General features: G+C 42.8%; 4 protein-coding genes and 1 non-coding gene across 13 annotated transcripts; 4 read left to right on the top strand and 1 right to left on the bottom strand.

The window, feature by feature from the left end:
• The first annotated feature begins 66,347 nt into the window (after window positions 1-66,347).
• Window positions 66,348-109,945, top strand: ADGRG2 (adhesion G protein-coupled receptor G2). Of its 4 annotated transcripts, none has more exons than XM_035116579.2 (27): window positions 66,348-66,467; window positions 77,602-77,720; window positions 79,241-79,858; window positions 86,322-86,375; window positions 88,574-88,606; window positions 88,916-88,969; window positions 89,230-89,271; window positions 89,615-89,685; window positions 90,718-90,785; window positions 91,753-91,792; window positions 91,896-91,930; window positions 92,532-92,629; window positions 94,105-94,177; window positions 94,605-95,074; window positions 96,476-96,656; window positions 97,441-97,597; window positions 99,785-99,928; window positions 100,025-100,147; window positions 100,690-100,735; window positions 100,946-101,049; window positions 101,913-102,040; window positions 103,683-103,951; window positions 105,730-105,829; window positions 106,460-106,743; window positions 107,403-107,504; window positions 108,567-108,719; window positions 108,808-109,945. In XM_035116579.2, exons 2-27 carry the CDS (start codon window positions 77,603-77,605, stop codon window positions 108,990-108,992), a joined length of 3,750 nt encoding a protein of 1,249 aa, XP_034972470.1. In that variant the 5' UTR covers window positions 66,348-66,467; window position 77,602; the 3' UTR covers window positions 108,993-109,945. The 4 variants fall into 4 exon arrangements, with proteins under 4 accessions (XP_034972470.1, XP_034972473.1, XP_034972472.1 ...); XM_035116582.2 differs by lacking the exon at window positions 66,348-66,467 and adding an exon at window positions 66,524-66,643; XM_035116581.2 differs by lacking the exon at window positions 66,348-66,467 and adding an exon at window positions 66,525-66,710.
• Window positions 109,946-111,979: 2,034 nt separating this feature from the next.
• Window positions 111,980-163,836, top strand: PHKA2 (phosphorylase kinase regulatory subunit alpha 2). Of its 4 annotated transcripts, XM_035116584.1 has the most exons (34): window positions 111,980-112,488; window positions 117,250-117,444; window positions 123,432-123,590; window positions 124,771-124,818; window positions 126,264-126,432; window positions 127,748-127,830; window positions 128,247-128,327; window positions 129,434-129,532; window positions 129,985-130,131; window positions 130,310-130,363; window positions 130,954-131,076; window positions 131,840-131,935; window positions 132,149-132,256; window positions 132,630-132,708; window positions 135,087-135,221; window positions 136,629-136,738; window positions 137,175-137,319; window positions 138,339-138,417; window positions 139,393-139,556; window positions 140,230-140,403; window positions 141,561-141,649; window positions 143,059-143,192; window positions 144,984-145,143; window positions 146,424-146,503; window positions 147,073-147,151; window positions 147,293-147,422; window positions 148,810-148,911; window positions 149,028-149,146; window positions 149,812-149,838; window positions 152,847-152,900; window positions 156,338-156,511; window positions 157,957-158,010; window positions 162,297-162,497; window positions 163,647-163,836. In XM_035116584.1, exons 2-34 carry the CDS (start codon window positions 117,367-117,369, stop codon window positions 163,818-163,820), a joined length of 3,708 nt encoding a protein of 1,235 aa, XP_034972475.1. In that variant the 5' UTR covers window positions 111,980-112,488; window positions 117,250-117,366; the 3' UTR covers window positions 163,821-163,836. The 4 variants fall into 4 exon arrangements, with proteins under 4 accessions (XP_034972475.1, XP_034972476.1, XP_060129495.1 ...); XM_035116585.1 differs by lacking the exon at window positions 149,812-149,838; XM_035116586.2 differs by lacking the exons at window positions 149,812-149,838; window positions 152,847-152,900 and having other exon boundaries at window positions 111,981-112,488.
• A 9,397-nt stretch (window positions 163,837-173,233) lies between these two features.
• PPEF1 (protein phosphatase with EF-hand domain 1) lies at window positions 173,234-223,813 on the bottom strand. Of its 3 annotated transcripts, XM_060273513.1 has the most exons (18): window positions 223,229-223,813; window positions 213,463-213,522; window positions 209,389-209,611; window positions 200,650-200,777; window positions 200,071-200,131; window positions 195,984-196,141; window positions 192,638-192,752; window positions 189,429-189,475; window positions 186,985-187,151; window positions 186,059-186,095; window positions 185,098-185,247; window positions 182,785-183,114; window positions 181,286-181,471; window positions 179,672-179,814; window positions 179,102-179,208; window positions 177,084-177,247; window positions 175,704-175,788; window positions 173,234-174,658 (listed from the first exon to the last, which is right to left on the bottom strand). In XM_060273513.1, the coding sequence occupies exons 3-18, from the start codon at window positions 209,438-209,440 to the stop codon at window positions 174,465-174,467; spliced, it is 2,124 nt and encodes a 707-aa protein (XP_060129496.1). In that variant the 5' UTR covers window positions 209,441-209,611; window positions 213,463-213,522; window positions 223,229-223,813; the 3' UTR covers window positions 173,234-174,464. The 3 variants fall into 3 exon arrangements, with proteins under 3 accessions (XP_060129496.1, XP_060129497.1, XP_034972478.1); XM_060273514.1 differs by lacking the exon at window positions 223,229-223,813 and having other exon boundaries at window positions 213,463-216,435; XM_035116587.2 differs by lacking the exons at window positions 209,389-209,611; window positions 213,463-213,522; window positions 223,229-223,813 and having other exon boundaries at window positions 200,650-201,670.
• On the top strand, window positions 222,998-223,070 carry TRNAV-UAC (transfer RNA valine (anticodon UAC)). The gene has a single exon. It is a non-coding gene; the product is annotated as a tRNA-Val (tRNA).
• A 14,576-nt stretch (window positions 223,814-238,389) lies between the features above and the next one.
• Window positions 238,390-248,677, top strand: RS1 (retinoschisin 1). Its single transcript, XM_035116694.2, has 7 exons — window positions 238,390-238,434; window positions 239,086-239,101; window positions 240,816-240,841; window positions 242,804-242,909; window positions 245,018-245,159; window positions 246,709-246,904; window positions 248,438-248,677. Exons 1-7 carry the CDS (start codon window positions 238,390-238,392, stop codon window positions 248,588-248,590), a joined length of 684 nt encoding a protein of 227 aa, XP_034972585.2. The 3' UTR covers window positions 248,591-248,677.
• The last annotated feature ends 5,152 nt before the right edge of the window (window positions 248,678-253,829 follow it).

The following is a 253,829-nucleotide window of genomic DNA, read 5'->3' as shown; positions in this document are numbered from 1 at the left end:
ACTAACCTTGGAATTAGCCCCATTGAATTAAGTTATAAAAATAAACGCTGTTAAGAAAGAAGCTGTCGTGGCTTCAGTCACCTGACATCAAGGACCGTGTTCCGCAAATGTTTATTAAGAGTAGACCCACTGAAATTAATGGACCCAAGCATGGGCGTACCCAGGATCAAAACTAGGGGGGGGCAAGGGGAGGGGCCAAGGCACGGAAGGGGAGGGGCCACAAAGTGGGCGGGAACAGCAAACTCGCGCTCCGCCGGGCTGTGCCCCTCCCTAGAAGCAGGGCTGGTGGGCGGAGGCGGAGCCCAGCCCAGCGGAGCGCGAGTTCAGCGTTCCCGCCCGCCGCGCTCTCTGGTTCCCCGCCGCGCTTGGCCTTGCCAGAGGGCGCGACGGGGAGCTGGAGGGAGGGCGCAGCGCGGCGGGCGGGAACGGCGAACTCGCTCCGCCGGGCTGTGCCCCTCCCTAGCAGCAGGGCTGGTGGGCGGAGGCGGAGCCCAGCCCAGCGGAGCGCGAGTTCAGCGTTCCTGCCCGCCGCGCCGCGCTCTCTGGTTCCCCACCGCGCTTGGCCTTGCCAGAGGGCGCGACGGGGAGCTGGAGGGAGGGCGCAGTGCGGCGGGCGGGAACGGCGAACTCGCGCTCCGCCGGGCTGTGCCCCTCCCTAGCAGCAGGGCTGGTGGGCGGAGGCGGAGCCCAGCCCAGCGGAGCGCGAGTTCGGCGTTCCCGCCCACCGCGCCGCGCTCCCTGGTTCCCCGCTGCGCTTGGCCTTGCCTGAGGGCGCGCCGGGGAGCTGGAGGGAGGGTGCGGTGCGGCGGGAATGGCGAACTCGCGCTCCGCCGAGCTGTGCTCCGCCTCTGCCCACCAGCTCTGCTTCTAGAGTAGGGCAGCTGCCCTAACTTGCCGCATGGTGGGTACGCCCTTGGACCCAAGTTAGCCACGCTCATTAATTTGAGTGGGTCTACTCTTGAGTAAAAGGTCATTGAATGTAACCCTGACCTAGAGGATTGAGACAGGCGTCAGAATGGCCCTTGAAGGGTTGGCCACTTCTGAACTTGGCCTGCTGCTGGCCAGATACAAATTCCCCCCTCTGCAGTAAACAGTCCTGAGATTATGAAAACAAAACAGAGAATTGGTATGATTACTTAAGTAGTGGAGGAGGAGAGCCTTCAGCCAATGTGTTGCAGGGTGTGTGCATCTCAAGCAGCGACCCTTATTTTGAGAGCAGTAGTGTTATGAGTAAAGGTAAAGGTAAAGGGACCCCTGACCATTAGGTCCAGTCGTGACCGACTCTGGGGTTGCGCGCTCATCTCGCATTATTGGCCAAGGGAGCCGGCGTATAGCTTCCAGGTCATGTGGCCAGCATGACAAAGCCGCTTCTGGCAAACCAGAGCAGCACATGGAAATGCCGTTTACCTTCCCGCTGTAGCGGTTCCTATTTATCTACTTGCACTTTGACGTGCTTTCGAACTGCTAGGTTGGCAAGAGCTGGGACCAAGCAACGGGAGCTCACCCCGTCACAGGGATTCGAACCACCAACCTTCTGATCAGCAAGCCCTAGGCTCAGTGGTTTAACCCACAGCGCCACCTGGGTCCCTGTTTTAAGAGTAGTATATACCAAACTCTTCTCCATCTGATGGAACTAAAGTAGCCGAATAAGATTCTCTTCCATAAACATGGTTTTAACAATGAGTCCGTAAGTGACTGTGGAGGCCAATTCTACCTATTTATCTACTTGCATTTTGACGTGCTTTCGAACTGCTAGGTTGGTAGGAGCTGGGACCGAGCAACGGGAGCTCACCCCGTCGTAAGGATTCAAACTTCCGACCTTCTGATCAGCTAGCCCTAGGCTCAGTGGTGCCAAATGTTAAAAACAGCATTTTCCACATAAAGCGATGTGTGGGAGTTAGCTCTACTACTCCCTTCCAAGGCTCCCCCTTTCTTGCCTACAATAGGGTTACCAGACGTCCCCGGTTCCTGGGTAAGTCCCCGGATTTGCAAATCTTTCCCCAGACAAATTCTGTCCCCAGAATGTTCCCAGATTTGCAAATCTGTCCCCGGGAAACATGGCAGCAGCAGCCCGGAGCCAGCCTGGTAGCACAGTTGGCTCTGGCTAGCTTCAGGAGTTGCTCACTTCCATGGCGCCTACCATTTTTCCTCGCTGGAAGTCCCCATATGATGTGTCTTGTGTGCAACACATCATATCGGACTTTTGGCGAGGAAAAACGGCGGGCACCACGGCAGCAAGGAACTCCTGAAGCCAGCCAGAGCCAACTGTGCTACCAGGCTGGCTTCAGGCTGCTGACTGCCGTTGCTACTGCCGAAGCGGAACCGGGGACGTCCGGTGCTACAGATCTCTTGCCCCCTTCCCCCTTTGTTTTGACTGGGGGAGGCTCAGGAGTTGTGGGTGGCCAGCCGTTGCCCAGTTTTTTTAAAAAAAACCCTGCACATTTATGTTTCACAAGGTGTGAAAAAATGGCTTTGCACCTTGCTTGGCAGATAAACCATGTGTCTTGTGCCCCTCCTGGGCAACAGCTGCCCACCTGAGCCTCCCCCGATCTGTCAAAACAAAGGGGGAGGGGGCAAGGAGATCGGGGAAGGCTTGCGAGTCATGGTTGGGGCACGCGCAGTTGCCCAGATTTTTTTTTAAAAAACTGCATTTATGTTTCACAGGGTGCGAAAGAAGGGCTTTGCACCTTTATACAATATGCATGAGTGCTTGGGTCCAGGGTCTTTTGCATCACCACCCCCACTACTCACTCCCTGTTGCTACTCAGCTTCAAAAAAAAAAAGTGTCCCCAGATTCATTGAAAAAAATCTGGTAACCATAGCCTACAGCCCTTTTGTAGCAGTTGCTGCCTGTTTATTCAATTATTGTTCCCCCCTCCTTCCCATCCCCCTTCTAGGGGATGCATAATGTATATGCATGAACTACAAGGCCAGCTCAAGACACAGCTAGTGGAACCCCTCACTACCCAAATTCCCAAGGCTGACCAAATTATTTTGGCACCTGAGAAAAAAACACCTTAAGTAATTTGCCCCACATTGGCAGTGTTGTTGTTGTTTAGTCGTTTAGTCGTGTCCGACTCTTCGTGACCCCATGGACCATAGCACGCCAGGCACTCCTGTCTTGCACTGCCTCCCGCAGTTTGGTCAAACTCATGTTCGTAGCTTCGAGAACACTGTCCAACCATCTTGTCCTCTGACGTCCCCTTCTCCTAGTGCCCTCTATCTTTCCTAACATCAGGGTCTTTTCCAAGGATTCTTCTCTTCTCATGAGGTGGCCAAAGTATTGGAGCCTCAGCTTCACGATCTGTCCTTCCAGGGAGCACTCAGGGCTGATTTCCTTAAGAATGGATAGGTTTGATCTTCTTGCAGTCCATGGGACTCTCAAGAGTCTCCTCCAGCACCATAATTCAAAAGCATCAATTCTTCGGCGATCAGCCTTCTTTATGGTCCAGCTCTCACTTCCATACATCACTACTGGGAAAACCATAGCTTTAACTATACGGACCTTTGTCGGCAAGGTGATGTCTCTGCTTTTTAAGATGCTGTCTAGGTTTGTCATTGCTTTCCTCCCAAGAAGCAGGCGTCTTTTAATTTCGTGACTGCTGTCACCATCTGCAGTGATCAAGGAGCCCAAGAAGGTAAAATCTCTCACTGCCTCCATTTCTTCCCCTTCTATTTGCCAGGAGGTGATGGGACCAGTGGCCATGATCTTGGTTTTTTTGATGTTGAGCTTCAGACCATATTTTGCGCTCTCCTCTTTCACCCTCATTAAAAGGTTCTTTAATTCCTCCTCGCTTTCTGCCATCAAGGTTGTGTCATCTGCATATCTGAGGTTGTTGATATTTCTTCCGGCAATCTTAATTCCGGCTTGGGATTCATCTAGTCCAGCCTTTCGCATGATGAATTCTGCATACAAGTTAAATAAGCAGGGAGACAATATACAACCTTGTCGTACTCCTTTCCCAATTTTGAACCACTCAGTTGTTCCATATCCAGTTCTAACTGTAGCTTCTTGTCCCACATAGAGATTTCTCAGGAGACAGATGAGGTGATCAGGCACTCCCATTTCTTTAAGAACTTGCCATAGTTTGCTGTGGTCGACACAGTCAAAGGCTTTTGCATAGTCAATGAAGCAGAAGTAGACGTTTTTCTGGAACTCTCTAGCTTTCTCCATAATCCAGCGCATGTTTGCTATTTGGTCTCTGGTTCCTCTGCCCTTTCGAAATCCAGCTTGCACTTCTGGGAGTTCTCGGTCCACATACTGCCTAAGCCTGCCTTGTAGAATTTTAAGCATAACCTTGCTAGCGTGTGAAATGAGCGCAATTGTGCGGTAGTTGGAGCATTCTTTGGCACTGCCCTTCTTTGGAATTGGGATGTAGACTGATCTTCTCCAATCCTCTGGCCATTGCTGAGTTTTCCAAACTTCCTGGCATATTGGGTGTAGCACCTTAACAGCATCATCTTTTAAAATTTTAAATAGTTCAGCTGGAATATCATCACTTCCACTGGCCTTGTTATTAGCAGTGCTTTCTAAGGCCCATTTGACTTCACTCTCCAAGATATCTGGCTCAAGGTCAGCAACCACACTACCTGGGGTGTACGAAACCTCCATGTCTTTCTGGTATAATTCCTCTGTGTATTCTTGCCACCTCTTCTTGATGTCTTCTGCTTCTGTTAGGTCCTTACCACTTTTGTCCTTGATTATGGTAATCTTTGTATGAAATGTTCCTTTCATATCTCCAATTTTCTTGAACAGATCTCTGGTTTTCCCCATTCTATTGTTTTCCTCTATTTCTTTGCATTGCTCATTTAAGAAGACCCTCTTGTCTCTCCTTGCTGTTTTTTGGAAATCTGCATTCAGTTTCCTGTATCTTTCCCTATCTCCCTTGCATTTTGCTTGCCTCCTCTCCTCCGCTATTTGTAAGGCCTCGTTGGACAGCCATTTTGCTTTCTTGCATTTCCTTTTCCTTGGGATGGTTTTCGTTGCTGCCTCCTGTATAATGTTACGAGCCTCCATCCATAGTTCTTCAGGCACTCTGTCCACCAAATCTAAATCCTTAAACCTGTTCCTCACTTCCACTGTGTATTCATAAGGGATTTGATTCAGATTGTATCTTACTGGCCCAGTGGTTTTTCCTACTTTCTTCAGTTTAAGCTGGAATTTTGCTATAAGAAGCTGATGATCTGAGTTACAGTCAGCTCCAGGTCTTGTTTTTGCTGATTGTATAGAGCTTCTCCATCTTTGGCTGCAGAGAATATAATCAATCTGATTTCGATGCTGCCCATTTGGTGATATCCATGTGTAGAGTCGTCTCTTGTGTTGTTGGAAGAGAGTGTTTGTGATGACCAGCTTGTTCTCTTGACAGAACTCTATTAGCCTTTGCCCTGCTTCATTTTGAACTCCAAGGCCAAACTTGCCAGTTGTTCCTTTTATCTCTTGATTCCCTACTTTAGCATTCCAATCCCCTGTAATGAGAAGAACATCCTTCTTTGGTGTCATTTCTAGAAGGTGTTGTAGGTCTTCATAGAATTGGTCAATTTCACTTTCTTCAGCTCCGGTAGTTGGTGCATAAACTTGGATTACTGTGATGTTAAAAGGTCTGCCTTGGATTCGTATCGAGATCATTCTGTCATTTTTGAGATTGCATCCCATTACAGCTTTTGCCACTCTTTTGTTGACTATGAGGGCCACTCCATTTCTACTACAGGATTCTTGCCCACAGTAGTAGATATGATAGTCACCCGAACTGAATTCGCCCATTCCCTTCCATTTTAGTTCACTGATGCCCAGGATGTCGATATTTATTCTTGTCATCTCATTTTTGACCACATCCAGCTTACCTCCATTCATGGTTCTTACATTCCAGGTTCCTATGCAATATTTTTCTTTACAGCATCGGACTTTCCTTACTGCCAGCATCAGACTTTCCTGGCAGTAAGAGTACAGTAATAATACATTAAGTCAGTTCACTGCCCTTTTATGACACCAAAAATCAGCGGCCTCGCCCTGCCTAATGTGAGCCTAGAAAACCTGCAACCCATCTCAGAGAAAGCCAACACCCAGCCTATGCAGGTGTGCCAACTGCAGAGTGCCCAGCAAGCAGCTGGTGTTCTCTTGAAGTGTGGCGTCCAGTGACGAGCCAGCAAGCAGTATGCTTCAGTACAAGAGAAAGTTAGCTCCTGGTGAGCAAGTACAGTACTCAGTTTATGAGAGGGAAGCGTGCTTTGCTCCTCTCCCAAGATTGGCAATCAGCAAAGCAAAGGCTGTGTCAGCTTACAAATGTGAGACAGTAAGACAAAAGACTAGTAGTTTTGGTTTAGGGTTGCACTTTGCCTGATGTAAGTGAACAAGAAAAAATGTGTCCATTTTGCAAGCTTTGGGGAGCGCGGAGCACAAGGTGGGCTGTCTGTTTTATGCTGCAGAGAGGGTCAGACACAATGTTTGGGGTCTCTTGGAATCTGATGCTGCAGCCATGGAAAGAACAGGACCCTTTTGGAATGTGGATGCTCTGCACTCTCTCTATCAAGGGTCAGGCTGTTGATATGTGTAAATAAATCATGCATCATAAAGACACCACAGTCTCCGCTGTGCCTCATTGTCCAAAAGGAAACATAGTCCCTGGGTAAAGTGTGCCTGCAAATCCTGGAATCTCACGCTGCTTATGGCAATTGCGGGTGGCATGTGACAATATTTTCTGCACAGGAAACTGCTTATATTTTGAAAATTGAAAGTGTTCATGTAAATAAAGTACCAGTTAGCAGAAATTACTTCTATAAATAAAACAACATAATTATAACTGTAAACTACTAGGAGCGCATTTTTTTAAAAAAAAATATGTGTTTGCTGAAGTCACAGAAAATCTTATTTTTAAACAATAGCTTAACTCTGCATTTGAAAAGAACTGACATGACATTAAGATTAGTGTTACAATAAACATGTGGGATTCATGTTCTAATAGCTGTTACTCCATAACTTGGCACTTCACATAACTGAAACTGCCAGGAAAAGGTAACTATATACATGTTGGAATTCAGTCATTAGTAACGTAATGTTTAAGTGTTCACAAGTATATGCTAGTGCTAATAGGGCAGGAATGCCAATATGATAAATGACCAAAGGGGGAGATTTGGAAAGGCAGCAGAATATTTTTCAAACAATCATCAAGATCCTCCCAGCTGAAAGTAACTGTTTTGTGCAACATTTAATTGTTGAGCAAGAATGCACTGCCATGTGTTAGTTTAGTATTACTGCACCCAAAGGAGCATATGAGGTAAAATGGTCATTGTTTTCAATAATCCTGGGTGGGAACACCATCATGTTTTGGATGAACTTAGGACTCCTAATTCTGGCTGCAACATCACAACAGAAAATATATTCCTCTTTTTTAAAATCTCATTTCCCATTCTTTGAAGTTACTTAATTGCTTTAAAAAACTCAATACTGCCTACTACTTAAGACTTTGGCTGTGTCCACAGAAGTAGTTACATCAGGTTAGGGGGTGGGGGTGGGGAATCCTTTAAATGCTTTTGATTCTTTTCTGTTCTGATGGAAAGCCAAATCATATGATCACACTGTGTGGCCTTTTGCTTGTTTTCCAAATCCAAACTGTAGTAAACAAATTGTATGGGAAACAGATTACTGGGAATCACTGATTGTAATGGATCACTCTTCAGCAGACCAACTTGTTGTGGACATGGTGGCATACAGAATTGTAGTGTGAATGCATTACCAAATTAGCCATATTACGTATGTGTTATATGCAGTGCTATTTTTCTAGAAAAAGAGATGCCAGAACTCACCATGAATACCTCCCTTATTCTCTTAGAATGGCAATGGCACCCACCTGAGAGGTGCTGTAACCCCTGGTTATATGGTGGACGCAATACAGTCCTTTCTCCCCTCCACCACCCTTTTAAGTGAAAACAAAATTTCCTCTCCACACAAACTAAATGATGTATCAGGCACACCATATGGTGGCACTATGACTTAAGGAATATAGTTTTCCTTCTGCTTGTTCAGATGCCCTCTTAAAGTGGTTATTAAAGCACAGCTAATATTAACAACAGCAGTAATTCATGTGCTTTAGGTTGCTTGGTTACTTGAAAAAAATTAGCATTACAACATTATTAATGAGACCGCCCAAGAATAAACTTCTTTCAGGGCAAAGGGTGTGGTTGTTTAGTTGTAACAAGCATTTAAAGTTTGTATTCTCCCTTCCTCCTTTTTTGAAGGTAAAGTTAAATAATAAAAACCACTTTTATTTTTCTTTCCCAGACATTCACTGCCTCCAAGCAGGTGCAAGTTTTATCCTCATCAAGAAGTGACGTTTTCAGGATTAATTTTCCAACCCTTGTTTGTTTGTTTGCTGCATTTATATACCATCTTTTTCTCCATGAAGCTCAAGGGGGCTTACATGATTCCTCCCCTGTCTAATTTAACCCCCACAATAACCCTGTGAGGTTGGTTAGGCTGAGGGTGAATGACTGGCCCAAGGTCACCCAGTGTACTTCATTGCTGTGTGGGGACTTGAACCCTGGTCTCCAGGTTCTAGTCCAACCCTTTAACCACTGCACCACACTGGAATAACAGTGGCCCAACTCTCCCTGTTAGTGCTGCATCTGAGCAGATTTAAATTCCCTAATGTCTGCAGACCGGACAATGAATGTTCAATGTGCTACTACATCATACGTCTCAGAAGTGGAACTGGTGCATAGTTACACAAAAACTAAGCTAGACGAGGCTTGAGATACAGCACTTTTTAAAATCCAGCAATTCACAACTTTGTTTACAAGGAAGGAGCATCACGTCTTGCTTGCTGGCTGAAAGAATTCCCTCACTTTCACAATGAATCAGTCAAAATGGATAGAACTAAACAAGTTTTCCCTCACTGTCATTTGTAGGCTTCATTCACCCAAGCTGTGAGAAGGGTGGCTCAGCTGACTAAAATGAGCTAGACATAGGGCAAAGGCCTGCATGGATGCAGTAGTGAAAGTGCTCAGGCACTAAACTGCCTCTTGTTGACTGGGCATGACTTGGTATTCCAGACACTGAGCATGCATATTGCACATGAACACGATGCGTTCTAGAAGCCCCCGACCTTTTCCCTATGTCAATATAGGGTACATATTAAAATGTTTCTTAGGTCAATATTGTACAAATATTAAAAACTGGTGCAGGGTGGAGACAGGGTGGGCCAAGGGAGGAGGAAAGTGTAGAAGCAGGGACTAATCAGTCAGCAATGTGCCAAACCGTCCAGCTGCCTGGAGTACTGGGAAACCCCAAAGGCTGGGGTGTGTCATCTCTAACTGTCATAAACACCTATTGCCTCTTCATTCAGCATCTTGACCTCCCCCCCCCCCGCCATTACACTGTCAGAAATGGACAAAGGGTCCCTTTCAATTTCACTGCAAAACAGAATTTCTAAAGCAGGCCCAGCTATTTGTCTGGTAGGAGCTTGATGCCAGAACTTTTGCTTCTTTAGAAACTGACATGAATATAGAGAATAATTGATTGTTCAGACATGACAGAAAGCAGCACAGGAGAAAACTGAAAAAAAGGGAAAGAAGAGTATGTAACTTTAAGTTAAATTCAAATGCCTACACTTCAAAATTATTCATTAAAGAGTTTGCAAAAGCTTAAGAAAAAGGAGGCACAAAATCAAGCTTATATAACGGAATAAGAAAGCATCAATCTTGCAAACATCTAACAAACTTGTTTTATTTGTAAATAGGAGGAGCTGACCATAATAAATTGCTCCAGATGCAGCATCTCCTGGGCAATGAGTCATTAGTGGTAATAAATTGAATTATACAATTGCTTGTCTCTACTCTCTCACCATTGTGGTCCCTGATACACAACAGTATGTTTACAAATATTTACTGTGCATATGTAGGACATGTTTTTAACACCTATGAAGTGGCACTCATTTAATAAAATGTTCAGAATTCCATTAAAAATACATAGACAGACGATGACTTAGAACAGGCCCGTCGCAATCAATGGAGTTAAGTTTCAAGATAATTATACCAATGTGGGGTGGGGGAGAGACTTGTAATAACTTCTAACAATAAACTTCCTACATTACAATAAATGAGTTAAGGGAGGCGCAAAAGACAGCAAATTCTTCTCCAAGAACCCACACATTCATGCAGGCCTAGTAAGCCATAGTTTGGCTTACTGTGAGTGAGAGCCATGCCAGTGATGGGCCCAGAGGTCAACTTGTGAGCATTGTGACTGAGTGGAGATTTGAACTTGGGTCTCTCCAGACCTTGTTCAATTCTCTAACCACTGTATCACACCAGCTTTCAATGTGCTTCAGTGGGCAGAAGCATGCCTAACTGTGTGAATTATAGTATCAGGTTATTAGTTAACAGAATGAATTGTGTTAAACTGCAAAAAAAGTTTAATGTTAATGCCAATTCACGCGAACAATTAGATGTATGGTAGCTACAGTACTTGATAATCCACCCTGTGTCAGATTCCTGTGCTGTCTGTGTTGCTAAACAACTGTTTACAGCTGCCACCATATGGAGAATTAAGGTTTTTATGCACACAGTTGTATTATTGGCGGTGGCATGCAAAAGACACACAACTTGCTGACAATCACTCTGTGTCTGAACAATATGTCTATCCATAATTTTCTGAGATTCTCTAGGAGGTGTTTATGGTTTTTTAAACTGCGGGATATCACCACTTGACTTCATTTTCTTCTCAATTAGCTACTTCCCTTTTCAATTGTTTATTCACTGCATTCTACCAGCCAAGCCTTCCAGTATACCAGAGCAACCACTTCTAATGAGTAACTGCTTATTACAGTCCCAGCAGTGCTGGATTTAGGGCAGTGATAGGCAGTTTTCCTGCCCAAGGTGCTGAGCTGAGAGGGAACATAACAACAAACAACAACAACAACAACACAACAACACAACAAAACAAAACCTAATCAGCTTTTGTGAAAATAAGAAGTGTGTGTGTGTGTGTGTGTGTTGTTCTCGCTCAGGGTGCCATATTACCAAAGTCCACCCCTGGTCCCAGGTCTTGCTTCCTAGATGAAGGGTTTGTATGGGTGTGAGCAACACTCTGTGGGATTGGAAAGTAGCCTATTGTACAAGTAACCACATCCACTGCCTGGTTGTACCTCTTAGATAAGGCATCTGGAAAGTTCCCACAGGGAATATGGCCCCCAAGGCTGACAAGATTGCCCCACCACTGTTTAAAAGTGAGGACTACAAAATAAAAATCTATGTGAGGACTGGGGAGGGGTGACACACTCACAGCAACAGTGCAAAGTAACTTTATAGCAAAGGCATTTGGAACCTATTGGAGAGATATGCGAGGAAGGAAGTTCATAGTACTAATTATTTTTTTTCAACTGTTTCATATATAATGAGGATAGACAAACAGATTGTATGTTTGGGTGAGTGAGTTTCCATGATATTTGTGCATAACTAGAAGGAGCTTATTAAATGTTGAGGGGATGGAAAGAGTGGCGCGCGCCAGACCTTAAATCATAAATAAATTACATCTTGCAAATATGGATTTTGCATTGTTAGTTGCAGAATACATTACTTTTTTCAGTTTCAGTTAAACCAGTCTAGATATCTTTGAGGGGAATAACCCTACTTTGCTGGAAAATGTTTTCCACGCTATATTCCATCTGCCCTCACTGACTCTTAAAGGTAGTTTGTGACAAATGGATAGTAACTGCAAACTATTTCAATGTTGGTTTCCTTACAGGAAATCAAAAGGAAAGAGATAGCTGAGTGGGAAGCTTTTATGTTCCAGGCAGACTCTTCACATTTGTGGTAAACTCCCTTGATTGGGGGTTGGGGTGGGAAGGGAGGAATATGAATATGGAAAGAGAAAGAGAGAAGACTTAAAAGCATTTCCAAACGGTTGAAACAGATGACCAGAGGCAGAATCCATTGGAAACTTCTCATTAAGTATAATGAGGATTCCACATGAACCATTCCTGGTGTTTTGTGGCCAGAGCCATCTGTTTAATGTGTTACTGTACATCCCAGTGATCACTCCATAAGCCTGGCCAATTAGGTTAATGCTAGATCTTTAGGCATAGGCAGATTGGTAGAGAGAGAGAAGTGCCCTTTCAGGTACAGTGGAAGGTGGTGGATTCTCTTTCATAGGAGGCTGGATGACCATCTTTCAGGGACTATTTAGTTGTGATTCCTGCATTGCAGAGGATTGGATTAGATTACTATTGGGGTCCCTTTCCAACCCTGTAGTTTGATGATGAAGAGGTATCTGGGTTCCAAGCCATTTAAGGCTTTAGGGGTAAGGACCAGTTCTTTAAATTGGCACCAGAAACAAACAAGCAGCCAGTATAATTCTTTCAGAATTTATGAAATATAGTTCCACCTGACTCTACCAGTTAAAACTCTGGCAGCTACATTCTGCGCCAACTGAAGCTTTTGAGACATCTTCAAGGGCAGCCCCATAGGCAATATGTTACAGCACTCTAATTGAGAGGTTACCATAGCACTGTGGCAAGACTATCCCTGTCCAGGAATGGTCATAGCCAGTGTTTTTTTCGGGGGGGGGGGGCATAGGGATACGGATACCTCTAAACATTTTGTGCTTTGTACTTTTGCCAATTTACTGTATTTATTTTTCCTGATTTGAACTATAAATGGTGATTTTCTTGAGTCAAAATGAAAGTACCCCTAAGCATTCTTTTAAGAAAAGAAGCACTGGTCGCAGCTCGAGACCTTAGCAAAGTTGTTTTAAGGCACTATAAACAACTGAGGTATATGATTGTCACACTGAGAGAAAATACAGTTTTGCCTAGGGTGCTTTTGATATATGACTAGAAATATATTCAGTTTAAGATTTTTAAATACACAAGAATTCCAAAACCAGAGAAGCATTGTATCATCATGTACAACATTGTATTCTCATGTACAACATGAAGAATGGAAGGGGGAACAACATAGTGTTTTAGGAATTATAACAGATGTGACAAACCTAGGACAAACTTTGAGTAATATGAGAATAGTGGGTATAAGTTTTATTATGATCACAGAATTAGTTAGCTATCAAGGTGTCAACAGTTGTTTTCATATCCTTAGATTTACTGTAGTAATGTTTTTTTTTCATTCCTGCCTTGATTTATATAATGACTCCTACTAATTTGCTCCTAGGTGCCAAGACTTTCAAGGATTATCTGGATAATACCCCTGTTCTTACTATTTGGCCTCTACCACAGTTGAAAGAATATTTATAAATATGCACATAGCCAGACAGCTTCCAGTTGGATATACAACTGAGAAAATCAAGAGCATAATTTCCTCCTACAAAGGTCTGGAATATATTAACCAGCCAATTACCTTCTGGTCCACCATTTTTCCCAGACATTAAATTGGGAATAAATTACTCATTTGGTTAATAATAGAAGAAGAAGGACCAGTTTGTAATCCAAGCCCTGCCCCCTTTGCAACTTGGCCAACAGCCTCAAATACATACAGATGGGAAAACCCTGCAGTAGACCATGGAAGTGATTATTCACTGCTGAGAGCATGACTGTGTTATTTCAGCAGATTTTCATACCAGGGTTGCTAATAAACATTATGCTACACTGGGTTGCCTGGTCCAGACTCTGAGGGCTTCTGCTTTTTGAGGGCTATATAAAACAGAGGATTTTGTCAGATGTGACTTTTCCCATCATTTGCCATGTTTTCTAATGGGGAACAACTCTAAAAGGATTGCACCTTAGATGCAGTTGTATATGAGCATATCCACTGGCTTAAAGGTATTCCCTCAGGGAAGCTTAGTAAGTGTAGCTCTGTGATTGGGACAAACGTTCTCAAAGAGAACTGCAAGCATCTTAAATTACAATCACAGTGGTACATCGAGTTACAAATGCCTCAGGTTACAAACGCCTCAGGTTACAAACTCCACTAATCTAGAATCATAGAATAATAGACTTGTAGAGTTGGAAGAGACCACAAGGGCCATCCAGTCCAACCCCCTGCCAAGCAGGAAACATCATCAAAGCATTCCTGACAGATGGCTGTCAAGTCTCTGCTTAAAGACCTCCAAAGAAGGTAACCTGGAAGAGCTACCTTGAGTTGAGAACTTTGCCCCAGGATAAGAACGGAAATAGTGTGCCGGCAGCGCAGCGGCAGCAAGAGGCCCCATTAGTGAAAGCATGCCTCTAGTTAAGAACAGTTTCAGGTTAAGAACGGACCTCCGGAATGAATAAAGTTCATAACTAGAGGTACCACTGTACTACTAGAATTCTTTCAAGGAAGCAATCGGGAAGTTGGCTGCCTTTTTAAAGGGAGATGGTCTATGTCAGAGGTACCTACTGTGGCATATTCCAACTCCCATCAGACCTTACCATTGGCCAGGCCAGTTGGGTTTGATGGGAAATGTAGTCCAACAGCCACTGGAGAGGTTGGCTACTCCTCGTCTACGGTATAACAATATAGACTTGGTTTTCAGCCAGTCTAAGTTGTTCATTCTCAAATCAAAACATCCGACACATCTCCACTATCCTTAAATATGTTGATCTTTCATCAAGTTCTCTCACCAGTAATTCCTTTAACATCCTTTTCGGTTCAAGTGTAGATTTGTGTGCATAAAGCACAGTGAGCCAGAACTTTGAGACAGGATCTACATGTCGGAAAAGGCCACTTATTTCTCAACACATTTCAAGCGTTCTTCAGCATCATGTAAGACACTTTAATCACACATGTATTTTCTCATATATGCCAGCCAAATTTTTTAACTGAAAACCACAGAAATTGTTTAACAACAGTCCAATACACTGCTGAAAGCTGATCCTCTTCCTCTGGAAGCCTATCTGCATAATCAGTTCAAGCCAGAAGAAGGAGCCTGCAGGCGATTCCTCCCGTCCCCCAATAAATATTTCTGATTCAGAATTTTTACCAGCTAATTTTCATCCACTGACAAGCCAACTGCTGCATAAAGCTGAAAGTTATTTGAGAACTGGCTTATAGAGCAAACAGATGGTAAAACTGTCTTACTAAGCAAGAAAACATCGCTGTGCCTTTGGGCTTCATCTTCAGCCAGTCCTGGGAAAGAAGCCTATGAAAAGCCACTGGCTGCTAGGGACAGACTGGAGCTTCTAGTCAGTCAGGTTCCTTGGGAACGGAACAGGAACTGAAGAAGAGCACTGCTGGGCCATAATGAAGATCATTCAAGTCCAGTATCCTGCTTATCACAATGGCCAGTTAGATGCCTCTGGGAAGTCCTCTGTGCTCTTGCCTCCCACCGATAATTATTCAGTGGCAAGCTGAACTGATATTTTTGCCCGAGTTTCCTCTCCCAATCATATGTAGGGGGAGAAGTAAAAATGCTCCTCACAATTGGTGGGAGAAATTCAGATTGAGTACTGTACTTGATACAATTAAGGGTTGTAGGGGTTTGGCTCTTGACATTTCCCTTAATAACTTTAGGAGGTGGCTAAGCGCTGCTCTTCCTTTAAACTCAAGAGAAACAAACCCAGTTGTTGGAGTGAAGTTTGGTGCTGGGTGTTTCTATCTGCAGTCCTAAGATGAAGCACTTGTTAGGGTCCCAGGCAGAGAAGTGTTAGCAATGGCTTCATGCAAAGCAATGGCTTTTGTGCAAACTTTCTCCCTGTTTCCCATCACCCCCCCATGTAAGCCCTAAACACCCACAACATGAGGCCAGAGAGATATAGCCCTATGCGATGAACTCTGTCATTTGAGTTATGGTCTCTTTGAGTTGGGTTTATATACTGGTGGTGGCATGCTGTGATTAGGTGCACAGTTAGTTAGTTAGTTAGTTAGTTAGTTAGTTAGTTAGTTAGCTTGTTAAATTTATAAGCCACTCTTCATCAGAAGATCACAGGGAAGTTTACAACATAAAAACAAAAAAAATGCATAACATACTACTACTACTACTACTACTACTACTACTACTACTACTACTACTATGGTACTACACCCCCCACATACATTTAAAAGGCTATAGATTGTTTAACAGCCAAAGGCCTGGTCAAAGAGGAATGTTTCTGCCTGGTACCTAAAGATATGTAATGAGGGAACCAGACGAGCTTCCCTGGGGAGAGCATTCCACAAATGGGGAGCCACCGCAGAAAAGGGCCAGTCTCATGTTACCACCACCTGAGTCTCTCGTGGAGTGGGCACATGAAGTAGGGCCTCAGATGACTGCAGGGTCTGGGTCAGTTCAGGGAGAGGCGGTTGCACCATATTCTGTGGTTTGTTGTGACAACAAGGGTGGGGTGGTTGTCAACACGTGAGCAGCTATTCTGGTGGTTTGGTTCCCTGCTGAGGTAAATGGTGCTTCCTGTGCTAGATCTGGGTTGGTATTAAGTAATGCAGTTGATTGGGTGGGGGGGGGGCAAGTACTGAAGAGGTATGGGGCATGGTTTGTGTTCCTGTCCTGTGCCACCAACAACCCTATTTCATTTCAGCTGTTCCACTGACTTCTGCCAAATCCTACAGCCCCCGAGTTACTGGATCTTCAGTAAAAGTTCCATTTTGCAGGAGTGAAAATGATGCCATATCATGCCCCAACATAATGTTCCCCTGCTGAGCTGTCTTGGTACAGAAATGATTGAGTCACATTGTTTAAAAGAAAAAAAAAGTTAATTAGCTGGCTAATTGATTATTGCACCCTCAAATGTCAACAAAGTCACAGGGTCCACAAGAAATTCTCTTCAGAGCACTTGTAAAAATAAATTAAATATGTATCCATCCCATTAGTAATGGAAACAAAATTAGTACCAGACTGGCCAACGTTCAGAGAGTTATATTTGGAAATCTAAGTGTTTTTAACAGTGAGACAGACCTGCCAGGCCCTTAAAAGCTCAGGCAGAAATAGTACAGTTGCTGTGTAATTTATGTCTGACTATTAAAGCATTTAACACTAATTAAGTCTTCCTTGCCTTTGACTGGCAAAGAAGCAAGTGCAGCTTGCCATCTGGTTTTATTTTTGAAGAGTTTTAGCTTCGTTTTATAAAGGAAAATGTGAGGTAAAGTAACATTTAATATTTCACACAGCAACAATTTAGCACAAAATTCTAGTTTAAATAGCATACAGTAATACAAGGAAACTGAGAACTGATGACTAATTAGTCTGATGACTAATTTGTAGGATGCACTGCAAAATTCCAGCTATAAATACCAAGAAGCCTAGTTCTGCTTGTAGATTGCTCCCTCACACACATACACACTTTGTAGCTTTGAAAAAATACAGGCACCTTCCCACTCGCTTGTGACCAGCAGGCAAGCAACTGTTGACACGTGCACTATTTTCAGTGCCAAAAGGGGGCCGGGCGGAACAGAGTTGTGTGCATCCTGCTGATGTGCGCAGTAGCCAAGAACGGAACCCCCGCATAAGTGGGGATTCTCCTGTACAGAAAAGAAAACTGAGCAGGTCTTCCCTATCCCTTGTATTCCTCATCTTCTGGACCCCCTGTTTTCTGTGCAGGTCCAGCCCTCCCATGAGGTGGGGTGAAGCAGCTGCCTTGAGTGGAGGAAGATGATCCATTTAGCAGTTTGGATTTAGCCATTTTTTTAAAAAAAGTGCAGTAAGTACATCTCTAGTCACAGTCTCCAACAAAAGTGTCTAGTTCCAAGTGCTGAGCTTATTAGATAAAATAGTAGCACTGCAGAGCTGAGCGGTTGGAAACAAAGCCAATTTGCTTTGCAAAGGTGTACAGTTGTTGTGCAAAATGCCTCTCTTTCCTCTAGCTAGTTCTGGAAGAATATTTTGTTTGGTCCCCATTTTTAAGCAGACTGACCAAATTTGCACCTCCTCCTGGACTAATACATGGATTGGAATGTAATCAATTATCCTTCATGAATTTGGTGGTATACCTTTTGACCAAAAAACACACACCAAAAAAACAAACAAAAAACCAACTACTAAAGTGTTATGATAAGCTATTTTTATAAATGGGTACAAAATAATATATACAATTTTATTTAAACACATGTTTTCCTATAGATTCTTTTCAAAATGCAAAATATTGATGTGTAAACAGTGGACACAATGGACTATGAATGAACACATACAAAATTGGCATGGACTGGGATTAGATTGATGAGCTGTAGCCCTGTTACTGAAACTTCTGTGAAGATAATCCTTGTCAGAAGAAAATGAAACAAAAAGAGCCAAACTCAGAATTCATGTTTCAAAGCACTCTGCCTATAAACAGTCTTGGCCATTGCAACTCATTGAACTTGGTATGGAAGTCACGAGAAACAGACCCAGCCATTTCTATCCACATAGCCTTCCCACCCTTATCTCCAGAGTCTTGACTCTGGCTTCTGTTTCTTGGTTATGTTAGACTGAGCATTTGATAGAGATGAAACTCAGTAACTAGTCCTTATACATAAACTAACTTAGCATTTTGAAACATCTTGGGGAAATGGGGTCATAAAGACAGCATAAATGAATAGCTTTCATGATTTTCAAATGAGACAAAAGATAAAGAGGATCAACCTTACTTTTAGCCATTTTTAATTTCCACCCAAATTAGCACTACCTAATAATTTGTTTCTACAGGAGTGCTTCAGTTTCAGCGAAAGTATTGTCTCATGCGAAGGAATGTATTCCATTACAGTTCTGCTGGCTTGCACCATAGCTGTATGTAGAACCAGTTGGTTACCATGGCGACTGTGACCAATACATGCACACACTCAAATCGGGAACCCTTTCAAGACAAGTCTGAGCACTTTCAATCACTATGCCCAGCACAAGAGCACCGTTTATTTTGATCCCACTCCCCCAGAATGGAATGAAGCTCTCTAGTAAAAATAAGCACACCCATATTCTCTCATCCCTACTCTCCTCCCCCCCTGAGGCCATCACTGTATTTACTTTAGATGTAGAGATCAGTGTGCACTACAACAATTACTCAGGTTCCCATCCAATTGCTGTTAGTATGTGTAAAATCGCAAATACGCCAGGCTCACTGCTGATGTAAGAAAGCTGGTCTTAATCTATGTGGGTTAGAACACGAAGATCATCCTTTGGGCAGGGATGTGCTCCCCCAAGTGTTTAAGGCCATTTAACTAATTTATTTATCTTGATTCTAGAGCATTTGTAGCCTGCTCTTCAGCCAAAAAGACTCCCAGAGTGGTTTACGAGCATTTAATTAAAACAAGGCAGTCCCTGACTGCAAGTTTACAATCTAACATGATTTTTATTCCTAGGAACACAGGAAGCTGCCTCATACTGAGTCAGACCATTGGTCCATCTAGCTCACCATTGTCTACACTGACTGGCGGCTGCACTCCAGGATCCAAGACAGGAAGTCTCTCCCAGCCTTACCTTGAAATTTGAACCTGGGGCCTTTACCCAAAAAGCATGATGCTCTACCACTGAGCTACATCCCTTCCCTTCCTCTTTAATTTCTGTAAACTAGTGCAAATTTATTACAGAAAGAAAGACAAACAAGATTTAAAAAAAGATATACACCAAAGAAGAATCAGTTACATATTTGGTCAACTCACTGGTTTTGCACACTATTATTATAAACAGCTGAGGCTCCAATACTTTGGCCATCTCATGAGAAGAGAAGACTCCCTGAAAAACACCCTGATGTTGGGAAAGATTGAGGGCACAAGGAGAAGGGGACGACAGAGGAACGAGATGGTTGGACAGTGTTCTTGAAGCCACCAACATGAGTCTGTCCAAACTGCGGGAGGTGGTGGAAGACAGGCGTGCCTGGCGTGCTCTGGTCCATGGGGTCATGAAGAGTCGGACACGACTAAACAACAATTATAAACAGCTAAATCTGCAACCCTATTCACAGTTACCTGGGAGCTAGTAATATAGAACATAAGAGGACAGACTTCCTAGTAAACGTCGAAAAGATTGCACTGCACAAAGGCTATGCGTTTAATAAGTAATGCTTCCCAAACAAAACAAAACGAAGACTATTTGACCTATATTCATAACATACCTATAGTTATTATGAAGTATTAAATAAAGCAGATAAACACAGATGATGGTAAAACCCATTTTTGTGTGTGCAAGGGTGTGTTCACTTTGCCTGCAGACAGCTTTCCAGGTCATGTGGCCAGCATCACGAAACCGCTTCTGGCACAACAGAACACCATGGCAGAAGCCAGAGTGCATGGAAATGCCGTTTACCTTCCCATGGTAGCCTCTTGGGCTTGCCGATTGGAAGGTTGGCAGTTCGAATCCAAGCAACGAGGTGAGCTCCTGTTGCTCTGTCCCAGCTTCTGCTAACCTAGCAGTTTGAAAGCATACCAGTGCAAGTAAATAAACAGGTTCATGGAATAAGCAACATTTGAAATGGGCACTTCTGGTAGGCTTGCCATATTTCAAAAAGTAAAATTCTTGACACCGGCAAAATTCTCCCGAATTTACACCCGAAAACCTGACGTATGGTAAGTATAGCAGAGTCTGTAACCTGAAGTGTTTGTAACCAGAGGTATTACTGTACCACTCAAAACCATGACACCAGATTTCCCATCCGTATAAACTAGTGGACCATTCCTCTGATCACTTGCTGCACAGTGGAGCACAATTATTGCACTATTAGTGAAATATTACAACCCATGGTGCTGGCATGGCATCATGCATTGACCTAGAACAGGCACCTCAAACAGGTAGATCACTGGTAGATTGGTAGATCATTGGCTCCCCCCAAAGAAGCTGAACAACTGTGGCTCCCCTAAAAAAGAGCTCAACACTTTACCTCCTCCCTGAAAAAACTCAACAACTTTGACCTGAACCCCAAAAAAGGGGGTAGATCACTGCCAGTTTTTAACTCTGTGAGAAGATCGCATTCACTTGGGAGTTGGCCACCCCTGACCTAGAACATTAGGTTGGTGCTGCCATGGTGGCTATAGCTGCTGCTGACGATTAACTGGAGTTGTGACATGAGTTGGCAGGACACCAAGGAAGGGGAGGAGGATCCCAGCGAGGGGTGTAGCCAGGATTGGCACACACCAGGACACCAGGAGGGGGATATTGAGGACTTGGGAGGTACTCACAGGACATCAGAGGATGTTGATGGGGTTGCAGACAGTTCACAGGCGCCTGGGGAAGGAGAACATCACCAGAACCAGAGGTGCCCCCGTCTTTGTAGACACAGCAGACTCCGAGGCTTTGCAGGAAGTGTACTCCAGGAGACTGAGGCAGGCAAGGGAACATAGCCTAGTTCACTAGTAAACCAGGTGAAGATCACGAGACTCGTTAGGTCTGGAAGGATATTTGTGGTGACTCAGGTGGATTAAGCCAAGGGCAGGTGAGCATCTCATGCTCCATCAAGTGGAGAGGCACAGCTGCTCCACTGGAGCAAACTCAGGACCATTGCTTGGCTGTCTTGGGAATGTCACTGGACTGTGACTTTGGGACTGACCCCAAATGTTCCATCCCTGGGATCTTCTGCAGAGGTGCGAACCTAACCTTATGAACTGACTTTGGACCTTGCTCGTTGTATTGGACTGTCTGACTACACTCTAGTATTGCCTTTGGGACTGTGTGCTATCAGGACTTACCACCAAGTACACCAAGGTTCAGGACAGGTGTACAAATGTCCTGATTTCAAGAGTATATACTTGGTGCTAGGTATGTGAGACTGAATGCAGTTTCAGGTGTTTTACAGCTTCTCTGTGGCCTAATACGGGTTTTTTTGACAGAGGCAGGGGTGGTTTTGGGCTGTTGTTGAGGATCCATAGTGGCTTTCCATGACAACCAGGGGTCTGTTTATAATCATATTGGGTCTAACACACTTGGCAGGTCATATGCATGATTTGGTTTTTGTGTTCGGCAGAAAGAGGCTAATATAAAGGAAATCGGCTTACTTTAATGCCTTTGTCATTGACATACAATTTCTAGTATCATTATTGAATGATCTGTTAAAATGGCAAATCCTAGGGGCTGATACCTTTGGGGAAATTTCTTATTGAATTGCTGGTGGCCTTAGGAAACATAGGGAAACATAATTGACACAGTCATTTGGAGACCCCTTGAGTGATGAAAATGCTAAGCTGTTATATTTTGAAATCTCATATTTTATTTCCTAAAATTAAAATGTTAATTTAAGGAATGAAACATTTGGACCTTAAATCAGGAAAATGTAGAGTTGTTACAATCCAATAAGGAACCATGGCCAAATATTTATCTAAATCATTTTTATTTAAAAAAAATATTCCAAGAACTCCATAATACTAGCAATCCAAGACTGACTGATTGAAGGTGAGAGATTTAATCAGCAAATAATGGAACGAAGTCATCACAGCAAGCAATTAATAATTTTCTATAGAAGAGGTTGGAACCTGGGCTTAACACTCAACTGGAATTAACTGGCACTATGGTCACTGAGAAAATATATTTTTCTGCTGCAATAACTGTTACCAAAGAGGCCTGCAAATGAAATCTATGGCTTGTTCAGTCAGATTAATCACAATTCCTTTGCCATTATTTCTTATTTATTCAATTCCTTTATTTAATTTGCTTTCTGCAGTACCTAGATCAGGCATAGGCAAACTCGACCCTCAATATGTTTTGGGACTACAACTTCCATCATCCCTAGCTAACAGGACCAGTCGTCAGGGATGATGTGAATTGTAGTCCCAAAACATCTGGAGGGCTGAGTTTGCCTATGCCTGACCTAGATGACCCATAGAGCTAAGTTCCTAAGAATCTGGAAGGAATGTCCTCTCAATATTAACTGAAAAGCTCATTCAATTCATTCACAAGTACTGCAACACAGGCATAACTTGGACACTATATTGATTTGCTTACATTCTGAGCAGTGGGGTAGCATGGGGGGCCGCTGCCCTGGGCACATTTTTGAGGGGGCGCCCCCACCACAGTTCCCTCATCGAGGGAAGTTACACTTTTGGGGGCTGGAGAGAGGGCAGCAGCAGCTCCTTCTCCTTATGGCTGCCCCTGGGCCAGCCCTGAGGGAAGGTTGTATCTTCCATTTGACCACAGGCAGTGGAGAGGTGGCAGCATCCCCCCCCTCTCCGATGCTGAGATCACTTGCAGCTCTACCCCCTCCCCCAGTCAAGCCTGACCTGGGGGTGGAATTGGAGATGTGGCGGTGGCCCTCTCCAATGCTGCAATCATTTGCAGCAGAAGCGCCTCTCTCTGAGATGCCCCAGCATGCCATGCCCACACTTGTCATGGCACCAGCCACCAGCCCCAGGCAATAATTGGGAAGCCGATGTTCCTGATTCTGAGCCTATAAGTGGGTAAATCTTTGCTCGCTGTATAGCAAGTTTTGGGATCTCTAGCATTTATAATGTTAGAACACGGGTGTCAGACCCAAGGCCCGCGGGCCAAATGCGGCCCGCGAGACCTCGCCATGCGGCCCGCGAGACCTCGTCATGTGGCCTAGAGCGCCAGAATGCAGGGGGCGCTGAGCAGCCCGCCCGCCGCCCGCTGCCGCCACTGCCACCGCCGCCGCCGCCCTGTGCTGCCTGGGGCCGACTCCCGCGTCTGCAGGGGGGCGTAGTTGGCCCCCTGCACCAGCCCCTCCCCGCCGCCGCATCATACCCTCTGCCAGCCAATAGGGCTCAGGGGGGCGGAGTCCAGCTGCAGCGGGAGAATTTCTCTTTGCTGGGCTTCCGGCGAGGCATCACGGCGCGCGCCACGGAGCTCCTGAGGGCAGCCAGCGTGTTCGCGCTGCCCAAAGGGCTCCTAAGCCACTGAGACCGCCGCCGCGTGAGTGCCGGGGGTTCCTGTTGGACCCCCCCCCAGCTGAACAGAGAGAGGGAGAGAGAGAGATCGACCCTACTGCGCAAGTGCCATTCATTTCCATGGGAGTTCGCCCTGCAAAGCCCCCTGAAATGAATGGCGGCGACAAGAGTGGGTCGTTTCCTGAGCCATTGAGCAAGGTTAGTGGCCGCTGGAGACGCAGGGAGGGAGGGAGGGAGGCTCTCAGAAGCAGCCGGAGCCCACCCGGGCAGATTAACCCTTGGGCTGCTGGGTACCATCAGCTCATTCACCCGCTGCCTTTCTTCCGCTGCTTTCGAGAGAAGTCCGGTTAGGCGGCAAGGCTGGAGTTGCAGGCTGATGCAAAGGAAGGGGCTTGAGGAGCTGGGGACGGGGAAAGAGATCTCTTAGAGATCTCTGCTGGCACCAGAGAGGGATGGCTGGTCGGGCAGTTTCAGCTCACGGAGGATTGTTTTCTGTTTGAGAAGTGGGGAGGCTATTGACAGGGAAGCGAGCGCTCACTTTCCCTCTGGAGAGCTCAACAGCTGCTCTCGGGCTGGCAGCGCCTTGAAATCAATTTTAAAGAGAGGGAAAGGGGAGGAGAACAAGCGGGGATGGATGGAAAGAAGGCGGGAGGGAGGGAGGGAGAGAGAGGAGGGAGGGAGGGAGAGAAGGAGGGAGGGAGGGAGGGAGGGGAGGAGGACAAGCCGGGAGCCTCTGAGGGGGAGAGCGAGAGAGCTAGGAGACAACGGGGAGCAGCCGCTTTGCAGCCGGCCTCAAGATCTCACATCTATACACTCTCCGATCGATGGCAAGGAGGGATAATATTTGACAGCTGCAGTCCTCCCCCACCTTTTCCATTCTAACCCAAGAAGGGAGGGAGCTAATGTCTAAGAGGCATTTCCTCTCGGTTCCAAAAACAAAACAAGAATTAGCCCATTATAAAAGAGGAGAGAAGAACCCCGCAAGCGAGTAAAATCTAGTCAGAAAAGTTTAAAAAAAGTTAATGCCTTGTGTTTGCCACATGTGTAATAAACAGTGTTTGGCAATATTTGTATGTTTTTTTAAAAAATTACTCTCTGTTACCAAAAATCATTTTTCAATAAATTGTACAATAATTGTACATTTGAATACCTACTTGCCATTATTCTGACTATGTTTTTGCTTTCAGAGCTAGTTATTACTTACATTATTACAAAAAACAGTAATAATTGAATGCAGTGACAATAATTTATAATAATAAAGAGTGGACACATAGTCCTACAGATACAACCGGCCCTTTGAGGGTGAGCAAACTGCTGATGCGGCCCCCCGATGAATTTGAGTTTGACACCCCTGTGTTAGAAGGTCTTATATTTGCCATGGAGCAATGGACACTGAGGAAAATTGAGAAGGTGCTAAATGCTGGAAAGGAGTTACATTTTTCTCTCCAGGCTGCCTTTCGCCCCAGTTCCAGTTTCTTTCCTCTCTCCTTTTGTTAGGGAAGCCAGAATTTTCCAAGCTAGAGTTATAACTAATCCAAGACATGTTTTCAGCCACACACACTTCAGTTCCAAAAGTAGTCTTGAGCCAACATTTGTCTCATGAGAGCATGATGAGCACTTTCCTTCTTTCTTGTTGCAACGTACTTTCACTAAGAGTCCATCATTTCTTAAATCTACCCATTGTAGATGCGTAGCTGAAGGGGAGGTCAATTATGGGTAGGTTTCTTTGCTTATTTGTATTGTGAGTGGAACAGTGTGTATATGTTTACATTGCAATGTAGCCGAAACAAATTCCACGTATGCTGGAAAATGTACTTGGCCAATAATAAATTATTCTATTCTATTCTATTCTATTCTATTCTTTAGATTTTGTTGGAACTGTAAAAACATGTTTCTGAAATCAGAAGGTACAAACTTTTGAAAATAAGGCTTGATGGGTCCATTGACAGTCAACAAATAAAACGAAGTCATGGTGAAATATACTCGGAGTCGAGAGTGAATTTCATGCTCTTTATTCAGCTCATAGTCATCAAGGAGGAGAAGAGAAGATGAATGGCTCTTTTCCCAAAACCATCTGCTTATATACATTATTTACACAATGGGCCTTGCGTGATTGGCTACTTCAGGGCTACACCTGTGGGCCAATTATATTGTGGATTGACTTCTGCCTGCAGCCTGATTGGCTGCTCCTACAGGCCAATCAGGTAGCAGATTCACTTCTGCCAGCCGCCTGATTGGCTGCTCCAGCAGGCCAATCAGGTTGCGGATTCACTTCCACCTGGAGTTGGATTGGGTAGCTCCCGCTGATTCTGAATCCTATTGTTCTAGGATTCAGCTCAGTACATAACACCCCTCCCCTCTAAGTTCCAGTCCTGCCCGGGAAGTTGCATTCGTAGTCCCCAAGGTCTGCTGGCCGCCTCCGTGTGCGTTGTGGCCTGGGGTGTTCCTTGGTCAGGGGTTCTGGTTCTGGCTCGTGTTCCGAGGCTGCTGGCTGTGCCGGGGCTGTCTGGTCTGGCGCCACTGAACCACTAGGTTGTAGCTCTGGTTCCGGTGTCCTTCCAGCCTCGGGGCGCCCCTCTGTGCCTACTGCTTCTGCTTCCCCTGCCCACCCCTCTCGCTCTACAGGCCTCACTGCCCTGCTGTCCCCTTGGGACCCCTCTGTCCCGCTCTCCTCCCGGGTTCCTCCTGGGAATCGTCGCCGTAGCTGGTCGCAGTGGCGGCGCCAACATTGCCCCCCTTCCGTTAGTACCTCGTACGACACGGGACCGGTCACCTTGGTGACTCTGGCGGGTACCCAGGCTGGGCCTGCCCCAAAATTCTTTGCATACACTGGGTCCTGGGCCACAAATGTCCGGGGGTTCCTGCCTTTCCCCACCACTACCTCATCCTGAGCTCTGTCGGGGTGAAGTCGGTCCAGTCTAGTTGCAAGGCGCCGGCCCATTAGTAATTCAGCTGGGCTCCGGCCCGTCGTTGTGCTTGGGGTGCTGTGCTGTGCTAGAAGAAATGCGGCAAGGCGGTATTCCCAGTCCCCTTGTGTCATGCGGCGGAGGCTGTCCTTGGTGGTCCGCACCATGCGCTCCGCTTGGCCATTGGTGGCAGGGTGGAATGGTGCTGAGCGGATGTGGCGGATGGCGTTCTGCGCTGTGAAGGTCTGGAACTCCTCTGACGTGAATGCGGTTCCATTGTCCGAGACGAGGGTGTCAGGGAGCCCGTGGGTCGCAAACAGCTTACGTAGTACCCGGATGGCTGCCGCCGTAGAAGTGGATGGTACCAGTGCGACCTCCAGCCATTTGGTGTAGGAATCCACCACTATGAAGAATGTTTTTCCCTGGAAGGGGCCAGCGAAGTCCACGTGCAAGCGTGACCATGGATGTCGGGCGGACTCCCAGGGCTGGACTGGGGCCCTTGGGGGATCCGGGCGGGATTCTTGGCAGGTCTGGCAGTGTTGGACCCAGGCCTCTATCTCTCTGTCAATCCCCGGCCACCACACATAACTCCTGGCAAGGGCCTTCATCCTCACTACCCCTGGGTGTGTCTCGTGTAGGGCTGTGAGGACCCTTTTGCGGAGGGGCTGGGGAACAACAACCCTGCTTCCCCATAACAGGCACCCCTTGTGGGCCGACAGTTCATGTTTGCGGTTTGTGTAGCCAGCGAATTCTGGCCCGGGGCTGCTGCTGGGCCATCCTCGCCACACCCAGTCCAGGACCCGGGAGATGACCCTATCTTTTGTGGAATGGTGCGCAACTTCTTGTGCCTGAATGGGTCGGTCGGGAAGCAGCTCCAGGGTCATAACCTCTTGCGCAGGCGCTGGGTCGGGGCCTGTTTCTGGTAGTGGTAGCCTGCTGAGGGCGTCTGCGTGGCCCATCGCCTTCCCAGGGCGGTGGATTAGTGCATACTGGTAGCCGGCAAGGAAAATTGACCACCTGAGGACACGTGGAGACAACACTTGGGGGGTCTGCTTCTCAGGGGCAAACAGGCCAAGCAACGGCTTGTGGTCAGTCACTATGGTAAAGGGCCGCCCGTACAAGAAATCATGGAATTTTTTTACGCCCTTCACGATTGCCAGACCCTCCTTGTCAATCTGTGAGTAGTTTCGTTCAGCTGCAGCAAGCGTCTGGGAGAAGTATGCCACCGGCACCTCTCTTCCATCCGGGAGTTGGTGTCCCAGGACAGCGCCGATGCCATAGGGAGAGGCGTCGCATGCCAGCACCACTGGCAGCCTCTCGTCGAAGTGTGCTAAGACCGAGTTCGAGACGAGCAAGTCCTTGACTGCCTGGAATGCGGCCCTTTGTCGCTGGCCCCACACCCAAGGGGCCCTTTTATCTAGGAGTCTGTGTAGGGGCTCCGCTACCGCTGCCTTATGGGGAAGGAAGGCATGGTAAAAGTTCAATAGTCCCAAGAATGACTGAAGTTCGGGCTTGCTCTTGGGCGCTGGGGCCTCACAAATGGCCCGTACCTTGTCACCGGTTGGATGGACCCCTTCAGAGGTCCAAACCATGCCAGTCCCAGTAAGCTAACGTAGGGGCCCTTAACTACCAGCAAGTCCAATTGTTGCTTTCGCCCTCGATATTGCACCCTGAAGGTCCCCACCCCCATAGTAGGGACCTTACGCTTCTGGAAGTCCCGGAGGGTGAATGGGGCCGGCCTTAGTTTGGGACCCCCATTAGGGCACAGTTCCCTTAATGTTCGGGCCGAGATTATGGATAGAGTTGAACCCGTGTCCAGCTCCATGCGGCATGGGGCTCCCTCTATCTGTACCTCTATATAAATTTTCTCTGTGCTGGGATGGGGCAACTGGAATACCTGGTAGTCCATGATCTCCGTCGAGTTGCCTTGGTGCATGGTGCCGTGTGACCTGGGGCTCCTGGGTCGGTCATCTGATGCTTGTCGACGTGTGAGTCGAGCCCGACACACCCGGGCGATGTGTCCTAATTTTCTGCACTGCCTGCACTCTGCGTTGCGGAAACGACAGGTCCTCCTCTCGTGGTTCTCCCCGCAGCTTGCACAGTTCCCTCCTTCTCGTCGAGGCTGCTGTGGTGTGTGTGCTGCTTGAGTGCGCCGCTGTACTCTGTGTACTTCCTCCCTGTCAGATTCGGATTCGTCGGTGAGGTCTTCGTGGTAGACCCTCGGTTGGGATGGCGGGGCCGGTCGTGCCTCTTGCGTTGACCTCTCGGCGGCTTCGGTTGCCAGGGCTTCCTCCAGAGCAATCTGGAACGTGAGGTCTTTTTTGGCGTAGAGGCGTCGTTGCAACATCTCGTCCCTCAGGCCACCGACGAGGCGGTCACGAAGCATGTTCTCCAATTCTGAGAAGTTGCATAACCGGGCGGCTTGGCGGAGGGAGGTCACAAACCCAGTTATGGTTTCCCCCGGGGCTTGCCGCTTTGCGTAGAAGGCATTTCGGCAAGCTACCACCGAGGGCTGTGGTGAGAAGTGCTCCTTCAGCCGTTCCATTATTGTTTTGTAAGAGACGGTAGCGACATCTCTAGGTGCAAGGAGAGCCCGGGCGATTTCAAACGTCTCCTCTCCACAGACGCTGAAGAATGTCGCCCTCTTCATGGCATCGTTGGTGACTTCTTTCGCTTGCAGGAGGAAGTTGAAACGGGCGGCGTACCCTTCCCAGTCTCCTGATGCTGGTTTGAATGGCAAGAAGCTGCTGTCAGTTGCCATTCTGGGTTCCTTGGGTCCTGGAGCTGAAGCCTGGATGCACGGTGCGATGCAGCGGTGCAGCAGGTGGCGGTGCTGCGGTGCAGTGCGTGGTGGCGGTCAGCTCAGCAGGATCCCACCTTCGTCGCCAGTGAAATATACTCGGAGTCGAGAGTGAATTTCATGCTCTTTATTCAGCTCATAGTCATCAAGGAGGAGAAGAGAAGATGAATGGCTCTTTTCCCAAAACCATCTGCTTATATACATTATTTACACAATGGGCCTTGCGTGATTGGCTACTTCAGGGCTACACCTGTGGGCCAATTATATTGTGGATTGACTTCTGCCTGCAGCCTGATTGGCTGCTCCTACAGGCCAATCAGGTAGCAGATTCACTTCTGCCAGCCGCCTGATTGGCTGCTCCAGCAGGCCAATCAGGTTGCGGATTCACTTCCACCTGGAGTTGGATTGGGTAGCTCCCGCTGATTCTGAATCCTATTGTTCTAGGATTCAGCTCAGTACATAACACCTGGGCATCAGCAAACCTTTTGGGTGTGTGGGCACATCTGGAATTTTGAGGAAGCACTCTGGATTCCAGTCACAGAACATCTGGTGAGGGTGTGTGGCATAATACAAAATTGCTGATATATGGCACAGCATAACAAAAAATGGCTGCCATTTCTAAAAGAGCAGAAAAAGAGACAGCTCCCATGTTGCTTCCTGCAACTATCTCTGTGATGGCTCCATCTAGATTTCTGTTGGGCCCAAGACTAATGAGGACAAAGAAGAAAATGACTATTACTCATACTTAACTAAGCACAACTACAAGGGCTCCTGAGTGGGTGTTCAGCTATGAGATATTGAATGTTACGTGTTAATTCTGTTCTATCCTGTTTCCCCTTTCTGTTTTATTAAACCAATCCACGAACCAAGAACCACTAATATTGATCACTGATAATGCATCATATGTTGTAGATACTGCTGCAAATTTGCTGTTTTTTGTGATAAACAATTGACATGAGAATGCTTGGTCTATAAGTATCATTTCTTTGATCCTTGTTTATGCAAATTGCGTGTGTGCACACACATACCTGTGTTAATATTCCTGAAAACATGAGAGTATGAAATAAGCTTATGAAAAGCATAAAAGCTTAACCCTGACTTGTTGCAATTGGGGAGATTAAAGCATAGACCATTTCCCTAAACTTCCTCAGAGAAAATCAGAATGAGAAGAAATAATAGGAGGAGGGGAAGACATTTTTGTGCCATGTCATCTCATTAAATAATGTGGAGTCCTTGGTTTTTTTCTTTCCTGCAGTAATGGTGAAACAAAGTGTCTCTGATCATATGCCATTGGCTGTTTACATATGACAAGAATGGGATTGTGAAGAGCTCCATAACCCCGGCTTTATATACCTTATCCTGGGAACCGTAAAGCTGCCTTTCAGCAAAACAATGCACTGTACACACCTGAAAGCATGAGACTGGAAGAGGGTTGTCAAATCACTGGAAAGGGATTTCTGTGCTTGAAACGCGAGCTTTGCTTAAAAACCAGGAAAGGGAAGAGAGACAGAAAAAATGTCAAGGTCATAGCCAATTGCTTTGATAAGCAATAAAAAGGGGACATGAGAATGAGCTAATGGCAGGGGGACATTAAAAATTAAAAAGGATGTATTGATTTAAGAGGTGCTGCTATCTCAAAGGCTAAGTAGCACCAACTATTGACAAAGCGGGGGACTGTGCATTTCAGACAATGCATGCAGTAGCCGCTGGTGTTTATCAGGCTTTCCCAGTTGTCTTGTAAATGTTGCCAATTCTATATTTTAGCAGGGCAGTTTGCATCTAGTTTTTAAAAACATCATAAATAATACTAATGGACACGTCAGCATTTTCAGAAGTCACTGCAAACGCTAATTGAGCATCTTCCTTCAAAAACAAAAAAGTCAAGAAAGTGGAAGGGAAATGGAGAGATTATTTCGGGCATATCCTTCTTTAAATAACCCATGCTGAAAAGAAAGGCTTTTTAAAAAATCAAATATTTATTGGCATTTCAATAAATTGGGTGACCTCCTGCCTCTTTAACAGTTGTGTAGGAAACAGGATTCTGGCAGGCACCGCTCACTATGTTGCAGGGGGGGGGAAATTGTGTTTGATGAATTTACCACCTTTTCACATAAGGTTTAGGAATCTCATTCGCCTTTGCATCAGAATCCATTTAGCATAGAATGGGGGTCAGGAGAATGGCGGTCAGGTACACAAGAGGGAGTGAGATTTGCTTCCAATGGTCTGATTATGTGTGGAACAGCACAAAACACCTGGTATATGTTTATTTCCCTTATGTTGTGCGACAAGTATTAACTTCCTAAAACAAATACGCCTGGATTATGAAGTCTGCACATGGGGAATACACGTGTTTTTGTGTACGTGTGTGTTTTCCCCTTAAGTTAAACTGAAGTACTTGCAGCCTTATTAGCGACATGTTTTATTATCTAACCTTAGTTGAAGCAATTTTAAAATGCTGGTTTCTTAAAGCTTTAGCAAAAACTGACAAACATAATACAGTACTTTGGAACTCGGAGATTATTCCTTTGCTTTTAAACTCATGGTTGAATCATGAGATGAAGATAATGGTAGCATCTTTTGTCTGTTGTTTTTTCTGATGTTCCATCTACCACCACTCTATTTCTGACTCTACTTTGTGGTATATCTCATGCTCTGTTCTTTAGCATAGGCAGGGGTGTAGGGTTACAGGAGAGGAACGGTGCTTGCATCATCTCCCAGTTCAACTGTAAATGTAACTCAAGGGCAGCAGTTCTAAGGCAAATTCATAAAGCCTGAACAGAACCCAATACAGTCATACCTCGGGTTACAGGCGCTTCAGGTTGCGCGTTTTCTGGTTGCACACTGCGTTGAACCTGGAAGTACCAGAATGGGTTACTTCTGGGTTTCGGCGCTTGCACATGCGCAGAAGTGCTAAATTGCGCTTTGCGCAGAAGTGCCGAATCGCGACCCGTGCGTGTGCAGACGCGGCGCTCCGGGTTGCGAACGCTGCAGGTTGCGAACGTGCCTCCCGCACGGATCACGTTCGCAACCTGAGCGTCCACTGTAGTAAATTTGCTTCAGCCCCAGCTAATCTTGATCTCCTGAAACTGTACAAACAGTGGAGCAAGCATATTCCATGTCTGTCAGCTGTCTTAGAGAAAAACTGATATCCCTATAATAAACTATTTTTATAATAAGTTTTGAGTGTTTATTGCAGAGTTCCCCGCTGGGGACATGAAACACTGGTATAAATCAAACAGAACTTTAGTGGTAGAATGCTGATGCATTTCAGTGAAAATCAAATGCATGAGTCATGAGAAAATGTATCTAATTTCCAGAGGGGTGTGTCTTTGTGTGCACTTAAGCAGGGATGGGGTGAAATCAGTTTATTTGCATGTAAATGCACTACTCCCTAATATGCACTTTCCAAAACTATATGAACCAAAACACAGCCACCCCTTGAAATGTGTATGTGCAGTGCCTTTTTTCTTAAAAAAAATGTTTAGGAATACTCTCATTATCCTACTCATATGAAATACTGCCCCTCAATGAGGCCAAACTCAAGTGTCACAAAATGTTTAGGGGTATGTGTACCCCTGCGTAACCCCAGAAAAAAAAGGACTGGTAATGTGTATGAACGATGCATATATTACAGTACAGTGTGTGTGTATTTTATATATATATGCTTCATGTATGAAAATTTAGTTGCAGTTATGGCAAAACTGTATACCAAACATCAGGCAAAACTGTATACAAAAATGTGTACATTAACTGTTAACATTTGTTATAGTAATATACTATACTTTCCCCCTTTTCCTTTTCCTTTTTTCCTCTTCACTTAAAAAAAACCCACCAATTTTTAAGTGTTGCATTTTAATGTAAACATGCCCACACCCCCAAATGTGTATGTTAGGAGAAATTTGCTAATGGATTTTCATAAGGACTTTTAAAAAATTGTAAAGTGATATGAAAAGGTGGAGGCTGTTAAAACATACCACTTTCCAGTGGTGTGGAAAAGAACTTTGGTTGTGGTGCCCATGGAATTCCCCATCAATTGGAGAAGTTGGCAGCATATAACACAGGTTGGTCCAACTTTTCATACCAAGTGGACTGCAAGAGTACTTTGACATGGAACTTGCAGGCTGCACACTGCCTTGCTGCTGCTGCTGGTGGTAAGCAAGCTCAAAATTTGACAACAAATTGGGAGAAAAGCAATGACAAACCTAGACAGCATCTTAAAAAGCAGAGACATCACCTTGCCGACAAAGATCCGTATAGTTACCATTTTTGGCCTATCAGCAATCTTGCTGCGGCACATGCAGAACTGTAAGCTGTGAGAAGCTGTGGTTAGAAAAAGTGGAAGCAACAGCTATGGTGAAAAAAAAATGGAAGCAAATTTTTCTTTGTGGCTGTTCTGAAAGAGGAAAACTGTGTGTGGGCATGCACATGCACAAGCCCAATGCTTGGTGCAACAAGTTTTATCAAATTAAACTCTGATTTAGAGCAATGCCTGAACCAGACCAGGGTATGAATACATATGCTTTAGCCACGCCTGATCTAAAGATACATTATCTCCCCCAGTGCTTTTTTTCTAAAATAATGTTTAGGGGTACTCTCATTTTCCTACTCTTATCGAAATACTGCCACTCAATGAGGCCAAACTAAGATTCACAAAATGTTTAGGGGTATGCATACCTCTGCGTCCGTCCGTTCCGCCTGAAAAAATCACTGATCTTCCCAAAGCTGAAGCAATTTTGGGTAAGTGCAAAGTGGCAGACTTTTGGTGGATAGATATGATGTAGTAGCAGCACCATGTGTCAAGTTAGACCACTGATCCATCTAGATCAGTATTCCCTACACTGACTGGCAGCAGCTCTTCTGGCTTTCAGACAAAGATCTCTGCCATCCTTATCCGGAGATGCTGAGGATGGAACTTGGGACCTTCCCAATCTTATTTTTTTCTCTTCATAGTATTGTATTCTTCAGAATAGAATCTTGTATACTCATCCATTCTCAGCTGTTTAATAGTTTCTTCCAAGTAGGGTTTTTTGTTTTTTTGTTTAGGTTTCCTTTGTGGAAACAGACAGCTTGCTGAACTATAATACATAGCTGCTGATAGGATTAAAGTTAAGCACAAAAGAGATCTTAGTGAATTCTGGTAAATTTACTAATCTTGGTAGCAGATGGTTCAGATCATCTCTTTGTTCTGTGGTTACATGATTATAGTAAGCAAAGGAAACTTTCAAGTGCTGAGATTTGTTTTGAGTTTATTTTATTTTTATTTTTTGTGTACGGAGTCTGCATCTCATACTTTAAAACCGGAAAACGCTAAACTGAAGGAAGACGGAAAGTTTTTATTTCATCAGTAAACCAAGCTAAAGGAAGTGAAACAAATGCTAGAACATTGATGCATCAAATATTTCATTGTCCTTTAGAAAAAAATTAAAAATGTTTGTATTGGAATGTGTTATTTCTGCTCTTTTTAAACTCGGTTGCATTGATTTTTAAAATTGTATTCCCTTCTTAGTTTTTGTTATGTTTTGTGATTATTGTATTGTACTTTTAGTGTCATAAACTCTTCTGAGTGCTCTATGAAAAGATGGCATTAAATATACTGTAGATAAATAATTTTTCTAGTCCAATCCTATGCATGTCTACTCAATTAAAACCTATTTAGTTCAAAGGACTTTATGAGAGTGTGTACAGTATAGGATTGGATAAGCTCTCACCTATTTTACTTCCTTATTGTTCCCTTGAACTAGATTTCCCCAGGTCCCTGCCAGCAGATCTATGCCAGGCCTCCAGGCTTCAAGCCCTGTGGAAGGCCCTGAAGACATACCTCTTCCAACTGGCTAAATAATGACTGATGTTTTACGGCCAGAATTGTGGCTTGTTATTGTTCTGGAAAGGGTTTTCATTGGCTGACTGACAAGGGGTGGGATATAGTTTCCATATTGTTATTTTGTAATTCTCATTGTTGCAAGCCCGCTTGTGATATTTTTGTGTTGATTCCAGTACTGATATGCCACCACCCACAACTTTGCTATGCTGTTTGCATACTGAAATAGGGGGCATTTTGACAATTGGAGCAAAAGGGCAGCAATATGAAATGGGTTTCCTTTTTCTACCCATTTTAAATGAGTTTTGCAACATGTTACAAAATATAAGCATTGTTATACATATTGTATAATACCACTCAATACACAGAGGCTTTCAAAGAGAGAGAAAGATAGAAGCTGAAACTATGGTTGGAAGTTATTCATTTAAATTACCCTGATTAATATATAATCATATTAAGCTTATAATTAGTAGCTACCAGTATATAATGAATCAAACTATATTCCAGTGGAGTTGCCTATATATGGTAATAACTCTGCCTTGTGCAAAGATGTCCCTATTATTAAAGACTTGTAAACCATCACCTCAAAACCCATTATATTAGGGTTTACTGCTGAATGTATTGTCGTGAGTTGGGGAGATTCCACTGGGAAGTTTCTTGGTGAGTTAACGGCCCTGAATACAGGTCATCAGTATAAGAAAGGAAGAATGGGTGGGACCTCTTATTCACCTGGCTGGTATTGAGAAAGACAAAAGCCAGAGGGATGTGTGTGTGTGTGTGTGTGTGTAGAGTGAGAAGCAGGTAGAAGCTGCAGAGTGAGAGCCATGCTTGATTTCTGCTTGAATCCAAGGCTGTGGCTATGGAAGAAGCAAGACCCTCTTGGGGTGATAATGCCGTGAGTCCCTCCATAATAGGCTCAGGTTGCATTTTTCTGTAAATAAACCATATACTGTATCATAAAGACATCAGTCTCCACTGTTCCTCATTCTAAGGAAACCAAACCCTGGGTAAGCGAGAGGAAACCCTGGAATCTCACACTGCTTGAAGATTGGGTGGTGTGCAACAGTTGTTGTTTTTTACTTTAAACAATAAAATCAATCCAGTTTGCCATAAAGTTACATTGCCATTGTTTTTCTTCCCTGAATATCTGTTAACTTGGCCATGAAGCCAAACTCCCATACTGTACTTTGTTAAGCCATTCTATTTGCAGATGGTACAGCCAAAACTCTCCAGTTCTCCCTATATAACCTTCTAGCTGCAGACAGTCTATAAGATCTCAAACCTTTATGCTCCTACTTCACCAAACCTTCCATGTAGTTAACGAGAAAACAAACACAGGATTCATCATTAAGGTAAACTCTCTATGGGCACTGGTGGGTTGGGTGCTATTCTTCTTGGCACAAGATCAGAGGCAGGAAGCATTGTTTTTATTCTGGTTTTGGTCCAGGGCAATTGTCCCCATTCACCCCACCCTCTAAAAAAGCATCCATGCCAGCCACATACCACTGGTACAGCCCAGATATAGCTTTACTGTTTTATTCTATTGGTGGATTCATTTCCAAGCATAACAACGTCCCTCTCTTCAGTCCCTCCCCGCCTGTACTCTGAACTGAGATTATTCAAGGGGATATTTTTTTTAAAGGGATGACCCACCCATGAGGCTTCAGATGACATGATTCACAGGGGCAGCAAATCCTGATGTAGATATTTATTCCTCTCTTGTTTGATGTACATCTTCACTCAACCCTTCTTCCCTGGAAGGAGTGTAGCACCATTTGGAGGTTTGCCTCAGGTGCCAAAATATCTTAGGTCACCCCTGGTCTGCTGACTGAAGTGTGGCAGGTACCAGAGCCGGCGCGTGCATTAAGGCGAACTAGGCAGCTGCCTAGGGCGCCAAAATGGAGGGGGCGCTGGCCAGCCTGCCCGCTGCCCGCCGCCACCCGCCCGGGTGCTGCCTGGGGTTGCCTCCACTGCACCTGTCAAATGTTGAGCGGCTTCAGGCTGCTATCCCGAGGCGTGCGTGCCTCCGGAGAGCGGCCTGAAGCCGCTCAACAGCTGACAGGCGCAGTGGAGGTGGCCCCAGGCTCGCGCTCCCCGCGCGAAGCTCCAGAGGTGCGTGGGGAGTGCGAGCCTGGGGCCACCTCGCTGCACCTCTCAGCTGTTCAGCGGAGGCGGCCCCAGGCTCCCACTCCCTGTGCAAAGCTCCGGAGGCGCGTGGGGAGCGCGAGCCTGGGGCTGCCTCCTCCGCGCCTGTCAGCTGTTTTTTGTTTTTATTTTTTCTACTTTTTATTTTTTTCTATTTCTATTTTTTATTTTTTATTTTTTATTTTTATTTTTTCTATTTTCTATTCTTATTTATTTATTTTATTCCAATTTTATTTTTTCTAAAAAAGGTCAACAAGTCTGGGAAATTGGGGGGGGGGGAGGCGCCAGGAGGTGATCTCGCCTAGGGCACAAAAAAACCTAGCACCGGCCCTGGCAGGTACTGTATCTATAAAACCTAGAATCTTCTTTGTCATGGCCCCTCAGCTATGCAAGTGCCAAGTATGGTTTGTTTTGTACACGTGGATTTTTCGGCTCTGGAGAATGTTAACATTTTAGTCACATTCAAATCAATATGAAAAGCTAACTTTTGTGCCATTACCTTAATTTAAAATGCAGCGCATTATACTGTGTGGTTAGAGCTCTTTGCTGTGTGCAATATAAATTTATAGATGATTTACAAAATACACATAATCCAAGACCACTTGCATTTCTGTTGAGGGTGACTTATGTAGTTGGCCTGGGAATAAAACATGGTAGCATAGTCAATTAGTAATGGGGATCAGTTGAAATGAGGGAAATTATTTTGTCTGGAGAACGATGAAATTGTACACTGACTAATGCATAATTACCAGCAAGTAATAAGCAATGCACAAAGAAATGTTTAAAATATCACTGAACATATTTTGTGTTCAAGCAGATGTTGTAAATGGGGAATACTTTTTAGTAATCAAGTAAATATATTTTAAAAAACAAAGTAGTCTTGCCTGCTGCAATTAAATGCAGCTCTTCAAGTCTTCAAGCAGATCCTGTCCAGTCATGTTTGGGTGTTCCTTGTTCTGTCTGAACATCTTGCTAATGTCAGTTACATAATTAGAATTTGTGGCATTGATGGATGCAGGTGTTGAAGCTACGTCACTGCACATGAGGAATGTCGGAAAATATGCAATCTGTGGCTAAGATTAAACTGTAAATTATAGGGTTTTTTTTAAAAAAATGTTTAAGTGTTGCTTTGTCACGCTTGGTAACAAAAGAGCACAGGGTTTGCAAGTGTACATGTACATAATTGCAAACTAAATAAAAACTTGCTAGAATCTTTGGTTTGTTGTATATCTGGGCTTTAAGGGTGAGGCCTATACATACCACTTTTCCCTACTGCTGATTCCTCCCTCCTTACAAGGGTAAGTTTGTTTGAGAAAGTGTTAAAGAAGGGCGTGCAGAATGCTCCCCTGGATAAACCAATTCGGTGGCCTCTTTCCTGCTTTTTGAAATTCCATATGTCATTTCATATGGCAGCATTTCACACAGAAATAGCTTAAATTCTTGCTCTATTATATCTATATATTGCCCATGGCTTTGTGGGGTCAGTATAGGAATAAATTTAGCTGGAAAATGGTACAGAAAAACGAAAACTGCACAATCCTATATATGTTTACCCAGAAGCAAGTTTTGTTGAGTTCTGTGTCGTGTCCCTCAACTGTCCCGATTCAATCAGGACACCCCATTTTGGGATGGGTATAGGATTTCGTGTCTTTCACATACTAAAGTCTTTCTTGCAATTTCACTAATGCAGATCTCAACTGTCTCTTCTATAAATCATGCTGTTAAAAAGCTAGCTTCTCAAATATAATGCAACAAACCATTGTGGATTGAGGGCTCGAGGGATGGACACATCCTATATTTCTACCTTCCTAGTCAAGGTGCATAGTACCTTAAGGACAACAGAGGATCACACATGCACCTTGCCTACCTCCCTGGCAATAAAATTATAATAAAAGTAAATTAAATAACTAACAACTTGCTGCCATTTCATCACACCCAAACCAGCTGCCTGAGGTGATTGCCTAATAAAAACCTGTACTCAGCCATGAGTGACTATTGATTTTTTAACAAAATGTATATATCCCATCCATCCTCTAAAAATACTTTTAAAAACCATGCTGCAAATATTGCACAGGAGCTTTGACAATTAAATGGATCGTTTCCAATATTATATACATTATGCTATTTTTTTTCACTTTATAATGTTTATCTGGATCACAGCCAAAATGTACTGTTTCAATAAAACAAAATATTTTGTCACAACACTACAGCTACTATAAGAATTCCTAAGTGTTCCATATTGTCACTGCTACTTTAAAGCTAACTTGTTTACATTGAAGAGCTGGTGATCATGTACACTGTGCAATGCCAGCTTAGCTGACAGGTGATGATACTGAAAACCAGTGCTTTTTTCCTTATAAAAAATGTTTAGGGGTACTCTCATTTTCCTACTCATATCGAAATACTGCCCCTCAATGAGGCCAAACTTAGATTCACAAAATGTTTAGGGGTATGCGTACCCCTGTGTTGTCCACGTCCCCCCCAGAAAAAAAGCACTGCTGAAAACAAACAAATAAGTCCTTGGCATTTTGAAAGCCATAAGATTCTTAAAACATTGTCTTCTAGGCCCACTTACGTTGCCCTGCCTGCCCACAACGAGTCAAACTGGCCTTGGCTGATATTTATAAAAGTGAAACAAGAAAATAAAAAAGAGCACATTTATATTGGGGACTTTCAAAATTGTTCACTTGTATTCTGTTAAAATAATGCCCTTTCCAGATAGTCTGTGCATTAGTTCTGACTTCTTCTTTAACTGTATGTTTTAAAATTATTCTAAGAGAAATGGTGTTAAGAAGGAAGACATTAATTTTATGGCTCTTGGCGTGCCTGTATTTTCATAGCTGAATATATTGTGCCTGTATTTTACACTTCTGTATTTTTTTTCAGGGCTGTTTAGAAGATACATCTTAGATTGTCAGTCTTTCATGCTAAGCCTTTTGCACAAAACGTACAGTACCTGGTGCAGGAGTTGTCACCGCAGCACCTATGGATGCCATGATGCCCAAAAAGGCCTTCACTGGTACCCCTAGCAGGAGCCCCAGTATGGCAGAAATGGTGTTCAGAAATATTGTAACACACACTAATAAGAACAGTGTGGTATATTGACTGGTGTAGCAAAACAGTGTGTTATATTTTCATATAAGGATGGGCATGATAGATGTGTAAAATATTATGCGTCATACTAGAACTTGGGATCATCCAATGAAGCGGAGTGTTGGAAGATTCAGGGCAGAGAGAGAAAAAGTACTTTTTTTGTACAACACCATAGTTAAACTATGGAATTTTCTCTCACTAGATGTAGTGATGGCTACCAGCTTAGATGACTTTAGAAGAGATTTAGGCATGGAGAATAGCTATTGATGGCTACTAGTCATGTTGGCTACGTTATCCTTCCATTGTTGGAAGCAGATTGCTGGGAATCACACATGAAGGGAGTGCTGTTGCATTCAGGTCGTGCTTGCAGGCTTCCCCTAGGCCAGGCATAGGCAACCTTGGCTCTCCAGATGTTTTGGAACTACAACTCCCATGATCCCTGACCACTGGCCCTGTTAGCTAGGGATCATGGGAGTTGTAGTTCCAAAACATCTGGAGAGCCAAGGTTGCCTATGCCTGCCCTAGGCATTTGGCTGGTTGGCCACAGTGAAAAGAGGATTCTGGAGTCAGTGCACCTTTCGCTTATCCATCGGGGCTGTTCTTATGAGTAGCAAAGGAAGGAAGAAAAAACCCACTAGTTCATGTTTGTACCTAAATGTAAATAAACTGTGTGATCTCCTTTGGTCAAACTTGGGTCCTTGTCCAACTATGACAAACTATAAATGCCTTCATCAGTTGTCTCTTGGCATGAATTTACACTTAATACCACATCTTGTTATTCTCCCTGGAATTATTGCTGGCAAAACAAAATCTGCTTTAGATTTACAGACAATGGACCCACTGACTTAATCAGAACAAAATCTCAGCAGGGAGCCCATCGTGATAAAACAACAACAACAACTCTTCCAAGTACATAGAGACAAGTTGCTTCCACAGACCAGCATCAACCAGATTTCTGTGGCTGTAGCAGCACCATATTGCCTGAAGTGGTAGCACCTTGAAACACCATTAGTAATTAGTTTTAGAATTATAAAGAGCAACAGTCTGGAACAGAACAGGCCAGGAGGCAATGTTCAAAAGGACACAGCTCATAAACCAAATTTCTAATATCTGAGTGGATGTATCATTTTTGCACTACACAGCATGTTTTTCACACATAGTAATTACCAAGTTTCGATAGCAAAATATTACAGTTAAATGGTTGATCCAAGTCCCCAAACTTCAGTAGCAAACTTGGCCATGTTAAATGCTGCGCAAGTTATGAAGACCTACAGGTTGAAGTTGTTAGTAAGAGCATGGGAACTCTTTTTTAAAGCGCGTGCGCGCGCACACACACACACACAACATTCTCTCCCACTCAGTGACCTTGCACACAATGGGGTGAAAGCTTAGAAGTACACATAAAATAGCAGGAGCTAGTAAATATGGAAGGGACAAATGGGCTTGTAAACAGAATGACAAATAGATATCTATAGTGACGGTGTTACCAACAGAAACAAGGGCTTTTCAGAGTACTGAGGAATAGCAGCATAATGTGACATGTCAGTGCAATACCATTATGCAAGAACTCACCTTGTAACACCACCACTTCCCTAAGCTGTTGAAAGGATAAAATCCTTGCCCTTTTTGATATATGCATCTGGTTCTATCATCTGGCATAGAAAGATATAAACGGCATTGAGTGTTCTGAAGACAGGCTCGAGTCTCAGTGACTCAAGAGCAAAAGTGAACACACACTTGAACACACCACAAAGAGAAGAAAAATGTTAAACTCTGAGAAATTTGGAGTCTAGTCCTGATCATTTCATTTTATCCAAAAAACTGTAGTCTCTCTATTGTTTATAGCTCTCACTGGCATAATTTATCATGCCTTCAATTATATATAAAAAAACAGGTTTCCTTACACTGAGTCATTTGTATTGGGGAAAAATGCAATGGTTTTAAAATAAAGAATAATAATCTTATTAATGTTTAATTTTTTATATAAAACATATATTTTAGATATTAATGATATCCATTTCACAGATGCATATTGCTACTGACAAGGTGTGGCATATATGAAGTTAGGCATTTCAGAAGTTGTTCATAGCGTCAGACTCTGGCAAACTTTATAATAAGAGCCTAACCTGGGATTGAAAGTTGCTAGAACTGATAGCTGCACACCAATTCAAAGTAGAATTGAAGGTTACACAGCAATAAATTCATATAAAGCATGTGATTTTACATCACTATGGATTGCAGTGAATCTTTTCCCCACCGTCGCTGGTTGCCCCCAAAACTAGTAGACTCCAGCTGCTTTTCTCCCTACTGAGAATTGAGTCTACTTGGGAAGAGGGAATAGCCAGACGCAGTGGTTTGCAGGCAAAACGTGTGACTTTAGGTCCTATTGCTTTGTGCCAAAATATGAAGAGTGACAATAACTTGGGCATGACTCAAGTTTTCCATGTCTAATTTGACCTTCTGTATTAATTCACAGCACCATTTTTAATGTATAGAAGCCAATACATGTGAAGTTTTGTTTGTACAGACTTGGCTGGCTGAACTGTTTAGTGGATGTACACAATGTCACTCAGCATAGCTTGGCACAACCCACACTGTTCCATAAGTTTCCAGCACTCCCAATTTGAACTTGTGCCTCCTCCCTCATGCTGATTCCAGTTTTAAGATGTTAAGCCAACACATGATCTAATACAAGAAATTCAGCATATAGCTTTTTTTTTAAGTCACAAATTGTTTCCAGATTAATATGAGTATTTTTGTTTTATTCTTTGGCTTACTGTCTTTTGACCCAAAGCTTCAAGAGTCTTTTGTGTCTCCAAATTTCTTGCTAATACCAGTTTAGCAATAGCCAACTAATTGCTCACTATACATTGTCATTTTAAAATCTGAATACTAGTTTGGAATTATCTCAGTTGAGTTATCCTTAGTCCAGCTGATCTCCTGCATGCAAATGGTGCCAGCCTGTTATATTTTGGTTTACAAGATCACCATATATGTGCAAAAATCATGTTTACAGCCCCTCCCAACTGTTACCAAATTCACTACTGTACCATCTTAGAATGTTTTGCTGGGCATCACTGCTACAATGTCTTATACAATTCACAGCGCCTGCTGCAGTGAAACCTCTGATAGCATGGACCAAATTAGACATGGTGTTCTCATGCAAATAGCAGCTGTTGTGGGACCCTATCCAGGGTGGGGGCATGATGTACGAAAAATGGCTTTAACCCTTTGTATCTGCTACAGTCCAAATCCACATTCCATTTGCACTGGAAGGAAAGTACCTACTTGCACCGAATGGGAGCTTTTCTCCCAATGCAAATAGCAGTAAGTTATATGTGATCGGGACTGGGCCATGGGAGGGGCTTTCAGTAAAGCTTCTATTTAGTTTGGCCCTCAGTGCCAGAGTTTTCACTGCAAAATTATTTTTTTAAACCCTTGCAGTTATTATGAGTGATATCAAATTAAGTCATACTCAGGTCTCCTCTGAGTATGACTAATGTTGGATACCCTCTATCGTTAATGTCATATGTAGTTGGGACCTGACTGCTGAAGAAGTGCCGTGCCATGAAATGTTCAGTTGGCCTGGCCAATGAAGAGCTTTCAGTCAAAATTTTGTGAAGGAAGGAGATATTGTCAGCTTTGTGAGAAAAAAAATTGGAACACACGACAAGGATAATGACTGGGAAGAGGTCTTGGGGCATCGGGAAGCAAAATGGACAGGACATACAGAGCCAAGGGAGCTAAAGGAAGGATGCGGAAAAGATAACAGACTAAGAAAGGAGAACCTAAAGATGGATGTTGGACTACAACTTGTATCAGCCCCAGCCAGTGTGGCCAATGATTTGGGATGATTCAAGCTGTGGTCCAATATCTGGAGAGCCACATGGAGGTAGATAATGATGTTTAAGAAAAAAGGGCTCACAGTACAAGATGGGGAATTTAGTGAAGGCTATTCCCCTTGAACAATCTCACAGCACTTAATGTCAAAGGAGCTGTATTTGGGGGGGGGGGAGCTAGGATGTGCTAGGCAGGCCTACTGGAAACTGAGGTCATGGCAATGCTATACAGTACGTTTAAAGTGCATTTAACACATTTAAAGCACACGGCTTCCACCAAACTACAGTTCCTAGAATTCCTTGGGTAGGGGAAGCTATGTGCTTTAAATGTGAGTGAAATGTTTTAAATGTGTGGTGTGGATGTGCCCTATGTGGCGAAAGGAAATTGTTTGAAAAGGAATAGACAATGGGGAATAAATGTGCAGTTGAATGGAGGAGTTAAAGTAAAAAACAGAGCAGGGCTCTGACTACTGGAAAGGAGTGAGCAGGCAAGAAAGGTTGGCAGGATCTTTTTTATTTTATTTTTTGCAGGGGTTGGGAGTTAACTGGGCTAACTGCGGCACATGGAGAGAGGGCCAGATTTTAAAAAATGACAAAACAGAACTCTGGCTGTGTTCACACTCCCATTTACTCTGCACCCAGGGTGCTCCCACTGTTGGTTTGGAAAGCACATACATAGCCAAAATCTGCATCTATCCTGTTATTTCTTGACAATGTACCGTAGTATTGATGCATTTCCCCCCAACCAACTTTGATCTGAATTGAGACAAAGGACCACCTAGCCGTGTTTTCAGTTGGTAATGTGTACACATTCCCTGCTTCAAACTATGTTGAAAAATGTTATTTTTCTTTCCAAAGCAGTGATACTGTCCACTGAAAACATAATCACAGGACCAGAAGTAATTACAGTACTTTAGCTTCATCCTGTGCATTTACTGGGCTACTGACTTCACACTGGAGGGATCTACTCTAAAACTCACTCAAAGAGGCTTTGGGGTTGTTGTCATGCCAAGTGGATAATCTCTTTTGTGACTGAGTGAAGATTCAAAGGCAGTTTGTGATTTGGCATGGGGTGGGTTCTGCTGTTCAAAGGAAAACCGTTTAAAATATCCCTTTGATATGTTTAAGTCCTTGGATACACCTACTGAAACTCTTGGATCCTGGCTATTATCTCTATGAAGCATTGTGTAAGAATTTGTCATTACTGTACCAGATAAATGACACAGACTATGCACAGATGTAAAATATTTTTTCCCTTTAAAATTTCAGAAGGAAAACCATATTGGTTGAGTTTTTGCGTGTGCCTGAAATGATCCTCCAGAGCAGGCACCCCCAAACTGCAGCCCTCCAGATGTTTTAGCCTACAACTCCCATGATCCCTAGCTAACAGGACCAGTGGTCAGGGATGATGGGAATTGTAGTCCAAAACATCTGGAGGGCCGAAGTTTGGGGATGCCTGCCTGCTCCAGAGCCTTTCCTAACCTGGTGCCCACCTGGTGTTGTTTGACTACAACTTATTAGCCTCAGCCAACATGATCATTAGTCAGTGATGATGGCAGTTGTGGTCTAAAACATCTGCAGGGCACCAGTTGAGGCAGTTGTCCAGCACAGTGGCTCCCAAAGTAGGTGGTGGGATTACCTAGGGCAGGGGTGTCAAACTCAAATTCATCGGGGGCCGCATCAGCAGTTTGGTCACCCTCAAAGGGCCGGTTGTGTCTGTAGGACTATGTGTCCACTCTTTATTATCATAAATTATTGTCACTGCATTCAATTATTACTGTTTTTTGTAATAATGTAAGCTCATTCCCACCCCCACGCGGATCACATTCCTGCGTCGTGGCGCGTGTGTGGGAGGGGATGTAAACGAGGGAAATTTGAACAAAAGGTGGGGATCGACGGCTTCCGGGGGGGGGGGGCTCAACTAAACCTTCGGCAGGAAGGAGAAAGCCACTGCTGGGATTAAAAACCTGCAGATGGAAAGAGGGCTTCCCTCTCCCGCCCTGCGCACACCCAAACCCCGCTAGGCAGGATGACACACGCTGCAACCCACCCCATGCTTTGGAGAGGGACAGGAACATGCGGTGCAGCGCCAACTCCCTGCTTTGCTTTTGCATCCTCCCTCCTCAGCGCCAGAGTCCCTTCCCCTCGCGCTGAGGGAGGGCAGCGGATTTCCCGAGGAGGAAGGCGGCGGCAGCCCTAGCGGACGTGCATCTTCGCCTCAGAGCTGCTCTTCCCCCCCACCCGCGCTGTTGTCGTCTTCGCCGCCACCTCTCCCTACCAGGACTGCAGGCAGAGGAGGCTTGAAAACCTCCCCCCCCAAAAAAATTTCCCTCCCATGTACTCAAACCGCGAGGCGACTCCATCTGGAGCCCTACATCACGAGGGGCTGAGAGGAGGCGGCAGAGCGGGAAGAGCAGGAACCCGTGCCGTCGTCGCCGCCTCCCTCCCGGCCGCCCCCCGGGGAGCAGCTCCACCGGAACTGAGAAGCCAAAGGGTGGCTCGGGGGTGGGGGGCAGAGCAAAAGCCAGGCACCCTCCCGAGTGTCTATGAGGAGAAAACGGGGGAAGAGGGAAGAGAAACCCGGCTCCATCAAGAGAGCGGCTGTTGCGCTTCGCCTACTTCCCCCTCAGGCTCACTCCGCGTCCCTTTCGCCCGCTTGCTCGCCCACCTCCCGGATGCAGCCGAGGAGAGGAAGGGAAGCGGCGGGCGGCGGCTCCCCAGTGCCGCCTCACTCGCTCTCGGAGACAACAGCAAAGCCCGCCAAAAAAAAATCCAGCGCTGCTCCGTCCCGGCACCAACTTTGCCGGCGGCGCCTGTAGGGCTTTCCTACCTCATCGGCGGGCTACCTCCTCCTCCTCCTGCATCTCACTTCCCCGTCTGGCCGCTGTGCCACCGCCTCCCTCAGCCTCCTTCGAAATTGAAATTCCCTGGCCAAGGCCGTCAGTGCGGCTCCAGCGCCCCGGCCTCCGCCTGCAGCCCCGCCCCCGGTTTTGACCCTCGGCCAATCGCAGGCTCCAGAACTACTGTCAGCGGCTATTGTCGGCGGCGGCTACGCGGGCCACATGACGAGGTCTGGCGGGCCGGATTAGGCCCCCGGGCCTTGTGTTTGACACCCGTGACCTAGGGGTTTGCTAAGAGACAAGAGGATGCTGAATGTGTCAATGACTATCAGATTTTGAAAAGCTAGTATCACTTGATGAAGTTCATCCGTTTAGCTATATTAGTTTATGTAACAACATCATAGCAAGTGTATCGCCTGCTTGAAAGCTGTTTTGGACTACTGTGACAACAAAATGATAGATACTATTTGGGCATACAGTACATGCAAACATCAAGAAGAGGCCCACCACTGAAATTGCTGTTCATATACTCTACAGGTAGAAACAGTTCTGTCTGTTTGTGGATTTTGTAGATGTGCTACAAGCATTACTTGTGCGGTGGTCACCATGGTCTTGCAACATGCTGTGGATCTGGCTTCTGATATTAAGATAAAAGCCCCTGTTAGAGCAAAACAGCTTTTTTGAGTTATTATAGCTGGATTGCTTGCAACTTGGATCTTAAAAAGTTGAATTTGCAGAATGCTAAGTGTTCCAGGATGAAAACACATTGCCAAGTTCCACCCAGAACAATTTTTTATGGCCAAGCTACAACTTCTTGAAAATATGAAATGCTGACAAATTTTTGCAAAGGACTATTACTATATCTAGGAGCTTCACTCAGGTACTTCGGTATCTTCAGAGCTCCTAGGCTTTGGCAACTTTCTTTCCCACCCCTTTCAATCTTGTTTGTACCATCCACTGGAATCTGGATGATGTCAGCCTTTCAACACCTTGGCGTCTGTGTTAGAAACGTTGCAGTCTGTTTGGCCCTGGCCTGATAGAAGTTCCTTTATTTTTAGGGATGTCACCTCTCTTGGATACCAAACAAAAGGGAGGCTGTCAATTTGCATAGTTAATTTAAAACTTGCAAATTGCCTGTTGCTTGGCATTAAGGATACGCTTTAAAAGCCAGAGGTAATAAACTTGCAAAGAATGAAAGGCTGTTTTGACATTCACCATGGATTCATCTCTATTTATTTTACAAGAAAAGTGGGAATTCTGGGGACAATTCTCAACCTATTGGGTTATTATCCAAAACGTTGTACCTCTTCAAGAAACCGCACAGTGCTACTTCATTTGAGTACCAACTGCTGTTGCCACAAACTGCAAACTTATTGTGATGTTGCAAGGAAAAACACAGCAGAAGTAAGCCAGAGCCAGGCTGAATTCCAGTTTGCTGGAGAATAAAACTGAGAACTGCAAGTCCCCTAGCCTATATTAGGGTCCTAAGGAATATTCATCAAATGCCAATATGTTCCAATGAATTGTTCCTCCTGTCCAATAGAAATTTAACAAGAGGCAGGCAAGTCATATTATTGATACATATGCAAGTGGAGAACCCAGATAAGTTAACTCAGTGTTCCCCAACCTTGTAGTCCAAAAACAGCTAGAGACCCAACTCCCATCACCCCAGCTAGCAAGACTAGTGGTCAGGGATGATGGGAATTGTAGCCCAAAAACAGCTGGAGACCCAAATTTGGGAAACACTGAGTTAACTGAATCTCAGGTGCATAGCTGCCAAGTTTTCCCTTTTCTCACGAGGAAGCCTATTCAGCATAAGGGAAAATCCCTGTAAAAAAGGGATAACTTGGCAGCTATGCTCAGGTGTCTGTGTGTTGGTTTTAGGATCATGGAAGTTTCCTTTTTTTTTCTTAGTAGAAGCTGCTCCTCAATCATGATACTGTAGCTACCAGTCTGGTGAAGAAAGATACCACAAACTTACCCAGATCTATTTATGACTTCAGGTATAAAGCATAAGAAGACCCCTGCTGGATTGGGCAAAGGCCCACCTACTCCAGTATCCTGTGCTCACAGTGACCAACCAGATGTGCAACGGAGGGCTGCAAGCCAGACATGAGCACAACAGTATTCTCCCCACCTGCGATTCCAAGCAACTGATGTTCAGAGGCATACTGCCTCCAACGGTGGAGGTAGGAAATAGCCATCATGGCTAGCAGAAACTGATTACAAGGCAGCAGAAATTCTCTGCTCAGATGAACCTCTCTTGCTCAGATGAAGTCCTGATTGCGTTGTCAACCACAGATTTTCTTCTTCATGCAAGGACCTTCCAGTTGCTAGAAGAATGTACCTATCAATAGTTGCCTTACATTTTATTATTTGTTCATTACCACCATCACTGAATCAGTAGGGAAGGGATGTCTGTCTGACTCTAAATACTATAACTATGAGGAACGTGACCAAAGCTGTTTCCTACCTCCATATTAAATTCAGAGATAAATATGGAGCCTGGAAAAAGAAACTGGAATTGGAGGGTGGTGACAACAAAAGCTGAGGAAATAAAAAGGCAGGTTAAAGTCCTGCCAATATAGGGTATGATGCTAAGCCCCTAGCTTTCAGCATGCCTTCCAAAACAAGCAAATAGTTCAGACATTTTTTGTTTTTTTAAAATCACATATAATTCATTTCCTTCTCTCTTTTAGGAAAGCGGATATATTTTTGAGTTGGTAAACTTCAAGAACACTTAGCTGTGTCAGCATTATATAACAATTTGTCCTACAAAGGCTACAAGCTGTTGAAATTATACACAATTATTTATAATATTAGCTATTAACCTGTTACAGCCTATTTGTCAAAGTTTTCTCACTTTGTCATGAATTGCACAGTTAACTAGGCAGTCCCAAGTGTTTCTCCACTGGTTAGTTTGTTCCCGGTCTATAATATCTGATTTGAAGCTGAATCAATAGGGACTCTCCTGTTTTGCACCAGCGGCAGAATGTTCCTGGGTGGAGCCACATTCTTTTCAGGAGTCATATCAGATACGGTAATTACTCAACAGTCAGACACAAATGAGGGGTGTGATAAGCCTATGATGTGGTAGGTTATCACTAATATGTGATAGTTGTGAATTTACTCAAAATCCCTCACTCCTATGAGATCTTAGGGTGGGGTGGGTGATCAAGCTTGCTGGCAATCATATAACCTCAAACGGGAGCAGTTTCCTCAAAAATCAAATTATAGTGACATGTTGCTGGCTGCCCGTTGATGAAGGGAAAGTGCACTCTACATATTCAGAAGTACTTGTGGGGTGGTAGCCAGTTCTTCTCTCCTTCCCTTGCAAGTCACTTCCCTACCCCCTACCCTAGTCCCAGGGTTGGGTCTTGTCTTCCTGCCTTAGAATCTCTTCAATCTTGGCCACCCCATTTTAATTCTTGCTGGAATTCGCTTTCCTAGTGCTTTCCCTGTGCATAACACTGGTCAACCAGACCTCCACTGCCCACAGGATTTCAACGGAAGGTTCAGTCCTTTTTTTTTTAAAATGATTTTTATTGATTTTACAAACAAAACTACACAAACTACACAAACATACAATATAATACTGTCCCTTCGTTCTCCCTCCACCCACTGATTCACCTCTGCCACCAGTGAAACCAGTGTGCTTTGAGAGTCAAAGGGGTCCATTGTAAGTTGGGTTTAGCCTCCCCCCTCCCTCCTCCCCCCTCTTCCCCCCCCTGCCACTGAGAGGACAGGAGTGGAGGAGTTCTGAGGATTGGTTTCCCCCAGCTCTTTCATAGATATACCTTAACACAATACAAACATACACATAATAGGGGAGAGTTTTAACTCCCCAATTCTTATTACCTTAACCTTATACTTGTGACTTCCTCGGTGGTCTTCCTCCTGGTTTTCCTTAAAACAAAATCTAAAATTGATGGCGGGTTTTCTATTTCAGTTTAAAATCCTTTTCTTATAATATTAACTCAACCCTCCTCCTTTTCCATGCTGTCCTCCCACAGATCCCCTCCTGCCACAAGAGAAATCCGTGGGGCACAGCATTTCCAAGGTTCCATTATATCCCCTCCTCACCCCTCCGAGCACCCCCTGCCACTGAGTATCTCAGAGTAAGGAAAGGAGAGTAGACAGCTTTCTGCCTAAACCTAACTTATCTTACAAAAATTTACATTCACTTAAATTCTTTCCTAAGCTGCTCTTATAACGGAAGGTTCAGTCCTGCTCAGTTTGATTACATGTGTATGCTCCTCTGCCAGGAACAGGCACATGCAGCCAAAGCAAAGTGTGGGGCTGTGTCGCTCCTCCTTCCTGTGCAATGTTCTGCCCCCAACAGCTGCCTCAACATGATTTGGATGAACCATAGATCTGCCCAGTTTGGCCTGATCTGGTTTGAGCTTTGAACTTTGGCTGTATCCTGTGCACAGTCCTATTTCTTTCCTTCCAGATTTGGTTGCAAGCACTGCCGTTTGGAACAGTTTTGTGCACCATCTTGATTCAAAATATCATCTGATAGCATCCAACCACAGGCCAAAAGCCCACTTTTCCATCATGCCCAAGTGTCCAAATCATCATACTTTGAAACCACAATGCCAAACTGGGTGAAGATAACTTCAGAGACATCAAGTTTAGAACATTTTGGTCTGCAGACATGATTCAAAATGGCACCCATATTAAAAAAATAGATAAAAACTGCTGCCTCTGTTTTGAGAACCGCCATGCTAAGTTTGGTGACAATATCTCAAGAGGCGTCTGAATGCATAGAGAACAGGTGGATACTTTCCCAAACACACACACACACACACACACACACACACACACACACACACGAAAGAAGACTTAGCAATTTTCATAGCGCAGAAATATCTGTTCATGCTACTTGTGCCTGTTCAGCCTTTGCAGCAGTCACTGTAGCGACCCATCTGAAACATTAATTTGCTATTTAACGTAAGAACTGAAACAGAGTGCTTCTTTGCAGTACTAATTACACACCAGACTGCATATATCATCTACTTTAAAATGCAAACAATTATAAATTTTACTACTAATCAATAAGTTTGGGACTGTAATTTTACTGTGCTTTGCTGTATAGATTAAAGAGAGAAAATATTTAGATGCTTGTAAACCACATTGTGCTTTCCACAGCTAATGTTTTATGCATTGAAAAAATAAGTTATGGTAATTTTTTTGGAAGTTTTTAAGAAAATGTTAGAAACCTAATATGATGTCATTTGTTATTTACACAGTCTGTGTTTCAGACAAAATGCACACGCTATATTTTTAGATACAAGTTAAATGGCATTCAGTTTCAGGTTCTGGTTACAGGTAGGTAGCCGTGTTGGTCTGGGTCGAAGTAAAATAAAAAAATTCCTTCAGTAGCACCTTAAAGACCAACTAAGTTTTCATTTTGGTATGAGCTTTCGTGTGCATCTGAAGAAGTGTGCATGCATACGAAAGCTCATACCAAAATAAAAATTTAGTTGGTCTTTAAGGTGCTACTGAAGGAATTTTTTTAGTTTCAGGTTCTGAATTAGATGTGCACTACTGTTTCTAGATCTGCTTCACTTGCAGAGAGATCATGTACAGAAGTACTGTCATTCCAAAACCTGGAATCTGATGACAAACCATGCCTGGTTTCACTCCAGTAATTCCACTGGACACCGCCCAGTTCTGAAGATTTACTCTACTGCAGCCAAGAGAAATTACTAGACTTTAGCTTTTGTCTTGGAAAGTGTGGATTTCTCCCACTTTTGACAACTAGGGTATTTTGTTAGTCAGAAGGTTAGTTGCTTAAAGTTTTCCTCCTTGTTATGACTCATCAAGACTCCACTGCACACTAGTTTCTCTCTTTGTGGATTTTTACATGACATCAATAAAGTTTATGCTATGAGAGGGACTGTATTATAAGAATTCTGTTCTGTGACATGGACAACCAGCTAAATTTATAAATTTATACTCCACCCATCTGGGTTTCCCATTATATTAGCTATGCCAGGGTCGGGCCTCTTACCTACTTCTCCTGTTGTTGCTGCCTGCCTTCTTTCCTAGCTCAGTAGGAAAGTGGATTCATATCTACACACGTGGTACGTATATACATAGAATACGGCAATTGAAGCAAAACCTTCATAATGGGTGCTGAATGTCATATGTATATAAGAGCCCAAAGGCCCATTTAGTCCAGTGTCCTGTTCCCACAGTGGCCCACCAGATGCCTATGGGAACCCTGAAAAAAGGATGTGCATTCTCCCATGTGATTCCATGCAGCTGGTGTTCAGAGACATAATGCCTCCAGCACTGGAGGTAGAACATAGCAATCATGGCTAGTAGACAATTGGTAGCCTTGTCCTCCATGAATATCATAGAATCATTGAATTGTAGAGTTGGAAGGGACCCCAAGAATCATCCAGTCCAACTTCCTGCAATGCAGCAATAGGCAGCTGTCTCATACGGGGATCGAACCTAGAACCTTGGCATTATCAGTACCACACTCTAACCAACTGAGCTATCCAGGCTGACGTACATCTAAACCTCTTTTAAAACCATCCACATTGGTAGCCAGCATAACATTCTCAGGCTGTGCATTCCACCAGTTAGTGATGTACTCAGGGTAGAAGTACTTATGTACCATATGGAAGTTATTTAAAATTATTTTTAATATTTATATTTACATTTGTCAGGACTCTCAGAACTGAGTTAACAGCCTGTAACTAACAATATGAAGGGGGAAGTGGGTTTGGAGATTTCTGCTGTCAGATAAGAAACTGAGCTACCAACAAAGTTATTTATTACAATTATTTATATCCCACTTTTCAGGATGTGAATGCTCCCAAGACAGGTTACACCTAACATTAAAAATTTAAAGCAAACAAAGAACACTACCACAACAATCAATATCAATAAAAAGCCACCAGGATCCTTCCCACAAGGCATTTGGTGGAAGAATGGCCCAGTGGAAAGCAGAAGGGTAAAGTCTAGCTGGTGCCCTCCCTCTCCTTGGATCAATCCCACTTATCAGCTGGTGGTGGGGACAGGGAATCTAGCTGGGGCAACCTCTGAGGTGGTCTTTCGTGCCCTGTGACTCTTGATCATGTGTTGGCCAGGAGATGTGGTTGGCATTTGTGCCAGCATCTAGGGGATGGGACTAGCCTGCGCATTCTCAATAACACCTTTTTTGTGTTTGGAATCCATGGGGACTGAAAGGCTGAAGAGGGCTTCAAAATCAATCAAAACAGAATGATGGGCTGCTGTTGTTTTATTTTATTTTTTTTAAATTGTTTTTATTAAGGGTTTTCTTGGTTTACAAAGATAAGAGCAATGTCTCTCTTAACATTTTTACAGCTCAGTTTCGTTTGTTGAGACATTGGTGAGGGGAGGGGAAGGGTAGTAGGTAGAGGGAGGGAAGGAGGGAGGGATGGGGTGGGCTTTTTCTTGTCAGCGATGCTTGCATAGGTTCTCTGTTGTTCGCCTGTTTTCCTTTGATGGTGAGAGATGCTGGGGTTGGCCTAGGATATGGTTGTTCCTTTGTGGTTAGCTGTGGTGGTCTTTGTTTTGTTTGTAAGCAGGGGGGTGAGTGTTGTGGGTCAGGTTAACCATATTGATTCGTATGCTGTTGGTGGGTTTTTGTCGTTGTCTTGTTGGGCTGTGTATGTGATAAAGGGGAACCATACTGGGGTGAAGCCATCTTCTTCTATTTGTCCCCGTGTCAGTTTCAACTTGTTGGTTAATTTTTCTAGTAGGGCTGTTTCCCATACTGTTTGGTACCAATGGTCCATGCTTATTCCTGATAGGTCTTTCCAGTGTCTGGTTATGGTGCTTCTGGTTGCTGAGAGTAAGTGGGTTATGAGTTCTTTGTGGTGTAGGTGCGCGTTATTGTCCTGGAAGATGTTAAGCAAGGCCAATTCTGGGGTGAGTTCTAATGTTTGTTGGGTTATTTTACCTATTTCTCTTATGGTTGTTTTCCAGAATAGTTGGATTTTGGGGCACTCCCACCACATGTGGAAATATGTGCCTGTTGAGGTGCATCCTCTCCAGCATTTTGATGAGGTTCCTGGGCGTATTATCGCTAGTTTCCGTGGTGTTAGGTACCACCTGTAGATGATTTTCAGAGTGAGTTCTTTCCTTTTTGCTGATATGGATTTAAAGGGGGGTTTAGACCACATTTTGGTCCATTGGGTGGGGTTGATTTCATAGCTTATGTCATCTTCCCATTGTTTTTTGATTGTGTCTAGGGGGTTTATGGGGTTTTGGAGCAATATTTTATATATTGCAGATACCATCCCTTTGCCGTGTCCCTTTGTCGTTAGGAGGAGGTTTTCAAAGGTTGTTAGGGGCCTGGTTGCTGTTGATTTTACTACTGGATTGTTTAAGAGGGCGTGTAGTTGGTGTTGCGCTAACCAGGGTATTTGAATGTCTTCTAGTTTGTCCTGTATTTCTTGTGTTGTCATAGGCTGGCTATTTTTATAAAAGTCTATTAGGCGATATAAGCCTTTGGTCTGCCAGGTTTTTGTCTGAAGGTTTTGTGCTGCATGGTGGAATAGCGGGTGGTAAGCCAGGGGGATTAGTGGGGATGAGGTTGGGGATAGTTTGTCTGTTTCTGTTTTCCATGCTTTGAACATGGTTTGTGTGTACCTATTAAGTGTTGTGGGAATCTTCCTTAGTTTGTTTGGGAGGAGTGGGTATGCTGTGGTGCAGATACTGTCAATCGTGTCCCTTTCTAAGTGTATCCATTGTTTTGTTTCGTCTTCCAGTATATATGGGATTATATGTCGTATTTGGTTGGCTCTATAATATGTTTCTATGTTAGGAATTCCCCATCCTCCTTGTGAGGTGGGAAGGTGCAGGTATTTGGTGCTTATTCTTGGTTTTTTATGCGAGAAGATAAAAGAGTGTAGTTTTTTCTGCCATCTGCGAAGTTGGGATGGGGGGATCCAGATTGGCAGGGTTTGGAATGAGTAGGTTAATTTTGGGAGAGTGATCATTTTGATCATGGCCATTTTATCTGAGAGGGTGAAGTTCATATTGCTCCATCTCTTTAGGTCTCTGTTTATTTGCTGCCACAGGGGTTTATAGTTATGTAGGTATAATTTGTTGAGGTTTTTGGTTATTTGTACTCCTAGGTATCTGAACTTGGTATGACAGAGTTTTATCTTGGTGATATTAGTGAGTTCTTTCTGGGTGTGAGGGGGAGTGTTGAAGCACATGGCTTCTGATTTTGCAAAGTTTACTTGCAGGCCTGACACCGTTGCAAATGTGTTGAGTTCTCTGGTTAGGGAGATTGCTGTGTTTAGGGGGTCTGATGTTGTGACCATTAGGTCGTCTGCAAAGAGCCCTAGTTTGTATGTTCTGCCTTTTATTTCCACTCCCTTGATGTCTGTGGACGCTCGAATTCGGATTGCTAGGGGCTCTAGAGCCAGAATGAATAGGAAGGGAGATAGTGGGCATCCTTGCTTTGTGCCTCTTTGGATTGCTATGGTATTCGAGTCCATACTATTAATTCTGCATTTTGCCGAGGCTTGGGAGTATATTTGTTTGAGGGTTTGTAGGAAGTTGGGGCCAAATTTCATGTTGGTTAGTACTGCTAATAGGTATTTCCACTCTAAGCAATCAAAAGCTTTGAGGATGTCTAAGGACATAATTGTCAATGGGAGCTTAGTTGCCTTGCTGTGTTCAATTAGGTTCAGTAGTTTCCTGATGGGGTCTGTGATATTGCGACCAGGGACAAAGCCGGTCTGATCTGGGGCTATTAACTTACCTAAGAAAGTTTTTAGGCGATTGGCCAGGATTGTTGTGAATATTTTGTAGTCTTGGTTTATTAGTGAAATCGGGCGGTATGATTCGACTTTGAGATTGTCCTTCAGTGGTTTTGGGATGGATACTATTTTGGAGTGGTTCCATGTTTTGGGGATGGGCCCCCCTTTCATGATGTCGTTAAATAGGCGTGTCATGTAGGGCATCAGGGGTTCTTTGAATTTTTTATAGAATTCTGCAGTGAAGCCATCTGGGCCCGGGGCTTTATGTGGTTTCAAGTTTTTCAGGACCGTGTCTATTTCCTCCGGGGTGATAGGGCTGTCCATGAATTCCTGTTCCTCATCTGTTAAGTTAGGCATGGTCAGTCCTGCTAGGAATTTTTGGATTTCCTTCTCAGGTGGATTGCGGGAAGTGTATAGGTTGGAGTAGAATTCTGCGAATTCTGAAGTTATTTCTTTGGGGGAGAATGTTGTGTTGCCGTCCTTTTTGGTGATGCAGTGTATTTTTGTTTTGAGTGTTCGTTTCTTACATCTATTTGCTAGTAGTCTGGAGTTTTTCCCTCCGTATTCATAGAAGCGTTGTTTGGAGTATAGAATACTGATCATTGTTTTGTTAATTTCTAGGGAGTCTATTTCTCTTCTTTTTTGTTCTATGAGTTTAAGGAGTTTTTTGGATCCTGTTTGTTTGTAGCGTGATGCGAGGGTGGTAATGTCTTGTTCCATTTTGCTAATCTTTGTGGAGGTTTGTTTTTTGAGGAATGCTTTCTCTTTTATGCATGCTCCTCTGGTGACCGCTTTCATTGCGTCCCATAGGAGGGGGGTCGTTATGTTGTCTACATCATTTTGTTTGAAATAGTTTTGGAGGGTCTTTGTGAGGTTTTCTCTGATTTGTTTGTTTGTGGTTAGGATGGGGCTGAAGGACCATGATGGAGTACTATGTGTTCTCTCTCCTATTTTAATGGTGACCTCTACTGGGGCGTGGTCTGTTATTTTAATGTTGCCTATGTTTGATGATTCCACCAGGGGGATCAGGCTCTGTGTGAGTAGAATGCTGTCCAATCTGGACATTGTGCCGTGACGTCCAGATTGGAATGTGTGGGTGGTGTCTCCCGGGTTTAGCTCACTCCAAATGTCGTAGAGGCCTCTGTTTTTTAATAGTTTTAGTAACTTGTAAGGGTCCCTCATTATTGGGGGTTTCCCACGGAGGAAGGTTGCCCATGGGGTTGTAGGTTGAGTGTTTTTCAGGGATATGCCTTTTATATTTAGGTTGAGGTCACCTCCTAGGATAGCTTCCCCTTCCGAGAAGGAGATGAACTTGTTCAGTGTCTTCTGGAAAAATTCTAGTTGTTTAGAGTTTGGGGCATATATAGAGCCAATTGTCAGTTTAATTTTGCCATCTAGTGTTCCTTTGATGAAGATGAATCTGCCTCTTTTGTCCTTTAGGACTGTTGTGGCTTTGAAGTTTAGGTCCCTATGAAGTAATACAGCTACTCCGCGGGCCTTACCTGAGCCTTGTGCCACCCACTGTTGGTTGAAGCGGGGGTCGCTCAGCAGTCTGTTCCCTTTGGGGGGGTTATGTATTTCTTGTAGGAGGGTGATGTGTGGTTTCATAGTGTTTATGTATGAGGTGATGCGTTTTCTTTTGATGGGGTTTCCCAGCCCCCTTACATTTAATGTAATTGCTTTTAAGCTATCCATCATGTTTATCTATTATATAGAGGGACTCCTTGCCAACCCATTCGGGTTGTCCTGTGTCTCTCACTTCGTGCTGTTTGCTGAACCGTTGAGGTTGCGCTGACCTAGGGTGTGGTGGGTGGGGGGCTAGTGGGGTTAGATTTAGATTTGGGTTAAAGATTAGGGGGTAGGTTGTGGAGAATTTCCTATGTGTGGTTTTATAGGTGTTCGTTCGGGGTATTTTGGGCCATCCGGCCTTCGGCCAGTTGGCCCTGGGTCTCGGCTGACGTGAAGGGCCATGTTCAGAGACAGGCCTTCCCCCTTGTCGTTTACGATGGGGGTGATCAGCGAGACTGTGTAAAGCATCCTTGTGACATGCATGTCGTGTGTAAGATCTAGGAACAATGTTGCTAATGTCAATAGCAACATCGTTATTATGTTGGGGTGTAGGTGTGGGTGTTGGTACGCTCTGGTGCCACCGTTGTGCTGGTTATGTGTCGTCTTTTAGCCTGATTGTGAGTTGTGTTGTGAATGTTATAGTTGTTGTTTTTCCTTAGTGTGGATTGGGGGGGATGCTAGGGGTGTGGGTTGTGGTTGTGGTTGTTTGGACTGGTGTTGGAGTGGCAGTTTCCATAAGGGTGTGGGGCTGGGGGGTGGAGTGGCTGGTGTTAGCTATGTTTATGGCCTTATGGGGGGTGGGGGGTGGGGGTGGGAATCACCAGTCCTTCAGTTTGGGATGTTTTCCAGTTGCTTCACTTAGTTGTGGTTGTTGTTGTTGTTGTAGTATGGTCGTTCCTCTGTGTTGTGTTGGTTTCATTTACCTTGCTTCTTGTGTCGTATGCTCGTCCGGATGGTTCTGTGCGTGACGGTGTTTGGTTGTGCTGGCGTGCGTTGTGTTGGCGTGCGTTGTGTTGCCTTTGCATCTTCTTTTTCTTCCTGTTGTTCTGTACTTTCGTCCAGTCATTTGCTGTTGTTTCGTTGTCTTGGTCTTGTCTGTCGCTTGGTGGGTCATCTTGTAGCCATTCCGGTGGGGTGTTGAGTCCGAGGTTCTTCAGTAGTTGTTGGGCTTCAGTTTTGTTAGTAGCTGTGTACTGTGTTGTCTTGTTTGTTACAATGAGGCGGAAGGGGAAGCCCCAACGATATCTGATCTCTGCTTCTTGGAGACTTCGGGTGCATGGGCGTAGCATTTTTCTCCGATTCAGGGTGTCCTGGGACAGGTCTTGTAAGGCCAATATGTGGTTGTTTTTGTATTGGAGGTTAGTTGAGGTTTTGAGGTAATTCCATATCTCCTCCTTCTTTTTGTAACGTGCGAAGCGCACAATGATGTCCCTTGGGGGGGCGTCAGGTTGCGGCATGGGTTTTAGGGCTCTGTGGGCCCTCTCCAGGTCGTTTGCCTCGAGTTGTAAATTTGGGATAGTGTCCTTCAACCAGTTAACGATTAGGTCTGTTGGACCTCTTTCCTCTGCTCTCTCGGGGAAGTTGCGGAAGCGGATATTGCAGCGTCTACTACGGTCTTCAAGGTCCGCTTGTTTGATTCTCATTTCTTCATTTTCTGTCTCCAATTCAACCAATTTCTTTTTCAAGTGTGTGTTTTCCTCCTGGTGTTGCTCAATTATTTTTTCCTGTATTTGGTTTTTGTTCTCTAGGGCTACCATTTTTGAGGTTAGTTCGTCGATAAGTGCCCGTAGGGGGGCTACTGTTTCCTCCAGTTTTTTTGCTAATTGTTTTGTTAGTTTTTTTGTTATACTCTCTGTTAGTTTTGCTTCCATTTCCCTCAGCTCTTGATTTGTTGGTGGGTGGTCGTCGCCTTGAGGGGGTGTTATGTTCTCAATGCTGTTTGCCATTTCCCTGGCTGGTGTCATCTCGTTCTCTCTGGTGGTTTTGATTCGAGGTCTGCTTGGTGACCTTTTGAGGTATGGTGTGTTGTGGGCTGCTGTTGTTTTATATCTTAGGGCTGATTCAGGTCAAGTTAGTTGCCTCATTTTTTTTTAAACCCAACCAGGTTTCACCACAGCACCCTGAAATGTCCACAGCAACTCACAACTTGACCAAACTTTTCTTAACCATTCTACAAAATGGCAGGCTATGGATAACTCCTATTTTACACTTTTAAGTTCTTTACATAAGACATACAATCACCTAAGATTTCTGGTGCTGGGTCTCAAGAGGGGTATGTGTGTGAATGAGGTTTGGAGCCTTTCCTGGGCAGAGAGTGACATTGGTGGCCTTTTCTCATACTATGGACTTGTGCCATGCTTCCTACTTGTTTAATCCTTGCAATACACACAGTGCTGCTTGTCAAAGAATAACAGTTGCCCTTCTACATGGTTCGGGTGTTGCATTTACTGAGAACATTACCTGAGAATCGGCTCTTCTGCCCATTCAGAACTTGAGGTTGTGTGTGGGGACCCAATGGAATTTTCATCTCAGCCTCGAGCAGCAGGATGGTTGAAAGAGCACGAAAGGATCCTGTCCTCTATAACTGCAATCTGAATAGAAACATATTATAGTGTATCAGCAAAAGTAAGTATTTTTAAATTTGCAGGAACCAGAATTTAAACTTCTGTCCAGAAGGACAAGATTTAGCCTCACACTTTGTAAGAAAGAACAAGAAGGGAAAGAAATTTTCCTGGAAGAAACAAAGTTGTGCAGAGCATCATCTGCCCTAAAGGACCTATTAGGGTCACTTTAACCCTAACTAAAATAGCTCCTCACATGGTGCTCTTAGTCTAAAGGTAAAGGGACCCCTGACCATTAGGTCCAGTCGTGACCGACTCTGGGGTTGCGCGCTCATCTCACATTATTGGCCGAGGGAGCCGGCGTATAGCTTCCAGGTCATGTGGCCAGCATGACAAAGCCGCTTCTGGCAAACCAGAACAGCACATGGAAACGCCGTTTACCTTCCCACTGTAGCGGTTCCTATTCATCTACTTGCATTTTGACGTGCTTTCGAACTGCTAGGTTGGCAGGAGCTGGGACCAAGCAACGGGAGCTCACCCCGTCACAGGGATTCGAACCGCCGACCTTCTGATCAGCAAGCCCTAGGTTCAGTGGTTTAACCACAGCGCCACCTGGGTCCCGACCACAGCGCCACCTGGGTCCCGCTCTTAGTCTACTAACCTGCTAAACAAGTTTTCAGATGTTGCTTTATTTTGGTATTTACTGGAATAGGTGACTCTTGATTTACTGTATAGTATTTTCAGGATATTATAGTTTACTCAGATATAATAGAAGATTAGTCATTAGAATATTTCAGAACCACCTTGCATATCTAGAATAAATAAAAAATACAAGTTAGAGTTTGGTGACTCATGGAGCTATATAATTTTTGTAACTAGGGTAAGAGTATTCTCTAATTGTGTCACGACACATTCACAGTGCTGCTTGCCATTTAGCTAAGTAATTTTTGGGTGGTTGTGGTTTCTTGGTGTACCACACTTGGTATTTTGTGAAACATTTAGGATCTGTGATGCTATGGATTTGTCAGCTGGGTTCAAATAATCAATTAGTGATTATGTAGAAGTTTTTTTTCTTTAGAACTTCTACAACTTTCAGGTTATCAGGAACACTTCCTAAGAAAGCAGAACAGCTCAATTGCTCTGTGAATTACACATTTCTTTTTCTTTTGCAAAACAAAAGGTTAAATATTACATCCAAACTGGACCAATGGCCAGTGGCGTAGGAAGCCGCTTGGGCACCTGGAGTGGCAAACATGACGTGCACCTAGGGGCGGTGCGTCGCTACGTAGCATGCATGCGCAGCATCGCTACATATGATGCATGCATCGCTACGTAGTGGGGGGCCGGCGCTCACACTGCCCCCCGAAAAGATGGAGCTAGGAACGGGCCGCCCCCTCCGCTTCCCCCTTGCTACACCCCTGCCAATTTCTTTGTTATCATGTCTTTGAAAACCTATGAAACACAGGTTGGACAACAAATAGGTCACAGTATGTATAAAAGTTTTTTTTAAAGTCATTTTTAAAAGCAACAACACAAAAACCACATTGTGACCAATATGCAAAAAGTAGTGATGTGAATTGCCTTTGATCTTGAGGTTTGTGTACATCTGTACACAGGAAACATGCAAAGCATTATGTTTATATGCCATTGTGGCTTGAAATGCACTTAATGTAGAATGTCTGCATATAAACTGCTTATTGGGTGATACTTAATTACGTTTTACACCGTGTGGATCCATTGGCATTAATGAACATTACTAATTCAATAGGTCTACACTGAGTAAAACTTACTTGAATTGTTGAAATGTGTTGTTAATCTGCTTTATATACAAATTCTCTGGTTTATGTGAATTGCAACTCACGCTAATAATTTTCTTTGTACTCTTACCATACTCATCCCCAGAAAGGTTTACAATATCACCTTATTATCTTTGGGTTTGTCACTGCAGCACTAGCACATTGGTTCCAGGGCAGTTTTAGGATCACCAGAACTAAACTGGTCATTTGAAGATGATCCTTAAGCCATTCTCCTTGAAGTGCCTACTCTGCAGGAGTACTGTGGAGCTCTCTTGGGCAAACTTGTTTGATTATTGTTGCTTCATATTTGAGAGGGAGCGGGGTTTACAGTGAGTCCTACAACGATCCTTTTCTCCTCACTTTGAAACAGGAGTGCCAACTTGAATAAATATGGGGGGCAGGTAAGCTCCACCCCACATAATCGATCACAAGACGTGGTGTGTGCACACCATTTGAATAGCAATGCCTATCAACTTTTGGGGGTGCTTGGCCCCCTCAAATATTTTATTGGTGGGGCCGAAGGGACCTCAGCCTCTAGGAGTTGGCTTCTATGTTTTGAAAGGTATTATTATTATTATTATTTAACAAACTTTTTTTGCTTGCATCTGCATAACATACCAAAAAAAAGTTTCCACAGTTGAAATGTGTGAAACAATGTAATCCAATACATACAGCAGATCCCACTGTGTTCAACTGGACTTACTCCCAGGTAAATAGGCACATGATTGCAACTTGGTTCCACTATTCTTTGACCGAACTCTCACATTAATAAATTACATATATCAGAGTAACCAATGGCCTAGATTACAGTACTAAAATGAGTGGTTTAGATTCCCACCACATGTGACAACACACATGCATGTGATTGCACAGAGCTGTCTTTAAGAAAACTTTAAGGTTCTCCATATCTGTCTCCTTTGCAGTCTGCATCACTGACATTCATCTGGCATTAGTAGCTTGGAGGCTGCAGTTATAACATCAGTGATGTTTTTATTTTGCTCACAATGATGCCAAACATTTTTTAAAATAATTATTAAAAATTAAATATGTGCACCATGCCTAGATAAAAACCACAAGGACAAATGCTGATTCCCAACTAGCTAAGCTCCACAAGCACATCTATGTGTGTAATAAAAAGTAAAGGTGCCCCTTACCATTAGGTCCAGTTGCGGACAACTCTGGGGTTGCGGCGCTCATCTCACTTTACTGGCCAAGCGAGCCAACGTTTCTCCACAGGAAATTTTTCTGGGTCATGTGGCCAGCATGACAAAGCCACTTCTGGTGAGCCAGAGCAGCGCACGGAAACGCCGTTTACCTTCCCGCCGGAGCGGTACCTATTTATCTACTTGCACTTGACGTGCTTTTGAACTGCTAGGTGGGCAGGAGCTGGGACCAAACAATGGGAGCTCACCCCACCGTGGGGATTCGAACCGCCGACCTTCTGATCGGCAAGGCTTAGGCTCTGTGGTTTAGACCAGTGTTTCTCAACCTTTTTTGGGCCACGGCACACTTGTTCCGTGAAAAAAATCACGAGGCACACCACCACTAAAAAAGTTAAAAAAATTTAACTCTGTGCCGCCCTATATTATCTGTGCTGCCAGGCTCGTTTGCACTGAGCTTTGGGAAAGAGGAGGAGAATTATTGCTTTCCGGCGGGTCAGTGTTGGCTATTGGCGGCCGCCAGGCACGTGACAATGCAAATCGCCCTTCTCGTCACCGCACGTCGCGGCACACCAGCCAGCGTCTCGCGGCACACTAGTGTGCCGCGGAACAGCAGTTGAGAAACGCTGGTTTAGACCACAGCGCCACCTGCATCCATATCATGTGTGTAATAGGACAGGCCTAATGTGATAATCTAAAATAAGAGCAGCAAGTATGTATCAATAAAACAAAGGGGGCAGTTGAATAGGACACAGCATGCTGTAGGGGAGGGATATCTTGTTCAACTGAAGGGCAACATTCCCTCCTGCACAACCTTTGGGGTCAGGGAGCATGTGGCAGTGATGTGTTGGGCCAGAGGCAAAAGTGGGTGGAGGGATTAATGCAAAGTTTACTTTTGTACACACATTCACCTAGGACACTGCTCTCTATCCTCCATCCAGGGAAGCATCATCAGGGTTGAAGAATGCATTCTAGGTAGGCAAAAATGCTCAGGGAGAGTTTGAAGCATGGCTAGTAGTGTCTGTGTGGTTGGAGAAGAGTCCTGAGAGAGCCAGGGAGATTGGCCCAGAGGGCTGCATTTGGCCCCTGGGGCTGAGCTTCCCCAACACTGCTGTATGCCAAAAGACTTTGATATGAAATAAGTGGGTTAATTACTTTTTTCATTGCAAAACTGCTGTCACCTGAAACTACACCTGCTGCTGTAGTTCAAAGTTGGGGAATTTGAAGCATGAGCAAAGGTCACCTAAAAGGAAAAGGAAATAATTAAGGTTGATCAGAAAAAGCTCTCAGAGTAGCTTCCAGATCACAAAAACCTGACAGTCCCTGCCCTTGGGCCTACACTCTTAAAAAGACATGACACAGAGAAAAATAATTGGGAGGAGGAAATACAAAAAAAAATCAAACTGGAGAGGAGACAGATGTGGCAAGTGAGAGAGAGCGAAAGCTCCTCCACTCCATATTAATTCTCCTTTGCTTGCTCGAAGCTTACACAGTGGCTTTTCATTGAACATTCATTCTGATTTGTTCACCAGCATTCATTCTGCAGTTACCCTGATCTCCTTACAGGGTCTTTGCATGTTTCCCCATTCATCATCTGTTCTTCCTAAACTTTTCAATGCATTTCCTCATCATAGTCCAAACGGTGAGAAGCCCATTTATTTATTTTTAAATGGATTTGCTGCACTAGGGCCACAGAGCGCTTTAATCCACCTTAATACTGCAAAACCTAAAGTTCCAGCATGTACATGAATTCTTTCTGTAAAACACTGATGGTCAGGGGGCACCCATAGTTCTCCATGGAAGCACCTATAGGCATTCCCAACTCCTCTTTCCCTCCACACGTGGCCATAAGGGCCATTCCCTAGTGGCCTCATGCAGTTGACCTCATTTCCACTGCGTTCCTCTGCAGTTCAGTATGGGAAGCTGTGGTGCACCTAAATCAAGCCACTAAGAGGCATGTGGTATGTAAAACTATGTGCTGAAGTTTTCAGCTCAGTAGTGCAGAGTCCTCGATTGTCTCTCCGCCTGGCAAAGGGCAAAGGTAGCAGCAGCAGGTGACTTGGAAGGAAGACCTCTCTCTCTCTGCCTGGGACCCCGAAAGCTGCTGCCAGTCAGAGTGGGCAACACGGAGGGGGTGCAGATGGTCAAGCTGGGCAGCATCCTCCTCCCACCTCCCTGCCTCATTCTGACTAGTTTTGTCGCTTTCCGCCTTATACATTAGAAAGTTCGAGGAGGGAAAGACGTGCACCCACCACCAGCAGCAGCACCCCGACACGAACACCCACCCCGTCCTGACGACTAGGACTGCCCCGCGTCGCCTCCGGCTCTCCAGTTTCCTCCTCCCGCCCGCGCCTCCCCTCCTTCCCCCCCCCTCCTCCCCGCGCTGCCGCTTCCACTGCTGCGCCGCGCCTTTTCGCCTCCACTCCAAAGCGCCCGGGTGCCTCCACATCACAGAGCGGCGAGGGGCGAAGAAGGAGAAAGAAGGAGGACCAAGTTTCTCCTCGGGGCGCTGGAACCGTGGGGACGCGCGCAGGTGCGTGTCTGCGCCTTTAAAGGGGTCGCGCGCAGGGCGGGGTGGCTGTGGGGAGAGACTGCTAGGCGCCCAAACACAGAGGGGAGAGACGGCGAGGGAAACTCCCGCCTCAAGCAGACGCCTCGTTGGGACCCTGAGGCTGGCGACGGTCAGGGCAAGTTGCTGGAGCGACTGAGGTGAGAGAAGGGGCACTCGCTGCTTTGTCGTCCTCCAGACGTCGCCAGCTGCCGTCGGGGCAAGGAGGTGGGTCAGAGAGGCACCGTAGGCAAAAAGAGCCGAGTTGCTCATACAAGTTTGCCATCTGTGCGGGGGGAGGAGTCTTTTCCTTTTTTTTTTAAAAAAAAAGACCGTATTATTTGGGCTGCGTAATTAGACAAAGGATGAATGGAGCGGGGAAAGTCCCCCCCCCAGAGGAGTAGCAATGGTTTCAACCGCTGAAGGGTTCAAGGACTGGTTCATATGAGGAAGATGCTTCTGTTGGGGAGGCATAGGGAAATTCTCTATTCAGTTTTTCCGTCAGTCAAGCTCCAGAGAAACACGAAGGAAAGTCAAGCCAGGAATCAAAGAGCCACAGACATATGACACCTTTTTTTCCTCTTTTTTTTTTTAAAAAAGGCAAAATAGTTTCAAGATTCCTCACAAGTTTAGTTTATTGGATTAGAAGCGAAATGTGCTTTTTGCTGTGGTCATGGAATGATCAACAGGTGTAAGGTTTGTCTACACAATGCTAAATCTGTAACAGAGGAATTGGCAGGCAAGAAGCTTGGAAGAAAAGAAGTGGATACCCAGTGGAAAGGATAGCTATTACATCTCCTAACACCCACTTATTTCTTGTCACACCCGGTCCTAAGAGGTGTTTGAAAGTTGTTTGGAGAGAGGAGGTAAAAGTACCGGCTTTCCCACTCTTCCGGAATTGTTGAATGGATCTGGGAATTCAATCTGTGTTATTGATTTTTTTTTTTAGTCCATTCGAGATAAAATAACAAAGGAAAAAGAACCCGGTAGCATAGATTGTAACAACAGCCCCACAGTATGCCTTGTAGGAACTCTGTTCAATTAATCTAATCTTGCAAATATGAAGTGTGTTATGGTGTAACTAATTTACCTGAGGTAACTGTGGAGGTGTCTTTTACTGTGGACTGTAATAGGTCACCTTGTACCCATTAGTCATATGCATTAGCACAATGCAAAGTGAAAGCATTTTTCAGGCCCATTAATTTCAGTGGGACAGAATTAAACATGTTAAGGCGGCATTTCTAAACTTCCCCTGCTAGGAAATGAGTCCACTGAATTAATCAATAGGACTTTTTTCTGGGTCAGTATATAAAAAACAATCCTTGCCTGAAGTGCTTAACTTCAGCTACTAGACTATATGTAGTATCATCCTTTGAAATGCTATCTAACCAAACTTGGACACTTTTATGCCCTGTTCATTTCATTGGGAGAGTTGAGACAAGCGTAACTCTCCAATTTAAATCAGCGAAGCCAATCCTTTGTATGTTTATTCAAGAGTTAATTCCACCTTATTCAAGGGGTCTTGCCTGGATACCTGTGCTTAGCAGGAGGTTACTCAGTGGCAGTGTGCAAGCAAAGGTCCCAGGTTCGACCCTTGTCATCTCCATGTCAATCAGGATGGGTGCATTGTGTCGAACCTTGGAGAACTACTGCAGTCAGTGTAGACCAGGGGTTGCTAACCTTTTTAGTCTGTGGACAAATTGAGATTTTTGAGGTTGTGTCGTGGGTAATACTTTCCCACCTCCTCTGAATCAGCCCATTCCTTGACCTACAGAAAGCCCATTCCTTGACCTACAGAAAGCCCATTCCTTGACATACAGAAATTTCAGTAGAGTTGATGTGAGCCTTGAAAAGCACATAGTGCTGGAAGAGTGGTGCTCTTTCCTAATCTGAAAGAGGAGCTGAAAGAAGTGGGGAACAGTGCCACTCTTCCAGCTTCCTCCCTTAGCTCTATATACTTGACAAGAGGGGAAAAGGAATCATCCTCACCACCTCCGGACAAAGGGGACAGCGAGGGGCCTGGAGGCTTTGTGTGCATCAGGGGAGACCTCAAAGGCACAACTGTGCCCACAGGAACCACATTGATGACTTCCTGTGTGGAAAGTACTGAACTGCATGGACCAATTTTTTAAAGTCAAGTTATGCTCTGTTTTTTCTTTACAAAGAAGAACACCCAGAGCGGTTTAAATGTAGTTTCTATGGGACATCTGATGAACAGCACTTAAAAGGGCCTATAATGCTTGTCTTTTACATTTCTGACAGCACATTGCCCAATCTCAATACATTTGTTTTAAAATAATGAAGATAGGCTGCGAATAATACAGAAGGCATGGCTGGCTGAACAGGTTTTTCAGTATGTTTAGGGATAAGGTGAAAGAGGAGTTCCTCAGTTTAATGAAATGTAATACAACTTCAATCCTTTATGAAAGAAAAAAGCCAAGTGATTTACTAGCAAAATCAATCTGGGTGAAATGCACCCAGTGAACACTTCAAATTCAGGTATTTTTAAGCACATGCTTAACTCTCCCATTGAAATTCATGACATATTGAAGTTAACTTTGGCTGGGGCATGACTTTCATCCTTTCACCTTTCACCCTTTTATGATTTTTGGGGAGGAATTAATGTTACTCTTCACTCTTAAATGTTTTTTATTGAAAAGTGCTCAGCACCGTGCTCTAATTTACCAGGTTGTGTCAGGTGCAGTTGTACACTGCATTGTTGTACAAACTGCATTGTTCTAATGGCAGGTGTGTTTCACACTGGTACTAAAATGGTCTCTTGTGTGGTTTTGGGTTTCATATTTACTCTCAGTGCACTTACCTTAAATCATCCTCCCTTTCCATTTCCCCCTCCTGTCTAATGCAGATTTTTTTGTTCGCTGTGCTTGTGTTCAGTTCTGTTGTTGAACATCTGAGACTAGGGTCACTGGAGGCAGGTGAAAACTTCACTATTGGGCATACTCACAGTTTTGGATCTTTGTGGTGGTTGTTTATCGAACAAGCAAGAGTGGGGATAGTACATGGCCGTGCTGCAAACCAGGAAAAAGAAATGGACCTGATATATCATATTACTAATATTATGGCAGGTTTTAGGAATTGTGAGATTCCTCTTGCTCCTATTTGTGGAATATTTTGATGTTTAAAGCAAACAAAAAAGGCCAAGTGTCCTATTGTTTGGTTCGCTTGGTTGTATGTTGCTTTGGGTTGCCCTGGGCTGGATAAAGCAACTAACAAATTTAAATAATAATAATAATATTGCTTGCGAGTCTTCTTGGTGCCTTCGTGCTCATGGACAAGAACACTGGAAGGGAGAAAATTGTTTATTTAATGAGCAATTAGGTAGAATCTGCTTGCATACTTTATATTTTTTGCAAAGTTAAATGTTACAGGCTTTTAAATACCCAGAGCTTCAAATTAAGGGAGTTTTCTTCAGTTTTCCCCTCTTCACCATCGCTACAGCCCTGGCTCCTTAAGTTATTCTTTGAGAAGCAGAAACAAAATTCCTTCCAGTAGCACCTTAGAGACCAACTAAGTTTGTCATTGGTATGAGCTTTCGTGGGCATGCACACTTCTTCAGATACACTGAAACAGAAATCACCAGACCCTTATATATAGTGAGAGGGTGAGGAGGGGTATTACTCAGAAGGATGGTGGGAATGGGTGATTGGCTGATAGGTGTGGTAAACCTGTTGACAACTGTTAACCACTGCAATTGGTCTTACAGGAAAAAGCAAGGGGTGAGATGGCTAAAATAGCTTTATCATGTATAACTTGTGTAAAGTCTGCTTATATACCCTGGACTTTCTGATTTTGAGTTCACAAGTAGTAATGAGGGTAGTAGTTACTTTCCATGGCTAGCTTGTGTCAGCTCTGCAGTTTCCCTTAATTTCTTTAGCAAAGCTTCCTTGACACTCACAGTGGCGAGAAACTTTCTGCAACTAAGTGCCTATTATGCCTATTATTATACTTAGGCTTAGTTACATTGGGGTATGTGAGCTAAAGGGTTCTGCCAAACTCAGTGGAAAAAGTGTGTAAGGGAGAGAGAGAGTTGCTGGAAGGAGTGGCACCATGCAACTTGCAAGGAAGCAATTCCAAGCATAAGAGTCAGCAGGAGAGAAGAGGCAGAGTTGCCTGAAGAACCACAAAACCTTTGAATGGTTGATGGTGATGGTCATGATCGTGAATGCAGTGTAGGCTGGTCCATTAAGGCTAATGGGACACTGCCCACTGATTTCAGTCTGCCCTCAGTCCAGCCCCCACCTGTCTGCCTTCTTACTGCCAGTCCAGGGTGTAGCACTGCATGTCAGCTCCCTCACCAATCTTAGTGTTACCCTTGTAGAACTCAACAGGGAGGAGCATGGGGACAAAATTAGAATTTGCTGGCTGTGCCTGTCATTGGCTCTGGTTCCACCTACTGGTTGGCCTCCCTGCCTTCCACCCTACCAGTCCCAATGGTCACCAGCCACCACTGCACTAATGCACTGCAGTATGAGAGTAGAAAAAGAAGGGGCATGGGGGAGTTTGAAAGTAAGGATGAAGAGTCTGATTATCACACAGTCAAGCTGAGTTTGATTTTGGTGATAGAGCTCTGGATAGAAGTGAAGGATGTTTTGCTTAGCAATGGCAACCAAAGACCAGAGAGCAAAGGTTATAGTAGTAGCTAAGGTGAGAGCACGAACTTCAGTTTTTGCCAATAGGAAGGCCTGCCTTTTCTCAGTGTTGTAAAGAGAGAAGAAACAGGCTTTGCTGGTGAAGAAAAAGGAGACGTATCAAAGCTTTGTCCTGCATGGATGGTGACATCATGGAGTGTGAAAAAGGAAAGAAGGGCTTTGGAGGAAAGATAAGCAAGTCTTAATACAAGGATGAAAGTTAAAGGAAATATCAGAGACAGGAACATTAAAAACTGCCATATACTGAGTCAGAGCATTGGTCTAACTTTCTCAGTAATGCTACACTGACTGGCTGCGGTTTTAGACAGGTGTCTCTTTCAGCCCTACCTGGAGATGCCAAGCCAAGGATTGAACCTGGAGGAGGGAGACAGGTCTATAGTGGAGCTGAGTGTCAACTGCATAAAGGTGCAAGAGCAGTTCCATGAGGAACCCCAGTGAGGAGACAGAGAGAGTAGGAAAGCTTCCCCTTGTGGAAACACTGGAAGACTGTTTATGCAGATATAGTGGGACAAGCTGAGGACAAAATCACAGAAACATAGAGCATTAAGCAAGAAAGAGTGATCAAGTGTATTTAAGGAAGACACTGGAGGCATAGATAGTAGACAGGTCAAGACAGATAAAGGTAGAGCACAGACTTTTTGAGAGAAGAAGAGCAAGCAGAGAGCAGATTAAACATAACTTGACTGTAGGTTAGGGTCTGACATGGCTTGCATCAGCAGCAAGACGCAGGCAAGATGGGTTAACTTGGAGGAATTGTTTTGTCTTAGCTGTGTCTACCTGGTTTCTCAATGTATCTGTATATCTCATGACCTGGTATTTTTATCTGGATGGGAAGCTGGTGATTTCATTGTGGGGAATATTCTTACCACAGTCAGATTCTGCAGAAGTTTAATAAGAATTAAAACTAGAATAGGATAGCAGTCATAGTCACAAATCACTATTACCATGGATAAGGGCTTCCAACTCTTTTAAGCAATATATGAACGAGGCTTGTTGCATAGATTTCAGTGGGATTTCTGCATACAGAACACCTCGGTTTATGAATTTTCGGTTTATGAACGCCGCAGACCCATCTGGAACAGATTAATCCACTTTCCATTACTTTCAATGGGAAAGTTCGCTTCAGTTTACGAACGCTTCAGTTTAAGTACTCCACGGACCGTCTGGAACAGATTAATCCACTTTCCATTACTTTCAATGGGAAAGTTCGCTTCAGTTTATGAATGCTTCAGTTTATGAACAGACTTCCAGAACCAATTGTGTTCATAAACCGAGGTACCACTGTATACATATTTGGGACTGCAGTTCACAGCAACCTGTATTCTAGATACCTAGCATATATGTTGTACCTACAGCACAAAGCACCGTAATTGCTGTATCTGATTGCACTGGGATTTCCATCCCTGTTTTTGGTGTTTGTTCCCAACACCTTCCTCCAGTCATACTTCTGGTTTGCATGAAACAGCAAGCCAAAATATGGCTTACTTGGGGCAACACAAATGTGCAAACTCCTAGAGAGGATCTTGCAGCAGCTTTTCTCCCCTCTGGTCTCTTTCGCTGTTGTGATGGCTTGGCAAAGTGTCTGAACTGGGATTTGTGGTTAAGCTTTCTCCTTACTAGCCATGAGCTGTAAGAGCTACAGAGTACTGATTTAAGCTAAGATTTCACTACCCATGCCATGTGAACCACCTGTCAAACTCCCCTCTACCTCTCTGACAACACATCTTCCTCTTATATTTTGAATTCATTTTGAATACAAATAAAAACAAGAAAGCTAGTGTAATGCCTGCACTGTTTCCATGTGCACGGTGTCTGCTTGTGTGGTGAATGGATGCTCGCTGGCTCCTTTATCTTAAATTACCCGTCCTAGGGTAAAGAGGTAAGATGCTAACTGTGGCTGCACACAACTGTGCCTTTAAAGCACATTTGAGGCACAACACAGGGGCCTGGTTCGCATGACATGGTAAGCCAAACTATGGTTTACAGAGACTGTGTGGTTTCCCGGTGAGTAAATTTCAGCTGCTTTGCTCCTCTATGCTTTTTGATGCTGTGCTGAGTTAAGCCAAAAGTTATCCCTGTAGCACCAACTAACTAGATGAAGGTGTTTCATAGTAGACAGCAAATAAACAAAAATCTTTTCAGTGATCCCTCTTTAGAGTCACCTACCTCTACCAGCAAAATTTACATGATGGAATCTTAACACTCTTTTTTTTTTAAAGCACCAGAAAGTTTCTGTGCAATACCATGAAACTTCAAAAAAGGAACATCATATTTTGTCTTCCATTTGTTACAAATATGTTTGATACATTGCCAGTAAGCCAATAAAGGACTTCAAGAAAGCCACTTCATTAGTGCATGGGGACAGCTCTCTTGACTTCAGTGTGATCTGGCTTGCTTCCTTAGTGCCTCTTGGAAAAATCTACAGGAAAAAAGGGAATTTTATAAAGAAGTTGCTTCTATTAAACCAGTTGCTAGTTTTCACAGTGACATAAGACTTTCCAGTGTTTATACCTTCCCCATTACATATGCTTTCTTGCGCCAAGCTTTTTTAAAAAATATTTTTTTTAAAATACTATTTTTGTATGCCAATCTGGACACACACAAGCAGATTCACATTCTAATAACCACAGCAAGTAATGGGAGGAACAGGCAGGGAGCCATGTAATGCAGTACTAATTGTTGGATGAGTCCTTGTGGTTTTTGTCCATGAATTGACTTAGATTTGAACAGAGAACGACTGCTACAACACAATGTGGGTAAACAGACGTCACTGTGCTAATACTGCTATCTTATTCATGGAAGAAAATTAATGTTAACAATGCTGTTAAAATACTCAAGAGATATAAAGAGAACCTTTCTACAACAGAACATTTGCAGATTGTGCCGGAATTATTTTTAATTAACTGCTATCAAAAGATTCTGCTTTGTTTAAAATCATACAGCATTTTTTTATCAGACTTGACATTAAAATTACAAGAATTGCCTGAATTCCTGATGCTTTGGTACCAACAACATAGGGAAGCTATTGCCTTATAGCAGGTATAGAAAATCTTTGGGCCTCTAGTTGTTGCTGAACTGCAACTCCTGTCATTTTTTTTGTCTTTGGCCATGCTTGCTGGGGCTGATGGGAGTTGTAGTTCAGTAATATCTGGAGGGCTGAAGGTTCCCCAGACCTGGTTAGTTCTGCTTATGGGTTTCTCACTTGGCATCAGCTGACCAGTACTCTTGGAAATGGAATGTTGGAATTGGTGGACCTTGATAGGATCCAGTTAGGTGCTTCTTAAATTCTTAAACATAAATTAATTTTAAAAAAGCAAACTAGCTGAATAACCAAAACGATAGAACTATGAGCACCTTGCATACATTAAACCTTAAAGGTAAAGGTAAAGGGTCCAGTCATGACCGACTCTGGGGTTGCGGCGCTCATCTCACGTTATTGGCCAAGGGAGCCAGCATACAGCTTCCAGGTCATGTGGCCAGCATGACAAAGCCAATTCTGGTGAACCAGAGCAGCACACGGAAACACCGTTTACCTTCCCACCGGAGCGGTACCTATTTATCTACTTGCACTTTGCTCTCCAATGATCTTGGATGCTTTTATGAGCTTTGCAGGTTCAATATTTTCTTATTAAATGATCTTTTAAGAGTATCATCCTGCATTAAACTTAAGGGAGGGACTATTGCTTAGGGGGGCAGGTTGTTTTGTATGTGAGAAGTACAATCCCTGGCATTTGATGTGAAAGACTTCTGACTCAAACCATAGAGAACTACTGCTGGTCAGAACTGACTCACTTGGCTTGATCAAGACTGGTGGCCCTCCTAAGGTTGTTCGACTACAACTCCCATTATCCTCGACCATTTGCCCGGCCAGCTCAGGCTGATGGGAACGGGAGTCCAACAACATTTGCAAGGACACAGGCTAATGTTACTCTAGTGTATGCTACAATTTATTATTAATACCGGTACTAATAATATTAACCAATTGTAATAAATCATTAAGCTTTGTGCTATCTATGGTTTTTAGATAGTAGCCTAGAGAGCAAGAGTTCTTGGCTCTACAGCTTATGCAAAGGATTTACTTAACTGGTTTTGATTTCCAGGAAGCTCTGGAATGCCCTGTGCTATAAAGTGATTTTGTATCAGATATACAGGTATGTGGTTTTTAAGTGGAAATATGAACTACTTCTTAATATAATATACTGTAAATCAGTCTGTGCCAAAACTGCAATCTCATAGGAAGAAAAATTCATAGTGCACAAATTAGCATTGCTTATATAGTATTAACAGTGAGCTAAAATTAAAACGTAATGGGTGCAAAAAAATATCAATTTGTTATCAAACAGATGAGGCCTTTTCTTGACATTCCTGTCTCCTAGTCTGGTGAATAAAACTGATCCCCATTTTCCATCCTTTCCATATACAGCAAAAACTGTGTGCAAGTTATTTTATTGTTGTTGTTGTTGTTGTTTAGTCGTTTAGTTGTGTCCGACTCTTCGTGACCCCATGGACCATAGCACGCCAGGCACTCCTGTCTTGCACTGCCTCCCGCAGTTTGGTCAAACTCATGTTCGTAGCTTCGAGAACACTGTCCAACCATCTCATCCTCTGTCGCCCCCTTCTCCTAGTGCCCTCAATCTTTCCCAACATCAGGGTCTTTCCCAAGGATTCTTCTCTTCTCATGAGGTGGCCAAAGTATTGGAGCCTCAGCTTCACGATCTGTCCTTCCAGTGAGCACTCAGGGTTGATTTCCTTGAGAATGGATAGGTTTGATCTTCTTGCAGTCCATGGGACTCTCAAGAGTCTCCTCCAGCACCATAATTCAAAAGCATCAATTCTTCGGCGATCAGCCTTCTTTATGGTCCAGCTCTCACTTCCATACATCACTACTGGGAAAACCATAGCTTTAACTATATGGACCTTTGTCGGCAAGGTGATGTCTCTGCTTTTTAAGATGCTGTCTAGGTTTGTCATTGCTTTTCTCCCAAGAAGCAGGCGTCTTTTAATTTCGTGACTGCTGTCACCATCTGCAGTGATCAAGGAGCCCAAGAAAGTAAAATCTCTCACTGCCTCCATTTCTTCCCCTTCTATTTGCCAGGAGGTGATGGGACCAGTGGCCATGATCTTGGTTTTTTTGATGTTGAGCTTCAGACCATATTTTGCGCTCTCCTCTTTCACCCTCATTAAAAGGTTCTTTAATTCCTCCTCACTTTCTGCCATCAAGGTTGTGTCATCTGCATATCTGAGGTTGTTGATATTTGTTCCGGCAATCTTAAGTTATTTTATAGTCATCTAAATAAAATGGTTGTAGGATAAAAAAATTTGCTTCTTGGTAATCTTTTATTGGACTGGCTACATTTCATTACCTGTGAATACACAATTTATTACAATGGCACCTCGGTTTACAAACACAATTGGTTCCAGAAGTCTGTACTTAACCTGAAGCGAACTTTCCCACTGAAAGTGATGGAAAGTGGATTAATCTGTTCCAGACGGGTCCACGGAGTACACAACCTGAAGCATACTTAACCCGAGGTATGAGTGTAATTGGTTCCAGAAGTCTGCACTTAACCTGAAGCGTACTTAACCTGAAGCAAACTTTCCCATTGAAAGTAATGGAAACTGGATTAATCCGTTCCAGACAGATCCACGGAGTACTTAAACTGAAAATACTCAAACCAAGGCGTACTTAAACCGAGGTATGACTGTATTGTGTTCTGCTATTTTCAGTTGTGATGTAGTTAGCTTAACAGTCTTCTAGACAAATACTTTGTTTTCATACTTTTATCTTGGGAAACTCTTTTATCTTGGGAAACCACAACTGTTGAGAACCCCCATGTTCTGTCATGGAAACCCAACACACTACAGAAATTATGGGCATTACCATTAGTTAGAGTGGGTTGGCAAACTCAGGTAGCTGATTTTGGGCAGGAAATTAGTTATTTACTGTATTTTTATATTTTGCTGCCAGGGAAGGGAATAGGCATAGGGGAGAGTTTTTTTGCATCCGGTGCCAAAATAAGTTGGCCAGCTTTGAGTACTGTTACCATGCCCCTTTAGTGGTTGCTTCTCTGCATCAGTCATCAATGTGTCTTGGGTTGGTACTAATTAAGACAGACCTGTTGTGCTTCACTGGTGCCCTCCATGAACTGAGACCATGTTGCAGGTGAAAATAATGACAGCCTATTTGTCACGGAAGCAGGCTCATTGTTACAGAGATGCTTTGAAGAAACTCCTGGGAACCCCAAAACAAAGTTTGAGAAACACAGACATAAGTGAAGGGGGCAAATCTTTCTCATGTAGGATAATTAATATTTAGAGCCATACCTGACTAAGCCATACTCAGAGCATATGTAAGTTCAGTGGTCCTACTCTGAGTATGACTTAGTTAGGTACTAAGTATTTAGCACCAAGTATTTAGTTCTTTTCAGATGTTTTCTTCTGCATTCTAGGATGATTGTCCATGGAGTATATCGTAACTGCGCTACAAGATTTCATCAACTCTTACTAAAATGGAAGGTTTCTCTCTCTCTCTTTTTCCTGCATTTGTTTCTGGCTTCTTCTGGCAAAGGTAAGATTTTATTTTCCATTATTTTTCCCTGGAAAAAATGTCAGTTATATTTTCTTTTACTAGTCTTGAATGAATAGTATTTTCACAGAAGTCAACCAGTGAAATGGATATATGTAATAATTTAATCCAAACATTTCTACAGCACTTTTCAAAGTATGCTGTCTGTCATACCATGGCCCTATGAAGTAAGATAAATCAGGATCGTGGCTTGCCCAAGATTATGAAGTGAACTTCATTGCACCAATAATAAAGGAACTGAACAAAAATTATTTTAGATGTTTCAATTGAGTTTAATTAAACTACTTATGGTTTCAATATACGTGAAACTATTCTTTTCTTGTTGGCTAGAACACAGTGCCTGACCTGTCCTAAATACTAGGTATATTTGTATCCATAACTGCAGAGGCAGATAGATCAGGGAACTAGGATAACTCCAACATTTTGCCAAGTGCTTTTGGCAAAACATACCGTATATTGCTTTTGTCTGGCAGAAATGGGGTGAAGAGGACAGGCTATGACTGAGGCTTGCTAGTTGTCATTCCAGATACACAAAGTAATGTCTGTCCAGTCTCTTAAATACATGGAATACATTTGAATTGTGCTCTTATATAAGCAGTGTAACTCAGTCACAAAATGGTTCTAGTTATGCTTCAACCATGAGTATTGCACTTGGATGTGATTTACATGCACTTAATCATACTTGAAAACATGACAGTTAATCTGTCTAATCCTTTTCTTTGCTTCATTAGATCACTATTTAGCATATTTCAGATTATTAAAAATATATGCATATTGGGAATGCAGATAGGGGTTAGTGGCAGGGTTTAAGTTTGCCTCTGGGGTGTCCTGGGCTTTGTACACGTGAGAGCCCAAATTCCCTGGGAGAAGTCTACACTGTAACTCCTTCCCATGCCAGTGTGAATGTAATTTTCTAAGGGTTAATAATGATGTGCAAAGGAACTGCAGCTGAGGTTCTATCCCAGGCATCCCCAAACTTTGGCCCTCCAGATGTTTTGGACTACAATTCCCATCATCCCTGACCACTGGTCTTGTTAGCTAGGGATCATGGGAGTTGTAGGCCAAAACATCTGGAGGGCCGCAGTTTGGGGATGCCTGTTCTATCCTATCTGCAATGCTTTTTTCTATTTAAAAAATATGTTTAGGGCTACTCTCATTTCCCTACTCATGTTGAAATACTGCCCCTCAATGAGGCCAAACTTAGTTTCACAAAATGTTTAGGGGTTTGTGTACCCCTGCGTCGTCGTCCCCAGCAAAAGCACTGCCTATATGTATGGAAAGGGATGATGCTATGCTCCCATGTCAGCCAGATAGCATAAGAAATCAGAAGGTGATGTGTATGCTAGGAATGCCCAGATGATATGAGGAAATCTGTGAATTTGAAACATAGTGCTACTTTGTCATAAGATTCCAGAAAGTCAGTTACAGGAAGTCATAAAAGTGCTGCAGAAACTAATCATTTTTGTACAAAATGATTTCAAAAGTTTGTTTTCTTCTTGCAGCTGAGAATAATTTCTTAGGAAATTACAGAGCTGTGTTTAATACCTCATGTGAAGAAGTGTGGACTTTGTCACCTGCGACGTCCGTGCCTGCTCTTATGAACTTCACATTCTGTATTCATCTTAAACTATATGACCCGAAAAACGATTGGACGGCATTCGTCTACAAAAAAGAACCAGATTGCGACCTGCCAGCGCCAGATTGTTATGAATTTGGGCTTACAGGAGGACAAGGCAAATTGACTGTTTGGCTATTTGGCGAAAATATAACCTGGGAAGAGAAACTGGATGAGGACACCTGGTACCAGGTCTGCACAGGATGGCGAAGTGAACAGCAGCAAGTGAATATATATATAAATGGTACAGAAAAAATAAATGAAAAAATAAATATAACTCGGCAGCTTGCTGCAGGTGGGCAGCTTTTACTTGGTTGCTCACAGAAGCCCGGCACACCCTCAAATGCTTCAAATGGAATGGTTGGTGAACTGTATTTGTTCAGAATGTGGCCTAAAGGAGAAGTATTCCGTACTCAGAATTGCCAAGATGGCGCCACTATTCGCTGGAGGAAGGATAACTGGGTCTATAATAAGACAGCACTGTATAGCAACTCTTTGCCATGTGGTAAGTAATAGTGTGCCCTTTTTCCTGTTTACGGGGATGTCTTACTGTCAGGGGTGGCTTATCCACTTGAGGCAAAATGGGAAGTGCTGCCTTTCCCTCCCCTGTTGTTCCCACCGCCCAAGCTGTTGCCGTTGCTTCTCCGCTTGCCCTGCTGCATCCGCCTCTGGTGGAGAAGAAGCACCAATATCAGTGCCGATTCCAGGCAATATCTTGCCCGATTTGGACAAGTTGTTGCCAAAAGATATTGCATGATTTCAGCTGATACTGGTGGTGAAGGCAGCAAGGCAGGTGGGGCACCCATAGGGCTGCTTGACTCAGTATATAACAATGAGATACTAGGTAGACTATGGGCAGGGAGAAGGAGGGAACAGTCTTAAATTGTTTGGCGCTGAATTATCTCAGTACCATCTCACTGTGTTTTCATGTGCTGCTGTGTATTGGAACGAATACACCTTTTCTCTGAAAGGCAGCTGTAGATGGGATAAGGGGTATGGCAGATGCTCAACAAGTCATGCACACTTTGCAAGCTGACTCACTAATCGGGAGGGAATGTGTATTCTCTCCTTGCAAGTGATATTCAGAGTCTAGAGGTGCTGCAGAGGCTCAGAAGGATGCAGGTGCTTCGGAAAACACACAATGGAAGGAGGTACATGTGCAGGATAATGTAATGGATTGGACCTAAATAAAACATGCTGTCTCTGCACAATACAGCCTTGCTATCAAATCTCTTCAGATGTTCACTACATTTTTGTAGTTATGTTCACCTGTGCAGTATCAACAGAGATACTGTACAAAGCACAAAGGTACTTGGTTTTTTTTTCAGTTGAGATTGCTATGATGACAAGAGAAGAGGTATGGATAAATGATAGGCATAAGGGCTGTTTACTTTGGGAAGAGTGCCAGGAAGTTATGAAGGCAGGGCACCTCTCGCTCTAAGCCCTATACCCGTTTATAGACCCAGACTTCCTGTTTCCAAAAATATCTTTCTGCAGCTAATACTTTGATAAAAGAAACAATGCTGAGATTATCAGAATTCTGTGGTGCCCTTACAGCCTGCCATTGCCTTTCCTCATATTAAGCTTACAATTAAATGTGCATGATGCAATTGTAGCTGTAAATCAAAAATGGAAGCTTTAACGAATGCACAGAATGTGGTGGTATTGTATCATATTGTTGCATGCCACCCCAATTTCCTAGCAGTGTGAGATTTAAGGGGTTCCAGGCACTTGCTCAAGGTTCATATTTTCTTTTGGAATGAGGTACGGCAGAAATTGTAGTGTCTTTATGATATATGGTTTCTTTGCACATATATACAACCTGAGGGATTGTATATGAGGGGGGTTCACAGCGTTAACACCTTGCTTCTCCCGTAACTGCAGCCTTGGATTTAAACAGAAATCAAACATCACTCTCTTGCTTCCCAGCCCATTGCTTCCCAGCATGCAGCTTTTCTTCCAGCTTATGTCAAAGAGATGTCAAAGAGAACAACAACTACTGTACCAGACTTTTCGAAGACATCTGAAGGGGAAGCTTTTAATGTTTAATAGATTGTTGTATTTTACTGTTTTGTTGGAAGCCGCCCAGAGTGGCTGGGGAAACCCAGCCAGGTAGGTGGGGAATGAATAAACAAACAAACAAATAAATAAATAAATAATAGCTAACATTGCTCAATTCTCAACTTTGTCTTTCTAACTGCCAGTCTGGTACAGATCCTCTTCCTTTGTTACCTTAACGACCCATCACCAAGAAGCTAGCCTGGCTATTCTGGGAATTCGAATCCTTGATTAGATCTTAACACTTACAGGCTTCCCCTTCCCCCAAACTCATACGGTAACAATGTCATAGAATCATAGAATCTTAGAGTTAGGGACCTCGGGGATCAACTAGTCCAACCTGCGGCAATGCATCAATGTCAACTGAAGCATCCATGGCAAATGGTAATAGGAGATGCAGCAGTCAAAGGCCACTATGGGGTGTGGCGCTCATCTTGCTTTAGGCTGAGGGAGCCGGTGTATGTCCACAGACAGCTTTCTAGGTCATATGGTCAGCATGGCTAAACTGCTACTGGAGCTCAGAGGACCATGACGAGTGTCAGAGCACACAGAAATGCTGTTTACCTTCCTGCCGCAGCGGTACCTATTTATCTACTTGCACTGGTGTGCTTTCGAGCTGCTAGGTTGGCGGAAGCTGGGACAGAGCAACGGGAACTCACCCCGTTGCAGGGATTTAAACTGCCGACCTTCCAATCAGTAAGCCCAAGAGGCCCAGTGGTTTAGACCACAGAGCCACCTGCTCCCCTGATGCAGCAGGTATAGTACCACTGAGTGGTTAAGATTGAGGGTGAAGGTCTGAGACTCCAGAGTAATAAGTAATGACATCTCTGGATCTGTAAGAAGTACCAGGGACAAAAGACAGTGAAACCCCAAAGCTCTGAACCCACTTCCTGAGTAAGGCTAGTCTGAAGGGTGTTAAACTGCATTTTAGGTTGCTTTGTGTCCCACTTGATGCTGCATGCAAAGTTGTAAACTGATTCTGCCCAGAATATGACAAAAGGGGAGAAACGAAAGTAAGAGTCGTGACTGTCATCTGTCTATGGTAAATTATTCCTTTTTTTATCTAGTACAAGCAGCTGTGCAGCAAGTGCACCACAATGAAAGTGCTCTGTACTGTTTTCCTGTCCCTTCGCCTGGATTTAGAAATTCAGAAACACACACACACACTCACTCACACACACTCACTCACACACACACACACATATGAGAAGAATGACTAATCACAGGAAGAATGCTGCAGCTCTAGAAATCGTACCTGCTGATTCACATACCTACTTCTATCTGCATGTTATCATAAGAAAGAGCTCTGATCATTTAACCTTTTTCATTTTCCTTGTTTGTATTTTTCATACTGAAGTTACTGCCTAGAAATCACTCTACGAGCACAATGTAATCTTAACCACCTCACCCTCTTGTCTTTGTGTAACATGTAAATGGGTCTTGTGCAGTGTTTACTTCATCCATGCATAGTCAATACCTTTATGCTAAAAAAAGGGCGTATGGATGGCTTGTTTAAGTATTCAAAGCAGATTTTTCACACGTTAGTTTTGACTAATTTCTGTCCAAACTAATACAAGAAAGGGAGAAACTTTGATTCTGTTCCTGTTCAATTTTAACCACAAGCTGAACAACATGTGGCACATTCTGACTGCATTAGCTTCATTGGGATGTTCTTGTGTGACCCTCAAGTTTGCATGCCCCCCTCCCCTCAAGTGTGGAAGCAATAAACAATTTGGAAATGTTTTAGATTAGCTGCAGTTTGCTGTGTCATATGAACAGACAAACCATGGTTCATCTTAACTATGCTTAATGGAAACAAGCCAACTTCTAACCATAGTTTATAAAGCTTGCTTGTTTTCATTAATCATGGTTAAAAATCAACTACAGTTTTGGTTTGAAATGACACCCTAAACTGCAGTTAATTTTTAAAAGGAGCAGTCTGTTCCTCACAGCCACGTTGGAGTGGAAATATTAGAGAGAAGTTAGGCTCTTTGAGTCTAAAATGTCATGTTCCTTGCTAGTATAACAGATCTGAACAAAGGTTTTTGTCCCTTAATTAATTTGCATTGCATTATTTATTTATGATATATGTTATTAATTTAGTAAATTTATATCCCACCCTCCCAAAGGAGCCTAGGGTGGCAAACAACAAGTGATAAAACAATGAAAGAATCTTAAAAACAATTCCAAAACAGGTGCAGACTGGCAAAGATCTCAACTTAAAAGTCTTGCTGAAAGAGGAAGGTCATCAGAAGGTGCTGAAAAGAGATGGTATCTGTCTGATATTTAAGGGGAGGAAATTCCAGTGGGCAGGTCTCACAGCACCTTATGTTGTGCAGTACAGACTTTCTGGAAAGATGGGTCTGCAGGAAGCCCTCACGTATAGAACGCATTGATTGGCTGGATATTTAAGGCATGAGATCAATATTTCAAGTTTCCTGGTCCAGAACTGTATAGGGCTTTATACACCAGAACCAGCACCTTGAACTTACCTCTGTAGCTAATTGGCAGCCAGAGTAAATTTTTGCAATGATTAAGTTGTGGAATGCTCCCCCCAGGGAGGCCTGCCTAGCACAAATGTTAATGTCTTCTTGGAGCCAGGTTAAGACCTTTTTATTTGCCTGGCCTTTTAAGGTGTTAATTTTAGACCAGTTTTAAACGCTAGTGTTTTAGGTTTTTTATTGAGATGTGCTGATGCTGTTGTTTTTAAATGATTAATGAGGTTGTGTCAGGGAGTTGCTGCAGCTACTCCCGAGTAAAGACGCTCCAGTCCGTGGTGTCTTTAAAGGTTTTATTGTGCATGCTATTTACAGTGCAGAGATAGCAGAAAACATGGCCGCCTAGTGACTCTCAGAACCCGGCAATGGCGCCCATCGGCTTCGGGGCCAGCATAATAACCTGGGCACCCTGAAATGCCGCCCCTTAGCCCTGCGTTTGGGCACGCGCCTCAATTTGGGCTCCGGAAGGAGCGGTGTCCCTTCTTCCCCTTGCTGGCTGGGATGGTGCCTGGGCTCCGACGCCTCCCTGTCCCTCCTCCCCTAGATGGTCAGAGTGGTGCAGGGGCTCTGATACGTCACTGAGCCCTTCTTCCACCATCTGTTCCCCAGAGCGTTGCCGGGGCTCTGATGCCTCGCTGAGCCTTTCCCCTTCCATTCCGCTTTCCCCTGACCCACTGCTAGTGCTGTTGCTGGGCAAAGTGCTGGTCAGGATGATGGGGGGAGGCTCCCTGTAGGGAGTCCCCCTGACAGGTTGTTTTTTTTAAAAAAAAATTTAAGCTACACTGAATGCCGTGGGACTGCAGATCATGATGATAAATAAATAAATATGAGCGCACAACTAATATATGTGTGTTTTCTAAGGCATATTCCAGACATTTCACAGCAGAAACTGAGAGAACTGAAATACGGTCGTACTTTGGTTGCCAAATGCCTTGGAACTGATATGTTTTGGCTCCCAAACAATCAAAAATTGGAAGTGAGTGTTTTGAACAATTTTCAGAAACCAAATGTCCAGCACGGCTTCCATGGCTTCTGATTGGCTGTAGGACGGTCCTGCAGTCCATCGGAAGCCACGTCTTGGTTTTTGAATGGATTGCATTCTGTTCAGGAACCAAGGTACGACTGTACTGAGGTTGTGCAAGCAGGGGAGGATTAACAAAAAAAATACATTCCTGTGATTGATGGACCCCTGTTGGTTACTTGACAAGGGGGAGCCTTTATTATACTTATACCCAGATCCTGAATTGAACTTTGTGTTATCGCCAAATCCCCCCCCCCTGTTTTCCTCACACTTGCAGTGAATTACCAGGAACATCTGATTACCCAATAGCTGATAAGAGGGGGGAAAGTTTAGAATTGTAGGTATAAATGTGTGCCTATCTTCAGGTTTGAGAGAAGTATGGAGGTTTTGCATTCCTATCTTTCTTTGGGTTTTTAAAAAAGGCTGTGTGTGTTTGGCTAGCAACTGTGAGAATAGGTTGCTGGGTCTTTGGCCTGATTCATTAGGACTTTTTTTTTACTGTAGTGATTAAGTAGATAGCAAAAGTGCTATTTTTGTAACATCTATGTATTCAAAGTAGTCAATGGTCTCGTTCAGAGGTAAGACTAAACCATGGTTTAGCACCACAGTGAGATTGGGTCCCATGCATTCTTTTATCCCTTCTCTTCCTCTGGTAATAGCTGAAAGTAGATTGGAAACATTTGATTACTAATTTGAACTAATTATGGTCTGTCTATTGTTATGTCCAAACTGGGAACTATACTTAAGTTTTAATAGGTTTATTCAAACAAGTTAGAATTATAAACCATGGTTTGAAGGTGGATGAGTCCAACAAATCAGAGTTGGCTGAAATATGTTGGCCCATGGCTTATTCAGGCCTGGTCCTCTAGCAATAAACTATCCTGCAGTTACGTCCAAATAAGAATGTTTTAGGTTTTGGTAGGTAATTTTTATTTTTATTTTGAAATCAACTCCTTTGTTTGGAGTGAACAACTGATACATATGTCAGTGCATTTTATGAATTTCTGCATATGAAAGAATAATTGTTCGGAAATGTTTTATTTTTAATGTACAGTATAAAAGTTTAACAAATTTTGTGTGTTTCTTCAATATCACCTTACCTTTAAACACACAACCTAATTTTGGGTTGCTATTTATTATTCCATGATGTGTACCCGAACTGTTCTCTCTGTGTGAGAGTTGGGATGTTGTTGTGTTTTTTTTGGGGGGGGGAGTGTTTGTTGTACCTGTCAACTTGAACAGAAATTCTTTAGTTACAATATGGTTAAATAGTTTCATATTGCCATCTTGTGGTCAATATTGGTAGCTGAACAATAATTGTATTCTGTTTTGTTTTAAAGGGCAAACAAAACTTTTATTTAGCCTAACTAATTAAACTGTCTCCCACTCAGGCAATGCTGGCCGTATCTCACAAAAATTTGGGAAAGCTCCAGGAAGTACACCAGGTATGTCTATTTTTGTTTTTTAAACTTTACTTCAAGAAAAGTATTATAAAATATAACACGCCATAATGAAGATGAAAGATGCAACTGATGTCCCGTCGGTTTACAACAGATTACAAACTGTATCTGGTGTCAGCCTTTAAAAAAATTGCTGCTATACATGCATATGTATGTTCCTCATTTTATTATACAACTAGATAAATTATTTCCATACTTAGGTGCTAAATGTGTGCTGCTTTTACTCAAGGATTTACAAATCTATGGTTTCGAAATAAGTTAGTATATCATAATTAGGTTCAGCAAGAATTTCTCCTTCAGATGATTTAATTTCTAAGGCATTTCATGAATATTGGTGAATATAAATCATTTTAGTCATGTTATTTGTTTACCTATCTTGCATGTTATTTTGTCCTGTATTGAGAGCCAGTGTGGTGTAGTGGTTCCTCGTAATCCGAGGAACCGGGTTCGGGTCTCCACTCCTCCACATGCAGCTGTTGGGGGACCTTGGGCTAGTCACACTTTTCTGGAGTCCCTCAGCCCCACTCACCTCACAGAGTGTTTGTTGTGGGGAGGAAGGGAAAGGAGAATGTTAGCCGCTTTGAGACTCCTTCAGGTAGTGATAAAACGAGATATCAAATCCAAACAACTCCTCTTCCTCCCCCTCCCCCTCCTCCTCCCCCCCTCCTCCTCCCCCCTCCTCCTCCCCCTCCTCCCCCTTCTTCTTCTTCTTCTTCTTCTTCTTCTTCTTCTTCTTCTTCTTCTTCTTCTTCTTCTTCTTCTTCTTCTTCTTCTTCTTCTTCCTCCTCCTCCTCCTCTTCCTCTTCCTCTTCCTCTTCCTCTTCCTCTTCCTCTTCTGTTCTTTCTGTGAAAAGCAATAACTCTGGAAAGAAAAATACCTCCAAGCTACACACAATAATCACAGCTTCTCAGTGTTATACAGTAATCAGTATGAATATTTTATGTAGATTACAAGGGCATCTTTACAAGTGATAAAGAAACTCTGACAGCAGACACGAGAGTAAGGCTGCTTCTCTAGAGGCATGACTCCTAGCACTGTTGCCTTTACAGTGGTACCTTGGTTTAAGAACAGCTTAGTTTATGAACAATTTGGATTACGAACGCTGCAAACCCGGAAGTAGGTGTTTTGGTTTGTGAACTTTGCCTTGGAAGCAGAACATGTTTTGCTTTCTGTTGAGTGTGTTCCATTTGTAAATCGATTCCCCCGCTGCTATGGGAAAACACGCCTTGGTTTAGGAACACTTTGGTTTAAGAATGGACTTCCGGAATGGATTAAGTTCGTAAACCAAGGTACCACTGTATATTGCAACTGGCTTTCCACACTAATGAGTATTTTGTTTCTTTGTGTATACATCCCACTAAGCTCTGTCCGCACTGTGGACATGACATAACTGCTGTGGGTGGGGCCATGTGCAACTCAGCATGCATTTACAGTACTGTACTATAATAACCCTGGTGGTGGGTATCATGTTATTTCCCTGTTTTTGTTGCTAAAACACTTTTCCATTAACAAAAAATTGAAATAAAGGTGTAGGGCAATGAAAATGTGACATTGCATTTCAGGGTGAGATGAAACCAAAAGAGTGTTAATAAAATCTTTACTAATTGTTGTGCTAGCCCAACAAGACTTCTACTGGTAGAAGATACAAAGAACTGTTTAAGCTTATACAAGACACTGCAATCGCTTGTCAGAAGTTTTGACATCTTTGAAAAGCAGACCCCTGTGTCCTACTACAGACTGCTTCTGAAACTCCCCCCACAGTTGCAAAAGCAACCTGTCGTGCTGCTGGGAATTTTTAGGAAAGCAAGTCTAAAATTCCCTCTTGCTCGCAGAACTGCTTTCACATTTATTTGGATCTCCGTCATAGGGAACAAACTTTCATCTTATAGCATACACATAGTAGACAAAGTTATACCCAAAGCCTAATTTAATCCATTCATTTCCAAGTTTATAAATGAAAGTTAAACTATTTAAAAATTGTTTGTGCTTCTCTATATTTTCAATTTTAATTCAAAAAATTCTTTATTTGCAGCAGACTCATCCATTGTCACTTTTGTCACCTACCCTAACAGTGCCACAGGCAAGATTTCATTCATATTTTTGACATAGAGTAGGCTTGTCTTCTTTAACTTTTCCTCTTTAATTTTGCAGTTTGCATTGATTTTGCGTTTTATATTCTTAGATGCATCTTCAGAGGAAACACTGAATACTGAAGGTAAGATTTGCTTGCACAGAGAATGCATGTAAACGGTAGCTAACTTTTTACAGTGCTTTTAGTTTGAATAGAAATAGGCCTTGCCTCTTGGTAAAAGCTAAAATACAGCCACAGTGATATTTTGATGTAAAATTAGCATCTTTCTCCTTGTTAAAGCCAGCAATGGTATTTTGGGGGTGCTGGTGGTACAATTCCATTACGATCATTATTTTATACTAAATTTCTAAATAATAATGATGTGTGGGCTGTGTGCAGAGGAAGGATCTGCATATACCTGTCTATTAAGAACATAAATTTCCCTTGATGTAGACAGAACAATATACACTGGAAACACAGCTATGTCAACTTCTACAACTGTGGTTGGTAAGGTATCAAAATTAAAACCTATTAGTATATATTAGAGTTGTGTCACATTGTTCTGCCTTGCTATGTGTTCTGTCCCCACATTTATTCCACTAAATTTAGGCCCTCACTCAGTTTTTAAAGACAGAAATATATCACTCCCATTTTGATTCCATGCTAGGAGCTGCATTAGAAATAGGTAGGATAATGAGTGAAAGTTATCATAAACTTATTTTATAATGTTTGAATTAAACTTTTTATTTCCTTTTTAAAAATTCTAGGCAATCATGCATGCAACTTATCATCTCTCTGCCAAGACTCAGGTTAGTGACCTTCTCTTACTTCCATTTTAGATTAGCTTTTTTTCAGCTGAAATTGTAGAGTTTAACAGTGATTAGTTCCGAAGTTGAAACAGAAGCTTTTTGTGTTCTCCTCTCATGTGTGGAAGAAATGGAAAGGAGCGTTTTGTCACCCCAAGGCTGATGCAGGCTCATTTTCACAATTTATTTATATAGAAATTTATATCCTACCATTCTAATGCAAATGCATTACTCTGGATGGCACACGGCAATTAAAAATATTGCCGCAAGCAGAGGGAGTATGTGTTTTCTGTTGACAAAATCATTCTAAACCAAGCTATTAATGATGACGACTTTTACTTTTCAGTCTTCTACATGGGCACTATGAAATTTCAGTCCAGGGGAAACAGCTCTAATGCTTTCTATAACTTAACACTCGTAAGTCTCTTCATTTTGATGAATTGCTATTCCGTGATCCAATTTTGGTTGCAATCTTGATATTATAATTATATCCTGTGATGGTATTGGGGAAATTATATGCTTGTATCAGAAAAGAGCCACCAGGAGGGTCCCCTAGGAAAAACTTGTGTGATTGATGGGGTAACTTTTGATATTAAGTGGGCAGGTACAGGGCTGGATTTAGGATTGATGAGGCCCTAAGCTACCGAAGGTAATGGGGCCCTTTATATGTCCAGCTGTCTTTTGTCAACAACAAGTCGTTGCTGTTTTTTGGTTTGAATATATGCTATATGGTCATTTATGGACCTAATAGGTCCATACACAACACAAAACACTGTTGCTGTATGTAGGATTTATTTTATTTTATATTTCATAAATGCACATCCAGGTTTTTTTTCCCTTTAAATTTTTTGGGGGGCCCCAAGAGAGTGGGGCCCTAAGCTATAGCTTGTTTAGCTTATACGTAAATTCAGCACTGGGCAGGTATGACACAGGCAGTGAATGGGAAGTCACATTAACCTAGGCTGCAGGAAATTCTTGCTTGCTACCAATAAAGTTGATCATTAAGAGATGGACATAATGAGAAACCTTCTTTTTATGATTGATATTAATTGACTTATTTGGCAGGGAGTCATCCAGTAAGATAGAATCTTGGAACTTGCAAGGTCCAACACATACTCAGGGATATGTATACTTAGGCCCCTTGCTTTGCCAGTGGAAGTAGGTTCAGAAGGTGAAAACCTGAGGAAATGTATCCCCCCCCCAGCAGCTTTTGTCAGATACTCCCAGTGTGTTGTGGTAAAAGCTTCAGGGTCAACTTGTTTCGCTCACTTCAAGATAACGAAAGTAGGGTTTCTGGGTAGGGATAGGGTTTCTTAAAGCAACATACCTCCTGGGTGAAGGGCCACGTCACCTACATTGTTATTATATCTGTCCTCTACTCTTTAATGAGATCCTAGCAATGTACACAAGACTGTACATTTTGTTAATGTTTTCTTTTTCTTCTCCCAGCAATATCCTGGGGACAGCACCAGTCAGTACCAATTGCAAGATACTTCACCAGTACTAAAAGAACCAAAGTAAGCATTCCATAGTTCTTTATTAGGTTTTTGTCCCTTACATCATATTGAATGTTTGGTCTTATTTCATTTCGAATACTTTCACATAGTATTGGCTGCATTCGCCCATCGCTCTAAACCATGGTTTAATGCAACATCTGAGTACTTAGTCTCCCAGGTTTGCATATTTTACACACTTATCTCCTCTTCCCACATTACTTGTAGGATGCCAGAAGCTCATACACTTAGTTTCCCTTAAGCTTGGTTTATTGCGTGTGAAACAGAGGACATGATACATCGCTATGAGCCATTTCAAAACAAGCCAACTTCAAACCGTGGCTTGTTGAAACTAACCATAGTTAGTGAAACCATGATACCAGGTTTGGATGCAAATACAATTTGAGTTTGGGAAATATGTGGGGAAACTTTGGCTCTCCAGATGTTGCTGAACTACAGCCACTATAATTTCTGACCATTGGCCATGCTTGCTGGTGCTGATGGGAGCTGTAGTTCAACAACAAAGGCTCCCCAAGGCTTGCACAGCTGTTTGTTGTAGCAGCCCTGGCTATAAGTTCCGCAGGTAAATGGTGCCTCTGGGAGGCACCTCTCTGTGGGGTTTGGGGGGATTTCAGAGACCAGGGATGGCAGCAGCAGTTGCCTGGAGGACTCCCAGGAAGAGGGGAGAGGAGAGGAAGCTGAAGGAACACTCCACAAGCGATATTGTTTGAAAAAGGGTGAGAGGCTTCCAACTCTGCAGGAAAGTGGTGACATAACTGGGCTTCTGAGCCCCACAGGGGTGCCACAGAAAGAATGTAGTTGGTCCAGGGAGCTGTGGATTCAAAAAGGTTGAAAGCCTGTTGTAGGCATAGGGTAGGATGGGCTCCAGTGTTAGGGGGAGCTGCTGGACACTAAACTGGCTCAGGGATAATTTACTAGTAAAAATCAAATATAGCATTTCTGACTAAGCTGATAATAACTTTCCTTTTAGCATTTCAGATTTCAACCAAACCCTTCAGAGCATAAGTGAGGTAAGTAAGCATTCAGTTATTACTAAAGATATTTATTTGTGTACGCTTGTGTCATTTTGAACTTGATGATCAAGTAATTTATTTTAATTTTGTTCTTTTATAGTCTTCCATCATACAGTGTCATGAAGTAATCCAAAGGTTTGTCATATTCCTAGTGATTCTTTTATTGGCTACACATACAAGAAAAAGTGGAAAGACTGGCACTTCAATGCTTTAATAGACATTTTATAGAGCTATCCAACTCAGAAGTAACTGCTATTGGCTTCAGCAAGACTTGCTCCCAGATAAGTGCCTACAGGGGTGCAACTTAAGGGTCTATACCCGGAACAACTTTCTAAACAGCAAAGCCACTTCTGAAGAAATGTTTGAGGAAGGGAGTGCCATCTCAGTCTTCTAACCTCTCAAGTGGAAAGCCATTAAGTCTTGAATTATTATTTTTTAAACACACCTTCAAATCCCCATAGATACTGAAAATATTGATGACTCTTATTGATGTTTGTTGTTCCTACAAATAGGGTTTTGCTTTGTTTTTAAATTAGTTTAATTAGATCCAATAAGTAGTAACAAGTGTTTGGTCCTCGTTTGTCTAACAGGACAAGCCAAGTAATGGTGCACACTTGTATAGTTCGGACTAACGTGATTTAACTAATTAAGCAGGAACACTGCTTTAAATAATTCATATGCTGGCATTCAATCTAGTAGCATTTACTAAATTCTCTCTCCCCCCCCCACATTGTAGCAGATCAGAGTGCAGTTTCACAATAAAGGTGAAGAAAAACATGGATATAAGCAGCATATTGTCAAAATTGGAAGGAAAAGTAGAACTTAGCCTAATAGGTAAGTAACCAATATTCTCTTGTTCTAGAGATCTGAGATAACCAATGGCACAGGTCTCATCTAAATTCCAGAATTTGAGCCTTTTGCAAGGAGGGGGTTTAAAAAGGGGATCTGAGAACTGTTAGTAAAACTGGGCTAAGGAGAAACAGTGTTTGACAACCCAAAAATCAGAAAGTCTTCTGGTTTGTATGTTAACCGCTTTCTCACCTCAGTCCTTTTATCTATAGGATGAGGTGATAAATGGATGAGAATGCAAGCTGTCTCTGTTTTATATCAGTGCCAATATTTAGTGTGGAATGATACAGTATCTGATTTGAGGTACCTCAACACAAGAAGTAGTGCATTTGGGATGGGTGGGGCCTGTACTCCCTGGTCACCTATGGATTCAATGAAAGAAGCTCATGCTCCTACTATGGTAGGATGCACAGCTAAGTAAGGGAAATTGTTTGGGTCCGTGTATAATATAGATACCACAACAGAATTTCCGGTGGCTAGTATATTATACCCAATGCAGGCCATTCATGACATCAGTTTGCAGTGTTGTTGTTGTCGTTGTTGTATTTATATCCCACCTATCTTGCTGGGTTTCCCCAGCCACTATGGGGAATATATATATATATATATATATATATATATATATATATATATACACACACACACACACACACACACACACACATATATATATACACAACATATATACAAACACAACAAAGCATCAAACATTAAAAAACAATAGCAATATTGAACACTGTCTTGACTCTCCTTTTTACTCACACAACTTCTCTACTGATAATTGTTTAGGTATAGCGAGCAAGAAGTGTTTTGCATTTCCCCCAAGCCTCTTGGGGATTAATTATGTATTAATCCAGATATTATGATTAATATGTATTAATCAATTTCCACCCAACCCTTCAAGCAAAGTCTCAGAACAGCTAATTTTTTAACTTCGTTGTGAAGTGGAATGACAGAGTGATTGTATTGAATTTTATATATTGCATTTTATATATTATATACTCTTATGTTGGGGTTGGGCGAAAGGTAGATTTGATAGTAGACCGTTGAATGATCGGCAGTTGACCTGTAAGGATTTCTGATCCCCAGTTGTTTAAAAAGACCAACAGACTCTCCTGCAAGTGAAAAATTAAACAGTTGAAAGTTTAGGGGAAAGCAAAGATTTGTGCAGATGAGTGTAAACACAGTTCTGTTTCTGAAAACAGAGTGTTCTTGAGCTGAACACAGGCATGTTATGTCTTTTGTTCTATGTGTGCCGCTGCCCCCAGCCACTATTTTGCCTCTGGTTGCTGTACCTTGGAGTTCTTTTAATAAACATGATATGTATCATAAGCCTGAAATCTGCCAACCTGCTCTGTCTAACAAAAATAGTTAAAGTTATAGAAGATTTAGTTGCTTTCATAATAATACCTAACTGGCAAATTAAAATGCTAATTGTTCTTAATTTTTTGTTATTCTAGAGTTGTGCTGTTGTTCAGCTTTTTGGCCTGACTCTTGTCCCTCAACTGTTGAAGAGCTAAAACCACTGCAATGGTAAACGTGCTATAAAACAAGGCTTAGTCCAGGTTCTGCCTGTATTTGCAACCATGTGCATGCTCTATGGAAGTGAAAGGATTGTTCTGCTGTTCACCTTTGTGTTTACTTTGCCTATGAACCACTGTGTCTGCGTTAGGAAGGACCGTATCCTAAATGGCTGTGAATAAGCTTGATGTCACATTTAGCACCTATTTTAGTGCAGAATTTGAAATCTCTTATTATTGTGACTGATAAAGAAATCATCAGGACTCATGAAACACCTTAAGAATATTAGCAAAGCCAAATCTGTTCTTATGTGTTTTTAAATTTATCCATATAATAATTACCATGGTTCTTTGAAACCTTGCATATCTCTGTCCGAATGCAAGTTGCTGTTAAACTGATATCAATACCTGTGTATTATTTTATCTTGTTCTTCCTGTAGTGGTATTTATGGAGCACTTCCTTGCACAAGCCCTAGATCTCCTGACACATCCGTTTTACCTGTTACTCCTTCCACTATGCCTTCTGATGTTGTGACTCTGCATGGGTATCCACCCTCTGAATCAACCACTGCTTCACCTCCAACTTTGACTAAGCCAACCATTGTTTCACCTCCGCCTTTGACCGAGCTTACAACAATAGATTTTTCTCATGACCTTGCTACAAATACGGTTCTTCCTCTCACTGAACAAAACAGTGTTGTGTTTCCTTCTGCAACTCCTACCAGTGCAGTTCTTCCTCCTTTTGAAACAACTAATCCAGTCTTTACAACAGTGCATTCCACAATGGATGCAGTACCTCAGACTACTTCCAAACCTACAGTTTCCCCAGCCACCTCAACTGCCGTGACCACTACTTTGGATATTCTTTCCACTACTGAAACAGAGGGAAGTTTGAGAACAGTCAGCAAAGGTAAGCCTTATTTTAAAATGCATAGTGAAGTTCTGTTGTTACTAGACCTGGGTTACCCATGCACTTTGTGGTGTGGTGTGAAAGTAAAAATGCCTCTTTATGGAGCTTGCTCCATTTGGCAAGCTGAATTCTCAATAACTTACCATGTAGTAGTGACTAGTAACTGGTTTGCTAGTGTGGCGATAGAAATCCAGTCAGTTCCTTGCAGCACCTGGAGCAGAGGTGGATGTGAGCCAACACTGTGCCAATGCACAATTGCTGAGTGGACAGTTGCTCCAATGTGGGCATAGCTTGCTGACATCTGCAGGGGCAGCTGTCCATCAAGCAATCATGTATGTGTATGCTACTGGCTGCAGCAACCCCCCCCCCTTTCACCTTGCCTTGTACCACCAGGTAAGGACAGGATTTTCCCTTTCCTCTATCTTGTTGTGGTGTGTCCGCTCGTTTTAGTGACTTGCATCCCTGGCCGCAACTATTCCAATGCTGCATGTTACATGTGCCAATGGCATCCGAGTGTAAGTCAAGGGAAGGAATTCAAAGGATTGTCATAAATAATGCTGAAACCTGGAATACATTTGCAAAGGTTAGCTTTAAAGAACTGGATCCACTTGTTCAGCCGTTCTAATTCATGCAACTGACGCATGTTGCATGCTGAACCTGCATGGTAGGAGGAGAGTGAAGCACAACCACCATAGTGCTTTGACCATTTTAGCCAAAAGGTAATGATAGCCTGGGGCTTTCCCCTGCTACATCATACTCACGGACATCTCCCAAAGATAGGATTAGGAATTTTAAAAAGTTCTGTTCAGTCTATGTCATAAGATATTTTAATTCACTGGAATTGAATATGAAGATACCTTACATTAAATATACAGTATATTCCACTACAGCTGATTTGTTTATTGAAGCGATTCTTGAAGGGAGGAAAAACAAAAAAAACACCTGTTCCCTTTCAATAGCAGTGTTAACATATATTTATAACCCATGGTTTAGCATGACATTCATGAGCAGGAATGAGCCATGGTGAGCCTTGGTCTTGTACAGCCACCCTCTCAAAAACTTCTGTTTTCTATTTACCATAGTTTGCTATGTCAAACGGATTGACAAACTGTGGTTAATACACTATGGTTCATCTCAAAACAAAGCTGTTGTTTCTTAAGCTGGCTTCTTGAAACAAACCATAGCTGCAACTAATCGTGATTCTGTGGTTGGGCACTGCAACGAACTGTGGTTAATGAAGAGTGGAAGATAAATCTTCCATATTCTCCCTCTTAGCCACACAGGAAGAAAACAGTATGAATGAGTACTCAAAACTTTGGTTTAGTGTGATGTGAATTTAATGCTTCATTTTCTTGTTTTCAGCTTTAGATAACATACTTTGTGTTTTCCCATCTCTTGCAGAACCAGTGTTTCACAACAAGACCAACATTGCCAACAGTACCAATTTCGAGAACATAGTTTCTGAACTGGAGCACAATTTGACTGCACAAACAATATCACCTGTGCTTGCAAAAACAATGCTAAACACTGTTGATTTTCTTCTAAACATTTCCGCAAAACATATATCTCCATTGTCTCAAAGGTAAGTGTACTGTACATTTTCTTATTTTGATGAGGCTTGTCTGTTGTGTGCAATTCTGCAATTCTAATATAATCAGCCGTGTTTGTGCGTTTGTGTCTATATGTCTGTGTGTCTGTGTATCTCACATACAAGGGGCTACTGCCCAAGTTTAATTCTCTCACCCACCACACCCACAGAAATCAACCCCTTCCCCTTAGAGTTTGCCCAGGCTACCCATCCTCCCCCCCTGCTTTTACATCTCGCTGCTGCTGATGGGGAGAGAAGGGTCACGTACCAAGATAGATCATTTGTCCATCTTGCTCAAAATTCTCTCACTGATTGACACTGGCTCTTCAGGATGTGAGACTAGAGTTTTACCCCGCCCTACTTTGAGTTGCTGCAGATTGAACCTGGGACCTTCTGCATGCAAAGCCAATGGTCTACCACTGAGTTACAGCCCTTCCATGCACAAACACATATGGAGAGTACCACTATGTGGCCATGGATGAGCAGAAGGCCTCTTTAGATGCATAAAAAGCCCCAAAAGCTCAGTTATCTGATTATAGGATTCAAGAGGTTGATACTTACCTGGGCCTTCTGAGATGAGATGGATAAATAAATACTTCATTTTCACTCAAATATTTGAACTTGCTCATGACTTCTCAGTTTTAGTGATACCTTTTCAAAGCATTTCTATATTTTCAAGTTATTCAAATGAAGTTACTTTTCATTAAGTGCTTATAATTTTTTCTAACCTATTACAAAAGGAACATCATCATGTCATCTCCTGTTTTTACTTTAATAGAATAATAAAAATAGTGGATGGAATTGGCTTAAAATTGAGCTTCCCGGCAGAATCCATTACTTTAAGCTTCCCTTCTCTGGCTCTGGCTGTGCAGAAAGTCAACAGCTCCTCATTTAATGGGGTTTCTTTTGCTGTTGAAGATTCCCCACACCTTCAGGTAAGCTACCCCTCCCCTTTTTGCTTCAGTAAACCTGAAAGGGAAAGAGAACCTGGACGTATAGCTTGAGTTTGGGAGTTTTGTTAAGGGTTGTTAGAGTTGTTAGGAGACCCCTATTGCCCTGACAAACCTACAGTTCCCAGAGTGGTTATCAATCAATCTCTCTTCCCAGGGAATTCTGAAAACTGTAGCTCTGTGAAGAGAATAAGGATCTTCTAACAACGACATGTTAAAAACAACCATGACTGTTTAAAGTGGCACATTAGTCCTTTAAATGTATAATGCAGTTGGGGCCAATGTTTGATGAAACTTACATGCAGGAACTGAATATAAGATTGCAGCCAGGGCTGCGTTGAACTTGTATTGCTTACTTCCAGGGCCTGGTTTAGGTTTGATGAGGCCCTAAACTACTGAAGGTAATGGGGCCCTTTATATGTCCGGCTGTACTTTATCAACAACAAATTGTTGCTGTTTTTTGTGTTGAATATATGCTATATGGTAATTTATGGATGTACAGTGGTACCTCGGGTTAAGAACTTAATTCGTTCTGGAGGTCCATTCTTAACCTGAAACTGTTCTTAACCTGAAGCACCACTTTAGCTAATGGGGCCTCCTACTGCCGCCGTGCCGCCTGAGCATGATTTCTGTTCTCATCCTGAAGCAAAGTTCTTAACCCGAGGTACTATTTCTGGGTTAGCGGAGTCTGTAACCTGAAGCGTCTGTAACCTGAAGCATCTGTAACCCGAGGTACCACTGTAATAGGTATATAAAGCCATTTCCACATAACAACGTATGTATTTCATCAAAGTAATTGTTGAACTGAAATACAATTAAGAAGAAGTATCCAGGTATTTTCCCCTTTAATTTTTTTGGGGCCCCCCAAGAGAGTGGGGGGGGGCTAAGCTATAGCTTGTTTAGTTTATACGTAAATACGACACTGCTTACTTCTAAGAAGGCATGTATAAGATTGCAGTGTAGTCTTCAGCATTTAAATGAAAAAAAAAACCCAGACTGTATTGGCCAGTAGATTTCAGGGTTCAATGGGTTGTATCCAGTGCTTTTTTCTGGGGGGGGGGGAACGTAGGGGTACTCATACCCCTAAACATTTTGTGAATCTAAGTTTGGCCTCCTTGAGGGGCAGTATTTCAATATGAGTAGAAAAATGAGAGTAGCCCTAAACATTTTTTTTTTAGGAAAAAAAGCAATGGTTGTATCCAATAGTAGCTTTGTTTTAGTATAGAGTGCTTCTGCTTGCACAAACTGGAGCAGCTAATTTTTACTGGACAACTCCCCCCCACACACACCCAGGCTGCTGCCACCCTTAAGTCCTCCTGCCCCATACGAAAGCTGCTTCTAAGAGTTGGCAGACCCTTTAAAATAGAATGGAGTGTGACGTGGCAGACTGCAGGAGCTTATTTTTAAAATATTGAACAATGATTACAAAGAGTTCCTGATCTGATGAAGGCTGACAGAATTGCTTCTTTTCTCTTGCAACTGACTCTGGTGTTTCTTCCTGCCATGCGTTTGCCTTGTCACAAGCATTCTATCCAGAGGAGATTGTATAATAATTTGATGCTTATGCCCTCTGTGAACACTAGAAATAAGATGAAATAATAATGAAACCTAAAAACCCTTCTTAATTGTTTTAAACTAGGAGAAACAAATCTATAGGAAGCTGCCTTACATTGAGTGAGACAAATTTGTATTGTCTACAGTGGCTGCTAGCGGCTTCCTAGGGATTCAGGCAAGGAGCATCTCCTAGCCCTATCGGGAGATGCTAAAACCTTTTTGATTTAAAGCTGCTGTTCTACACTTTGTACACAATTTTAGTTAGCCATTCTTAATAATGTTATTTTATGTTACCTATATATGAGTCATTAGGAGCTGGAAGAAGAGGACTTGCAGCATTTAGGGCACGCACAAATTCATCTGTTCACCAATTAGACTGAATGGGCTTGAAGAGGGAAATGCTTCCCCCATCCCACAGCAATGCTTCTCTTTGTTGGTTGAAGTTCATAATTAGGGGAGTCAGATTGGGGTAGAGAGATCATTCTGATGCAGTAAATGGAAGTAATACTCTTTACTAAGCACAGCTCCAGACTAGGCTAACGCGTCTAACACAAAACACAGGGTCCAATTGTCTCTCTATTTTGTATGCATAATATTTTTTCCCTCTCTCTTTTTAAGGTTGTTCTTGGATGTGAAGTGCCTACAAAAAGTGCTGGATCCATTACACTTCCATCATCAGTAATGACAAATCTGTCGGCAGAAGCTCAGCATCAGGCTTCTAGAATTACCTTCAACTTTTTTGAGAAGACAACTCTTTTCCAGGTATGCCAAACATCTTCAGACTTTAGCTTTAGTGTATTGTGGCTATAAATACATTTTAATACAATTAATATGAGGGTGTTTTTTTCCTCCCCCCAGGATCCCTCACTGGAGAATTTGTCCCTGATCAGTCATGTTATATCATCAAGTGTTGCTAACCTCACAATTAGCGACTTGAAGACAAATGTTACGGTCACACTACAAAATGCCAGCCCTACTCAGGTACAAATGGAATTTGGCCAGTTAACAAGCTTCTGTTCCTACAGAACACAGAAATGAAATGGTCTCATCACAAAAAGGTTCTAATTTACATTAGGCAGACAAGAAAAAATAGCCACATAGAACAGCTGAGATAATAATAATAATAATAATAATAATAATAATAATATATTTATTTGGCTGAGTTTCCCCAGCCACTCTGGGAGACTTCCAACAAAATACAATGGTCTGTTAAACATTAAAAGCTTCCCTAAACAGGGCTGCCTTCAGATGTGTTCTAAAAGTCTGGTAGATGTTTTTCTCTTTGGCATCTGGTGGGAGGGCGTTCCACAGGGCGGGTGCCACTACCGAGATATGATTTGATGGTGGTAAAAGAGCAAGAAAGGAAAAATTCCTGGTGGGTGGGTGTACACACACATTTGTCTATCTATAAATGAGAAATATTTGTAAACAGAAAGCTGGTTTTCTTTTTATTGTATTGTACATTGTTTAATTTCAAGGTGTCTTAGAGATAAATAATCTTTTCTCCCCCTCTCTCCAAACAGGAGAATTTGAATGTCAGATGTGCCTTCTGGGACTTCAGCAAAAATGGTACGCCTGTGTGGTTCTGTCTTTTAAATTTTATTAATTCAATCAGTTTATATACAACAACCAAAAACTCTTACATCTGTCCAATATATAGAAACTACAAAACAAAACAATCCAACAGTAGCAACTACTAGTTTAACTTGCATCAACTTTGTAGTAGTTTTAAATTCTACCAATTATATATTAACAATGGAACCTTTTACTTCCTGGCAGGTGGCAAAGGAGGCTGGGCTTATGATGGCTGTGTAGTTAAAGAGAGAAGAACAGATGCAACCGTCTGCAGCTGCAACCATCTCACAAGCTTTGGAGTTTTACTGGTAATGCTTGTAGTATATAACCAAACGCTGCAAACTAGGTCCTTGTGCCACTAGGTCTTAAAAGTGGCTTGCCTTGTGGCATGGAAAGGTGGGGAAAGTCACGGGAATATACTTGATTGCAAAGTCCTTTGGATTGTTGCTTAAAGTACCTGGATTGCGGTATTAAAAGAAGCTAATATGTGCTTAAAAACTAGTATGTGCTAAAGCACATGATCCTAGGTTCATGCATGGGAGAAAGAAAGACAGAGGTTCAGTTCAGGTGTACATACCGGTATATCTGTTTATTAAGCTGAGACATGTACAAGCTTTGTCCCCATATACTCCACCCGTTTGCTGCTTCTTCCTTCCTTTTCCAAGTGTTCTATGGAAGACTTCTTTCCCAGTTAGGATGTGATTGGAAATTATGGTTAATTTACTCAGGAAGTCTTAAGATGCTGGTACGCTGAGAAGATGAAGCTGTGGCCTAAGGACAGAGCATACGGGTGCATGGCTTGTGTAGCTATCTCAGTTTGGTAAAACCAGATATTTATGACTGAACTGAGCAAGAGAGATTAAGGTGGATTTTATAATCTCTTTGTAAAAAATATGGATAACACGTAGCATTTTTTAAAGAAAGGATTTATCTAGAGCCACCTTACTGTAGAAATCCAGTTACAGGTAGGTTAGCCATGTTGGTCTGGTGTAGTCGAAACAGAATAAAAAAATTCCTTCCAGTAGCACCTTAGAGACCAAGTAAGTTTGTCATTGGTATGAGTGCAGAAATCCAGGCGTTGGTTATTCTGACAGTGAATAACCAGAACGTTGCTTGTAAACGAAATTTGTTCTCATGCTTCAAAAGAAAACATTTATTGTTTCCTTTGCAGGATTTATCAAGAAACACCACTACTATATCTCCCACACAAAGGCTGATTCTGACTTTCATCACGTACATAGGCTGTGGCCTTTCAGCCATTTTTCTTTCTGTTACTCTTGTTACATACATTGCATTTGAGTAAGTACCTGCTCAATTCTAATCATAACATAATGATGGTTATTATTTATTGCATCTATTTATTTATTCAAGGTATTTATATACCAGTTTTCAGGTGGACCTCACGGAGTACCTTTCATAAGATTATTACAGCGATAAGTGCTGATTTTTTTTTAAAAAAAATTAAGTTACAGCAAAAGACAACTTGTTTGTTTGAAAGAAGCTGTTGCGGCTCCTTCTCATTCCCCTCAGGGCAAGATGGTTCTGCAGAAGCCCCTGTGTGGCAGGCAGAAGAGGGAAGAGCCTCTTTCATGTGGCTTAAATATAGATGTAATCACACTGAAGGATATCATACTATATTGAAGGACATTGATGTTTTGCTATAGCTGAGAGCAAATTTCAGAAAAGAAACAGCTAAATTTTAAAACAACCTTGGATTTGGATTTGATACCCTGCTTTATCACTACCCAAAGGAGTCTCAAAGCGGCTAACATTCTCCTTTCCCTTCCTCCCCCACAACAAACACTCTGTGAGGTGAGTGGGGCTGAGAGACTTCAGAGAAGTGTGACTAGCCCAAGGTCACCCAGCAGCTGCATGTGGAGGAGCAAGGATGTGAACCCGCTTCACCAGATTATGAGTCTACCGCTCTTAACCACAACACTACACTGGCTCTCTTGGATTATAATAAAGTTTTGTTTATGTGAAGTCAGGGATAGAAATTGCCTTATACTGAATAAAACAATATACATATTTTTAAAAAACATCGTATTGTCTTTGCTATTGACTTTGATACAAAGAAACCCATTGAACAAATTTTACAGCACATGGCATGCCTTAGTGGACTGGTTAGACTCCAAAAATATTGCTCTCAAGCAGAATTGCTATGACCTGGATTCTGGAATTTAAATTCTTGTCCTATTGTCATGCAAATACATAACTAGCCCTACGACCTACCTTTTGTGTTCCAACCTGTGTTGTTGTTGTTTCTTATCTTCCCACACCTGATTGAAAAAAGAAGAGTGTGTATTCAGTAATTTCACAATTTCACTGTAAGAGCAGGGACATAAATGATTTAATAATTAGATGCCACTTTTCTTCGGAATAGTGATGTATCACCCAAAAAGACAATGTATCTGTTTTTCAAAACATTTTTGTTCTAATTTAGTTATAACAAAAAATATAAACTATTCCATTTGCATTATTATCTATTGTTATAGATAATTAGCTCTACCCAGACCTGTTCTTTTGCAAATGGAAATACTCATTCCGTTTGCAGTAGAGGGTAAGAACCAAGTGAGGAAGAAGCAGGTAGAATTGGTGAATATTGCCTGTTTGCTTCCTCCAGGAAAAATTAGGAACCATGCTAATTTTAAAAAATATAATAAAAATATAATAAAATCTTAATAAATTACTGATCAAGCATATTTTTAAACTGCACTTTTACACTTGTCTTTCACATGATTTTAGAATTTTAAGATACCTTGGAATTTATTAATTTCTGTAAATTAATTAGTAAAATTTCATCTGCACATATGGTCTTTGAACTGCAGTTGGAAAAGGTTATTTGTGTCTCACATGGCATTAAGACCATTAAGATTGTCACTTTTCTTGAATATTGTGATTGATCTTGATACAGGCGATGTTCATTTACTTGTTTTTCTAGGAAAATCCGAAGAGATTATCCTTCTAAAATCCTCATTCAGTTGTGTGTTGCTTTGCTTCTACTGAACCTGGTTTTTCTCCTGAACTCTTGGATTGCTTTGTATAAGAACGAAGGCCTGTGCATCTCGGTTGCTGTATTTCTTCATTATTTCCTTTTGGTTTCTTTCACTTGGATGGGCCTCGAAGCCTTTCACATGTATCTGGCCCTTGTCAAAGTGTTCAATACTTACGTTAGGAAATACATCCTAAAGTTCTGCATTGTTGGCTGGGGTAAGTATTTCTTTCTGGATTTATATTTGAAATGAGAATATATGTGTGTGTAGTGTGTGTGTGTGTGTGTGTGTGTGTGTGTGTCCCCTTCTAACTTGTTTGGAAGGATGGAATCCCATACTCACCTGAGAGTACAGCAATTGAACACAGTGGGGCTTTACTTCTCAATAGCCATAAATAGGATTGCACTGTTAGTTGCTAAAGGGAGATCTGTACACAGAGCCAATGTGCTGCAGTAGTGTGAAAGAATTAGACTAGGATTTAGATTTCCATGAGACGTTGAACTCAGCTACATTAGTCAAATTACGTTATAAATGCATTATAACACTGTGACACCAGATGGCGGTGTAGAGCTGAAATTGCAACTCTGTGATATTTTCCGTTGTGAGCTTTACAATGGTTTCCCCCCCCGAGCATTTTCAGAGCATTTTTTTTATAGCTGTGTAGATTTAGCCATAGATTCAAACCGCCTTCAGCCATGAGATGCATCTAGTCTTAGGCAAATCACTCTCTCTCTACTCAGCCTACTACACAGTAGCTTTTTTTAAATTAAGAATTTATTTGATTCAGTTTAACTGAAATGAAACAACAATAGAAGTCAGTGTTGTTGCAAGGATAAAGTAAAATATCATCATGTATGTTTAGTGAATTTTAAAATAATAGGATCATTATACAAATTTATGCAGCTCATAATTCTTGTCTTTTAAAAAAATATTCAGGCACAATTTCTTGGAAACTTATTCAGCAATTAATATTCAGAGGTAATCAGGATGTTATGGCTTGTAATAATGAACAAGAGCATTGCATAGGTGCAAATGCAATGTGTTGCTGCCTACTATCGCATCCTTCGGTTTCCAAGCAGCATTGCAATAGCATACCTGCCCCTGGCCGAAATAGGCCTACCTGAAGAAGGCATTCCAAAGGCAAGGAGTGCTGCTGAAACAGATCTGTTTGAGCTCTCAGAAAAAAAGATTTGTTTATACATATGCGTAGTCATGTGTTTTTCTTCTGACAGTGATGTCAGCAGACTGCTTTTGAATACGCTAATCTGAGATTTCAACTCCTTCTAGGAAACCTGCTATAGTCCAGGCACGTCCAACAGGTAGATTGCGATCTACTGGTAGATCACTGGACGTCTGTGGTAGATCACTGGTAGATCACTGGCTTCCCCCAAAGAAGCTCAACAACTTTGACCTGAACCCCTAAAAACAGGGCTTTCCTCCTCCCTAAAAATATCAACAACTTTGACCTGAACCCCAAAAAACAGTGCTTTACTTCCTAAAAAAGCTCAACAACCTTGACCTGAACCCCCCAAAAGGGGGTAGATCACTGCCAGTTTTTAACTCTGTGAGTAGATTGCAGTCTCTTGGGAGTTGGCCACCCCTGTGCTATACTAACATAGCGCTGTTGTAAAGATTATAAATGTGTATGTATTTCTCTGAATATTTGTAATATCAAGTAGTGCCCATCCACCAGCATGATATGTCTTCAAATTCCTAGCCCCCTGCATCCCTCCCTACAGGTCCCCAAAATCTGCTCTGGAAGGTCAGAGCGTCATCTAGAGTAGATTTGAGGAGCGGCAGGGCTGTGTAGGAGAAGAGAAGAAGAACCATTCCAGTCCTTTGTGCAAGCAGAGTCTGCTCCCACGACATTGTATTTAATCCTAAATACATGTTTTACTGTTGTTTCTATACAGCAGTTCTCACTGCCAGCTCTCCAACAACCTAAGTATGTTTTTGCTATATTTTCCATATACCTAATGCCTTTTTATCTTTCAGGGGTACCAGCAATTGTAGTAGCCATTGTACTGATAATATCTCCAGATAACTATGGACTTGGCTTTTATGGAAAGTTTCCCAACGACTCAAATGATGAATTGTAAGTCAGCAACAACCGCCATATGCTGAAAGTATGAAGTTGCTTAAGTAGCAGCAAATACAAGGATGATTTTTCCTTCTCTTAATAATCATTTTTAAGGTCCTATGCCATATGTGTGACTGAGTTAGTACCAGACATATCTCTGGAATGATGGAAGAAAAAGAAATGATATAAAATACGGATGTAAAATTAAAAGCACAAATTTAACACCTGATTGTTACCAGAATATAAAGAAACAAGATATTCCATTGTGTTACTTTAGGTGCTATATATACTTGATTGCAGAGTTGGAAAAAGTTAAAAATTTAAACCAAGTTAAAATCTGATATATATATATATATATATATATATATATATATATATATATATATACTGTAAAGACAGTTTGTGGCCTAGTTACTAACTTTAGTTGCAAGTAAGGTAGATGTGGAGCAGTCTCATGAAAACTGCAGACTACATGGCCAATTTATTTTTTTATTCTTATGCATGATGGGATGCTGTTCTGGGGAGAGGGGAGAAAGGGCTTTACGTGGAACTAGTCACGTGACTTTCTCAGTTTAGAGCTTTTCATTTTCAAAATGTTTATGAAACTGACTGTCACTTTTCATGTCCCGTTTTGTGTTTTTTTAGTTGCTGGATTAAAAATGACATTGTGTTTTACATCACGGTTGTGGCATACTTCTGCACAATCTTCTTGTTGAATATCAGCATGTTCATAGTTGTGCTGATTCAGCTTTGCAGAATCAAAAAGAAGAAGCAACTTGGTGCCCAGCGAAAAACCAGCATCCAAGATCTTAGGAGTGTTGCTGGCCTCACGTTCCTACTGGGAATTACTTGGGGATTTGCCTTTTTTGCATGGGGCCCTGTAAATCTTGCATTTATGTATCTCTTTGCCATCTTTAACACCTTGCAAGGTATGTTCTTGGTTGGTTTGTTTTTATTAAAAAAAGTAGATCGTATTAAGACATAATTAACAGAATACTTACAGCACACTGTACAGTGCACACAAAGCACTATCTGCATGCAATCCTTTGGTCCCAGCAAAGGGCGTAATAGGATCAGTTGAATCCTGCTCTTTGATGATCTAACAGTTTTATAAATAACTAGCTGGCCCGGCCACACATTGCTGTGGCTCATCCCTGTGACTGCCACCACCCTGTTCCGACCCATGACCTAGTATGTCCTCTCGGCCCAGTCTGCAAAGCCGAGGTGCTGTGGAGAGGGAAGGTTTCCTAGCGGCAGTACCAGTGTAGTCGTCGCTAGAGGGCACTGTTTTGCAACCTCTCCTGTGCTCCCAGCATCCCTGGCTGTGTGAGTTTTATGTTCTGGAACAGTGGGTTTTACCTGCTTTACCTGCCATAGGTGTGACATCTATCTACACAACCTTAAATGGACACTTGCATATTCGCTTGGGATGTTGTGTCCAAATTTCAACGCAATCGGTCAAGCAGTTTCGGAGAAAAGTGGAGACTAACCCACATGCCCATTTTACTTTTATATATATATATATAGATTACAAAACCAGGTAAATCCGGTGTGTCCCTTAAACTTTGACACATTTTTTTTTTGGCAGGTTTTTTCATTTTCATTTTTTACTGTGTAGCGAAGGAGAATGTCCGCAAGCAGTGGAGAAGGTATCTGTGTTGTGGAAAGTACAGACTGGCTGAAAATTCTGGTAAATATTTTTTTAAAAAAATCTTAAAATTAAAATGTGTGTACAGTCATACCTCATGTTACGTCCACTGCAGGTTACGTCTTTTCAGGTTACGGACGTACCGAACCCGGAAGTCCCGGAACGCATTCCTTCCGGGTTCAGCGGACGTGCATGCGCAGAAACACTAAATCACGCTTTGTGCATGCACAGAAGCACCGAATAGCTTCATGCGCGTGTGCAAAAGCGCTACTTCAGGATGCGGCCTTTTCATGTTGCGAATGGGCCTCTGGAATGGATCCCGTTCGCAACCTGTAGTCACAGTGAGTTGAATCTAAAGGTGCTGGGATAGCTCAGTTGGTAGAGCATGAGGCTCTTAATCTCAGGCTCATGGTTTTACATTGGGCAAAAGATTCCTGCACTGCAGGGGGTTGTACTAGATGACTCCCAACTCTACAGTTCTCCAATTCTATGTATCTTTGTAAGCAGAAAATGCTTACAAATCAGATCCCGCACTATTTCAAATGATCCCCCAGTGTGGACGGGCGGGCAGTGCTGTGCAGAGGAGGGACTGGGAAGACACTCTTGCATGAACTCTGAGCTCGGGTAAGGCTTCTTTGGGCGCATCTAGAATTTACATTTTTCACTGTTGCCAAATAAATTTACCAATGTCAAACAAACCATTTTCAGACAGTACAATATATTGGTTTGTCAGTGTAATTTATATACTGTTGCTAACTCTGTATTTACACCATCACCAGAAACTGTTCTGCAGTGTTATCAAAGTGCAAGTTGGCATGCTATTTGAAGCAGATTAAAAATCAATTTTTATGAAACTTAAGTTTTTGTTATTAGTGAAATTAGAGAACTTTGGTATTAAGAGAAATGGATAGTCAACATTTTCAAAATTACCAAGGATAAAACAACAATAAAAAATGTAAAGTATTGGCAAAATCTATAGTTATAAAACCATTGGGTGTAATTGGGGGGTTTATAGATAGGAGGTTTAAATTACATTATTAATTGTACTTTGAATGGAGCTTTAATATACATAATCATTCTTTTGTAATCCTTACTTTGCTGTAGACTGGAGTAGAACTGCTACAAATGGATTAAAGAAGCAGAATGTTAACCAGGCAGTATCCACTTCCTCCCATTCTTTGCAATCAAACAGTAACTCCACTAATTCCACCTCAATGCTAATGAATAATGATTACTCAGTGCAAGCAAATGGGAATGGTATGTATACTAAGATACTCAGTTTCTATATTGAATCAGTCAACTGGCTCAAGTTCTAACAAACTTTTTTTTTTAATAAACATTTCAGGCAATGTTTGCAGTGAGAGGAACGGCGTTTCTTTCAACGTGCAAAATGGGGATGTGCGACTTCCTGACTTTTCAGGGAAACAGCTCATATTTCAAGATAACAATGACACAGGCCCTAAGAAATCTTGCATTTCACTTAGAAGGACTTCAAAGAGAGGGAGCTTGCACTTTATTGAACCGATGTGACATTATTAAAAGTTGCTATTGTTTCACATAGTGACATATAGGTTTATTTTAACCGTTTTACATAATGTGAGAAGACTCCCCCCCCAGAAAAGGACATTATTTAATATATAATAGCAAAGCTTCAAGGCAGCCTCTGATTGTCAAAAGAGTTTGTATTGGTTTTTTTTTTCTTTTAACGTCAGTGAAATTAATTGACAAGGTACGTTAGACGTAGCATCATGACTGGAAAACATGATCAGCTAAATTGTGTGGGTTTTTATAACAGTGGATGTTACAAGTTAACTCGAAACATTGTACAGTAATGTTGTATTACTATAGATGATTAGAAGCGAAACTGAAAAAGATGTTTAACAGCGAGATCCTTTACATGTCTGTTCAGAAATAAGTTCCATTGAGTTCAATGGAACTTACTCCTAGATATTTGTGTAGGTTTGCCTACATAGTAATACGGTATGTGATGTCTGTTTCTTCCTTTTAATAGGATGTAGTCACAGACATAGTATTGTATATAGACAAAACAACAACTACCTTTGATTATCCTTTATATTTATTTCTTGTAAATTAAGTTTAATATTCCTTTGTATAGAAAAAAATAGTTGTGCAGAGTTTGAAGCCTTATTGTAATTATAAATTTATATGAAGTGAATTATTTCAGTTATCCTCGAATACTTGTGTAAGTATATACAAAAATGTGTCTGTGGAATAATTTAAAATGGTCATATACAAGTTGGGAAGACATTAGATTGCAAGTATGACTTCTGTTGGTGAGCTTGCTATTCACAGTTTGAGAACACATGAAAGCCTATTGGGAATTTTTAAAAAAATCTACAATTTAAAGATGGTTAGAGGAAAATCTACCACTATTTCTCCCCAGAATGATGTTGTCATGTTAAAATAAAACCACTCACAGGTGTTTGGGCTTGAAACAAATTATTCAAGCATTGGTGATGCCACGCCATTTACCAAGGATATATATTGTAGCAGAAATCCTTCTCCTGAAGGACTGCTTCAGAGGGGAAGGGAAGTGATAATCTTCCTGTTGCCCCTAAAGCATTGCTTTGGGGAGGGATTTGTAGTTCCTTTATATCACCGTAATTCCTTCAGCAAACACTATTAATTCTTCATCCCTGCTTAGGGCTAACAATTATGCATATCCACTTCTGCCAGGGATGTTTTCCAGCAGCAGATATATGTGTATATGGACCATTCATGGTTGGAATCAGTTTGGGGAATCAAGGGCACACTGGGTCATTTTGACAAGCAGTCTTTCACAAGTGGGCTATACCAGTCCTCTATACCAGCCCCTGCTGCTCGCAAGACACAGGTAAGCAGCCACCAGGGCTCGTGGTGCTCTTGCATCAATGCATCATTTTTTCCCTTCAAAATATAGTCTGCCCCCCCCCCCCCCAATGTCTGAGGGACAGTGGACTGGCCCCTGCTGAAAAAGTTTGCCGACCCCTGGTAGTGTCACAGGCCTCTCCTTTAACCTTCTAATCTAGACTGAATGCTGATTTTATGTTTAGACCACTTTCATTCTGAGTAATAGAACTGTTTATCCTTAGCTGCAAATTCTTGACAGATGCATTCTTGACATGTAACATGTACAAAGAAAGTGAAACCAGCAGATGTAATTTATTTTTTTATTTTATTTTTTTGGTAAATAATTCTGTTAGCTGGCTAGTAGATTTTGCTGGTTTTTTTTTAAATGAAACTTTGCTTACACTTTTAATTTTTAATCTTCAGTGGCAGGAGAGAAATAAACAAACACGTATTTCTGCCAGTTATGTCTAGCCTAAGAAACATTATGCCATAATCATAATTATAGCATTATAAGGCTGTTGGTCTTTAAGATGCCACATGGCTATTTCTTTTTGCAACAACTAACACATTATCCCCCCCCCAATAAGCAAGTGACATTCGCCCACCCCATGCTTTTCTTTTGAAATTATTTAAATGTGTGTAAATACTGACATAGATGATGCAGGTTCCACAAAATGCCACAGTACAGTGTCTGGAAAACTCTTGCAAAAATCAGTTTTATACCCTTCACGTGTATTTAAATTGTACAATTTGGAAGCAAGCTTGAGAATTGCTCTGGAAGTAAACTACTTGTCGCACAGGTGGTGTCATCAGGAAAGGTTCTGCTGAAGACAATTGGGATTCCAGATGACTAGCAGATCAGAGAACTGAGCCCCAACCAACAAAATGATGAATTTCAATAGGGGCAAATGTAAGGTTCTACATTTAGGAAGGAAGAACCAGATGTGCAAATCTAAAATGGGGGGGGGGAGAGAGAGAACACCTGTGAAAAGGATCCAGGGGTCTTGGTGGACCACGAGATTAACATGAGTACAAGGCAATGCAGCAGCAAAAGAGCTAATGCTATTCTAGGCTGCATCAACAGAAGCATAGTGTGATCAAGGGAAGTCATAGTATCACACTATTCCGCCCTGTGTCCAGCTCTGGGCAACACAATTTAAGAAGGATATTGACAAGCAAGCAGAAACGTGCAGAGGAGGGTGACTAAGATGATAAAGGAGATTGACGGAACATCAATAAGGGCTTCGACGGTGGAACGGTCTCCCTTCGGAGGTTGTGGACTCTCCTTCAAATCACTGGAGGCTTTTAAGCAGAGGTTGGATGGCTTCCGCTGAGATTCCTGCATGCATTGCAGGGTAGTACTGGACTAGATGACCCTCGAGGTCACTTCCAACTGTACCATTCTATGATTTATTAGCAGTCCAGGAACTTCCAATGCAGCAAGGCTGAGCATCTTAGCTGAGCGCTCTGCCCTGCGTTCTCGCTCCCTCGCGCTGATCCTTCTCCCCGCAACAGGAAAACAGCTTGCGAGAAAGTCCTGGCAGGCTTATAAAGAGGCTTCATCTAAAAAGCAAAACAGGACAGGCAGAATGCACCCACTGTGTTACGTACACGCAGGCGCAAAATGAAACCCTCCTTCCTCTTGCATCCCCCCACCCCCTTTTACCGGAAGAGCAATGCAAATATTTTTTTTGTGGCTCACGTCTTTGCTGTCACATATATATCTTCGCAGACCTGCCTAAAACGCGAGCGGCTTGCAATAATTTTGCCGGCCCCGCAACCAGTCTAATAAAGAGGAGGAACTATTTCTCGGGCCCGGACGGCGCGTGCCTGGCTGCAACCTGACCCCGGGAGTTGGCCGCTGCGGGAGCTGCAAGCAAGAGCTTCATCCTCGCCGAGGGAGGCGCTCCCGGGGGACTGACGAGGCTCCCGGAAGAAGAGCCGCGTCCCGAAAGCGACCCTGAGCTTCCATTCCGGGGCGGCGGGGTGCCTGGGGGGCGAGGGCGACAACTCTGCCAGGTCGGGCAAGCGAGCTTGAGCAGCTGGTCAAGGAATGGGGCTTTCCTGCTGAGGGGCGAGAGCTGCCCGCCCGCTCCTTTTTGGAGAGCTCGCAGGAAGAAATAGCACCGAGCCATCCCGGAGGAGAAGAATGGGAATCGGTGGAGATCCTTGGCTGGTAAGGGGGCATCTCTGTTTGTGGCGCACTTGCATTGTGTGAGTTAAGTGAAAGGGGGCTGGGGGCTGTCCGATGCTTTAGAATCGGAGGACCTTGTAGCCCCACCATCCGAGCCTTTCGGTTGTATAGGACGCTTCATCTTAGGAAAACGCAGCTTTTGTTTCGCCAGTTTTATTTATTTATATACCGCTTGCTTGCAGTAGTTAAACCAGTCTACGGTAGGTAGTTAAAAGTATTCAAAGAATCAATAAGCATTTGTAGATATTTGTCCAAAGAGAAATGTTTTAAGCAAAGTGCTAAAAAGTGAAGGCGCCTGCCTGGTATCAATAATAGGCAGGGAGTTTCAAAATGTAGGTGCTGTTGCACTAAAACTGCAGAAGGAGTAGGATGTGCTGCACGTATGTGCTGCATGAGGGGGGCACGTATTGGGTGAGGTGGTCTCTCGAGTCCTAAGCCTGTGAGGGCTTTATATACCGTGTTTCCCCTTTTTTAAGACACCGTCTTATAACTTTTTTCCCTCAAAAAAACACACGGTGGCTTATTTTCAGGGGGTGTCTTTTTTTCTTTCTTTTTTTTAAAGTGCCGGTACAACTGGGTCCCACTGGCTCAGGATGCTCAGCGCTCTCTTCCACGCGCATTATCAGCACCACACTCTAGCCAACTGAGCTATCCAGGTTTTACAACATAATACTGTAACATAATGCACAACATGATGTACATAACATCCATTAAATGAAACAAGAAAATAAGGAGATTATTTAAATACAATACATAATACATAGCAAGCAATTGCAGCAATTGAAACTGGGATTTTTTAATGCTACGTGTGTCCTCTACCATTATTGCTGTCAACCAGGCTGGCAGCAGCTCTCCAGGATTTCAAACTTGGGGGTACCTGGGGGTTAAACCTGGGATCCTTATGCATACAGAGCACAGGGTGCTCTGCCACTTTGTTATGGTCCTTTCCGTTTTCTGCCTCTTCTATTCTCTCCCTTTCCCCTCCTACCCATCCTGAGTCAAGGGCTCTCCTTCCTTGGAGGCTTTTAAGCAGAGGCTGAATGGCCACCTGCCATGTATGACCTAGCTGAGATTTTTGCATTGTAGGGGGTTGGACTAGATGACCCCCGAGGGTCCCTTCTAACTCTACAATTCTACCGATTCAACAAAGGGCATCATTATCACCATCACCAAACTGGTCCAAGCAACTAAGGAGAACGTCTTGCGTACACCCCTGTCCTTTTGATTGGCAGCTAAGCTTCGCCTGGCCGGCTTCCGAGTTGCAGCACCCGATTCTGCAAAGCTCGCCGCGCCGATGGGAGGACGCCCGCCTGCCTGCCGCGCAAGAAGTTAGGCAGAGCCGCACAAGCTGCACAAACTCTGCAAAGAGGCGGGGGCGGGGGCAGTCCTGCCAAACGGGTTGAGTAACCCCGCCGGCGGGATACGGAGATGGCGTAAGGGAGCTGCCTGCTTCTGAGGCGGCCTTTCGAGAGCCTCGGGCGGCAGAGAGGCGCTCCAGGGCCGGCGGCTCTCCTCGGGGACGGGAAGAGCCGCATTTCCTGAGGGGAACAGCCTGCGGGCTGGGCTCTGGGGAGGGGTGGGAAGGTGCTTGGCCCCTGCTGCCCCCTCAGCTGTGAGGTAAACCTGCAACGAGCCCACACTTTTCCCTCCGCAAGCAACGAGCCCCTCTCTCTTTCCTCCTGACGCTCGTGCCCTTGGTGCTCCGTGCGGGAAGGAGGGGGAGAGGAGCGGCGTCAGCTCTCGGCAAGGAGGCCAGGGCAGCTGAATGATGAGCCAAAGAGGAACCTGCGCGGCACCTTTTCTCTGTCGGGGAGGGGGGGGGAGAGAGACGCGATCACAAACATACAGAGAGAGACAGACGCGCACACAGGGGGAGAGAGAGAGAAAGACGCACGGGGAGAGAGAGAGACGCGCACGCACACACAGAGAAAGAGACGGACGCACACACACACACACAGAGTGTGCAGCGCTGCTTCGCACTTTGTCAGCGCTGCAGCCGCCGCCACTTCCGAGCGCCAACCCGACCTGGCAGGCTTCCTCCTCCTGCCATCGCCGGCATTGCAGGAGCTGGGTCCTGCTGGCTTGTGCCCTCGGTGCTCCGTGCGGCACTGCTGCACGCTTTATCGGCGCTGCAGCAGCAGCCACCGCTTCCGGGCACTGACCCGACCCAGCAGGCTTCCTCCTCCTGTTGCAGCCAGCATGCTGGGTCCCGCTAGCTGGTTGGGGCGCTCAGTGGTCTTGCTCCGCACATCGCGGAAGTATGGCTTATTTTCGGGGTATGTCTTACATTTCTCAAATGATTAAAAACCCTGCCATGGCTTACTTTTTGACTACGTATTAAAAAGGGGGAAACACGGTACCAATACTAACCCCTTGAACTTGGCTGGTCACAAATTGACAACCAGTGCTGATATCTGAGCAGAAGTATAATATGTCGGCAGGGTCTCACAGCTGTCAGCACTTGTGCAGCAGCATTCTATACTAAATGCAGTCAAGTACAGTCCAAGGGAAGCCCCACATAGTGTATTATTTTATTATTATTTATTAAATTTGTGTGGTGCCCTTCATCTGTAGATCTCAGGGCAGTTCACAGCATAAAAACACAAAATACATAATAAAAAACAAAACAATAGCACACACACACACACACACACTGTGTATTGCAGGTCACCAGTGCCTTCACTACTGTGGTCCAGCTCTTCAGATCTAGGAACAGACATAACTGTTGTAACAGGTGCAGCTGGTTAAAGGCACGTCTAGTCACTAATGCTACCTGGGCCTCCAGCACTGAAGCTGGATCCAGAAGCATCTCAGAATGTGCTTCTTTAGAGGGAGTTAGTTCAACCCTGTCCAGGCCAGGCAATTGAGCAATTTCTCCGACATGGAAACCACTCGCCCACAGCGCCTCCGTTATGTCAGGATTCAAGTTCAGCTTATCTTCCCTAATCCACCCACCGTCTGGGCACTGGTCCAGGGCCCACACAGCCTCCTGATTCAGATGTTATGGAGAAACGGAGCTGAGTGTCATTAGGGTACTGAAGGCATCTTGCTCTGAAACTCCTAATGACTGCTCCCAGCAGCTTCATACGTAACTGCCAGGGGCTGAGAAGCACTCTTCCAGTGCCTCTCTCTGGGCTCTTTCCCATAGGTAGTACCGGAACCACTGTGGTATAGTGCCCTCAATTCCTATTCCATGGAGCTTGTCCAGGAGGGTACTATGGTAGGTGGTATTGAAAGCCATGGAGAGATCAAGAAGCAGGAGCAAGATTGCACACACCCCTTTGTCCAGCTTTCTGTAAAGGTCATCCAAGGACAGTTGTTCAAGGATAGAGGACATTGGTTATGTTCTAAAGAAGACAATTCCAAAGAGTAGCCCTCATTTATAATAAAAAGCATCTACGGTAGCAACTTTCAGATATAAGCAGTTGAGGAGAACACCTGCTTTAAAAAAAGTAAAATCGTTATGCTAAAGTAATGTCACAAATAGCAAGACACTGTAATACTCCTAGGCCTTCCCTTTTTTTGCTAGTGTAGTCAAATTATCATTCTGTACCCTCCATTCTGTTTGTTTTCTGTCCTCAGCAGTGTAACACTGTCATGTTACATCAATAGTACATCAAATGTTAAAAATTGACCTGGTTACCATGGGTGTACCTGGGTGGGGGCGGGGGCAGATGTCCTCCTAAATCAAGTAAATAAAAATACTTAACTGACCAATTGTATCACAGATAACTCAGTTCTGCCCCCCCATTACATAAAGCTTGCCCCCTAAAATAAATCCTGGCTATGCCCATGCTTGTTACAATTTTTATTTTCATTTGCAATTTCACTAGCACTACTATTGTGCTTCACATTAGTTAACCAGAACTAAATGCTACCCTGCCCCTACCGGAAATTACTGGCCACTATTGCTAATTTAGGCTGCAGTCCTATGCTTATGCTTACTTACCTTTGAACTCAATGTAAGCCCCTTTGAACTCAATGTAAATGCACTGGGCAAAATGGGCAGACAGTAGCTCCCTCCAAGGCATTTCCTTATCTGAGATAGACAACTCTGGGATTTGGACATCTCAGACTTAGCTTGCATTTATGTATGACAAGGTCCTTCCTGAAGCCTGGCAGTTCAAAAGCATGCCAGTGCAGGTAGATAAATAGGAACTGCTGCAGCAGGAAGGTAAATGGCGTTTCCATGCGCTCTGGCACTCGTCATGGTCCTCTGTGCACCAGAAGCGGTTTAGTCATGCTGGCCACATGACCCAGAAAACTGTCTGTGGACAAACGCCAGCTCCCTCAGCCTGAAAGCAAGATGAGCGCCGCAGCCCCATAGTCACCTTTGACTGGACTTAACCATCCAGGGGTCCTTTACCTTACCTTGTACCTTTTATGTTTCTCAGGGTTTTATGAGGGCAGTTAAGTTATCCATGTACAATGGTTCTTGGTTTTGTTCTATACACAGCTAGATGTCTAACTTGGACATAAGATACTGTTGATGACCTTTAGCACAGATAATGGAATTTGAATGAGGGTGGAAGCTGGATTGTATGTCCCTATGGAGTATGGATATCATTTCAAGGGTACAGTAATATATTGAACAGCTAATATGAGTAGTGAGCTTGCTTCCATGTAATTGTGTATAGGGTTGCTGCTTCAAGAGTATAGTTGAGACGGTGAATTATATGTAGGCAAAAGGGGAAACTCCCTGCCTATTTTGTTGACAACTACTCTGTTTATTTTGGAACAAAGATGCCTGCTATCATCAAGACTTACAATTCAGTCTGCTGATGGATGAGTGAACTGTTAGTGCTAAAAGCTGCTAGAAAGACATTGGCACCTCCAGCCACCCAGCCTTTCTCCTGAAAAATGAGGAGCAGAAGCAACTCTGGAGTCCGTCTAGACGGCTACGCCCGGCTTGTTCAACAGACCATTTTGAGTTATCAGGTCAGTGCCGCTACTTACGGGTGAAAGGGTTGTTTCTGTTTTTAACAGCCCTCTCTGTTTTCATATTTATTTGTTGCTTTAGCTAGATGTGAAGAGAATATTTTGGATCATAGATTCATGGAACTGCAGTTGGAAGGGCTCCCGAGGGTCCAGTCCTGCACCCTGCAATGCAGGAATCTATGATCCAAAATATTCTCTTCACAAGGTTTGCAAGAGTGTAAAGAAATTTTTAGGGGGGAACTGAGGGGGACGCCCCAAAATAGCTCAATAAGGACTGAGCTTGCTCAGTGGCCATAAAATATGGAGGTCACATCCATTTAAAGCATTATTTAACTGTCATGGCTTCCTCCCAAGAATTCTGGGAACAAATTTGTTAAGGTAGCTGTGAGTTGTAGCTCTGTGAGAAATAAACTACAGTTCCCAGGATTCTTTGGGGAATCCATCTTTGTTTAAAGTGGTGTAAGACCACATAAATGCATGATGTGGATGTGCGTAACTGTTGGGAGGAAAACCAGGGAGAGGACTGGAGTAGAATCCTGAACAGTAGCACTGGATCCAGTGAAACATTTTGCTGCAGGTCCCATGTGCATTATTCCATTTTCCCACTTCATATCACTTACATATTGTGCTGTTAGAGCTGCTTGTACATTTATTCTTATTTTAACAAAATTTATATGCTACTTACTCCAGCAAAGAACTTCAAAGTGGTTTACAAAATACAGTAAAATATTCATTAAAAATACCACTAAAAGCGAACATTAAAAACCTGGTGGTTTATAGTATATAGATATAGTCAGTTATTTTAAAACAGTTATTCTTAAATCATGTTAATGTAGCATACTAAAATTACATGCCTTGTTAGGCTTGCTGAAGCAAATAAAGTTTTTAGCAACATGGCACAAAATTGTCACCATCGGTTTCCATGTGTAGGTGCCACAGATATCAATAACACTAACTTGGCTAACAAGTACCTGTGTCTTTTAACCACACATATATTTTTTTAATGGATAATGGTACACTTGTCATGTTTGGGTACATTCTGCTACATGGAAATGATACAGGTACAAGAGAATAGTCTCTGTGACTCTTAGGATAGATGTGCCTATAATTGTAGGTACATTGTTGGCTGCTAGTATTTATTACGTTGTGGCTAAGAAATAAACCATGAGCATTGCACAAATCTTAGGTAAAGAATAACTAGAGCCATTGGATACATTTGGGCTCCTGGATAATAATAATAATAATAATAATAATAATAATAATAATAGGCTCAAATTCTCCAGTTTGTTGAGCTGAAGTCACCCTTTGAGAGAGAGCAGCAGTGTCTTTTGAGGGAGCCTTCAGTTAAAATACTTTAATCTACATTGATGAGAGCGGGATTTTTTTCCATGAGTCACTTTCCAAATATACTTCTTACATAGAAGCGTATGCTGGAGTAGGACAGAATAAAGGGCATAATGCAAATTTAAGACCCTAAAGGTCATTGACAACTTTGATACCAGACTATGTCAGGAGCAGGCTCTACAGATGACAATTCGTAACTTCCCTTTAAAATTGTCTGCTGGAATAAGACATCACAATACCAAGCAAACCTCAATAGAAAACTGAGGAAGATGTGCCACAACAAGATAAACAGGTATGTCCAATGCAACTCCAAAAATTGAGTCACGTTTTACTTAACTTGAGGGAAACCTTGAAATGTAGAATTAGGAAGACTCCATGCTGTATGTGCCAGAGATCCACTGTGGTGTGTGTATGTGCATTTATGAAATCATTTTGAAGTCAATAGGGCCCCTTGAGGATGAGACATGGTGGGTACAAATCTATTTTTGAGAGTGGCATCTTTCTTTTCTTCCTCCCTCCATCCCACCTTTTAAAAAACTCTTTTCACACGGTAAATGCCTTGTTTTCCTACTTTCATCTCTTAGCCTGTGCATGCATCCAGCACAACAGGATTCTGGGAGGGAATGAGCGATCTGTGGGCTCCTCTCTGGTCCAATCAATCCAAACTCTTCTTCTTATTATTCCCAATCTCAGTCCCATTATGCTGCCTTCATGTATACATAGGTAGTGCGGGAGAGGGAGACAGGGCTCCAATTAGTTTTTTTTTAGCTAAACCAAACCATGGTTTAGTGTGAAAGACCAAAATTTCCCAGAGCAAAGATCATGGCTGCAGTGCTCTTTCCCCAGTTTTGCTGTTGTTCTGCCACCTGTGGCTAAGCTGTTATTTGGCTTAATGTTGCACCCGAACCTGGGCTTGTAGCTTTCGTGGCTCCAAACCAAAAACTATAATCAAGGTTTGCTGCTTTTGGTTTGCTTGAGGGAGACATACTATGAGCCTGGATTTGGGTGTAACATAAAGCCAAACAGTGTGGAAGCGGCAGGAGGGCTGGGTGAGGAGGGCTGTTGCCACAGTCTTTGCTCTGGGAACCCCCAAGTAATTTGCACTAAGACACGATTTGTGTGTAACCTGGGTTGTGCAAGCAATGTGCCTGCAACACAACTGGATCACACTCTGCTTGTGTGTGTGCGTTTTAACCGAACATTCACTGTTTGTCTGTTTGTTTTTAACAAGGCATGCTATCTGCATTCTGATTCTGATGAGAAAACCACACAGTTTTATTTCACCACTGAGATGGCTATAGCATCACTGCATAGCTACAGCAAACCTGATGTTATATAAGCTGTCGTGTTTACCAGAACTGCACTGTGGGCTGGACTATGTTAAGAGATTAGAGCTGCAGAATGGTTACACCAGTGTAGCTGAGGATCAAATTCATTCTTATTCTTTGGTATTATGCACGTGGTTTGAATCTCATCATACAGAAAAAAGATAACACATGTGCAAATTTGTACAACCTTACGATTCTGCATGTTGTGTATGCTTATCTGCAAGTATGACGGTAGATACACAGATTTGGTAAACTGCGTTAGTACAGTCTCAGCCAAATCCTCGTCCCAGGTGAATCCCTAATGATTTCACTAAGCTTGCCTTGCAACACAATCTGTTCATGCAGAGTTATTTTCAGTGCCAGAACCATGGCACATTAGTTTTGTAATCACAATCTGTTCATGTAATGGCTGCATTCATTCATAAACCAATAACCTAGGCTTAACAAACTATTCTGTGCATGCATTCTGGTTCATGACTCCTGCTTCGCTCATCACCTCAGCCTTCCCCTGCCATGAGGGGGCAAGTGAGCCAGTGTAGCATGAAATCTAAACCCGGAATCCTGCTTTGTTTCTGTCCCACCAGCCAAGTCACTGGCCAGGCTTCAGTTAAGGTTTGCTGTTGGCTTACAAATCCTGACTTGTTAGGGATGAACAAACCACACCCGGAGCTGTTTTGTTTACCCGCTCATGCCAGGTGGGGAGTGAAGTGGAAGGAATCAGTATTGTGCACAGTATAATTTGTTAAGCCAAGGTTTCTTGGTTTATCGTTACATGTGAATGCAGCACTGGGTCAGTAAGCATATCGGTAAGTGGAGATTACTGAGCTAGAGGGAAGCTTTGCACCCGCCTGCTCCATGCTTACCACAGTGATAGTGCCTTCTTCTGCCTGCTCTCCTTCATTCCTGTTTGCTGCAATTTGTGAGACTCCAGTTCCTTATCGTAGCTACTGAGGGCTGGCATGTGCCCATCAAACAGCATTAACACGATGGCACATAAGGAGCTTCCCATCCATCAGTGAGATATTAATGGGACCAGAGACTTACCTTATTTTGGACTTGCCAACTTCACTTAGTAGCTTGAAGGGTCCATCTGTTCAAAATAGAAAATGATTGAACGATAGGACTCTGAACAGTATGAGATCTACAAACCTTGAGGACAACCAGTTGGGTGTTTGTTTTTGGAGTACTGAGACAGAGTACCAAAAAAGCAACCTAAAAAAGATGGAATATGTCCTTCCAACTTTGCTGTGACCATGCCTTTTGCATAGAAGTGTGGCAGCACCGATACTTTGGAACTCCCCGCCTATTGATATCAGGCACTGTATTTCTTTTGGTGCCTGCTGAAGGCATTCTTATATAAACAAGTCTACATAAGACAAGTCTATATATTAAAACTTCATATGAGTTTTAATTTGTTTTAGTCTATTGCATTGTGGTTTTACCTTTCTGTATGTTTAAAATTATGGTTGTAAAATTTTAAGTTATAATTTCATTGCTTTATCTTTTCTGTAAACTACTTCGAGTTCCCCCCAACCATCAAGGGGTATGTGCATTTTATGAAATAAACAAATAGAATAAAATGTTATTCCACCAGTGTACTCATCATGAAGGTTCCTACCTATGTGCTTTAAGCAGGCCAGTGCGGAGATTGTCTGGGGCCTGTGCAGGAGTCTTATTCTTGGCTTGACAGTGTAAAGCTGTCAGGCTCCTGGCAGAGGCCCCAGGCCAGCTCAGCCCCCAGAGGCCTGGGGCAAGGCTACCCGTCCCCCCTGCATGAGGCTGGATGTGAAAACGGGGTTGTAGACTACTTCTCTTTGCATGCACAACATCATGCTATTGCAGGCAGTGGAAACCAGCAGTGCAAAAGCACAGAGTGACTTCTAAGCTCAGTTCCTTTCTCGCCACACCACACCCTGCCCACTTTTTACCCCTTGTTCCTCTGACATAATTTGGGTAGTATGGTTAGTCCTGAGTTGGTGTCTTCCACAAGCACAGGGGCAGTCATTATGTTCACGTGCTATTTGTTTATTTTTGTATCTTACAGCCCAGCCCTCACAATGTCTTACATAGATGTAAAGCCTATTGAATTCTGTGGGGGCTTACTCCCAGGTGTGTGGGGCTGGGATTAAAGCCTTAGATAATTAATTACCATGCAAGAGCAAATTCCAATTCAAAAATAAGTTGTGCAAACTCCTGTCATTTAAAATGTAAGACACGTTTTTAAATGCCATGGTTTTGCCCCAGATAAGCAAACCCCCCCCAAAGCTCCATAATTTATACTGTGTTTTACTAAAACTTTATTCCCTCAAAAGTTTAATAATTAATAGGTTTAGGGATGAAGACTAAAACAGTCCACACAACCTGGCTCTCCCTGTGACCTTGAAGCATAAGGACAGTTGATAACAGCCGTTGTGGCTCTGTAATATTTCACAACGTTTCAAAACCTAAAGATCATTCTCTGTTCCTGTGCACAGTCAGTTCCCCAGAAACCTCCTCCTTAGAATGTTCCATTACTCCTCTGGCCCTGAGCCCAGAATGAAGCTGCTGAAACACACACCCTCCTCCTTTTTCTCCCCATACCACAGAAATGAGTGCTTCAATTGACCTATGTCTAACATGCAATATAAGACAAAACTACAGGTTCCACGCAGACATGCGAACCCCCCCCCCCGGTGTGTGTGTGTGTTTGCCCCCCTTTAAAAAACCTGAATGTAGCTTCCAATACTGCAAATTTCAGCAGCAGGAGTAAAAAAAACATGCTCAGCCCTTTTTTCTTTGGCTGCTTCTCCTCTCAAAAAGCTGCACGCACCCCAGCTGATTTTCAGTTTACAGGAAAAAAGATAAGGCTATGTTTCCTTATGGAGGTGAAAAGCAACGGAGGAGTGGTTTTGAGGGGAGTGAGGGGAACATCCCAGATGGAAAACTTAAAAGAGCTCCTTTGCTCTGGCCTGGTATATGGCTTCTTCAGGCAGCTGTAGGGGCCTCGTTGTTTTGCAATCCAGGCTCAGCCATAGTGTTCATTGGACCGCTGGTGATGTAGCGGCCAAATGTAGGAAGAACACCCATGAGAAATGGAGAAATTCAAAATCATTGGCATTTAAAGGCAAATCTACCTCATTCATACTTTCTGAACCAATACCTGAACCTATGATTCTATGGCTCCCCACTAAAATTCGCACTTCTCTGAATTTTGTGGTGCAGTTCTCTAGCCAAGTAATGTGTACAAAAATGCATATGCTAGGGTAAGGTGTGCTGAGAAGTGCTCAGGCTGTTTAACCCTTTTTCCTTTTTTTTCTTTTTAAAATCTTCTTTCAGAACCCTGTTACGGGACTGCTCTCCGCCAGTACTGAGCAAAAGGATGCTTGGGTACGAGATAATATTTATAGCATTTTGGCTGTGTGGGGCTTGGGGATGGCCTACAGGAAGAATGCAGATCGGGATGAAGATAAAGCCAAAGCATATGAATTGGAGCAGGTATGTCTTTGGATCGCTATTTACTCGCTGTTATGATATGTAAAGATGAATTTATTTATTACTTACTCTACAAGGGAATAAACATACTGTCATTTTCAGTGCATAGTGAATACTGCTTAATTTATGGGTGGTGTTAAATAATTGAAAAGTGGTAAGATCGCCCGCATTTGAAGGACAATTAAGGGTCCCCTTTTGAACAGCTTTGTATAGCTCCATTCACAGGCTCACCTGAAACAAGCTCAATTTTAAGCCCGCTTCCTAGCAGGCTCAAATGTTGACATTTTGGGTGCAATTCAAGCTTCATGGAAGCCAGATTTCCTTATGAGTTCCTTCTGATGCCCACTTCTCAAATCTCATCTGACTTTTATAACAGCAATGGCAATCTTTCTTTCTTTCTTTCTTTCTTTCTTTCTTTCTTTCTTTCTTTCTTTCTTTCTTTCTTTCTTTCTTTCTTTCTTTCTTTCTCTGTCTTATTATTTGCTATGGCCTCAGAAACTCAGGAAATCTATATGTCTTAGCAGGTGCTGCAAAGCATAATGAATGCTGTTGCTGTTGTTTTTATTGTTACTTCCACCCATAGCTGCCAAGTTATCCCTTTTTTACAGGGATTTTCCCTTATGCTGAATAGGCTTCCTCGTGAGAAAAGTGAAAACTTGGCAGCTATGCTTCCACCATCACCACCTGGACGTTTCAGTGGCAAAAAGGAAGAGGGTGGCTGAAATGGCAGAGGGAGCTAATGCTGCGTGCAGAGCTAATCATGATCTTAATCCAAACCAGAAATATTTGGGATTTGCCTTGTAATTAGCTGGCAAGTTTTGAATGAGGAAAGCTCATGCTTTAAATTCCCCAACTCTGAACTACAGCAGCATAACTCCATGTGACTGCTATGTCCCTGAGGAAAACTCGGAGCTTCTATTTATAGCGTAGGAATGATTATTTTTAAAAATTACTTTGGTTCTGTGACCACCCAATCACTTTAGCTGTGACATTAAAGCAATTGCTTATTGTTCTAGCTTGTATCTTTGTCATAAAATCAGGTTACGCAGCTGAGCAAATTGTTTTCTTAAATGTATAGGATAGTTTTGTAAATGTTCTTTTTTTTTTTTTACACGAGCATTGATCATTAGTTATTAAGACCCAAAATAATGTTTGCATGCTTTCTTTAATTATATTCCTGCAGAACGTTGTGAAACTGATGCGGGGACTTCTGCAATGTATGATGAGACAGGTAATGATAAACAGGATGGCTTGCGTTCTGTTATTTTCAGTGGCATGACCAGATTTAATGATATCAATGCAATTTTAGGTGTGACGATTGGGACTCACTGAGGAAGGCAGGTTCAAACAAAGTAGTACTTTCGCTGTACCGAAAGTAGTACCTAGCTGCTCCTCTGAAACCATTTCCACTCGTGGGAAGGAAAATGCATTTTGGACTTTGCGAGCTAAAATGAGTCCAACTAAAATGAATTTAAGGTCAGCCTGCCATGGAATGGATATTACATATAAAACTATTTTAAGTGCATGTTCTGTTTATACAGCATGCCTCTCTAGTATAAATGAAATAATCCTCCTTCTTGGAATTGCAGTACAGTGGTACCTCGCAAGACGAAATTAATTCGTTCCGCGAGTTGCTTCATATAGCGAAAATTTAGTCTTGTAAAGCACGGTTTACCGTTTATCCAGTCTACCCATTTAATTAATGCATTCCTATTCGTCTTGCGAAGTGTGGCCATAGGAAACTTCGTCTTGCGAGACGCCTCGCGCAACGCAAAACGCTTTCATCTTGCGAGTTTTTCGTTGCACGAGGCATTCGTCTTGCGGGGAACCACTGTACACCAGTGGCCTGAAGGAACAGTGGGAGTTATTGTGCCATGCAGATTGCAGGTGTGAGAAGACCCGCTCTCTTCACCAGAGTGCAAATGACTGAAGACATTCAACCACCCACCATGCCTAGGTTCTGGAAAACGTCATCCTCTTCCCACACTGGCTGTTTCTGCAAGAAAATTTTTGCACTTGAGAGCAAATGGTGTGATTAACATTGTGCGTAGTTGGGTGCTTCAAGTGGTTATAAAAAACGCATAATCTTCTTGTTTCCGTCTCACTAGCAATTTCACTATAGGTACACATGTGGACTTACTGTACATGATCAGTGATTGAGAGGTTGTGTTCAATGTTTTTAATGTGACATTTTTATCCTTGGGCTAGAATCCATGCCATTTTAGCCCCAGTGCAGTGTTCTTGGAATACTTTCATATTCTTGTGTGGTTGCTGAGATCTGAAAACACTACCTAATTCTGCCAGGCCCAAATATTGGCTAGGATGATGTCCATTTGGATATTTCCTCCCTTTATAGAAGTCCAGTGTTGTATAATGTTGTGTAAAGAATGCCTGGTTTCTTTTTAGCGGCTCTGTTTACCAGTTAGAAGCTTCTATCCGTGTGTCAGTCTTCCAAACAATCTAAGAGGCAGACCAACTGACTGGCTGTTTATAGTAAATTTCCATAGCTCAATTCAAGGAACTTCATTGGTTTGTTGAAGAGGAAATAATTTGTTAAGAGGGTTTCCCCCCCCTTTTAAATGATACTGTACCAAAATCTAGACTGAGGCAGAGTTATTACTTTGAAAATGTTTATGAGTTAAGAACTACTTTCAGAATATTGCTTGTTTTTCTTAGGTAGATAAGGTTGAGAAGTTCAAGCACACACAGAGTACCAAGGACTGCCTGCATGCCAAATATAATACAGCTACTTGTGCTACAGTAGTTGGAGACAATGAGTGGGGACATCTACAAGTAGATGCAACTTCCCTTTACCTTCTCTTCTTGGCTCAGATGACAGCATCAGGTAAGCTATGTTGGAACTCATTGTTCTTTTCTAACTAAGGACAGTTATAATCAGCAAGTAATATTTCACACACACCCAAAAAATCAGATTTAGTATCAGACTTGCCTTTAATTATTTCAGTACTTAACAATCTGTACTTTAAAAGCTACTTATTGCCAAAGAATTATTTTGCTTTAGTTATGTGTTTAAATCACAGGCACGATGTATGGCAGTTATGGGAGTCTGAGATAATAATAATAATAATAATAATAATAATAATAATAATAATAATTTATTTGTACCCCACCCATCCGGCTGGGTTTCCCCAGCCACTCTGGGCAGCTTCCAACAAAGATTAAAATACATTAAAATGTCACACATGAAAAACTTCCCTAAACAGGGCTGCAGATATTTTCTAAATGTCAGGTAGTTGTTCATCTCTTTGACCTCTGATGGGAGGGCATTCCACAGGGTGGGCGCCACTACCGAGAAGGCCCTCTGCCTGGTTCCCTGTAGCTACCAGAAGGCCCTCGCGGTAGACTCATAATCTGGGGAACCGGGTTCGCATCTCCGCTCCTCCACATGCAGCTGCTGGGTGACCTTGGGCTAGTCACACTTCTTTGAAGTCTCTCAGCCCCACTCACTTCACAGAGTGTTTGTTGTGGGGGAGGAGGGGAAAGGAGAATGTTAGCCGCTTTGAGACTCCTTAGGGTAGTGATAAAGTGGGATATCAAATCCAAACTCTTCTTCTTCTTCTTGCCGCTGGACCTCAGTGTCCAGGCAGAACAATGGGGGTGGAAACGCTCCTTCAGGTATACTGGACCGAGGTCGTTTAGGGCTTTAAAGGTCAGCACCAACACTTTGAATTGTGCTTGGAAACATACTGGGAACCAATGTAGGTCTTTCAGGACTGGTGTTATATGGTCTCGGTGGCCGCTCCCAGTCACCAGTCTAGCTGCCGCATTCTGGATTAGATGTAGTTTCCGGGTCACCTTCAAAGGTAGCCCCACATAGAATGGAATAAGGTTATCACTGGAAAAGCCCATCTCCATTTAAGAACTGAGCATGCATTTTATTTTGGACAATATCTTTCACAGAATTAAAAGCTACTTTAAACATTGTCTTGTGCAGTTTGTTACACCTATCATTTTTTAGGCCTTTGTTCCATGTGGTGAAGCGAATGGGTCCTCAACTAGCAGTTGTCTATGGTGTAACACACAATTTACATGCAGAAGGTTTTCTCAGTGCTCTACCAAGTGCATATGAACCCCCAAATGGAACTATTGACTGGAGTTAAGGTAATATGTATCCCTAATGGTGACTCTTTCTTATTTAGGATTGCGTATTATATTTACCCTTGATGAAGTTGCCTTTGTACAGAATCTTGTGTTTTACATAGAGGCTGCCTACAAAGTTGCTGTAAGTATGCTCAAGGTCATTTTGTTTATTTATTTCAAATAAAATTGATTAAAGTATTGGAACAAACCAGGATCTTAAGCCAACTTTCAACCATTGTTTAAGGTCCTGACTTGTAACCATAGTTTCCTGGTTTGGCTATAACAGGAAACTATGATTAAGTAATCCAGCAAGTATTAAATTGTGGTGTGCCAAGAATGAAGGATGGAAGAAGGGGGTAGAATGAGGAAGGAGTATGCAGGCACAAGCCTTGTGCATATGTCAGCTTAATAACGTGTGAACCAAACCTACTGAGTAGTACTGCTGTAGTTCTTCTCTCTTGGTCACAATAGTGTATGCACAGTCCACATCTACATACATGTATCTCTGGATCTGAGAAGTTGCTTTTTAATTCTGCTTTCCTCTTTCTTTTGTTTAAGGATTATGGCATGTGGGAACGTGGTGATAAGACGAATCAGGGCATCCCTGAACTGAATGCAAGCTCTGTAGGAATGGCCAAGGTGAGATGGTTGTTGCTTTTGTTTTTGTTTTTTACTGTAAACTAACAATGGTACACTATAATGAGAAATGCAATACTTCGATTCATTGATTTTTGTGAAACTTACTTCCAGTTCAGTGTTGCAATCCAGGACTATTGCAATAAATACAGTAGAAGGTTTGCTATTGATTTCCGATGGGTCTTGATTGTACTTTTCCCAACAGTAAATAGCCACTATGCTGTTGCTCAATGGATAGAATATTTTGAATTTGAACTAAGAGATGATAGTTCACACTCCTGATTTAAACACACACACACAGTGAATTTGAACTAAGAGATGGTAGTTCACACTCCTGATTTAAACACACACACACAGCCGGTGGGATGGTTAGATTCGAACCGCCGACCTTCTGATCGGCAAGCCCAATAGTCTCAGTGGTTTAGACCACAGCACCACCTGCGTCCTTTACCTTTAGTGGTTAGAGTGTTGGTCTAGGACTCTAGAACCTGGGAGACCAGGCTTCAAGTCCCCTCTCAGCCATGAAGCTCACTGTATGACCTTCGGCCAGTCACTGCCTTTCAGCCCAACCAACCTCACGTGGTTCTTATGGGAATAATCATGTCTGCTACTTTGAGCTCCTTAGAGAAAAGTTGAACTATAGATTCAAACAGTAAATAGTGCCACAATAGTGACGATTTTCTGTGTGATATTCTGCTATATGTACTGAGCGCCTTCAATTCAGCGTAGCTGCTGTGGCAAGCTTCCATAATGTGGGAGTGATTTTCAGCCTACACCACCCAAGTAAAGTTAAAAGCAGGCTTAATTCAGTGAGCTTGAGAAAATATGCAGTACTTTGAAGCCATTCTTAACTGTTTCTTCTTCCAAGTGGATTTGGTTGGAGGGGGCTATTAAAGTCCAGTGTCAATCTGCAATAGGGAAATATTGCAATTTCTCTTAAGGGATTCTTATGAGGAAAAGTAAGATAAAGATTTTTGTGCCATTTGGCTATATGTACATACATACATGTGTGTGTTTGTGGGATTTTTTAAATAGTTTTTTCAGTTGCCATCTCATTCATTACCAATAATACTTGCAAAGTTACTGAGCACGCACATATGTTTCCGAAGGCTGCACTGGAAGCAATTGATGAATTGGACCTTTTTGGAGCTGGAGGGGGACACAAGTCAGTTATTCATGTGCTTCCAGATGAAGTTGAGCATTGTCAGGTAAATCCAGTTCTCCTTTCCATCTCAAAGAAAGTACAGCAAAGCACCCACCCACTTATAAGCTCTGGCTAGCCCCCTTCCCCTAGAAATAGAAGCCAAATTATGGCTGCACCACCAAATTCAACTTGGTACTATTTTCAGCTATGGAAGCTGAAGATCTGGGAATAGCAGCATTTCATAACTGATGGGAAATTCCTATTAGTTCTCACAATTTTTTCATGATAGCAGTCTAATTCCATTGCCAGATGGGCCAGCCATTGCTGTATCCTACCAACGCAGCAAATTCTCCTCCTCTGTGAATTAGTTTATTAGAAAATAGTTTGTAACTCTTTCTTTCAAAAGTGACCAGGGTGCTCTTTGTACGTCTGATAAAACGCTTTGGCATGAAACTAAATGCTTTTATTTTATCTTTGTCTTGTCTTTCGCTGGTGCTCTGTGTATATTCCGCTCAGTCTATTCTGTACTCCATGCTGCCAAGGGCCTCCACCTCGAAAGAGATTGACGCTGGACTTTTGTCCATTATTTCTTACCCAGCTTTTGCTGTAGAGGATATGAATGTTGTGAATGCAACGAAAAACGAAATTATCACCAAGCTGCAAGTAAGAGTTTCATTTTGGCTCCTCAACAAATCTTCCATTCATTTATCTATAGATGATAAGCTTGGCCGTATTTGTTATTAACAGAAGAAGAAAGCGTTTTCTGTTTGATTAAGAACAAAAGATGCTTATATAAAATAAAACAATGCTTTTATACTGCAACTAATTTGTTTTTTTACAGGGACGGTATGGCTGCTGCCGTTTTATTCGAGATGGCTACAAAACACCAAGAGAAGTACTGTTTCTGAAACTGTCACTCATTTTTATTTGCATGCCACTTTACCATGCTGAACGTCCAATATCAGCATTGTTTTAAAAAAACCTCATTCGGACTGGAATGTGCAAGGAGATAAGCTTAACCTTTTCCATCCCTGCTGTGGTCCCAAGGAAAATTGTTTCACCTTCCTATTCACACACACAGCAAGGGTGATGTTAGCTCTGGAAGTTATGCTTCCATTGGCATCAGTGAGAGCTTTCCACTCGTGGTTAGCTTCAGCTGGGGAAGGATTATCGTCAGAACTGTAGCATGGGGAGAAAGAGTAAACTGGCCACCCTGAGACAGCTGTTCTCATTCTGATTTAATCATTCAATTGATATGACATCTAGATTGGCCCTCAGTGCCAGTCTGGTATATCTGTGCTTCTGAGCTAATTTCAGGTTGTGAAACTGGCACAGTCCTTTAGAAAGCTAAGTGCTGTGTGCAACAAAACGGAACAGAGAGGGGAATGCTTCCGCTAGATGAAACTCCTTGGCAGAATACAAGCAGAATACATTGTGAAATAGCACTGTAATAATAAAGCATGACATGAGCAATTACATTTCTAGGATCCGAATAGATTACACTACGATCCTGCTGAGCTCAAGTTATTTGAGAACATAGAATGCGAGTGGCCTGTATTCTGGACCTATTTCCTAATCGATGGAGTGTTTAATGGAGACAGAATTCAGGTAAGGTACATGATAAGTTGAAACTGTAATAAATATTGTAGGAGGTGTTTATGAATCAGCTAAGCTCCAGTAGTTGGGTAGAAGAGGATGGGCAATCTGATCATTCCCCCTACCTACAGCTCTTGCACTTACCACGAGGCCTCCTAAACATATCTGTTTAAAGGAATTAATGTCCTTGTGCTGAGGGGAACAAGTAATCTCTGCTTAAGATTTTAGGGAGCTGCCACCAAACTGGACTAAATGATGACCTCGCTCGGTATAATGCAGCTTCATAGGTTCCCTTTCAGCAGGCTTATATCATGGCACAAACTGTGATATCTATGTGGCTAGAAAGGGAGAGAAAGACTAGAATGCTTTCCCTCCCATTTGCTCCAGTTACCAGCATTATAAGCTGTGGGTCTGTGCTGCTCTCCTCACACAGTGCTGCCTTGCCTCCCACCTGCAAGGTCTCCTGCACAGCAGCATTTCACATTAACTCAGAAGCAGTGCCAATGGCACCAGAGATGGGAGCTCTAAACTCAACCCTGTGGCCTTAAAATTGTAGCATCAGGTGCTTCACTCATTGAAGGTGACGAGAGAAGGCCTGGTCTTTGTATGCAAGGGATGTTGGGCTCTGATCTTAGGTTCTTGGGGTTTCTGACATGGACACTTTTCACAAAGAGGATGTTGCCAGGGTTCCCAGCACCGCACAGGTACTCTTCCAATTGTAAAACAAACAAACCAATGAGCTTCAGTTCCTTGGTCCTTGTCTTGTGCTTTGTAGGTTCAAGAGTACAGAGATGCTTTGGAGGGGATACTCATTAGGAAAAAGAACGGGATTCTTCTGATGCCAGAACTATACGCTGTTCCTCCAGATAAGGTAAGACAATGTGGAACATGCCTGGCTTTGTAAATTACAGACCTCTGACACACCATGTGCTTCGCCCAATTACGTATGAATGTCCATTTTCTGTGATATGTTTTAACCGTTGGGATTGTATTCAGCTTTAGATTTTAACAAGTGCTACACCCTCATAAATCCTCGGTATGTGTGATGTGTGAACCTGCTCACGTTCTTTGTTTCATTTGCCAGGTGAATGAAGAGTATGACAACCCTCACACAGTGGACCGTGTCCCAGCTGGAAAGCTTCCTCATCTGTGGGGCCAGTCATTGTACATTCTCAGCGCCCTTCTAGCAGAGGTAACTATGTTTTACACACCTTTGACAATTATGACAGGTTTCTTTGACCTTATCATCCCCTTTTCTAGTTGCGTTAGAGATCAGATTTCTTTCAGCAGTGGCTGGAAATAATTTCCAAACTGGAAAATTATCGGCGCCAACTCTGTCCACCTAGACCTGCCTTCTTCTTAACTTTGGGACTCCAGCTGTTGTTGGATGCAAACTCCCATCAGCCCTAACTGGTGCAGCCAGTTGTGAGGGATGTGTGGTCCAACAACATCTTGGCACCCAAGGCTGGCTGAGACCTCAATGGTTTTGCACCATCATGAAGCTTCCTTCTTCTGTCCAGGAATGCACTCACTTAAATCTTTTATAATTTTCCTCACCTTTGCAGGGATTTCTGGCTACTGGTGAAATCGATCCATTAAACAGAAGGTTTTCAACCGCTTTTAAGCCCGATGTTGTTGTTCAAGGTGGGTGATTATTGTTACACAATTTTTTACTTAACCCTAGCACAAATTAAAGGAAAAATGACATACCTACCACTCCTTCAGGACCCAGGTGGCGCTGTGGGTTAAACCACAGAGTCTAGAGCTTGCTGATCAGAAGGTCGGCGGTTCGAATCCCTGCAACGTGGTGAGCTCCCATTGCTTGGTCCCAGCTCCTGCTCACCTAGCAGTTCGAAAGCACATCAAAGTGCAAGTAGATAAATAGGGACTGCTCCAGCAGGAAGGTAAACGGCGTTTCCGTGCACTGCTCTGGTTTGCCAGAAGCAGGTTTGTCATGCTGGCCACATGACCCGGAAGCTGTCTGCGGACAAACGCCGGCTCCCTCGGCCTATAGAGCGAGATGAGCGCCGCAACCCCAGAGTCGGACACGACTGGACCTGATGGTCAGGGGCCCTTTACCACTCCATCAGGCGGATCTCACACTCGTCAGTGTTCTAATACATAAATAAACGAGCAGTGGCAGCCAGTGAGAAAGTTTGCTAGGAAAAACTACTGGAGGTCACTGCATGGGGGAAATTGCTGTCCTTACTTTTCAGTGCTGGTAACCAGTAGTGGAGATGCTGAGTGTTGCAGCCAGCACTGTGCAAAGCATATGCTGCTGTGTGGATACTTTCTCAGGCTGATGTCGTCAGCCTATGGCTCTGCCAGGGTGCAGTTACCTGTTTTTGTTGGAAGGTCAGCAATTTCACATTTGAGTTCATCAAGAGCTGTCAGGAGGGTACTATCGAGGTGGAGCAATTTCTTGATTTCTTTAATTTGTCAGGAAGCCATCTTTGTTGTGTGGCTTACTTCTTTAGGTTCCCTTCTTCAGAATGTCAGTTCAGACATGGCGATCTGCCCTGCGTCTTTTGCATTGGAAACAGACCTTTGGCTTAATTAAGCAATCTATGGCCTTTTAAACTTGACTGCAAATGAAATGTTTTAAGTGCAATATACAATGTGGCACTAGATGGCAATGGTGAGCCTTATGGAAAATTCAATGTATTTTTAAAAATGCTTTTAAAAAAGCATTTTCAGAACATTTTTTACATGTGTGTAGATTCTCTCTGTGTGTGGGGGGGTATTTTTTTGTTTGTTACTATGGTGTGTATTTTTGTGTGTTTTATATTGTAAACCACCCTGTGGTCCTTGGATGAAGGGCAGTAAAGAATTTAAATAACTAATAAAAATAATAAAACTAAAAGCGGCAGGGAATTCATCTCTGCAATCTCCCTGACACACCTTTTAACTTTCCTGTTGTCTAATGCTCCAACCACTCCCTAACTGGTTCCCTGCTTCTGAAGTAGTCAAACGGTATTATTGTCGTTGCTTCTGTTAGTGATATGCTTCTGAACTTCTTTACTTGCATTTTTGTGTCCAAGTTTATTTCCCCTTTTGTTCTTTTCACTTGGGCAAGTATTCCATTTTCTGAAGGAATCCTTCATTGATTCTGCTTGTTAACTACCATCTACAAGACGGTTTGTTTTCCGTCTATAAGACGCCCCCTTGTATAAGACCCACACCCCCACACACCATTTTGGGGGAATAAATTTTAAGAAAATGAGGGGAGATGGCCCAAAGTTGTTGAGCTTCTCCCCCCATGCAGCGGCGGGCAGGAAACACTCCCTAGATTGTTTCCTGCACGCAGCGGCATCAGGTGAATTTGCGCTCCCTCCAGCCATCTGGTTTGCAGGAGGGCAACCTCCCCCAATGCTGCCGCGCACAGGAAACAATCCAAGGAGTGCTTCCCGTGCGCAGCAGAATCGGGTGGATTTGTGCTCCCACCAAAGAGTTGGCTGGCGGTGCACAGCCCCCCCCCCGGCAGCTGTGGGCAGGAAACACCCCCCAGATCGCTCCCTGCTCACTGCGGCATCTGGGGAAGCTGCACTTCCACCAACACCGAATGGCTGGCGGCGCGGCGCTTCTGCCCCCCGCCATGCTACTATCCGTGTATTGGACGACCCCAGTTTTTTGACATGATTTTTGAGTCAAAAAACCTCGTCCAATACACAGAAAAATACAGTAAGTTGCTGTTGTCTTAGACTCAATGGTAGCTCTCTTGATCAGTTTGGCATCCATTCTAAGCTGAACTTCTATTATTGTAGTTTCAGATAAACTCCAGTATGTCCAGACATGTCTTTTTCATGTTTCCAAGTCTCAGGAAAGGAAACACCCATGTGGGATAGCCATATGACAACTTTCATCCTTCCTTGATTATCTTAGGCAGTAAGGTGTTAGTACAATGGGGGGGGTGTCGCTTATATCCTCCCTGAAGATTTGTGTATAGTATTTCCAGATGACTTGGTTCTTTTGCTTCAGATATTGAAGTGTTGCTTTTTATTAAAAAAAATTCTCTTGTGCAGTAAATGTCATAGCCGAGACAAATGAAATTAAGAAGCTATTGAGAAACCATGGAATCCATGTTCAGAGCATTGCTGACATTAACCCGACCAGAGTTCAGCCAGCACGGATTTTGAGCAATCTGTATGCCAAGCTTGGTAGGTGACGTAACAAAGGGATTGTGAAACCTTGTCATTTGCTTACCCATCTTTGCTGCTCAATTCCCATGTCATTTTCTGGAATGCAAGTTTAAAACCACATGCTATTCTGAACTGAAATTGTGGGGAAGTATATGTATATGCCCATTTTAATTGTGAAATGTTAGCACAGTTCCGGCGTTCTGTAGGTCACTAAAGCACAGTCTCCACATTCTCTGTGACGCACAATGTGCCCCTTATGCGCTTTGTTGGAAACTCAATTTCATTGCCTCCTGAATTTCCTTTTGTAAGGCACACCCTATGACTTAAAGGGGAGTGGAAGCATGCCACTGGCTTCTCCACCAATGGTGCACTTGCCTTCCTGCCTCCTTTTCCTCCAGCCTCTGTACGTTGAACAAGATTTGAAGAGGGAACTGGTGTGATTTTCTTTTTAAGAAAAATGCTCCTTCATGCAGTTAAGCAATTCCATTATGCAGGCACCTGATGACATAGGGGCCCCCATGAGCACAGCCACTTCTCCCTTCAGACTTTTATTCAGTGTGTGGAAGTCAGGTTGGAGCCAGGAAAATGGGCACAAAGGCTGGCAGTGAGACATATGTGTGGTCCCACCCCTTGCCAATCTCATCAAGCACCTTCCTGTGCACACAGGAAGCTACCCCTGTAGTTCTGAGCCAGGCCTGAACACCAGTGTGCTGGATTATAGCATAGCAATTGCTTTAAAAAAAAAACCCAAACCCCAAAACTTTGCAACAGTAAAGACTTCTATAGTAGTTATGCTTTCATAAGCTTTTCTGTTACCATTTAATGATCAAGCACATACAAAGCAGTTGAGTGTTGGCCAAGAAAATTCCAGCTGTAGAAATTTTAACCATTCTTCTTAAACCTATCTAAATAAAGCCAGAAGAAAATATCAAAACACTTTTTATGTAAAAGGCTTTTGGCCACGAAATAAGTAGAGCACTGCTTTCATTGATCTGACAAGAAATTGTAACAGAATTGGTCAAAAATGTTCTAGTTGGGACTGTGTTGTGTGAGCAAAGTGTTAGAAAACTAATTGGTATTCGAAGAACCAGGGAGAGGCTTGCAAATTTCATATACCTCTTCCCTATGCCTACATATTGGCTTGTGTTACATTAGTTTTATTAGTAACATTACCCTACTTGCTAATTCCACTCAAAAGGGTACTACTGATTTCATGAATTAGGCAATGCATCTCCACGAAATTTCATGCTGAAGCCGTGCACTACTTGCCTTGCAAAAGGACAAGCCCTAAAGCCTTTTGGAATATAAGGAAAATGTTCGTGATTTTTATATTTTGCTTCCGACAGCAAAATGTTTAGGACTAATTTGCATTGTACTGTATATGGTATAAGAGCAGAAGTAACTGTATTCTTTTTGTTCTTCCAGGCCGTAACAAGAGCATGAAGCTGAGTGGAAGACCTTACCGACATATCGGTGTCCTGGGAACATCTAAGCTCTATGTTATAAGAAATCAAATATTTACTTTTACCCCACAGGTGAGCTTGGAAAGATTCCTGTTTCCCAATAGCTGGTGAAACACGTTGCTTATTTACATATCCCTTCTTGACATTATGTAGGCTGAACTGATGGAAACTAGGACCAAATTTGTTCCAGCCATTTACACACTGAAATAAAAAAAATAAAAAAAAGGAATACTGTTAAGCTCATTGGCTTTCCAAAAAGAGAAACCTAGTCTTGCTAATTACACATGTCAGAAGTGAGCACATAGGGATGGGGATCTCCCTGATGTAGCTAGAGAACTTTTCCCCATCATCCCCAGCTAGTATAATCAAGGATGGTGAGAGCTGCAGGTGAAGTCATGGGGTGCCTCATCCCTGGGTTGTGATGAGCGTCCATAGAACTAACGGTAACAAAGCTTTTGCTGAGAAAGAAATCTATAAGCACTTGTCTTCAATTTGTCTTTCCTTCCAGTTTATAGATCAGCATCACTTCTATTTGGCTTTAGACAATCGGATGATTGTGGAGATGCTACGAACAGAGTTGGCTTATCTCACTTCATGTTGGAGGATTACAGGAAGACCAACCCTCACATTCCCAATAACCAATACAATGCTCAGTCAGTAACATGTGACCTTTATCATATGACCTTGCATATTATGGTTGAACCCAGCTTTTTCTGAATGTTCATCCCATTTGCAATAGAAGCTTTTTTCATTGTTCGTTTATTTTACATTCCATACTGGATGAAAAATAAGAGGCAGGGATAGATTCTATCCAACAGAGAAACAAATGACTTTCTGAATATGCAAGACCACTTTTCAGGATAAAATTTTACATTAAACTGGCTTTTAAAAAACAAAACAAAAAATGTGGGGGCAATTTGAAGCTGTGGGGTGTGTATTTAAGTTGCAAAATTAGTAATTTTTTTTTGTTTCACTCTAAAGTGCTTTCCTCTCATCCATGGCCTTAGATTTGATGCTGCAAATAGCAGCAGCCTCTTTGAGCTGGAGTTCCCTAGCAACTGTGTTCCCCACTTATGGAAATAGCTACCGAGACATCTTTGTGTATCCTTACCCTGCTCTTCATAGGGGTACACCAGATTAGAGTGAAGATAAAAATATACAGTTTGTGTAGTGAACAAGTACTCCGTGAGCATAGCACCAAAATGAGAGACCATCTCCTTGATATGTAAGAGGTTCTAGGTTCAACCCTGACATCGCCAGGTGGGTCTGGAAATAAGACGGCTTTCTGAAACCCACTGCTTGTCTGTGTAGAACGATGCCCGGCTAGGTGGTCCACTGGTCTGGTACAAGTCAGCTTCCTATGTTCCCAAACAGATTTAATAAGTGAAGTGGTAGTAAAACAGAATGCCAGTATATGGTGCACACACTGGAACTCAGTAGGACTGAGTTAAAATGCCTATAGTCGAGATTTCTCCCCCTCCCCATCTTAAGAAAGGGAAACTCAAACCAGTCAGCAATACACTTTAGGAGTTGCTAGTTGTTTTTCGTTTTTTCTTTTTGTTATTTTATTTTTTAAAAGTATTCCACATCGGATATGCTAACTTATTTTTTAAAATGAGTTGATAAAGGAACCTATTGCCAAGATGCGTGTTTTGTTTTACTTCTTTTTTAGCCAATGATGGGTCTGACATTGATCCAGCGATTCTTGCCACAGTGAGAAAACTTGGGGATGGGTACTTTGGAGGGGCCAGGTAAGTGCCACAATCCCGTTGACGCCTGAGGATATTCCTCTTTCTCTGGCTTTGTCAAAAACATGTCATCATACTATTGCTTCTCTCTGCCGCTGGTGACTCTGGTTGCCGTTGCGTCAAGGCGGTTTGTCCTTTTAATGACTGATGTTTTAATGTATTTTTAATCTCCTGTTGGAGGCCGCCCAGAGTGGCTGGGGAAACTCAGCCAGATGGGCGAGGTATAAGTAATAAATTATTATTATTATTATTATTAATTATGTTCTCTCTAGTGTTTCATAGGTTTGTCCCCACTAGTCTCTTTTGAGCTGGAGGTTGTCACCGTACTTCCTGAGTCGTTTTTCATTGTAGACTTGTGCATTAATCATGTTTGTTTTGTATGCTGTTCTGAGGGCAGGAAAAGTAGCATGCACAATGCATTAATGGAATTCAATTTTGTATAAATGCACATAAGTTTGCGGCATGGGAGTTACTATAAAAAAACAAAACTTGGCAGGTTGCACATCTACTCAATGGAAGTTGCTCTCAATTAAGCATGTAGAGGCAGACCCTGTATTGCACGCATTCAAAGAACACACCACTGTGCATGCGTGGGCCTTTCTTCAGACCTGGAAGAGGTTGCAATGGGGGAAAGGTGGGCTTATGCGTACTCTACTGACATGCACAATGACCTAGAATGCAAGTCCCGTGCAAATACCTTGGAGTAGCTCTCAAGCAGGGTGTGGTCTTGATGTCCATTCCTGTTGCTTCCCATAGCATCTAGTAATAGCATCTAGTAATCAAAGAAAGAGTGTCTGCCAGTATGGAGACCATTTAGGTTTCATGGTTGTACAGAGCTGTGCTTCCCTCTTCTGCACAGTGCCAACAATAGTAAAAAAACATAGCAAATGCTGATTGTAGTGGGAAAGCTTTTATATCTAGTGCAATAAGCATGCATATGAAATGATGTTCTTTTCTTCTTTGATGTTTGTTCTTCAGGGTGAAGTTGGGCAAGTTTTCAGACTTCCTGACCACTTCATTCTATACAAACCTCAGCTTTCTGGACCCTGATTCTGATGGGAAGCTATTTGATGATGACAATGAAGGTTATCCCAGCCCTGAAAGTGGATATGAACTAGATTATGCAGACTTCTGTAACAAAGGTAATCCTGGTTTTTTGTTTTTTTTAACGTTTCAAATTATACACACGCTTGCCAAAGTGAACACACCTCAAAGCCAATGTCAGAGGGAAATATTTTAAATCAGATCATAAAGGAATCGTTGGCTTTCTGGAGAGGTTGTTTTGCCCATGCTGTTCTTGAAATGTGTATATGGGGGATATCTAACAGCACATTTTAAATGAAATGTACAGATAGGTGAACATGACTATGAGTCATTCATTCTTCATGGTCTCAGACAGAACTCTATCCCAGTTCTGCTGTCTGAAATCCTTTAATTGAAAACACCTAAACATTAGGAAGAACTTCCTGACAGTAAGAGCTGTTTGACAGTGGAATTTGCTGCCAAGAAGTGTGGTGGAGTCTCCTTCTTTGGAGGTCTTTAAGCAGAGGCTTGACAGACATATGTCAAGAATGCTTTGATGCTGTTTCCTGCTTGGCAGGGCGTTGGACTGGATGGTCCTTGTGGTCTCTTCCAACTCTATGATTCTATGATTTAATCATTGTATCTTTTTCTTTAACAAATGACTTAGTGACTATTTACTATTATTGTTTTACCTGATTTGTTTTTCCGATGCCAAAAGGTGATGGCAGTCAGAAGGAAGTAAAGTTCCAGTGTCTCTTTCAGACTGATTTCCGTTTGAACCTGTTTTGACAGAAAGCCAGGATGAACTGGACCAGTATATAAACACAATGTTACAGAGCACTGCTCTTAAATCATACTTGCCTCCGATATCAAAAACATCTGGTTCAAGCTATGTGTTTAGTGCTGCTCATTCTACCAGAGAAATACTGTCAATCATGGCCAAGACTAAGGGTCTGGATGTTCCCAGTAAGTTTTTTTACAGCTTTTTGAGTTTTATAACATTTCACAGATGAAATGCCTGTAAATGCTAAATTGATGCTAAAGCTAAGAAGAGTGTTAAAATGGTTAGTCCACGCTAATTGTAGTTACCAAGAAATATTCCACTGCACTTATAGCACAATTCTTATGAAATAATGTTTCATTTTCTGTGTAACAGAAAATTAGCTTGTCACCACTGAAGCTCTGAAGTTGAAATTGACATTATGATGACATGTGCAAATGGGACAATTTGCAACCCATTTCTGTTGTCAAAAGTTCTCAGTAATAAGCATCACATTGTGACCACATGTGTAAAGTCAGGAATGAAAATTGAAAACTACAGAGAACTCTCTAGTCCACTGAGCTGATGAATAAGGGAGATAAATGCATAATCAGATTGTAAATGATGAAAAAACAGTCTTACAAATCTGGAGGGAATACGTTTGTGAAATATTTGTTAAAATCATCATTACTGTTTCTAAGGGACATCATGGGTCAATAGGTACTTAATTTGTGAGGTGCTAAAACCTAGAAGTAGAGTGAAAATTGGGACGGAACTTGATAATTAACTGCAAATTGCAGAGAGTATTAGTTGGATATACTAGGGAGAAAAAGTGAAATTTTCTGCAATGTGAACATGCCTTTAAAGGGTATCCACACTTGATGCTTAGCATTCTGTCCTGTGTTGAACCAAAGCATGCTGACATTAACTTTTGCATTTTAAGATACTATATTTCTCCAGACCTGAAAAGGTGTTAGCATATTACAGTGATTGCTGATTTCAGGTGGGAGAAACAGAGCGATTACCTGGATGTTGCATATATTTTTTCTTCCTGCTTGGGAAGGAAGTGAGTTGGAGAAGAGGAGGGGAAAGGATACTTAACCCTTTCCCTACTTCCTGCTCAAGCACCTCTGCCCTGGACTCTTTTAGGATAAAGGGCAGGGTATAAATTTAATGACATAAATCATCATTCTGAATTGCCCCCCTCAAAGCATCTTTCTCTGTGCCCGTGGTGTTGGTTACACGTATTTTCTTGTACTGCACGACTAGGTCCTTAATATAATGTTTTAGTATCCGAAACACTGTGGGCTCTTACAATAGCACTTCTGTGTACTTAGAATGACCTGATTTGTTTGCTTCCCAGATGTTTCAATGTCTTTGCCTACAAAGGTTTTGAACACCCACCGGAAATCTCTGAACCTTGTTGACTCACCACATTCACTGGTGGAAGAAGTAAGCCATTGCAATGTTCACATTTGGAAGGCATAGTGACCTACCTCTTTGTTTTCAGTTCTAATCAATAGAAGTAGCTGAAAAAACAAATAGATCATGTTTTACTTGTGCATCATTGAAACAGTTTATCTTATTTAAAACATTTGTACTCCGCCTTAAGGAGTCCGAGGTGGCTGACAGCAAAATAAAACCCTAATTTAACAATGCAACGTATTGGTTCCAGAAACATTAGAACAGTAAAATATGGCGGCAGCAATCAAAGTTATTGGGTTGTATCCAATGGTGTCCATGCACATTGGGACTTCTTCCTCTGCTCATTCTTCTTCCAGAGCAGACTTGGGAGGGGACTGTACAGGGGAGGAGAGGAAGGGGAATCCCCATTGTATCGTTAGAACTCTGCTCACACAACATAGGAACCCATTCCAATCCATTGAAATCAGCAGATTAAATCCAATACAGTAGAACAACCATCTACAAACCAGAAGGTGTTTTTTTTTTAAAAAAGGGAAGATTATTACTAGCTTCTGGAAGGCTCTTCTAGTTATAGAACTGAAATTGTTCCTGCAAAAAAAGGAGTATTAAAAAAAAGTGCACAAGTGGCTAGAAAAGGGAGGTGGAATCACATTAGTATGGTGTGGGAAGTAAGTGGAAATATTGCAGCATTGTAATCTATTGCTCGGATGTTAATTCAGTGGTCAGTTCAAAAAGCAGAGGCAGCCTTCAGAAAGCTTGTTCTTTGCTTCCTGACAAAAGAGCTGTTAATTCCTTGCTTTCAGACCACACCAGGACTAATGATACATAATTGAATCTTCGTAACTCTGCAGCAAATGCAGGCTGGATTCCCTGAGTCAGGGAGGACTGCATTCTAGCTCCTGCAGAATTGCTCAGTGCACAGCTCATTTATTTGGGGGCGTGCAAAACAGCAGACACATGGCTTGAGTACACATTGCAACCCTATATTTTTTGGAATAAGAGACTCCCTCCCCTTTTGATTTTCACTTCTCTTCTGCTTCAAAGCAAGGAGGTCACCCTACACATGTACAGCCCAGCCTGCTTACTGTTTGAAGGCCCATTGGTATTAAATGCAAATATTATTTTAAAAGACAAAACAAATATTGTTTGAATCTCTCTTTTTTTATTTAGTTACCCAGTGGTGTTTTTGTTTTTTTTAAGCACACACTTTAGAGCTTCCAGCCGACTCCCTTTTCATCCATATACCTGGAATAAAGTTAGTTAAACAAAATGTAAAAAGCGTTCAGAAACGCTATGTCTGTCTCAATTCTGTAATTGCATTTATGTGCCCCTCACGTTTCCCAGGGAGTGACGATAGTTAATGAGTTACAGAGCAACCTTTCATGTTCAGGCCTTTTTTGACTTTTGGTCATTTAAAGTTTGTCTTTGATTAATAGGAGCCAGAGGCTGTTCTTCAATTGCCAAAAGATGCTCAGGGCGATTTGGACTGTGAGAAATTAGTAGGGCAGTTAAAGGAATGCCCCACTTTACATGACCAGGCAGATATATTGTACATCCTGTATCTGATAAAGTAAGTTTCCTAGTATCTTTGTAGCAAATTTTGCTTTTGTGTTTATTTTTAAATGGTGGCATTTCCAGGACGTAAAAGTGCCCAGCTGTACTAATGTTATGTGGGATTATTGTTGTTCATGACCCTGGCAGCTGTGACCTCCCTTACAGCAGGTATGGGGAAAGTGGCCCTCCAGATGGATAATTCCAACATCTGTCAGTCCCAGCCAGCATGGCCAACAGTCAGGGATGATGGGAGTTAGACTCCAACATCTGGAGTGCCACAGGGTTCCAGCTTCTGACATGGGTTTCAGCCTTCAGATTATGTATTCCTAATGTTTTATTGCACAAGGTTTTCATTTCCCATTCTGTTGCCTTTTAGCACACCCACAAAATTGTTCAAAGTGCTGTCTGGTTTCTAGTCCGATCTTCTGTATTAATGCTTGAAGATCTGACCATTCCACTTGTCACAGTGCAAGATGCAGCAGGACACCTGCCTCTTGTTTTCGTATGTGGCTATTTTAGGGCTTGATGCTACATTCGTGCAAAGTTCTTTTGGGATGGAACTTCCCATCATCACTGTCAATGGGATTTTATTTTGCAATAAAATAAAAAATACAGGCTTCACACACACACACACACACACACACACACACACACACACACACACGTACTTTTAAAATTAAGGAACTTGATGATTACTCTCGTTAACATATCTTGCATATGTTGGTAAAGGGACCCCTGACATATTAGGTCCAGTCATGACCGCCTCTGGGGTTGCGGCGCTCATCTTGCGTTATTGGCCGAGGGAGCCGGTGTACAGCTTCCAGGTCATGTGGCCAGCATGACAAAACCACTTCTGGCGAACTAGAGCAGCGCACGGAAATGCCGTTTGCCTTCCCGCTTGGAGCGGTACCTATTTATCTACGTGCACTTTGACGTGCTTTTGAACTGCTAGGTTGGCAGGAGCAGGGACCGAGCAACGGGAGCTCACCCCGTCGCAGGGATTCAAACCGCCAAACTTTTGATCGGCAAGCCCTATGCTCTGTGGTTTAACCCACAGCGCCACCCGCATCCCGCATATGTTTGTAGGATGACTTAAATATCATAGTCAGGAAAAGTATAGGCCTCTGTACTTGGTTGGAATTTGATCAGAAGCCTGAAGGGCATCTTCATATAAATAAATGGGAATCATGATGCCATAATATCTATTTTTAATTTTTGCTTCATTGCTTGTATGCTGGCTGAATAATCATTGTATGTTATCACAGTCTCTCGATTTTTATTATTCTGCTGCTGCGGAGTTCCAGTTATATGCTGTACATGACTTGACTGCTATATATTTCTGCTTAAGAAAGTTATGAAGGCACATGAGGCTACTACGTTGCTGAAGCTATGCAGGTCTGAGTTTGGCAGTGTGGATGGGAGATCACTTGGGAACCAAGCATATGCCACCTTGGATTCCATGAAGGAAGAAGGGAGAGACATAAATGTAATAAAATTAAACAATCTCCTCTTACATTTATGTTTCACCTTTTTCCCATCGTGGAGGAATCCAGGGTCATTAGGTTCAAAAAGAGGGAGAAGCATCACTTTAGAACTCCGGTTTAATATAGTGTTCTTGCAACTTCTACACACTTTCAGCTATTTCCCTTATTTCTACAATGAAAATGTCATATATATATATATATATATATATATATATATATATATATATATATATATATATATATATATATATAGTGTGTGTGTGTGTGATAGCTCTGTATTAGTTTATAAGTACACCTAACCATTTCTGGTTTTGTATTTTAAGAGGCCTTGACTGGGAAACATGTCTCCATGGCCAGTGTGGTGGAATCACAGTTCATTGTCTTCTCAATGAGCTCTACAGCAAAGCAGGTGTGAACCAAGAATGGGGGCTGATCCGCTACATCTCTGGCATACTGCAAAAAAGAGTGGAAGTCCTAGCTGAGGTGCGGAACAAGTATATATCATTTATTTACTAAATTTGTATGCTGCCCTTTATCCAAAGATCACAGGACATTAAAAAATACATAAAACGAGAATACAGAATACATAATAGAACAAAAACAGACAAATACCCCACCTCCCACAAACACGTTTAAAAGGCCATAAAATGTTAATCAGCCCAAGGCCTTACCTGTTTCGTTTGCTCTTCTTTTTGTCTTTGGGTGTGGGGATACGTATGCTTTTGCTACTAGAAGAATGTGCCTGCAATATAACTCGTTGCTAGGTTTTATTTATTCTAAAAAAAGATGGGTTGTGTCCAACTAAGTAATAGAGTAGACCCACTGAAATCAATGAACTAGGTTACTAACTTAAGTACATTTATTTCACTTAGCCTATTCTGTGCATGACTTAGTTGGGAGCAACTCATTTGCTTTACTATTACAGTGGACTCCCAGCAGTTTCCCATCCAGGTTCATACAATCAATTTAACTGTAGCAAGGATGGGGAGCCAGTGCCCCCCCCCCAACTCCTGCACTCCAACTCCCATCAGCCTCAACCAGCCAGTGGTCAGGAACTCTAGTCTAGTATCATCTGCAGGGCCACAGATATATATCCCTGACTTGTGTGTGTGTGTGTGTGTGTGTGTGTGTGTGTGTGTGTCCGTGTCCCCGCATCTCTGAGCTATAGGAAGCTTGCACTTCAGCTCCTAAGGCCAGATCTTTTTAAATATGTACACTTTTAACCCACTGAATTTTAGATCTGCTTTTTGTGAAGCTGTGCATCTGATTGCACTGTTGCTGCTGAATTTCTCCTACTGCTTTTATGCTGGCAATTGTTGTTTCTATAAGTAGATAAATTGACCCATGGAATAAAGACTGTCATAAGAGTTTTAAGTGTGGGTGGAAATTATATATATATATACACACACACTGCATCTTGAGACATTTGCTTTTAGAGCTGTACACCTGTGCACTGAAACACCTTAAAATGTCCTCACTGGGCACTACATCTTTCCTGACTGACAGCAAGCAGGATGATTATTCAGTCACCTTGCTATAGTTTCTCTGTTCTTTTTACAGCTACAATAAATGGTGCTTCCTCCTCTTTATCTAATAAGTGCTACAGAATAGGCAAAGCAATGTTTCTACATCTAAAAGGAGACTCTGCTGGTTGCTGCATATATGGATTCCTGCAATATCTTTGAATTTAAAATAAGACAGTGTTGGTTGTTGCGTAATTAAGAGGTCAATCTCACCCCTTCTCTCCTTTTATCCTGTGCTAGGCATGCACAGACCTCCTGTCACACCAGAAGCAACTTACAGTAGGCCTGCCACCCGAGCCACGTGAAAAAACAATAACAGCGTAAGCATTCATCACCTTTATACCCTTATTTATCACACACCTTCTGTGGCTTCTCTAATTGTCTTCTTTTTGCATATTGTGAAATACTACATTTAGAATGAATAACACAGCCTTCATTTACTGGGTATTTTTAATATGTGTGTTTTTTTAAAGTGTAAATTGTACAGGATTTTGAGAAACAACAAATAGAAATGTAGTTAAATAATTATAAAAGGGACATTGGTCCTCTTTGGCAAGGCTGGACCCAAGCAACATATTATGCAGGACCTTAGCCAGTTTGCTAGGAATCTTCAGATGTAGGAATGGTGCAGTGGGAATCTAAGCGTAAAGGCAATCAGGGGGAATGGGATCAGCAGCAAGGTTGTGAGTAGATGCTCAAGGAATAACCCGCACGAAGAGGATCCCCATTTTTCTCCATGTGGATGTAACTGTGGAGTCACCGCAACATTCTCATGAGCCACTGGGTAGGTTTCCTGGGAGAATGGCACACACACACACACACCATAGAGGATTGTTTGTTGCAAATATAGCATCCTCGCAGTCTTTAATTAATGATCCATTTTCCCCAGGCCTTTGCCACCTGAGGAACTAAGCAAACTAATATATGAAGCCAGTGGTCAAGACATCAGCATTGCGGTTCTCACTCAGGTAATGCAAAAGGAAGCCTTTGGATACTTTGAAGAAACAGCTTCGTTTCTCTCACCGTGTTGCCGTTTTCATGAATGTGACGAAGGCCTCTAAAACCGATGCTCTTTTTTTCCCTTCCGCCGTCCTCATCCCCCATAACAGGAAATCATGGTGTACTTGGCTATGTATGTCCGGTCACAGCCCAGCCTATTTGCAGAGATGCTCAGGCTCCGCATCGGACTCATCATTCAAGTGATGGCCACAGAACTTGCTCGCAGCTTGAATTGTTCCGGTGAGACCACTTTTGTTGCCACAAGTCAATAATAAAACAGTCCATGAGTGATGCCCCACTTGCGGCATCCAAAGCAGGGTGACAGTAGGTATGATTGATACTGTATTGGCCCGAATATAAGTCGCACCCAAATATAAGCCGCACCTTTAAAATTCCACAGGCATTCACGCCCGTTCTGTTTTACTGTATGTCTGTTTCAGCAGTGATAGCGTGAAAGCCTATTTTTGTAAGGTTGCGAATTTAAGCCACACTTTAACTTTTCACAGTCGGAATTTGGGGGGGGGGGAAAGTGAGGCTTATATCCAGGCCAATAAGTAGAGTGTGTGTGTGCGCTTCTGAAAGGGAATTGGAGGAGATGGTAGAGACAGGGAGGATGGAATTCAATGCTGTGCAAGTGACAAGTCTTCAAAGTTGGCTCTGGAGAGCTAAGGGACCCTCTGGAGCAGATTTGATTCAGAACACTGCTGGAAGACAGTGCACAGTAGCTAGAGATGATGATATTAATGCCATGTTCATTAATAAATGTACAAAATAGCACTAATATATAATAAGCTGCTACAGTTTTAAGTTCTTCCACCAGGAGAGTATCTGTAGGATTGTTTTAATAGAAATCTGGATGAATTTGTAGCATAATGCTAGAGTTAAACGTTGCAACCTGATCCACGTTTACTCAGAAGTCAGTCCTGCTATGTTCAATGGGAATTTTCCCCAGGCAACTATGCGTAGAATTGTAGCCCAAGTTCATTCTATCGGTTATTTTGCCTTTGTTTTGTGTCTGTGAATCGGGCAGGTATCCTTTTCTTAAAAAACACCCCCCAGGGATTCGCTGTTTGTTCTTGCATTCCCTCCACATGCTCGACAAAGTCTGCTCCAGATGCCATGCGTTTTTATTCTTTAAGTATAAAATGCCCCAGGAAAACAACTATGTTAAACTGCATTTAAACTGATTGACAGCAAGGGCTCATTGTCTGCCATCCCACTTTCAGGAGCTGGGAAAGAAGATATTTTGAGATAGACAATTATCTTCATTGTGGTTCTGTATATGAACTTGAGACCTGTGACTCAGAAGCGAGAATGCTGCAGTGATATACATAGAGGAGAAAGGGTGATATTTATCCCCTTCTGTGTAAAACAAAGCCTTTTTTGTACCAATGCAATTTATGTGGGCTTGCCAGAGGGGAGAAAGCTAGAAAAAGTACCCAGCTGAAAAATATCACACCAGCTACTTACCTTTCATTAAGTGATACGGGCTGAAAGGCAGAGCTTGCCATTAATTTGGTAAGCTGAGAAATAATAATGGAGCCCTTCATTAAGTGATCTGTGCTATTGACAACTTGCTCTCCTACAACAGTGACTGGCATTGTCCTTATTGCTTTCCCTTGTATAGGTGAAGAAGCCTCCGAAAGCTTAATGAATCTAAGCCCCTTCGATATGAAAAATCTCCTCCACCATATTCTCAGTGGGAAAGAATTCGGAGTCGAAAGGAGCAGTAATACACTTTTCCTTTTAAGTCCCATTTTTAAAATTACTCTTGTTCGTGGTCCATTTTTTGGGTAACAAAAAAAATTGTGTTTTCCCCCCTCCCTTCCCCTCCCTCTCCCTAAGTGCGTCCTCTCGATTCTTCAACATCAAGCCCTGCTATATCTATCCATGAAGTGGGTCATACGGGAGCAACGAAAACGGAAAGGAGTGGCATCACCAGGCTGAAGAGTGAGATGAAGCAGGTGAGTGCCTCTCTCTCCATCCCCTTCCAGGCACCTTTAGGAACTGGCTCATGAGAGCTCATTTCTCTCTGGTGGCTACAGCAAACCACTCACTTTGAATCTACCTCTGCTTAATCTGAGAGCATATCCTGCTAGGGTCCAAAGGGGCTGTTCAAGAGCTTCCACAGCCAATCCAATATATTTCAGCCTGTCGTGACTGCTAGAAAGCCGCTCCTTAATAATAATAATAATAAAAAGGCAGGGAATGGCTGCTCACCTGTTCCTGAGGGTTGTTGTGAGCATAACATGGGGAATTCGAGAACCACGTGCTGCAGCTTGAGCTTGAATAAGAAAGGAAAGAGAAGGGAAAGAAAGGACGGCCAATCACTTAATGCATCTGAGGCATGTGCAAAAGACACTTGTCAAGTCCTCTGTCCTTAAAATACACATAAAGCCCAGCCCATCTCATATTTCTTACAAATCATTTGAAAAAGGAAGTCACTAGTGGTGGTTTTATATCTTAGTTGGGAGGTAGTAGCTCACTCTATTTCATCCATATCAGACCTTAACTGCCGGTATCGAGCAGCGAAAACATTTCACGTTATTTAGTGTCTGCTTCTGTTGCTTGTTTGCAGCATCTGCTTTCACCATTTACAGTTTTTGTTTTGTTTTGTTTTTCATTCTAGAGACATGGGAGGCTAAGTAGTGAACAGGTGAAATGAAAGTTGCTAAATTTGCATGCTGGAAGTGCATATATGCATTTTGAGACGTGTGCACGGACAGGCGCTAGAACACATATTTAAACCATCAAGTTGAGAATGACTAATGTGCTTGTGTGAAAGATTTGTTGGCTTACTCTCTCAGTAGCATGAGTTCCGGGGTGGTTTCCAAGGTTACTAAAGCAAGACTGCTATCCTGAATCGATAATCATATTAAGCTTCCCCCAAACCCCAGCCACACACTATCGTAGCATCACCATCTTAACATAGCAGTGACATCCCTGGGGCCGTGTCACACTTTGTGTTTTTAAGTGCTTACTTAGAAAGTGTAATGATGCAGTGCTATTTTTCTAGAAAAAGAGGTGATGGAACTCACCATGAACACCTCCCTCGTTCTCTCTTAATGGCAATGGCACCCACTTGAAAGGTGCCGGAACTGAGTTCCAGTGAGTTCTGGCTGAAAAAAAGCCCTTGTAATATGTGATAGGGCCGTAACGTGCTTTAAAACAGTGGCATCATTCAGATGAACTTAACAGAGAGCCAGGATTCATGGCAGTTGTATTGCATATCCACTCAGTGTCAAACTTGAGTTCAAATGTACCAAATAGCCCATAGTTACTATGTGCTTGCTGTGATTTTGGGCTAGTTCTGTGCTGATCTGTAAGTGTTTACACTATTGGGGAAAACCTACAGGCAAGAAAAGTTATCCTAAGCGTTTTTGGAGGTGTTCTAAAGATGTGCACTATGGAGTAAGGCCCATTAAACACAGTGAGATATAGGGAGGCTATCTTCTACTGAGCAAGACCATGGGTCACCCTAGTTCTCTACACTAGTGGGTCTTCAAAGCTCTTTCCCAGGCATCCCCAAACTTTGGCCCTCCAGATGTTTTGGACTACAATTCCCATCATCCCTGACCACTGGTACTGTTAGCTAGGGATCATGGGAGTTGTAGGCCAAAACATCTGGAGGACTAAAGTTTGGGAATGCCTGCTCTTTCCCAACCCTACCAGGAGATGTGAGGATTTGATCCTGAGACCTTCTGTATGTGCTCCATCACTGTGCTAGTGGCAGAGCAAGATTGTGCTGTAAGGCATGTTTTATTCAATTAGACATTGCTGTATCATAGATTTGCCCCAGCCAAGCCTTGAAGCATTTTATATGATTATATAGAAAGCCTGTGTGTTAAATTAATTTTGCTATGAAACTGTTATGCCTTTGCAACTCTATACCCTCAGCTCATTGCTTTCAGGGTGCACATTATGTATGTTTCTTTTTGTATATTCAACTGCCCACTAGAGGTCAGCATTAATACGATGTCATAATAGATGCATTGTACTACAAAATTTCTCCGAGGGGTGTGGTTGTAAATATAGAAATGTTCAAAACTCATTAAATTTGGGTATATTCATATAGATAGCTAGGCTTAGAAACCTAACGGCGAATTTATATTATGTATTGCATTGTCTCCTCTTTTAAAGATTTAGCGAATGGTGCAGAATCACAGAATAATCTAAATTATATTTGAGTGTTTTAATCACATAAGGGATTGAATACCAACATGGATATTTGTTAAGCTGTAAATGGCTACCCAGCAACCTAGAAGTACCCAACAGCCCTTCATCCTGGCATTTCTCTAAACCCAAATGACTTGTCTCTCTGGATATTTTTAAGGGCTTAGCTTAGCATATGTTTGCCTAGCAACAAATCCTCCATTGTCTTCTTCATAGGGCAGGCAGCTGAGCCATAGATTAAGCTGTGGCTATTTATTTGATTTGGTTCTTGTCTTTCCTCCAAGGGACTCAGAGCAGTGTTTTAGTGTGAACAATACCCCTGTGAGCCACATTAAGTGAAAGGTCATCTGGTGTCCTTTGTAGCTCAGCAGGGATTTGAACAGGGGCTTCCCCCCCCCCCCCATCAAAGCTCGGCATTTTGGCCACTGCACTATTCAGGTGTTGCTGCCATTGCACCCAGCATCCTGGCAAAGTGGACATATGCCACAAAGGTGGAGAGGACATCCTTACTTTAACTAAGCCTTGTTCTTTGAAACATAAAGGGAAATTGCCACTGAGGGTGGCTGTTCGAAATGCCCGCTGAATGCATGGAGAAGGGCAGGGGACAAGAGGGCACCTCCTGGGTTTTCCAACCCATAGCTACCAAAATGGAGACTGTAAAATGAAGCGTGGTGTGTACACATGATCTCGTAAATGCCACCTTGAGAGATGGAGTCATTTTGTGCCCCATTCTGTTAAGTGTGGATCTTTATATAGCCAAAATGGTACCACCCAAACACAAGAGGGAGGTATCAGCAGGCTTGGGAAAACACAAAGGTTTATTGGGGGGGGGAATTAAGTGTGTGGGGGAGCCATGTCAAACATTTGTGGGCACAGACTATTGACTTTGTGTGTGTGTGTGTGTGTGTGTGTGTGTGTGTGTGTGTGTGTGTGTGTGTAAGTTAAATGGAAAATAAACGAGGAATGGAATGGAGTATTGTGGGAAAGGGCATAGCTGTCTGGCTGGAACCCTGAAGAGGAGCAAACCACCATAATTTCAGAGTTCTACCTGATTTAATACTCAAAAGCTAGAATATATTCTCCTGCATTTTTGACCATTTGGTCAATTTCAAAGCTAAACCCAGACATCATGATTAAAGCTAAAAGGAAAGCAGTTCAGAAACATTGTTCTTGACACTGGGATGATGCATTGGTTGTTTCTCTTTCCATTGCTTAGTTTCTTGGGCATCTTGCTTGCATGCAGCTACATGGGATGGGGCTGATGTAATGGTGCTTGCTGCATATTTGAAAAGCTCCTCTTACTTTCCTTCATTGTTGCTGCTATCTGAAGGCCAGCATTTCAAGTAACAACACTGGGTGCAAAATCTGGCACTTCTTTAAACTGCTGTCTAGATGGTTTCTTACTTAGCATGGGGATATCATTTCATTTGTTTTCCACGTGGTGTTGTTTTTACTTATTTTCTTCCCCTTTGTTTTTCATTTATTTTGTAGTTCTTCTATGGGGGCCATTCCACATCCAGCAGCATGCATTCTTCCAGGTCCATGGTAATCTATCATTCAGTAACTTAAAATCACTTCCTCTTCGTAGGGACAGAAACATGTCTAAGTTTAAAGAACTTGGTTTTTTCAGTTGTCTCTTACAATATAAGGCATACAAAAACATAACAGTTATAAACATGTATCTTATATTTAAAATTATGACACTGTGTGTGTGTGTGTGTGTGTGTGTGTGTGTGTGATAGCTGTCAGGTTTTCCCTTTTCTCGCGAGGAAGCCTATTCAGCATAAGGGAATTTCCCTTTAAAAAAGGGAGGACTTGACAGCTATGGTGGGTGTGGGTGGGTGTACACGTACACCCCCCCCACACAAACATTGCTTTATTTAAAGACTATGGGTTGTATCCAACAGCATTGATTAGCTGATGGCAAGGCTTCTGTCAGCAAAACAAGGAAGGAAGCCATTTTCAGCAATTTCCCCATCAGCTTACTGTCAGCTGAAAGACACTGTTGGATGCAAGCCTATGGAATTATTCCATGTCCTTACATTGTCAGTACAGTGGTACCTCTACTTATGAATAACTCTACTTACGAATGTTTCTACTTACGAATGGAGCTCCGTCCGCCATCTTGGATGCAGTTTAGATAGGATTTTTTCTACTTACGATTTTTTAGATAGGGCTGCTTCGACTTACAATTTTTTTATCCCAATGCATTCCTATGGGATTTGACTTACAATTTTTTTCGACTTACAAATGTGCGTTCGGAACGCATTAAATTTGTAAGTAGAGGTACCACTGTATATTCATTTATTTGTAGCTTTGTGTTCAGTGTGTTGTTAAACCTATGAATGAAATGTCCAATTAAAGCACAGAATATGTAGATGCTGTGAAAGGGAAATGTAACTGTGAATCCCATACTAAGCATAAGAAAAGTCCTGATAGATCCAATCAGGAGGCTGGATAATCCAGCATCTTGTTTTGAGTGAGTGGCCAGCTGCATCTGGGAAGCCCACATTAGAATATGCAGCAGCTCTTCCTTGCCATGTGCCTCTCAGCAACTGTTATTCAGAGGCATTCTTGGTCCTGAACCTGGTGTTTACCTTTTAACCATCAAGGCAAATACCCATTGATGGAACTGTCGTCCAGGCATTTTGTTGATCCGTTTTTAAAAAGCTATCCAAGTCTATAGTCATTCACCACCACATTCCGTATCATCAGATTCCGTGTGGTTATTAATTAACTGAGAGAGCCAGTGTGGTGTAGTGGTTAAGAGCGGTAGACTTGTAATCTGGGGAACCAGGTTCGCGTCTCCGCTCTTCCACATACAGCTGTTGGGTGACCTTGGGCTAGTCACACTTCTCTGAAGTCTCTCAGCCCCACTAACCTCACAGAGTGTTTGTTGTGGGGGAGGAAGGGAAAGGAGAATGTTAGCCGCTTTGAGACTCCATAGGGTAGTGATAAAGCGGGATATCAAATCCAAACTCTTCTTCTGCTTCCATTAATTTTACCGGGTAATCCTGAGGAAGACATTTTTTCTCTATTTTCCCACAACACTCCTTCCACACAAAAGTGACTTGGCAGGACACATTTTCAGGCAGGAGCCGATCTCAGGAAAAGCCTGAGGGGATGAAATGGCTGGGGGGGGGGGGAATGGATAGGCCAACACACCTAGTACTGAAGGAGACAAGAGTAGCTACTAAGATGCAGCCAGGAACAGCAGTGGCTTACGACAATCCAGTTGAGGAGCAGAGATGCCTGAAGGTGAGGAGTCAGTTTAGACTCCCACCACCAAGCAATACATGTTCTGCTTTATCATTTGGTGGTTGAAATCTGCCAGTACCTTTTAAAGATGCCTGAAGTCTGCCCCAACAAATCTATTTTTAGTTACAAAGCCTTGAAGAGAAGTTGATAACGCATTTTTGGGATTTGTAAGGGCTAGGGGAAGCCGCTTAAGAATGTGCTCTGGTCCATTTATTTGGACACTAAGACGCCTGCTTCCCCCTGCTAAATGGCTGTGTGAAGAACTATGCTACTTTATACACTTTGTAGTTTATACACTACGGTGCTTTATACACTTTGCAGGCTTGCTATCGGGACCCACAAGTCATTTGCAGTGATTTATTAGCAGAAGGGATCTTATCGTTGTGGGCACAGGTGACAAACCCGCCACAGTGCGGATACACTAATTGCTCAAGCATTGACATTTCCACTGAACCATGGCGTGATTAATGTCAGTTCTGCTGAATGGGTTACAGCCTGACTCATGTAATATCCAGAACCTCTGCATTGCAAATGAACATTAATATAGCAAAGGGGGAAATTTCTTTAACATACATTTAATGGAAATAGACCAATAAAAGAGCTTTAAAGCATTACACACACACACACACACACACACACACACACACACACACACACCTGACTTCCCTGCTAAATAACTACCACAGGGTGTTTATAGATTTCAAATTGGCTGGCCTTTGAAAAGTATCTGGAAAAAAGCGAGCTGTACCAATGCAATGCAATCTTCACTAAGTATTCTGGCCGAGGGTAGCTATGTAAACTACATTTCACAAATGACTGTCACAATTATCCACATTGGATTCATGGCTTCTACTTGTGTAGAAGAGACTTTTTCAGCTGGTGTGGCTTGTGAGAAAACTGCAGGCATCTTGACTGCCTGCCTCTACTATAAAAGGTTAAGGCGCTCCATCACCTTTGCTTGTTGGGACCCCCTAAGGCAGAAAGAACCCCATTAAGACATTTTTACATCTCTAGAATAAAGAATTTTGGAAGTTGTGCAAAGGAACTAGGACACTAGGGAGTAAGATCCATTGAATAAAGTTTGATGGGTCTTGCTTCTGATAGAACATAGACAGGGTTGTGCTGCTTCTGTTGGAAAACAATCTGCTCTCTTATTGTAGGGACAACAACAACAACAACAACAACAACAACAACAACAACAACAACAACAACAACAACAACTTATTATTTACAGTCCGCCCATCTGGCTGGGTTCCCCCAGCCATTCTGGGCGGCCTCCAACAGAGTATTAAAATACAATAATCTATTAAACATTAGAAGCTTCGCTAAACAGGGCTGCCTTCAGATGTTTTCTAAAAGTCTGGTAGTTGTTTTTCTCTTTGACATCCGGTGGGAGGGCGTTCCACAGGGTGGGTGCCACTACCGAGAAGTCCCTCTGCCTGGTTCCCTGTAACTTGGCTTCTTGCAGTGAGGCAACTGCCAGAAGGCCCTTGGCGCTGGACCTCAGTGTCCGGGCAGAACGATTGGGGTGGAGCCACTCCTTCAGGTATAGTGTATTGGCTATCCACACCAATATATATATAGCGAGATTGTTATGTATAATAAGCAGTAACCTGTTGAAGGACAGGTGGGCAGCTGCAACCCTTTCCCTTAATCATTCTTTCCCTGGTGGGGATTGAAATGGAGCTTCTGACATTTTTGGTGAAATTTGTCCTTTTTTTCAGAGATGCAGTAGCCCATCGTCCCCTACTAGTACATCATCCTTGACAGGGTCTGGTGGGCACTGTATCAGTTGGGGTGACCGACAAGGGCAGTGGCTTCGCAGGAGGAGGCTGGATGGTGCCATTAACAGAGTCCCCGTGGGTTTCTACCCTAAAGTGTGGAAGATCCTTCAAAAGGTACATTTGGAAGCCACAGAAGGGGGAGGGAGATGCCATGCGTTGTCTGATTAGGTTAACTTTTAGAGTACACCGTGTTGCTTTGGATTATATCTAGAAACAGTTATTGAATTTCTAGCTCATAGGTGTTCCGTTCAGATATTCTGAAATAACAGTGAGTGGTAGACCAACACACTTGTTCCTATAGTGCAAGGATTTCCATTTGTGCAGCAGAATTCACCTCCTTCCTTCCTCATATGCACCCTGCAATCTCCCCAAATCTGCTCCTGAGCATTGGGAGAAGGGATTTAGGAGGTGCATGGGGGAAAGAAGGGGAGGGAGAGACCCATTTTGTAGGTAAAAAAATCCTTCCAGAACTCACAGAACAAAATTGCCCAACATGTTTCTCCAGAGTAGTTAAAGTAGTCAGGGGTAGACTTACTGAAAGGAGAGCATGGTGGGAAGAATGTCCAATATAAAAAGTAAGAATATGACTAAAAGCAAAATTAAAACCTTAAAAGCAGCAGAATACAAGAATGCTATTAAAGAGAGCACCAGTAATACTCAAAACTCAATGAAAAGACTCCATAGCAGAGACAGGACTATGAGCAGGGCTGCTCTGTCTTACAATTCAAAGCTTGCCTAAAACCAAACATTAACTTTTTCAGGAATGGCACCATAATGTACCAAATGAAATGGCATGAATCATTTTCTGCCTAGAAATTAAACTGCCCAGACTCAATTCAATATATAATTGCTTTGATTATTTAATAGAATCAATTGAATCTACTATTCTTTGCATACAATTTGAACCATAAAAGACAACATGCTGCCTCATTTCCCCTTAGAAGCAACAATTCCATCTAGATCCCTCTGTTGTTTGTTGCTTGTTACTCTCACCAAATGTCCACTTTTTATCACCCTTTGATTACAAATTTGATGAGGCCACCAAGGAACAGATGAACGTTGTTTCCAAAGCAAAAATGTGGCTAGTTAGGGGTTTGTTAGCCTTCTATATCACACGTCACACATGAAGCTCCACATGCCCTTGAGTCACTGCACCAGAATAAGCGTAATTACATTTCTGAATCCATACCTCTGAATTTCCTGCAAGTGTTCCACATTCATGACTAATTTGCAGCCAGATTTATCCTGTATTTTGATCTCACACAAGTAATTCCATGCTCGTGAAGGATGTTTTCGGAGAGTAGCATAATTAGACCGTCATCTGTTCTTACTATAGAATGATAACCTTTTCTTTGGCAGATGTACTGAAATAATTTTACAGTTGCTGGTTTGTTTATTTTTAAAACCTGCCATATATTATAAAAACAATTCCCAGAAGAACTTGTTTAAAAGCCAACCACCTTTCAACAAATCCACATAATTTATTTCCTTAAATGTTGATTCGTTTAATTCTTAGTATTTACCATGTTTTAATATTGAAATGTTCGTGTACATTGCAGTGTCACGGTCTCTCTATTGATGGCTACGTCCTTCCTTCTTCAACAACAAGAGAGGTAAGACTTGAAGAAGCTCTTAAGTTTTAACATAATTCCTTAGTACAAAGAGTTGCAGCTTAGTTCAAGATAAGGTTAAATATTGTATGCTCAGCCATGTCTGTTCGATACTAGCCTGTTGTGGAGCATTGCAAAATACGTTGCTCCTGAGTGCAAATAATTAACTCACAATAGAGATGTGAAGACTCGGGTGGCAGTGGGGAAATGGTAAGATTGGGGGGAAAGAGGTTTTTTAAAATGCCCACATTATTTTTCTTTTAAAACTGTGTGTGTATAAAAATGGGGCGCATTCCCTTCCCCAAATTTTCCACTTTTTCCCAGGCTTTCCCTTCTCTACCTTAAAGTCAGCCATCATGTTTTTATTGTATTAGGAGAACAGGTCAGAAATGAAAAGGTTCCAGGTATGCTTGAAGTATAATGCTACTTCTTTGAAGACATTAACATTTGGAATCGTTCCTGTCTATGTGGCCCAAAACGAGATACACTGGAAGGAAGCTGTTGGGGCAAGAGGAAGGGGGCATATCTGAGCCATTATAATCAGTGTTGTCATTGACTTTAGCTATGGGTGGACTAAATGTAAATTTAATGAGACGGAGCCTTTTTATTTGGGCTAATTTTAGAAAATGCAAGCCTTTTATAGAGTCACATAACACTCTTCTTTGGGCAGAAAATAATGGTGTGTTGTGAATAAAAAATATCTTACAGTCTTATTCTAATCCTGCATGTTTACTTTGAAATTCTTACTCCCACATATATATGCCTAAGGTTGCAGCCTTCGTTTGCGCATCGTGACCAAACATATTTCTTTTCTTAATTACCTTCCTAGGGGTTTGCAGCTCACATTACAGAACATTCTGCATTTTATCTTGCCTTGCAAGGTGAAAAAATAATAATCTTGCTTTGAATCTAGCTAATGCCCATTGATTTTGAAGGGATTTCACTGCCTACTTTGGGTTCCAAAGGCCTTTACCATTCCTGACAAACAACTGGTCTTCAGAGTTCGATATGGGGTATCATCGCTGCAAATGTTTATCTTCTCAAATGTTGACTAATTTATCATGCATGATATCCAGTGCTGCATAGAATGGCTTTTGATATTCTTGAAGCACCCACTCTCACAAGGGAAGGGGAAGCAATCGCCAGCAATTTCCCCTGCACCCTTTGGCGAGGCAGACTCCAGAAGAGCACGGAAGGGGTTGCAATTTGTAAAAGGGAACTGATGAAAACAGTGCCTTTTTAAACATTAATGGCAGTTACAGTAGGATTTCTTACATGCGGGTATTCAGAACAAAAACTAACACTGGGTCCTTGTTCAAAGCGACAGCTCGTTTTTGTGTGCGGCATAGTATCAAATAGCCCTTTTGGCATTGGTTCCCTCTATGTGCTGTTTCCAGAGTACAATGGAAAGGGGCTTGGGGGGGGGGAGGAATCTATTATTAGCAATAGGCACCGAGTGCGTTATCAGCTCTGTACTTGCCAAGTGCTCATAATTACTGCTTAATGGGGCATTCTAATTTTAGAGGCAAGGTCTATTTTTCCAGTTTTCGTTGTATGGAAGATTGAAATGGGGTTATTGGCTTCCAGAGCCTTAGAACCACGTGGCTATTCAGGGGATTTTATTTTTTTTAATGGAAACAAACCAGTGGTGCCAGGGCAGTGATTATTTCTGCGATTGGTGCATCCTCTCGATCACTGACAGGATAAGCTTTCAGTTGACACCAAGGAGACAAGAGCCTTCACCTTCAGGCCACCTGTCCTGTTCAAAATCCATTTAGTGAATTCTCCTATGCTAGACTTAAATTCTGCATTTGTAATTTTCCAGACAGTGACAACTTACTCAGAGGTCCTTCCAGTAAATGCTTTGAATTAGCTTTCGGATTTATTTTTGAGGCCTCCTTGGCAAACTTGAGTTCATCAGAGTTAAAAATTTGTGTTTCCTAGAAGGATCTGTTTATGGTCAGACGGGTGGAGGACAACTTTGGAAGCTTCCATTGGTAGCAGCCATTTTGGAAGAATAATCTCTTGCTGTAGTTTAATTTAGCTATGCCCAATAATGTGGTATCTTATGTTGATACTATCCTCAGTGCAGCTGAGGATAGATCCAGGGTTACAATGTAATCTGGTTAACATTTCCTGTGTAGGCGCCAATTATTTTCATCATGTTATTTAGTGGAATCCAAAGTTTTAAGGTAAGTTTTCCACTTACCTTACTCAGAAGAAAATTGTCTCCACAAGTCCTTCACTTCCTCCAAGGACCAAGGAAGCTGCAAGTTTTGTTGGCAACCCTCAAAAATTACAGGAAAGGACACATTTTCAGTACACATTCTTCTTACTGATTGGGCAGCAAAGTCTTGTGCATCATCCTGAGAAGCTCACAAACCTATGAAGACAAGAGTTGTCTCATTTTTGTTGTTGTTGGCAACTGGCAAGTATCAGTCATAGACGTTTGGTGGCTCCTAGAGTTTGTCTTCATGGCGTTGGACTTAGAGAAGCACTCTGGTGGTTTAGTCTCATGAGAAGACTCTACCACATATTCCCATAAACGCCTGAGTAAGTTGTTATGCTTGTGAAATTGTTTGTAGGACTGTCTCATGATGTGTTCTGGAGTTGTACCGCAGAAGCTCCCATATCACAAACATAATGCAAGAAGAGGACTTAAATCATACTGAGCTGATCAGTGTGAGCTGATTACTGTTACTGGTGGCATTGACTGGAAATTCCTGGATTTATTTATTGGTTGAAGAGGGGGGAGTGGTTTTGTTTTTTGCCTTGAGCCAACAAAAATCAGCTTTTTTTGTCCTTACTTATAGTATCTAATTCTTTCCCCTGTCTATTTTATCCTCACAAGTACCCTGTAAAGGAGGTTAAGGTGTGAGTGTATGACTGACCCATGGTCACCCAGTGAGCATCATGGCTGGGGATTTGTACTCTAGACTCCACAGTTGTTGCCAGTTTCCAGCACTCAAACACTAGGACTGCAAGTTCTGTGTACACACGTTTTGACTACCCTCCTCCACTCCAATCATCTTCTTGAGAGGGTACCAGCTAGGAGGGAGAATGTGGCATCTTTTCTGTCTGTGTAATGTAATTTATGGGAGGATGATAAATTATCTTCACTATCAAGAGAGATTTATAAAAACTCGAATCCTTTTAACAGGCCTGTCAGAACTTGGCAACATCCAATTTTGTTGCTTAACAGGAATCAAAAGTAATAAGCGCCAGATCTCCTGAGGCTAAGTGATTGCATGTGACATCTGAGCAGTTTTGCCAGTGCAAATTAGGTTGCTCGGCTTGTGCTTGCAATAATGAGGTGGTTCTTTGGGGAGCATCGCATCTCCCATATCACTGGTAGCAACTGGCTTTTCTAAAAAAGGAAAAAAATTCTCTGTAGTTTTATGTATTGATGTAGTGCCGCGATTCTTACCTCCAGCATAACGCCAGCAACTGATTGTAATCATAAGGCCAGCAAAGCCATTTCAGAACTATTCTTAAATATTTGTGATTTCCCACGTCTATATTATCTGCCGCTCGCCTACATGCCCACTTACACCTGGTGTTACTGTGTACATCTTTCCCACACTGTTGTGGTAATTTGAGACAGCTATGCTGAACCATTCCAGTGTAGTCAGCAGTTGCAGAACAGTCTTCCTGTGTAAAGTGCTGGGCCTTCTCACCTTACCCTGGGACTGCAGGAAGGTTCTGTGCCTCGTTGGGTCCCTGAATGCAAGCGTAGCCTAGAGTGGCCTTGAAGCTACGAAAGCCCATCAAAAGTCAGGAGAGAGCAGTAACATTTCCCCTTGTGAAAGTGGTTGTATCTAAGCCTCCAATTGTACCTGAACCTGCACTCCATGAATCACCATGTCCTCTTAGAACACCTTTTCTGACAGCAGATGTGTGAGCCCCTGTGTGCCCGCCAACCTCACCCAAAATGCATATACACACCTCCTCTAACAGCTGGACAAGAGCCACATACCTCACTGAAAGACATCCTTAGCTTGCTGCCTGCGTGGAGTGTGGGTTTAAGGTGCTGTGGGTGGATGAGCTACAATACCTAGAAGCTTGGACACTTCATCAGGATATTCTTAGGAGACGGTGACATCTGTCAACAGCTTCGTTTTTACAGAAGTCTCCTGCACCACAGCTGTTTGTTTAAGTGAGATTACATAGCATTCAACTTGGATTGCAAGAGGTCTCACTGCCTTCAAAAAGTTTGAAGTTATGCGCCCAACTTGGAACGCAGTACCCCTTATGCTTCTTTGTTTTCGTTTCCCTTTTTTCTCTTCAAGATGACAGCTTGTGAGATCAAGTTCGCTGTCCACGTGGAGTCGGTGCTGAACCATGTACCCCAGCCTGAATATAGGCAACTGCTGGTGGAGGCCATTCTTGTACTTACCCTGTTATCTGAAATAGAGGTGAACAGCATTGGAGGCATCATTCATGTGGACCGGATAGTGCACATAGCAAATGACCTCTTCCTTCAGGAACAGGTATGCATGGTGGATTTTCTTCCAAAGAGGCAAGCAACAAATCCTCAGCACACTTCCAACTGACTGTGAATAGTTGGAAGCATATGCAGTACCAGACAGGTGGCTGGAGGGCCAAGGAGTGTTAGAAACTGAGATATGAAAACTAGGAGCTAAATGGCACCTTAAACCTAGGTTATGGGTTTAACAACAGCACCCTTTTTTAAATGACAAGAATACAAAGCTGAAAATGAATGAACTGCAGCTAAAATATTATGTTCATTTTTCACATGGTCTAGTAGTCCTTTCCCTGCCCACCCCTCTAATATTCTTAAGAGGGTCTCTTTTCCAGTCTTCCGAGAGTAGCTGAAAGTGGGGAGGCAGAAAAAGGTCCTCCTTTCCTTCCATTCTGCAGTTTTAATCTGAAATCTTAGGTGCAGTACTGCGCCCAGAGCTCTGAAACGGCTCGCGATAATGAAATTCCCTATTGCAAAATGCGCCTAGAACAATGGGGGTTTCGAACACTGGGGCCAAGCAAGAATGTGCCCAGTAGAAGAGGGGTAGCCAATGTGGAGCCTGATCATTGGCCCCACTAGCTACTGTAGATAGGAGTAATAACCGCAACATCTGGAGGGTACAACACTGGGTATCCTTGCAGTAGAAAGTCACATACCATTTCACTGGTGTGGAGCAGCAATCAATTGTTGTTGTTGTGTATACCCCACCTTTTCCCCTGACGGGGGCTCAAGGCAGCTTACACAAATTAAAACAACACAGATAAAACACATAAAAGATAATAATTTAAACAACAAACTCTAATAGAATTTAAGCAATGCAAAAATAATAATTAAAATATAGTCCAGACAAAAGAGCAGAAGAAAGTCAACGTTAAGTACTAGGAATAAAAAGTAGGTGCAGGGTTCCCTCCCTTAGCACTATGCAAGCACATAGAATAATGGAATTGGAAGGGACCCCATAGGGAATCTTTGTCTTGGATAGTCACCCAGCCGATATTAGCAGCCCAAAGCTGTCTGCTTGCAGGTGCTGACTGAGAAACTCCCTGCTCCACCCCTGTCTCAGGCCTACTTAAAAATAAGTAGAGAACCCCACCCACCCCCAATTCGCACTATACGAGTTTAAACATTTGCTTCTCCCCATCCTCGTATTTTCCAGAAATCTCTTGGAGCAACTGATGGCATGTTAGAACAAGACCTAGCCACGGGGATCTGCAGCTTCTTCTACGACAGTGCCCCAAGCGGAGCTTATGGGACAATGACTTATCTGACAAAAGCGGTAACGAGCTACCTTCAGGAATTTCTTCCAAGCACAGGCTGCCTGATGCAATAAACAGTTTAAAACACCAGGATCAGTTTTAAAAACCTTCTTCTCCACCCTCCCTCCCTTGAACCTCTCGCTTAGTGACCCGATTCCTCACTTCACTCTACCTCAAGACTTTGTGCATCATTTAGCCATTTAGAAAGGGCACTGCCATAGGCATTTGGGTGAGCATCACTACTCTAAGGTAATCTGCATTTGCTCAGACGTGGGTCCATAAAATTAAATAAACCTTATCAGTGCGAAATTGACTATAACCTTTTGTACATCCTTAAATGCCAGAGACGAAAGAACTTCTTTAGCACAAACACTCAGATATATTCTGTTCACATTTCACACCATGCATATGAAATCAACACATTTTGTAATAAGTTGAATACGATTATTCTCTTTCACCAAGAATGGGGAACCTGTGGTCCTCCAGATGTTGGACTGTACTTCCTATCATCTCCGACCACTGGCTGTAGGAGCTGGGGCTGAGAGGCCCCTGGAGTCCAGCAAACATCTGTATGGCCACAGAGGACCAGAGGTACTTCAGCAAAACAAATGGGATATCTCAACTACTGCAGTTTTAACTGGAAATCTGTCATAGAGAAGGTGCCTACCAACTTAGAAACGAGAAGGTGAGGAAACAGAAACTAAGATTTCTTTTGAAATCTCTAAAGCAATAAAATCCAGAAGTCACACATTGTGGGAGGAAAATCCATACATCAGCCTAGAAAAGGTAAATGCGGTCATACCTTAGGTTACGAACGCTGCAGGTTGCGCGTTTTCAGGTTGTGGACCACGGCGAACCCGGAAGTACTGGGACGGGTTACTTCTGGGTTTCGACGCTCATGCATGCACAGAAACACAAATGACGTCATGCGCAGAAGTGCCGAATCGCATCACGCGCTGACGCAGCGCTTCAGGCTGCGAACGCTGCGGGTTGCGAACGTGCCTCCCGCATGGATCACCTTCGCAACCCAAGGTATGACTGTATAAACATTTTAAGTACATCTCTAATGACGTTGTTTTTTTCACTATAATGCATTGTCGGTGGCTAATCACTGTAAGATGTGTACAGAGGGTGAAGACCTACATATAAGACTGTCTGACTTGAAGAACTACACTGCTTTCATGTTGCACTGTCTAGAGATTTTGTAAATGTGTGAAGTAATCCCAATGTCAGAATGCAGGTTGAAGTTTGCCTGTTTAAATGTTGCCTGCAGGCAAATTCTCAGCCTCTTCAGAGGTAGCACATCTGCTATAAGGTGCATGTGAAATGGGGCAGCAATTGTTTCTCTCTAACTTCTTGCCAAGGTTGTTCATATTTAATAGCTCTCACTTCTTCCTGAGTCTCTGTTCCTATCATTTTAATTATTGCAAACAACACGGCTGTGTGAGACCACTGCCACAGCCTACTTAAGCAATGTCTCCCTGGCAGTAGAGAAAAAATTCCCAAGTGCTAAACTTACCTCCGGTGGTTTCTAGAGACAAACTGTTTTGAAATTGGGTCTTTATCCAATGTCCATGCACAAGATGAGTGGACTTCAATTCATGCAATAGGACTCCACCTTCCTCTCCTTTCCTTGCAGCTCCCCCCCCCCGTTCTTATTTTTATTTTTTTGCTCCAGGGGACTCTCTGGAGAAGATTTTGGAGCTGTGGGGGCTGTGGGGGGGGGAGAGGGATGTGGAAGGTAAAGTCCTAATCTTCAGAAAGAAGGCCACTCAACACTGGTTTCCACTGATAGTAATCTTTTGGTTTTAAGCTTATATTGCTTCATAGTGCTTTTAACATATTTTATTTAGTAATAAGTCTGCTGACTCCATGAGGTTTGGAGCATGCTAACTTCCTAATCAAAAGTTACTGTTAAGAATAGTGCCCTTGGCTAAAAGTACTAACACAAAAATGTTTGGGGTTTTTTTTTAGTTGTTCTGTTAAGATTGACTTCCGATAGCAGCTCACTGAAAATAGTTATCACTGGAACATGAAACGGTAACAAGCGTATCCCAATAGGAATCGCTCCCTGAGCAATTGTAAGATTAAGAGTGGTGCTTTTTCTTCCTTCCTGCAGAGCACTTGCATGTAGAGCACTTGACTTCAAGGTCAAATACAATGCAGACTACAGTGATAGGACACATGGGGCTTTGTAAGTAAGTCTTTATATAAGTTTATAAAATTATATACAACTCAAGTTATGATGTGATAATTCAGAGAACATATAACCAGAGGAAACTAAAACAATATTTCCTGTTTCCTCATCCTGCTATAGAGAAGAGAATGCTTAAACCTCACACCTCTGGCATCCACAAAAACCAGGGGGGGGGGCCAGCTGTTTTTCCCCTGCAGGGAAGAAGCCAAGGATAAATTTATTTCTACAGAACTCTAGGACCTGACCAGCTCAGCAAGATCTAAAGCTGCTTTCATATCACAAATGTCAAAAAATATATATTTTCATCTTTGAACTACTTTAGATAAAGTAAAGTTCTGGGGTTGCGGCGCTCATCTCGCTCTATAGGCCAAGGGAGCTGGCGTTTGTCCGCAGACAGCTTCCAGGTCATGTGGCCAGCATGACAAAACTGCTTCTGGCGAACCAGAGCAGCGCACGGAAACGCCGTTTACCTTCCCGCCGGAGTGGTCCCTATTTATCTACTTGCACTTTGGTGTGCTTTCGAACTGCTAGGTGGGCAGGAGCTGGGACCGGGCAACGGGAGCTTGCCCCGTTGCAGGGATTCGAACCGCCGACCTTCTGATCAGCAAGCCCTAGACTCTATGGTTTAACCCAGAGCGCCACCTGCGTCCCTAAAGGAACTACTTTAGAGCTTCCAAATAAGCCACCTTCAAGGATAGCAAGGAGAAATAGCAAGTTTCCAGAAGAGTAGCAGCGTTAGTTTCTCCTGCAGCCAAAACTTAAAGACCATAGAGTCTTCGTCTTACGGCACCTGACGAAATGGGCTTGAGTCCAGAAAAAAGCTTATACCATAATAAATTCATTGCAAAGTTTTCCACACAAAATGTTGCCAGTTAGGCCAGTACTCGGTATTTTTAGTCTGTTTGTGGCAACTGACTCGTCAGCTTGTCAGACACCTGCATGGACGCAAAAACAAGTGGAGATGTTCAGTGCTGAACATCTAAATGACCTTGGAGAGTCATTTAGAGAGCAGAGCTTTCAGGCACATTAAGCATGTTAGAAATAGAGCGCTTGTGCGAATGAAAATAGAACCAACCAAGATTTACATGCTCACTTTGTCAAGCAAAGCGGCTGTGCTGCTAGGAAGGAACCACCTACGCTGCTTTTTTGACAAGCCAGACATGTCTAGAAAAGGAAAATTGGTTTGGTTCTAACCAGGATAATAAAATCTTACAAGCCAAGCACTGTCACTCGTCCTAATTTTTAAATATATATTCCATATTATAGATCGGGAATTAGTACTGAGATACTTGTGTGGCAATGGATAAATGCAACACTGACACGCAACCCCCTTTTATTATTCTATGTGCAATTTAGAAGCATTTCTTAATCTTTTAAATGATGAATAAATTTGGAGAATATGACTTGGAACTCTCCCACTCACCACCTCCCCCCCAAAAAACCCAAAACATTGTGGTTGCAAAAGGGATGGATATGCCTAGTGGGGTTTTTATCTATTTTTTTAAACGGCACACATACTCTTTTGTTATATCATAAAGGGGTTTTGAAATTCAGCTCCGTTTCAGAAGTGTTTACCATGTGGTTCTTGGTAGGGAGATTCATACACACAGTGTTCTCTTTTGTATGTGAAACTCATGATAATTACTTGTAATTTTCCATTTCTGGCAAAAGGTGGTTTAGACTGGTTTATCCTAAACACAGTTACTAGGAAGTAAGCCTCTTGGGACGCAGGGGAATTTACTTCCAAGTGAACATGCACAATATTACACTGTCAGTAACCTTAACAGGATATGTTCTTCATTTGATGGTACAGGTCCTTGTTCCTAGCCCTGTTTGAAAATAAGAAAGCCATTCCCATCGGCCATTTGATGAAGGGCATAGTGGGTATCTGCCCCTGCCCATCCTGAGTAACTAACAGGAATGATTCCAGTTTTCTGATGCTGTCTAATCAAGAGAGAATCACACACCTTGGTAAATATTTGTGCAGACAGCTATTAAAGCAGGTACAGATAGTTGGAAGACTGTTGCTTCACAGACTATGTGACTTGGTTAGGTATCACCCAATATTTATATTAACCAGCAACTTTTAGTCATCCTTGGCCTGTTCACTAGGAAGGATGGAACATGGCAGGAAATAACTCCCAAGTAAGCCAGCAATCTGCTAATATTTTCCCTAGCTATGAAAAAACGACAAGCTCCGGGGAGTTGAACATGTTGCAGTGCTTGTTTTTGTCACTAGGTAGATACCCTAGACCAGGCATCCCCAAACTGTGGCCATCCAGATGTTTTGGCCTACAACTCCCATGATCCCTAGCTAACAGGACCAGTGGTCGGGGAAGATGGGAATTGTAGTCCAAAAACATCTGGAGGGCCGAAGTTTGGGGATGCCTGCCCTAGACCTCTGGAAGGTGTTATTTTATGTTTGGGGTAAGAAAATTAGAGGAGCAGATTGCTTTACAGAGGAAGAGAGAAAATTGAGGCCTTGATCCTACATCTGGGACTTGGAAAGGCCATATTGGGAAGGGGCATAAAATACTGTCTTACTCAACTAAATGTGGGCATGGTATCCATTCATAAATTACCTACTGCAACACGGACCACAAGCACAATCATAGCACAGTTTCCTGCGTTTATGGTTTCAGGTATTATGTGTTGTTTTGAGAGTTCAATTTTTATTTTGTGGGGTTTATCCAGTGTTTATATCTGTGTTTATAATATTTAAAAATATTGTTAAAGGTTTTGCCCATTGCCCTGAATTTGCAAGATCCTATATGATTCTGTGAGTTAGCAGGGCTTTTACTTAATTGTTCTCTGTACAGGCACATACTGGGAACTGTGCATGCTTCATTCCCTGTCTGGAACTGTCATGAAGCCACAGACAAGAACCATGAGCTATTACATCAATGGATTTGGCTTATATATTTATGTACTCAGCTTCATTAATGTATTCGTGACACTTACTCATTGCTGTCAACAGGATCCATCCTTTCATTCTTCCCAATCTGTCCATGTCTATTTCTTTTCAATGTATTTTCATTGGGAAAGAAAGCAAATACATATTGTATGAACAAACTAGCTGGCCCAGCCATGCGTTGCTGTGGTTCTTTCCTGTGATTCCCCCCCACTCTGTCCGGACACATGACTTATCCTGCCCCTCCTCCCCCCACCCCCGGTTCATCCCTTTGACTGTTCCCACCCTGTCCCAACGCATAAGCTATCGAGTCCCCTTCTCCCCCCACCCCTCTGGCACATCCCTGTGACTGGCCCCACCCTGTCCTGACTCATAAGCTATCGAGCCCCCACCCCACCCCTCCGGCACATCCCTGTGACTGGCCCCACCCTGTCCTGACTCATGAGCTCTCAAGACCCCTCCCCCACCCCCACCTGAGCCCTCTGTTGTCTCCGGGGAGTGTTGGCCCCTCCCTCTGTTTCTCCATACCTTGGCCCCCACCTTTGGAGAAGGAACTGTCAGCTTCTGGGTTCTGTTTCCCAGCATGCACTTTTGTCTGAGCCCTCTGTTGTCCCTGGGGAGTGTTGATCCCTCCCCCCTGTATCTCCATACATTGGCTACTACGCACGCATCGTGAATATATATATATATATATATATATATATATATATATATATATATATATATATACACATACACACACACACACACACATACATATAATTTTTTAAAAAAAATAACATGAGAAGCAGAAGTTACTATTGTTTAATTTTATTTTTGGGGTTGTCATTTATTTTGGTGGGTATTGTATGATTTGGGCGTTGTTGTGTGTTTTGTGGTTTGTTTGTTTGTTTGTTTGGTTATTTGGATTTTCTAATTTTGGAGTAGGTGTTTTGAATGTTGGATGTGGTGGTTTTTTATTGCGCTGTTTGCAATGTTTTATTTCTCTAGTTGGGGTTGTCATTTATTTTGGTGTGTAGTGTATGATTTTGGAGTGGGTGGTTATTTTTTGGGTTTTTTATTTTTGGTGTAATTTTTTGGAATGTAGGATGGGATGTATTTTGTTTTTTTAATGTGTTGTTTGTAACATTTTTTAAAAAATGGCTTTTATTGTGGGTATAATTGAGGAGTATTTGGTGTTGAGGAAGGTGGGGAGAGGTTCCCAAAGCCAGGGGGGAGAGGTCTGTTTAGCCAAAGAAAAGGATTGGGGATGATGATGCACCCTGGGACCCAGAGAACTACTTTTAAAATCCCAACGGGGGGGGGGGGGAGATCAAATAGTGAAGTCCCACAGCCCTGTAGCAACAGAAGGTGCGTTCCAAAGTGCCCGAGCTGTTCGGTTCCATTAAAAACCCAGGAAGTGGTGAGGGGAAGGTAGGGGAGTGTAAATCGGCGGGGGGGGGGGGGATTGGCCACTGCAAGTACCCGAGGACTTAAACTGGGGAGAGAAAGTGCATGGTTGTGGTTTTTTTTATAAAGAAGCAGAGGCTGGCAATCAGTCATAGTATAAAGCCTAGGTTAAAAGGGGCACGACTGCCCTTACTTAAAATGGCCGCCGTAGCCTCGCATGTGACACAACGCTCACTAAATTAAAAAGCAAAAACCCCTCGCCGTGCCCCCAAGTGCGTGTTAGGGGAAATGATGAACGACTGCCTAATGCTGCCAGGCGTTTATTAATGCAGCTGCCGGGAGAGGCTTTGGGCTTGGGCTTTGGAGGTGGAATGGCCATTTTGGCAGTCGGCCTACTCAGTTTTCCCTGTCCCAACCCACCCCCACTGCTTTGGCTGACTCAGGGTCCTCCCCCCCCCCCATGGCTATGTGTTTCCACCCTCCCTTTGTTGTGCCCCAGTGCGCCCCCCCCTCGTTGTGAAAGGCCCTATTCTGTTTGTTTTTCCCTGCTTGGCAATGCTGCGACCTATTGAAAAAGCTGGGCCTTGTTGCTGCAAAAGGACTGTTTTCAGTTGGTTGCTGTGGAATTTTGTGATGCCATCTGGCAGCGCAGCTGCTGGAGTCTTCAGAGCTTCTGGTGGTGACGTGTAATGGGGCACCACTTTTTGTGTTTAATCATTATTTTAGGTGTGAAAGGTGTGGTTTTTTCATAATTTTTTAATGCCAGATCCCTCCCTGATGGGCAAGGTACGTTCTGCCCAAATTTGTTTCAATTCAGTTCAGCGGTTATGGAGAAAGGCTGTTTCATCCGTGTGCGCAATGCCTACATTTTTATATATATAGATGAAACTTGCGTGTTTGTTTAAGATTGTGTGCCCAGACCAAGTAAGAATCAAGCAGTAGGCGCCTGTCCTACATCCATTCATAGCCCTGTGAACTTTTTCTTCCCAGCGCACACAATGAATGGCCAAATGAAGTGAGTCCGATCCGGAAATGCACTTTCAGCCATGCAAGAAAGCACATATTTTCCTTTGGCTTCAGTTCATACAAAATGCCGTTGCTTTAACTGGCTAGTGGCTGCAGTCTATTATGTGCAATATTGAGCAAGTGGGTCAATGTTTCCAGATGTCTTAAAGGGATCTTAACTGCTGCAGTGTAAATTTAGAGTATAAACTGCAGGAAGGTTGGATTTCTTCCAAACAGGCATCAGATGTTCAGCCATGTGGAGCCTCCCACTCACTCAACCATCCCACTCCTCTTTCAACTCATCAGACTTGCTTTTTGAGTGCTTAGGCGGAGTTTGTAGACTGCCTAGTTTTCCCACTAGGGCTCTGAATATTTTATTAATCTTATTTTGGTACAAACTATTTTTTTCTCACATACCTGTGGATGGACACTTTATAGCTCTGTGCTAGAAGAGATGTTTTATTTTCAGCATGCCAGAAAGCAACTGCAATATATAACACAGCGCACAGGGCACAAAATGCATGTTATATACATTCACAGCACATGGTGTCCTGCATGCTATTGCCCAATAGTTAGATGTCTGGGTATTCACTTTTTAATGCTGTATTGAATTATGTATCACATACCAGGCTTGTAATTCTGTCAAAAAATGAGATCAGATTAGTCTGACATGACTTATTTTTCAGAAACCCATGCTGACTTTTAGTGATCACAGAGTTTCTTTCTAGGTGCTCACAGACCATTTGCTTAATGATCTGCTCTAGAATCTTTCCTGGTATTGATGTCAGGCTGACTGGGCGGTAATTGTTTGGGTCCTCTCTTTTCCCCTTTTTGAAAATAGGGACAACATTTGCCCTCCTCCAGTCTGCTGGAACTTCGCCTGTTCTCCAGGAATTTTCAAAGATTATTGCCAGTGGTTCTGAAATCACCTCTGCCAGTTCTTTTAATACTCTTGGATGTAGTTCATCTGGCCCTGGAGACTTGAATACATCTAAACTAGCCAAGTAGTCTTGTACTACCTCCTTACTTGTTCTGGGCTGTGTTTCCCCTGCTGAATCATCTGCTCCATATTCTTCAGGTCGGGCATTGTTTTCTTTTTTGGAGAAGACTGAGGCAAAGAAGGCATTGAGGAGTTCTGCCCTTTCTCTGTCCCCTGTTTGCATTTCACCATCTTCTCCTCTAAGTGACCCCACTGTTTCCTTGTTCTTCCTTTTGCTACGGACAGACCCATAAAAGCCCTTTTTGTTGCTTTTAACCTCTCTGGCAAGCCTGAGTTCATTCTGTGCTTTAGATTTTCTGACTTTGTCTCTACACATGCTGGCTATATGTTTGAATTCCTCTCTGGTGATTTCCCCCCTTTTCCATTTTTTGTACATATCCCTTTTAAATCTTAACTCAGTTAAAAGTTCTTTAGATAGCCACCCTGGCTTCTTTAGGCACCTTCCATGTTTCTGTCTCATTGGTATCGCCTGAAGTTGTGCTTTTAATATCTCTCTTTTAACAAACTCCCAACCATCATGAACTCCCTTCCCTTTTAGTATTTCTGTCCATGGGATCTCACCCAGCATTTCCCGAAGTTTTCTGAAGTCGGCTTTCTTAAAGTCTAGGATTTGAGTCTTAGTATGCTTGGTTGCTCCTTTCCTCTGAATAATAAACTCCAGAAGAGCATGATCACTCCCACCTAATGCTCCTGCCACTTCTACCCCACTAACCAGGTCATCACTATTGGTTAGGACCAGATCTAAAATGGCTGATCCTCTTGTTGCTTCTCCCACTTTTTGGACAATGAAATTGTCTGCAAGGCCAGTGAGGAATCTGTTCGACCTTATGCTCTTGGCTGAGTTTGACATCCAACAAATATCAGGATAGTTGAAATCCCCCATTACTACTATCTCACTTCCTTTAGAATGCTTGGTCATCTGTTCCAGGAAGGCATCATCTGTGTCCTCAGTTTGGCTTGGGGGTCTATAGTAAACTCCCACAATGAGATCACTGTTATTTTTCTCTCCCTTAATTTTGACCCAGATACTCTCAATTTGGCTTTGAAGTTTTAAATCCTGGATCTCTTCACAGGTATACACATCCCTGACATATAAAGCTACTACTCCTCCTTTCCTGTTTGGTCTATTTCTCTTAAATAGATTGTATCCCTCTATTACTACATTCCAGTCATGAGACTCATCCCACCAGGTTTCAGTGATGCCTATTATGTCATATTTAGTTTGCTGTACCAAGAGCTCAAGTTCATCTTGTTTATTTCCCATGCTCTGTGCATTAGTATACAGACATTGAAGACCATTTATCATTCCCCCATGTCTCTTATTTACGGATAATTTCCTCCCACCACTAGGTCTGCGTGCTTTTCGCTCCATTTGGTCCTTGACATTTGGATGATGACATTTTATACTAGTACACCTAGATGTCTCTTATCAGTTGTTTTTAAAACTAAGGCTGCATTCAGAAGTGTGAATTTTATTGGTTATAATGCTAGAACTTCTGTCCCAATTTCTAACATTCCTTTTACACTGTGCTTACCTGCTGCAATATGAAACAGTAGCTTTTAAATCAATATACTGCCACATTGCAGTAAATTTTAAATCATGGAGAAGAACTGTATGCTGGGACACTGCCCCATTTTTTGTCACATGAGCAGCAGTGCTGAGATCATGCAAACTGCAGGAAAGTTACAATGCAAAACTATGATTTTCCAAGTGAATGAGGCTGCAAATGGACTTTTTCTAGAAACAACACAGAAAGGGCACCTTAATTTTTGCTAGTTTTTGAGATCATGGAATATCAGTTTTGCCCCATTAGAGATCTATAACCAGCAAGACATACACTGTTCTTCAAACCTGAAACATGATTGGATTTTTAAAAAATTGTCTGACACAATTGTATGTTTCACAAGAGAGAAAACACTGCATATGAAAAAGCCACCTAAAGGAACCATTATCAGAGTAACCCTGAGATTATCAATATGGCACTACAGCAGTTATTGTGGGCAGCATGGTTTATATGTGTTTTAACCATATTTTTTATATCTACCTATACATCTCATTAGCAGCATTCTGCCATATAGCTACGCTTACATATCATGAAGCAGTGCCTTCCCCAGCCAGTCTGTTTTCTAGGAATGCTGCTCAATTGAACTTAACAGTATTAAGGCAGCAATTTATTTTAAGCAAATGTGCAGTGCTTGTCAGGAATTCAGCTTCTTTAGTGATTGTGCCTATTCTCAAATTTATGGACCACATTAAAAGCTTCCAGAAATTCATTGAAGTCAATGCTACCATCTTTGTTGAAATCAATGCTATGGGCTAAGCTGTCAATGGATTCATCATCCACATTGATTTTCAGGTGCAAATTGAAGAGCTTCCATGTCTGACGGAACTCATCAACAGAGATAAGACCTAAAAAGAATTGGAAGGAAGGGGTATGTCACTGAAAGTACTGCACACACGCACACAAACATGAACACACACATAACTCTTGGAGAGTTAAGGAAATTTGGAAATGTAAGAAGCCTCTAGACTTGAATTTAGGGCACCTAGGCATCTTATAACAAGCCTTGGCCGCAGTTTTTTTGGATAATAAACAGACTACTTCAATTAACTGTTGTGTAGATGTGGGACATGGGTGGCGCTGTGGTCTAAACCACAGAGCCTAGGGCTCGCCGATCAGAAGGTTGGCGGTTCGAATCCCCGTGACGGGGTGAGTTCCCGTTGCTCGGTCCCTGCTCCTGCCAACCTAGCAGTTTGAAAGTGCGTTAAAGTGCAAGTAGATAAATAGGTACCGCTCCGGCGGAAAGGTAAATGGTGCTTCCATGCGCTGCTCTGATTTGCCAGAAGTGGCTTAGTCATGCTGGTCACATGACCCGGAAGCTGGCCACATGACCGGCTCCCTTGGCCAGTAAAGCAAGATGAGCGCCGCAACCCCAGAGTCGTCCGCAACTGGACTTAATGGTCAGGGGTCCCTTTACCTTTACATTTAGTTGTGCCCAAAAATGTTCGCATAACTGTCCAAACCAAATCACTGTACAGGCCAAGACCAGGGAATGGGAGAGAGAGTGTGTACTTAACTATACCAATCTCAATGGTCAGTACACCCATGAACCAGCCCTCAGAGTACAGAACCAACATGGGAACATGAGAAGAAGCCAAACCATAGTCACTTACGGTCTGAAATACTGGAAGAACCACCCATTCCCTAGCTAAATGGTATCCCTGCCTTCTATATAGAGGGACAAATCAGTACATCAGTACACTATATCTAGCCATGGAGGACAACAAATGTCTCTAGTTTTCAGTCGCCTTGTTTCCACACATATCCACTGTTTTTGTTTTCTAATGCTGATGAAAATCAAGCAGCTTCTATAAATATCCCTCAAATTTCCCCCCTCCCCCTATCTATGTCAACTTCCAATTCACCACTTTGAGAAACTGGATTTTAACATACCTGAATGATCTTTGTCAATCATATTAAAGATAATCTTCAGATCAGCTTTGTATCTACACAGGGTTTCCACCAATAATGGCTGGACCTGGAAAATGTTTTATCAGAAATCAGAATATACCCAATCTATGAAACTATTACACAGCAAACAATTTCATGAGCTGTGCCATTATTACAGTATTTTAATGAAAGCATTTGTACATATATCACATCATCTAATGAGTCTATACATCAGTTGTGGGGAGACTTTGTCCCCTCAGAATGTGCTTAATTATAACTCCCATCATCCCTAACCATTGGGCATATTTGCTGGTGTTCATGGGAGGTGTAGTTCAGGATGCCCTGGAGAGCCAAAGGTTCCCCACACCTGCTAGAATGAACAAAGATCTGAATCCAGGTCTAGGTTCAATATCAGGCGGGGGGGGGCTCCTCTTTGCTCACTACTTCTGAGCTGCTAGGAATAGCATCTGGGAATAGTGATGGCCTCTGCACCCCTTACAGAAATACTAAATCTTCATTAGTTGAAAATGAAGCCTCATGTTCCAAAGCCCCATGGCCCAGTCACTCCCCGTGTAATGAAATAACCAGACAAGACAGCATCATATAGATTTTGGGTTGCTATAGATGAAAATTCATTCTAGAAACACCAGTTTTCTAGAAGCACGTTTCACACTCCTGCTTGGTAAGAAACCAGTTGACTAAGAGATATTGCAAACTTTTCTAAAACATTTAATATTCAGTAGCTTTAATTTGGCTACCAAAATAAGTATCTCTACCCTCTACCTCTTTTAATCATCTCAGTAAAGTTGCAACATGGAGTATTCCTAAACTGGCACTGCAAACTTCACAATGTGCAAACACAAATAAAAATTCACATCTGGATGGGCACCAAGCCTTCTACTAATTTGTTAGGTTTCTTGCATTCTACTGACTTGTTTAAATCTAAGGGTTGTGAGTCTATTGCCAGTCAATGGAATTTTTGCCATGAACTCCAATAGGGCCAGAGTTATGTTTGCCACATCCTAGAAGACAATACTATTACCCGCTATAGTACAGTGCAGGTCAGCAGCACATTCATTTTACATAATCACCAATGGCAAAAACCCCACAAAGTCTGCTCGACCAGAGGAAAAACAACCAATTCACTCACACCATGCCCTTAAAATGTCTTCTTAGAAGAAAATATCATTGTGTTCAAAGGAGCTCACTCTCAGTATAGCAGCTAGCGTATGGACTGGGATGCATTTTTATAAACAAGAAAGGCTTTCAAAAAAGATCCCACGCCCCCCAAGAATCTAAATAGAATTAAGTGTTATTACAAGATCTTATTGTAAAACATCTTAAGAAGGCTGTGAAGGCCAGCTGCTTCCTAAACTATCTCACCTCTTTGATAGGTAGTTGGATTTCAAAATTGTCAAAATATGAAAGGTATTCAACTCTACCATCCTGGTCCAGGTAAACCAGCCGTGAACGCAATGTTCTCCAGGGGACATCGAGACATAAGACAGACTCCACTGCTGAAGCCCACTCACCGGGAGAAATCTTCCCTGTCAAAAATAAATAAACAAAGAGCATTCTATGGTCAAAGGGAAGCAGGTGAGACAATGCATTTCTTATTGAGTCACTATACTGAGCATATATTATTTGATTGCAGGAGAAGTTCTGGAGTTCTGCACACTGAAATAACAATGTTAAAACTGTTAATTTAAAATAAATTGCAAAACTCAATTGCTTGGATCCTAACAAGGTAAGGCACAGAAGGCCATTTTTATGTCCTGGTTCACCACACCACCTCCCTGAGAACCTTCTCTGGAGTCATATGGGTCTCGCTGAACAACATAGAATGGGACATGGGTGGAGAGAAAAGGCTGCAAACTTTCCTGCCATGAACGTCCTTAACCATCTTTGAACCCCAGCCTAATTTTGGCTGATTCTGCACATATCCCCATCCCATGTTGCTCACGGGAGCCTCCACCACTGCCCAGAGAGATTTTCTTGGGATACTTTCCTTCTGTGAAGATCTGCAAGTTAACTTTTTTTTTTAAGATGCAAGACAAGAAATGTCTTATCCATCTGAAATGCAAGATGAGGAATTGCAACAGAATTCATTCCATCTGATATGCCTAGATGAACGTGATTTGAGATCAAAGCAACCACTTATTTTAAGGACATCAGATTGGAGCCTGCCAGGGGGACGGTTCATAATATTATCTAATTTTTTTACATCAGAGATGCATAAGATATTAACGAGAAACTTGCTCACTTCAAAAGATCGCACTGAAAACTGAAAAATTCATTCTCTAATACAATTTTTTCCTTGCATATGTATACTGCAAAACACATGGGGGCCGATTGCGGATCTGGCTATTCTTGTCTATGTAATTAGACTAAATTGCATATAGAGGGCACCAATACCTCAGCTGATGGACAGACTTTATTTCTCTGATGCCATCTCTGCTATTTCCAGTACTTATCTAAAAGATACTGGGTCTAGAGATTTTTTTTTTAAGATGCTTATCTGGAATCTCCAATCACAATTAAAAACCTCTACTATCAGAGACTACAGTGGTACCTCGGGTTACAAATGCTTCAGGTTACAAACACTTCAGGTTACAGACTCCACTAACCCAGAAATAGTATCTCAGGTTAAGAACTTTGCTTCAGAATGAGAACAGAAATGCCATGACAGCAGCGCAGCAGCAACAGGAGGCCCCATTAGCTAAAGTGGTCTTCAGGTTAAGAACAGTTTCAGGTTAAGAACGGACCTCCAGAACGAATTAAGTTCTTAACCAGAGGTACCACTGTACTTCCCTTATTTTCTGGCAGCAGATGTTAAAAGTTGGCTACCTGCTAAGAAAAAGTGTGTAGTCAAACCTCCTTCAAATATACCGTACGTCCAAAAGTTTCCAACCGACCTTTTTGAACTCCAGTGTGCATTGTTTCCCACTTATTAAACCCCATTTGCCATTTTCTTGCCTGGTTTAAAACCTTTAAGAGTTGCTTGGGTTTTCATCATCAGGGCTAGCCCTGACACAACCTTCTTCAGATAGCATTACAGGGTGAGGGGGAACAAATGAAGGCAGAAATGAATGGTGTTAGCTTTTAGTGCGTGGGAGGGGGGGATGAGCATTGTTGGTTTGTACTTCAAGTGGCAGAATGTCTTGGGCAGCATTGTCCATTGTCGTACATCCTTTGATGTAACTCACCATTCTCAGCTACCTAATTGTTAGTATCACTGAAATGCAAATCTTATTGTCCTTCTTTTATAAACTATGCATCTGCTTCTAACCTCTGCTTTCTGTTTATTTGACTTCTATCTCTCACTGATCCATCATAAATACAATCACTTACATTACAGTGAAACGGAGCAACTGCAAAGTGCTGCTTTCAAATTGTGTTACCTGTGCAATTTGGATCGTACTGTCTAAAAGCAGCAATCAGTTCCGATTTGTGTGTGTAAAGTTTCTCTCGCAAGCACTTCAAAGCAGACAGCTCAATTGCAGTCACCCTACAAGGGGAGAAAGTGATTAGAATGGACAGTTAAAGAATCAAAAACCTCTCCTGAGCTGTTTAACAGCAACTCAGCATTTGCTAACTTCCTCAGTCAACTTTCTTTACTTTGGAAGAGTAGCTCCCAAACCATGAACTACTTTAAAACTGCTGCTGAGGGTCTTGGCAGACCATTTAATGATTTTTCTACCCATTGCATGAATTGCAATTTTATAAAATTCAGATTGTAATACAAGAAAATGCAAAATAAAAATAAAAGTAGTACTAACAATACAGTTAAAAATAAATTTGACTATATAATAGATGTGCTGTTTCCCATCTTCAACCACAAATTCACACCAGCTGCCATGAATGAAGCTCAGTGACTACTGGGGGCAGACCAGCGCCTTAGGGACAGTTTTGCATTTTCAGTTCTATTCATAAATCTTTAAAAACTAATATGTGTGCCCTCCTTATCCTACCTCTGATGAAGCGTCTCTTTGCGTGTAGATTTGCTGACTTGATACTGAACAAAACGAGGGATCAGATCTGGGTTTAGTTTGATGTAAGCACCGCGATTACTTCCCTCTGCATAGTAGTTTGAAGCAGAAAAAATAGTGATAACCTGGTTTTTTAAAAGGAAACAAAAATGCAGTTTAAGTAATGAGGATTTCAAGCTTGATCTGGCAAGATTTAAAACAAGTTATAGGCTGAACGAAGCAATATGCATAAGATGACAAAAGCTAATATTGTGAATGAAAGCACCCTTTCCCTTTGTGCAACAGGCTTTAACAAAACAAAACAAAACCTTAATTCAAGTACTGGGCACATTGTCTTTCTCTAGGACTCTGGAGAAAACAGTCCAGCAGAAACTCCATGTGATAAACATGCACAGCTCTTCTACTGAGTTCAAGGGCAAGTTCCACACCTACATTTGTCCTCAACAAATTATTTTATTCATTTATTTATTTGTTGTTGTTGTCTAGTTGTTTCTGACTCTTCGTGACCCCATGGACCAGAGCACGCCAGGCACTCCTGTCTTCCACTGCCTCCCGCAGTTTGGTCAAACTCATGTTGGTGGCTTCGAGAACACTCAATCTTTCCCAACATAAGGGTCCTTTCCAGGGAATCTTCTCTTCTCATGAGGTGGCCAAAGTATTGGATCTGTCCTTCCAGTGAGCACTCAGGGCTGATTTCCTTAAGAATGGATAGGTCTGATCTTCCATGGGACTCTCAAGAGTCTCCTCCAGCATCATAATTCACAAACATCAATTCTTCGGCAATCAGCCTTCTTCATGTTCCAAGTGCTTTATTTATTTATACAGATATTCATATACCACTATATCATAAAAATATCAAAGAGGTTTACAGTAATATCTATATATAATAAATATTCAACCCAGATTATTATCCGCTATTAGAGAAAGATGCATACTGTATTGCCTGCCATAGCTGCCAAGTTTTCCCTTTTCTTGCGAGGAAGCCTATTCAGCATAATGGAAAATCCCTGAAAAAAGGGATAACTTGGCAGCTATGTTGCCTGCATAAGCCTAGTGGGATAGGAAAGTTTTCAGCTTGCATTTAAAGGCTGAAACACCTGCTGAATCTCTATTGGCCAATCAGAGTAGTGCACAAGGCTGGGCCAATGACATTGAAGGCTCAATTTCATGTTGATGCCAAATGAGCCTCACCAACTCAGGGGGCAACCAATGACACTCCTGCAGATGATCTCCCAAGCCATTTAATGAAGTATGGATTGGTGCCCACGTGTCTTGAAATGACTCAGTGGAAAATAAGGAGGGAGAGGTGAAGACAAGAATGAGGAGTAGCTGGCAACTCTCAGCACCCTTAACAAACTACAGTTCCCAGGATTATTTAGGGGGAAGTCAAAGTGGTATAATACTGCCTTCAATGTATACTGCAGATGGAGCCTAGTAGACAACCAAGACTCTGTGCTGATCACAAGTACCACATAAATATGGTTGGTGACTTGTATCTGGCAGAGAAAAGCTCTTGCCTTACTCAGAAAAGCCCAGAGACTTACAATAAATGAAGCTGTCAAGACTCTGAAATTTAATCTGTAAATTTCTGCTTACCTTTCCATTATGAATGATCTCATACCCATCCTGTTTGCATTCGTGAGACCGGATGAGCATTTTCAAATTATAACGTCTTAGCAACCTGGCAGTAACATCTGGTCCGAAGTAACAACCTCCTCCTCGTAATTTGTTTGGTGTGCATCCATTCTGATGTTTCGGATCACTCCAGAGAATATCCATCACCTTTCAATAGCAATTAAACAAAATGCTAGTGACCATCCATCACTGGAATAATGTAAATAATAAAAAAACAGAGTTTGGCAGGTATCTACAAGGTCATCCCATCACTGCATTTAATGGGACTCCCTCCCCTTCCTCTCCCCACACACTCCCCAAATCTACTCCAAAGGCTTGGGGGAACCCCTAAGACTGGAAAGTCCCATTGCCCTATTGGAAACCCTTGCTGTGACAGCACTGTGTTGAATAAAACCCTTAGAAAGAAATATGAATCAGGGTTGTGGAGATCCTAACTGGGTTTAGCTCAAAACAATATAATTTTATTGTACTAGTGGTGAAACCTTAGGACACTGAATAGGTAAATTGGTATGGTGGCACAGAATGTTGGCTCGCATAAGGAATGTTTGCAGTTCAGTCTCTCTGAGGGAAAGGGAAAGATATCTGTTTGACTGCAGTTAAACCTCACAAAGTCTTTGGATTTGGGGGAGGTTGCCTGAGGGGGGGCATCCAGACAAACCTGTTTGCTGAGCATATGTCCTGATTTGTTCACAGGAAGATTAGACAACACTGGAAATTAACATTCATTCCAGTTTGTATGTGGGGAGGTTAGATGACCTTGCATCAAAACAAGAGCCTTTCCCACTATTTCCCTTGTTCCAAAAATTCTGATCTCTTGGGGAAGGCAGTTTGTTGTGCAAGACCTCCCAGCCAGCTAGAATTGTGCAGCCTGAATTTGCCAACGTGACTGGATCTCAACAGCGATGGTCTGGAAGTGCCTTGGTATCTGAGAAGGGATTCCAGGGGGCAAGGAAACTAAAGTGCAGGGAACCCCTGAGGCAAGGGGGCTAAAGGAAGAATTCAAAATTGGCATTGTATTGCAAAAAGGCAAAGGTAGATAAAAGAGGTTTGAGGGTGAGGGCAGAGGGAATACTAAACTCAGACTGTGTTTTATATAAGGGATGTTCAAACAATCACCCCTTACATGTTGAGAGGGTAGGAACACACCTAGAGAGTATACCACTGGAGAGCCCATTCTGTGAAGGAACTCAACCCATATACCCTTTTGATTCAGCCCAACATCATCCTCAAAGCATGAATGGGTGTTCATTTAAGCACTCACATACTGTCTTGACAAACCAGCCATTTTGTTTTGCCTTCAAGCTTCTAGCAACTATAATTTGATTTTAAAGTAATTAGCATGCCCATTACATTATCTCAAAAGCTTGTTTCCGGTTTTTGACGATTATTTCTCAAATGTTAACATTTTAACAGCCAATATTTGGGGGGGGGGGCGAGACTTATGTACAGCTTTAGCATACTTGCTTCCACTCCTTTGTTGTTAATTCTGAGGATGTGTGCGATGTGGTATCACTGCGAGGCTTAAGAGATTGCACCTCCGGAAGGAGACTAGAACTGCCTCTGCCAGGGACGTTGCCGAGATGCTCTTTGACATCAGACACATCCCTACTGTATCGCCTTCTCTTGCTAGGTGATGATGTGGACCTCGTGGCCTCTTTGAGAGAGGTGTGCTGCCCGGAAAGGGACTTCATGGCCTCCGTTCGGTGGGAACGGCTTTCTACAAGACTAGCTCCATGTGGCTTATGGACCGTCTCTGCATTTGACTTCACTGGCCTCAGCACAGACTTCAGCTATAAAGACAAAATTAATGATTGCCATTTATTGGTCTAGATCAGCACAGGCATATTGCTGAATTCTGACAGTGAAAGTGAAAATATAGTAGCTGGTCTACCAGATGCAGGTGAGAAGCAATTCATAAATAAGTGCCCTTCAGCTCTCTATATTGGACAAACAGGCCAAACCCTACGCCAAAGGATAAATGGACATAAATCTGACATCAGGAACCAGAAGACAGAAAAACCAGTAGGAGAACACTTCAATCTCCCAGGACATTCTATACAAGATCTCAAAGTAGCTGTCTTACTACAAAAGAATTTCAGAAATAGACTGGAAAGAGAAGTTGCTGAATTGCAACTTATCACCAAGCTCAAAACCATGGAGGGACCTGGTTTGAACAGAGATATCGGGTTCTTATCTCATTATACATGATAAGCGATCTTCAGCCATCTCAACCCTTGCTTTTTCATGCAAAACCATTTGCAGTCGTTTGCGGTCATCAACAGCTATCAGTCAGTCAATCACCCATTTCCACCACCCTTCTGAGTGATCCCCCCTCCCCATCCCCACCCCTCCCCACCCCTTCTCTACATAAGTGCCTGGAAACTTCCATTTCACTGTATCTGAAGAAGTGTGCATGCACACGAAAGCTCATACCAAAATAAAAACTTAGTTGGTCTTTAAGGTGCTACTGAAGGAATTTTTTTATTTTACTTCGATCCAGACCAACACGGCTACCTACCTGTCACCATAAATAAGTGCTGATCACAATGGAGGTCTCCACAAAAATAATTTACCTTAGCCCTGAAAGTGTGTTATCCTTAATGAACTTCGGTCAACGGTCAAAGAGTGGAGCAGCTCAGCCAGTGAGGCAGCAATAGTCTCCTGACAAGGGTGCCACTTACTCTTACTGGAAGGAGGGAAGGAGCAGTGAGACCAGGGTTGCAGAGGGACACTGATATGACCACTGGATTTGCTCTGTTGATGCAGCGCAGACCTTCTTGTCCCCTTGCCCTTTTCTGTACCTCCCCAGTAAGTGACAGCAATGTCATTGCTGGGAGGCTATTGCTGCAGCACCGCTTCTCCCCCCAGGCAGTGCCAGTCCTTGGGGCTTCCGGGCCAAAGCACCACTGCCCTCCCAGCTTCCCGATACAGTATGTTGCGGGCATGTACTGGTACAGCCAACCCACAGCTCTTGCCATTATGTGCCTGGACTAAAAATCACGGTTAACCCCTTAAAATATTGTTAAGGTGAATATTAGCCTTAAGGTATGGTCTAGAGCAGGCATCCCCAAACTTTGGCCCTCCAGATGTTTTGGACTACAATTCCCATCTTCCCCGACCACTGGTCCTGTTAGCTAGGGATCATGGGAGTTGTAGGCCAAAACATCTAGAGGGTCACAGTTTGGGGGTGCCTGGTCTAGAGAAAGTATGTAGTAGGGCCACATAATGCAACAAACTAAGGCATTTTTTAATCCGTTGTGTTTTGCTAGTTTACTCCTTTAAATTTTCGAAATGCTAATGGCATGTTTCTGTGAAAGAGTTAAGATAGGTAAAGGTAAAGAGACCCCTGACCATTTGGTCCAGTCATGACCGACTCTGGGGTTGCAGCGCTCATCTTGCGTTATTGGCTGAGGGAGCTGGCGTACAGCTTCCAGGTCACGTGGCCAGCATGACTAAGCTGCTTCTGGTGAACCAGAACAGCGCACGGAAATGCCATTTACCTTCCCACCGGAGCAGTACCTATTTATCCACTTGCACTTTGACGTGCTTTCGAACTGCTAGGTGGGCAGGAGCTGGGACTGAACAACGGGAGCTCACCCCGTCGTGGGGATTTGAACCACCGACCTCCTGATCAGCAAGCCCTAGCCTCTGTGGTTTAACCCACTAGGTTAATTCTCATTGATTTCAATAGCATTTGTGTGTTGGTGAGATGGATTGGGGCCAAAGAGAGCAGAACTAAAGAAAAAGAGTGTCTTGCGAGTATAACACCTTACCTTGTTTCTCTGAAATAAATTAAGGAAATTCAAATCAGTAGTGTCCGATATCCCTCCATGTAAAATAAGAACTTTGCTGTCAATTATAGTTGCAAGAGGAAGCCAGCTATAGACATCTTCCAGAAGATGTAAAATTGCTGTTCCATAGCGCTATTAAGTGAAAATAAAGGTGATTAGGTAACAGGTAACAATCACAAGGTCCCTGAAATAATAGCAAATTGGTGTGCTTCATGGGTGGTTTCTCAAAGCCATAAAATAATGAAGTGAAAACTATTTGTAAATCTATGCTTGCCCCATCTCCGAGGCGCCTTGGCCCGCCCCCCAGGCACCCAAGTGGCTAGCTATACCGCTGAGCACATGGGGGGGGGAAATAAAGGGGTTCTTGTGAGTTGGGATGAATGAATCTACCACTTTTTTTAAGTTCAATACTCCACATTTCCACATTCATTTTTTTAAGTCCTCATGAAAATTCATCATCATTTTAGTGCAATTTTTTTCCTAATACACATTTGTATGCAATTTTGCTTAATATACATATTTTACTTGATATACAAATTTCCCTGTTTTAATGCACTTTTGCATGTTATATTCACTAATATATGCATGTACACACACACACTTTACACTACTATATGCATTTTTTACATGTTACTTGGCTGGACAACTGTATAGCAAAAGTCAAGAAAGCGTGAATTTTGAAGGGTCGCTGAGTTTCCGTACACATATCGTTTCAGAAAATGTAAATTGGGTAAGTTCACCATTAAATGCAAACTGAAATCAGTTTACTCCCCATACTTAAGGGTAATGCTTAAAACATCTCTGAGTTCAATATTCTTTACAGAACTAAGGTCCATAAAATTAGCTTAGGGCTTTGAAATGCAAGGAATGCAGTCTGTATCACTTGGCTAAAAGGTGAGGTTGCTAACCTGATGCCACTACCAAAAGACAGCCAAATATTTACCTCGTACTTCTTCATAACTTCTTTTGTGAAACCATACCTGAAACAAGTTAAAGGTTATTTCAATAATGGATCACTCTCTATGTACCTATATGTAAGGGATAATTCTTTCTTCCATATTATAGGTTTATAACAGAGGGGAGGTCCATTATCATTACCAGAGTATAGCAAGACAACCAAAATCGAAGATTTGAACTGTAGGATATTTCTGTTGCATATTTCTGTATCTCCACCCCAGATACAGATTTCCCACTTATTTTATCAGTATGCATCAAGGAACTTTTCCATACTCTGGCACATTTTAACTCCGGTAGAAAGTTTTTGTCCAGTCTGAAACAGGAGTGAGCAAATTTCAGGCTTGTGGAATCTACTTTCAGCAGTATAAGAAAGAGCCATGGATGCGGTGGGCGGATTAATTTTGTTGTTGCCATAGTAAATTAACTTAGAGTCCTTGCTGAAATGCTACAGAGATCTACCAGTATGTCCCAAACTCCTTCCTTCCCACCTCTTATCTAAAGCAAAAGAAATAAAAAATAAGGTTTTCTTTTCCAGTATTTCTGTATATTGAAATGCTGAACCATAAAATAACACAATGCTTCTGCCTTAACTTAAAGATAATGCTGCCAAACCCTTCAGACACCAAGACCATTTCTAAATACCGGTAGTAAATGGGGTCCAAATTCTAACCGAAATGCAGCACAATAATTTGATTCTTACTTTCCATTATACTAAGCTACAGTAACATGTGTAGAGGGAGCTCATAGATAGTATCTACTGATCTGAAATTGGAGCAAAAATTACAAATGCAACTCTTGGTTATCAGATCAAGTGTTTCAGTTGGAGGTTTGGGGAAGACAACACACATAGATTAGGTGAATGAAAGATAATATATCTAGCTAGCTGGCTAGCTAGCTGAACAAAGGCGGTACCTAAGATTCATGATATGGTCTTCATGGTTCCCTCGGTTCAAGTGCAAGTGGTTAGGGTAGACGAGTAGAAAGGCAAACAGGATTATGAGTATTTCTATGGAATTTTTCCCTCTGTCCACAAAATCCCCATTAAAAATGTAGGGGTTTTGCTCTGAAGGAAGTCCATTCTGTAGAAGAAGAAAAACGACAACAACATCTGCAAGTACAACAGATATTAATTATCGCAAAACAAGCGTCAGCCGGTCAACAGGGCACTGCAGAGGGCCTCACCTCCTCACTGATGCCAACATCTCTTTTGTAGCACTGCCATATCACATTAGTAACTGCACCTGTGCCCAGGTGAGCATCAGGTCCCTGGTGACAGACGGAGGCCACCAGGGATGGTTTTACTTATGCTCACCTTGAGCTGTCCACACAGTTCATAAAACTATTCATTTGATATTACTTCTATGTGAACCATTTAGGAATTCTTTATTATGCTTGTCGTAACTAATTGTGGAAAACAACGGTTAGATGTGCATCCTGCCCTACGACCAAGGAGTTCAAGGCAGCATACGTTCTTCCTCCACCCATCCCCCAATTTTATCAGCACAAGATCCATAGGAGGTAGGTTGAGCTAAGGGGGTGAATGGCTGGTACACGGTCGTCCACCCAGTGGGCTGTGCAGCTGTGTGGGCATTTAAACCCTGATCCAATACTCTAACCAAGCAGTGCTGAACCTTTATGGGTTATACCTCCAGGGCCACACACACACACACACACACACACAGAGAGAGAGAGAGAGAGAGAGAGAGAGAGAGAGAGAGAGAGAGAGAGAGAGAGAGAGAGGGAGTCATCCACACACACAGAGGAGCCTCCCTTCCTCAGCTGACCTGATTTTCCTCCCCCACTCATAAAGTGATTGATCTGAAGGCTGGGGAAGGAAGGGTTTTGTGTCCACATTTTTGGTGGGAGGGAGGAAATTCTGCTGCTGCCAAAATTAGTAGGAGAAGCCGGGCTACTCTTCCAATCTCCCATAATGATCATAGACAAATCTGAGGCTGAAAGGAAGGGAATGTTGATGAAGCTGAGCCCTATTCATGCAACATATCTAACTCTGTTCCAATTGCTCTGCCCCCTGCCTAGATGACATATACCATAAGCCGCCCAGAAGTCCAAGGAGGAGCAGTAGAATGAAATTTTGTCGAATGAATTTTAGCAGGTTCTCAAAATGCCTGCAATCAATGTTTATGGAGCCTGGAAAGCTTTTTTTTCCCAGCGCCAGCTCTTAATACACCTTTACATTTGGCATTGCATTTACATTTCAAATGTGAAAATCCAATTTTCTTCAAAATACAATATATTATAGAGCATGCTTGCCTCCCCTTGCTTTCCTTGAACACTTCCCTGGCTTTTGCCAATGCCCTTTTCGAGGCTGGGGATGAAATGAAAATCCATAGCAGCAGGGAACGAGAGTGAAGACAGCTTTCCAATGGTGAGTGGAATAGGGGGTTGCTGCTGCCACCGCCTCATTAGAGTGCCTTCTGGGTTTGCGCTTAATTAGCTTCCCTTTGTCAATCTGCCTTTTAATTCCACTCCAGGATGTCTATATGCATAGAATCAATTTAACACAGGCTAATTTAGCAACTGGCAATTTAAAATATTACGGGTTTGGGGTTCTTTTTTTGAGGAACATGATGGGAAACAGCATCATTTAACAATGATTAGTGCAGTGAATGGAAGTGTCTCCAAACTGCCTGCTTTAATTAAGCCAAGGTCTTATTCTTAAGAGAAGCCATTAAAAAGCATTAAAGGCATGTTATCTAGTTTAACAGACAATGTTAGGGTCATCACTTAAGGCCTTTAGCTGTTTCCCACCCTCCCACCCTTCCCCATCCCCTCCAAAGGCAGCGGCGGCTTGTACATGGTGCCATTTGAGGAAGCAAAATGAAAGAAATACAAGCCACACTGTAATCTGAATCTGGGACTATAAGCTCTAGTGGGCAGTCCATCGATACACCATGCTTAGAGGGCAGTAGCAATATGATCCATATGTTATTATCAGAGAGTTAGAGGAAGATGTCTTCCCGGAAAGATCCCAATGGAGCTCATGCTACCCAGCATGGATAAGGTTAAGCTTCTGTCCCCCATGAACAGTTTGAACAACAGATCACCTGAGGCCTGGGGAGATTCCCGTCTCCCCACCCCTACTTTGTTTATACTTCACAAAAATCGCAAGGAGTATCATCGTTGAGGTTTGATACCTTCCAGTCTCCTGCAGATTGTGCCCTTCAATCAACATTCAGTCCTGATTAACTGAGTGTGGAGAACGGAAAGATGGCCATAGGCCAAAAATTGATACCACAAAGTGCTGGTGATCTCTCTCTCTATATGTTAACTGTTGCTAACGGAATCCAGCGGCGTTGAGGCACCGTTAGGAAACCAGCAACGCCAAATGTACTTACTTTGTAGAAAATCAGCAAAAGGTCATCCAGCTTTCCATGAAGATCACCTAGAAAGAACACAAATGTTCACAATCGGGCCACGGGACCACCAATCGGGCAGGTAGAATACGCAAAACTGGAACCAAACAGTGATTGTTGTTTCCTTCCCTAGGCAGGGTTCTAGAGCTGATGCATGTTTGTGCATGTTATAAAGCAGGCACCCCAAACTTCGGCCCTCCAGATGTTTTGGACTACAATTCCCATCTTCCCCGACCACTGGTCCTGTCAGCTAGGGATCATGGGAATTGTAGGCCAAAACATCTGGAGGGCCACAGTTTGGGGGGGGCCTGTTATAAAGCAATGGTATGAAGCACTAACTGTATGGCGGTCAACTCTTGAATCCGGTTCCCCAGGGGAGCATTTTGCATTCACTGTATACCAGCTGCTTACAGTAGGCATTGTGAAAATATAAACACATATGTATGAAACCATAATATGAAACACAGCAGGTGCAACTGGTTAACTGCCCACCCACTGCCCCAAAGCATTGGGAAGCTGTGTTGGAAGCAACAGAGAAGGTATGAGGAAGCAGCTGAGGCTTAATAGTCCCTCTCAAACTGCTATTTGAAGAACAATATTATAAAATCCTTTTCACCCTGAGGGCTACATTCCTTGGTGGGCAGCCTTTCGAGTGCCACATGGCACTGGTGGTCAGGGTCAGAGGCAAAAATGAGGAGAACAACAAATGTAATTTTTTTAAATTTTTGTATAGTATACTAGTTAACACTCACACTTGAATTGTTGGCGGTGATGCAAGTGACTCCTAAACACTACTCTGCTCTTTTCCAGGCAAATATGACCAGGGTGAGAAAGCTCTCGAGAGGGAGGGGGATCATATTGAAAATGGAAAGGAGTCTTAAAGGAATTTAAAGTGGGAAGAAGCTATTTTAAGACTTTAAAATAGAAAGGGGGAGGGGACATTAGCTTCGTAATGTGGAGCATATTAAGTCCTTTAAGACCAAACCCAACAAATATTACTATGAAATAATAAATTAAGTATTTTGATTGGCTTTAGTGGGGTTTAAATGACGCTCATTAGAGGAACTCTCACATATGCAACACATGAACCAGATGAATATTTAATGCCTGTTTCAATGTAGAAAGTTAAAAAGGATTTGACGGAAGTGACATAGATCTCATTTTGTGGCAATCAAAATTTTGGCTCAAACTTCAGTAAAAAAATACACTTTCATCTGTCATTAAGGATGTTTTGAGCATGAAGACTATTATTTGCTTGAAGGACACATCAAAAAAATCTCTCAGATGCTCTTTCAATTGTGCAAATGAGGACACCCATTGGAGGATGTATGTACATTGATTATCAAGGCCACACACACACACGTGTGTGTGTAGAAGTCTAAGGATATTTTGTTCTTGCTCATTGAGTGGTATAAACCTGTAAATAAAATATATATTATCTATTACTGCACTGAATGCTTGAAGCATCTTTTATTAAAATTTGGTTTCTCTCTGCACCTGCAGCAGTACAATTAATTTATTTTGTGTGCGCGTCTTCTCTTGATTTCAAGAGATAGACTAATTATTACTAGTAACCATTCAGTGCTGTCTTGCAAGTGGGTCTCCAGGCTCGAGCAAATCCAGGAAGTCCAATCCCATCCATTCACCCATGCATGGCAGTGTAATCAAGGCAAGATGACTGAGAAGCAAATAGATGTTGCCATATTTAGCTGACTCTTTACATAGCTGCCAAGTTTTCCCTTTTCTCACGAGGAAGCCTATTCAGCATAAGGGAAAATCCCTTAAAAAAAGGGATAACTTGGCAGCTATGTCTTTATGCAGGTGGCCAATTGGTGGTCCATGGCCACAAAGCAATTTTATTTGGCTCCAAATGGATCCTCAAAACTCAGGATAAAACATTTTGCCTCCAGTTTTACTATGTGGTTTTTCTTCTTGAGAAAAGGAAGATTGCTTATAATACGTATATATCCATATACTAGACAACCACATATGAATTTGTAGTTGTTTGCATATATTAGTGGTGTATTATACTTTGCTTTTCTTTCTCTTTTTATGCACCTTTTCTTTTGCTCAAGTGAAATACTTTCAATCCAAAACTAAAATAAAAAAGAAGATTTCTTTCTGAATTTCTGCATGAGAGAAAGAATATGCACTTTAAGGTTTGGCCTCTCTCTCTCTAAATACACACCCCTCAGGACAAAGACTGCATAACATTTTCCCACTGAGCCATCCATATATTGGGGGGGGGGGAGAGAGAGAGAGAGAGAAAGAATGCATCATTGGTTTGCTCATTTTCATCCCTCTCCCTCTCTCTCTCTCTCTCTCTCTCTCTCTCTCTCTGTGTGTGTGTGTGTGTGTTTGTGTTTGTGTGTGTGTGTGTAGCCCCCCAGTAGAAGTATCAATGAACTGGCATTTTCTTCTATCATGATCATATTCAGGAACCATTTGTTGAAGCACTTGTGGGAAGGCAAGAGGTGAAAGAAATTATTTACCACACACAGTAGCATTTTACAGATGGAAAAGCAGCTCTTTTCTTAAAAGTTTGCCAGATTTAGTCACTGACTCACCCAGCAACATCTGACAGGGGGGGAAGTGGGAGGAAGTGTTCGGCTTACTTAAAAAATGCCAGGGGACGAGTCATCAGCCACACACACACACATCCATAATAAAGGGAAGACAGGACGGATTTGTATTGTGAGAGGGTTGGGGAAGTGTAACATTCCAATGGCAGCTATAAAGAACACTTATCACTGGTTGGTGGGGAGTGGGGGTTGTGGTCTGGCGTGGCCAAGGTGGGTCAAGGCTGACTTTGGGAAGGGTTCATTTCTGTCCAGATGCGCAGACAGGGGCTGCTGGGCCATAGCACCCTCAAAATGGTGATAGGGGGGGTCACCCCAATTTGATGTATGCCATAGGGCAACCCCTAACCTTGGTTATCCCTGCCAAAAATCAACCAGTAGGCAGGCTGGTTGAGTCAGGATACACATCCAATGCCTACGCCCAAACCTGCTGGCACCTGTAATCAATAAAGCTGTGGCCTGCTTAAATCTCCTTTTGGTTGTCCTGAACCTACATATTGCTTTGGCCCTACAGCGCCTGGGCCTGCAACCACAAATGCTAGCCAGTCCTACAAATTCACAATATACTTTAGATATCAACCCGGTGCCACATTTCTCTTAAGGAGAACTTACCACAAATGGTTATTTCCTTGGTATAAGAGGTGGACAGGTGTGTGATGTTTGGCATCTGCTGAAGGACCTTCCTGGTCTCGTGTAGCAGCTGAAGAACGTATCGGGCGTGGAGGTGCTGTACAGAATCGTGCAAGAAGACAGAAATGATATATTACAGAGTCGTTGGAAGAACTCCATCACCAAAGCCCAGCAAGCTTTGTGCTTGCACAAAGTTCTTGTCAGCGTGACAAATATTTTGCAGTCATGACCGCAGATTTGGGGGGGATTGTCACTGCACAGGCGAGCATGGAGATGGGGGACATCTCTACTGCAGGAGCAGCGTCGGTGGCCATACTGTATTAAGAATCATCATCCTTTCATTTGTATGCCACCTTTCCCTAGGTAAAACCATGCTCAAGGTGGCTTACAACATGAAAAGATTTACTTGACTGCACACATAACAAAAGTAGTTTGAAACATGGAATAAAACACGTGAAAAAGTACACAACCGAATTGAACAAGTGCCACAGAAATCATAATATATAGAACAAAGATACAAATAACTGATATCAATAACAGAAACAGAAACCCCTAAGCAAAACTCAGCCTCAGCTTTCATAGCTGGAGTCAGTCAGTCAGGGCACCACCTTCCTCAGCCAGGCCGGGGGGGGGGGGGTGCGGAGCCAGCAAGGCAAGGAGCAGCAAGTCTTCCAGGACTCACAGCAAAGATTGCCTCTGTCCTCTACAGAGGACTCAACTTTTGTAGCTGGAGTCAGTCCAGACCCTACCCTCCCAAGTCAGGTGGAAAAAGGCAAGCAAGGCAGGGATCATAGTATCAATATTGAGTTATAAGTGTGTGTAAGGGATGTACCGGTAGCTCAGTGCTTGCAAAAGATCCCAGGTTCAACTCCCAGCATCTTCAAGTAGAGCTGGGAATAGGCCCCATTTGAAACCCTAGAGAGCTGCTGCCAGTCAGTGTGTACACTGAGCTAGATGGACCAGTGGTCTAGCTCAACATAAGCCAATTTCCTATGTTCAGTAATGTATTCCGCTGCCCCTATTGTTTTAGTGCGGTTCTTGACATTGCCAGAACAGCTGCAGGTTTTACCCAGAGACTGCGGAGTTCAGTTTTAGCGCAGCCAACAGATCAAAGGAAGCAGAAATGCCATGGGATGGGATATCCAGCTCCGCAATGTTCGTCTTTCAAATTAAACCATATACCATTATAGCTAAAGAAATTGATAGCATAGGGCTGTGCGAGTCTCCTGCGCCAAATGCTCTCAAGAGCAGCAAGTGCCAACAATGACTAAGCAATTGCTAAAAAAGCGTGACAGTGGAAAGAATTATGTTTTCTTCTCTGGTGAATGTATTGGGGTGAATAAACAGCCTTTCAATGGGAACAGGGCTGGCAGAGCAGCCTTTTTTTTTTTGTAAAGCTGTCAGTTGAGGCCTGTCGCATTTAATAGAATCACAGAATTGTAGAGTTGGAAGGGACCCCTTGCAATGCAGGAATATGCAGGTGTTCCATACGATGATCGAACCTGCAACCTTGGCATTATCAGCACCATACTCTAACCAACTGAGCTATCCAGGCAGAATTTATACACACATAATTTTATTTGCATGCCACCTTTCCATTATTAAAACTATGCTCAAGGCAGCTACATGAAAAAAATACATAATTACAAACCTAGCAAAAATAGTAACAAACAGTAAGTAAAACATCAAAAAGTAAAAAAATCCTTCCAGTAGCACCTTAGAGACCAACTAAGTTTGTCATAGGTATGAGCTTTCGTGTGCATGCACACTTCTTAAGATACAAAAGCTCATACCTATGACAAACTTGTTGTTGTTATTTAGTCGTTTAGTCGTGTCCGACTCTTCGTGGCCCCATGGACCATAGCACGCCAGGCACTCCTGTCTTGCACTGCCTCCTGCACTTTGGTCAGACTCATGTTCGTAGCTTCGAGAACACTGTCCAACCATCTCGTCCTCTGTCGTCCCCTTCTCCTAGTGCCCTCCATCTTTCCCAACATCAGGGTCTTTTCCAGGGAGTCTTCTCGTCTCATGAATTGGAGCCTCAAGTATTGGAGCCTCAGCTTCACGATCTGTCCTTCCAGTGAGCACTCAGGGCTGATTTCCTTCAGAATGGCTAGGTTTGATCTCCTTGCAGTCCATGGGACTCTCAAGAGTCTCCTCCAGCACCATAATTCAAAAGCATCAATTCTTCGGTGATCAGCCTTCTTTATGGTCCAGCTCTCACTTCCATACATCACTACTGGGAATACCATAGCTTTAACTATACGGACCTTTGTAGGCAAGGTGATGTCTCTGCTTTTTAAGATGTTGTCTAGGTTTGTCATTGCTTTTCTCCCAAGAAGCAGGCGTCTTTTAATTTCGTGACTGCTGTCACCATCTGCAGTGACAAACTTAGTTGGTCTCTAAGGCAGCGTTTCTCAACCGCTGTTCCGCGGCACACTAGTGTGCCGCGAGACATTGGCTGGTGTGCCGCGACGTGCGGCGACGAGAAGGGCGATTTGCATTGTCACATGCCTGGCGGCCGCCAATACACATCGCTGTCCCGCCGGAAAGCAATATTTCTCCTCCTCTTTCCCAAAGCTCAGTGACCCGCCGAACAGCTTGTGAAGCCTTATTACAGGAGATTGCAACCAACACAGCAATTGGCAAGTGTTTCTTACAGTCATAATTATAGTCAATATAGGGCGGCACAGAGTTAATTTTTTTAACTTTTTTAATTGTGGTGTGCCTCGTGATTTTTTTCACGGAACAAGTGTGCCGTGGCCCAAAAAAGGTTGAGAAACACTGCTCTAAGGTGCTACTGGAAGGATTTTTTTTATTTTGTTTTGACTGCATCAGACCAACACAGCTACCTACCTGTAACTAGTACATCAAAAAGTACACAACCAAATTAAACAATGCCCACATAAATCATAATAAGAACCAAAATAAAGATACAAAAAAGTATCAAAAAGAGGAACAACCCCCTAACAAAAGAACAACCCCCTAACAAAAGACCCCTCAGTAATACCCCGATCCCACTCCGTAGTATTGCTTCTGCTATTACATATCCTTTCTTGTAATTGTTTTCAATGCAAACCCCTTTGAACATTTGGGAAACTGGCATACCATATTTTGGTAAATAACTAAATGCACCATTGTTCATCTCTTTCAATATGTGCATATCAAGTGCTTACAAATTCCTTTCCCCTCCACCATGATGCACATTAGCCTTCCAAGCCCTGCTGCCTTAATGGTGTCTAAGATGCCCTTACGATTATCAGCTGACACTTTTAGAGAGACCATAAAAATAAAACAGAAATCCATTTAACCATCCGCCTGAGCTTGCCTGTCGGTGCTTGAAAGCCTGAAGAAGAACATCAGTGTCAGCAACAGTGAGGGGGAAACAAAGGTGGGGCCCATAGTAGGAGGCAGGGACCTCGATAGTCTGTTCATATTTTCTCATTGTATGATCACTGGTGGTGGAGAATAAGTTAGAGCTTACGTCTATAAAGGAAGCAGAAAAGCAACTTACAAAATTGGTATCTGAAGAAGTGTGCATGCACACGAAAGCTCATACCCAAATAAAAACTTAGTTGGTCTTTAAGGTGCTACTGAAGGAATTTTTTTTATTTTGTTACAAAATTTTACTTAGTTGACAACAAATGTGCCATTGGATAATGAGTTCATGAACATTTGTTTAAATTGATGATATATTCAGTGTAATGCCAACAAATATAACAGACGCTAAAATCCAAAGAACCTTTTGGGCATTTGCAAGAACAAGTAAGAGCTTTGTCAGGCTCAGGGTTGTTCTGACTTCGAGCCCAGTTTAGGCATTGAAACCTCCTTGGTTGCCCTTTCCTTTATCAGGAAAGTGACAGGAGAGGTGTTTTTTATTTTTTTAAAAAAAGATTTTTATTAAAGCTTTTCACAATACAGTACGATAAAAGCTACAAAAAATACAAACAGATCCTGTAAAATATGGAGTCTTCTCCTAAAGGCAATTCTCAGTCCCCACCACCCACAGAAGGTAGCAACCCTTCCCAGCTCTCACTTTCCTTTCTCCTTCCAGCCTCTTGCCTTTGGAGACCAACAGGGCCGGCTTTACATAGACCCCCGGTGGTGCAGTGCACCACGGCGGGGGGGCTGGCAAGCTGGGCGCCGGCCTGGCAATGAGGGCGCCGTGCGGCGAAGCCGCACGAAAACCAATTGCGCCCTGCGAGGGTGGGGCGGGCGGCGGAGCGATCTCCGCCCCTCAGCACCAGGGCGCGCGATCTGCTCAAGACGGCGCTGGAGACCAACATTTCCCTGTCTCCCACCCAGGGCTCTCCATCAAACATCTACCACCCACATGAGTAAACACTCCCAAACATAGGACTCCTAAAAAAAGAGGCAAGGGAGAGAGAGAGAAAGGAAAGACAGAGAAAGAGTGAAAAGTAAAAAAGAAACATTAGAGAAAAATAAAAGGACTTCTGAGGTTCCATCTGCCAGTTACATTTTTAAAAAGAGAGATTATTTAAGATATTCAGTCCACGATCTTCTCCACTTTCTGTTAAACAATATTTATTTTAAGCCAAAGTGTCTCAGAGTCATTCATTTCTTTTCTCCACAAAAAGTCCAAGAGGGGTTCCCGGACTAGTAGTAGTAAATGTCTGCCATGTTTCCCCCCTTTAATATTAACTTTACCTCCATTAATTGCCAATTACCCCTACTGAGTGTCAATTCTTCCATCTATGTCTATGTTGAAATCTCTCGACAGGAGAATTTTAAATTGCGGCTGAAATCTTATTGTTTTCCTGTGCTGCAGATGTTTCAGCGATAAACCTCCCACCCACAACCACAGGGCTTCTGAATGTGATGTGGTTCAATTCAGGTTCAAGAAAACACAAGTTGATCAGCCTCTTCAGACCTTCTCTGCTCAAGAAGGGAAGGCTCAGGACTGAGGAAGTGGGAGACACTGAGGTGGAGCCAGTGTGGTGTAGTGAGAGTGGTAGACTCATAATCTGGTGAACCGGGTTCGCGTCTCCGCTCCTCCACATGCAGATGCTGGGTGACCTTGGGCTAGTCACACTTCTCTGAAGTCTCTCAGCCCCACTCACCTCACAGAGTGTTTGTTGTGGGGGAGGAAGGGAAAGGAGAATGTTAGCCGCTTTGAGACTCCTTAGAGTAGTGATAAAGTGGGATATCAAATCCAAACTCTTCTTCTTCCTACTCATGCTAATATTTCCTACTCGGGGCTCTTTTGTCACCCACGGGGACTACAGAATAATGTTTCACCTATGCTTTTTGTATGATATACACAATTCCCACAGGGGAAAAGCTTCTGCAAGTATGGTGTTATGTACTGAAAAGAAAACTATCAACCAATCTTGGCATTTACTGGAGGACATGCCAGCTTGTACAGGGAAAACCACTAATTACTTCTAAAGGAACAAGGACTATGGCAAACAGACTGAGTCACAGCAGCCTACATTAAAATCACAATTATAAAATATTGTCAGGAACAAACATTGCTCCAAGAGGCATTTTCTGCATAAGAGCATGCTGTAATTGAAATGTGCTAAGTGTGATAAGAATTTGGAGTGCTTCTTAAAAGTAAACATTTCAAGTTATTTATTGGCTTCCTTGCAAACAACCCCAAACAAGAGCCACAGTCCCTGGTTTCTCAGCATCAGTCATAGGAAATCTGCACTCCCTGCTATTTGGAAAATGGGATTGTTAGTCTTTTTAAAATATATATTATTTACTTTGAAAAATCATTACAGAACATGAAAGCAAAACTTTCCCACGTACCTTCACAGATTCAAACATATACATCATATATATATAACATTTACATATACCAATATATAAGAGGCATTCTAAAGGTCAATCTCATATATACCATGTAATTTAAACTCCTAATGGCAGCATATAATTTACAGTAGTTCTTTTTCTGTTATGCCCGGTTCTTTTTCAATATGTTTCTACTGGGACCAGTTTGGCCATTTCTTCCCTAATAATTTAATAGCAATACATCATCAGTTAATGTTTCCTTCATCATTCCCACCACCATTTGCCAATACAACTGCTTTTTTTTTTTTTTACAAAGCTATGACATATGGTAAAAATCACCGTTTACTTATGGATAAATCCAGGGCTTTCTTTCTTCTGACTTACTGACCATTTTACTTTTCAATGAAGTCCAACACCATCTTAAAGCAAATTTATTTATGGATCATAGCTGTCGAGAAACTTGAATCCTTTTGAAACAGACATTCCCATACCTCTCTTGGGATTTTTCTATTCATATATTTATTCCATCTCATCACAGTTATTGACTATTTTCTTACATTTTAAAATATAAACTGCTTCAAATTCAGGACTCAGCTATACAGCTGCAAATAAAACGTTTTGAATGTGTTGTAAAGTGCAATATACAATTGTGACAGTAGGTGGTAACTGAGCTATAGCAAATTCAATGAATTTTTCAAAACGATTTTTTTTAAAAAAGCATTTTCACAATGTTTTTAACATTTGTGTAGATTCCACCTAAGTCTTATCTCTCTAAATCTCCTTGCTTCTGATCAGTCCATTTCAAAAAGTCTCGATGTGCGGATACTGATATCTAGGTGGAGCCAACTTCACTTTAGTCTTTGCTTGTTCAACGGTCTGTATATTTTTCCAATCCTGGTATGTCTCTAGTCTGTTTTCTTTCCACACACACACATATATATATATATATATATATATATATATATATATATATATATATATATATATATATCTCCTAATTAGGATATATATATATATATATATCCTCTTCAGACTAAAAGCTGATATATTGCCCCTTCAGACTAAAAGCTTTAGATGGAGAGAAATAATTGTTTATATCAGGGGTAGTCAACCTTTTTATACCTACCGCCCAATAATGCATCTTTCTTGATGGTAAAATTTCCTTACCGCCCACTATGTGCCATAGAACCCCCTACTGCTCACCTGGAATCCTGAAATGCCCACTAGTGGGCAGTAGGGATCAGGTTAACCACACCTGGTTCATATTGATCCCAAATTCCTGAGCATACATTAATTACATAGGACACCGCTTCCTAATCTGTTCTCCTAGTCTTTCTGCTTATCCATAACTAGTTCGTAATGCTTTTCTCTTCTTCTACATTGTATCCTGGCATTGTCCACACCAAGCCTGCTGCACCTGCAGAGTCATATTGACTATTTGACTGCTATTGCATTTGCTGCACAGACGCAGGTTTTTCTGATTTGAGAAACATTCAGTTCCTCAACTAGCTACAGGTACATGTGCAAAGATAAGTAGTTCCACACATATATGCTATTGGCTGCACTGGCATGCACACACACGCACACACACATGCCATTTTTTTTTTACAAGATATGCACATTTAACTGCTCTGAAAACTTATTCAGTCAATCCTTACCTGGATCAGTTTCATTGGCCTTAGTAAAATGGTCCAGCATGAATGTGAAAAACTTGGATAGCTGAGTAAGAAAAGACATCTGTTAGTTTACAAGTTGAAATGATTATATTACCTTGTCTTCCCCTTATTTGAAATAAGCACGCTGGCTCCATCTACACAGTAACAACCCCGGCAAAATCTCAAGCCCCCTATATCTCCATTGATAGGGACAGTGACACAGTTGAGCAATGCCGACTCTAAATTTAAGGGTCTTACCAGGGGTGGGTGGGTGTTTAGATGATAACGTGCATTACTTTGCTTGTCACAATTTAAAATTAACAAATTTTTTAAAGAAAAAAGCCTGATATAAATGAAAATAATGTTTCCCACTTTGTAGATGTGCCTGATACTAAGCAGCTTCAAAAAATGAATGGCATGGTACTAATTATATTATATTATCTTGTTAAAACTTAAGCATCAACCGAGAGAGGGAATAAAAATGTACAAGCTACATTATCCGTGAAGAACATAATCTGAAAAGCCTGCATGTTCTACCTCACTAACAGCTTGCGTCAAAGAAAATTCCCACTGAGTACGAACCTGTAGCTGTGCTTGTTCTTCTGCATATTCGATTGAATGAAAGATGCTCAGGGCATATCTCCGCCTCATCTCCAGCCGGGCCATATAAGAGCGATACCACCTTTGGATGAGGACAGCTGCTTTAATGGCTGCCAAGACATAAAGGGGCCAGAAAGAGAAGATTAACTGTCCACAACTAGTTATGCAGATCTTTGGTTCTAAAATGCTATGCGTGAATCTTGCTCTAAAACGCAGAAGGCTAATCATGGCTCACCTTTTAACCCTACAAGCACTCCTGCATTTAAAGTTTGAGATAATCTTATGGCAGGTCAGGAGAGTGCTGGTGTGCCCATGCTCTGCTTACAAGCTTCCCACAGTCACCCAGTTGGCCACCATGGGAACAGCGTGATGGACCGACCATATCTTACTTTCCTGGGAGTCCTCTTCTCTGAAGGGCTGTCTGGTCCAACTCCAATTTAAGGCAAAAGAAGGGAGAGCTGAAGTTGTTCATCAGCTGTTTGCACCTGGATAGCAGGTGGTCAGGCACACAGGGCCACCTAGGAAGTTGTTTTTCTCTCACTGTGTGTTTCTATTTAAATTGAAGTAATTATTTCTGAATTTGTATCCAGATGTCTAAATTAACACATGCTCCTCCTCCCTTAATACACCTGGGATGGGGCAATACTGGGAAGGTTTAGGAGGGGATACAAAGCTAGGATTGTCTTTGGAAGCATTGCTGTACAGCTCAAAAACATTGCCAGCTGTACAATAAATTCCAAAGCTTCTGAGGCCAAGACGCCTATGAAAGTCATATGGGTCAATATCTTAAACACATTTTTCAAGCTCACACATACAAAATATCATTCGTTATAAACAAATGTAGGTTAAAGTCTCAGGCGATGCACAGCAGCTCAAAATCTGTTTCAATGTGTGCCTTGAATTACCTGTTTTGCTGAGAAAATAGAGAAAATAGAAAATGAAAAAGAGAAAAAATAGGAAATAGGATAAATCCCAAGTCTTTGGGTCATAGCAACTTGCATGAAACAAAGGGAAGGGCATTATGAGGTCATAAAACAAATAGTGCTTGCATTGGGATTTACTAATGCAAGTTTATCTATATATATAAAAATGTAAAAATCGTGAAATTCCGTTCGACACTTTTCTCCGTAACCGCTTGACCGATCGTCCTGAAATTCTGACACAACGATCCAGGCCACTCCTAGAGCGTTGTTGGGGGCAAAAATCCCTCAAATCGCACACCTGCCCAGGTGCAGACCTGCTTTTCCACCAAGGCAAACAGCGCCCTCAAGTGGCGTAGTACCCTCCTCCACCCCCTCCCTTCCTGAGAAATCTAAGCCACACCCACAAACCAAATGACATCATCATCAACCAAGCAAGTGAAAATCCCCCATTAGGCCTTTGTTTAATGTAGGCCCCTGACAGGCTCGGGGGGGGGGAACCCATAACAACACACTTGGGGGCATGGCAAGGGGTTTTTACTTTACCATTTAGCACCACTAACCCTCCCCCCCAAAAAAAACCCCACCAAAAAACCAACATTGTCAAGTGGAGGTTGGGGCCTGCCTGGGGGGGGGGGGGGTGGCACAGGCCACACCACAGCCTTTGATTTTTGTAGTCCCCTGCACGGCAAGGGTTTTTTACTTTACCATTTAGCAACACTACCACACCAGTCATGGGGGGGGGACTGAATAGATCATGGATCGGGACACATGGGGCCAGTCACAGAGATAAGGCACAACAACACAACACACCCACAAACCCCGCCTCTGCCACGAGATCCTGTAAAACAGGAGGCCTTGGCTCCATTTTACATACTAGGCCTCAGGTCTACAGCCCATTAAATACTATCCCAAATGGAGCCCTGGGTGGGAGGAGGAGCCCAAATAGGTCATGGGCTGACGTAGGGTGGGGGGATAGATAACCCTCATCAACGCACTTGGGGGCACAGCAAATAAATACCATCCTTCAAAACGTCCTGAGATATGCCGGTCATGGAGGGGGGGGGGACACAAACTGAATAGATCATGGATCGGGACACATGGGGCCAGTCACAGGGATTACGCACAACAACACACCACACCCACAAACCCCGCCTCTGCCACGAGGCCTTGCAACCACCAAAACAGCTATTCCACCCCAAGCCCCAAGCCTCTCCCGGCGGCTGCATTAATAAACGCCTGGCAGCATTAGGCAGTTGTTCATCATTTCTCCTAACACACACTTGGGGGCACAGCATGGGGTTTTCGCTTTATAATTTAGTGGGCGTTGTGTCACATGCGAGGCTCCGGTGGCCATTTTAAGTAAGGGCAGTCGTGCCCCTTTTAACTTAGGCTTTACCATGTTTCTCCAAAAATAAGACACCATCTTATATTTATTATTCCTAAAAAAAAACCCACATTGGCTTATTTTCAAGGGAGGTCTTATTTTTTATTACGCGTCCAGCCTTGCCTCTTCCTTGGGGCCCTCCAGAATTGCGCCGATAACTATGTCTTATTTTTGGGGTATGGCTTATATTGCACAAATGCTTAGACATCCTGCTATGGCTTATTTTATGGGTATGTCTTATTTTAGGAGAAACAACTGATTGTAAGCCTCTGTGTTTTGTTTTGTTTTTTTTAAAAAACCATTCACTTTCTCTCCCCAGTTTAAGTCCTCATATATTTGCAGTGGCCACCCCCACCCCATTTACAATCCCCTACCTTCCCCTTGCCCAGGCCAGGTAGATAATGTGGCCCTTTTTTAAACCCTTTGGTTACTTTTCTCATTTTACTGATTGCGAATATGCTGACCGAGGGCCCCTTTAGATTCGGAGGCCCGCCCCAAGTGGCCCATATGACCCCCCCTCCTTCTGTCTGGGCCTGTCTGTTGCTACGGGGCTATGGGCCTTCGCTATTTGATCCCCCCCCCCGGTTGGGATTCTTTAAGTATTCTGGGTCCCAGGGCACATCATCATCCCCTATCCTTAATCTAAATATATAGAAATGTTCACGATTCGTTCGCAGGGGCCAATGTATGGAGATACAGGGGGGAGGGGCCAACAGAGGGCTCAGACAAAAGTAAATACTGGGAAATAGAACCCAGAAACTGACAACTCCTTCTCCAATGACGGGGGCCAATGTAGGAAGATACCGGGGGTAGGGGCCAACACTCCCCAGGAACAACAGAGGGTTCAGACAAAAGTGCATGCTGGGAAATAGAACCCAGAACCTACCAGTTCCTTTTCGAAGGGTGGGGGCCAAGGTATGGAGATACAGGGGGGAGGGGCCAACACTCCCCAGGGACAACAGAGGGAAGGGTATCCTACGGAAACACAGGGATGAGCCGGGGTGGAGGGAGGAGGGGCAGGATACGTCATGGATCGTGACAGGGTGGGGGGGATCACAGGAAAGAACCACAGCAATGCGTGGCCGGGTCAGCTAGTTTAAAATAAAAAAAATGAATTTTATTATACAATAGGCACACAGTTGTAAAATACTATTTTATGCAGAAGCTTCTGAGTACAACTTGTCAAAAAAATTGTTGTAGATAATTATTTTTGGATTTTTCAAAATTTAAAACATTTGTTTACCTATAAAATATGCATTCATAGTATTTTAATAGCACCACCATATTAGTGCCTAAGAATTGCACATCAAGTTAGATTCAGCTCCAGGCAAACTGTGTGCTATAAGGTCCAAAATAAGCTACTGAGAGATTCATAGATCTTATGATATTAAACAAGTAGTAGCCTGCCTTTCGATGTGAGCCCTGGCACAGGAACATCACACTGATCACAGCTCCTGATTTGATTATTGCAATTCTCACTCAGGTAGAAGTGTTGCTTTGTTATTAAGACAATTAATTGAAACTCTAGAGACTTAGAATCAATGACATCAGTCAAGGCTATTCCCGAAAGGAACAGTCAATATTTCCAGAATCTATTTGCTATGGCAGAAGCAACAAATGGATGTTGCAGAAGAGATACAGGAAAGTGTATGAGAGAGATGGCATTGCTGAACTGAAACAGGATTGATGTAGATCAGGCATGTCCAACAGGTAGATCGTGATCTACCAGTAGATCACTGGACGCCTGTGGTAGATCAATGGCAGATCACTGGCTCCCCCCAAAGAAGCTCAACAACTTTGGCTCCCCTAAAAAAAGCTCAATTTTTTTGCCCTGTACCCCCCCCCAAATGGCGCTTTCCTTATCCCTAAAAAAGCTCAACAACAACTTTGATCTGAATGCCTTAAAAACGGGCCTTCCTCCTCCCCAAAAAAGCTCAACAACTTTGACCTGAACCCCCCAAAAGGGGGTAGATCACAGCAAGTTTTTAACTATGTAAGTAGATCGCAGTCTCTTGGGAGTTGGCCACCCCTGATGTAGATGATTGATGTTGACTTGACGTAATCCATGAAAAGTTGCGAGTGTGGTTCCAATCCATCTGATGGCTGAGAAACGGGATTGACGTCTGTGTTTGTCACTTCAGGCCTAGCTGAGTCTAAGACAGGCCCTGCAATCCAATTCTATGCATCAATTTGTCTTCCTTCCACAAAGACTTGCTTTTCTGTTCTACACAAGGTACAAATATCTGTCTCCTGGTGGGATTTTAAGCAACGGTATCCAGATGGGGAATCTGTTTTGATGGGGGCAACCAAAACAAGAGATGCTGATGGCAGAGTAGAATAAAACCTTTGAGTGATGGCATGGAGTTCTCAGCTAAGGCCAATTTCACAGTGGAGAATTTTCCTTTCCTTTTTACTTCTCATCCCGAATTCAACCCAGGCTTTCTCAAACATAAATTATGAATGGAAAGATACGTGGACCTTTTCTCAATGACTAATGATTATGGGACATTATAGGTAGTGGCTGTTTAAAACAAACAAACAAAACCATGAGCTTTTGTTTTGCTGCCCTTGCAAGTGGTGGCAGTTTTCCTAGGTCCATCCCCACCCCCAACAATGGCTCATTGGAAATGATGTTTCTAAAAGGCACTCTATAATTTTTGCACCCTGAAATTGGTAAGTGTTTGCTTTTCTTTCCCTCTTCTCATGAACCTCCGTTGAGTCTAATTTAGAGGGAGAGAATTGCCCCAAAGATATTCAGATCCTGGCTAGTAGTCAGATGCCCAAGCAACTTGTTGGATATTCCTGAATACCCTTACTGTAATTGCAAGAATTCCAGGCTTCATATACATTGGACGAGTGAAACCAACCACCTGTCTCCTTGATCCTTGCCCATCCTGGCTTATAAAAGCTAGCCGGGAAGGGCTGGGCGATGGGCTTCGCGGGTTGGTAAATGCTTCTCTCCATGAGGGAGCCTTCCCAGACCCGCTGAAAGAGGTGGTTATTAAACTGCTTCTTAAGAAACCATCTTTAGATCCGGCCAATATGGCCAACTATTGCCCAGTCTCAAATCTTCCATTCTTGGGCAAGGTGATTGAGCGAGTGGTTGCTGAACAACTTCAGGCACGCCTGGAAGAAGCGGACCATTTGGATCCCTTCCAGTCAGGATTCAGGCCTCATCATGGGACTGAAACTGCCTTGGTCGCACTGGTTGATGATCTCCGGCGGGCTAGGGACAAAGGTAAGAGCTGTTTCCTTGTTCTGCTGGATCTCTCAGCGGCTTTTGACACCATCAACCATAACATCCTTCTGGACCGTCTAGAGGGCTTGGGAACTGGGGGCACTGTCATGCAGTGGTTCCGCTCCTTCCTCCTGGGCCGTGTTCAGAAAGTGGTGGTGGGGGATGAGTGTTCAGACCCCTGGGTTCTGTCCTCTCCCCCATGCTTTTTAACATCTATATGCAGCCACTGGGAGAGATCATCAGCGGGTTTGGGCTGGGTGTCCATCAGTATGCTGATGATACCCAGCTCTACCTCTCTTTTAAATCAGAACCAGTGAAGGCGGTGAAGGTCCTGTGTGAGTGCTTGGAGGCGGTTGGAGGATGGATGGCGGCTAACAGATTGAGATTGAATCCTGACAAGACAGAAGTACTGTTTGTGGGGGACAGGAGGCGGGCGGGTGTGGAGGACTCCCTGGTCCTGAATGGGGTAACTGTGCCCCTGAAAGACCAGGTGCGCAGCCTGGGAGTCATTTTAGACTCACAGCTGTCCATGGAGGCACAAGTCAACTCTGTGTCCAAGGCAGCTGTTTATCAGCTCCATCTGGTACGCAGGCTGAGTCCCTACCTGCCCACTGACTGTCTCTCCAGAGTGGTGCATGCTCTAGTTATCTCTCGCTTGGACTACTGCAATGCGCTCTACGTGGGGCTACCTTTGAAGGTGACCCGGAAACTACAACTAATCCAGAATGCGGCAGCTAGACTGGTGACTGGGAGTGGCCGCCGAGACCGCATAACACCGGTCCTGAAAGACCTACATTGGCTCCCAGTACGTTTCCGAGCACAATTCAAAGTGTTGGTGTTGACCTTTAAAGCCCTAAACGGCCTCGGTCCGGTATACCTGAAGGAGCGTCTCAACCCCCATCGTTCTGCCCGGACACTGAGGTCCAGCTCCGAGGGCCTTCTGGCGGTTCCCTCACTACGAGAAGCCAAGTTACAGGGAACCAGGCAGAGGGCCTTCTCGGTAGTGGCACCCACCCTGTGGAATGCCCTCCCACTAGAGGTCAAAGAGAACAACAATTACCAGACCTTTAGAAGGCATCTCAAGGCAGCCCTGTTTAGGGAAGCTTTTAATGTTTGATGGATTTCTGTATTTTAATGTTTGATGGATTTCTGTATTTTAGAATTTCTGTTTTGTTGGAAGCCGCCCAGAGTGGCTGGGGGAACCCGGCCAGATGGGCGGGGTATAAATAATAAATTATTATTATTATTATTATTATTATTATTATTATTATTACTACTACTACTACTACTACTACTACTACTACTACTAGCAGTTAAGAAGGAGTTCCAGGAGAAGGAGTTCCATACATTAAGAAAAGCATTGAAAATATAAAACTATAGCTTGCTGGTCTCTTAAACCTTCAAGTCTTCTCAAACATCCCCTGCATGTCACAGGAAACGTACTGGAAACGTACCATGTCTGTGAAGGTTCTCAAACCTTTCTTGTCAAGATAGTAAGAAACACCCTGGCCAAACATTTGGGAGAGCAATAAGAGATGTTAATACAGTATACATTATGCCCTTTTGCACCAAGACTCTCAAAATACTGTGTTTCTCCTATTTTAAGACACGTCTTATATTTATTTTACTCAAGAAAATACTGCATATGGCTTATTTTCAAGGGGTGTCTTAAAATACACTGGGGGAAGACTGGGGGAAGAAGGCGAAAGGCTGTAGCAGGTAAACAGGGCTGGTGAAGAAATCTCAGCCTTTTACCAGGGGACGCTGTGGCTTTAAACCACTCCAAGAAGTGATCGGGTGGGTTTCCTCCCCGCCCTGCTTGAACAAACGTCCCCTCCCTGCTCCGTTGCCTCGCTCACCCGGGCTCCGGTGTCTGATTAAATGAGAAGGAAGTGTGGGAGTGAAGCTCTCCCTTTAAGAGGCAGCCTGCAAAGGCAATTTCAACAATTCGTCATTGCAGGCTGCCTTTGAAAGGGAGAGCTTCGCAGCCTCCACTCCCAAACTTCCTTCTCGTTTAATCAGACATCGGAGTGCAGGTGGGGGGGGCAGGGAGGAAAAGAGGATCGCTGAAAAGGGGAGGGGGAGGAAGAAAGAAGGACAGGGCGGGGGAGGTTTGCGGAGGTGAGAAAGCGACCGAGGCAACAGAGCAGGGAGCGGAAATTACAATGGCAATTTCAACATTGCAGGATGGCATTCCACAGCTCTCGCTCTTCCCCTCTTGTTCACATCGGCAGACTGGGGATGCCGCCGCCGCGGAGAGGGAGGAGGGGGAACCTTGAGAATCTGGGACCTTTCTCCCACCCCCTGACAAGCAAGGGAGGGCTTGTTTTCTCCTCCTCCTCCTCCTCCTCCTCCTCCTCCTCCTCCTCCTCTCTCTCTCTCTCTCTCTCTCTCACACACACACACACACATTCACTCACTCACTCTGCCGTCCGCCTCTCCAAACCAACTCTTCAACCCAGAAATCAAGGGGACGGAGGAAGCCAGTGAGATCCTCAGACTCACTGCTGCTGGCTCCTGGAGGCAGCCTGCCGGGTCGGCGCGCAGCAGCGCCACGCAGAGCTCCCCAAGCCTCCTGGAGCCAGCAGCAGCAACAGGGCAGGAGGCTTGGGGCGCTCCGCGCAGCGCTGCTGGGCACCGACCCGGCAGGCCGCCTCCTCCTCCTGCCGCGGCCGTCGTGCTTGGTCCCGCTGGCTGGCTGGGGCGCTTGGCGGTCTCGCCCTGCGCAGCTCATGGGTGTGGCTTATTTTCAGGGTATGTCTTATATTTTTTTGCCTCTAGAAAATCGTGCCCTGGCTTATTTTATAGGCACGTCTTAAAATGGGAGAAACACGGTAGGGACCAAGGTTTGATGCTTTAAAGCAGCCTCGTCCCATATGGTTTGGACTAAACTCTCATCAGTTCTAGCAAGTAGATATATGCTGGCAGAGGCTGAAAGAAATTGCAGTTAGAACCATATGGAGGGGAACCAGGTTGGGAGAGGTTCTTTAAACAGAGAACAACCGGTGGCTATATTATCTCAACATCTTCTTGAGTCTTCTTCATAGTGTGTCCTCCAGCAGAACCACCTGGGATGGTCCAACCTACAATCAGTATCTTCCAAATTAATGCACACCACAATAAGCTTGTTTAAGTATCACATCAGAGAATGGAAAGACCACACACAGGTTACTTACCTCTTTCGGATTTGTTCACCTGCCTCGTTGTAATAGAAGTGGCACATCCCATGACTTCAGTTGAGACTGGGGTGCTGATTTAATATTTCCTCATGGGCGATGGTTTTCTTCAAGCCATCAGCGTTGCCAACCATGCCGTCTTTATATTCATCTCAATATGCAACAGTAAACAACGATTCCCAGAGAAAACTACACCTTCCATTGGCCCGAATAAGAGAGAAGACTGCATGACAAAAATAGATACCATATTGTTAGCCACTAAAGTGCTGAGCAGCAGAAATAATTAACCAGGTTATCTATGCACGGCTGAAGGCAGTGCAGAGATTTGCCAGTAAACACTAAGCACACTGTTCCAGATTTTGATGCTGTTGGCCAAGCACTCCTGACTGGGAATCCTGCATTATGGGGTGGGCCAGTATGGAAGGAGACCCAAAGGGACCTAATCCAGAATAAGCAGCCACATTCTAGTGGAAAACATTGGGCACAATTGTAAATCACACTCGAGGATATTTGTGGAAACCTATATCATTGCATCAATGAGCCTATCTCGTGAGATTTGATGGAGCCAATCAGAAGCCACGTTAGAAGAGAACACGCAATATTCCGAAAAGTGGGCTGCTGGCCTGGGTGCTTCTCTAGAACAAAAGGGAGTGGGCTTGTGCAGTTACACCTGTAGAAACAGAGAGACTGGTGCTTCCCCAATGTGTCACGTGCCATGTCAAGAACTACCAGACCCAGAGTTGCTGAAGCATAGGCAGAATGGCGAGAGGCATCTGCGGGAAAATCTAAAGCACCACAATACATCAGGAACATTGATCTTGGGGACAGGGTGACAAAGTGATGCTGATTTACAGGCTCAAAATACATGTAAGTAAAGGTTGAGCACAAACACACACATCATACTGCCATGTCCAGCTATAAATCAGGTAGCCAGAAACATAAGGATGTTAAACAAAGGAAATGAAAAGAAGCAAAAGGATGCTAATTAAACCTTGTTGTTTGTTTGCTTGCTTGCTTGCTTGCTTTTCAAAATGCACAAGGCCTTTCTGCAGTCTAGCTCAGGCAGTACAATTACTAGGCAAGCAGACGGACAAAAGCAAGATGAAAATGATTTCAAGATAGGGATGGTGTCAAGTGGGGGGAAGCTTCTAGATGTATTATGCAAGTCTGTTCTAATGCTTTTAAGTAATACCACCATCAGCACTGCAACACTAAGGAGAAGGAAGAGAGAGGGAGAGGGAGAGGGAGAGGGAGAGGGAGAGGGAGGGAAGTCCAATTTAGGTATTCAATGTGGGTGCATTTAAAGTGGGGGACATTAGGTGCATGTACTCAAAGTCTACCCAAAGATCGGAAGTGTGTGTTAGGTGGAGGTACTCAGAATTCCTACCACAATTGGGAACCCTTTAAATGCAGGGAGCCATCTGGAGCAGAAGAGGATCAGCTGACAATCAAAGCATGCAGGGAAGAACAAACAGAAGATGGTGGCTCCTAGTTTCAGTATTTGTCTCTCATTGGCATACAAATGTATTATCTCTCTAAACATATAGGTACTTATTTAATTGTCATGGTTGATAAGAAGGGCTTTCATAGGTGAATCTGAGAAGAAACAGGAGGTAGGAGCTAAGCTAAGCTGTTGTCTCACTAGGTGGGGCAGTAGCAATCCCACTCCTTGGCCTAGAACTAAGTCCACATTTATCAAAATCTGGCCAAGATTTCAGAGTACCGGTACTTCCTTTTTCCCACCCTCATCTAGAAAAAGGTCATTTTTTTCTGGTCACACATACACACACATATCCAGGGAATGATCACAACACATCCGGCATTGTGGAAGATGCAAAATGGTAGTCAGGTTGCCAACACAGGTATTACTGCAGCCACTTGCAGTGGTGGTGGGGGAAACAACTTTAGGACAAAAGAAAGACGCTGACCTACTAACACTGCTAATTAGTTAACCTTACTAGTGGAAAATTTCTCTTTTCCCTGGGAAAAGTTAGTCCCCTCCCACCATCTCTCTTTCCACAAATGGGGTGGGGAAATCTGAAAGGCATTTGTGCCCAGCCCTCGTTTGTACTTACAAACTGCCTTGTCTTGAACCTATTTTGAATCTTATACTCATTCCTTGAATATTATTGAAGAGACAGCAACAGAGCACGTGCAGTTTCTCACCTACTGGTCACTTGGGGTTGCCAGACTCAATAGAGGACAGGACTTCTGTGCCTTTAATTGCCCTGCTCTCTTTTGAGTCTGGAAACCTTAAAGAGAAAACAGCAGACCCTTTGTTTAATTTCCAAGCAAAGGGTCTGCTGGTTTCTCTTTAAGGTTTCCAGACTCAAAAGAGAGCAGGGCAATTAAAGGCACAGAAGGTCTGTCCTCTATTGAGTCTGGCAACCCTATGGTCACTACAGGATTCAGTACATAGAATCGTAGAGTTGGAAGGTACAAGGGTCATCTAGTCCAACCCCCTACAATGCAGGAAAATTTGCCCAACATGGAGCTCAAACCCATGACTCTGAGATGAAGTCTTGTGCCTTACCAACTGAGCTATCCTAGTTGGCTAGAAGAAAATTTTAAAGCAAAGGAAGTCTGATTTCCAGGCAAGCCTGAGTCCCAACTTTACTCATTTTAGATATGAAAAATATTCAGTGCTAAAGTGGTGTGTGTGTGTGTGTGTGTGTGTGTGTGTGTGTGTGTAACAAAGGGAAGTGTAATAGGAAAACAAATGAAATGCAAAGTTGGGAGCATGAGAGTCAAATTATACTCATGTTTAGGAAGTTATACTCAAGGGGAAGAGATTCAGTTCGGTTCATAATTGAAAGGAAACTTTCCTAATTTGTACTTACCAAAACAATATGCAAACAAATACAGGTATATTTCAAAATGTAGAGTTTCCCCAATGTTGTGTTGCAGTTCTCAAACAAGAGCATGTGTACAAAGCATATTAGCGAAAATAGCATACAAAATGTGCTACATTAGGAGAATCTGCTTGCAAAAAAATGTGCATAACGGGAGATGTACACAATAAAATGCTGATGAATTTCCACAAGGATTTTAAAAATAAATAAATCACAAACTGATGCAGCAATGTGCTGAGCTGAACTTAAAAATCAAGAAACTGAAACAAGATTTACCCATCCTTACTCAAGACCAAGTCTATGCTGAAACTGGAGAATTAAAAATATGCCTCTGGTTTTTAGAGGATGACTAAAAGGTAAGTGATTTCCTAAGGGGCTATGGTTTTCCCACTCTACCCTGATAGAAAATAAAGGAGAAAAATAATTCCATGTTTGCAGAAGGGTTGTTAGAAAATAAATGAATGGTGCAGACGGAAATCAATTAATATGCATTACATGAAAGAACTATGCATTGTTCAGGAAATATGTGAATACCCCATCCAATACTACATTTAACACAATTCTGGAGACTGGAGTGCTGGGATTTCAAATTCTTTTTTAAGGGAAATTGTAGTTTTATTTTGCAACACCAACACCGTGAGAAGGGTGATCAGATGCAGCAGATAAGAGGGATCATGTATCTTTAACAGACCTGTGCACAGAAGAGGAAATTCTCAGGAGTGTAACATCCCTCAGCACCTTGGTGTTGTTTCACGACAAGTTTTACCTGCCACAACTCCTCCTTCTGCACAGTTTTTAAATGTACAGTTCTGTCCTCTAGCCACCCAATATCTCTGGACATGAACAGGCAGAAAGAATGTGTGGGCAGCTTAATATTTAATCTAGTTCTACCCCACATAAAATGGTGTTTACAAAACCCTAATAAACTAAAGGCAATTGATATGTGACTCTGGAGTCTGTGATCTTAGGAAAGGCTGAAAATAAATAAAATCAAGGATTTATCCAGGCTCAAACTATGGATCATAAATGATTGTACTTACTTAGAATTTTTATTTATTTAGATGTAACTAAATTTTATTTAGATGGGCTTAATTGCAAAGAAGCGTGTCGGCAATGGCATTCTGTTACATCATGCACTGCTTCTCTCCACCAACATTGATTTAGAAATAAAAACAAATGGTTAAAATATATCTACCAAAACAAAGGTACACAAAGAAATTACCTTATGTCTTCCATTGCATCAGCAGAGAGGTTTGCTAGGTGTTGTAAACAAGCTTTCTTCCTGGGCAGAGGGTACAGGACGTGATATAAAATCAATGGGCATTCCAGCTTCCTTCTCGGTGGTTCACAATTCTGCTCCTCTTACAGTTATGCAGATAGAAGATTCTAGCCAGAAATAAGAGCTGTGTTCTGCAGCTACGAACAGCAGTGCAGGCACAATGATGTATTGGAGAAACCTATGTTGTTACCAGGCTCTCTCAATCTCAGGCAGATAAGTGGATGGCTAAAGTTATCTGCTTCGTATTGGAAACTGCTTCTCAGCAACAGCCATTATAGTAATAATGAACCATAAACTAGCATTATGGCATAAGATAAAGCATTTGGTAAGGCATTGGAAAAGGCACTAGATTTATAAAGGTGGGGGATGGGACAGAGACAATGCAGGTCATACTACAAGTTAATAGAATTTTCAGAGACCATTTAATACTCAGTACCCGGGTAGCCTGGTCATTTCCACAGCATCTTCTCAATGAGCTTCTGAGGACCATTAGAAGGGGGGGAAACAATGAGGGAACAAAAAGAACTCTGCAAGTCTCTTACTCTGTCACACAATACCACCACATCATAAAGCCTTCAGTTTCTAAAAGCAACAGAATGATATATATCATCAACACAATTTTAAAAGTCCATATGGCTTAAAGGGCCAGTTCTATTTGAATAAACAGTGAATGCAACTTAGGAAGTTTCCTTGAGTCAAAAAAATCTGTTACTTGACTGTTTGGACTAATCGATACATGTCAGTCTACCTTTGTGGTAGATAATGAGAACAAGAAAAAGGTGAAGACTTCAGCTACATCTCAGGTTGCCTACAAAGGGGATCATGATAACATGCAACCTGAGGAAACAGCAGTGAATTTAGTTTCCTCTCTCTCTGTTTCCAGAGTGGTAGTCATGCTGACATCAAACATACCGTACCTACTTTATAAGATGGAGCAGACAGCCCACACCAGAGAATCATACGTGTATTTCTAACGTGTGTATGCTTTTAACACAGTGAGTGCAAAATATATACAGACTGGTCATAGATGCCAGTCATTGGGAACAAAATGTACATTGAAACAAGAAAAAGCTAGTGCTTATTCAGCTTTAGACATGTGTTTTCTACACATTGGCCAAATGAATGCACATTAGATTCTAAAACATTTATGGTAACTTTTATTAAATGGAGTACCACTCACGCACATCATACAAAGTTCTGCCTTGTGGTCCAAGAGTCAGTTGACCCAATATGGTAACCTGACAAAGCAAGTTACATTAGGCTTAACACACCTGTTAGCAAACGCTTTGTGCCATTAACATCTGCATAGCAGGCAGAGGTCAACAGGTGGGTTTTCCACCAGCTTGGCAATGTAGTGATGGAAGAAGGCATAGTACTGGTGTCGACTCATCCTGCAGCTGTTAAACAGAGAATCCCTGCTTATTAAAAAGATTATCAGTGCTGTTGGGGATGTGAAATATTGCTGCAGATCATGGTCATGTGTCTCCTTGAGTAGAAATGGTTTCTACATCATTTGAACAAATTCAAAACCTTTTATACTATTTGCTAAACCTGAAATTCATAACCGACATTGCAGCATTCTTCTTTCAGGGTCATCAGTTTAGTAAGTGCAGAAAGTGCTTTTTAAAAGCAATGACAGGATAGGAGAGAGAGTAAACAAAAAAATAGTAATACTATGTTTGTACAGCTATTCTTTTTATCTCTCCTGAAGAATTTCATGATTCATGAGGGGTTTTTTTGTTTTTTTAAAAAAAAATCACTCCCCGAGGACTGAAGAAAAAATAAATAAATAAAAAATAAATAAAAGAAACATGATCATTTTGGTGGGCAGCAATTTGGAAGCTTCTTCTCATTAAGACAGCATGAAAAAGGAACCAGGCAAAGGCAAAAGATGGACTGGCAAACTGTAGCAGCTATCAAATACCAATCATAAAGGACAAGGCTTAGAATTAAGCGATTTTATACGCTGTTGAAAGAATATAAGAAGCTTCCTTGTACTGAGTTAGACGGTTGGTCCATCAGGGTTCTCCATGTGATGGGCAGTGGCTTCCCAATATATCAAGCAGGGAATCCCAGGGATTGAACCTACGATCTTCTGCATGCAAAGCAGATGCTCTACCACTGAGCCATGCCGCTGCCATTACTCCCAATATGGCTGTAATTATGGCAGGCCTCCGTTATTCCTGCTGCCTCTGAGCCCTGGAAAGTCTGTTTGTTTTTAATTCTTCATGCATGCACAAACATAACCGGCTCCACTACCCCACAGCTTTAGTTGACATACAGTAGTCATATATATACACACACACGGGACAGTGCAGCAAGAGTCTCATATATCTTCACCACCTTATTTAGAGAAAGGTGAGCACCAAGGTAACAAGTGGCTTCTCCACTCTCAACGAGGATTGACAGCCCTCTGCTGACAGAACACCATAATCTGCTTCAAAGGTAAACTGGAGCAAAATAGTATCTCAACAGATCTCGTCCTTCGGGGTACTGCGTTTTATGTTGTTGCATTCCAACAATATCTGCTATTAAGCACATTTATTGCTCCTGAGGATTTTATAGCACTTTTATCCACATATGTGGGTAGCGTGGAGATGATTGTTAAATCATTGTAACTAATGCTTCTCATTTCAGTTCTAGTTTGACTATTGTTATTGGTTATCAGTAGGAAGAGTTGTTGTTTAGTTGTTTAGTCGTGTCCGACTCTTCGTGACCCCATGGACCAGAGCACGCCAGGCACTCCTGTCTTCCACTGCCTCCCGCAGTTTGTTCAGACTCGTGTTGGTGGCTTTGAGAACACTGTCCAACCATCTCGTCCTCTGTCGTCCCCTTCTCCTTGTGCCCTCAATATTTCCCAACATCAGGGTCTTTTCCACGGAGTCTTCTCTTCTCATGAGGTGGCCAAAGTATTGGAGCCTCAGGCTCTGTCCTTCCAGTGAACACTCGGGGCTGATTTCCTTAAGAATGGATAGGTTTGATCTTCTTGCAGTCCGTGGGACTCTCAATAGTCTCCTCCAGCACCATAATTCAAAAGCATCAATTATTCGGCGATCAGCCTTCTTTATGGTCCAGCTCTTACTTCCATACATCACCAATGGGAAAACCATAGCTTTAACTATACGGACCTTTGTCGGCAAGTTGATGTCTCTGCTTTTTAAGATGCTGTCTAGGTTTGTCATGGGGTAGGTAGCAAGATATAAAAGCCTGAGGGATGTGCTTTCCTTTTTCTTAGGCATCCACTCTCCATCCATCCACTGACAGGGACTAGACACTTTAATTTTACACTTTAGGTATAAAGAAGGTCTCCAGCCAGTGGCATATCTAGGTAATATGGTGCAACACCAACATTTGACACTCTCCGTCTAGTTTTCGCAAGGCCAGCTTAAGCCATCTTTCAAAAGGAGGCAAGAGGCTTTGGGAGGGCCCTAAAGCCCTCCTATCTCCTTCCCAAAGCTTGGCAAGTGCTTGCCTAGCTTTGAGAAGCAGACAAGAAGACTCTAGGACCCTGTCTGAGCCCTCACACCTCTTTTTTTAAATATACCAGTACAGTGGTACCTCGGGTTACGAACTTAGTTCGTTCTGGAGGTCTGTTCTTAACCTGGAACTGTTATTAACTTGAAGCACCACTTTAGCTAATGGGGCCTCCTGCTGCCGCGCCGCCGCCGCCGTGTGATTTCTGTTCTCATCCTGAAGCAAAGTTCTTAACCTGAAGCAAAGTTCTTAACCCAAGAACCTGCTGCCCAGGACTCTTCCTGCTGTGAGTGCCCACAGGCCCTGTCCCTGCCTCCTTCCACCTGGTCTAGGGCGGGGCCTGGAAGGCCTCATAAAGGACTGCTGCCGCTGCTCTGCTGCTGGTGCTGCCCAGGGGAACTTGAAACAGCACAGAGTTCTTTTTAAAATGCTTTTTAAAGAATTTTTTATGTTTTTATCTTTTTTGGGGTGGTAGGTGGGAGGGATTTTTAGTTGGGTGTGGGAATCTGTTAAATTTTAGTGTATTTGTAATTTTTATTGTTTTTGGTTTTATTGTTTTATTGTCTTTTTTGTGTTCTTCTTTTGTTGAGTTCTTTGCTGTTTTTTACAGAGGTTTTATTTTGTTTTTAAGGGGAGGGGTCAGGGCTGCCCGGGAGGGGGTCCCAGCAAGCAAAATGGCTGGGGCAGATTCCACAGGGGGGTGTGCACTGGAACAACCGATCTCAGTGGTCACGGGTAGGAGGAGGAGTTACGCTAAGACCAGACCATGTCATTACCGAGGAGGCAGACTTAGTCGTTGTCTGAGGACTATCCCTGCCTCCAGGTCTGGTCCTGACCGGACGGATATTGGAATAGGCAAGGGATACCCACATGACCTGAAGGTGCTGCTGTGCAATGCCAGGTCGATGATGAATAAGACCACCGCCATTCACGACCTGATTGTGGATGGAGGATTTGACCTGGCATGTGTGACAGAGACCTGGTTGGAGGAAGCCGATGGGCCCGTTCTTGGCGCTGCTTGCCCACCAGGTTTCTCTTATGCACAGCAACCCAGGCCATCTGGGCGGGGAGGGGGGGTTGCAGTGATTTTTAGGAAGTCATTAGTTTGCACCAGGCGTCCTATTGGGAAGACCCAGTTCTCTGAGTGCATGTTCTGGAAGTTGGGCAATAGAGGCAGTACAGGATTCCTTTTGGTGTACCGACCTCCCCGCTGCACCAAGGATTCCCTGCCCGAGCTGCTTCAGGTCGTGTCGGATGTGCTCCTGGAGACACCTAGCTTGGTTGTCTTAGGGGATTTTAACATCCATGCCGACACGACCTTACAAGGAGCCGCTCGGGACTTCGTGGAAAGCATGGCCACCATGGGGCTGTCCCTGAATAAGTCTGGCCCAACTCATAGCCGCAGACATGCCTTGGACTTGGTGTTTACCTCTATGGATGTTGGTGATCTGACATTAAGTAAAAGCGAAACAAAAGAAGTGCCATGGTCAGATCACTTTCTGGTGCAACTGGACTTCTCCGCAACCCTTCCCCTCTGCAGGGAGGTGGGACCGATTCGGATGGTCCGCCCCCGCTACTTAATGGATCCAATTGGCTTCCAAAGAGTGGTAGGGGATGTTTTATCCCATGTCGATGGCCTTTCAGCTGATTCCCTGGTGGCCCGCTGGAATGCGGAGTTAACCAGCGCTATTGACTGTCTGGCTCCGAAGCGCCCTCTCAGATTGCATGGAGCCCGGACAGCCCCGTGGTTTTCCCCGGCGCTGAGGGCAATGAAACAGTCGTTGAGACGGCTAGAGCGCCGGTGGCGGAAAACTCATTTTGAATCAGACCGGACACGGGCTAGAGCTCAACTTCGAGCCTACCAAGTGGCAATGGCGACGGCGAAGAGGACCTTCTTCACCGTCTCCATCGCATCTGCAGAAAACAGCAGCAGGAGACTCTTCCAGGTGGTTCGCAATTTAGCGGAACCACCTGCTCCATCCGGGCCCAGTAAGGGCCACATGATCTCCTGCAATGATTTTGCAAAGTTTTTTGCAGATAAAGTCGCTCAGATTCGGGAAGAGGTAGACTCCACCGTGGGAGCAGGGCCGGGGCGGGGGAGTGCTAGAGTCCTGTCTAGTCAAGTTTTGTGGGATCAATTTCAATCTGTTACCTCCGAGGATGTGGACAGGCTGCTTAGACAAATGAAACCAACCACCTGTCTCCTTGATCCTTGCCCATCCTGGCTTATAAAAGCTAGCCAGGAAGGGCTGGGCGATGGGCTTCGCGGGTTGGTAAATGCTTCTCTCCATGAGGGAGCCTTCCCAGACCCGCTGAAAGAGGCGGTTATTAAACCGCTTCTTAAAAAACCATCTTTAGATCCGGCCAATATGGCCAACTATCGCCCAGTCTCAAATCTTCCATTCTTGGGCAAGGTGATTGAGCGAGTGGTTGCGGAACAACTCCAGGCACGCCTGGAAGAAGCGGACCATTTGGATCCCTTCCAGTCAGGATTCAGGCCTCATCATGGGACTGAAACTGCCTTGGTCGCACTGGTCGATGATCTCCGGCGGGCTAGGGACAAAGGTAAGAGCTGTTTCCTTGTTCTGCTGGATCTCTCAGCGGCTTTTGACACCATCGACCATAACATCCTTCTGGACCGTCTAGAGGGCTTGAGAGCTGGGGGCACTGTCATGCAGTGGTTCCGCTCCTTCCTCCTGGGCCGTGTTCAGAAAGTGGTGGTGGGGGATGAGTGCTCCCCCATGCTTTTTAACATCTATATGCAGCCGCTGGGAGAGATCATCAGGGGGTTTGGGCTGGGTGTCCATCAGTATGCTGATGATACCCAGCTCTACCTCTCTTTTAAATCAGAACCAGTGAAGGCGGTGAAGGTCCTGTGTGAGTGCTTGGAGGCGGTTGGAGGATGGATGGCGGCTAACAGATTGAGATTGAATCCTGACAAGACAGAAGTACTGTTTGTGGGGGACAGGAGGCGGGCGGGTGTGGAGGACTCCCTGGTCCTGAATGGGGTAACTGTGCCCCTGAAAGACCAGGTGCGCAGCCTGGGAGTCATTTTAGACTCACAGCTGTCCATGGAGGCACAGGTCAACTCCGTGTCCAGGGCAGCTGTTTATCAGCTCCATCTGGTACGCAGGCTGAGTCCCTACCTGCCCACTGACTGTCTCTCCAGAGTGGTGGATGCTCTAGTTATCTCTTGCTTGGACTACTGCAATGCGCTCTACGTGGGGCTACCTTTGAAGGTGACCCGGAAACTACAACTAATCCAGAATGCGGCAGCTAGACTGGTGACTGGGAGCGGCCGCCGAGATCACATAACACCGGTCCTAAAAGACCTACATTGGCTCCCAGTACGTTTCCGAGCACAATTCAAAGTGTTGGTGTTGACCTTTAAAGCCCTAAACGGCCTCGGTCCGGTATACCTGAAGGAGCGTCTCCACCCCCATCGTTCTGCCCGGACACTGAGGTCCAGCTCCGAGGGCCTTCTGGCGGTTCCCTCATTACGAGAAGCCAAGTTACAGGGAACCAGGCAGAGGGCCTTCTCGGTAGTGGCACCCACCCTGTGGAATGCCCTCCCACTAGAGGTCAAAGAGAACAATTACCAGACCTTTAGAAGGCATCTCAAGGCAGCCCTGTTTAGGGAAGCTTTTAATGTTTGATGGATTTCTGTATTTTAGAATTTCTGTTTTTTTGGAAGCCGCCCAGAGTGGCTGGGGGAACCCGGCCAGATGGGCGGGGTATAAATAATAAATTATTATTATTATTATTATTATTATTATTATTATTATTATTATTTCTGGGTTAGCGGAGTCTGTAACCTGAAACGTCTGTAACCTGAAGAGTAAGGTAAAGGTAAAGGGACCCCTGACCATTAGGTCCAGTCGTGACCGACTCTGGGGTTGCGCGCTCATCTCGCATTATTGGCCGAGGGAGCCGGCGTATAGCTTCCAGGTCATGTGGCCAGCATGACAAAGCTGCTTCTGGCAAACCAGAGCAGCACATGGAAACGCCGTTTACCTTCCCGCTGTAGCGGTTCCTATTTATCTACTTGCATTTTAACGTGCTTTCGAACTGCTAGGTTGGCAGGAGCTGGGACCAAGCAACGGGAGCTCACCCCGTCCCAGGGATTTGAACTGCCGACCTTCTGATCAGCAAGCCCTAGACTCTGTGGTTTAACCACAGCACCACCTGGGTCCCAACCTGAAGAGTAATTAGACGGAAATCTAGTCTGAATACTGTAGGGTCTGTTGGGGTACATTCACCACTGCCCTTTATATTTTATTCCAGATCAGAATCATATATTTTTTTATTTTTTGCAAATTTATTATAACGTTAGTACATATACTGTGTGCAAGTTATGTGGTAGCACTGGGTTCAATATTATAAAGTTCTAAGGGGATTAAGAGTGACGGACCCCCAATTCATGATGTTTGTTTTATTCTAGTCAAGTAGTTTTAAACAGATGTGGCAGAGGTATTATAAATATACATACACCTACATCTCTCTTCTTCTTCACTTAGTCCATATCAGTAGGCCTTTTCATGAATGTATAACTGGGAATAAAAGCATGTGGTATTTCAGGAGCAGGCAATCTAAACTATACCTGTATCCCAGGTTTTCCAATATGGGTCAAACAGAAAGATTATTCCTTCTGTGAAGCAGCTGAGATGATATTCTCCATTCCACTAGATCAGAGTTTTCCAAACTACGTATTGCATGTGTTAGTGTGTCGCATGAACGCTCCCCGCGCCCCTCCCAGGGCTGGAAATGTTAAACTTCCGGTTTGCTAGTAAAACTGAATTACTGTGTCGCAAAATGATACAAGTCTAAAAAGTGTCACCAGCATGAAAAGTTTTGAAAGCTCTGCACTAGATGGCAAAGCCCCTTCAGAGTCAGTAGGGCAGCCCCACTTCCTAATGGTTAGTACCGGTAGCTTATAAAAGATTCAGGATCCTTTCTTGCTCAGAAGATCCTGCACCTTTAAGACCTGAAAGTTAGTGCAGAATTCAACAGTGCCAATACCTCAAGAACCTCTTCTCATATGAGTTGACCTGGACCCTGCAATCATCTTCTGGGGCTTCTTCATGTGCCCACTCCACAAGGGGTATGGAGGGTGGCAAGGCAAGAAAGGCCTTTTCTGCAGTGGCTCCGTTTGTGGAAAGCTTTCCCCAGGGACGCTTGTCTGGTGTCTTCATTACATATCTTTAGGCGCCAGGTGAAAAACATTCCTTTTCAACCAAGCCTTTGGCTGATTAAACATTCTATGCTATTTTAAAGGTGTTATGGGGGCAGTTAATGGTTTTGTTTTGTATTTTGTGTTCTCATTTTGTATTATGTAAAGGCCCACCCTCTGATCTTCATATTAAGCTTACTGTATATAGATTGCATTGCATTGATACACACCCTTTTCTTCTTTTTCCAAATTGTGAAATGCAAGGAGTGGCTAATTTGCTAAATGACTCCAAAACCAAACTTGTGTTGAATATGCTGCAATGAGGAAGGAAAGTGCAATTAGTTTTGTTTTTGACTCAAGCCAGAACTACCGAAGACAAGATGAAGGCTGCAGCCCTAATCCCGTTTACCTGGGAGTAAGACCCATTAATTTCCAGGGGACTTACTTCCGAGTAGACCCGGTTAGGCTTGCTCTGCTAAATAATATTACTATTCGGATACCGATACCGGTAGACCTGCACGACCGTGGCGGCTTTTTCTTTTTTTAATCTAACCCCAATTATCACAGCAATCATCCCTGGGACCGTGAGCAACAATCGTAATTCTTTCCTTGATTTATGTTGGCAGCGGAGTAAGGAAAAGAAACAAACATTTCATACGTGGAAGTAACTTAAGGCAAACCCTGTTTTTTTCCCTTCTCTGCATTGCCGCGGAAACGCAGCCCCTCCTCCTCCTCCCGGCGCGTCTCCGCTTGCACTGGGCGAAGCCAACGACAGAGCAGGAAACGGCCGACACCGCGAAGAAGGAGATTGGCGGGAAAGGGAGCCGTCGTGACGGTTCCATAGTGTAGTGGTTATCACGTCTGCTTTACACGCAGAAGGTCCTGGGTTCGAGCCCCAGTGGAACCACTAAGTTGTTTTTTCTTTCTCTCTCATAATTACAGTATTTGCATTCAAAAAAGGTAAATGGATTGCTCAACTGAGCGGAACTCAGGGAGCCTCTGTCCCGCCTTCTCCTTAATCTGAATCGCCCCGGGAGAATGCACCCAAGCGTAGGCTGCGCTTACCGGTATTAAGAATGGCGCGGGGGAGGCACTCTGTACGCGCTCAGGGGCACCCTCGATCAACACCACTTCTTCTTCAGCCACGGCCCGTGACGTTCAACAAAGGCTGGTTAGGGGGCCCAAACGCTCAATCGCAGTAAGATTCTTCCTTACGCCTCCAGCAACCATAAGGAGGGGCCGCGTTTATCATTGCAGACTCCCACCCGTCCCAGGTGCCATCGAAAGGGCTGGCGGAGGGGGAAGAACTAAGAGCATACGTGGGAGGGAAGAGAAGCAGCTTCTACACTGGACGGCGACGCCCCTCGATCTTCCCCCCACGGGTGGACACGCAACTGCATTGCAGTTGTAACGTGTGGAAACGCAAACACGCTTCATGATGCTACTACTCTTTCCTCCTGATTTCCTAATCCCACCGGCAGCCATGTAGGCTGCGGGAGCACTGCGCTCACATTACACCCATGCAAAGTGGGGTTAGGAAAATAGCATGTAGAGAGAGACTGATGAGTTGGCTGCAGGCAAAAGCTGGCGCACGCCGCGATCCCTGGCCTTCCCCCGGGCCGCGCGTTCCTCTGGGTTGCCAAGGGAATCGCACCCCTAAAAGGAACTAGCTGGAGGCGGCCGAAAGCAGCGCAGTTCTGCTCGCGCCTGCGATCATTGCATTGCATGGCTGCTGCTGCCGCCGCTGCCGCCGCCGCCCACGCTTCGGCTCTGCGGCAGAAATGCAGAGCAGCCTCGACAAAGATGCGGGGGAGGCGAGGAAGCTCGCAGGAGGCGCGTCCCACGCGGATGCGCCAAGGAGAAGCTGCTCTGGGTGTTCCCTGTTTCATAAGATCACGTATTCCTGGGAAGAAGAGGGAGGGGGGAGGGGGAGGGGGCGGACAGGTTGATTGAAAACTATAGTGCTGCACCAGGCTCTGCATTTTAAAATCAGTGAGGCTGCTGCAGCCCTAAACACGCTTTTATAAAGGGACCAAGGCCCTTTCCTCATGCTTTTGAGGAAACACACAACACGCGTTCGCTCAGCGTCCCTTCACATGACATCACTGCCCTTTGCTCTCTGGATTTTTTTTAGATTTGTATTTTTCTCACTGTATGGTAGCTTCAAGTGTTCTTCTTTAAAGAACAGCACTCTGCTAGAACTGAAGGTGGCAAGACTGTGTTTCTCTAATTCTTTAGGGATTCTTTGTGAATGGGCCTGAAGGAAGAAATTTTCCTAAATCAGGTTAGCTCAGTCGTGTGCCTGTGTTTATATTTACGCAACGCTCCAGTGCCGCAAAATGCAGTTGTGATCTGTTTTCATGATGATACAGAGGTTTAAAAATAGATTGGAGTAAGGAGGCTGGATTGCAGGGAGGGTCAAGCTGTGTGGCATGGATGGAGGGATCATTTTTCATCTGGGACTGTTTTGTGACAAAATGGCACATTGTGGTCATATGTGATCATACTATATATGCTGAAAAGAACGACAGGCAAGTCTACACAGTTGCTACTGAATTAAGAACCGTACTGAAGTAAGACAGGTATCTCTGCCTTTGGAATGAAGAACAATTATACAAGGATCACAACCAAAATGCAAAATAATCTTTAATCAAAATTATTTAAAAAATAATAATAATCCAGACAACCCTACCCATGGCTGATCTGAATTTGTAGATACGAGACTTTTTTTTTTAATAATTATTTATTAGATTTTCCAAATAAACACATTTAAGACATTATACAAAACAAACAAACAAACAAACATTCAAAATACATACATCACTCTTTTAACCAATCTTATTATTCTTAACCAAAAACATGCTCCGCCGAGCTTGACTTCCCTCCCTCCCCTCAAAAGGTTTTCTAATCAATTCTTATCTCGCAGTTCCTTTGTATCTAATCTTAGAATCAATTCGTAGGATTTATTTCACGCCTGCAAGTGTCTTCAAACCCTTACAGTTCATTTCCATATAATCCACAAATTTACTCCAATCCCTTAGAAACCTTGTCTCCCTCTGGTTTCGAATCCTGCTAGTCAGTCTCGCTAGTTCTACATATTCAATCATCTTTGTCTGCCAGTCTCCAATTGTCGGTAAGTCCTGGGTCTTCCATTTTTGGGCTAATAGTGTCCTCGCCGCGGTTGTCGCATACAAAAAAAGGGTACTGTCCTCCCTAGTTATCTCTTGGCCTATCAGTCCTAACAGAAAGGCCTCTGGTCTTTTCGGAAAGGTATACTTAAATATCTTTTTCAGTTCATTATATATCATTTCCCAATATCCTTTAACCTTTTCACATTTCCACCACATATGATAAAAGTCCCCTTCCTTTTCATTGCATTTCCAGCACATTCTGTTACTCATTCTATACATTTTTGCTAATTTCACTGGAGTTAAATGCCATCTATACATCATCTTCCAAACATTCTCTTTCAAAGCAGTACATGCTGTAAATTTTATTGTTTGGTTCCATAATTTCAACCACGCATCATATTCAATATTATGCCCAAAATCCTTAGCCCATTTTATCATTACCTCTTTCGTCAACTCATCTTTAGTATACCACTCTACCAGCAAGTTGTACATTTTGGACAACAATTTTGTTCTGCCCCCTAGCAACTCTGTTTGAAATTTGGACCTTCTCTCCTCAAAACCAATTTTTTTATCTTTCACAAATACATCATTAATTTGATGGTATTGCAACCAACTCGTCAAGTATACTTTAACCTCTTCATACGGTTTCAATTTCCAACCTTGTTCCGATTGTCTTAAAAAATTTTCATATGTTGGTCTCTCACCTTCCATATTCACTTTTTTCACTATGATCACTTCCATTGGTGAGATCCACCATGGCGTCTTAGTCTCTAACAAGGCTTTATTTCTTTCCCATACTTCGAATAGCGATCTTCTTATCACATGATTCGTAAATCCTTTATGGGGTTTTTTCTTATCATACCATAGATATGAATGCCAACCTGCTCTGTTGTCGAATCCCTCCAAATCCAACAAGTCCGTATTTTCCAATGTTATCCATTCTTTTATCCAACAGAGACATGACGCTTCAAAGTATAGTTTCAAGTCTGGCATGGAGAATCCGCCTCTTTCTGTCTTGTCTACCAATATTTTATATTTTATTCTTGGTTTCTTCCCCTGCCAAACAAATCTTTGTAAATCCTTTTGCCAGAATTTGTAGATACGAGACTTGGCAAACTTAAGCAAAGTGGAAATGTATGTACTTATTACTGTGTACAGTATATAAATTTAATAAATGATAATACTTATTTCTGTGTATTACATTTATAACTTTCCTTCTCCAAGTTGCTCTGAGTAGTCTACATGGTGCCTCCTCCTCCTGCAACCTTCTTAGGCAGCATGGGGCCGTTGACACAACCAATCCAGTGTCTTAACACAGGCACCCCAAACTGTGGCCCTCCAGATGTTTTGGCCTACAACTCTCATGATCCCAGCGGTCAGGGATGATGGGAATTGTAGTCTGAAACATCTGGAGGACCGAAGTTTGGGGGTGCCTGATCTAACACTTATCACTCAGCTCCACAGTAAGGCTGCTGCTGCTGCTGTTGTGACAGCTAAGGTGTCCAACTCAACGTTTAACCCAGAGTTACAGGATCGGTTCCTGTTAATGCAGTCTGTCAATGTGAACAGGGTAGTTCTGACCACCTGCTTGTTACCGCCTTCTCCATCATGGCTTATTAAAGCTAACCTGAGTACAAGGGAGGTCCATTCCCTTTTTGCCTCCTGGGGGGTGGGGGGTGGAGTGGGGGCATTATGTTCTAATCTGTAAAATATATTCTAAACTGCTTCCATTCAAATGGTATGTTATTTTATGTGGGTCCATTAAATTTCTTAAGCGGATGCATATTAATTTCAGCTGTTGTGTGTATCATCTCCAGAGCAGTGTGTGTTGGTTACGGAAAAACCTTAAAGTGCAAGGAAGATAAAAATCCCAGACCTTTCACATTATACCGGTACATATGTCAAGGACCTGTCAGACCCAGAAGATTTAACCATGTTTTGTGTGTTTTAATCCCCTAATTCCTGTTCCATCAGTATATATCCTTTTATATATTTTTTTTTAAAAAAAATGAATACCGCTTTGAGATTTTAAAAATATCAAGTGGTTGGTAACTGTTTCTAAAGAAATAAATGTTTTGTGATGCCTAGAAGAACCATTACCCTTGATGATTTCCTTCAAAGCTGATTGTAGCTTACTGTAGTGAATTAGTGTGTCTTGGGTAAACCCCCTAAGAGCTAAAAGAGGAAGATGCTTAACGAGACTAGGCTTAAGTTAATCTCAGCAGAGAAAGCTGTGCCACACAATAAGCAGCCATAGCTGAAAGGTGAAAGAAAATAAAGATGCATTTCAAGATAAGAAGTGTGGTTCTGTGTCTTCTTTTCTGGTATAAAGGTAAGCACCAATTGTGCCTGTTGGGCATTTAAATTGGTATAATTTGTGAAGATTTTGCTGTGAAGATTCTTGTTGAAATTCAAAAGGCGAATGTTATTTTCTAGATAAATGCAGACATTTGTAGTTACCCTGCACCAAAGGAAGGCTGCTGATCTTGTTTTATCAAATAGCTATGTGCAAATGCCAAACAGCCATTTTAAAAAGTTGCGGAATAAGATGGAAAGGCCAGAATGTTGCTGGAAGGGGTTATGATCCAAAGGACTTCACAGTGCATTTTTTACAAGTTTATTTTATTGGAATAGCTATACCCCATGCTATTTCACAAACTGAATTTTGAAACTCCTTTTGCCATGTGCCATGAGGGCTGTTGTTCCAAGAAAGTAAGCCTAACGTTCCTTGGGATCATGGAACGTGTTATACGGTTCTTTGGATCCTAGCCAAAGCCTAAGAAAAGGATTACTGTTATGATGATCTGCCAAACTGCAAAAATGATTTTTAGCTTATCATTAACCAAAGGTTGGCTGTGTGTCTCCTGTCAGCGACTATACTCTTTTCCATGCCATTTTCTAGATGAACCCCCCCCCCCAATCTCTCCACAGCCTGTTCGAAAATAATAGAATGAGCTGTAGATAGTGCGGTGATTAACAGCACAATCCTAAACATGTATATATACTCAGAAATGCCCCATTAAGTCCAATGGAATTTGTCCCTAGAGAAGTATCAGATTGCATTCTAAAATAGTCACTAACTTCAATATTTGCAGATGTGAAAATAAATGGATTTGGGGTCCTTCCTGACCTTATTTCACCTGCTTGTGCTGGGTAAAAGCAGTGTTGGCTCTTAGTACAGATGTTTATAGATCCTGGCTGCTGTCCTAAATGTACATAAGTTGGCATAGAATCATCTGCTTCATCTCTCCTGAGCCAGCACAAGTGCACTGAAGATCATAGTCCAGCCTTTGAATAGCTAGATGATAAAATCTCTGATTTTCTTAGAACGTTTAAACTAACTAAAGTGTTATTATGGTTAGATTAATTTTGTATGCACAAACATCTCTTGTATCCAGTCTCTGTGACTCTGAACATTGTATTCCTTCAAAGTATTTGGATGTGGAGTTGTTGTTTTTCCTGTGTTTTTACTCTGATACTTTCTCTGTGTTTGGGGCAAGCAGAAGGTAAATCTGGCTATGTTGGTAGGGTTTGTGGTAGATCAACAAGAGTTTCTGACTCTCTGAAGTTTAAATACTAGTGACAATTTAGTTGTTGGTTTTTTTTAAAAAAATTGGCTGCTTTGACAACAAAACACTCAGGTTTTGAAACTTTTGCGTGTGAAAGAAATGTGAGTTCAGTTCTGGTAATGAAAATGTTACTGGGCTGCACATATGCTCAGAGGCACCTTGGTCCAAAATTGTAAGTGAACAGAAGACTTCCTGCAGTCACAATTTTAAAAATAAAGTATATCTGCCCAGCTTGAAGTCTGCTCACCTCTGCTCTGTGCTGCTGTGATTTCAACATTACTGCATTCGGTTATCCACATTTCGACTTGTTTTGATGGATGCATCAATGACTATCGCGATTAAGTAACATACATTCATATATCAGACTATCATTTTTAGCTAAATTACCTATGGTGTCATATGCTTTTCTTAACATTCAAATCCAAAGATTCAACATTCTTTTAAAATTCCCAGCAGTTCCTTTATGTAAAGATAATCACTTTAACTCAGCATCCCAAGAGGTACTGCCAGGTCATTCACATAAGCTGGGAGCAATTATCTTGTTCTTTGTAGTAACCTGCTTATGAGTTCTTTTCCATTTGGCACGCAGCTCAGAGAAGAAACCATCTTCTGCTTTCCTCCTCAGATTAATTCTTTTCTGGTGTGTTACTGTACCATGCACGAAATAGCTTCGTGTGCTACACAATGGAGGTTTCTGCTACAAGTAGTATCTAAGCAAACTTTAACCTGAACGCTAATTGAGTGCGAGGGCCAAATTATCTTGTTGGTTGAGACTATGGTAGCATAGGACCTAAAGACAGCACATTATATATTGTCTAACAATATACGCTGTGGTTGGTGGAAGACTTAAGACAGCAATCTTAAGCACACTTTACTTGAAGGTAAGTCTCGTGTACACAGTGGGACTTAACTTCTATGAACACATGCACAGAACTGCACTGTAAATTCTACTGCAAGATAAACTGAAAAACAATTTGGGTTGATTTCATCAAATTTCCTACTTCTATCCTCAAGTCCAGGCTATTGTCTGGATCCTGCCCTGCACAATCATTTCCAAATAAGTAGATGGCAGAAGGCGATTATATGTGAAGAGTTTGCAGCTGAAATGTGTTGGATGATGCAGTTGTGGGTTTACCTAATGGTCTAATGGACTTGGATCAAGAACAACAATGGATGAGAAGGATGAGGAAAGAGAGATGCCTGCTTCTTGCACCAAGCAACTGCAATGAATTACAGGGCTGTTGGAGCCAGGCTCTGAGATGAGACTGATTTTCTGCATCCATTTCAGGCCCAGTTTGAGCACTGAGACTGGTGGTGTTACCCCCCCCCCCCCCGGGCATCTAAAAAAATGCCAATAATTGCAACATTCAGGGTAGAGGGAAACACATTTTAAAATAGGAATGCCTACTTTTTTCTGCAGTATTTGATGATACAAATATGCTTTTGACACACTTAAAAGAAATGTAAAGTGCTTTAAAAATATATCTACAGGGTGTTTTAGTAAATTTGTATACCACATCCCTAATATTCCCAGGGTGAATACGTTGAGAAATGGGGGGCGACAACGACGAGACAGTCCGCTTTGCCATTTTTGTGTGTAAAATGGAAAGAGCAAATGAAAGATCAGATTTAAACCTCCTGTCCTAACAAGCTTTGCCAAGGCAATTGGGGACTAAGTATGGCAAAATTATAATCTGTCAACTCATCTGCCTTTCAACGGGGGTTGGTTGACAGAGTAAAATGTTGCCTACGTACCGTACATCCCAGGCTGATGCATTCCACTTTTTCAGCACTGTTTGAGATGGGGAGAGGGAAGTGGTGACATTGCTGAGGAAGCTGGAAGGTGAGTGGGAAGCAAAGGGAAAAGGTCTCCACTTCTTTCCTTCATCTCGTTATATATGAAAATTGCATTATACACGAGGACCTGGCTAAATGTAATCATATCAGCAGCCCCATTGAGTCAGATGATACTTTTCATTTGCTTTGTGCAAGCCCTTTATTGAATCAAAGTAGTATACTGCATGCATTCTAAAGATTAATTATTGAGGAACATTTATGTAATTGAAGTTTTTTAAAAAATATAAAAATAATATTTTGTAGAGGCAGTTATTTGGATATTTTTGTTTCTATTTCCAAACATCACCAACACCATTGTAAAGCGTACAGTTGTGGCCAGAGAAAGGGGCTCGTAGAGTTGGAAAGGGTTCCAAAAAGGTCAACCAAAATGATTGAGGGGGTGGAGGAAAGGTTACGTTGGGGTGCTATCAAATTATGCATGGGGTGGAGAAAGCGAATAGAGGGGGGGGATTCCCTCTCATCACAGTGGACATCAATTGAAGCTGAATTTTGGAAGAGTCAGGACAGATAAAAGAAAGAATTTCACACAGTGCATACTTAAACTACGGAATTATCTTCTAAAAGAATTATTGGTGGCCAGCAACTTTGATTAGACAAATTCATGGAGGATAAAGGCTATCAATGGCTACTAACTGAAATGTCTTTTTTCTATCTTCACTGTTGGAGGCAGTATGCCTCTGAATGCAAGTCCCTGGGATTCCCAAGTCACGGGACTACGGATGCCCCTCATGTCTTGCTTTTAGGCTTCCCACAGGCATCTGCATGGCCACTGTGAGAACAGGACGTAGGGCTACATGGATCATTGGCCTGATCACACAGGCTCTTCTAATCCAGCAGGTTCTTAAAAGCTATTTACAATGTACATCTGATTATGTTAGACAGAAATTAGTCACTGTGTTGTTCTGTGTGTCAGTTACTGTGGCCACTTTCTATATCGGTCTGATTAAGTGCAGGGGCTTGGGAAGTAAGTAGCACCCAAAAATTGGCACGCTCTGTTTCCCCTTTCTATATTGTTTCGTTTAAAAAAACACACCATACTATAAAACCTGCTTCCTGCCTGAAAATCCATCTCTGCGCTTCACTGACTGTGGCAGAGGCCCAAATTGCTCATTCATTTAAAGGCTTTGATTTCTATGACATACACTGTGGGTTAGCGGGAAGGATCAAACTCTTCCCCACTGCAGGAGATCAAGCCTTGTTTCGATTCATCAGCTGTGCTTTGTAGGCTGCCTTTAAAAGCCTTGTGGGGCACAGTCACTTAAGGGGCATCATGGTCATATGCTTGGGCAAATTTGACTATGCCTTCCGAAATCCAGATACGCTGAAAAGGGGTAAAATTGGTCTTGTCATGTAGCTGGAAACTATGGATGACTGACTCACCAAGATTACTGAAGTTTCCACAGGGTATATGGTTAGCATGCTGGGTTGTTAAATTTCTAGCTTATCCATTAACTCATTGGTTGCCTTTAAACATCAACATGCACAAAACGTAGCCGTACAGGTAATCTGTAGACTCTGGCTTCACCCCTCAGTCCTTTAAGCACTTGTACATAGACTGCAGGGGCGCTGGCCTGGAACGGCCAGAGGTGAGTACTCTGCTGTGTAGCAATGGGCTTGACCTTTAAAGCCCTAAACTGCCTCGGCCCAGTATACCTGAAGGAGCATCTCCACCCCCATTGTTCAGCCCAGACACTGAGGTCCAGCGCCGAGGGCCTTCTGGCGGTTCCCTCCCTGCAAGATGTGAGGTTACATGGAACCAGGCAGAGGGCCTTCTCGGTGGTGGAACGCCCTCCCATCAGATATCAAGGAAATAAACAACTATCTGACTTTTAGAAGACATCTGAAGGCAGACAGCTTCTAATAAATAGGAAAATAGTGTGTGTTGTTTGTTTGATTGAATTGGAACTGAATAAAGGAGTCTCCATAAGTCAGGCTACAAACATGACTTTGTCCTTATATCTCTAGAACTGTAAGGAAACATCTGCACCAGCTGTTTTTCTCTGGATATGTTCCAGAAACACCTGGTACAGTCTGCACTAGACATTCAGGGCCACATTTCACAGTCATTACTGGGAAGAGAATCCTTCATTAATGAACATGAACAGCTCTGAAATTCTCCTATGAACATTCTTCAGCAAGAGCTTTTGTTGAGAGTTTGAATTTATCTCCATAGCTGATGAAATGGCATGCAATATTATTTTATTATGCAATACTTGTAATTTCTTAAATTTATAATTATGTAAATATTCAAATATACACCAGATTAAGAGAATGAAGACTGAGACAGTATAGGGAGTAATCAAAATGATGGAAAAGTGATTGTTGGTCATGGAATGCTGAAGTGATGTTTAATGCAATGCCAAGCAAAGTTTTCTTCAATCTAGTTTGCTAGAGTATAACATGCTTTGCAAGTATATTGAACTGCACTTCCTCCTTACTTATTTACTAATGGCATAGTTGGTGACCTGTTGATAACCACAGCAGTGGCCGTGACTCTTGCTTGCAACTTAAGTAAGCATCAGATTTCCACAGCATTTGGATTTCAAGGCATGTCTATTTTGTAGGTAATTGATGCCAGGGCAAGCGGTCCAGAGGTCAGAAGACGGAGGGTGTTTAAGACCAACTGCCTGCAGGGCTGTACTGTACTATGGAGGCAATTATAAATTACCCAGGCTCACATCTGACCTATATTTCATAATCTAATTGAGACATGTCCTCTAGGTTTTAAACTGACGATGCTGTCGATGCTAAGCACATGACCTTATACCCCCAAATTAGCCACTCTTCAGGTCCTGACCCCCTTTTATCAGACTGTGGTAATTTTAGCATTTATTCTGGCAGGATGTACGTGTGTGTGTGTGTGTGCGCGCACACACACACACACACACACACACACTCTTTCCATGAAAAAGCAGCCAGCAAAAGAAAAAGAAAACCTCATCGACTGAGAAAATGTTCATTAGCCTGAGGTCTGCTTCCCTTGGTTAATTAATGTGACTTGTGATTGGAACGTGTATTGGGTGCAGCTCACTGAGCTACGATTGTCCACTTTTGAACAGAGAGGAAGGGGGTAACACGGTGTAACATTTCTCTGGTGAAACAATTTTTACCACACAAGATTTCTCCCCCTCAGAAGAATGTTCATGTGAACATTCCAGGTTGTGCTTTTAAACAAATAAACCATAAAGTTATAAATTATACAACAATAAAATGAAGTCAGCTTCTTTTTTTTTAAAGGCTCTAAATACGAGCTGCTGGGAATTACAAGCTGTTGTGTTCAGGGGCTTCTCATTTGGCCTAGGGTTGACCACTGTAACCAGAGGATGATGGAATCCAAGAGCCTTTGGCTTCCTCCAGCAGAGCTCTTCCGAGGTGCTTAAGTTCTCAACAGAGCAAGTTAAACAAACACCAGACTTAAAAAAGTGTTTAAAAGCTTATTTAGGGGTTGTCAAATTGAGACCCCCTTCCCTCCTGCTTCTCCAACTCCAGTAAGACTTTCTGGGATACCAGCTTGAGCCCCACAATGGAAGACGTGCACAATATGCACCTGCATCTTCTTTTAAAAACTTTCCCGCTCAACTTCTTTCCCTCTTTCACCCCCAATTCCTTATTTACTTCCTTTTCACCTACATAATGTTCTATTCAAAGCTGGATAGCTGCTGATGGACTGAATGGTGGTGCCAGAACCACACCTGCATGTTTGTAGGGTGGGAATAGAAATGGCAAGCTTTCTTTCTTTAAGCTGTGAGGAGAACTCCACCTCACAATTTACACTTAACTCTTACTGAGAGTACAAAATTGCCCTGGGGTAACACACACCACTGAGTCAATTTATCCTCCCCTGCTGTAATCTCTGCAGCTGCAAAACAGAGAGGCCCAGACTGTTATCTGAGGTCACATGCTTGAGGGTGTGCATTGCCTAAATCCAGCTCTTCCTCACTGGAGGCTCAAGGGAAGTGAGAGCCAGGATTTTATTACACCAGGAGAAAGTGCAGAAGTACAGACCTCAGTCTCCATGCCTTTTGGCAGGCTTGGAAGGCAGAACTAATGGATAGAAATCCTAACCCTGTGGGCACTATGATGCTCAGACACCACTCTTATCAAGGCCTGCCATTAAAAAAAATGTACATATATATTTAAAGCACAGTCTTTTGGAGAACATTTGTTGTTCTTGCTTGGGGGTTGCCTGTTCTTTCTGGGGGCTTCCTGTTGTTTTTTTAAATTTATTTTAGGAGGTGTGGATGTTTTGTCTGTTTGGGAGGATGGCAATGGTTCCGAACATTACCAGTTTTTCTTCTGAGAACCAGGCATTTTGTGGTGCCTAAAGCTGTTCCTCATATTTCCAAATGTGCCCTCAGGCCCCAGAATGCTGAGGCTCCCAAAACAGGTTTAGAAAACACACATATAGTTACCAAATTTGAAATGGTTTTGCTTTTGTACCTTATTGTTCTTTGACAGAATTGGCAGTTGACTACTGTTTTTTGGACTAGGCCCACTTGTTACCTGTTTGCCTGTCACTCAGCATCATGCGGAATCTGCCACATATTGTTCCAAGGAACAGCCATCACCGCAGTGACCAGATTCAAAAGGAGACAAAGTGCCACCTTTTAATACTTGGGTAGAATAAGGAATTTTTACACCCCATCTTCTCATATGGGGCTAAGAAAAGCTCTGCATGCTAAATCCCCTCAGAAAACCCAAGAATCAGTTTATTGACATAGACTGGGAACATTGTCAATTTCAGCAAACTTTATGTCTGCCCACCTTACAGACTTGCTACCCTCTTCAGTCAGGAATTCTATATTAGTGCTGACTTAACATATGAAGTGTGTGTGTGAGCTCCACTCTGTTACTACTACTACTACTACTACTACTACTAATATTCTGTTCGCGGTCTGTGAATTAGACTGCAGGCATGTCAAACTGGCAGCCCTCCAGATGTTTTGGACTACAATTCCCATCTTCCCCAACCACTGGTCCTGCTAGCTAGGGATCATGGGAGTTGTAGGCCAAAACATCTGGAGGGCCGCCAGTTTGACATGCCTGAATTAGAGGGTGTCTTCTGAAATAGAAAGGCTGCCTGCACATTTTATAAACCTAGAAAATCAGCTTCTGAAACATGTGATTCTAAAACTTTTGAAAGGTGATGTTTGTCCCTGTGGCCCCAACATATGTTAAGTTAACCCTAGTATAGAAGATCTGGAGGTCATATCCTACCTTGTAGACCTGCCAACCTCTATGCCTCCCCTCCCTGGCAGAAAATGCTCCTGTACCTTTTGGGGTTGCATGCATTTTGTTTATTTTTTGTAAGTAGGCTCATTTGAGTTTTAATATCTTGAATATTTTAAGAATGACCCACACAAGAGCTTTGGGTCCTGTGCACAGATTGTGTCTCTGGAACAACTCCTAGATGAATTAAACTGAAGAGGGGAAATAATATTGTTATAAGTTTGCTGGACGGTGAGAATCCCCAAAAATATCTAGATTCTGTAAAGGGTTAGAATTTAAGCAAACTCTATGATTCCTAGTAAATGTTGGGAGTTTAATCAATGGATTTAGCAGTGTAAAAATACAGGCTGGACTTGTTTTCCTGACCAGGGAATCACCTGGGTATGGGCCATTATGAAACAATGGCCCATACCCATTGTTTACCCATTATGAAATAATCCATCAAGAAAGCCATTAACAAGACAGAAGACTCTGCTGGACACAGAGAGGGAAGACCCCACTCTGAGGTCTGAGCAAAAGACAATCCCAGAGTTGGGAGGGGAATGTTTCCAGGGGTGAAGAAGTACCAGACAATGAGAGTGGAATCCCTCCTCCCGCTGTGTGTTGATGGGCAGAGACCAAAGGGGTTTTAGATTTCAGGGCAGATGATATAAGGAAAAAAGTGTCCCTTTACGAGCTGGAAGGGGGATGGGGAAGGGCGTGAGCTGGGCAATCAATTTTATGCTACAGTGAGAGTTAGACATGATGCTTGCTGTGTCTTAGAATCCAAGACTGAAGCAATGGGAGAAGCAGGACCCTCTTGGGTCTTCCTCCATCCAAATGTAAATAAGCCACACATCATAAAGACACCACAGACTGTGTTGTGCTTCATTGTTCCTGATAAATGCACCCAGTCCCCCTAGAATAGGGATGCAGGTGGTGCTGTGGTCTAAACCACAGAGCCTAGGGCTTGCTGATCAGAAGGTCAGTGGTTCGAATTCCCGTGACAGGGTGAGCTCCTGTTGCTCGGTCCCAGCTCCTGCCAACCTAGCAGTTTGAAAGCACTTCAAGTGCAAGTAGATAAATAGGTACCGCTCTGGCGGGAAGGTAAACAGAAAAACTGTCTGTGGACAAACATCGGCTCCCTTGGCCAGTAAAGCGAGATGAGCACCGCAACCCCAGAGTCATTCACGACTGGACTTAACTGTCAGGGGTCCTTTACCTTTACCCCTAGAATCTCACACCACTTGGAAATTCGGGTAGTGTCAGCAATGACAATCACACATTGAAGTGGGGATGTGATTTCAAGCATCTGTTTGAATTTGGGATTGGGCCTGTCAAAACTCTCAGTGCTCCTTTAACTTGTTAAAGGTGCTAGGAACTGAAGCTCTGTGAGGAGAAATGTGCTTTACGTGTTGCGGCCTAGGTGCTTCTTCTTCAAAACATACACTTAAATAAACTTGTTTTGCTGGTTCTAGAATGTCCTGAAGCACTGTATCTGAAAATGGCACACTTTTATTTTTTAAATTAAACTCCCATAATCCCTGACCATTGCCCATGATGGGTGGGTGGGTGGGTGGGTGAAACTAACATAGGAGGGCGGCCATATTGCTGCCTTACAGTATCATACTATGTAGAAGAGGGTACCCAACCTTTTTGGCCCACAGGAAAACTGGACCAACTATTATGAGCAACACATGCACTGCAGCTAAGCACACAACACAACCTATTGCAATGGCTACAGTACAATGCTTATTTCAAACCTATCTTTTTTGTGTGTGTGGGGGGGGGGGAGAGCAGGAGAGGAGAGTCTGTGGGTACCTGGAAGCCCATGTTGATGACCCCTGAACATATTTAGTTTATGATGAGAACCTTTAGGTTATGATGAGAGGCCCTAAAGATAATCCAGTAAAATTGCTATTTGTTATCAGCTAGGCAACTGGTTGACATATCTTAAATCGGATTTGTATCTTGTAGTCCTTTGCTGCTGCTGAGCACCTTGTGTCACTACAGTTGTAAATGCTGTGCTAGCCTCTGACCTCCACTTCTTGAATATCATGGAAAACAAAATAACTCCACCTGACAAGGTCAGTTGAATTGGAGACACCAGAAACACGATCTCTGGCAGTTCGTGTCCTCCCGACATTCACATCAATATTCAGCACAAAGACACAGGTGTGTGTGAGAGTATGTGTAGAAAAAAACAACAGTCCAACTTGTATTACGTAAATATATGTATAGCTCATGAAACAGAGGGGGGGGGAATCCATTAAAATTATATCTACATAGATTATTTTTCTCAACAATCCTGCAATTTATTCTGATTTGTAAGATACCAGCAAAATTCAGGCCATACAAGGACATTGTCGGCATAATCTCATTTGATTCCAAAAATATCCCTTGGACTCTCTGGAAACTCCTGGTTTCTGCTTGTGAATGTGTGCCTCCATTGATCTTTCATATGGCCTTCATTGATCTTAGAATAGGAAAAGTACTTCTAGTGCTCATTAAAACTCCATTAATGGAATCTCCTGCGCGTGCGTGCACGCGTGCGCGCGCACACACACACACACACCAGGCATTAATAGGATCCTAGCAACAGGAATAAACACTCTCTTCTGCCCCCTCCCCAGCCATTCATAGTGAGGAAAGGACTGATTGCTGATATGGGAACATGTTATTTGTCATGTGATTCCTGATTGACTGGATTCACTTGATGAAGAAAAATGCTGTGGGGGTGGGAAAAGACCTGGTGCTGAAGCACAAAGAAATGGAATTGAAGATATGTACTTGTTTAAGGGGGACACGGCCTGTGGGTGGCGCTGTGGGTTAAGCCACAGAGCCTAGGGCTTGCTGATCAGAAGGTCGGCAGTTCGAATCCCCATGACGGGGTGAGCTCCCGTTGCTCGGTCCCTGCTCCTGCCAACCTAGCAGTTCGAAAGCACATCAAAGTGCAAGTAGGGAAGGTAAGCAGTGGGAAGGTTAACAGACGGCGTTTCCGTGCGCTGCTCTGGTTTGCCAGAAGCGGCTTTGTCATGCTGGCCACATGACCTGGAAGCTGTACGCCGGCTCCCTCGGCCAGTAACGTGAGATGAGTGCCACAACCCCAGAGTCGGTCATGACTGGACCTAATGGTCAGGGGTCCCTTTACATTTACCTTTTCTTGTTTAAGGGTGGTTGTTTCCCCTAGAGCACTTAGGGAGCCTGAAAGATAACAACCCACATTATAACTAAAAATAAATTAGTGGTCACGACAGAATTTGTCATTTGTCTGAATCCATTTTTTGTTGTACTGGGATTTTGTATTACTCAGTCTATGTTGGGTTCAGACAGATGTGAACCAATTGTTATGATAAAGCCCAGCAGGTTTGATCATGAGGGGAATAAATTGGGTATGAGGATTTGAAGAGAATATGTGGTACGGTAGATATTCTGGGGCTGGGGCAAGGGAGAGACTTTGAGCTTAGGGGATCTATTTTGTTTTTATCCTAAAACCCCAAGATTCACCAACCAGATCCTGGTGCAAAAGGTGGAAGTAAAGAATTCTGAGCCCATAGATGTAGGGTTGGTTCCCAGAACTGAACAGACCTCAATCCTTCCACAAACTCACCTGCCTCCCTGTTTAATTGGGGGTGTGAATAGTTCTTTTGTTGCTGTTGTTATTAAACAGCTGAGACTCAGAAATCTGTGCTGATCTACTGCAAATGACACAGAGATACCTGCGTAGATTCAGATCTACCTTCTGCCCACTCTTACGTTAGAGGAAAACATAGTCAAGTTTTGAGTTGGCAAAGGAGGCAGACAGGAAGATAGATCACCCATTTGGATCTACGTGTTGCCTGAACCATCTCACTTTAGGTATTTGCACAATTTACCATGCTATGTAAACATATCACCAGTGAACACTATCTGCATGGCACCCGTGGTCTCTGACTCAATGCTAACTGGAATTCCTTGATATGGAGCTATGCAGCTTCTACTGTTGCCTCTTTAGTTTTCTTGTTTTTCTTATCTCCCTTTAAACCACCTTGTGCCATGTAACCTCCATGCCTTGTAACCCATGAAACCTCCATGCCTTGTAACCCATGAAACCTCCATCAATTTGTTAGTCTATAAGCTGCTGCGGGATTCTTGTTCTTTAAAAAATAAAGATCAAAATGCTCTGGACTAGAGTTCCTTTTGTACTCTGAATGCACACGCAGAGTTTCCCTACAAGCAGGATCGCACCTTTATATGGTCATCTTTGTGTAGATAGAGATACACTATGCATTGCTATGAATGGGGAAACCTTTCCCATCAAGGAAACTCTGTGTGCATAGCAGATCCCTACTGTCCAGAACAGGTATGGGGAATCTCCAGGTGTTGCTGAACTGCATCTCCCATCATCCCTGGCTCTTGGCCATGCTTGCTGGAGCTGATGTTCAGTAACATCTGGAGAACCAAATGTGCCTGACACCTGGTTTAAAAGAATTGTTGATTTGAGGCAGGTGTCATCTTGGGACTCTTCCAGCTGAGGCTGAGAGTTGTAGTCCAAAATATCTGGAGGGCTGTGTGGAAAGAGAGAGGTAAGGAACTAAGTTAAGAAAATTCAGGAAGGAAAACATATCCAGGCAGATTTGATTAATATTAGGGAGTTTGGAGTGTACTTCTTCCTTGTGCTCTGGCTAATTCGTAACAAACAGCTTATGCAAAGTACAATTTTCTCCATTTTTGTTTCCGACCAGTTTGTCATCCATTGCAATGCAGTACTTCATGATGCTTGAGCAACCATGTGATTCATTTCCATACCTTTTCCTATTCATTCCAGTACCTCACGAGTTATCACTATGCTTTTAACTGTCGTTTTCTTGTTGTTTCCCACCATGCTGCATTATCTCTGCTGTACAGCCATGCTGGCATTGTCACCAGCAGAGGTAGGTCCTTTAAACTTCTTTGTATACTGTCCAAATATTTTTGGAGCTTTATCCAGACCTCTGCTGACTGTTCCAGCACTCACTGATTAGAGTATAGTATTGATATTTATGTTTTCGGGTCATTTAGTACCAGAATACATCTTTCCACCGCAGAAGCAATATTGTGAACTTGCTTTAAACAAACTCACATTTGATGCCATGTCAATAGATTGTGCAACTGGACAGAGACACTGTACCAAATGGATCTTTTGTTATTGCTTTTGTTGTTTTTAATAGTCCATTTCTATCCCATTCCTTTAAGGAGCTCAAGGTGACCTGCATGGCTCTCCCTCACTCTCCACTTTACTTCCATAAACACCTTGTGAGGTCGGTCAGGCTGAGAGATGGTGACTGTCCCAAGGTCATCTAGTGAATTTTGTAGCAGAATGGAGATTTATTCAACAGTTTGGGCCAAGTGACATACCTTACCTACCTACTCCCATACACATGCATGCATATATATACATATACATATACATATACATATACATATACATATACATAATCAGCTTGCCTTGCAAAGTCTCCCCTGCAGAACAACCACTTTTAGGACTGGGGGGTGCACCACTTAATTCATACCTTGGATTGTATCCTACCTAAGGAAATGCCAGCAATGTGCATGTTCATATGCTTGCAACAACCAAATCGTTACATCATTCTGATTTTTTTTTGTTTCCTTCTGACTCGCTCAGCCTCTTGAAAACATGTTTGCTTTTATGATACCATAGAAACTATAAATGCTTTCCTACACAAGTAGTTTGCAGAGTGCTTGGCCCTTTTCCCACAAGGTACCACAGCTAAGCTGCTGCACGTTGCCATATACTGCGATGCAACATCACACATCTATCTGCCTGCTTCCCTTTCCTGCCTGCAATGATTAAATGATAATTCCTTGGCTATGAGGGCAAGCTGTATGGCCTGTTGCCCATTCTCTACCATGCTTTGTTATGATGCCATCAGGGTGCACTTGCTATCTTAGTAATGCTAATTTCTTTAAATGCTGTTTCACATCTTGTTCTTCCCCTTGCTTTTAGAAGCTGGGTTTTTTTATTATTTAAATTGAGAGTTGCACACATGCCCACACAAACTGCTGTGTTTCACATTAGCTTTGGTAGTTACTTAAGCAAGAAGAGAGGAGGGAAGCAAAGCCTGATAAGGACTGCCATGGTATCTAGCAACACAGGAAGCTGCCTTAAACTCTGAGTCTGACCATTGTCTCACCTACCTCATCTAGCAACTACCGTAACTGGCAGTGACTCTCTACAATTTCAAACAGGGTTCTCTCCCATTCTGGTGACGCCAGGCTTGAACCTAGGGACTTCTGCATGCAAAGCAGTTGCTCTATCGTGGAGCTATTGCTACCTCAAGCTTTTATTGTTCAAACAAACATTATAAAATATAATAAAAAATAAGACAAAAGTGTCATCTGCAACTTGCAACATGAAATTAAATGTAGGGAACTGGTCAATTTATACAGTCATTCCGATTAATATGCAAATAGGTCTCTGCTCAGTATTTTGGCTGCTCTACCAAATAGAGCAAAACAGATTTCTGATGAATTGCATTGTTTCCCAGCTTTCTCTTGGCCACTGCAGAGAATCTGCCCGAGATTTCTAAAATAAAAGCTCCCTTTGAATTTCTACTCCAATTGAGCAACCTAGTAAGTAACGACAGATATTCTCCACGGCAGATTAGCTCTGAGACTCCTCTACATAAAAGCATAGTGTCCCTTAGGAACTTATATTCAGGTATATCGTGGTTATTGACATTCATCCTCCTACACTTTGAGCTATCCTTTGTTTCTATGTCAAAATGGCGGCGATTTGGACTTGGTGTGTCGGCCATTGGAAATGGCAGGGATTAAGAGAACAGGATTTACACCAGTTTGTTTGCTTCCTTCCTTCTTCTTTTCTGCTCTGTTAGGATGACAGACTGGAACACTGGCACAGTAAAGCCTGCAAATGTGATTGTCAGGGAAGTCCAAATTCCGTATGGTCCTCGGGGACGAACAATCTGGAATGCATGCCAGGTAAGAACTTTTGACTGATCATGGCTTCTAGCCTATATTTACTTAACCTGTGAGTAAGGTTTCCATCGCAGCCACCCATAGCCGGTTTTAATTTAAAATAAATATTTAGCACTTTTTCGGGAGAAGGCTTGGGCTTTGGGCATACCCTGGGGAGCAGAATACCAATGTTGAAGGAAAGTCACAAGACGCCAGTACTTATGAGGGAGCTGGAGAACTGCTCACCCTCCAGATTCTAACTTTCATCAGCCCCTGCCAGCATGGCCCATGGGAGTTGTAGTTCAGCAACATCTGGAAGGAGGTTTAACCCTTCCCCAGCTGTGAACACCTTCACCCGCCACGCCCCCGCCAATATGACAATTACAAAGAAAAGTTCCTAAGTTTAAATTGCTACTTAGGAAGGGATTTCCATTGGGATAGTAGCCGGGAAAGGATCACACCTTCTTACCTCGTGGACTGTGGTCCTGGTAAAAGCTGTATCACCCACACTTAGCATTTAAGATGGGGAAACCGTGGGTGAAGCTTTATGTTACTTATTTAATGCAACATGTAGTTGGGCCCTTAAATGATAACTAAAACCACATACAGTGGTACCTCGACTTACGAATTTAATCCGTTCCGAACGGACCTTTGTAAGTCAAAAAAATCGTAAGTTGAAGCCAATGGGGGGGGGAAATTGTTAGTCGAAAAAATCCTATCTAAACCACATCCAAAATGGCGGACGGAACTCTGTTCGTAACTCGAAACATTCGCAAGTCAAGTCATTCGTAAGTCAAAGTACTACTGTAGTAGTATTAGCTGAGAAAGAGTTTCACCTTCAAATGCCATATTATGGAGAAAATATATATTGTGGTAGAAACTAGGCAGGGATGCCATTCTAATGCACAGCACACAGAGAGACTTCTAAGGTCAATGGTAACAGCATTAAATAATTTAACTGACTTGGTCCATCAGTCTCTAGACATCTGTCTGGTAATTTCTTTCTCCACAACGGTTTTCTAGAACAGAAGGTTACCTCCTAAGTATATTATGATTGTGTTAGCTAGAGATTAGTGCTACTAAAAATAAAACTCTCGTTGCTTGTAAACATTGTAGCCTGCCACATTGCAGGCAATTCAGCCCAGTTTTACTTAACATGGTTTGCAAGACTTCCACACATACGGTCACTGTGATTTCTATGGTGATGGAGACTACAAAATATGCCCTCATTACAGGGAGTTCATAGATACCGGTAGTATCGAAATGAAAGTGGTGATTAAGGAGGGGTCAGAAATTGGATTCAGTTTGTATTTAAAGGCAAACCTATCTCATTCACACTTCTCAGGATTTTGCAATGCGCTTCTCCAGCCAAGCAATACATACAAAAGTTCATATACCAGAGTAAATTGTGCAAAATAAAAAATAAAAATGCATCCAGACATAAACATAGCGGTAGCATTCCAAAATGGCTTGTATTAGGGAAAATGGGTTTGCAAAAGTTATTTGGCAAAATCACAAACAAATATGAAATTTGCATTAATATGCTGATGAGTTTTTTAAAAAATTGCCAACTGATGTGGAAATGTGGAGAACTGAAGACAGGAAAATGAGAAACAGCATGAAACCAAAATTGACATATTCCTCCATCCCTAGTGGCAATTCATACAAAAGGGCAACTCTACGCAGGTCCAACACAGCCACAATTCTGACAGTGGCCTCCCACATTCCCAAGCCAATTTTGTGTACCTTTTTCGGCTGGTGAAAGTAGGCAGGCATCATACTTTCAGTGGGCTAGGAAAGCAACGTTACGGACTCAGAAATCAACAAAAGGAATAAAGGAAACAAAGCAACCCAACTTCTACTCTTCCTAAATGCTTCCGTCTACTAGGAAAACAAAGTCTGCATCTCACCCTCTGTAAGAGAGCCTTAGGGCCAGGGAATCCATGGCCTTTCTGATGCTATTGAACGCAAACTCCTATCAGCCCCAGCCTGTATGGCAAGTGGTCAGGGATGATGGGAGTTGATATCCATCAACATCTGGAGGGCCAGATGTTCCCCAGCCCTGAGCTAGAGAAGGAGCTTTTTGTACCCGTGCACGCTCTCTTTTGAAAATGTTTGTTGTTCAATTGCAGAATGTCCCTATCACAAGCCACTTGGTTTTGAGTCTGGAGCTGTTACTCCAGACCAGATAACCTGCTCCAGTCCAGAGCAGTACACTGGATGGTACACTTCATGGATTGCAAACAAGGCCCGGCTTAACGGGCAAGGTTTTGGGTAAGCAGCACATCTTCCTAATGTTTTGACCAGTAAAGAGTCAGCCAGACACTATGTAAAACTTTTCTTTCCTTCCTTCCTTCCTTCCTTCCTTCCTTCCTTCCTTCCTTCCTTCCTTCCTTCCTTCCTTCCTCCCTCCCTCCCTCCCTCCCTCCCTCCCCCCCTCTCTCTGTCTGCTCAACTACCTCTGTTCTTTGTCTCACCTGCTTTATGCTGTTGTGATGATCCATTTCCTCCTGGTTTTTGTTCCCCCAGCTGTCTCTTCCTCCCAACCACCATGTCAACAAGTTATTCTTCCTGCTGGCTGTATTAATACATTTTGATATAGCTCCTCCCAATTACCTATCTACATTATTGAGCATTTGCTCTAATCTGCTTGTGCAAAATTTATGCAGAGGTTAGATTATAGCTAGTTTTTAATGGAGCATGCCTTCTCACTTATTTGCAGGGAGATTATATGACAATGAATGAACATGCACCCTGAATTCCTCTTGGTTTGCTTGCAGATTGTGTATATAATGTGCCAGAAAGGCATATTGTGTACATTTCCTTGTCATGCAAAATGTCTAAATGATATGCAACCAAATACTTGTGCTAGTGCAAGGATTAGTGCTAGTGCAACAGGATTTTCTTTCCTTTCCTTCCCCCCATATGCCCTGTGCCATCCCAAAATATGCTACAGAGAATTAAGGGAACCCCCAGAACAGATTTAGGGAGTGGACAGGGTGGAGGAGAGGGGGAGAACACTCCGTTGTGCAAGGAGAAATCCTTTTGCTAATGGAACATACTCTGGTATAGCCAGTATAGCTCAGCTGGTAGAGCCTGAGACTCTTAATCTCAGCGTCATGGGTTCCAGCCCCATGTTTGGCAAAAGATTCCTGCATTGCAGGGGGTTGGACTAGATGACCCCTCATGGTTACTTCCAATTCTAAGATTCTATTATTCTCATCAGTCTACCAAATAATTATATGATTCCTTAATGCTACTTTGAATACAACAGGCTGTTTCTAGAGTTTTTGCCACACTAGGGTGATGGAGCATCTTAATCCACTTTAATTGTACAATTCTAAATTCCATAGTATGTTCTTGAACTCCTCCCTCAAACAAGACCCTATACAGAGCCAGGTACACTTGCCCTAAGGGCTAAGCTGGCCAGTTGGCTCCACCAGGGACCAGCTGCTTTTTTTTGCTTGAGTTTCTAACTTTATTCTACCGTAAGAACACTCCCTCCTCAGGCCTCACTCTACACAGGCCTGCTTCAAACTCCTGACAGTCTGGAGGTGCCTTTCATTCCACCTACATTGACTCACCGAGGGTATTACCCATAAATCAAAATGGCAAAATGTGGAGTTAAGAGGCACAGGCACAACCTCAGCAAACGAGTCTGAGCACTGCTGCCAAATTGTCCCAGAGAAGTTGCTTCTAGCATGCCGGTGTCAGCTGTAATTGCATACACCTCCGACCTCAGAGAACACATCTCATTCACTGGCTAGTGTTTCTTTTAGTATTTGACATAACCTTCTATGTCTTTCTCCTGCAATTCTTACAGGTGTGCCTGGCTCTCCAAATACCAAGACTCAAACCAGTGGCTGCAGATTGACCTGAAGGAAATCAAAGTGATTTCAGGAATAATCACACAAGGACGGTGCGATGCCGACGAATGGATGACGAAATACAGTGTGCAGTACAGGACTGACGAGAACCTGAACTGGGTCTATTACAAGGATCAGACAGGAAACAACAGGGTCAGTATGAGATGCATTTTTCTGAAAGATGCATTTTCTGAAGATGTCTCCACATTGGCATATGTTCAGAACAGAGTGTGTTGAGATGAATAATCCTGCTCAAATAAAAATGAATCCTAGTATTCACTGACTTGATTTCAGTACTTGACAACCAAATTTGAGTCCAAGGCTTTAAGATTCTAAATTCATGCCCCAATAAAGTGAGGGCCAAAGAATATCAGTATAAAAGAAATAATTATGTACCATATTTTGGTTGATCATCCAGGGCAGTAAATAGATAAATAAATCAGAAGACTGGATGTGTGTGGCCAGCCATCTCAACGCTCATCTAAGAAGGTTGCCATTGAACTGGCTGCGTGTGTGTTTTGACAGATATGGAAATGTCCAGAGGAACCAGTTGCTACATGCAACAACTTGCCTACATCTAGAACTGATTAGAGGGTTGAGTTTCTGATATTGTTGATAGGGAATCTAGTGGGAGGTAAGCAGTGCCACATTTATTTAGAAAAACACTGTTTATGTAATGCTAAATATACTGTAGAAAGAAGCAGAAGTTTCAAAGTGTTACGGCACTGGAAATATATTATTTTCTCCTGAGTAAACTGCCGGGGGGGGGGGCACACAAAGGCTGTAAAGAGCACTGCTATGTATAATAGAAGATGTTGCAATGAGTATGATATTTTAAAGCATATAGATTCTCATACAATCCGCTACTTGTTATAGCTGTTTTCCAAAGTGGCAAAGTCCACATTGAATACCATATTCTGCCACCTCTTTAGCATATCATCTATTGTCAATTTTGCTGCACCTAAGTTCAGAATTGATTAATTCAGAGTACAAGCTTTCACAACCTGGAGCTTCTAAGCTAATTGCCAGTTGACTCCAAATCTCCCTGAAGTTTGGACTTTTGCCATGCCATTTGTTTCACTGATACCCAAAAGAAAAACGGAAAAAGAATCTGAATAAAATTCTGTATTAATAACAACAACATCATTTGAATAAAGAATTTGAATGGGAAAGGATGAGAAAAAGAATCTGCATTAGCCTTGATTTCATCACATTGGAGCAAAATCTGCATTTGATCTAAACTGAGAGAACTGACAAGAATTTCAATCGTAAACATTTTTACGCTATGTACAGCCAATACATTTATGACACTTGCTCCTCATTTATACTAGTGTGTTCTTCATGGATTTGCCTAGCCATGCTACATGCCAGGACGAAACTACATGCCCTGGAAAGCCTATTATTGTATAAACATAATTTAGCTGTGGAGAGGTTGGTTTATCTCCCCAAGCAGAATTTGGCAACCTGCACCATGTAATTGCAAGTAATTTGCTTCTAGTGGCAGAAAGCAGCAGCAGCAGCAGCATTGCTTGGTAAATTAGTGACACGAAACAATTTAAGTCGCTAAATAGGTTTCCAACTTACTGAATGCAGAATTTAAGGAAGTTGAGGCCTCGATCCTGGCATCTGTCAAATGAACGCTGTCCCCACTCCGCGACCTTCCTTTTTTCTTTTTGTCTTCCGTAGGTTTTCTATGGAAATTCAGACAGGTCATCTTCCGTGCAGAACCTTCTGCGCCCACCCATTGTCTCGCGCTACATTCGCTTGATACCACTTGGCTGGCATGTTCGCATTGCCATCAGGATGGAGCTGCTTGTGTGCATGAATAAGTGTGCTTGATGCTAAACTTCAGCCCCACATGACATTGCAAGGGAGGCATTAGCAAGATATAGAAGTACAATGAATAGAATGAGTAGGTTCCTCATGTATCTCGGTGTACTATGAAAAATGTAAGCATTATCCCCTTTGCTGTGACTTGCACCTTCCCCAACAATGGAAGCTTTAATGGAAGTCTAAACCAATAGAACCCAAGAGACCCGTTTTGAGATGAAATTAATACCGAAAATATCCATGATCCCATGTTGCATTATATTTCCTGTTTCAGCTCCAGGGGTTGGAGGAGTTGGTGGCGAGAGGGAAAGGCTTTGATTTGATTTTTATGAAGCTCTCATGAAAGTACAGAATGGCCTGTGCCATTCAAGCTTTGCTGATGCTAGCATACTTAATTAGACTTAAGGCAGGTCTTAATGGATGAGCCAATCACAAGTCCTTAGATTAAGGTTAGACTACATGGCTCCCAAGAGTTTTGGTTTGCTGCTGTTGGTGTTCAAATGAAACTGTTTCTCCCCCCCCCCCCCCTGCTGAGCATTATTTATTTGTGAATGGTTTCAGGGCAGGTAGCAAAAATGTCATTATTAAAACAATTACAATATACATTAAAATAGTAAAATAAAAGCTAGAAGGCAAGTAGCGACAAAGCAACAAAACAGCTGCATTGAACAGCAATGCCAGGAGGAGAGAAGGAATCCATGCAACAAAAGATCCGAATAAAAAAGGGGTGTCCATTGTTGACAAAACATACAGTGATGGCACAAGACATACCTCGGAGGAGAGGTCCTAGCATTTGCAATAACAAATCTTTGTTGCTTCCCCCAAATTATGATGATTTTAAAGCATTAATAACAACAGCAAACAAACCATGTATTTCACCATATATACAAAATGACACAAAACGGTGCATGTGGATGAATTGTGTCCTGGAAGGCTGAAAATGTTAACCAGATTTAATCTGCATCATCCTGTTCTCTCAGGTTTGAATCTAGCGTGTTCATTTCAACATGGTAGTATCCCAGATGCTATGCAACCTGTCCAGCCCAGGTGGGGCCATGAGTTTCTTCCAGCTGCAGGCAATAAACACATTGACTGCGACTGATAATTTGACACTGCTTGTTGTTCAGCTCAGTCACCCCCATATAGATATGTAATTTAAGAGGTGCTAGGATACAGTATTCTGATCTATCTTTTTTATAGGTTTACAGTCACTCCCATTTTATAAATTAAAAAAATAGGAATCTTAATTTGTGTTTATTTATCTGTTTATATACCGTTCGATTGTAATAAAACCTCTCCGTGGTTTACAAAACCAGTTACACAACGGTTCAATGCGTGTCACTGTCAGCGTGTAGAAAATTTTCCATTGTATCTTGACTTAAATTTGTTTGTGATGTAAACATGTAGAATTGTGTGTACATAATTATATTCCTTCCTTATGTGCATGTGTTAAATGTAAGGGCTTTCAAAATAAATTTAAATCCACACTCAAAAATAAAGCCAAAACTACTTTGATGATTTACTCAGTTCTCCTTCTTCGAGCTGATTCACCACTGTGAACCTGTGCTTTTCTCAGAACTCTCCAGGGGCCACAATTAAACAGGTAAATGCACGTTATACCAATTACTTCTGTGTTGGGTTGGGGCCTTGATTAACTTACAAAATAAGCTTTCATGTGATTAGTAAATAACTATGTGCTTTGACTTTAGTAACAACCCTATAAGCTGTGATCTTCATTTTGGACTTTGCTATAGGCCAGCTGGGTACAGATGGAATCCTGGCTCTGCATTTGCACTGGTGGCTGGGTCTGTTGCCTGTTGAACCTTGATTGTTCAGTGCAGGTGCTGGTAAGATGACACGTTACCAGTTTATTAATGTATGCAGCTCCCTGGCCAGGCTTTCAACTAGGGAAGGAGTATAAATTTTGTTCAGCTGAGATTTAAATGGGAATCTTCCCAGTTCACACCTTCCAAAACAATACATTAATCCTGCAACTTACGCAGGGGCTGTGTTACTCACCCACTCTACCCGTAGGTGACAGGACAAACTATAGTGTGTCTTATCAGGACTGTTCCTTTTTCTTTTTTTCCCCCAAGCTGGAAAATAAGAGAGCAGCTTTTCTTTTGGAACCTGGAATTTGAAAAATACTTCACAACACAAAGAGCTATAGTTCAGATTTTGGGTGGAAAGCCAAATTATGTTGGTACGGTTTAAATTTCCCAGATAGCATTCCCCACAGTGCTGACATTTCTATTTTCAGGGTTGTATCTTGCTCATATTATGCAATATGGGGATTAAAACAGTGAAAAATATGCCTGCATTTCAGTTTTAATGGAGGTGGCTGAAGCAAAATATTTGAAGGCTAGGCTCTTGGGCATCAACGGTAATGAATAATGAATTTGATGCATGGATTGGAAAAGCACTAATTCTTTAAGCTCCAGTTATCGCAGCTTCCCTTAATAGGCTGCTTGAATCCATTGAACACTGTACTCATAGTCATCCCTTCTCTGCAGTTGCTGCTTTAATGTGTTCATATTCAGCATCACATGGAAGGTTTTTTTTACTGAAATAATTATAACTTACTTTTACAGCTAAGATTTGATATTGGGAATTGGAGTCATCCTGAATTTATCCATCTCATTGGTTTGAAGTGACAGCTTGCTCTCTCTTTTTTTGCCAAGACTGTGCCCTCCAATTGCTAGACTAGAACTCCCATCATCCATGAACGTTGGCCATGCTGTCTGATGGAAATTGGAGTCCACAACATTTGGAAAACAACCCCTGGGCTAGCACATTGCAACCAAGGGTATGTTGTTGTGGCAGTTCTTGAGCTGTTTCAAATAGCCCAGTTAAAACGTACCCACACATCGGTGCAAGTAGAATGGCTTCAAATACAAAATCAAGCCTTTCCCCACTATTCATGTGAATAACAGCAGGACGACAGCGGGGCACTCTCCTGAGTCATAGAATCCTAGAATTGTAGAGTTGGAAGGGACCCCAAGGGTCAACTAGTCCAACTCCCTGCAATGCAGGATCCTTTGAATGCTAATGCCCTCAACCTGAGCAATGTGTCTTGGTTTAAATGGAATAATGACACTGGCAACGTTCTTTCACCTGGCTCACACCATGTTCAAATTAGGCCAAAATGTCAATTCATCATTGTTTAACATTGCTATGATTAACTACTTTTGTATAACAGAATATGTTCTTTGAACAGCTCATAAGATAAAGGACAATACTGAAAAAGACAAAGGACTATAATTACTGGACAGAAAGTGTGGTATAGTGATGATATGTTGGATGAGGACCTGGGAGACCAGGGTTCAATGCCCTGCCTTCTTTGGTCATGAAGCTCACTAGGTGATCTTAGACTAGTCCCTACCTAACCTACCTCCAGGGTTGTTGGGATGAAGTGAGCGGGAAAAGAAGCATATCTGCTACCTTGAGCTCCTTGGAGAAAAAGGTGGGATAAGAATGAAATAAAGAAGAAAAATACCACAACAGAAACAAGGAAATGCAGTACATGTCCGCCTGCATGCCCCTGCTAGCAGCTCCCAGGTGGCTGGGATGCAGTTTTCATAAAATCTAGTTGTACATATCCAGGGAGCTTTCCCCCCTCAGAATAAAATCCTTAAAAGGCCTACTGAGAAGTTGCTCCCATGTAAGGGCTATAGGATTGCAGGTCAAATCATCTATGGGTGATGTAGGGCGGGAGGAAGAGAAAGGCAACGTAGAGCAATAAAAGCAGCAACTGTGGGTTTCTAAAGATAGGTATCTGAGGGAAAAAATACATACGCTTCTATGACGCAGACCTTTCCCCCCCAATAGCACTGGGATTATGACACCCAAATATAGAAAGGAAGTTGCTGTAGCTAACCAATCATGTTTTATTCATCTGAGCCAGCACTAGATATTGGACAGAAATTCATTTCGGTTCACATTTAAAGGTAAACTCACCATATTTGCACATTCCAAAGCAATGTGTGAACTGGAAAAGAGCCTACCTTTCTGAAGTTTGCAATTCAGTTCTCCATTCATGCAGTGCAAACAACAACAAAAAAGGCATATATTGTGCAATATTTATTGTTGGTTTTCTCCCAATGTATCCAGGTGTCGGCAGGAAGAGCTGCTGGTATACATGATACTGTGCACTACAGATAATGGTAGAGTCTACCTCATATGCCTATTAGCTCAAAATGGGCGCTCATTTCAAAGTAGTAACTACCTTCCCACAGACTTGTGCTTGCCAAGACCACATAACATTATCATCTTCTAAGCACCTAGAAGCCTCAGTTCTTTTCTTGATACAAGAGCAAATGCATTATGGAGAAAGAGATTAAAATAGCCTATAAAGCACCAAAACAGCATATGTGTGAGGAAATCTAGGAAAGGAACACAGCTTGCAGAAAATGTCAAAAAGAGGGGCTGGAAAGTTGAAGCTGAACTGCATTTTCATGTTGGTGTCAAGAAGTATTAGCTCCAGTGAAATGCCATGCAGAACGTATTTATCATTTGCCATTGAGATTGATTAAAAAGTGCTGTGACAGTCATATCAGGAAAAGTGTAGGAAGAAGCTTGAAATAAGCACGTAGCCATACCTGCAGAAGATTTTTGCATATGAAGTTTCCAGGAAAGGATAGAAGCTTATTTGCTATGATTAAAGGGCGCATATTAATAGACTTTCCCACAAAGCATAAGCAATGTGGAGATAAAATTCAACCAGTTATTCAACCTGAAAATATAGGCAATGCTAGCTGTTGTTTTAAAATGAAGAAACATATAACCAGTGCTTTTTTTTCTGGGGGTACACATACCCCTAAACATTTTGTGAATCTAAGTTTGGGCTTCATTGAGGGCAGTATTTCAATATGAGTAAGAAAATGAGAGTACCCTTAAATTTTATATATATATATATATATATATATATATATATATATATATATTGGGAGAAACTGGCTGAAAACATGCCAGACATAGATGGAGTCCAAAATCCACAGGCAATACTTTTATTAGGACCAACCAAAATGTCAGAAAAGGGTGACCAAGTTTTCTCCAGAACGCATCAGGATGGACGTTAAGCCAAGTGGCCTCATGGGCAGGGAGAAGGGACAGGCAGGCAGGTAAGTAGAGGGAGGGTGTGGAGCCAGTATGTAGCTCAACTGACTAGCAGTTGACTATTACTTCAACACTGGCAATGGGATAGCATCCTCTTCAGCACTGAAAGGCAGCAGGCAAGTTTAGGGAGAGA

Source organism: Zootoca vivipara, chromosome 4 (assembly GCF_963506605.1).
Source record: "Zootoca vivipara chromosome 4, rZooViv1.1, whole genome shotgun sequence".
Taxonomy (NCBI): Eukaryota; Metazoa; Chordata; class Lepidosauria; order Squamata; family Lacertidae; genus Zootoca; species Zootoca vivipara.
Note: the sequence above shows the minus strand (reverse complement) of the source record. Positions and strands in the feature narration are given on the sequence as shown.

Coding starts and splice junctions, on each gene's coding strand:
- ADGRG2 (XM_035116579.2), top strand. CDS start 77,603: ATGATTGTCCATGGAGTATATCGTAACTGCGCTACAAGATTTCATCAA. Junction 88,970..89,229: donor AACTTCTACAACTGTGGTTG/GTAAGGTATCAA, acceptor TAAAAATTCTAG/GCAATCATGCATGCAACTTA. Junction 97,598..99,784: donor AAGATTCCCCACACCTTCAG/GTAAGCTACCCC, acceptor TCTCTTTTTAAG/GTTGTTCTTGGATGTGAAGT.
- PPEF1 (XM_035116587.2), bottom strand. CDS start 200,895: ATGATTAGCCTTCTGCGTTTTAGAGCAAGATTCACGCATAGCATTTTA. Junction 196,142..200,070: donor GGCCAATGAAACTGATCCAG/GTAAGGATTGAC, acceptor CTTCCTTTATAG/ACGTAAGCTCTAACTTATTC. Junction 183,115..185,097: donor ATTTATTTCAGAGAAACAAG/GTAAGGTGTTAT, acceptor TTGTCTTTATAG/CTGAAGTCTGTGCTGAGGCC.
- PHKA2 (XM_035116584.1), top strand. CDS start 117,367: ATGAGGAGCAGAAGCAACTCTGGAGTCCGTCTAGACGGCTACGCCCGG. Junction 124,819..126,263: donor TGCAATGTATGATGAGACAG/GTAATGATAAAC, acceptor TGTTTTTCTTAG/GTAGATAAGGTTGAGAAGTT. Junction 140,404..141,560: donor TAAGGGTCTGGATGTTCCCA/GTAAGTTTTTTT, acceptor TTTGCTTCCCAG/ATGTTTCAATGTCTTTGCCT.
- RS1 (XM_035116694.2), top strand. CDS start 238,390: ATGGCCTTCATTGATCTTAGAATAGGAAAAGTACTTCTAGTGCTC. Junction 240,842..242,803: donor TGGCATTGTCACCAGCAGAG/GTAGGTCCTTTA, acceptor CTGCTCTGTTAG/GATGACAGACTGGAACACTG. Junction 242,910..245,017: donor CAATCTGGAATGCATGCCAG/GTAAGAACTTTT, acceptor GTTCAATTGCAG/AATGTCCCTATCACAAGCCA.